This window comes from Colletotrichum gloeosporioides, assembly GCF_011800055.1.
Source record: "Colletotrichum gloeosporioides strain Lc1 chromosome Unknown consensus_48, whole genome shotgun sequence".
Classification (NCBI taxonomy): domain Eukaryota; kingdom Fungi; phylum Ascomycota; class Sordariomycetes; order Glomerellales; family Glomerellaceae; genus Colletotrichum; species Colletotrichum gloeosporioides.
The window spans coordinates 407,738-679,499 of record NW_025544693.1 but is presented as its reverse complement, the minus strand read 5'-3'; the positions used below and the strand labels follow the sequence as shown (position 1 = coordinate 679,499).

The 271,762-nt window shown below is 56.5% G+C and overlaps 61 protein-coding genes and 1 pseudogene across 62 annotated transcripts in view; 34 read left to right on the top strand and 28 right to left on the bottom strand.

Annotated features, from left to right (window-relative positions):
• GCG54_00004178 (Telomerase reverse transcriptase) overlaps positions 1–5,038 on the top strand; it is a gene marked incomplete at both ends in the record, with an annotated part of 6,451 nt that extends 1,413 nt beyond the window's left edge. The window contains 12 exons of the mRNA XM_045404232.1: positions 1–335; positions 403–861; positions 909–1,833; positions 1,880–2,047; positions 2,100–2,208; positions 2,260–2,374; positions 2,814–3,088; positions 3,138–3,747; positions 3,801–4,136; positions 4,193–4,324; positions 4,425–4,808; positions 4,877–5,038. The exon at positions 1–335 is cut by the window's left edge and continues 378 nt beyond it. Coding sequence (XP_045264067.1) covers positions 1–335; positions 403–861; positions 909–1,833; positions 1,880–2,047; positions 2,100–2,208; positions 2,260–2,374; positions 2,814–3,088; positions 3,138–3,747; positions 3,801–4,136; positions 4,193–4,324; positions 4,425–4,808; positions 4,877–5,038 — 4,010 coding nt within the window. The remainder of the gene's footprint in view (positions 336–402; positions 862–908; positions 1,834–1,879; positions 2,048–2,099; positions 2,209–2,259; positions 2,375–2,813; positions 3,089–3,137; positions 3,748–3,800; positions 4,137–4,192; positions 4,325–4,424; positions 4,809–4,876) is intronic.
• Positions 5,039–6,893: 1,855 nt separating this feature from the next.
• Positions 6,894–8,649, top strand: GCG54_00004177 (uncharacterized protein; the record flags this gene model as incomplete). The annotated part of the gene is made up of 2 exons (XM_045404231.1): positions 6,894–7,605; positions 7,658–8,649. The coding sequence occupies 2 exons, from the start codon at positions 6,894–6,896 to the stop codon at positions 8,647–8,649; spliced, it is 1,704 nt and encodes a 567-aa protein (XP_045264066.1).
• Positions 8,650–10,200: 1,551 nt separating this feature from the next.
• On the bottom strand, positions 10,201–12,360 carry GCG54_00004176 (uncharacterized protein; the record flags this gene model as incomplete). The annotated part of the gene is made up of 5 exons (XM_045404230.1): positions 10,201–10,614; positions 10,673–11,395; positions 11,449–11,769; positions 11,837–12,013; positions 12,064–12,360. 5 exons carry the CDS (start codon positions 12,358–12,360, stop codon positions 10,201–10,203), a joined length of 1,932 nt encoding a protein of 643 aa, XP_045264065.1.
• A 9,126-nt stretch (positions 12,361–21,486) lies between these two features.
• On the top strand, positions 21,487–23,470 carry GCG54_00004175 (uncharacterized protein; the record flags this gene model as incomplete). Its single annotated transcript, XM_045404229.1, has 2 exons — positions 21,487–22,636; positions 22,689–23,470. 2 exons carry the CDS (start codon positions 21,487–21,489, stop codon positions 23,468–23,470), a joined length of 1,932 nt encoding a protein of 643 aa, XP_045264064.1.
• Positions 23,471–26,996: 3,526 nt separating this feature from the next.
• Positions 26,997–28,742, top strand: GCG54_00004174 (Cytochrome P450 monooxygenase FUM15; the record flags this gene model as incomplete). Its single annotated transcript, XM_045404228.1, has 2 exons — positions 26,997–27,295; positions 27,317–28,742. 2 exons carry the CDS (start codon positions 26,997–26,999, stop codon positions 28,740–28,742), a joined length of 1,725 nt encoding a protein of 574 aa, XP_045264063.1.
• Positions 28,743–29,597: 855 nt separating this feature from the next.
• GCG54_00004173 (uncharacterized protein) lies at positions 29,598–30,023 on the top strand (the record flags this gene model as incomplete). Its single annotated transcript, XM_045404227.1, has 1 exon — positions 29,598–30,023. The coding sequence occupies one exon, from the start codon at positions 29,598–29,600 to the stop codon at positions 30,021–30,023; it is 426 nt and encodes a 141-aa protein (XP_045264062.1).
• A 652-nt stretch (positions 30,024–30,675) lies between these two features.
• Positions 30,676–33,753, bottom strand: GCG54_00004172 (uncharacterized protein; the record flags this gene model as incomplete). The annotated part of the gene is made up of 1 exon (XM_045404226.1): positions 30,676–33,753. The coding sequence occupies one exon, from the start codon at positions 33,751–33,753 to the stop codon at positions 30,676–30,678; it is 3,078 nt and encodes a 1,025-aa protein (XP_045264061.1).
• A 539-nt stretch (positions 33,754–34,292) lies between these two features.
• GCG54_00004171 (uncharacterized protein) lies at positions 34,293–36,083 on the bottom strand (the record flags this gene model as incomplete). Its single annotated transcript, XM_045404225.1, has 1 exon — positions 34,293–36,083. The coding sequence occupies one exon, from the start codon at positions 36,081–36,083 to the stop codon at positions 34,293–34,295; it is 1,791 nt and encodes a 596-aa protein (XP_045264060.1).
• Positions 36,084–36,918: 835 nt separating this feature from the next.
• On the top strand, positions 36,919–37,998 carry GCG54_00004170 (uncharacterized protein; the record flags this gene model as incomplete). Its single annotated transcript, XM_045404224.1, is given in 4 exon segments — positions 36,919–37,279; positions 37,299–37,511; positions 37,529–37,688; positions 37,860–37,998. The coding sequence occupies 4 exon segments, from the start codon at positions 36,919–36,921 to the stop codon at positions 37,996–37,998; spliced, it is 873 nt and encodes a 290-aa protein (XP_045264059.1).
• A 33-nt stretch (positions 37,999–38,031) lies between these two features.
• On the top strand, positions 38,032–40,133 carry GCG54_00004169 (uncharacterized protein; the record flags this gene model as incomplete). The annotated part of the gene is made up of 3 exons (XM_045404223.1): positions 38,032–38,367; positions 38,944–39,304; positions 39,355–40,133. 3 exons carry the CDS (start codon positions 38,032–38,034, stop codon positions 40,131–40,133), a joined length of 1,476 nt encoding a protein of 491 aa, XP_045264058.1.
• Positions 40,134–43,795: 3,662 nt separating this feature from the next.
• Positions 43,796–44,647, top strand: GCG54_00004168 (uncharacterized protein; the record flags this gene model as incomplete). The annotated part of the gene is made up of 1 exon (XM_045404222.1): positions 43,796–44,647. The coding sequence occupies one exon, from the start codon at positions 43,796–43,798 to the stop codon at positions 44,645–44,647; it is 852 nt and encodes a 283-aa protein (XP_045264057.1).
• Positions 44,648–46,971: 2,324 nt separating this feature from the next.
• On the bottom strand, positions 46,972–48,344 carry GCG54_00004167 (uncharacterized protein; the record flags this gene model as incomplete). The annotated part of the gene is made up of 4 exons (XM_045404221.1): positions 46,972–47,258; positions 47,309–47,730; positions 47,787–47,984; positions 48,064–48,344. 4 exons carry the CDS (start codon positions 48,342–48,344, stop codon positions 46,972–46,974), a joined length of 1,188 nt encoding a protein of 395 aa, XP_045264056.1.
• Positions 48,345–52,276: 3,932 nt separating this feature from the next.
• Positions 52,277–53,210, bottom strand: GCG54_00004166 (Calmodulin-like protein 5; the record flags this gene model as incomplete). The annotated part of the gene is made up of 5 exons (XM_045404220.1): positions 52,277–52,323; positions 52,553–52,777; positions 52,832–52,957; positions 53,021–53,036; positions 53,145–53,210. The coding sequence occupies 5 exons, from the start codon at positions 53,208–53,210 to the stop codon at positions 52,277–52,279; spliced, it is 480 nt and encodes a 159-aa protein (XP_045264055.1).
• Positions 53,211–55,244: 2,034 nt separating this feature from the next.
• Positions 55,245–56,742, top strand: GCG54_00004165 (Metacaspase-1A; the record flags this gene model as incomplete). Its single annotated transcript, XM_045404219.1, has 4 exons — positions 55,245–55,575; positions 55,624–56,449; positions 56,499–56,668; positions 56,717–56,742. The coding sequence occupies 4 exons, from the start codon at positions 55,245–55,247 to the stop codon at positions 56,740–56,742; spliced, it is 1,353 nt and encodes a 450-aa protein (XP_045264054.1).
• A 259-nt stretch (positions 56,743–57,001) lies between these two features.
• On the bottom strand, positions 57,002–60,595 carry GCG54_00004164 (uncharacterized protein; the record flags this gene model as incomplete). The annotated part of the gene is made up of 4 exons (XM_045404218.1): positions 57,002–59,030; positions 59,077–59,295; positions 59,344–59,756; positions 59,804–60,595. 4 exons carry the CDS (start codon positions 60,593–60,595, stop codon positions 57,002–57,004), a joined length of 3,453 nt encoding a protein of 1,150 aa, XP_045264053.1.
• Positions 60,596–61,382: 787 nt separating this feature from the next.
• GCG54_00004163 (ATP phosphoribosyltransferase) lies at positions 61,383–63,924 on the bottom strand (the record flags this gene model as incomplete). The annotated part of the gene is made up of 4 exons (XM_045404217.1): positions 61,383–61,790; positions 62,830–63,173; positions 63,236–63,799; positions 63,852–63,924. 4 exons carry the CDS (start codon positions 63,922–63,924, stop codon positions 61,383–61,385), a joined length of 1,389 nt encoding a protein of 462 aa, XP_045264052.1.
• Positions 63,925–65,981: 2,057 nt separating this feature from the next.
• GCG54_00004162 (General alpha-glucoside permease) lies at positions 65,982–68,152 on the top strand (the record flags this gene model as incomplete). The annotated part of the gene is made up of 5 exons (XM_045404216.1): positions 65,982–66,385; positions 66,446–66,471; positions 66,525–66,836; positions 66,886–66,957; positions 67,008–68,152. The coding sequence occupies 5 exons, from the start codon at positions 65,982–65,984 to the stop codon at positions 68,150–68,152; spliced, it is 1,959 nt and encodes a 652-aa protein (XP_045264051.1).
• A 434-nt stretch (positions 68,153–68,586) lies between these two features.
• On the bottom strand, positions 68,587–69,114 carry GCG54_00004161 (V-type ATPase assembly factor pkr1; the record flags this gene model as incomplete). Its single annotated transcript, XM_045404215.1, has 1 exon — positions 68,587–69,114. One exon carries the CDS (start codon positions 69,112–69,114, stop codon positions 68,587–68,589), a length of 528 nt encoding a protein of 175 aa, XP_045264050.1.
• Positions 69,115–71,870: 2,756 nt separating this feature from the next.
• On the top strand, positions 71,871–74,849 carry GCG54_00004160 (uncharacterized protein; the record flags this gene model as incomplete). The annotated part of the gene is made up of 3 exons (XM_045404214.1): positions 71,871–72,128; positions 72,209–74,113; positions 74,289–74,849. The coding sequence occupies 3 exons, from the start codon at positions 71,871–71,873 to the stop codon at positions 74,847–74,849; spliced, it is 2,724 nt and encodes a 907-aa protein (XP_045264049.1).
• A 15,268-nt stretch (positions 74,850–90,117) lies between these two features.
• GCG54_00004159 (uncharacterized protein) lies at positions 90,118–91,648 on the top strand (the record flags this gene model as incomplete). Its single annotated transcript, XM_045404213.1, has 3 exons — positions 90,118–90,551; positions 90,622–90,686; positions 90,762–91,648. 3 exons carry the CDS (start codon positions 90,118–90,120, stop codon positions 91,646–91,648), a joined length of 1,386 nt encoding a protein of 461 aa, XP_045264048.1.
• A 9,601-nt stretch (positions 91,649–101,249) lies between these two features.
• Positions 101,250–104,000, top strand: GCG54_00004158 (Anaphase-promoting complex subunit 2; the record flags this gene model as incomplete). Its single annotated transcript, XM_045404212.1, has 1 exon — positions 101,250–104,000. One exon carries the CDS (start codon positions 101,250–101,252, stop codon positions 103,998–104,000), a length of 2,751 nt encoding a protein of 916 aa, XP_045264047.1.
• An 895-nt stretch (positions 104,001–104,895) lies between these two features.
• GCG54_00004157 (Protein phosphatase methylesterase 1) lies at positions 104,896–106,261 on the bottom strand (the record flags this gene model as incomplete). Its single annotated transcript, XM_045404211.1, has 3 exons — positions 104,896–105,062; positions 105,114–106,003; positions 106,035–106,261. The coding sequence occupies 3 exons, from the start codon at positions 106,259–106,261 to the stop codon at positions 104,896–104,898; spliced, it is 1,284 nt and encodes a 427-aa protein (XP_045264046.1).
• Positions 106,262–107,974: 1,713 nt separating this feature from the next.
• GCG54_00004156 (uncharacterized protein) lies at positions 107,975–110,323 on the bottom strand (the record flags this gene model as incomplete). Its single annotated transcript, XM_045404210.1, has 3 exons — positions 107,975–108,327; positions 108,379–109,950; positions 110,005–110,323. The coding sequence occupies 3 exons, from the start codon at positions 110,321–110,323 to the stop codon at positions 107,975–107,977; spliced, it is 2,244 nt and encodes a 747-aa protein (XP_045264045.1).
• A 5,956-nt stretch (positions 110,324–116,279) lies between these two features.
• On the bottom strand, positions 116,280–119,687 carry GCG54_00004155 (uncharacterized protein; the record flags this gene model as incomplete). Its single annotated transcript, XM_045404209.1, has 1 exon — positions 116,280–119,687. One exon carries the CDS (start codon positions 119,685–119,687, stop codon positions 116,280–116,282), a length of 3,408 nt encoding a protein of 1,135 aa, XP_045264044.1.
• Positions 119,688–123,754: 4,067 nt separating this feature from the next.
• Positions 123,755–124,289, top strand: GCG54_00004154 (uncharacterized protein; the record flags this gene model as incomplete). The annotated part of the gene is made up of 3 exons (XM_045404208.1): positions 123,755–123,763; positions 123,827–123,894; positions 123,944–124,289. The coding sequence occupies 3 exons, from the start codon at positions 123,755–123,757 to the stop codon at positions 124,287–124,289; spliced, it is 423 nt and encodes a 140-aa protein (XP_045264043.1).
• Positions 124,290–126,125: 1,836 nt separating this feature from the next.
• On the bottom strand, positions 126,126–127,431 carry GCG54_00004153 (uncharacterized protein; the record flags this gene model as incomplete). Its single annotated transcript, XM_045404207.1, has 2 exons — positions 126,126–127,036; positions 127,119–127,431. 2 exons carry the CDS (start codon positions 127,429–127,431, stop codon positions 126,126–126,128), a joined length of 1,224 nt encoding a protein of 407 aa, XP_045264042.1.
• An 11,283-nt stretch (positions 127,432–138,714) lies between these two features.
• GCG54_00004152 (Cell surface superoxide dismutase 6) lies at positions 138,715–139,572 on the bottom strand (the record flags this gene model as incomplete). The annotated part of the gene is made up of 3 exons (XM_045404206.1): positions 138,715–139,205; positions 139,255–139,450; positions 139,501–139,572. The coding sequence occupies 3 exons, from the start codon at positions 139,570–139,572 to the stop codon at positions 138,715–138,717; spliced, it is 759 nt and encodes a 252-aa protein (XP_045264041.1).
• Positions 139,573–144,326: 4,754 nt separating this feature from the next.
• Positions 144,327–144,739, top strand: GCG54_00004151 (uncharacterized protein; the record flags this gene model as incomplete). Its single annotated transcript, XM_045404205.1, has 3 exons — positions 144,327–144,364; positions 144,437–144,587; positions 144,665–144,739. The coding sequence occupies 3 exons, from the start codon at positions 144,327–144,329 to the stop codon at positions 144,737–144,739; spliced, it is 264 nt and encodes an 87-aa protein (XP_045264040.1).
• A 626-nt stretch (positions 144,740–145,365) lies between these two features.
• Positions 145,366–145,530, top strand: GCG54_00004150 (uncharacterized protein; the record flags this gene model as incomplete). The annotated part of the gene is made up of 1 exon (XM_045404204.1): positions 145,366–145,530. One exon carries the CDS (start codon positions 145,366–145,368, stop codon positions 145,528–145,530), a length of 165 nt encoding a protein of 54 aa, XP_045264039.1.
• Positions 145,531–145,625: 95 nt separating this feature from the next.
• On the bottom strand, positions 145,626–146,727 carry GCG54_00004149 (uncharacterized protein; the record flags this gene model as incomplete). Its single annotated transcript, XM_045404203.1, has 2 exons — positions 145,626–146,144; positions 146,200–146,727. The coding sequence occupies 2 exons, from the start codon at positions 146,725–146,727 to the stop codon at positions 145,626–145,628; spliced, it is 1,047 nt and encodes a 348-aa protein (XP_045264038.1).
• Positions 146,728–148,855: 2,128 nt separating this feature from the next.
• Positions 148,856–150,388, top strand: GCG54_00004148 (uncharacterized protein; the record flags this gene model as incomplete). The annotated part of the gene is made up of 3 exons (XM_045404202.1): positions 148,856–148,926; positions 148,989–149,313; positions 149,378–150,388. The coding sequence occupies 3 exons, from the start codon at positions 148,856–148,858 to the stop codon at positions 150,386–150,388; spliced, it is 1,407 nt and encodes a 468-aa protein (XP_045264037.1).
• A 660-nt stretch (positions 150,389–151,048) lies between these two features.
• GCG54_00004147 (uncharacterized protein) lies at positions 151,049–153,025 on the top strand (the record flags this gene model as incomplete). The annotated part of the gene is made up of 1 exon (XM_045404201.1): positions 151,049–153,025. One exon carries the CDS (start codon positions 151,049–151,051, stop codon positions 153,023–153,025), a length of 1,977 nt encoding a protein of 658 aa, XP_045264036.1.
• A 329-nt stretch (positions 153,026–153,354) lies between these two features.
• On the bottom strand, positions 153,355–154,478 carry GCG54_00004146 (Acyl-CoA thioesterase 2; the record flags this gene model as incomplete). The annotated part of the gene is made up of 4 exons (XM_045404200.1): positions 153,355–153,405; positions 153,452–154,196; positions 154,265–154,326; positions 154,398–154,478. 4 exons carry the CDS (start codon positions 154,476–154,478, stop codon positions 153,355–153,357), a joined length of 939 nt encoding a protein of 312 aa, XP_045264035.1.
• A 3,286-nt stretch (positions 154,479–157,764) lies between these two features.
• Positions 157,765–160,903, top strand: GCG54_00004145 (uncharacterized protein; the record flags this gene model as incomplete). Its single annotated transcript, XM_045404199.1, has 2 exons — positions 157,765–159,201; positions 159,356–160,903. The coding sequence occupies 2 exons, from the start codon at positions 157,765–157,767 to the stop codon at positions 160,901–160,903; spliced, it is 2,985 nt and encodes a 994-aa protein (XP_045264034.1).
• A 1,669-nt stretch (positions 160,904–162,572) lies between these two features.
• GCG54_00004144 (uncharacterized protein) lies at positions 162,573–164,210 on the top strand (the record flags this gene model as incomplete). The annotated part of the gene is made up of 2 exons (XM_045404198.1): positions 162,573–163,570; positions 164,090–164,210. 2 exons carry the CDS (start codon positions 162,573–162,575, stop codon positions 164,208–164,210), a joined length of 1,119 nt encoding a protein of 372 aa, XP_045264033.1.
• A 1,829-nt stretch (positions 164,211–166,039) lies between these two features.
• Positions 166,040–167,697, bottom strand: GCG54_00004143 (uncharacterized protein; the record flags this gene model as incomplete). The annotated part of the gene is made up of 2 exons (XM_045404197.1): positions 166,040–167,371; positions 167,506–167,697. The coding sequence occupies 2 exons, from the start codon at positions 167,695–167,697 to the stop codon at positions 166,040–166,042; spliced, it is 1,524 nt and encodes a 507-aa protein (XP_045264032.1).
• A 3,269-nt stretch (positions 167,698–170,966) lies between these two features.
• Positions 170,967–171,714, top strand: GCG54_00004142 (uncharacterized protein; the record flags this gene model as incomplete). Its single annotated transcript, XM_045404196.1, has 3 exons — positions 170,967–171,319; positions 171,376–171,619; positions 171,673–171,714. 3 exons carry the CDS (start codon positions 170,967–170,969, stop codon positions 171,712–171,714), a joined length of 639 nt encoding a protein of 212 aa, XP_045264031.1.
• Positions 171,715–180,644: 8,930 nt separating this feature from the next.
• GCG54_00004141 (uncharacterized protein) lies at positions 180,645–182,953 on the top strand (the record flags this gene model as incomplete). Its single annotated transcript, XM_045404195.1, has 3 exons — positions 180,645–181,346; positions 181,479–181,704; positions 181,806–182,953. Coding segments are annotated over 3 exons (2,076 nt in total), but the record flags the coding sequence as incomplete, so codon positions are not given.
• A 1,322-nt stretch (positions 182,954–184,275) lies between these two features.
• On the top strand, positions 184,276–185,113 carry GCG54_00004140 (uncharacterized protein; the record flags this gene model as incomplete). The annotated part of the gene is made up of 2 exons (XM_045404194.1): positions 184,276–184,840; positions 184,899–185,113. 2 exons carry the CDS (start codon positions 184,276–184,278, stop codon positions 185,111–185,113), a joined length of 780 nt encoding a protein of 259 aa, XP_045264029.1.
• A 1,024-nt stretch (positions 185,114–186,137) lies between these two features.
• On the top strand, positions 186,138–187,788 carry GCG54_00004139 (annotated as a pseudogene). The gene is made up of 3 exons: positions 186,138–186,817; positions 186,874–187,528; positions 187,583–187,788. Coding segments are annotated over exons 1-3 (1,541 nt in total).
• Positions 187,789–188,541: 753 nt separating this feature from the next.
• GCG54_00004138 (uncharacterized protein) lies at positions 188,542–189,009 on the top strand (the record flags this gene model as incomplete). Its single annotated transcript, XM_045404193.1, has 2 exons — positions 188,542–188,735; positions 188,778–189,009. The coding sequence occupies 2 exons, from the start codon at positions 188,542–188,544 to the stop codon at positions 189,007–189,009; spliced, it is 426 nt and encodes a 141-aa protein (XP_045264028.1).
• Positions 189,010–189,132: 123 nt separating this feature from the next.
• On the top strand, positions 189,133–191,145 carry GCG54_00004137 (Serine/threonine-protein kinase cbk1; the record flags this gene model as incomplete). Its single annotated transcript, XM_045404192.1, has 5 exons — positions 189,133–189,140; positions 189,162–189,488; positions 189,546–190,184; positions 190,212–190,299; positions 190,348–191,145. 5 exons carry the CDS (start codon positions 189,133–189,135, stop codon positions 191,143–191,145), a joined length of 1,860 nt encoding a protein of 619 aa, XP_045264027.1.
• A 138-nt stretch (positions 191,146–191,283) lies between these two features.
• Positions 191,284–192,831, bottom strand: GCG54_00004136 (Inositol phosphosphingolipids phospholipase C; the record flags this gene model as incomplete). Its single annotated transcript, XM_045404191.1, has 1 exon — positions 191,284–192,831. The coding sequence occupies one exon, from the start codon at positions 192,829–192,831 to the stop codon at positions 191,284–191,286; it is 1,548 nt and encodes a 515-aa protein (XP_045264026.1).
• Positions 192,832–193,575: 744 nt separating this feature from the next.
• On the top strand, positions 193,576–195,234 carry GCG54_00004135 (WD repeat-containing protein 5-like; the record flags this gene model as incomplete). Its single annotated transcript, XM_045404190.1, has 2 exons — positions 193,576–194,612; positions 194,667–195,234. The coding sequence occupies 2 exons, from the start codon at positions 193,576–193,578 to the stop codon at positions 195,232–195,234; spliced, it is 1,605 nt and encodes a 534-aa protein (XP_045264025.1).
• Positions 195,235–195,726: 492 nt separating this feature from the next.
• GCG54_00004134 (E3 ubiquitin-protein ligase ubr1) lies at positions 195,727–202,196 on the bottom strand (the record flags this gene model as incomplete). The annotated part of the gene is made up of 2 exons (XM_045404189.1): positions 195,727–195,994; positions 196,054–202,196. The coding sequence occupies 2 exons, from the start codon at positions 202,194–202,196 to the stop codon at positions 195,727–195,729; spliced, it is 6,411 nt and encodes a 2,136-aa protein (XP_045264024.1).
• Positions 202,197–204,013: 1,817 nt separating this feature from the next.
• On the bottom strand, positions 204,014–205,218 carry GCG54_00004133 (Actin-related protein 2/3 complex subunit 1; the record flags this gene model as incomplete). Its single annotated transcript, XM_045404188.1, has 3 exons — positions 204,014–204,054; positions 204,110–204,937; positions 204,996–205,218. The coding sequence occupies 3 exons, from the start codon at positions 205,216–205,218 to the stop codon at positions 204,014–204,016; spliced, it is 1,092 nt and encodes a 363-aa protein (XP_045264023.1).
• A 501-nt stretch (positions 205,219–205,719) lies between these two features.
• GCG54_00004132 (U2 small nuclear ribonucleoprotein B'') lies at positions 205,720–206,411 on the top strand (the record flags this gene model as incomplete). Its single annotated transcript, XM_045404187.1, has 3 exons — positions 205,720–205,802; positions 205,851–206,067; positions 206,121–206,411. The coding sequence occupies 3 exons, from the start codon at positions 205,720–205,722 to the stop codon at positions 206,409–206,411; spliced, it is 591 nt and encodes a 196-aa protein (XP_045264022.1).
• A 62-nt stretch (positions 206,412–206,473) lies between these two features.
• On the bottom strand, positions 206,474–207,320 carry GCG54_00004131 (uncharacterized protein; the record flags this gene model as incomplete). The annotated part of the gene is made up of 3 exons (XM_045404186.1): positions 206,474–206,647; positions 206,733–206,951; positions 207,009–207,320. The coding sequence occupies 3 exons, from the start codon at positions 207,318–207,320 to the stop codon at positions 206,474–206,476; spliced, it is 705 nt and encodes a 234-aa protein (XP_045264021.1).
• A 1,162-nt stretch (positions 207,321–208,482) lies between these two features.
• Positions 208,483–210,874, top strand: GCG54_00004130 (Mannosyl-oligosaccharide 1 2-alpha-mannosidase; the record flags this gene model as incomplete). The annotated part of the gene is made up of 3 exons (XM_045404185.1): positions 208,483–209,077; positions 209,299–210,638; positions 210,692–210,874. 3 exons carry the CDS (start codon positions 208,483–208,485, stop codon positions 210,872–210,874), a joined length of 2,118 nt encoding a protein of 705 aa, XP_045264020.1.
• A 1,937-nt stretch (positions 210,875–212,811) lies between these two features.
• GCG54_00004129 (General amino-acid permease GAP1) lies at positions 212,812–214,753 on the top strand (the record flags this gene model as incomplete). Its single annotated transcript, XM_045404184.1, has 3 exons — positions 212,812–213,368; positions 213,422–213,631; positions 213,691–214,753. The coding sequence occupies 3 exons, from the start codon at positions 212,812–212,814 to the stop codon at positions 214,751–214,753; spliced, it is 1,830 nt and encodes a 609-aa protein (XP_045264019.1).
• Positions 214,754–215,431: 678 nt separating this feature from the next.
• GCG54_00004128 (uncharacterized protein) lies at positions 215,432–217,234 on the bottom strand (the record flags this gene model as incomplete). Its single annotated transcript, XM_045404183.1, has 1 exon — positions 215,432–217,234. One exon carries the CDS (start codon positions 217,232–217,234, stop codon positions 215,432–215,434), a length of 1,803 nt encoding a protein of 600 aa, XP_045264018.1.
• A 1,811-nt stretch (positions 217,235–219,045) lies between these two features.
• GCG54_00004127 (putative oxidoreductase C4H3.08) lies at positions 219,046–220,044 on the bottom strand (the record flags this gene model as incomplete). The annotated part of the gene is made up of 3 exons (XM_045404182.1): positions 219,046–219,475; positions 219,531–219,966; positions 220,017–220,044. 3 exons carry the CDS (start codon positions 220,042–220,044, stop codon positions 219,046–219,048), a joined length of 894 nt encoding a protein of 297 aa, XP_045264017.1.
• A 3,816-nt stretch (positions 220,045–223,860) lies between these two features.
• GCG54_00004126 (uncharacterized protein) lies at positions 223,861–225,340 on the top strand (the record flags this gene model as incomplete). Its single annotated transcript, XM_045404181.1, has 4 exons — positions 223,861–224,049; positions 224,103–224,599; positions 224,651–224,728; positions 224,782–225,340. 4 exons carry the CDS (start codon positions 223,861–223,863, stop codon positions 225,338–225,340), a joined length of 1,323 nt encoding a protein of 440 aa, XP_045264016.1.
• Positions 225,341–228,750: 3,410 nt separating this feature from the next.
• Positions 228,751–230,367, bottom strand: GCG54_00004125 (Cell division control protein 16; the record flags this gene model as incomplete). Its single annotated transcript, XM_045404180.1, has 3 exons — positions 228,751–228,874; positions 228,925–229,805; positions 229,861–230,367. 3 exons carry the CDS (start codon positions 230,365–230,367, stop codon positions 228,751–228,753), a joined length of 1,512 nt encoding a protein of 503 aa, XP_045264015.1.
• Positions 230,368–233,482: 3,115 nt separating this feature from the next.
• On the top strand, positions 233,483–236,078 carry GCG54_00004124 (Sulfate permease 2; the record flags this gene model as incomplete). The annotated part of the gene is made up of 3 exons (XM_045404179.1): positions 233,483–233,905; positions 233,955–234,495; positions 234,544–236,078. 3 exons carry the CDS (start codon positions 233,483–233,485, stop codon positions 236,076–236,078), a joined length of 2,499 nt encoding a protein of 832 aa, XP_045264014.1.
• A 1,937-nt stretch (positions 236,079–238,015) lies between these two features.
• Positions 238,016–238,378, top strand: GCG54_00004123 (uncharacterized protein; the record flags this gene model as incomplete). The annotated part of the gene is made up of 3 exons (XM_045404178.1): positions 238,016–238,123; positions 238,187–238,246; positions 238,310–238,378. The coding sequence occupies 3 exons, from the start codon at positions 238,016–238,018 to the stop codon at positions 238,376–238,378; spliced, it is 237 nt and encodes a 78-aa protein (XP_045264013.1).
• Positions 238,379–239,516: 1,138 nt separating this feature from the next.
• On the bottom strand, positions 239,517–241,343 carry GCG54_00004122 (Carboxylesterase B; the record flags this gene model as incomplete). The annotated part of the gene is made up of 4 exons (XM_045404177.1): positions 239,517–239,702; positions 239,756–239,816; positions 239,873–241,140; positions 241,200–241,343. 4 exons carry the CDS (start codon positions 241,341–241,343, stop codon positions 239,517–239,519), a joined length of 1,659 nt encoding a protein of 552 aa, XP_045264012.1.
• A 700-nt stretch (positions 241,344–242,043) lies between these two features.
• On the bottom strand, positions 242,044–244,158 carry GCG54_00004121 (3-phytase A; the record flags this gene model as incomplete). The annotated part of the gene is made up of 5 exons (XM_045404176.1): positions 242,044–242,610; positions 242,664–243,077; positions 243,131–243,385; positions 243,433–243,517; positions 243,566–244,158. 5 exons carry the CDS (start codon positions 244,156–244,158, stop codon positions 242,044–242,046), a joined length of 1,914 nt encoding a protein of 637 aa, XP_045264011.1.
• Positions 244,159–248,357: 4,199 nt separating this feature from the next.
• Positions 248,358–249,753, bottom strand: GCG54_00004120 (uncharacterized protein; the record flags this gene model as incomplete). Its single annotated transcript, XM_045404175.1, has 5 exons — positions 248,358–248,802; positions 248,865–249,034; positions 249,095–249,162; positions 249,219–249,449; positions 249,510–249,753. 5 exons carry the CDS (start codon positions 249,751–249,753, stop codon positions 248,358–248,360), a joined length of 1,158 nt encoding a protein of 385 aa, XP_045264010.1.
• A 6,600-nt stretch (positions 249,754–256,353) lies between these two features.
• Positions 256,354–259,226, bottom strand: GCG54_00004119 (uncharacterized protein; the record flags this gene model as incomplete). The annotated part of the gene is made up of 6 exons (XM_045404174.1): positions 256,354–256,499; positions 256,653–256,808; positions 256,900–256,942; positions 257,038–257,940; positions 258,016–258,677; positions 258,737–259,226. Coding segments are annotated over 6 exons (2,400 nt in total), but the record flags the coding sequence as incomplete, so codon positions are not given.
• Positions 259,227–267,432: 8,206 nt separating this feature from the next.
• On the top strand, positions 267,433–269,151 carry GCG54_00004118 (uncharacterized protein; the record flags this gene model as incomplete). The annotated part of the gene is made up of 1 exon (XM_045404173.1): positions 267,433–269,151. The coding sequence occupies one exon, from the start codon at positions 267,433–267,435 to the stop codon at positions 269,149–269,151; it is 1,719 nt and encodes a 572-aa protein (XP_045264008.1).
• Positions 269,152–269,599: 448 nt separating this feature from the next.
• GCG54_00004117 (uncharacterized protein) lies at positions 269,600–271,132 on the bottom strand (the record flags this gene model as incomplete). Its single annotated transcript, XM_045404172.1, has 1 exon — positions 269,600–271,132. One exon carries the CDS (start codon positions 271,130–271,132, stop codon positions 269,600–269,602), a length of 1,533 nt encoding a protein of 510 aa, XP_045264007.1.
• Positions 271,133–271,762: the final 630 nt, after the last annotated feature.

Below are 271,762 nucleotides of genomic sequence, written 5' to 3'. Positions count from 1 at the left end.
CGCACAAGAAGCCGGCCAAGCCGTCAGGCACGCAGCTCTCGCTCACCAATACACAGGCGACAGCACCCGCCAGTCGAAGCGCCGTCACGACAAAGCATCGCCACAAAGCTCGGCAACAGGCCCCTTCGATACCGGTGATCAAGTTCGATGCCGTCACTGATCTGGCGACGCCGGCACCCCACGTGTCCGCCTTTTGCCGCGCCGTGCTGGCCAGACTCATACCCAACGAATTCTGGGGCAGCGGTCCTGATCAAGCACATAATCGTGACTTGATCTTCAAGAGAGTTGACCACTTTGTCAGACTGAGGAGATTCGAAAGCATGACCCTCGAGGAGGTGACGGACGGGATAAAGGCAAGCACGTCTGCATCGATGTCGAAGCTTCTGGTTAACAGCATGCTAGGTCACAGCCATGGACTGGCTGGCGCCGCCCAAACTGAAAGGCATGAAGACCAGCCAGTCGGACATGAAGAAGCGGCTCGAGATCCTGCACGAGTTTCTCTACTATGTTTTTGATTCCATTTTGATACCCCTATTGCGCAGTAACTTTTACATTACGGAGTCGAGCTCTCACCGCTATCGGCTGTTCTTCTTTCGCCATGACGTCTGGCGTTATGTGGCCGAACCAGCCATGGCGACGCTGAGAGCGAATATGTTGGAGGAGGTGAGCCTAGGCGATGCAAACCGCATCCTTGCGTCGAGGAGACTAGGGTTCAGCCGCATCAGACTACTCCCAAAGGGCAAAACCATGAGACCCATTACAAATCTGCGGAGGCGGGCAGTTGTCCAAGGGAGAAACGCACTCGGGCCGAGCATCAACTCCGTCCTGGGTCCCGTCCATTCTATGCTCAGGCTAGAAACTGTAGGATGTCTCCGTGTCTCAACGTGGCCGGTGCTAACGATTACCAGGAGCGTAACCCATCCAAGCTCGGTTCGTCCATGTTCTCGGTGGGTGACATTTACACACGGCTCCGTTCATTCAGCGCAAGCTTTGGCGAGGACAGTCCGACCTTTTACTTTGCAAAAGTGGACGTGCAATCCGCCTTCGACACCATCCCTCAAGATGCCGTCGTTAGGCTCATGGGAGGCGTCCCAAGCCAAGCGCAGTATGTCATCAAAAAGCACCTCGAAGTCAAGGCCGGTCTGGTGGACCCTCGACTCCAAAGGCGCCCTGCTTCGAAGCTTACAAGGCGATGGCACTCGCTCGCCAGCACCCGAGATGATCCAGCCGGCTTTGCGCAGGTCGTCCAAGAGCGCCTCGGCGTAAAGAGAAAGAATGCCGTGTTTGTGGGTAACATTTCGCGGAAAGAGCACGCGACAAAGTGCCTCATGGAGTTGATGGAGTCGCACATCCAGCACAACCTCGTCAAGGTCGGCAAGAAGTACTACAGGCAGAAGAAGGGCATCCCGCAGGGTTCTGTCTTGTCATCGGCTCTCTGCAACTACTTCTACGCCGACCTCGAAGCAGAGCGTCTTTCTTTCCTTCGCAGCAAGGATTGTCTGCTTCTAAGGCTCATTGATGACTTCCTCCTCATTTCGACGAGCCAGAGGAAAGCCCGCAAGTTCGTCAAGGTCATGCACGGTGGTGTTCCCGAGTATGGCGTGGCAGTCAACCGCAACAAGACGCTAGTCAACTTCGACCTGGAGCTTGACGGCGTAAAGGTGTCCAGGGCACCAGAATCGGGCCCGTTCCCCTACTGTGGCTTGAGTATTGACTGCAAAACGCTTGACATGATCAGGGACCACGACACGACGAAGGGGGCCGCAGTCTCGAACGCCCTGACTGTCGACTACGGAGTCAAGCCGGGGCAAAACTTCCAGAGAAGGGTCCTGAGTAGGTCATCCGACCTGAGTCTCCTTTCCTTTACTGACTCTTGCAGACGCCTTCAAGATCCAGTCCCACTGGATGTTCTACGATACCCGACACAACACGCTCGAGACCGTCTTCTCCAACCTCCACAAGGCCTTCACGGAGACGGCAGAAAAGATGCTAGCTTACTGGCGCTGCCTGCCTGCTGCTAAGCGACCCAGAAGCCGCATGCTCACGCGTAGGTGCCTACTGTTGCGACTTTGGGTGTCATTTGGCTCACATTCTTTTAGAAACCATCAACAGGATCATCGATGTGGCATTTGTGCTCCTCACGGGCAAGGCGAGGAAGGAAAAGCACCCCGGTTACAGCTGCACCTTGGAGAAGACGCACGTTACCTGGTTTGTACAATTTCGCGCGTTCGCAATCACAGCAAGCTGACATTTGACCAGGCTAGCACTTGATGCCGTGAGAAAGGCCTTGTTGAAAAGGCAGGCGAACTTTGCACCGGTCCTTGGGTGGATTGATGCCGAGTTGGGCAGACTCGACACAGCGAAGACTGCACGGGTAAAGAAGTACATCAAGTAGTACAGGAGCAAAATATAATCTCGCGAAGACTTCTGATGCGGTCCACAGCTCCTCGTGTTGCCGCAGCCAGCGTGTCATGATGTCTTATTGGCGGTCTGTTCCCGTGTCACTCTGTGCGATCCAGTTTGCGTGTACGACCAGGCGTTTTCGAGGCTGTCGGCGTCCGGGCGACCTGCCACCTGTGTCACAGAATGGCCGTACGGCTCGAGGAGCACCGCGCTCTTCTCGAGGCTGCCGGCGGTGATGGGAGGTATTTTTGGTTCCCTGAAATGCACTGGTCAACTAGACTCCCATCACCAGCATTTGGATTCCGCAGTGAATACATCCGTTGTAATCTATCGAGATGGACGAGTGCGAACGCCTGTTCCTCGAGAAGATCGCCGTGGCAGAGACGTATCCTGACTCCTTGATACGACAGGACGAGCGACGCCCGGCGCTTCGGTCGTGCCTCGAGCACTATGCGGCAAACAGGGACGCAATCTTTGACGGGCCTCCGTCGAGGATCGATACGCCATTGATCATTGTAGATTTTGACGACGCCGAGTCATGGAGCAAAGAAGAGGGGCCGAGGCGGGTGAGCCTGCACATCATCCGGAACGTCATTGGGCTGCGCAGGAAGCTGGCGTGGCCCAGCCCGTCCGAGATTACGATGGAATCGGCGACGCTCGTGAGGGACCCGGCTCTGAGAATAGTGTACGCCGCTACTCGGCTTCAGAAGACTGCCAGCTGACGGAAACACCAGGCTACTGGAACGCTTGAGCCCGACGTCGCTGCTGCTCAACCTCAGCGAAAAGGTCCTGCTGGAGCTGCTGACGTACCATCAGGTCCCGTCCTGCCTGCTCAACTTCCTCACGAGCGGCGCCGAGTCCTGGAGTTTCGCGAGCAGCATGCGCTTCGCCGGGTTTCGGGGCACGACGAGCCTGGCCTCTAAACAGGGCATGGCTGTGGCGAATCTCGGCCGGAGCGGCTCGCACATACAGCTCTGCTTCACAATGTTCAGCATGCGGAGGTACCCCCTCCACGCGTGGCCCAAGGGCGAAGACCCGAGCAAGACGCCGCGTTGGCAGCCCCACGCGGCGGCGGCGTACGTCCACTTTGACGTCGTCGAAGGCACGGCGGTCTGGCTGCTCACGAGCCCGCGGAGCTACCACCGGGAGAAGGGAAAAGGCACGCAGAATCTCTTGTGGGATACGGTCAAGGAGAGGTTCGAGGGGACACTGGAGGGGATGAGCGCTCTAGGGGTGGCCGACCGGTTCCGGGTCAGTCTGGATTGCCTCCTTGCTGTTGTCGAATGGGCTGTGGACGAGCTCTCACCGCATTTCCAGGATTTGGAACTGCATCTATCGAAACTGGTAGGTTTTTCATGTTGGGACAATGACACGAAATGCTAAGGGTTGATATGCAGACAAAGCCGTACCTGCATCCCTTTGACGAAGAGGACGACGCGCAGACGGATGCGATCCACGAAGTAGATCTCCGCCGCATGGCGTTCCTCATGGAGCAGCGTCACCGCAGCGCCATGAGGGTCGACAGCAACCTCCGCGTCCTCCAACGCCTCCGAGAATTTCTCACTGAACAGGTGACCGACGAGCTGGACAGGCTTGATCTTCGCCACGCCAGCGAGATGCAGGCGCACTTGGACAAGTTCAAAGGCGAGTTATCGTCAGCGATGGAGGAGATGGAGGATTTGATGCAGCGGGCGCAGGCCCTGGACAAGCTGGCCGAGAACCGAGAGGAATACGTGAGTCGTGAACGAAGCCCCCCGGTCGGGGTCCGCCGAGTAACGCGTTGTCAAAGATTCAACGGATGCAGACGCACCATGCGAACCAGCAGATGAAGTCGATCGCCGAGCTGACCGCAGATGACTCGGCCGCAATGAAGCAGCTTTCTTTCATAGCATTGATCCTGCTGCCAGTGACTGTCGTATCGGTGAGTAACAAGACCCCGAACGAAGGCAAGGTGTTGGGATGGACAACCGAGACGACGGCATGGGCTGATCGGACGAGCACAACTCGTTTGCGCGAGCTAGACCGTCCTGAGTACAGACATTGTAAAGTTTCAGGACCTTCCGAACGAAAACGAAAGCGCTTCTGCCGCCGGGGAGGGTCCTCCCGACGCGCCCGTCCCGGTGTACAGCTTCTCGGTCGCGGCGTTCGGGACCTGGGCCGTCGCGAGCCTGGTCATGACGGTCGTCACCCTCGCCATCGTCAAGCCGCTGGGTGCGAGGCGGGGTGCGAACAAGAAGACCAGATTGCGGCTCCCGCGGCTGTCGATGCCTTGGAGTCTTGGAGGCGTGGCTCACACGGGCGAGGGGCAGACGACCACGCTATCCGAGCCAAGCCCGGCTGCACGCTCGATCCACACGGCGCCGGCAGTGGGCAAGACGGCATCACAGTGTCCAGAAACTCCGGTAGTGAGTGTGGGCGGTCCCGTCCAAGCCGGGGCCTCCCAAACGCTGACGTCGATGGGACGGTGTCTTAGGGGGGCTTGGGGGGCCCTGTGGCGGTGGCAGACGAGGAGGGCAAGAGAGACGACGTCGACGGCGGCGGCGGCGGGGACTGGTTTACCCCGTTGAACCATAAAAGACAAAAGGAAGCACCGTTGTCCGAACGTTTGATGGTGGTGGGCAGAGAAACCGGTTGAAATCGCGGGGAGGGTTTTGTGCTGCATCATGTCATTAGCATGGTCGAATTAAGGTGTGATGGTTGGGTAGCAATCTAGATCGTGATTGCATTAGGGGGGAGGGAATCGAGTGCCGGGGTGGGCAGATTGACAGCCCAATTGGCAGATCGATTGGCCCCCCTTGATTTGCGATATCCTTCCAAGGTTAAGGCGTACATGTTTGACACCGTCAGCTCCGATGAGCCTCACCTTGTTTTCGCTTCTCGCTTGTTTGCTTTTTTGCGTCCGTCGTGTCGCTGGGAAGTGGATTGTCGTGCCGGTGCTTCTCTTCTCCATCAGATTGCCACTTTCGACCTTCGCATGATGCGGTGGTGATTGGGAGGAGTCCATGATGGGGTTTGGTGGGAAAATGCATCCAAGCATCCGCGGTCTCCCACGTGAAGCGCCCCTGCGACTCGTCCCGAGGGCAAAAGAGGCAAGTCGTGGCAGTGCCCCGCCCCGAGTCGGTCGTTGTCGTCCCGTACTCGTGTACGCTTTGCTGTTGCTGAGCTGAGGTGAGAGACACTGGACCAGACTGAAGCAGAGACCGCCCGCAGGAGCCGCTGAGGGTCCCCGGCGGCCAGCGAATCAGCCCCCTACAACGCACCGTGGGTGGGTGAGCGAGTCCGCTGCAGCGCCCCGCCATGATTCGTCGTCTTCGGACCCGGCAGGGAGCCACCTCGCCCACCGCTGGTCGCCTCCAGGGGCCACCCCGTCACCCGAGGCAGGACCGTGGGTGGGTGGCGGCCCGCCTGGCTGACGTGGGGCGAGTAGCATGCCGCGCGCCGGGACTTGGATCGACCGGAGACTTGTTGGTTGACGTCAGACGAAAGTTGATGCGGCGACTCGACTCAAACATGCTTCTCTCTTCTTTCGTCTCGTCTTTTGGCCTGCATTTATTTCACATCACGCACACATCTCTGCCTTCCTTGCTTATCTCTGGCATATCTCTCGTGCTTGCTTCCTCGCCGCCGCCGCACCCCTGCTCGCATTGCAATGTCATCCCATCCCCCATGATATCCTGCTACCTATTTGAGGGAAGCGTTTTGTTTCCAAAGCGGCGAAACGGATCTTCGACTTGAGAATCGCCTCGGGAGGGTTGACACACCTTTTCACACCAACTCGTCTTTCTCGTCCTTGCTTTCCATCCTCTCTCTGTGTTGTTTGTCTGGAGGAGCGCTATTACCACCACCCACCACAAATCGCCGCACTCTTACTCTCGCACACGCCACATGTCGCATAACCTGAGCCCGACGCTTTTGTCCACTTCCGAGGCCTTAAATCCCCCCATTCCCTTCCCTCTCGCCTTCGGATCGGGCTTTCCACGTCCCCCGTGCTGTCCTCCAATCGTAATCGGGTTCGGTTTCTCGTCGTCTTTCGTCCCGCCTCCTTGCCTCCCAACCGGGGTCGTCCAAGCACGACGGGAAGACTGCGGGGCGGTGGAGGGTGCGTTGGTTGCGGGATGCTGCAAGACGTTCAGGAAAACGCAGCACAACATTCTCACGACGGCTCGTGAGCCTTGGTCGTAAATAAAAAAAAATAAAAAAAATAAAAAAGTCCGTTAGCTGGAGAATCCCTGTTTCCCGGCCGTAGTCGCCGCTTCTTTTGCTTCCCGTACTCGGGGCGAACCGGCGCTGTCCTCGTACATCTACGTGCTATATCCGAGTCAGACAAGCCACGCAGAGGCGGCTGGCAACGTTTTATTTATACTACCAGCCCTTCTCTTGAACATTGTCTCTGTCTTACGATCTCCAGGCCAGCCTGACAAGTCTCCTCCGCCTTCTCTGGACATTCAACGTAACCTGTCACGGTTGATCAGAGACATACCTCGTCCAACATGGCGGCTGCCATCACAGCAACACTGGGCGTGCCCAACATGACGGCGCCCATCCTCGCCAACTTCTCCAAGCCGGCCGCGGACCTCGTCAACGCCAGCACGCCTCTCCTCGCCGCGGTCGTGCGCGACAGCTACCGCGCCGTCTTCAAGGCCCGCGTCGCGGCCGGCGTCTCCAAGCCCTTCGTGCTGCCCTACGGCATCTTTGGCACCTTTATCCTGCCCATCCTGTACATGACCATCCCGCACAGGAAGCGCCCGTGGGTCTACGCCGCGAGATGGCTCGTGCTGGCCTTCATCATCGCCTTCAACATCAAAATCATGCGCGAGACCTCCAGCACCAACATGTCCATGGGCTACTCGAGCGGCCTGTCTGCGTTTTGGGGGATCCTGTCCAGCGTCACCAACCTCGTCTTCACCGCCCCGCAGTTCGACTTTGAGAGGGTGGCGAGGAGGAAGGTGACCAAGACGGCTACGTCGTCGCCCAAGCCCTCGAGGAAGTCGAGCCGATCCAACTCGCCTGCTGCGCGGTCAAACTCCCAGGGCGGGCTGCGCAAACGGGCCGGCAGCAAGAGACGACGGAACAACAAGGCCACGGCACCGGACGTCAACGTCGACAAGTACGAATACTACTGGCAGTCGTACCCGGAGAACGGCACCTTTGTCGAGCGTCTGGGCTGGGTCGTGGACTTGTACACCAACTTCCGAGGCGTCGGTAAGTGTGAACCTTCTCGAGCTACTAGTGCGCAGAACACTGACAAGAATAGGTTGGTCATGGGCTGTCTCGTCCGTGCCTAGCCCTGCTCCGCCTGAGCACCCGCACACTGAGGAGCTCGTCAAGATGGAGACGATCCCGCTGGAGACCTTTGTCGGCTGCCAGACGTACAAGGACGAGCGCGACTTCTTGCGACGGAAGCTCATTCCCGTCTCTCTCGCGTACATCATCCTCGACATCTTCAAGGTCAAGAGCACCGAGGACCCGTACTTCATCTTCGGCAGCACGCCGTTCCCGCTGCCTCCTCACCTGGCATCCACCCCTCACTGGCTCTTGTCCGTCTACCGCCACTCCGGCATCATCTGCACGTTGTACGCGTCGATTGTCATGGTTTTCTCTGTTCACGACCTATTCCAGTACTACGTCTTTAGCAAGGTCTTTCCCATGCGCGGCGAGCTGTGGCAGTACTCCTCCGTCTTTGGCTCCTTCTCCCAGGTCTTTGACAGGGGCCTGGCCGGGTTCTGGGGCGCCTGGTGGCACCAGACGTTCCGCCACTCCTTCTCCGCCCCCGGAAACTGGCTCGTGCAGCACGGGTATCTGAAGCAGGGCACGACGACGACGAAGCTCATCATCATGTCCATCGCCTTCTGGCTCTCGGGCCTCCTCCACGGCGCCGGCAGCGTGACGGCGATCCCCGAGACGAACTGGTTGAAGCCCTGCTCCTTCTTCTGGGCGTCCGGCGTCGGCGTCCTGCTGCAGAAGGCCTTTTGCACGACCTTCAAATCTCAGATCGCAAAGATGCCCCGCATCGTGAGGCGGTTCGGGAACTTGATGTTCGTCCTTGTGTGGCTGCAGGTCACCGTCAAGCCCCTGGCGGACGACTTCGCGGAGACCGGTCTGTGGCTGGTCGAGCCTGTCCCCGTGTCGGTTGTGCGGGCGCTGGGTTTCGGTCGAGGGGAGACGTCGTGGTGGAAGCCCGACATGGAAGCGATCGGACGTTGGCATACTGGTGAGCATTGGTGGGAGAGCGGGTTCGGTTACTAGAGCATCGGCGCAAGCCACCTTCATGATCATGTTGCGACGAAGTCATGTGTAGTTAGTTTTTTGATAGACCTGAAATGTATTCCTCCTCTCTCTGAGCGTCCGTTTTTGGCCCGTTCTGTTGTATGTCAGGCAACTCTGCTGGTTCTGTCTGCTCCCCGGCTTGGACACAATCTCCATGACTGACTTCATTGGTGCTGTATCGTAACATAATGTCGTTCCTCTCCTTTGGTGTCAATCCGCGAGGGACAAGGACGTTCTACGAGTCGCCCCCCTGAGACTGGTTTAAACCGTCAGTCGACCACTTCATGACGCCAGCCGCGTGACACTTACACGCATGACATCAAAATTCCACGTGGGTTTGTGGTATATCTTTCTCAGCATCTTCAAGAGCTCTTTCTTCTCCAACCCCGCCATGTGGAACTCTTCCCGACATTCCTTGCTCATGCTTGCTTTCTTTCGTGTTGATCGCTGAGTGGTTCGCCCGGACTTGCGTTCGGATTGGTGTACAGGTGTGCAGTTGAAGCAGAGTCGAAATTCGCTGGCAGTCTGTAGTACTTGAACGGTGGAATGTATGGCCCGATATTCGTTTATGAGTCGATGGAGTCGCGTGGGAGTCGATGGGATTGTGAGTTGGATGAGTGGAGTGGAAAATTCGGTTGACTCCTGACCTTCGAAAATCGAAGTGGCTCCTGCCCTTAGCTGACTGGGCAAAGTGGCGGTCTCCCATTTTGGAGATGAATACTGCTAAAGGCCTTTGCTAAAGTCGGGACGAGCATCAGGACAAGGGTTCCAGCCTTCCATCTGGTGCTGGTTTGTTGCTCATGATCAATTATGAGTCCTTTGGAAGCTTCGACCAAACAGCGACTCAATTCAATTTTTGACCCAACCAGGGCAACTATCTCTGACCGTCAGAATTACAAATCCATTGGCCCATGTCAAATATGCGTCACCTTGAGTCGCTGCTTAAATAAGGCAACAAGACCACCAAGTAAACTCTAGAAGGCAAAGAAAAGCACTGTACGAATCACGCCGCCCGGTGGAAGGATCGATGACTGTAACGATATTCGAGATCTAGCCTATGGTACAAGAAAGAAAGGGGTATCTTAAGCCAAGTAACCCACCCAACCCTCTCCAGTTTCCAACGCCGAGACGTCCCTCCGGGAGGCGAAAAAGGGGGTATAACCTCTGGTAAAAGCAAAACCAATCCAATCCTCCTCCGAAACCACCTTGCCATTCGCCGCCATGGGGCAAATTCATCTCAGTAGCAACGAATCTGTTCATGCCTGAGCTCGCACAAAGGAAAAATAGTAAAACGAAAGGAGAGTAGGAAAAAAGACGCAAACTGCAGCAATGAGAGTCGGCAACCATCGAGGGAATTAAAGCCGCGTTGATGTCTTCGTCAACCATGACAGCAATGTTTTGTGACGATGTCGTATTGCAAGAGTCGCCTGTTGAGCGAGCCGGACCCCGGCAACGATACAAAGAACGCTCTTGTTCGAGCGGGAGCTCCAACCATCTGTCCCCGACCTTGCAGCGTGAGAGAGGCCCAAGTTACATGAAGCGGCGCTTGCCACGCGGATTGTAAACCTCGTCGTCAGGGCCAGACTCAACGTCCTCGTCGCCGGAGTCCTCGTGGCGATGCTTGCGAGCATGGGTAGCAAAGTCCGGCTGAGCAACGTATTGGCGCGGCGCGGCCTGGTGGCGCATCCTCTCGTAGGTGTTGATGGAGGAAGTACGGACGGGGCGGGAGTTGGCCAAGCCAACGTGTCCGGCGTACTGATCCAAGGCGGAGAAGCCGCGGTCAGTAGCCTTGGCGGCCTTCTTACTCTTGCGCTCAGACGAAGTGGGAGGCTTGTAGTCGTCCTCGGGACCGTTCAAGTCGTTGTCGTCGTACTCATCGGAGGAGATGGTGACACACGTCTGCGAGGTCTTCTTGCTGGGGGTGAAGGGAGCAGCGCTCTCGATCTGGAGGGGGGAGATGGGTCAGCGGATATTTGAAGGAAGGCAGAGCGAATCAGCTCACCGACTGCTTCATGGAGCCAACTGAGCGGTCAGCAGCATCAGCCTCTTCCCTTTCTCGAATATCTCTGGCCGCCTGGGCATCCCGGACTTTGTCCATGCGCTGGATGGGACGCATCTTTCCCCAGTTGAACTCATCGACGTGCATTGGCTCGTGGTTGCGGAGCTTGGTCATCTTTCCGTCGTAGACGCAGTTACGGCAGATGACGTACGGACACTTCGTGCAGCGTTGGTGGACCATTGAGCCGATGGCACGCGAGTTGCAAATGTCACACTTGGTCGTGTTCGTCGGAGCCGGCGTCCAGGCCTTGTGAACGGAGAGAGATGCAAGTGGAGCGGAAGGCTTTCCAGCCGGCTTGTCAGGAGCAGCACCACATTTTGCAAGAGCATCCAAACGAGGAGTCTGGGACTCGTGGGGAGCGGTGGCCTTTGGCTCGAAGTCCAGCTTGGCCTGGATCTCACGGTACTTGGTGGTGCCATGAGGAGTGGACGTCTTGCCGCGAGAGCCCTTCAACTTGAGCTTCGGCGCCGGCTGATTATAGCGGATTCCGGTGTTGCCTTGAGCAGTGCGCTTGTCGTTGGTGACCTTGCGACCACGCGCAACGGGAGTGGGGCTCTCCTGGTGGTAGCGATCAGCGAAAGGGGTACGGTCAGGCGTCAGAACGGGACGGCTATCGCGAGCGTTGATCGGGGTCCAGCCGTGGGTGCTGTTGCGGGACACGGAAGACTGCCATGTTCAATTAGTGATGGGGTGACGATGCGGTGACATGAGAGTCATACCTGGTGCTGGTCACAATCATGATGATCGTGGATAGGAGAATAGTCCTGCGAATTGCCATTGTCATACTGAGCCGGATTAGTACCTTGCATGTAGCCATGATCGTAGCCATGCTGCTGCTCGTGGGGGTAGTAGCTGTGGTTATCATGAAGGTGACGATAGCTCTGCGAGTACGGGAGAGGAACATAGTCCTGCTTGCTTCGAGGAGAGAAATAACTCCGAATATCCTGCGAAGGATAACTCTTCACGTCTTTACCACGGACATGAGAAGTGCCACAGTCTCCAAACGTGTTGGTAGGCTTGTCGAACGGGAATCGAGACATCTGCAAGGCGGAGTTAGCTCACGCACTTGGCAGGAATGATGAGGATACTGATCATCGAATGGCTTACCTGGCACTCATCATAAAAGGTGCGCGGCTCTCGCTCATGCTCGGGGTAGACTGGAGCAGGGGGGCCGTGATGAACGTGACCGACGGCGTTGGAACGAGAGTTAAACGGAGTCTCGGTTGCGGCGGCTCCCAGAGTCGAGCCGTTCATGCGGTATGGAGAAGACTGCAGAGGCAAGGGCTATGAGTAAATATGACGCCGAGAACAAAACATCGGAGATAATCACTTACTTGACGCTGCTCGCGGCCAGCGGTGCCCAAAAGACCCATGTCCGCAACCTCGGCCACAGGGGTCTTTTTGCCATCGTATATATCCCGAAAAAGCTCACGAAGAGGCGGGAGGCGGGGAGCCATCTCGTCGGGCTGGTGATCGTTCTCAGCAGCGGCGGAGCTGGTCGGAGGGGGGGCGGAAAAGCCACGCTCGCGACGGTAGGGAACTCCCGTGTCCATGATGTCAGTGCCCTGGATATAGGGGTTGACGACACGCGAAGCCGGGGTAGCAAACAAGGCCTCGTTGTAAGAGACCATCTAACGGATGATCTCCTATTGTGTTGTTGTGTGGCGAAGGGCAAGGCGAACGTCAGAATTTTTGAGGTGAGGGTGTAAACAAAACGAAAGAAGGTGGGGGAGAAACGAAACGGGAGAAGAAGGCCCTGGCCTGGGAAGAGTCTGCAGCGGAGAAGGAGTGTTTCGACGGATATGCGTGTAGTTGACGTGCCACTATCAAGACTCGCGAGTAAAGGGCGTAGGGGTTGGTGGACCGACTCGATCATGTCGACAGCTTCACGCGAGAGAACTGGGTTCTTTTGTAGATGAAAGACACGGGGCTTTGATTCAGTGTCCTTGGGTATTTGTGATTCACAGTCACCTTTGGTAGCCCCTTTTGTCTCCTGGGGTGTTCTGGCAAAGTGAATATGTGGACGTGATGTTGGGATGGCAGTTTCGACGCATGCAGTTCAAAAATGGTTGTGATGTGGAAACTGTAGATGGGACGAAAGATTCACAAGCAATGAATAAAGCATGGGAGCTGGTCCTCGAGGAATAATCATAACAGGCCACCTCTGATGCTGTCCCATCTGGACAGGCAAGTTGGGTAGTACGAATTCCCTCTCGATATTGCTGATACTGGGGGGGACCGAAGCTGGATTCCATTATTATGCTTATCAGAAGAGCGCCGTTGGATTTCACAGACTTGATGTCTAACCATGACGTTCATGGAAAGGATTCAAATATCTGAAGACGAAATTGCCGTGCTAGAGAACACTTTTCTCCAGGAGTGTCCTCAACAAATCTTGGAAGTATTGCAATGTCGGCCCTCGTCGTGGCTTTCCAAATATCAAGGTAAAAGCTCGCGAAGCATGCATGATACGCAATCAAGACGAATGCCAATGAAAGCCCACAACAAAAGTCATCGTGTCCCATGACGGCTGAAGTCGTTCGACGGCCATACGTGGCTGGACAGCTTTCTTTGGCCCTGATGAGGTACGTCGAGAAGTAATGCACCCGCTTTCGATATTCACACGGTCCGTATCAGTTGCGATACAACTCCCCACGGCACACTACGAAACGTACTGACGGATCAAGGAGGAGCGCACGTGAAGCATTCATACTTTCTATTAGACGGGTCTCGATTGTCGAGGATAATCCGCCTGGACGGGAACAACTCTGCCGCAGACTCACGTCGAGCAGTAGAGGTACTTTACCGTAGAGAATGGAGTATTAGCAACGGAGCTCTCGAGTTGCTAGGGCCTGGACGATGACAACGGCGAAGCACCCATCACGCAACAACGGCGACCTTGGAAAGTCACGGCAATCGAGTCGCTCATCATTCTCACCGTCGTCACGAAATAAGGCGCGGTACGCGCAGTGCAGCATCCGCGAGAGGTGGGGTTTAAGTGCTTGCAGCACGAGCAAGAGGGGGATCCTTGACGTTGCGTGAGACCAAGATGCACTGAGCTGAGAAAGGGAGAAGCGGGGGCCCGTCTAACCCGAGACCGACAGTCCAGCGTCACCGCACCCTCCGGACAGTCCATCCTGTTGTTGGTCGTCCGTCCCGTCTGCCAAGGGGCTTTCGGGCATGGCGGCGAGTCAGCCGTCGGGGCCTGCATCGGAGGCAGGAATGTGCAATGGGGAAGTTTAGCCCCCACCCGGCGGTTGAGTCTCGAGCCATGTTCGCGCTGTATGCTCGACTTGTCTTTCGCGCTCTAGGCGAGCAAACCATGCTTCGGCAGGATGTCACCGCCAACGAGCCCGTGGCATTTGTTGGTGTCAAGTCGCTGCAGGCGCGCGGGTCGGATACTGTCATCAACCACACGTGTGCGTGCCTGGGGAAATCCCTGAACCAACTGTTCTCGGTCTTCAATTGTGCTTCTTTTAGGCGCTTGCGAAGAGCATGGAGGGCCAGCGGTCTCAAAAGACGGAATTATCCTGAATAGGATTCAGTTTCTGTTTGTCGGTCGGCGAATGCGCTTCCTTCAGCAGTAAACAGCAGCCGTGTTTGCTGTTCAACGTGGCAGAACTCGGAGGGGCGTGGCCGGCGGTTGTTCGTTTCGACAACCGCCATGTGGCTCAGACAAGTCTCGACCGCTCATGTCTTGTTGCAAGGTGATTTGAGACCAATAAAGCAGGCGGTGTCAAAAATCTCAAATGCTGAGATTTGACCTTCTGCGTCTGGGCAGCGTGGGCTGAGATTAAAGCAACCTCGCTGATTGATTCCACACCGACCTGTGCCACTTTGAGGAATGGGTTTGGTGCTGACCAAGATCCTCGTAGTTTTGATTGGGCAGGGCAGGTGTGGGCATGACAAAAGTCGACCTGTCGAACGGCCTGTTTGATAGGGAACGGAGAGGTCGGCAACTGGCATTTGGTGGCCGGGAGGTGTCAGACTTTCGTGCTGCGTTAGCCTGCCCTGCCTCAATAGGCTGCGTGTCCGAGAGACTGGGGGTTGGGGTTCCAATTTGAATGGAAATGGAAGCCCTGGTCTGTTGCTATTGTCGTTGGAACAGCGGTAGATGGATGCCGAAGCAAACGAGTGTTTGCGGTGGTGGGCGTGTGCGCGCTTCACTTGGACGGCTGTCACCTACACTGCCGTTCAGGCAGACATGGGTTGGCGCTCTGAATGTGTCCCGTATCCAGGCTGTCGAGCGTAATATTGCAGCGCTTCGTGACTCAGCTGACCCTGGAACCTTGCAAGGAGAAATGGGAATATGAGACGAACGTCTGAAGCATTAACCATGGTGGCTTGCGGACAGTGGCCATTCCATGGCGAGTATTTGTTGGGTTATTCGACGTGGTGCAAAGCGACTTTTGGAGGGGGGAAACGACTGACAAGGACTGACATGGAATGGGCCACTGGCAGGGGTGTTTCTATCTTAGCGCGAACCAGGGTTCAATGATCGTCGCGGGGATCTTGCTGGCATTGAAGCGAATCAGAGACGGGGTTACTGACCAAAAAGGGCGCCCGCCAATCGATAAGTCCTGCTCGCCTTCATTCTGTGCGGGTTCGAGCAGGGGCATGGCTGGGACACGCCAATATGAAGCCGGGGGTCCTAGTTATTCTGTCGCGTCCGCCCCTGTGAGGAAGAATGGGAACTCATGATGACGTATGTAGCTGGATGGAACACGGCCAAGACAGAAAATTGACAAAAGTGTGTTGCAGTCGTTAGAGTCGAATATGCGTGGATGCTGACGATATAGTCCACGCAGCGGCAATCTCACGTCGAGACTGCCTGTGATGGAGATCAACCAAGCATGGGCCCGTGGCGATCAAGGCCTGCGTCGAGGTGTGCGGCCGGCGCCAGTGGGAGCCAGGCATGGTTGCCGGAGGTGGTCGATGTGTCTCTGTCATGACGGCAGTGGTTGGTGGTAAAAGTGTGGTCGGTCAAGGGTTCATTCGCTCGGCGCAAACGCTCCATCCAACTCCAATTCAAGGCCACCACCAAAGCCCCGCCCATTCATCCGCTCAGTGTCCACCAAGATGTGCCGCTGCCGCCAGGTATCGGGCCAGTTTGTGACCGCCCAAACGACGGAGCGCGAGGTCGCATGAGCCAAAGAAGGCCCCGAGAATAATGGCAGGGAAGGGAATGTTAGCGGAAGATAACACGCACAAGGTGTCACGGAGGGGTAATTGTGGGAAAACCGAGCCTTCCCCTCTTTATCGTTATCGTGGCTCCCGGCCGGCAAGTCGGCGGTCGGTCGGTCGCGAAATAGACGTGCCACATGTTGCGTATTAGAGCCTGGGATAATGCTGGGCCGATGGCAGTCTTCTGCTCTGTGCGCAAACGAAGGCTGCGACGCCGCCGCCGGGTGTTCGTGTTGATTGGTTTCTGGCACACATTGTTTCTCAGCCATCATTTTCCCCCCATTGCGTCGCCTGATTCCCCGTGCGTCGTCATCTTCCCTTGAAGGTAAAATACGATTCATTCGTTTCTTCGCAAGAGGCGGGCGCCTTCCGCAGCGGGCCAAAGTTCCTGCAGCCACCGAGACAGCGTAGACGAGCTTGCCGCCACCCTTGCGAGGGAACATCTCGTGTGCCGGAAGAATTTTTCTTCTTCTCGTCTTGTGCAGGCCAGGGCTTCCTTCACGCAGTACAGTGGCCGGCGAGAAGAAGCAGGGTGCCCGTACCATCGTGGGGTTTGCCAGGCCTCCCCTGGGGGGGGGGCCGGTCATGCTCAAGGCGGGTGTTCGGCGGAGGGGTCAAGCTGCGGAGCTATTGCACTAGAGGAGCATATCCGTTCGCAACAACCAGGAAGAGAGATGGTCGGAAGAAATACTCGGAGTGATCGATACCGCAGTAAACGGACAGCCTCAGGCGTGCATGAGCTGGAACGAGCGCAAACAAGCAGAGGAGAGGTTGGCGACATGACGGCTTAATTTAAGCAGCATAGCCCTCTCTGGCCGGTCCAGCGTGGTGTCGTGAAAGGTCCTTATCCCGTCCAGATGAATGTTTTGGTGGGGTAGAGCGACCTTGACCAGAGGGTTCCAGGCCCGGGGTGTGCATCAGTCCAGGGTCCCGCTTGCCATTCGTCGAATGAGACGGGCATGGTGACTAAGGCACCTGCTGGTAGCGGAAGGCGAGGAAGCTGTGCTCCAAGCTCGACAAGCCGGGTGGTGTTAAGGCCTCCATCATGTATAACAAGCCGAAAACATACTGGTGCTGCGAGCCTCGACGAGAGTGCGTGCGACTGGCCCGTCGAGTTGGGCTTGCAACACCTGACAGGCCTGCCTTAGTTTTATTAGTCTCAACCTGTTGCGCGCGCCCAGCTTGCGCCAGCCGGCCGACACACAAACGCAAAGGCGACGGCGTAGAGCTTGCTCAATGCTCCCACACCGGAAGCGATGCTGGATCGAGCGGGAATACTGTGAGAATCAAGCACCGGGCCTTGCTAGCCAGTATATAGTCGCTCTGTGTTGAGGTTCGCTTGCGTCTGTGGTGGCACCAGGCCAGCACACACCTTATTCGCAGGGACCAGACCGACATGGATGTTGAGCAGTTGGCTTCGCTCGCTTCTTCCTTCGTACAGGGCCGCCAGCCCCTCAGAGCTTCTTTGCACTGCAGCCCAGCCAAGCCATGCTGCCCCGATAACCCTGTCCGCAGTCCATGACCCAACCAGCCAGCAAGGTTGTGAATATGAGCAATGTCCTGGGCAGAATGACGGAGAAAGTGGCTAATCATGAGCCAAGGATGCTGTTGTTTGATAACATGTCCTGCAATCGTGCCTGTCGTGGATGGAGCACTGCAACCTACTGACACGCCGACCTTAGGCTTGGTCCTCGCTCGCTTCCCAGCTCGCAACTTGCATGCCTTGTCCTTGGACTGAAGCGGTGACCGTGATGGACATTGAATGATGAAAGAAACCACGGCCTCACTTCCGACCCGAAATGCCCTGGCGGAGCCGACGGCAGCGTGAGAGGTGGGTTCAGCCAGTCCCGGTCTGATCAGCGGCGTCGGATAGCGAGGTACAAAGCGGGCGACGACACTGAAGCAAGCCGGAAGAGCGCGGGCAGCTGACGCCTTACATAGATGGTGCACCTGACGCTTGCGGAGAGCAGCGGGAACGAACTGACTGATCGAAATGCTGATGTGATGGCCGCGGGCTGCCATCAGCGCCCGCTTTTTCTGATACACCGTCCCTCCCCCGCCCTCGTAGCCCGGGCGAGGTCGTGGAAGGGTAATCAATGTCCTCTCGAAGGAAGCATGCCTGGTTTTTCTATGCGCTTTGCCCCCTGAAGCGGAGCTGCAGACAAAGCCGCGGTTTCCAGGTGTGTCCAGTGTCATCCATCCACATTTCCGGCTTGGTTTTGATGAGATAAAATGGTGCCCTGCAGACGTGTAAGCAGTCAACTCCAATACCACCGCCGCCACCATGTTGGTGCTTGTGACCTCAATGTTCCTCTTTGGCAAGGCGCCCTGCCGCCAACTGACACCCGTGGGATCCGAACAGACAGCGATTACCCAAACGCACCCGCCGTCTACCCTTGTCGGGCAAGGCCATCTGGGCCACAATTATCTCAACTTTGACTCTCTCAATCCTCACCGCGCCAGCCAGACCCCAAAAGTAACGATTGAGTGTCATGAAGGACGAGGAGAATCGCTGCCCGCTGGTTCTGTTCCTTCGACGTGAAGATTTTGGTAACTTTGCCTCTGCGTCTGCACCCGGTTCCGCATTCATTTGCTGCTGTTTGTTGATTCGCGGACCCCGTCGTCCAACCCTCGTTCGATGCTGTCGTTGTCGTCGCCATTGTCACATAGCCTGCCCCTCCACCGAGACGGAGTCACGCACAACCCAGGGCCGGCCACGCTTACAGGTGGAACGTGATGCGATGTAGGATACTGTAGGGATCATTGCGCGTGCAAAGGCAGACCTAGAAAAGGGTACTTGACGACATGGTCGTGCCGTGTTAGTAGAGCAGCAGCAGCATCGCAATCACCACCTCATCAGCAGCTGCAAGCGTTGTCGGAACCTCCACCGCATCCACCCGACCACACCGAGATTTCTGGATTGAGATGGCTGCTTTGCTGCCACCGCCCCCCAGTCATCTTGTTGGTGAGAGCAGCGTACAAGTCCATTTCTTTGGACGGGACCTGGGATCGACTGGGAGCTGGAACCGGTGCGCATGGCATTGCAACTTTCCTCAACTCGGCGCTCGCCCGTTCGCTTTCACCTGGCGAGGTGGGCTGGACTCTGACTCTGAGTCTGACTCTTGCTCCTCACTGCTGTGGTGTGCACTCTCACTCGCCGTGGAGGCGGCTGGCCCCAGTGTATTCTCGCACTCCTCCCCTGTTCCCGACATGCCTGTCCAGCGGGCTGTCGTCTTCCTCATTGAGCGCAGTGCCGTGCCGCCGCCGCACCATGGCCTGGCCTGTTCTGCCCATGTTGTGCTGTGCTGTGTTCTGCTGCGATGCGCTGTGCTGTGCTGGGTGTGCTGTGTTGTGTCAGGTGCTTTGCGGCACTCTGCTTCGCTGTCCGCAGACCAATCCAGTCCCCGTACCGCTCCCTTTCCCTGAACGACATGGACATTGGTGACTTGAACATGGACATGGGCATGTCATGGCCGTGGCAAGGACCTCTGGTGGTAGTCGTGGTAGTGCCAGCCCAGTCGCCCCAGTCCGGACCAGCCTAGGCTCTGGCAGTGTCTCTTGTTGGTGCGGTGCGTTGCGTTGCCGTACATAGGTATTGGCTTGGAAAGTACCGGACGTCCTCTGCCAACCGGTTAGAAACTAAGCTGCCTCACCCAACCTACCTCACATCATCTCACCTTACCTCGCTCCTGTTGTCCCGTACCCACGTCAAGGTTATGTTGGGTACGTAAGTACGGCAGAGAAAGGAGCACAGCAAGCACCCTGACTCTGCAGATGTGCCGTCTTCCTGGTCCGACGCCAATCTTGTCCAGTCTGAGGTGTGAGACGCAGAAAAATAAAATAAAGCGAGCCGTGTTAAAGGAAAGAGGAGACAATTGGGCTTTGCTTTGGCTCTCGAAGCAGCAGCAGCAGCAGCAGCAGGTGCGGTGAGGCGCCCTTGCCTTCCTTACCTCACCTTGCTTGCCTGCCTTGAAGGCGCACTTTCTTGGATTGCTCGCTCCTTCCCGTCCATTGTCTCTCTTCCCGTTTCTGGTCCCAGTGCCTCCGTTCATGGGCAATGTCCAGTCCCCCCAACCCATCCCCATCCCCATCCACATACATCCACATACATCCACATACATCCACATACATCCACATACTGTGACATCCACATCCTCTTCCTGGCTGGTTTGGCTTGGTCTCTCAGGCCGGCGTCTTGTCTGGCTTTTTGACTCCGTCCCTCCTCCTGCTCCTTGCCTGGCCTGGCCCTCACGTACATACGCCTACGCCTGCATCTACCTTACGTCTACGCCTACACCTACTTTTATTACTCCTCTCGTTCCCAAGGTTCCTTCCCTTCTGCCTGCGACGAAATACAAAACCAAGACGGTCTGCCCCCCTCCCCCTCCTCTGCCGTGCCTTCCCTCCCCTCCCCCGGCGTCCCTTTCTCGTGGTCGTCGTCTCACCGATCCTCTTCGCCGCCTTCCGACCGCTCTGTGAACCTTCCTCCCTTCTTCTCCTCACTCGACCCTCGACACTCGACTACCCGCCTCCCTTGCTCGGCGACATCGGCTTCACGACAAGCCAAGTGCATGCGGACCCCTCCTCTTCTGCCACTGCCGCTACCTCAGTGTTAGCAGCAACCTAGCAGCCACGCTCACGCACCCTCGTATTCCATTCAATACTGCCTGCTACTTATATCCCTCGACCTCGCTGCTCACCCCCACCCTCGCCATCCACGCACAATCCTCTTACACGCTCACGCTCCTCCTTCGTCCCTACTCTCCCACCGCCTGCGACACCATAGCGAGGAAGCAAACCCAAGACACAGACCGCCTGCTTTTCTTGCTGCGAGCACGAGAACCGCCAGCTGCTTTCCTGCCTCAGCATAAACCACCACCACTTACACCCGGCTGTATCTTACCCGTTACGGCCATTCGAGACGCCTGCATCTCGCCCTTTCCTGAACGACGCACCCGCACCCGCACTCCTCGCTGCTTCGCCGAATGCGGGTATGAACCAGCGACCCGTCCGTGTCTTAACCATCGCCCCCTCTCTTCCCGACTCTTGCACCTCGACGCTGTCTCTGCCTCTGCGGCTCACCGACTTTGGTCTTGGGTTTAATTCGGGACACGTCATTTCGCAAGCATCACTTACGCCGCCACATCGATGGGTAGAAGGGAAAGCCGTGGACCTGAGTATCTGCTAACCGCCGACCGATAAAACCAACACCGCTCGGTCGAACCCCTCATCTCTCTCATTACTTTCGGCCGCCTCAACGACCAACCCGAGCCCCTCCTTCGGTCAGTCCACGACGACTCGCCAACGGACCACATTCGCCGATAACTCCACTGCTGTGACCGTTTGCTTCGACCAACGGCAACCTGTACGACGACTCGCCCGCCCTGGTCAGAACAGAGGACTCGGGTAAAGCAAGCGAGCGACGCCGTGCAGGTGCATGCAAACGGGAGATTCAGCCGACAGTCGGTTTTTTTCTTTTTTGGGTTGGGAAAAGAATTCGTTGCTATCCGACGCCTCCTGAGGTCTAGGTGTCGCCTTTGGCCATTCTACGACAGAAGTACGGCATCACCGCTATGGATGAGACCATGGACTACGTCTACCACCACGCAGAGCACCCGAACCACGGCCAGCTTCCGTATTCGCAACAACGGTCAAGATGTCCCTACTTCAACAGGGCAGACGCTCACGGTCACCCGAATGCTCCACCACACAGATCGACGCCGCACTACGATCCCGTTCATGCGTCGGCAAGTCACTGGCAATCACAAGCACCGCTTCCACCGCACCACTGGCAGTCTCAAATGATGGGCCACCGCGCAACCTCTTCGCCGTATCATCGACCGGTCAACTCGGTCCCGGAACCGCCCTACTACAACCATGCTCCCGTGCCGAATTTCGGTCTGGCTGGGTACCAGGGCCCTCCGCACGACATAGGCGGTATTCAGGCCATGCACCCGCCGTTCTCCGTCCCTTCGCTCCCTCCAATGAGATACAGCAACCCGGCGCCCATCCAGCCAAATCCGCCCAACGCCAATCAGCCCCCGATGGCCCCTCCTGACAGAGGCTTTGGACAACCTTCTGGGCTTCGTGATAACAGCCACTTTGGCGCATATCCTCCCGTAGCTGTAAATTTGCCTCCGTCAACCTCCAGTACCGAAGGCCCTTCCTCGCCCGAAACGTCGCCTCCTGATTTCCCGAGCGGCCCGGTCCAGGCGCTGCCAGCGAACCCCAGCATCCAGTTTGGGTCTGCACCGCCCTCGTCAGCACCCCAACCGAACCCCGCCTTTACACCGTCGTCGTACTGGCCGCGCCGCACAGCTTCTGGAGGTGAGAGCTTCTCAAACGCATCAAACAGCGCGCTCTTCCCTGGCTCTGCTCACACTAGACCAGCCGGGTCGTCAACCGGGTCCTCGAGCTCACCAAACATCCCGCTGCCAGTCGTCCCAGCGGTGGAGCGCCGCAGAGTACCGGCTCTTGGACGGCGTGGGATGAGGAGACCGTCACCGCCGCCAGACCGCGATCCGGACCAGGAGAGGGAGTTGCAGATTCTCGAAAACTTCGTACTCAACCCGCATGGGCACCCGGGTCGTGATTTCGATGACATACAGATAAGAGCTGCTCAGGTAATGCGTGGATCCGTGACAACTAAGATGGTTGCATCCAACTCTGCCATTCAGTCCCTGCAGAGCGTGGCAATTTCGGATCTTTCCGAAAGCGAAAGAAGTGAGTTTGAAGTGCTTGAGATGAGAGAAGAAAAAGAGCTAACGAACCGCAGCGTGCGTCATCTGTTACAACGACTTTGGCGTCGAGACGCCCGAAGGTCTTAAAGAGGCACCTCTGAGGCTGCCCAAGTGCAAGCATGTGTTTGGAGACCATTGCATCAAAAAGTGGTTCGAGGAGTCGGATAGCTGCCCGTACTGCAGAGACAAGGTGCCTTCGGAGCCAAAGGTCACCTCCCATATGTTGTCGGGCCTGTTCCGCCGTTCTAGGGAAAGGGACTACAGCCAAGGCCTCGACGAGTTGAGCAGAAATCTAGCGGCCCCCATTCACGGCGAGCGTCGGTCGCCGCCGACTGACGGTGGAGAGAGTCGACGAAGGGTTCGGTCTCGACACGGCAGCTTTCGCGGCCCGGGCTCCCCACCTTTTAGCGGCGGTCGCCCGGGGTCTTTTGGCAGTTCATCCTCGAACGGCTACGAAAGACGAGCACACCCGTTCGCGGCCAGCCGGAATCATGCACCGAACACAATGAGCAGGGCGGGTGCGGGAGTGCCACCGCCTGTGCCGTTTGCCACGGGCAATATCAACCATTATCATGCCTCGCCGAGCTATGTGGCACACACAGACAATGCATCTTCAGCGTCGATCCCGCCGTACGCTCCGCCCATCCACAGCGTTGCCGCCCCGCCACTAAATCGAAGTTCCCTGCCGGCTCCGGCATCAGGCAACTGGCACAACGGGAGTGCATCAACTCCCGACGACACGCACCGGCGTATGATGCCCGACGACAACAATGCTACGCCTCAGGCTGGTGGACCAACTTCATGGGGACCGCAGTAGTATGAACGTTACATAGCGAGTTCCACGACCTTGGCTAGCATCGCATGGCGTGCTCATGTGGAGCGGCACAAGGTGAGGACCATCATTATCGAGGCCATCCAGCGCATTCGACAGATATACGCCAATGACCCTGATCTTGGATGGCAAGTGGCCTACATCTTCTTCTCTCATCTTTTTCCTTGAATTACACAGGTTTATGCTGGCGTCGGTTTGGGTACGGTTAATCATGGCGTTGTTTTTGGCGTTTCGGGATTGGAGATCAGCATCACCACGATGATATGAGACGGGAGTCGACGGTGCAGGATTTTTACTTCTCTTCAGGGCATCTTCAAGCCCCTGTGATGGGAAACGGCGACGAGCCCAGATGGGGTCGGCCAGAGGGCATTCCGACAGGAGCCATATTGCGCAGAGGAAACACGCCTGCAGTGGGCAACGATGCTGTAGGTCAGCGTATTAGTCAGCGAATGAATACTTGAAGGTATCACAGTGTGTTTTGGTGACTGCTGTTTGACAAGTGAGGTACAAGTGGGGAGACAGACACAAGTCTCGTCGCGGCCGAAAGATGATTGGTGGCATGCGTTTGACTGACGGTCGGAGATAGAGGGGCAAGTCAGCCGCAGAACGGCAGAACGGAGTTTTATCGACGGTTGCTCAAGACTCCGACGGAACGGGATTGTTCCTCGGTGATTTGATTGACCCGGTGGGAGCGGAGAAGGAAGCAGGGCTCAGCACAGAGTCGTGGAGATTGACGGAGGGTCTGGACGCCAGGAATGGCTGGCTTTCTGCGTTGATTTAAGTATCTGGGGTGCAGTGGAGGGATATCCGGTGTGATCCTGTCACTGATGAGACCTTTGGGATTACCTGATGGAGGGGAGCCTCTGATGGGCTGAACGACACGGAGGGCTCCATCTGGTCTGCTTTAGAGGAATTTCTGTTTTGGTAAGGGTTCCTTTCTGGGACGTATTTGGCATACGTCTGCTTTACTGTGCGGTCTTCATGCGCCGAAAAGTGTATTTTCACAAATCATTCAGGTGGGCGGACATCAGATGGGGGGCTCCCAAATCGAGGAAGCGATGAATGGCATGGGAGAGGGGCCGAAGACAGGTTGAGAATGGAGGATCGGCTTTTAGTGGAGCTGGAACGGGATTCGAAGAGATGCAAACGGACACGGACGAAGGACGGCTTGCCTGCGTTAGCCTCGTGGTCGGTGATTTCTTCATTTCTTTTTCGTCATTCAATCGACTAGGCCCGCATAACGTTAAACGAGTGCGAGGCTCGCTCGGAATCTGGGCCGACCCAGCGTGGCCAATCACCCCCGAGGTGTAGATCAGCTACAGAAGTGCCAGGCCGGCAGGCTTGGAGGAGCAGCAACCAGCAACTCTGCTATGTTTAGGTAGCTGCGTCCTGTCGAACGCCAAGTAATCCGCACAAGTCTAACCATCCTCACGGACGGTGGGCGGAAACGAAGGCTGTCAGAGGGGTGCTCGGGCAGGCTCTGGACCTTGCGCTGCAGCGGAAGAGCATGCGGACGGGGAGGCAAAAGAGGCAAAGAGGAATAGGCTACGGAACGAACGTGGCTGTGCAGTGTTTTCTCTCAAAATTTCCAACGTTTGCCGTTTCCCTTGCGAGCAATGGTCCCGGCTGCCCTGGACGAGGTGAGTTTCCTGAATGAGCTGAACCAGGCTGGACCAAACGGATGCTTTTGGGGACGAACACTCTCTGCAGCACACGGATATCCAGGGTTTTCCGGCGAGATGGGTTGATTGTTTGTCAGTTGTCCGTTCGCCCAATGCCATTTTCACTCGTTCTACACACGAAGCCTCTTGCCTGGAAGCCCAAGCACAGTCCACCGGATTGAAACGGGAAGCCTATGCGACTTGGCTCTTGTTCGGGGGCGTGGCCAATCACGGGTCGATGCGAAACATGCGAATGAATGGGGATACACATGCGGTTTGTGGTGTGTCGGCATGCCTCTACACCGACGGTGTTTCTGGCTGATGCTTCTGTTCTGTTGCTGACATGGACCAGAAGATGCGTTGTGTCTGGGTCCGACATTCTCCACCTAAAAGAGGGAGCTCCTGCAACTGCAACTGCAACTGCGTGCAGGCGGACCGAGAGTGGCCCCTGCAGCTCCTCGAGAGGCGACTGGCCCGTAGTGTCCTGCCCCGATGGACGGTGCGTGGCTTCACAGTAACATATACCCAGTGCTGAGCCAGGAAACCCCCCGCTCCAGGTGTCCCAAGGTCCCCAGGTGGAAGCAACAGAAGCACCTTTTCCTTCGATCGGGCGAACAAATCGTCCCAGCCCCGGTCCTACGGCATCTACACCCCCGTCCTCGGTCTGAGATGGTGGGCCCTTCAGATACGACTACCCTGCCTGGGTTAGCCCAAACCACCCAATTGGCTGCGGGCTAGTACGAGAATGGGATCCAATTCGAGGTCGACCCCTCCATCTGGGCTCCCACGCGGCGATGGACAAGGGCCCAGGGATTGGAGTGCCGTCTTCCATCATGTGCTGATCATCCATTCCATTCGAATCCCGTTCCCGCTCCATCGAACAAGATCAAGCCTTCTTTGACCTGTCGTCTGCCTCGTGGACGAACCCTAGGTTGCGTCCAAAGCCACCGCCAACACCACCCTTTCGACATAAAAGAGAGACGTATCCGGCTGCGACAGCCGAGACGTCGACGGCCTGAGACCAGCAGCACCTCAAGAGAACGGCCGAGGAGACTGAAGCACCGTTTGCGCCTGAGCTCGGCCCTTGAGCCAGCAACATTCCTCTATATTGGACCTCCCCCTTGGTTAATACCGGCCTACGAACAAGACCACTTCACAAACACCACCACGAGAACCACGAACACGTTACCCACAGTCTCGAACGACCGTCTTGCCAAGAAAGGCATTCGATCCTTTCTCCAAGTTGCCAGATTGCCAACTTTTGGATACCACCTCCGTCCGGCTTGTCCCGTCTCGTCTCGTCTCGTCTCGTCTCATCCCATCTTGATCCCCATCGTCTCGCGTCCTCTCCTAGGCCAACGCCCACGTCCCCTGCCTCAGCTCCAGCAAACAGCACCAGCACGCAGAAAATAAGTACGGTGCGTGCGTCGTTACGTGGGTGTGCATGTGCTGGCGATGCTTTGGTTCCATGTCGCAACCCCGTACGCATGAAACCGATCGACCGGCTCTCAGCCCACGCGGGATCTACCTCGCCTTTCCCACCCTTCAATTGAGCTTAAACCCAACATAGCTTGTCTTGAACAACCTCACGTTACCAACCTTACGCTTTAGCCCGAGCTCTTGCGTTGTTTCTATTTCAACAGCCTGCTCTTTGTTGACCTCGTCCGTGGTCACCATTAAAGCTGCCACTGCCCGAGCATAGCAGCTCTGCGAACATCCCATCCACGTCCTCTCGACAGGCTTGCAGCTGACTGCGTCAACTCGACACCTCCATACATCTTCCGTCGCCGTCGTCATCATCTCGAAACTCAAAGGCGCCACGCCTCCGACGAGAGTCGACCAACAGCGCCATGGGGGTTCCGTGGCGTGGAGTGTCCGTCAGCTCGGCGGTGATTGCGGTATTGCTGGCATCGCGCCAGCCAGTGTTCTCGAGATGCCACCTCCTTGTCACCTTCGCCAGCGCCTGGATGCTCCAGATGATGGCCTGGGGAGCCTTTGTCGTCTTCCTATACCCTCAGTACTTTTCCGCTCTTCGCACGTTACCCGGGCCCAAGGACGACCACTGGTTAATGGGTCAATACCCTAGAATCGTGCGCCAGCCGACTGGCGTTCCCATGATTGAATGGTATGTTCACTTGTATCGCATGATGTACGTAGACTAACATACCAGGATCAACACCATCCCCCACGAAGGCATCATCCGCTACCGCGGCCTGTTCAACCAGGAGCGCTTGCTCATCACCTCGCCAAAGGCCCTGGCCGAGGTGTTGGTCACACACAATTACGACTTCCACAAGCCCACCGCCGTGCGATCATCGATCGGCCGCATCCTCGGTATCGGCGTCCTATTGGCCGAGGGCGACAACCACAAAGTCCAGCGTAAGAACCTCATGCCGGCCTTCGCCTTCCGCCACGTCAAGGATCTGTACCCCCTCTTCTGGAGCAAGGCATGCGAGGGCGTCGAGGCCATCACCGACGCCGTCATGGCCGAGGCGGCCAAGACAGCGGCCGACGGAACCGAGGACCCCGAGAAGGCGGCCCTGGGCCCCAAGACGGCCGTGCTGGAGATTGGCAACTGGGCGTCACGAACCACGCTCGACATCATCGGTATGGCGGGCATGGGACGCGACTTTGGTGCCATTCGCGACCCCTCAAACCCCCTCAACCAGACCTACCAGCACGTCTTCAAGCCGAGTCGCCAGGCGCAGGTCCTCGCCGTCCTGGGCCTCCTCCTCCCCGGACCCCTCGTTCACGCTCTCCCCTTCCGCCGCAACGGCGACATCGCCAAGGCTGCTCAGACCATCCGCGCCACATGCCGCGAGCTCATCCGCGAGAAGAAGGCCAAGCTCGAGCGCAAGCAGCTCACCGACATTGACATTCTGTCCGTCGCCCTCGAGTCTGGCGGCTTCAGCGAGGACAACCTGGTCGATCAGATGATGACCTTCCTCGCGGCCGGCCACGAAACGACCGCTTCCGCCATGATGTGGGCCATCTACTGCCTCTGCCTGCACCCCGAGGTCCAGTCCCGCCTCCGCCTCGAGATCCGCGAGCGGCTCCCCACACCCGGCACCCCGGGCGACATCACTGCCCTCGACATTGACCACATGCCCTACCTCAACGCCGTCTGCAACGAGGTCCTCCGCTACTACTCCCCCGTCCCCATGACCCTCCGCGAGGCTGCCGTGGACACCGTCATCGACGGCAACAAGGTCCCCAAGGGAACCCGCATCATGCTCTGCCCGTGGGCCACGAACAAGGACACGGCGCTGTGGGGCCCCGATGCCGGCCGCTTTGACCCCGACAGGTGGATGCCCCGCGACGGCGCCGACGCCGAGAGCAAAAAGACGGCCGCCAGCGGTGGCGCCACGAGCAACTACGCCTTCATGACTTTCCTCCACGGCCCGCGCAGCTGCATCGGACAGGGCTTCGCCAAGGCAGAGTTTGCGTGTATCCTGGCCTCGTGGATCGGCCGCTTCGAGTTCAGCCTGAAGAACAAGGAGGAGTACGACGAGAAGAACATTACAATCAAGGGCGGCGTCACCGCGCGCCCGGCCAAGGGCCTGCATGTGTACGTGAAGATTGTTGACGGGTGGTGATGGAGATACCTTGGCGCAACGCTGTAATTAATGATACGATGCATGACACTGGGCTGGGTTCCTGGGACGCGCTGAGCACTTTGAACCCGTACAGCCATGGACTGTCGGGGCTTTGGATAGTATTAGTGTTTGATTCGAGGTAGACGGTGACGTTGTATATAGCCATGTTCAACTTCGTGGACCTGTGTGATGATGTGCTCTTCAATCCCGTCAGTGTGATTCTTTTCTGTTCGTGGCCGTACAACTGCCCTCTCGTGCCTGCATGGAAAAGCTTCCTCGTAATGCACTCTCGTCTATGATCCATAATTTTTGTGCAGTGTTCGCCCTAGGTAGTATATGTAGGAAGGACTACTAATGATTATCAGACAACAGCATTGACGAGGACGCGATTTCACCTATAGCCTAGGAATGATGTTTTTCTCGATAAAGCATAGTGATGTCCTGAATGTTAATACCTTACTAAGGGCGGCCTTAGAGAAGATCTAATAGAATCTAAGCTGTTAATAAACAGTGTAAGTTAGCCACTTGCACTACAATTTGCGAGACCAACCTGCTTATACTACTTTCTCAGTTAGGTCCTCAGAAAATCACTATAAGTCAGCTATTTACACTATATTTTGTAACGTTAACCTACTTATACTAGCATCTCAGTTGGGTTCGTAGAGAAGCAGTACAGATAGGCTAGTCGCACTTAAATTCACAACTCAGCCTAGTATACGTCGTTAAACAACTATTGAAGTCTGTAAGTTAGCTAGTTCTACACATTCTATAATTTCAGTATGCCTGTAGTAATATGTCTTTGAAAAACCTGCGCTGTTCTTTTCTCACTTTCATTTTTTTTTTCCATTTTTTGACATGACTTCCCACCTTTTCTCTCTTGAAGCTCCCAACGATGACTTTTCCTTCAGTTCCATGGAAGGCGACAATGAGGAGGATGACAACAACGACGATGCTTCGTCCAGGGCGGAAGGCAGCAACACCGCTGCCTCGTCAAGTGCGGAGGGAAGCAACAACAAGGAGGGCGGCAACAAAGACGCATCGTCCGATGAGGAGGACAATAAAGAGGACGCCTCGTCTGGCGAGGGCGACAGCGACGATGCCACGTTTAGCGACGAGGAGAACAGCGACGATGCCTGGTTCGGCGACCTCAGGAAACGAGACAACACCGTCTCATGGGAGGTTGGCACAGGCGGGAGAGGGGGAATACAGCCGTCAAAGGAGATGAGAGCAATATCGCTCTCAGAGGAAAAGGGCATTTGTCGCAGAGAAGACGGGCGATAGAGTTCTAGGCAGATGGTTATGAGCAGCAACATCGCTCTCAGAGGGCAAGGGCAACGTCGCCCTTGGAGGAGTAAGGTAGCTTGAATTTATACCTTGCCCAAAATATGCGCGGAGGCGTGATTTATATCCCTGATTGACAGCAGATCTTCCCTCGTGATGTCATCCCCGAAGACGAGAAACCACGCATGCCATGATTCCTGACGGAAGAATCAGTCGGGCGAGCCTCAAGTGCTAAGCAGGGCTTTCCTTCGTCAACCCGCGAAACGTCTTAGTCGAGGAAATCACCATCTATTCTCAACACTCACTCGACGTCGTCAACGCCATATCGGTACAAATCCTCTTTCAGTAGATGCATCTGGCTAGTTTCCTGGTTGATATCAATGGCAAAAGAAGCCTTCAAGTCCCTAGCAATCACAGCTATAGGGATCATTACTGTTAATATCAACAGCAGGCCTACAGATTCTGTAGCACATTATAGATCTTGCTGAATAGAGACTTGTGGCTGTGAATTCATTTGTCCCCCTGACGCGTTTGTGATCAAGACTTTAGGTAGTTTGAGGCGTCCCTCTACAATATGCAGCAAGAGTAAGACACGTGAAATAATTCTCACATATAAAACGGACGCAATGATAGAGCCACGCGATACTTCTATTTAGTCCTCAAATACCCAGTGTTCAATATAAAAGTCCATGCACTCTGGCTTACCCATATCTAAATGGATAACCGTGTTCCCCGCCTTAATCTCCTTGTCCCATACACCATTATCCATAGCCACTTCTCGCAAGCAATTCTCTTTGACGAATGCGCAGGTCTGTTTCTGCATGTCCATGATGACAGCCCACACCCATTCGGGCTTCTTGACGATGTGAACAACACTCCCACTGTTGTCTTGCAGGAGCTCTAATACCATTGGAACTTTCCCTTGGGCATTGAGTCCCTGGGCGTCGACTGCCTTGGGGTCATGCTGAGCGATGAGACCCCAGCATTCTTGCAGAATATCGTGCGAGTGTTCGATGTGCCCGATGTTGGGCCATCTAGACTTCAAAACGTCCACCAGCGCCCAGATCGCGGCCCGCGCAGGGATGACATGCTCATTTGGATGTACGAGCGAAAGACTCCAATTGCTGTAGTCGACAATCCACTGTATTAACGCTGTGTTGACTCGTGGAGCCTGTGATACCAGCGTAATCAGTCTCCGGACCAGGCCACCAAACCATTGTATTTCAAGGTCTCTGTCTCGTAGGAGATTGATGAGCATCGAAACGACGGCGCCCAGCTCGTGGCGACGAAACTCCGAGAGCCGCTGGTCAGCTGTGGAAGACTCGCTGATGAGCCAGGGCCTGTGGTCTTGGGCAGCGGCCTGGGTGCCTTTGCTGATGGCTAGTACAAGCGCCCGTTCGCTGTGAACTGCATTTGGACCAAAGAAAAGTCTCGCCCATTGGGAAAGTGCATCGGCGTGAGACTCGTTGGCCAACCGGAGACTGTTTCCAGCTTCGCCAGCCTTTCTGGTCTCTGTGTTGAGACTCTCTTGCAGCACTTGCACTTCGGCCTCTGTGCTGGCGAGCTGGTTTCCCACCTCGGCCTTTTCCGACTCCACATCTGCCAAGTCCTTCTCGAGACGCTCGAGGTGCGAACTTTTCAGCGCTGCGTCGCGCCTCTCCTCCTCTAAGTGCTTCTCCACCTCGTCTTTTGAGTTACCCAGTATCTGTACTAGATCTTCCAACCCGGTAGCCTTCTGTTCGAGCCGATGACGCTCTTCTTTGGCATTATGGATGGCTGCTGCGTGCTCTTTCTTGAGGGTTTCCATCTCCAACTTGATGTTCTTGAGCGCTGTCTCATAACCTCCCTTTTCTTGGTAGTGAGTCGTTTCCAGTGACTGCTTCTCCTGGTCTTGCAATGACTTTTCGGTCTCTATGGCGGCCCAATGTGTGTTTGCCATCTCCTCCATCTCTTTCTGTATGCGTTTCATTTCCTCCTCATGCTCCTCCGCATCTTTATCGCGTGCGGTGTTGCACTCGTCAATCTGCCTCTGCATCTCCTTCACCTTGTCCTCGTGTGTAGCCTTGGAGTCGTTCAGTTGCTTTTGAGCCACCCCCGCCCTGTTCTTGTACTTGGTCTTGGTGTCTTCGATCCTGTTCCGCAACTTGTCCGTCTCGGCGTCGTGGGCGGCTTTGGCTGCATCCATACTTTGTTGCTTCCCGTCCAGCTTTTCACGATGGGCTATTTTGGCATTCTCGATGAGTTGCTGCATCGTATTCACCTTCTCCTCGTGCGACGTCTCAGAGTTCTCGGCGCGTTTTTTCATCTCGTCCAGCTGAGCATCGTAAGAGGCCTTGGACGTGGTCAGGCGTTGTTCCATCTCATCCATCTTCTCCTTATGCTTGACCTCATCATCCTTGGTGCGTTGTTGCATCTCTTCCACCTCATTCTTGTGTTTTGCAGCAGCATCATCAATACGCTTCTGTAAATCTTTCATCGTGCTTTCGTGCGTGGCCGCGGTCTCGTTAATACCTTGCCGCAGCCGCTCAATCTCGCGGTTAGACTCGTCGATGCGTTTTTCCGTCGCCTGCTTCTCAGTCTTGTGCGTGTTCGTGGCCTCGTCGATACGTTGCTGCATCTCCTCCATCTCAGTCTTGTGTGTGGCAGCAGCATCATCAAGACGCTTCTGTAAATCTTTCGTTTTGCTTGTATGCGCGTCTGCAGTCTCTTTGCTTTTCTGCTGCAACTTCTCAACCTTGTTCTCATACTCCTCGATGCGCTTTGCCGTCGCCAGTTTTTCGGACTCGCGCGCGGTCGTAGCCTCGTCGATACGCCCCTGCATCTCGAGAATATTCTCCTGGTGTGCGGTTGTAGCCTCTTCGATACGCTTTTCCATCGCCAGTTTCTCAGAGTTGCGGGCTGTCGTAGCCTCGTCGATGCGTTGTTGCATCTGTCCCAGTTCCTTCTTGTGTAATGTCTTGGAGTCTTCGTGCGCCTTGTTGGCTGATGAGACTGCCCTTTCGCGCTTGTCCTCTGACTCTTGCATGTCCTGATCGTACTTCTGTTTCGCCGTTTCGAGATCGCTGCGAAGCTGTGTTGCTTCTTCCTTGTATCGATCGCAATCTCCTTCAACCTTGGCAACGTGATTCTTGTACATGATGTCGCTTGCCCTCAAGGTCATGAGTTGCTTCCTTTGACTATTCCTTTGAGTTGTAGCTTTGTCTTTGGCTTCCTCGAGCGCTTTGATCGCGGCGTCCTTTTCGCCGAGGGACTTCTCCAGCGTCGAGATCCTCTCCCTGAGGTCCTTTTCCATTTCCTTGTGCTTCTCGAGAACTGTTTCCCGTGACACCAGCATCTTCTTGTCGCGTTTCATATTTTCTTGTGCCGTGGTTGTTTGTGTCGTCGCTTCATTCTTATCCTTGAGCGAAGTTGGAAGGAGCGCCACCAGATCGTCACCGACCTCTTGGCCGGCAGGTTGATTTCTCTTCGGGTCGAGAGCACTCGGCGCAGGTTCAATGTCAAAAACGCGTTCCGGCTCGTTATGGAGCGCGCTGCTGTCGGTGATTGCCTGCTCCTGCCTGTTCATCTCTGTGTCCCATTCCATTCTATCGGTTAGAAATGTCAATGCAATGGCCTCCAAGTCTGGGGTGCGCTTTTGTAGATCCTGTCTTACCTTGTTGAGATGCTTAGCTTCGCTGCGCTTTCCCTCCAATCTGCCCGTCACCCCTTGGGTGGTCTCCTTGATGTTCATGGAGAAGTTGACCTGGGAGGGAAGTTACGCTAGCAGTAGGACTGTGAGAGCACTTGCCCTTCCGGATATTTATGGGACTGTATGTATAGCAAGGCAACCGCGACTACCTACCTTACACTTGCATTTTACGCCACAGCCAAGGACGGCCTACTTAAAGGAACGCCCGTCTAAGCAATTACCTCATGTCACACTACTGAAACCTATATCTGCCCCCTTAACATCAATGTCACCACCAACCGACAACTTTCAATCATATGGCTCAGTGGAGATAATTCACAGGGTAATAGAGATCGCTCTGCGTAGTAAGCAATTTAATGATAACAGATGATAGAGAAGAGTTTGTTTTCGTTCAGAGCTATATATATGATATATGCTCATCCCCTCGAGCTGTACTGCTCTTCCACTCTCAAGCTACCCTTTCAAAGTTCCGGTCTTGGAACTGACCATCCTTCCCTCTGATTCGACTCCCGTGCCTCTATCTACAGTTACCTCCACTCTTGGAGGTTTGGACGTCCTCGGTCTTCGCAAGGCCATTGAGATTATGCCAAGCTCCCAAAAACTGTCTCGGTGTCCTCCGATTCTGATTTGATAGATGGCTCTCTCTTCACCTCTGGTATTAGAGGTTGCCCCATCTTCCTCCCAGAAACAGACTTCTCATCAGAGTCAGTGCCACTGCTCGAGAAATCGGAACTATCGGCTCTGCTCTGCGGAGCTCCCGGCGGAGCCTGGTTTCGGAGGTCCTCCAACTCCTTCTCGAGTCGGGCAATCTTGGTGTCTTTCTCCTTCAGTCGAGTGTCCCTCCCCTTCAGTTTGATCCGTAGCTTATTCGTTGACTCTTTCTCGGCATTGAGCTGAGCTTGTGTCTCTGCCAACGCGCTTGACTCGGCCTGGACAGTCTCGTCCTGGCTCTCTTGCCTCAGCCGCTTCCTCCGCTTCGCTTCTTTGGCCTCGCCTCTGCGGAGCGACAGGAGAGCTCGTCCGATGTATTCCTTCAACTTGGACTCGCCGACGGGCGGTTCGTCCTTATTCTCCTCTCCCTTGTGCGCCCCCTTTCCGACGTCTTGCCGGCTGCCGAGGATGTAGCGAGAATACACCTCTGTGGAAAGGAAGTAGGGCATGCCAATATTGGCCATGCTATCCAACGCCTGCTTGATATGCTTGAGGTCGTGATTGTTGACCTTGTAGGCCAGTACCGGCCCCTGCTCGTTGCTGGCATCAGAGTCGACATCTTCGTGCACCACGACAGTGTCCTCGAGGCACCGAAGGAATTCAGAGTAGGGCGGAATCGTGACCGCCCGGCTTTTGAGACATTCCCGGACCTCCGCGTGATGCTCCATTATGGGCCTGTCCTGGCCCTTGGATTCTGCAATGACCTGCTTGAAGACCTGGAAGAAAACGTCATTGTTTGGCGGGACGAGCTTCCACGTGCGGGTGTCTCGAGTGCGTAAGATGACGGCATACTGCATGGCGGTCCTGAACAAGTTGATGTCGAAGTTCCAAAGAGGATGAACCACCAGCTCGTACATGTACTGCGAGAAGGTTGTTGTCCACTTTTGAGACTTGTTGGCGGACTTGCCTTCGTATCCGAGGAAATACTTGGCCGAGACGATCTCGAATGGTGCTATGTGAAAAATTCGAAGCGTGGCACGGAAGAGCTTCGGCAGCGTCGAGTCCTTGTAGTCGATGAGCTTCGTGCGCTGAGGGTTCTTTTGCCACTTGCTCTTGAGGCTGGCCTCGTCTTCGGCCGTCCAGTCCTCGTCGTACGCCTCGTCGGATATATTCTCTGGCAGCAGGTCGTCTAGTTCCTCGGCCTTGAGGCGCGGGAACCTGTGATTGAAGGCACGCAAGATCTCCTGCCCGTTGACGACGCCGAAAAACATCGTCTCAAAGTTGACCCAGGCTGGTGACTTGCCCTCACAAACACGTTCCTCCTCCTTGGCTGTCTTGCCATTTTTCTTCTTCGCCGAGGTCTTCTTGGTCGTAGCGCTCGTCTTAGCGCTCTTGCCTTTCGAAGTCTCCTCTCTGTCCAATTCCATGTCGTCATTCTCTTCGGTATCCTCTGGGTCCTCCTGGGCTGTCCTGCCCTTTGTTGCTGGAGTCTTTCTCTTGGCCGTAGCGCTGGTCTTAGCACTTTTGCCATTGGATACACCCAGATCTACCAAGCTCTCCAGGTCGCTGTCAGTATCGAAGTCGCTATCGTCGCTGGATTGCCTGTAATCACTGTCGTCGCTGTAGGCGACTTCTGTGATTCGGGCCTTCTTCTTGCCGCCCTGGTGTTCTTCGGCTCGAGACGCCAACCTCTTCCTCGGTTTTCTGGAAGGCCTAGCCATCACTGGAATGACTGTTTCACTTTAGTTTACTGCGGCAAGGGTGAATTCTCGTCACTTACGCGGGCGACGCGGGTGCTTGTGGCTGTGGGCGAGGTGTGTGTGCGCGTGTGTATGGGGAGGGTACAGTTCAGATGTGAAATCGGTTAGATTAGGCAGGTTGGTCAGTTAGTGGAATGAAAATGCTTACAACCGCCAAAAAAAAAAACCCGCCATTTTCGGACAGCTAAAAATCAATGCTTATGGAAAATATAAAGCTCTGATTCAATACAATGGTTTGTGGGTTAGGCAAGGCAATGACAATTTTTTAGCACTTGTCCTATACTTATAGACGGCTTTGACCGCGCAGTCTATGACCATCTAACAGATGGCTGATATCTATCTCTAAACAAAAGCTCTGGAAAAAAATTTCACTGAGCCGGTTTGATCAAGAAGGTGCAAATGTACTTCACTTCAGCCAGTACTAGGTACTTGCTGCTCAAACGTCCCTTGTCAAAAGACGTCCATCGATTGACATCCTTCTATCTCTCAGCTTTTGGAGAAATCAAGCTATTTATACTTATTCGTTCGTCAGCAATATTAACCAGCCCTCCTAAACCTGTGCGGTTGTTTTTAAGGTATGTCGTCGAGAGCTCATGAACGAAGCGTCTTGATTGGCTATAGCCATGTCCCAGGTGAGAATTTATGGGTCAAAGGACTTACACGGCCTGCCTTAGAAGTTAGCAGATCCCACCTCTCGAATTCCTCAAAGTCCTCCATCTCTTCCACAATCATCTTTTTTTTTTTAACAATGCAGTTGAATTGTTCTGCGTCTGGCGAGACAAAGAATCCCACGGAGATGGCAGAGTGGGAGAAACAAAAGGAGAAGGAGCCGCAGGCCGCCACGCCTACCAACCCCCCAGCGGCCGACATTGTCCCGCAGCCCGAGGTTGAGGCGAGCACCGAGAAGCCTAAGACCAAGGAGAAGAAGATTGGTAAGAAGGGAGCGCCGAGACCGGTGCCCAAGGAGCTCAAGACTGACCAGAAGAGGGAAGCGCCGAGACCGGTGCAACAGCACCCCCCTCCCGCTCCCAGCTACACCTGGGATCATGCCGGTCTGAGGGAGGTCAAGGCCATGCCTATGTGGCAGGGTGTCATAAGGGACTTGAGCTTCAGGAGACCCGCGTTCAAGGACGCCAATCACTTCAAGACGGAATACTGTCGACAAATGCCTTGAAGATACGTTCGCGGTCTTTTACGACAACGCAATCTACAAGGTCTCCCAGGAATATCTTGTCTTCTATGTCATCAAGATGATGTGGATCACCTACAGTAAGTTTGATCTCCCTACCTATGCATCACTTCACTCACTGACCATGACTACAGCTGGCAATGACGATGAGGACTGGGCCGCCATGGGATGGGCGTACCCGCGGAACTTGACCGAGACGCGTGACATGCGCTACCAGGAATGGTTGGAGGTCTCGACCCGGTGCTGCACCACCGCGACCAAAGCCAGTTTCCACGCCTGCGCCTGCGCCCCCGCGCGCGCAAGATCCTAAACCAGTACAGGCATCCACTGAGCGGCCAGGACACGCTACGACCCGACCGGCTCTCCCGAACCCAGCTGTGAGTATTTGCGTTCCAGTATCCGTTTACCATGATCTAACAACGTTGTGGCTTCACAGTCTCGACAGCTTCCCGCAGAACCAGCCCAGGCCCTGCCGCATCGATATAAACCTTACCAGCAGCGCCCGCAGCAGCAGTATCAGCAGAGCACGACGGTCATCGATGCGGAAGAATAGGAGAGAATTTTTGGAATACTGGGGGAATCGGCAGAGGCATGCTGAGAAATGGAGAGAGGCCATTCGAGGTTCACTTCGGTGGTGAAGTCAGGGAGCAGCTCTATGGAGAAAATGCCTTCAGAGACGTCAACTGATATATCGATCCGAGGCTCTATATCGCTCGAACCATGCGAAACGAGAACCTTTACCTTGTTGTGTACAGGCCAAGAAGAAACGAGCAGTACAGCTTGTACGTCGAGGGTCTGCCTAAAGCATACTTTGAGGCTTGGGTTAGTCTGCGGACCTTTCGCACCACGCTCTCCGTGGGACTCGCTCCTTCATTGGGCGATCACTTTAAGAGCTACTATGGCACACTTGTGACTGAGCTAGTCCGAGTAGGTCTTAAGCTTGAGGGAGAGATCGTGGCAGAGGTCCACGAAGCTGCTGAGAAGAACGAGAACAAGCGCCAGCTGAAGACTGGCCTCTCCATTGCCCTTTGCAAAAAGAACAAAGAGAAAAGACCAGTAGGCCAGGATGAAATGCTACAGGCCCCTGTCGATACCGGAAGCGAGAGCTTGGCGGATCTGGGAATACCGAATGATCTTAAGAGAACGGACAGCCCAGCGGAGAGACTGACAATTATAATGCCGAGACTCGGGAAGGAAAGCTTTAAAATTCAAAGCTGCCCGAGGAAAGAGCCCATAGATTGCTCTAATAACCCTAATGAAAAAAGTGAGATTCTGTCTGATGCTGCTTTTGTCTCTGTTATCGTTGTCGTCTCTGCAATCATCATTATCTCCTAAAACATGACTCCCAATTTGTTCCAGCATGCAGGACCTGTAGGCACATAAAAACATGCAAGATACGCAATCTCCTCTAATAATGGGTTATTTTACTCTGCAAACCTCCTCTCAAGTCCGCATTGGACCTGCGGTTGACGTGTCGCTGCGAGCTCCATGATTGAATCCGTTTGATTGGCTGTGGCTTCGATCTGAACGGCATCTGTGGGTCGTCGATCTTTTATGGGTCGAGGGACTCGTGCTGCCTGGTAAACAGCTCTAGCGAAATCCTCAATATGCAAACTTCATCCTCATAACCAGCTCTTGTATGAGCCTGGCTTAAGAAGAACTCACGCCGAGATGGCGGAGTTGAAGAGACACCAGGTCAAACGGGAAGCCCTCGCGGCTGTGCCTCCTCACCTGCAAGTTGCCGATACTGATTCGCCAGCTTACTCATGGGAGCACATTGACCTCAGCGAAATCAAGGCCTTGCCTGTTCTGAGGTCGATCTTCAACGACTTGACTCTGAAGAGGCCTAATCTCAAGGACGCATCGATTTTCAAGGCCAGATTTAATAGCTGCCTGCAAGACACGTTCGATCTCCTCCATGGCGCCAAAATATACAAGACCGGCACACCCTACCTCATGTACATAACACTCAAGATAATATGGGTTCGAGAGAGTAAGTGCAGTCCGGACGTTGACTGTTCCACCCTCTAATCATACTGATAGCTGGCGGAAATTGGGCGGCCATGGGCTGGAGGACCCCGATTAACTACCTCTTCCTCCTCGACATGCGCTACCAGACGTACCTAGAAGCTTTCCACCCCGAGGATGCGCCAGAGCGACAAGAGGCTGGCTTCTTCGCCCAGGATGCAGAGCCAGACACTGCCGCAGATATTGCTGCACACGAGGCGTCCCGAGCAGACATCTGGGACGCCCAGGGACTCAGCAGAGACCTCCTAGCTTTTGGCGAGAAGCCATTCGAGGTTTTCTTCTTTAACGGCAACATCCCGCAGTTGTTTGCAAAGGATGCCTTGACGGACACCAACCTCTACGTCGACCCGAGGCTCGCCATAGGCCGGAACGTGCGCGGCAACAATAAGCTGTACCTGGTCGTGTACAGATCGAAAAGGAATGGACACTCCAGTCCGAACGACAGAGCCCTGTTCCAAGCATACGCTGAGGCTTGGGGTTGTCTACGAGCGTACCGCGCCAAGATTGACGCTGGTATTACGCACTCGCTGGGCGGCCATTTCAGAGACTGCTATGGCCAGCGGGAACTGGACGCGACGATGATGGAGGTGGATGACCTGTGCGAGTCAAACATGAAGCCTTCGATCGCTGAACCTGTCAACACAAACGGCAAGAAAAGGCAGCAGCTCCATGAAACGAGCGACCGGGATGACGATGACATGGGCTGGACGATGCAGGTCGACAGCGAGTGGATGGGGGAGCAGAGGGAGCTCAAGAAGCGTAAGGGCGTGAATGGCCAGGCTCATGTTCCGTAGGTCGATCGCTCCCATACTGTCACGCTGCGCCATCTTGATCTACCGTGCTCTCTTAGTTATGATGTAGAAGACACGGAGGCTCCAAAAGGCTCCGGCAATGCCCTGCGTCTGTGCTTCGAATCATGGCTGATCTGGAGCCAGGGGGGTGGTTGCCCAGCCTCAGAGTTGTGCTGATAACCTCGCCAAAGAAATGGAGCCTGGACATTCATGGTCGATATTTCTGCCGAAAGCATATTAGGGACTAGACCAAAGCACTGCGTTAATCCAAACCTGAAGACTCAATTGCATAAGCCTGCTTCATGGGCTGAGCTTGAAAGGATACGGTCTTCATACGAACTGGTAGATTCTCGATTTTGGCGAAAGGGCCGCAAAACAGGAGTCGCAGAAAAGGGAACCTTCGCTTCATTTCCTCACAAATGGCCAAGTCGCCGATGACGAAGTTTAAACACCAGCTATCGAAGCAACCTGATGTCCATGGCACGTCGTCGGTCGACTTACACGGCTCCCCCGGCCGCTTCATCAAACCTAAGCGAGCGTGGTACCTGGTTGCTATGACGACTCGGGTGGATGAAGCGACATCATGTTAATCAGGAAACCGGGAGAAGAGCCGGGAGAAGCGCAGAGACGTGGAGAGGGAAGCAGAATCGGCCAAGCCCCGGGGGGTTCGCCATGCCCGCCGTTGTGGCCCCTCGACTTCGTGGCAGCCAGCATTCGACAAGCCCTGACGTGGACTCACAGACGTGTGCGGAAGTGGATGTTCAGGTCGAGAGCCTTCCCAGGTTGGGCGCGCGAGGTGACGTTGGATAAGACGACGGGTACGTATCAAGCGAGCAGGGAAGGTGCCCCACCAGAGGCACCGGCGCACTGTGTCGGGTCAAACGGTCTGAGATTTGACGAGCCAATGGGACGGGGTGCTTGTGCACGGTCGGTCCTGATTGGGCAATGGGAGCTGCACGCAATCTGAAAAAGTCGCGACCGAACGCGCTAGAACGCGCCTGCGTCGCGCGACAGAGCCGCGTCGCGACGACCGCATCGCAACTTTGGTGGTTTTGACGACCACCCACCTCCTTCGATGACTTGTTCGCACGTCTTCTCTCGTGTCTGCGAGGCGACCTGGCGGCAGTCGCGGGTGACGCTTTAGATCCTGTTGCCCTCGATGTCGTCCTGTTGCGAGTTTTGCCGCCAGAGTGGTGATTTTCGGGATTCGCATTTTGCCGCCGTCGACCCGACCCCGCGATGCGGCCCTCCTGAACATCAATGTCCATCAGACAAAGAGATCCTATTTCCTGAAATTCGAAAAGAGTGCTCGAAGCCCAAACCCTCTCCACATGCCCCGTTGCCCTCATGGCGCGGGGCTGAGCGATCGAATACCCACGTTTCTGATGCAAGCCATTAAGCAGCCCCTCTCCGCAGGCCTGTCGTACTGCGGAGCACCCATTATTCCTGATACGATGTCGGCTTTGTCACTTTGAGTGCCACCGCTGTACTGCAGACCACCTTGAAGGTCGCCCGGGATGTGTCATGAGGGCACTTAGATTAGAACACCTTTGGCGGACGTTTCGGGAGCAGTCAACCGACTTGAGGGTCAGGAGCACCTCGAGTCATGCGTCATCGTCGTTCGGGAGGGAGGGTCGAGGTCAGGGGTGACATTACACAGCCAGGCACACAGGAAACAAGCTTCAAAGGGAATGCAATAGCGTTTCAATACGCCCAAGAAGGGGGATGATGTCGTCGGCGGTTGATCGGAATATCTCTAGACGGCCAAAGGATTCGCTAAGCCGACGACCTGGGTCGCCGTCAGGAACCAATAAAGCAGGCAATCAAGGGCAGGCAGCTGGCCTGATGCCGTTCGGCCAGATCCCTTTGTGCAGTTTGAAGCGTCTTGGGTGTGGAGACGGGGCTTCTGAAGGGGAGCACTGTGAAGTCTAAATGGATGTGGTGGTGGTGGCACCGCATGAGGAGCACGTTTTCCCTTCGTGGCCTGGCTTTCGAGGAGGGTTGGTCGCATGAATGAGACGCTCTTGTTTGTCCGTGGTGGTGCTCTTTCAACGTCTGCAAAGCGACCCTTTTGGCGCGGTGAGACTGGGAGGGAGACTGATGGACAATAAGCAATTTACGGGCCCGACTGAAAGGTGTATTGTCAGAAACAATGGTTGCTGAGTGTGGCAACCTGACTCAACGAGGCCGTCTGTGTGTCCTGTGTAGGAGGTGACAGGAGGGAGGATCGAGCCGTATCTCTAGCACCAAAGTCTGAGCGGAGGATGAATAGACTGCGTCTGCATCGAGGCGTCTGCACCACGATAGCGATAGAGCAGGAAAGCTGGGGAGATACAGGGTGAAGATTATGCCCGTCTGTCTTACATGACTTGCAGCTCTTTTCGGCCGGAGTTGAGGGAGATGGGATTACAGGCGATAGTTCAAAGTGATTGGAAAAGGGCGCGCGAGATGAAGGAGAGACAAGAAAGATGAGGCCCGTTCAAGAGAGCCGCCTTGCATGAACGGGAGGAGAGACAGAGAAAGAGAGCCGGAAGAAGCAGGGAGACGCTGCGAGAGGGCACGGCCGTGGGCAGACGAACGAAGCGGTGGTGTTGGTCTCTAGCAATGGCGAGACGACCCTTGCAGATGGAGGACAGGATGCAGGCCCGACGAGAAGGGGACTACTGCAGGACGGTGGTGAGGGCGAGAAGGCGAAGAAGCAAACACGCCGTCCCAGGCTCGAGAAGGGGATTGAGACACCATCGAGACAGTGTGGGAGAGGTCGACGCTGCGTACCTGTTCGCGCGGTGCTGCCAGCCATCCCACCGTCAGGTGTACCTGGGGCATACCCCCTCTTGCTATCGTCTATCGATATGGATACTGCGGGCTGTTTCGGAGACTCCCATGATCATCCACTCCACGTCAGGTACCGATTCCATGTACTTTGCAGAGGACAGCAAACAGCCAGAAAGAACTGGCGGAAGGGTCGGTGCAAAGCTCGGACCCTCCCCTCCCACGCCCATTAAAATCCCTGGCAAAAGGATACGTACCACGGGCTCCAGACAGTGGAAGTGGTCGCGTCCCGGCAGCGTTTCCCAGAATTCTGGGCACTGTGAACCCACCCGAGGTGCAGGATGCAGTTTGCGCCAGCCAGTGGACGGACCCTGTCAGGTGGCCCACCGTCCAGCACCCAAAGATGCCCAGTCCAGTGTCCACCGCCCACCGCACCGCACACACCATTTTCCCATCCATATTAGTCTCCCCCCCCATAATCCTCCGCCGTCCCATCTGCCACCTGCCACTCTGCCGCTATCTAGGTCCGTCCCAGCCAACCTTCCCTTCTTCACCCACCGCCTCCCTCCCGAAACTCTCACACCGACACACACACACACACACACACACACACACACACACACAACTACTACTGCTCGCCCGCATTCCCAAGAATCCCTTCGAACCGCTAGCAAACAAATACCTCCAACACCCTCACCATCTTCTACAAGCCCTCGATCCAATACTCCCGCCCTTGATATCATCGCGACCTCCCGGCGCATTCCATTCCTCGCTCGCCCTTCCTCCGTCGCAAAGTCGCGCACCAGAGCCAACCAGCCCTGTCGCAAACCCTCACCGACCTCCAACGCCCACAACCCAGAGAACCGCAACCAAGCGCGCATACCACCGCCAAGATGCTCATGCCGTCCGCCCTCTCCTGCGACACGTCGCAGCCGCCCCTCACCCGCCTTCAAGCCGCAATGTTCGCCTCGCCTCCCGCCAGCCCTCCGTCGCTCTCTCACCAGGGCCCCTTTGGCAACATCTTCGACACCTGCCGCTCCCTCCAGGCCCTCCTCTCCACCCCTCAGCACCACCAGAACCACACCGTGACGCAGCAGCCATCGCCGCCGTCGCACCGCCAGCTCCCGACTCCTCCCCTCGCCCACGCGCCGCCGCCTCTGAAGCTTCGTCTGCGCTCTCGCGCGAAGCCCGCGGCCGATGGCATCAACAGCGAGCACCTCCCGCGCAAGCGCATCGCCAAGCGCGCGCCGCCCCGCGGGGTGAACAAGCGCCGCCGCTCGTCCGATGACGACATGGGCCGCGAGGACGCCTTCATGACCGACTCGGACGCCGACAGCGATCTCGAGATCTCGTCGCAACAAGAACAGCTCCCGTCCGCGCCGTCAACGCCCAAGCGCGCGCGGATCGCGCCAGAGGTCGTGCCCCTCGGCCTCGAGCGCTCCGACTTTCACACATTACACCTCCTCAACGGCGAAGAGCCCACATCAGAAGAAGCGCAAGGGTCAAACGTCGAGGTCGAGGCCGACGGCGAGCCGTGGAGCGCGGAGGACGACAGGATACTGGTGGAGCTCGTGCTCGAGAAGCTCAAGCTCAGCAAGTCAGAGTGGCAGGACTGCGCGCGCAGTCTAGGAAAGGACCGCAACTGCCTATCGCGGAGGTGGAAGAGCCTGATGGTCCAAGGCGAGGTCGGCCTCAAGGGCCGCAGGAGTAGCCGACGAACCAAGCTCCACGGCACCTGGCGATGAGTTCCATCGCCGTACATTCGTTTCTTGATTTCATTTGTCTGAGCATATTATTGGGTCAACTGTACCATATCGCATCTGGCAGACTAGAGAACCAGAATCTTGGGTAGCCCCGCATGTGGCTGGCATTTTTGCAACGGGCGCGCGTGTTTGATCTCGAGCTACGACTAGCTCTCGAGTTGTTTCTTTGTTTGCGCGACGTATCCAACGTCTGCTAGGGCAGAAGCTTGAAAGAGCAAATACATCACCGTACAAACAACACGCATTTCCATGATTGTGACCTTGAAACGCTACCTCTGACGCAGTTTACAGCCTGAATCCCGTCTTAAACATGCACCGCCGTCCAAACACGCATATGCGACGCTTGCGCAGGCAAACGACTGTACGTGCGGCGGAAACCTGTCTGGTCTCTACGAATTGACTTTTGGTCAGTCCGCTGTCGCAGCTGTCAACGACGCCGTAGCCGTAGCGCGCCCGGCCGCTTGGACTGTCATCGGACGACGGCCCAGCCGTCCAGCCATCCGGAGGCGCACACCAGACGCGACCGCCAGAGCTTCTGGCGCGTCGTCTGTTCTCCAGGGACCATTGGCATCGACATTCAGCCCCAGCCACCTCGACATGTGGGATGGCTGGGTTTTCCCGATGTGATGGGGGATCCATTCTGACTTGCAGCATGGGGGAGGGGGCGGGCGGCCTGCACAGCACACTATCGGGGAGAGCCATTCCACGATGGGCGGCGGGTTCTCGAGCACGGACTTGCGGCGGCCAGCCGGATTTGGGAGGCAGGGCGACGATGGACGATGGAGGGACGGGGAGGACCCTCGAGATGCGAGTAGACGCTGCCCCGGCCTCCCTCCCCCGCCGTTCCTGGCCACCCCAGCTTTTCCAGCCTCTTTGTTTTTCGTGCGATTGAGGCTCTGTCTGACCACGACCAACCTCACGATCGCAAAATGTACTAGCAGCTTCACACTTTTCAAACGAACAAACGGACGTGTTTGCTAGTAGACTTGCACTGTATTCGGCTCACGAACCGGCGCACAGGGAAAGCCCCAACAACCTGCCTCTCTAAACCCGCGTGCTAACAGCAGCCCAAAGGGCACAAACCACGACGGGAAGCAAGGGATGGCTGGGGACCCGATAGTGGTGGTGCGCGCTGAAACACTCCCTAACGGATGGGGGGTTGGTTTGCCGAAACGGGCCACGAACCCCCTGGGGGAGCTGAACCAGGCAGGGCCGCCTATCACTATCGCCGGGTGCCTGAGGCGAAGGGCGAGGCTTCGCCTGAGTCGCCGAACCTACCGGGCTGGACCTGGTGCCCATCGACGCTGAAGGTGTGGGTGGGTTAGAGGGGCGATCGCTGAGAGCCGAGCCGGCAGACACCCTGTTGCCGTCCGTCCACTCAGGTGTAAGTGAACCCAACACCGTCTCTCTCTCTGTCTTTGACCATATGTCTCGTCAATTTCCATCCAACAGACCGGCAAAAAGACCTCAGCCTCGGCAAGCAGTCTCCGTGACCGAACGGACGTAAGATCGTGAGCTTTTTGCTTTTGACGTCGGCTCTGTCTCTGCCCTTCCCTTTCTTGGTATGGGGCACATGCGATGATTGCCTCCAAAGGGGTTAGCATCATGTCTCTGGGTGAAGGCGATCCGTCGGAGGAATAAAATAAAGCCGCACATCATGTAATGTACGATCGTGCTGCTCTTGACATGGGCGCACAGCGCTGGAAGAAGCAAGCAGAAGCAGACGCAGCAGCAGCGGCGGCAGCGCAGCGGCAGCCGCTGTCTGAGATGCAGCCTGGAGCCCTTCCTGGTCGACGATCCAAGGGATGGCCGAGACATGGTTACGAGAAGCTGGAACACCGATTCCAATTACTCTGCGCCGAGGTCCTCTCCCTGTGATGGTGCCCCATCGTTCCCGTGTGCCTACTAATTGTCATTCTCCTCGCAACGACGCGAATGATTGGGATCGGATTGCCGTGCATCTCGTACTACCCCCTTCCCGCTGTCACCGAGGCAGATGCGAGACAGCGTCCTTGCTACCTTCACGTACGGCCTCAGCAGCCGCCGGTTGTCTCACGCGATCGGGTCCATCGATACTGGTAAACTAGCAGGACCTAAAACGCGTCCTTGCATCTGAAATTCCGAGGGCTATGGAGCAAAAAGGTAAAGACCGTCCCGATATCCCCCCATGCCTCTTGTTCTTTGATGCCATCTTAACTGCCACGCAATGCTGAGCTGTCATTCGTCGTCATGTCGTCATAGCAAACCGCAGTCCACTCGTCCTCCGACTGCGTAAACCCACTCAAAGCCAGAGCAAAAGTTTTGGTTTAGTCCTCGTACACCTCTTCGTACGTCTCCTCGTACTCCTCTCTGGCCTCCTCGAGGCGCTCGTGGTCGCTGCTGCTGGCGTCAGAGTCGTGGGCAGCGGCGAGAGCCTCCTCGTACTCCTCGCGGGCCTCCTGGACGTCCTCGCGATCGCTGGAAGAGATGGAGTCGCCGTCGTTGTCGGTGGGAGGCAGGACGGCGGGGGGAGCGTCGTTGTAAGAGTTGTCCTGGTAGCCGCCGTACTGCTGCTGCTGTTGAGCGGCGGCCTTGTGCTCATCGTCAGAGTCGTCTGCAGCTGGTTAGCACGGATCCAAGTGACACGCATGAAGGGCAACTCACCAAGGGCATTAGCGATCAACGCGCCACCAACAGCACCAACGGCGAGACCGCCGGCAGCACCGAGGAGCATGCCGCTGCTGCTGCTCTTCTTCTCCTTGTCCTTGGTCTCGCCGTACGGGTTCTGGCCCTGGGGCTGGCCGTAAGGAGCGCCGCCGTACTGGGGTTGACCGTACTGAGGCTGGCCGTACTGAGGCTGCTGGCCGTAGCCGGGAGCTCCACCGTAGGGAGCGCCGCCATACTGCTGGGGAGGTGCGGGGGAGCCGTAGCCGCCGTGACCCTGGTCTCCGAAAGCTCTAGTGTCGGAGGGGGGGACGGGAGGGGGGGCGCCGTAGCTGGGGGTGCCGACCGGGCCGGTGGGGGGAGACGGGTGCTCCCACTGGGAGCGACCGGAGCTCTGGTCAACGTAGAACCATCTCTGGTAGCTGCAAGGAGGTCAGCGGCAACGTCCGGGGAACGGGGTCTTCGGGATGCGGCTCACTTGGAGTCCCACTGGCAGAGCCAGCCCTGGGAGACAGAAGGAGCGGCCATCGGGGGCGCGGACTGGGCAGCCGGAGGGGTGGGTTGGCCGTAACTGGGCTGGCTGCCGTAACCGGGTTGAGGCTGTGCCTGCGAGGGGTAAGGGTAGTTGGAGGGAGGAGCGCCGTATTGCTGCTGCTGCTGCGGGTGATCACCGTAGCTGCGGGAGCCTGGTCAAAGAAGCACGAGTCAGTAACCTTATCGAGACGACGATGACAGGTCGATGGGATCTCGCTGACATCAAATGGGGTGTTTTGTAGGTGACGAGCAGGTAGTGAATGTCAATGGTAGCGAGGAGGACGAGAGGAGGACAAGAAATAGGACGGCTTGGGAGATATTGGGACGTCCCTCTTGCAGGGAAGGCGGGAAGGGCTGGGTGACACGAGTGCGACTTACCAGTCTGCTCTTGGGGAGGTTGCTGCTGCTGCTGCTGCTGTTGCTGCTGGGCGGCGGGCTTGTCGTCGGAGAAGGAGGTCTTGAGCTCCTCGAACTCCTTGGTGAGCTTCTTGAAGAAAGACATGGTTGCTTTCTTCGGTTCGGTTAAGTAATGGGGATACGGGAAGTTGTGAGTGGTGAAGGACGGATGAGGCGGCAGAGGCCGAGAAAGATCGAGGGGTAGCTGTCGCTGCGTAAGCCTCAGGTTTTCTGCAGTTTTTATGGGCGGTGAAGCAGAGAAGAGGAGATCTGTCGGAAACACGTCAAGGGCAAGAGGGGAGCGGGCGGTTACCTGTGATGCGTTGACAGCTCGTTGGTCCACGCGATGTTCGTCAAAAATCTTGGCCTCTTTGTACTGCGGCGGGCGTGGAGGGCCAGGTGGATGCCTCGCAGATGTGTGGAGGAGCACGATGGGTTCCCTCCCGGGGGCCGGAGCGATGGCTAGCGAGGCGGGCACTGCAATCAGTCACGCAGTGGACGACGGGCAGCTTGTGAAGAAGGGAAGCACCTCACAGGCGGCTCGGGACAGGTGCGTCAGGCTGTGGGAGACACCTCAGAGGTCAGAGGTGAGATGGGATGAGGTACAGACGATTTGTGTATGGTCCGGGGTCTGGGTACCTTACCAGACGGGAAGGCACGAGGGACGGGCGATGGTGAAGCTGGGGTGCCTGCCTCAGGTAGGTGAGGTCTGTTAAACGCGCATGCACATCACCAGAGTCTTTTTTTGCTGATGATTCAGAGCCAGAGTTTCTTTTCTTGGACTACCAGTGGCAACAGGTGCAACCCAACGTGTCTTTACTCGGCTGCCTTGGGTTCCGTACCGTAGACAGAGATAAACAGTGAGGTCAACGTCTTTAGCTGCCCTTTCCGTATCGCGTACGATACCTACGGTGAATGTTCGGGCGGGGAGCCAGGCGGCGTCTCGGCGCTAGTGGCCGTAGTGCCCGGGACAGGTGAACCGCAGAAAGTAAGGCAGGAACGTTGGAACGTCCAGTGATTGGCAGCTCTGGCTTCCCGGTCTGGTAGGGCAGGCACCGGCAGGGGTCCACAGGGTCCAAACGACGGGGACAGGGGCATCGATTTCAGAATTCAGACCCGGGGAGCTCCTTTGGGCTGCCCGCCCGCAAAACGCCAAACACAGCAACAGAGGCCTGACTCCTGAGCAGTCAAGGTTTGGGTGTGCCGTGTCAGCTGCGGTTCGAGCCTGGAAACCGGCTCTCAAAAAAGGACAAACATGAGACGTGCTGCAGCTGGTTCCCTGCAAGCCGTGGCCGCACCGGCGCTCCGCCCTGTCCGCTGCCTTCCCACCCGGCCGGTTTAAACATGGCGAGCGGGCCAAGAGCGGCCTAGTCTGCAGATTTGTGCTCGCCTTACCCACCAAACTGCCTAGTAATTGAGTTTCTACCTTATTACCTGTGGAGGCGTGCTAATTCACTGCGAATGAGGGAGCTAACCGCAACGGGGAAAAATATGACTCCCTGAAGAAAACTCACCGTCCGTGGCCCGCGGTCCGCGGCGGTGGCTGACTCTCTCTCGACCTTATCCGTACGTCTGCTCGTCGATGGCCATCTGCGCTCACCAGTGGTTCCATGCAGCGCGCGCCGTCCTTCATTCACAGCGCCGAGCCAAACGAGTGGGGGTGACCCGGCCTGCTGACAATGACTGATGACGGGCGTGAGGGCGCAGCGGGAGACAGAGAGAGGAGGAAGAAGAAAGGGTCAGATGTCTGGTGCGTTGTACGTCTGCAGTTGGGTTGCGGCGATGATGAGAGATAAATACAGCACACGCCTGATCGTGGCTGGTCGTCGACTGAGACTCTGGACAGCCGCCTCTGCATCGCCGTCCAGGGCCAATGAAGCCACGAGCGAGGGGCGCCGCTCCAGGGGTCTCAGAGACCCCCAAAAGCCTCCAACGGGCTGGGCAACGGGTCTCAAGACTCGTTGACGACCGCCCATTTGCTGCCAGAAGCATGCCGAGCTGAGGAGCTGCAGGTAATCTAACGCTTTTGGAGTGGACGCGTAACTCCGCCAAGAGCAAAAAGATGGGCTCTTGGATGCCGACATATCCACCGCCGCGGCGTCTTGAAGAAAAGCCAAGCAACACCGCAAAAAGACCACATGGCATGGGATGGGATCGGTATGACCGTTTGGTGCCCATGTCGACCTTATCCCAAGCGCACAGCATCTTTTTGCCGCAGCAGCACAATGAACAGAGATGCGCCACCGGGCTATGATTGTGAAATGCGACGCTGCATACGGTCTGTATAGTACGCCAAGGAAACTTACACAGACGCTCCTTGTTATGCGCTCCCCAAGACGTTCTGTCTGCCGTGAGAGCCCGGTATCCCGGCCGGCCCCCGTTCCCTTTCCTCTCGGCTCTGCCAGCGATCCTCGTCGTCTGGCATGACCATTGGTTCCCTATTCGGCGTTCCTACAGCAGACCCGCGGCCCCGAGGGACCCCTTAGATGCGCAAAGACCCTTGAGCCACCTCGACGGCCCAGATTTGTGTGAGGCGTAGCCTTGGACAGAGACCAGTCTTTGAACGCGTACGGTATGATTTACCGAACGCGTGTAAGGATACGGCAGAGCGACTCGCCGCAGCGCTGCCGCCAAAGGCTCGGCGTGGAAGGCGCGGAAACGGGGACTGGGGACCATTCACCTCGGCCGCACCGTAAAGGGTATCCGTACACTAATAAGCAACTTTTCTCACGTTGCGACTGACTGACCGGCCGACCTATTTCCTTGCTGCCCTCCCATCCCGTCCGTCCTCCTTTTCCCCTGCATCCTTCATCTCTCTCTCCGTCTTGCTCGTTCTTTCCGTTTGCCTTACCTTACCCACCTTTCCCTTCGCGACCGCCTTATTTTTCCCTAAAACAGATACCCTCGCACTCTTGCGACCTTCATCACAACACCACCAACTTCACACAACTAATCACCGCACACAACCGTCATCATGTCTGGATACCCTCCTCCCGGTCAGCAGTGAGTATCGCGTCGCCCGCCATCTGATAAAGTCGCAAGCTGACACGCGCCTGCCAGGCCCTACTACGGCTCTCCTCCCCCTCCCGGCCAGCCTGGCTACGGCCCTCCTCCCGGCCAGCAGCCCGTAAGTTCACATCGCCTTGAAGAAGACGAAGGCCTGCTCACACCATCTCCAGATGTACTACCCTCCCCAGGGCCAGGCTCCCCCTCCCCAGGAGGAGAAGAAGGATGACAAGGGCTGTCTCTACGGCTGGTAAGCAAACACCCCAAAGTGCGGTCGCACAACGGTGACTGACACTGTCTGAACAGCATCGCCACTCTCTGCTGCTGCTGGCTCTGCGGAGAGACCTGCGAGTGCTGCCTGGAGTGCCTGACCTGCTGCTTCTAATCAACGCGCATAATACCGATGCACGAGTGCGACAACAAGAGATTCCCCCGAACGCGACCACGGCCTTGCTACTCTTTGGTTCGGAAACGGATGGAACGGATGGTGGATGGACGGATCGCCAAAGGAACCCGCATAGCTTCTTTAGCCCTCGGACAGACCAGACGATGAATTCGATATTTCTTCGAACCGCACTCATTCTCCCGGAAAGCCCTGCCATCGTGCGTCAAGTGTGACGGACGGCGACCCACGGCATTCGGATGCACATTGTCATTTTTTTTTGTCTTACGATTACCCACATTGGCGACTGCGTTTCGCATATTTCCCCCTTGTCGATTTCTGAACGAGCACTTCCCGTAGTAAGCTCACGGGTGCCAACACTCGAGAGCAGATAATACAATTAGTAGTCCATCAAGGATCTGGTGTCTTGGAGATTGTGTGAGCATAGCTGTGATGCATAATAAGTGTCTGAGTGTGTTTGCTGTGATGCGTGTTGTGCCAAGTGTTTCGCCTTGTCAAACCACCTGAATACCTCACTGTACCTTTGGAGAAAGGGTATCAAGGCAGCAGTGACTTCTTTTTCCTCCCCTCCCGTCGTCGATAGATGTCCCAAAACTAGAAAACATTCCCAAAAAGCCTCGCCGCATCGCCTACGCCTTGGTGTCCTTCGGGGCCATGAGCTGGACGAATTCCTGGTCTGTTCATTTCGCGAAGTGCACGTCAGCCGCAATCCTCCGAAGGGTGTGCTAAATTTAGTCTAGGAAATTTGGGTGGGGGCGGGGAGGGGCATAGCGAGATGCGGCCGTCGGCAGAGCAGCGGAGGGCAGCAGTAGTGCAGGGCAATTTTGCATGCTGCTGCTGCTACTGAAGCGCGGTCGTGCAGCGTTGCAGCGCAACCCGGGTCGACCGCTGGGGATGAAGCTTACAGTCAATGGAACCGTTGCCGTCCAGATCGGCGTGCCTGATCATCTCCTCAATCTCCTCGTCGGTGGCGCGCTGGCCGAGAGAGAGCAGCACCTGGCGCAGCTCTGACGGCGAGACGGAGCCGCTGTTGTCCTTGTCGAACACCTTGAAGGCGGCGGTGAGCTCTCTATTGGGGTCCGCGGCCTTGCTCGACGTCGCGGGGGCCTGGCTCATGAGGTCGAGGAATTCTAGCAGCTGTCAACCACCAATTCATTCGTACGTGAGATCGTGGGGGGCTTTACCGTCGAGGCTGATGTCGCCCTTGCCCTTGGGGTCGACTTCCCTCATGAGCTCCTTGACCTCTTCGATGCTGGGGTTGAGGCCCAGGGACTTCATGGCGATGCGAAACTCCTCGGCATCGATGCCGCCTGGTCACGAGGCCGTGTCAGTGTGTGTGTTTGGTATCGTCGACGGTGCGTGTTGGGACTAACCGGTGTTATCGCGGTCCTGTCCATCGGGGGCACGTTAGTACTGAACTGATGTTCGTCCCAAGAAACCAGGGTCTGCAATGCGATCGCCGTGGCTCGGGGCAGGGTTGGGGGTTCGTGGACATACCCATACGGAAAAGACTGCCTTGTAGTCCTTGACTTGCTCCTCGGTAAGGTTGTGGCGCGCCTGCATGAAGACGACGGGTTAGAGGCCGCGAAGCTCGTGGATATCGGAAACACAGCAGCAGCTGTATCTGAAGCTGGCGGTGCGAAAGGAGGGGCAAGTAGCGACGCACCATTTTTAATTTGGTGAGTTCTGCGGGCGTGAAAAGAGCGTCGGAGCGATTGATTCGGGCGTGCGCGGTGTCGGGTTACGGGATCGTTCGTCCGGTTCGAGCTGTATCGTGGTCGCTGGGGTCGTCAAGTGTTTGTTGTTGACGCTGGGAAGGGGATGGATGGCGAGATTGGAGGGGAAAGGGAGGAAAACATGAGGTGAGGACCCCTCGGCTGGCCTCAGCCTGATTGACTGATTGGATTCACTACGACTACGTGCCTAGTTTACGAGCCACCACTAGCTAGACCTTGTCGTTTGCCTTGTGCTGCCGATGTCCGCGCCCCAGCTCGACTAGAGCTCCAGCCTAGCCCAAGCCAAATGCTTGTCCAGCTGTGTAAAGTGTGCCTTGTTTGTGAAATTGTCCCGCTGGCAGAAAGCCTGGCTGGGGAGGCCAGTAACGGTGCAGCACTGCAACGCCGTCGCAAGAGTCAAGTCCGCAATTTTTTCTGATGGGCAGTGGTCCCTGCGGTCTGGTCGTCGTCGTCGGTCTCTCTTCTTATGAAGTGTCCCTCCTCCAGACTTCCCCTCACTCTGCCCAACCCAGCCCGCTTCTGACGGATCACCGCCAGCATGTGAGCGATGGTATGACGCCAGGCGGCCCTACGGCTCTCTTCCTGGGCTTAGCGCTGAAGGACTGAGGGTCTTGGCGGCAGAGCCAGATTCCGCCCGCGGGCCTGCAAGCGTACGCGGCCGCATCCACATGGGCGCCAGTCGAGGCGACCACCTCACCTCGCCGTCCAGCCCTGAACGTTGTCGGTCTGCCAAACGGTTCGCTATCGCTATTCCACTGGTCGACGGCGGGCATACACGATGGGAGGGATTCCCGCCTCCCGCTCCTGCACTGCGGGCTGGGCATTTTCGTCCCTTCTTTTTCCTCCGGGAGCCCTGCTGCGGGAGACAGAACTGACAACCGTTCGGGCTTGGCAGGCCACGAACAGGGCCCTACGGCCCTATCCATGTAGATGTTGCCTTTGATGGCCCAGGTTGCGGGCGTTTGGAGGAGCCCGCGCTGTGTTTGATACCAAAGTTAAGCTCACATGTCCTTTGGTACTTTGGCAGCAAGTACCTCTTCCTACTCGATGATCTGCAGCTGCATGTATGGAGGAGGCATGTTAGGCCCAGCGTGACCGCGTGAGGCTCCGGCGCAGGTGGTGGCCCTCTTTGCGTTATTTATCAAGTGAAGCTGGAGTATGCTGCGCTGTCCACAAGGCCCAGAACCAACGGTGACGGCTTCCCTGAGGCTGTAGACAATACGCGTGATGGATATGGACGTCTCTCTCTTGCAGAAATGTCACTGTGCAAAAGCGGGAGCTTCGTATCGAAACGCTGAAGCACTGCGCAAACATGGCCCGTCTGGTGCAACTGGAACCGAGCATTCCGCTGCCGCCCCTCCTTCCCCTTCTCCCCCTTCAAACCCCACCACTCCAGCATCAAAGACGTCTCATCCTGGGCTGCCTCTGAAGCCGCAGCCCCTCCAAACCATCCCGAGTCCCAAGCGCCCGTAGCTACCGCCCTCAGGTACCCGGCGGTTCCTCTCGCAGCCACCCCTCAGCTCAGCTCAGCTCTCTCACCTGTGACCTCACCTCCACTGGGCCCCTCCCGGACCTCAACCCCACCGCGTCCAACCTCTTGAACACTCCGTTATTAACGACACTTGGTCTTTGGTGCCGCTCCCGGCTCTTGCGCATCTCCAGATCCCATTGCACAAGCCGTCTTCCGTCTTGAACCTCGGGGCTCCAGAGCAATAGCAGCTTCTATTCACCCAGGCGGGTTTTTACCCCTCCCCCGCCTTTCCGGGACCAGCCACTCACATCATTCCAGGGACCTGTAGAGCAGCAACCTCCACAGTAAACAAAGCAACAGCCTGTCATCAAGCACCATCACAAAGCAGACATGTCGGGCTACCCTGGACAGTACGGCTACGGCGGCGGCGGCCATGACGGAGGCTACGGAGGCGGCTACGGAGGCGGCGGCGGCGGCTACCAGCCTCCCTCGGGCCCGCCCCCTTCTCACCACGGCGGTCACCACGGCGGCTACGGCGGAGGCTACGACCGTCCTCCTCCCGGCCCCCCGCAGGGCTACGGCAACTATCACGAGCAGCCTCCCAACCCAAACCCCGGCAGCAGCTACATGGGCAGGTACGCCCCCCCTTCTCACCCTCCCCCTCCAGGCTTGGATGTCTACGGCTACCCCGTGAACTCCCATGGTGACCAAGGAAGGCCCCGTAAGTTGACCGTGAGCTATCATGATGGACCGAGCTAACACGCCGCAGACATGCCCACCGTCAACTCCAACGACTGGGCGCACGGCAACAGAGGCGCGCCCCCTCCCCCTCCCACCGGCGTGCAGCAGTTCGGCCACGGCGCCCCCGAGGGCTACGGCTTCCAGTACTCCACCTGTCAGGGCAAGAGGAAAGCCCTGCTCATCGGCATCAACTACTTTGGCCAGGACGGCGAGCTCCGCGGCTGCATCAACGACGTTAAGAACGTCTCCGCCTTCCTCGTCGAGCGCTACGGCTACAAGCGCGAGGACATGGTCGTCCTCACCGACGACCAGCGCGAGCCCATGGGCCAGCCCACCAAGCAGAACATCCTCCGCGCGATGCACTGGCTCGTCCAGGGCGCCCAGCCCAACGACTCGCTCTTCTTCCACTACTCGGGCCACGGCGGCCAGACCGAGGACATTGACGGCGACGAGGACGACGGCTACGACGAGGTCATCTACCCGGTCGACTTCAAGGAGGCCGGCCATATTGTCGACGACGAGATGCACCACATCATGGTCAAGCCCCTGCAGCCCGGCGTGCGGCTGACGGCCATCTTCGACTCGTGCCACTCCGGATCCGCGCTCGACCTGCCGTACATCTACTCCACCAAGGGCGTCCTCAAGGAGCCCAACCTGGCCAAGGAGGCGGGCCAGGGTCTGCTCAGCGCCTTCCAGGCGTACACGGCCGGCGACCTCGGCGGTGTCGCGAGCTCCATCTTCAGCTTCGGCAAGCGCGCCATCGCCGGCGACGACGCCTACGAGCGCACCAAGGAGACCCGCACGTCGCCTGCCGACGTCATCATGTGGTCCGGCAGCAAGGACAGCCAAACTTCGTGAGTGCTTCCAGTGCTGTGTGATTTTGGAGATGACTAACTTGAGCAGCGCCGACGCCAACATTGCAAACCAGGCCACCGGCGCCATGTCCTACGCCTTCATCTCTGCCCTCAAGGCGAACCCCCAGCAGAGCTACGTCCAGCTCCTCAACAGCATCCGTGACGTGCTCGAGGAAAAGTACACGCAGCTGCCCCAGCTATCCAGCAGTCACCCCATTGGTAAGCTCTCCCGCGTGCGTCGAGACTGCTTTGGCTAAACCCCCTTAGACACGGATATTCTGTACGTGATGTAAACGTACTCGTGCGTATGGTCGATTCTGGGACACGGGAGTACACAAAATAGGTTAATCATAGCAATAAGAATGGCATCCATTGATTCTTGAAATGCAATCCTGGTCTTGGGGTATCGATCCTACAGCTTCTGATTCAACACGCGTGCCACCAAACGCCTTTGCCAACTTCCAGCCGCTCATCCAGACAGCAAACCAACTGTCGTAATCTCAAACACAATGCGCCTGCCAATGTCATCCGCGCGCCATAGTCAAACACCAACTACATATCCGCAAAGGGGTCGTCGTCGTCAAAAGGGTCAAAAGTAGCAGCGCTCTTCTTGCGCTTGCTCGCGCGCTCGGGGCTGCTGCTGCCGCAGAGATCGATGAGGTCGTCGTCCGCCTTTCTCTTACTCCCCGTCGTCGTCGAAGAACCGCAAATGTTGGGCGAGCGCGCCGACAACACGCTCGCGGCCCGGCCGGCTGCTGACGTGCCAAAATGTGTACGGCGCGTCGCGTTCTCCTTGTCCTTGGCAAGGCCGTCGAACCGCGACTTGGCCATGGCCGAGGACGTCCCCGCGCCCACCACGTTTCCGGCGGCCGTCTTCACCTCCCACGTCGATTTGGAAGACCGCTTCTTGCGGGCTTTTTCAGCGTCCAGGATCGCTGACACGAAATCCGGCGCCCGCGAAGCGGATGCTGATGACCCGGGCGTGGTGTTCAGGGGCGGGGTCGTTGACGGGCCCGGGGTGGCGTTGTGTCTGCTCGCAAAACTGCTGACCGTCTTCAACAAGGGCGGGGCATTGGGCGCAAGCCCGGCCCTCTTCCGGATCCCGTTGCGCACCGGCTCCCTATTCCGCGTGCCGCCACCGCCAAACGATGCGAGCGGGTCCCGTTTGACGACGGGCTCGGGCGCCCTAGAGCTACTGCTTGCTCCCGCATTGTCGAGGGAGCCCATCGGCGGCTTCGAGTAGTCGTTAAACTTGGGTGTGGACTGCTCTCGCCGGGGCGGTTGAAGACTCTTGAGACGATCCCTCGTAGACAGCCCGCTCTTGGCGTGGGCGCTTCCCGGCGTCTTCTCCTTCTTGACCGACGCGAACATATCGCGGATGCTTCTGGAATGGCCGTGGTTCGAAGAGCTTGAGGGTGTGTGCTCAGTCTTGACGCGCGCGAGCTCGTTGCGCGGTTCAGTCTTTGGTGTGACCAATCCACCGACCGTGGTTCTAGCGCCTGACCCTGGCTCTCTCTTGACGACCGTCTCTCGGACGCTCCTGCTAGGGGTGGCCGTGGAGCCGGAAGTACTCGCAGATGACGACGAGCTGGTCCGAGAAAGCCCAGATCCGCTGGCGGACGTAAGTGATGGCCTCGCCGGCGTCCGCTGGATGGGCTCCGCAGAATGAGCATCGCCCAGCTTCCACATAATGTCTCCCTTGTCGCCAAGGAAGGGCAGCAACCTCGATGGTTCAAACTGTCGCACGGTTCTAGACGCCTCCTGTCTGCGCAACGCTTCAAGCTTGCCGAGCTCCTTGTTCACCAGGGAGACCTTGTTCAGCTGCATCGTGATGGACATTTCGTTTTTGCCAAAGATTGTCGTCTCGATGGGCTTCCTCTGCTGGCGGAGTTGCTCCTGGATATGGTCAATCACCTTCTTTGGCTTCACAAGATGAAATTTCTTCCAGTTGGGCTGTTCAAAGTAGGCGTCGAGGTATTTGCAGTCGGCGCAGCAGGGCCGCAGTGGCGTGATGGATGACGGGGCGTCCTCGAATTGGAGGGAAGCGTCATCAAACACCATCTTGTGGTACAGACCGAAAATAGCCCGGAAGAGCTTCTGGAATGCCGGACTGGGGTCGACGAGATCGTGAAGACTCTTGAGACAATGCAGCCACAGCGGAGCCATGTGTATCGGCTTGATCTCTTCCTGATGGTGAACAACATGGTTCACTAGGTCATTCAGCTCAGACTCCATGCCGAGTCGGTCGAGACCCTTGAACAGGCCGGCGATCAAGCCGAAGCTTGTCGGGGGCGGTTGGCTCTGACCCTCGAGAAGCTCAGCCGACGGCTCGTCTTCGCACCACGTTTGTCTTGCGGTTTGCGCCTCGGTGCTCTGGTCTTTCAATGCGTTGCTGACGAGCTGGCCGACCATCCCAGGAGAGCTGTTGATTATTGGTGTTTGCCACTTTTTGTAGAACATGTCCACCTGGTCAATAGGGAGGCTGTTTCGCTTTGCTACATCGAGTAGCCTGTTCAGCAGGCCCAAGATGAAGGGTACGCTTTCCCGTAGCTCGCGGGAACGTGAGATGGCCGTGTTGACCCTGCATTTCGTCAGCTTTGATTCCTTGTCAGGAGAGAAGCACCCACATTTCGCTCCAGTCGTCAAAGTTCTCAAAGAATTTCAAAAAGTCTGCAATAACGCGGCTGTGGTTCGCCGTGACGGGAGGCTTCAGCAATGCCATGGCCTCGTTGATCAGCTCCTTGGCGACATTGGTGGCCTCGATGTTCTCCAAGTCTACCGGCATCTTGTTCATCGCAGCAGCAACCTGTAGGAAGTGGGCGTTCTTGAAGAAGAAGCGGCGCAACCTGTCTCTGCGTCAGATGTGTCCCCATTCACGCCGAGGGAATACGTACGCCCCAAGCGCTTTCGCCGCGGAATATCCCGTCCTGTCGGCATTCTGACACAACAAGTCGTAGTTGATTGTGGGGTGTACCGGTGTGTTAGCGGCGAGGCGCTCGAAGAGAGAATGGGCCCGGAAGACCAGGGAGACTACTATCAAGTCGCCCATGATGAGGGGATCTAACGCCTTGGCCCAATCTTCTCGATTGCTAACCCGCATGCCGAGGATGCGGGTTTCCGCCGGTGCTTCGCTCTCCTTTGGGAACACGTAATCGCACAGCGCCTCCAGGACCTCAAAGTGCTCCTGTCGCTTCACGGGGGCTTCGCACTGCTTGAGTAAGTGCCACCAGACGTTGGCGCAGGGCTGCGGGTTTTCCGCGAAATCGACCAGATCCAGTTGCGTGCTCGTGGGCACAATCATGATGGCCTGCGGGTGGTGAGAACACGTCGCGTCACATGGAGGGTTAGACCAACAGGTGCGAAGTACTTGCCGAGGTCGGCGGTCGTCCCCGGGACGATCTTCTGATACCACTTGGGGTTGTTCTCGCGAGCCTGACGCTCTTCATCGAAATACCTCTGCTCTTGGGGCCCTTGCCAGAAGAACAGCCCGCGGCGGGCACGCTCCCACGCAATATTCCGTTCGTCGAGGACATTGCCTTCCTTGCAGTCAATCTCCTCCGCAAGGTTCGCTCCCGAGAACCCTCTGAACTGGTAGACATGCGGCGTGTGGCGTACGTGCTGGTACGTCTTCCAGTACCCGTCCTCTCCGATTTGAGGTTCCGAGGCATGGCCGTTGGACTGCTCCTTGGACACCCACGCGTCGTACTGGCAGGCGGTTCCGGTGTATTCCAGGACCACGGGGAGAACCTCGAAGCCGGCCTTTGGGCACTCGCAGCGGAGGCGGGCGACAAGAGCGGCATCCGCGGCGCACATGTCCCGGGCCAAGACCCAGCTCTCAAAGTCCCGGATGTTCGCAGGCGGGTGGAGGTGGTAGAAGGCCCGCTGGTGCAGCAGGTTGCGCGCCTCGATCCTCGAGCCCCAGAACTTGAGAACCTCGGAAAGCCGCTTGGAGGCGGCATCAGGTCCATCGTGACGGTTGTCGTTGGCGGCCAAAGGCTCCGGCTTGGGCACGCTGGACGTGTCGGACCCACCCGCCGCGTAAATGGCCTCGATGGCGGCGTACAGTTCGGTTCGCAGCGCGTTTTCCAACGGCGCCGAGGTCCCGTGCAGGACGCCGGGCCTCGTGCTGCGCTCAGGCTCTGTCATTTTTATTTCATCCGGCGTTTGTATGAGAGTGACACATTGAGTTGAAGTGGTTTACAACATCTGATGTGAGGCGCGCGTTGGTGAATTTGCGTGTGGAAAGCCAAAAAAGAAAGGAGATGAGCTCGACGCGTGCGTGGGGGTGGGTGGTGGTAGTGGGAGCTACGGCCCCTGGCCAGCTTGCTGGGTGCCGAGACCCGGCGCTGAGGCTCACCCCCGCGATCTGGCCCGCTCCTACGGCACTTCAGGCGATCGGATGTAACGATCCGGTGCGGTAGACGGCAGAGGCATGCAATACGTGACTACATGGAGATGGAAGAACAATGGTCAATATTTGCTCGTGCTCTTTTCCAAGGCAGGCGGTTGATTCCAGGGTCTTGGCGGCCTTTTTCGCGGTGCAGGGAGGACGCAGACATGCTGCAACAGCTGTCGAGAAACGCCTGGAAACAATGAATGCGATGGGGACTCTTCCGCTAGATTTGTAGGCTCAGCTTTTGTTTGTAAATTTGGTATCTCGGTTCCTAATCTCATCCTTCCAACCAAGCCGAGTGCCGAACAAGCATTTCGTCCGCGTCTCTGGCAGCCCTTTACCTAACCAGCAGCACCATCAGTCGACAACCTGGCCATCGCATCAAACCGAGTCAGACGCCCGCGGGATCGGTGAATCAAAGCGCGGGCAAACCCCTGGGGCCGTGCAGAAAACCGTTCGTCTGAAATTGTCGTCATCATCCCGACAAGCAAACAAGGCACAAACGACGCGCTTCGCAATCAAGGATCTTCTTCATCCGCATCAAAAGACAAGACCCCGTAGTGACACGCTCCTCCAGACCCAGCTCGTCAACACCCAGAACCCCCAGAGCGTCGCCAGAGAAGCCGCCCCCACGACCACGAGAACCTGCCCTCGGACCTCGAACGCGTCGTCCATCTCCATGCGCATCAGCTTCTTCTGCTTGCTGTGGTAGTAGAACTCGCCCGGCTCCTCCCTGGGACTTGATCTGGGGCTGGGACTTGGCGTTGTGGATTCCTTCTGCATGTACGTGTACGGTGAGCGACGGTACACGATGCCGTGTAGCCAGCTGGGCATCCAGCCGCCGCCGTGGTGGTGGCCGCGATCCCGGGATCTCCTCAGTGTGTACTTCAGGTCGACCCACACTAGGGAGAGGAGGAACGAGACGAAGATGATGGGTGTCATGACACCCTGCGGGAGTGTCAGTTCCAATTCTTATGGATCGTCAAGTTGGGACCAACCTTGTAGATGGTCGACTGCTGCATGGTGCCGGCATCGCTGCCGCTCCTCGTGGCAGTGACTTTCGTGGCTGTTGCTGATGACGACATAATCCCGCCGTTGGACCGGGTGCTCGACACACTTTCCGCAGACTGATTCCTTCGCATTTCGACGATATTAAGCTCTCAATGCGAGCTGCTTCCGATAAACCGCAATAGCTCGCCCGCAGCAGCCAGGGTTCGTGGTACCTGAGAGTCGGGGGAGAAGCAAAAGACGTCGGTGGCGACGGGACGGCGGCGTGCGGAGGCAGGAATACAGTTAAATATTTTGGAGCTTACAGTCGATCAAAGCCAGTCCGGGCGGGTCCTTCGGCGCGGCCACCTGGTCACCGCCCGCTTTCCCGCCTGCCGCTCGTTCGCTTTCGCTTCACCCTTTTTCTGTTAGTTCCCTGACGGTAATAGCCCATATCCTTCTACCGTCGGGTTCGCCTTCGATACGCCCTGTTTGGCGCGTGCACTGCGGCCGGGACACGGGAGTGACGGAGTTGGCCCCACTTGGCGCACTTTGCGTGTTGGGGATCAGCAGGAGAGGTCCAATCGACACCAGCACTCGACGCGACACAGGGCTGCCCGTCGCCTACGTAAAGCTTCGATGGAGGGCCGATTCGCGCAGGCTGTGAACGCAAAGCTTCCCCGTTGACCAGGGGCTCAGTGCGTCGGGCCTCGCACGTCGACAGGGCTGAGGTGCAGAGCCTCGGAAACGCGACGCTAGCGGCGCAAGCAACCGGCCGGCGCTCGACTGCGGCACACCATCGTCCACAGCCACAACTGCGACAATTGCGTCGGTGATCAGCGTGCGTTTCACCATCTACAGCTTCACTTCACACGTTTTGACAGCTCGCCCTTGCTTTCCAAGACAAATGTCTGATCCGCCCTTACGTGTATTACAAAGGTATCTGTGGTCGTCGTCTAAGTGGTTTTCAGGTCTATCGAGTGTTGTGGATATCAAGCACCAAAATGTCCTGGGCGCCAACGCGGGTCAGGTCGTCCATCACCAGAGCAATCTTCTTCTTCTCCACCATGGAGCTGACGGCAACCCAGCCCTCCTCGTCCAGCGTCGTGATGGTCGGCGCCCGCTTGCCGGGGGTGATCTGCTTCGCCTCGCCGAGGCGTGACCTCTCGATGTTGTACTGGCACAGGACAAACCTCTGAGCGGTGATGACACCGCGGATGCGAGCGGCGATGAGCTCGACGAGCTCGACGTTGGAGGGGTTGCGGGACTTGATCAGGACGGACTGCGAGTCGACGACGGTGTCGATGGCCTTGAGGCCGGCGGCCCTCATGGTCTCGCCAGACTCTGCGATACGGTCAGCCCCCATTTTCACAAACAGCTTCACAGACAAAACGGGCACCACCCACCAACGAGATCGACGATGCCGTCAGCGACACCCAGCGCGCAGGCGGCCTCGACACTTCCGCTGAGCTCAATGATCTTGGTGCGCAGCTTCCTGGGCGACGTGTTGCTGTTGCCGTCGGCGTCGACGCCCAGCTCGAGCTTGGCAAAGTGCTCCTCGGCCAGGTTGACGAAGCTGGTGCCGATGGTCTTGCCGACCAAGTCCTGCGTTGTGGCGTAGGCTCCCTTCTCGGGGACCTGGACCTGGAGCTTGCAGGCACCGAAGCCGAGCTCCATGACCATCTCGCAGCCACCGGTGGGCTTCAGCTCGCCATCATTGAGGTCGACGGAAGCCCTCCTCGACTTGTTGTGGGCAATGATGCCGGCATCGTGCTCCCTGACCTGGTCCCAGCCCGTGATTCCAAGGTCGACGCGGCCCTCGCCAACAAACGTCGGGATATCGGCGGCAGGCAGGAAGATGAGGGCGATGGGGAGGTTCTTGACGAGGGCAATGTCGAGACGGCTCTCGCGGCGGAACTTGATGTCGGCTCCCTCAAGCAGGTCCAGGGTGGCCGAGTTGAGGCGGCCCTCTGCGGATGGCATTGTCAGCGCATGGATTCATGGCAGACGCGGCTGACTCACTCTTGGGCACGGCGAACAACAGGCGACCCTCTAGGCTTTCCTTCGCGATCAGCTTCTCCTTGAACTGGGCCATGATGCTTTTGGCTTGGGGAGGGGTAAGACCAACTGGTTGACCAGATCCATGACGGGCTAGGTATATACGCTCTACAATGCCGTGGAGACGTGGGGGTATGTTTGCCCTCGATGTCGTTATGGGCTCGTGGATTGGGCGAGAACGTCGGGCGCGCAGGGATGGAGCACAGCGTCGCAGCAAATCCAATGATGCGACAAGATTTCTGCAGCAGCGAGAGCGGCAGCCGGGTTGCACAAGGGACGGCGGGGGTTGGGAAGGTTAAGTTGGAGCGATTGCCGAGTCAATTGGCCAGGGCCGAAGGTGTCGAGGTGAAGATGAGATGGCCCGGCTGGCTCTGCGCGACTTTGTATTCTCTTTCCGTCGTCTCTCGTTCGTCGCGGAAGGTGTCCGGCGGGGTGGTTCTGCGGTGAGTCAAAACGGAGGCACTGAAGCCAGACGACGCGGAAATTTTGTGTGGGCTGGGCCGTTTGGCTGGTTAGTGTGCCGCGGTGCAGCAGCGCTAGCGTTCACCACGTTGGCCTATGTCGGAGCTCGAGTGGCCGCAGAGACGAAAAAAATCGCAGAGGTGCGACGGGATGGCGGGGCACGCCGTTGAACGCGGGGCAGTCCTGGACGTCTGCGGCGGCAGATGCCGGACGCTGGAGGGGCTGCACCGGTGGAAGCATGAAGTGACGCATGTCCTGCGCGGCATTGCCCTATTCGTGAGGTGGAGGGCCGCAATTGTGGAGCGCAGTGCAATTGAGAGAATGCCATCTTCAACGACGGTATTCCTCGGGGTTGTCGATAGGAACAGCCTTGGTGTTGGTGGTGTCAAGGCCATTGACTTTGCGGTAGTCGTCAACCGGAGATGGACAGTCCTCCTCTTCAACCGGCAGAAGTAGTGCAATCCAAAGTAGACGAGACCAACCCAATTCAACTCAGACAGAGACAAGCAATTCAGCAACGTCCCAGTTCACGCGTCCCAACGCCTGGCCCTGGACAGCAGCACTCCTCTCCAGGCCGACGATCAAGGGTCTCGAGTGCCTCTGTCTCTGTCACAACCACGGCTCGACAACTCACCTGTTAAGGTTCAATGCAAGGGATATTTCAACCAGAACACGTTGCAATGCTGGAGCGCCGAGAGATGGACGTAGGTTCACGCGTTAATTAGATGCATATTAGCGACCAGGAACAAGATCCAGTTGATTGGACATGCCGACGACTCGGTGTCTTCCTCTGTCCGCCCTGGTCAGAGCTTCAGCACCAGAAGCCCGTCGCCTTCCACCTGGCTTCCATTTCCAACAGCAACTCGCCCGGGGAAACAAACGACAGGGAGACGAGGCACGGCGACAGGCCAGGTAGGGAGACACCTTCCACCAGGCCACTTAGACGAGACACTACTCGTGCCGTCTGGACTCTTGTTATCCACGCACGGCAGCATTCTGTGCTCCCTCGCATCCTCGTTGTGTCCAGTAAGTTTTCACGAATGTCGCAGTATCTCTCATCAAGCCACGCATCCCGCCTACTTGTTGCAGGTAGCTGGAGCTGATGACCCCATCCGCACCGTCATGCTCTCTTCTCGTCCTGGTCCGTCCGTGTATCAAATGCGCCGCCCCTATCCCCGACGTCCGGTACCTAATCATTACATACTTTATCCCAACCGCCCGCAGCCGCCAGAGTGTGTGCTCCCGTCTGCTCCATCTCACCGGCCACTTTAAGCAGACCCCAATCTCTCGTATCGCACATCTCCCTTTCGCGTGCTTCCACGACGCCCGGTCAAATCTCCCCCGTGCAATACGCTGCAGCGCGCATCCGTCCCCATATTACTTTTATCGCCCGGCCCACCAGAGCTTCCTCAGCTCTCTCACCACCCCTCCCTTGGTCCCTTGGCCTGCACCTGTTGCTGCACCTCGCATTCAGAGGACCAGAAACATCCCTGGCCAGACACTGTGAGCTGCGGGCATGACGCGCGCGCCGCCGTCCGGTCCTGACATCCGCAGCGGCCGCGACGCCCCCCGGGATTTACTTTAAAATCGCTGGTCCACCTGGCCTCTCCCCCATCCTCCCCGGATCTTCAAATGGACCAGACGTCGTCCTCTACGACGCTGTCGCACGATTCCACTCTCCACCCACCCTCGGACGATTCGGGCGGCAAATCCACGCCCATTCGAACACCCTCGCGATCATCCTCCAGCTTCGACGACGACAGGAGCAGCCCTCTCCAGCTTGATGACCTGTCGAAGCTGCGGAAACCACCCCAAGCACATAGAGAGGAGCCTAGAAGAGTACCCGGTTCTCGCGGAGCAGGCGAACGAGCAGATTCAGACGACGAAGACGACGATAGCGACAACGCCGAAGACGACGCTCTCGTGTTAGAGCAGGATCCCGCCGAGATGTCGAGCTGGGCGGGGCAGCCCTCCATCAGGGGGAGCTCCGAGGCCATGCGCATGATTCTTCTCACGTTCAACACCCTTGGCATCACGTATGTTGCACTTGGTCGTTGCCGTTTGGGCTCACTTGACTAATTTCTGCCGCAACGCAGCTTCACATGGGGAATTGAAATGACCTGTACGTCGCCGCGCCAATTGTGCGCGCCATCGTTTGGCTAACTCGGTTGTTAGACTGCACACCATACCTCCTCAACCTCGGCCTGTCGAAGAGTAACACTTCGCTGGTCTGGGTCGCAGGTCCTCTGTCTGGCCTGGTGGTGCAGCCCATTGTCGGGGCAATTGCGGACGAGTCCAAGTCGAAATGGGGCAGGCGACGTCCTTTCATAGTGCTGGGCTCGATCATCACGGCGTTTGCCCTCGCGATATTGGGCTTCACCAAGGAGATTGTGGGAATGTTCATCTCGGAGAAGGAGACTGCCCGCATATTTACCATCATCCTGGCGGTGCTGGCAATCTACGTTGTGGATTTTGCCATCAATGCCGGTAGGATCAGCCTCCCCAATGTCGCGTGATTCCAGCTAACCCTTGCCAGTCATGTCTTGCGCAAGAAGCTTGATCGTCGACACGCTGCCGATCGAGAAGCAGCAGACCGGCGCTGCTTGGTGTAAGTGAACCTCGGGCGGATTCGTAGTTGCTCACTAACAAGTTGCACAGCCAGCAGGATGTCCGCCATTGGGCACATGCTGGGCTACATTGCAGGAGCCGTAGACCTGGTTGGCATCTTTGGCACATGGCTGGGCGATTCGCAGTTTCAGATTCTCACGGTGATTGCCACCTTCATGATGCTCTTCTCGTCAGCAGTCACATGCTGGGCCGTGACGGAGAGAGTCCTCGTGTCGACGAGACAAGACCCGCGCCAGGCCACCGGAAAGTTCAAAGTGTTCCGCCAGATCTGGTCGACGCTGCTTCATCTGCCGCCCAGAATCCAGGCCATCTGCTGGGCCCAGTTCTGGTCCTGGATCGGCTGGTTTCCATTCCTCTTCTACAGCACCACGTGGGTCGGCGAGACCTACTTCCGCTACGACGCCGCGGCGGATGGCAAGGATTCCAAGGATGCGCTGGGAGACATCGGTCGCATCGGCAGCATGGCTTTGGTCATCTACTCAACCATCACCTTCATCGGCGCCTGGCTGCTGCCTCTCATCGTCAAATCGCCGGATGACGACAACTTTACGGCGCGGCCGCCCCGGGCCATTGCTCCATTCCTGGAGAAGTTTAGCAAGAAGAAGCCCGACCTCATGACGGCCTGGATCTTTGGACACCTCATGTTCGCCGCCGCCATGTCCCTGGCGCCCTTCGCCACCAGCTTCCGGTTCGCGACGTTCCTCGTTGCCGCCTGCGGTTTCTCCTGGACGATTGCCATGTGGGCGCCGTCGGCGTTCCTCGGCGTTGAAGTCAACAAGCTGAGCGGAGGAGGAGGCGGCGGCGGCGGCGCGGCATACCGCCGCCTGTCGGATGCCTCCAACATTGAGCTGCCGACGCTCGGCCAGGACCAGCCTCTGCACCTTGAACACGGGCCGGACGAGAACACGCAACCGTCCTCGTCGACCGGCGAGCTCTCGGGCATCTATTTTGGCATCCTCAACATCTACACGACGCTGCCGCAGTTCATCGGCACCTTCATCAGCTCCATTGTCTTTTCGATCCTCGAACCAGGCAAGAGCCCCGAGCTGTCGGACGCGCCGGAGGAGGAGCACCACAACACGGACGGCCCGAACGCCATCGCCGTCTGTCTTTTCATCGGTGCCATGTGTGCCATCGTTGCTGCTTTCGCCACACGAAAGCTGAAGCATCTTTGAGCTGGTATCGGCTGAGGTACTTGATCTTGTAAAACTAGCACGGGCATGGGACGGCGTTTCGGAAGACGGCACTGTCTTGTTGTAGCAATTGCCTGAGATGAGAGGGTTTGGTCAATCTAGGAGTTTGGGATGAACATGTTTTTGAGACCTGCTGGACGTAAAGAGCGTCTTTGAATGCAACACTTCCCCATCAGCATGCTTATGTGTCAAATGTTTGTACTGAGCTGCCCCCTGCGGAGCATGCTGCGAGAACGATATGTACAAGTCTGTTTCGCTACGTGGTGCCTCTCCAAGCCCATCATATCGACGCTGCCCATGGGTATCTCGAGTGTCTCATCGCGCCGATGCGTAACTCCCTGTCGTCATAATAGAATCGCATCGCATCGCTAGACGGGATTTAAGCGCGTCGTAAATGTGGTCCTCCGCCTCGCCCCTCATTTGTCCTTCTCGTTCTCGGCCTCTGACACCTTCTCCCACTCGTCCTCGGTGCTCACGCTCGACTGCGTGCCGTCGGCATTGGTGCTCTCGACACTCGACTCCGTAGCGGCAGCAACCCTGCGGTTCAGCTCCGCCTCCTGCCTCTGCTCCTCCGTCTCGACCTGGCTGCTGCTGCCGGCGACGCGAGACCTGGCGACCCTCCTCTTGCGGCTGGACGCCGCGCCCTCGACCTCGGTGTCGCTATCGTCCGTGGCGGCGGGCGCGGCGGTGTCGGCCCCAAGCGCCTTCTTGATATCCTGCTGCTCGTTGTTGAGGGCGATCTCGCGGGCGAACCAGTTTATGCTGTACCACAGGCCGCCGGAGATGAAGGAGAGGATGACGAAGTGTATGCTATACGTGCCCACGAAGAGCAGGAGGAGGAGGACCTGGAGGGCGGCGAAGGTGGCGTTGGTAGCGACCAGGAGCGTGGGCGTCGGGCCGGGGGTGAAGATTGACTCCCAGAGCTTGACTACGAAGTCGGCCATGGTTGCGGTTGTGTTCGTCGATGGGCTGGTAGTTTTCAGGAAGCGTCGGCGCGGTGTCGTCGGGTAGACCGCTCGGGTTGGGGATGGATGCAGTAGGTTTGGGGGCTGGAGGAGTCGGCTCCGTTGGGCTGTGATGACGATGGTTGATGCACGGGGCTCAACTGCGGGGCGTCGGGACGTTGGGTGGTGGATGTAACACTGGTGCGAGCTTCTTTCGCCGCGACGTGATGAAGTGTTGTTGTTTACGGCTGTAGTCAGACTGGAGAGTCGAGGCGGTAAGAGCGCATAATAAATAGTGCTTTTTTTCCGGACGAGTATGCGCGCAACAGCTGGGGGAGGCGGCTGGTAGCGTGGTCGTGGTGGTGGTGGTGGTGGTGGTGGTGGTGGTGGTGGTGGAAGGTAGCTGATGTGGTGTGCAGGAGAGGGGTCCGGTGTGGTCTTGAGGACGGGAGGGTACTTTTTAGATAACGCGGGCCATGGCGGGGAACAGCGACTTAAAGTATCCGCGTTTTCGATGGGAGGACAGCGACAACAACAATTCATGGGAGACACGGTGTTTACGGCCCAGCGAATGGAGCATCGCGCAGGACATCTGCAGTCAACTGGAAGGACACCGTTGCCTCGAGTGGAGTCCACAAGTGGCATTTGCAAAGAGGTGACCGTGGCCTCGCGATGCTGAGCTTCAGAAGGACAGTTCGGAACCGGGATAGATGCGTCAACACCAGCAACTGCCTTGGTGTCATATGGATGCCTAGCATACCAGCAGCCATCATTCACAAGCACACCGCAAACACTTCAGACGGCGCGGCTCATCACGGTAATACGTGCGGCAAAGGAGCCAAGCCAGTCAGTCTGCGTCGCAGGGCATCCCGCGTCGGAATGACCCCTCCATGGCCGTAAAACGTCACCGTCGCGGCCCTTTTCGTGGGGTCGTGACCTCTCGTACACAATGCCTTAGTTGAGCCGATCCGAGGCGACGGCCCTGCTGACCAGATTTGGCCGTGTAAGCCGGCAACCGTTGACACGACGTCGGGTTTTGGTTTGTCGTGGTATTCTGTTTTTAATTGCCCCGTCTCCCGTCTGCTCGAAAGTCCGTCGTCAGTCCTGCTTCTTGTCCGTCGCACCTTGCAGGTCCATTAAATGCACAACTGACCGCCGCGACGCCCCCGAGGCACCTCGTCGGCGATAGCCCTCCCGGATAAGCGGTTCCAATTGCAGGCACCTGCGCCCTGACTCCCCTCCCTGGACGTGGCTTCTGCAAGATGGACAGCGGAAACACGGAGGGAGGCAGCTCTTGGAGCTCAGACAGGTGACGGCCCCCGGATGTCAACTGAAGATCGATGGCGCGCAGATCTTGTAGAAAGCTTAATTCCCATTGTGCGCAGCGGCACATCGATGAGGACTCTCGGACACGGGGACGTCAGGGCGGATCGTAGAGAACTGCAGCCAGCGCGAGATTGAGCTGAGCTGAACCACCCGAGCAGGGCTGGGCTGGGGTAGGTGAGTTGGGTTTGTTCGGAGCTGAAATGGCCCAGATTGAATAAGGCGCCGTGCTGTGTCTTTAACCTTGCTCCGTGGTCGAGACAAGCATCCAAGGAAAGGGTTGATGTTGGTACTGAGGATGCAGGCGGACCACTGGAGGCGAATCAACCCGCAGGCTGTCGTTATCGTTTCTTCCCAATCGGCGCAAACTTCACATCAGATTGTCGACCCAGAGGCTGTGAATGCCGTGTCCCTCCACCCCGTTCGGGATTTTTGGACGTTTTGCAGGTGCGCTTAATCTACCTGGATCGTGGCACGCGTGGCAGGCCTGTCTGTGTGAGGCAGAGAACTGCCATTTGGGCAGCCCACTTGGCCGGTGGCCACTGGACCTCAAACGAAGCTGGAGCTCCTCCACTGTCCCCGGCGCCGACGGGACCAAAGGCGGTACTTTGTCAGGTGTCCGTCCCTATTGGCGTCAAACACTACTGGCTGAATCATTTCTGGGGTACCGGTGGGTCTCTGCGGCGAATGGGTCCCCTACCGCCGTCACAGTGCACCGCAGTCGCAATACCTACCGCAGCGCAGCCAGCGCCTTCCCGGTCCTGACCTGACGGACGAACCTGCTTGGCCGCTGGACTGCCGCTCGCTTTGCCTCACCATTCAAAGTTGCTCACCTGAATTTTGGAGGCGTTTCCCCCCCCTCCCGTGCACACCTCAACTGTTTCTTTTTGGTCATTATCTTGGGAGTGGTCGGCTTCGGGCGGTACGTACACACAGTAATATCTGGGGGAAAGAAAGCAACCAGACCGTCGTCACCTTAGCGCGGAGCAAGGCTGGACAGGAACTGGCCGGCGAACCATCGACAACGCCCGACCAGCCAACGCACCACCACCGCCGCCTCCTCCTCACCGAAGAGCCGCAACATCACCACGATCCCTGAACCTGTCCATGGTCGGGACATGATTGGCTCGGATTCACCACTGCTGTCGCTCGATACAAACTGAACCGTCGACAAAGGGTATCCCTCCTGCCTTCTTTGACGGCCGTCCTTCCCCGGATTGCCTCTACCGCGCGCTCTTTGACCCGGCGCCAGCTTCAAAACCTCAGACGCGCCCTCCCCTCCCGACACACACGATCACGATCTTGCAGTCCTCGTCGTCGCAGCATATTTCCACCCGTCCTGTGCTTTCATCAACCGTCGCACCTGAGAGGCCATCTCTCCCGACCACCGACCTAGCTGGACCTCGACAAGAATGCGCTGAGCCCTCCTCACCATGGCTCCAGCCCTGCAAACAACCGACGCTACCACCCATCAATTCGCCCAGTCGCATCCGAACCAGCACGTCGTTCCCATCCACGACGGCACGTACGGGAACCATGCGACTGTGGTTGACGATGACGACACCGACGCCGGAGAGGATCCCTCCGCCATCATGCGCAAGCTCATGAAGGGCAAGGACAAGGAGTGGGACGCCGTCACATCGACCAAGTCGTCGGGCAAGAAGCTCACCCTGCTCGAGCTGCCGGTGGACGTCTTGCGGCTGATCATTAAGGAGGCAAGTCCCGATGGATCGCTGTTGCCTCGCCCTCCCGCTGACTCTTGCGCTTGTAGATCACCCACACGAACGACCTCACGTCTCTCGCCCTGACGAACTCGAACCTCCACAACCTCGCGATCCCCCACATCTACTCGAGATTTGACATCGTCTGGCCCGATGCCACCCAGATGAACACGTCCGACAGCAAGAGCGTCGATGCCCTCACGTACGGCCTGTCCACGATCTGCCTCGGCAGCTCGTTCGCCCATCGAACGCGCAAGATGCTCGAGCCCACGTACAACATGGCGAGCCCTGTTCCGTTCAAGCGGAGACCGAAGAACGACTACGCTAAGTACACTAGGAAGTTCTCGCTGGGCAACGGCCCTACCGACTGGGTGGCGGAGTACATGATCTCCAAGGAGAGCGGCAAGATGCTGGGCACCTTGGTGGCGCTGGCCGTCGAGAAGATGGTCAACCTGGAGGCGTTTGTCTGGGACATGCCCACCGGAGTCCTGTCCGACATCTTCATGGCACTGGCGTCTATCCCGGAGCACAGCCCAGACGGCGAATCGAAGCTGGAAAAGGTCTGGGTGAGGTGGCACGACAACTACGAGGGGACGACATCGTCAACGTCTTCGAGTCCGGCTCCTCCGCATCCGGCGACGTCCGCCAACAACAACGCCACCGCCATCGGCTACCTGATCACCGGGCCCGGCGTGCCCCGCGCCCGGCCTGCGCTGCCGTATGCCGAGACACGGGTCGAGTTTCCCACCTTCTGCGTCTTGCCTCCGCTCAAGAGCCTGACCGTGTTGGACATTGACGAGCTTGCCTACCTGGATGAGATGGCCATGGTGATTGAGAGATCCAAAGACCGTCTGCAGGAACTGCGCGTCGGTATCTCGCAAAAGGCCGTGAACAAGGACTTTGCCCAGCCGTGGGACGGTCCCGACCTGCACCAGATCGATCGGGAAGCCAGATGGCCTGGCGAGAGCTCCATTGGAGACAAGCGACTGGGCGGCGTCCTGGGCGTGCTCGTCGGTCGCGTCTACGACATTCGCCGGAAGGCAAGCTCGAGGTCGAGGGGAAAGGCGCCATTATTATCCGCCCCGGCGACGCAGCCGTCAAACGACGCGAGTGCGGACGCAGACGATACCGAGACCTTGCCGGCCTTGGACGCGAACGAGCATGCCGGCGTGGACGCCGGCCAGGACGCCGCACCCGCAGACGAGGCCACTGAGGTTGGTTCGGAGGATCAGCTCGTGGACCAGACTGCAGAGGACGCGGTCACCTACCCCGAGCAAGACCACGGCGCTTCCGTGGAGGATCGTCCGTCCGACGAGCAGCAGAACACTCTCGTCGGTAACGAGCATTCATACGCATCCCCGCGGGCTCCGCGAAAGAGGCTGGAAGGCAAACTCAAGTTGCGCACCCTTGAACTCGAGCGCGTCAATCTCTCGATCCAGGTGTGCATTCAAGCGTTTGACTGGACGGTCTTGACCAACATCACCATCCTGGATTGCGTGCAGAGCGAGCACCTCTGGAAGGGCCTGCGGCGGCAGTTCGCACCAGCGCCTGCATCGAGGCTCGGATCACATGCGGCGAACGCGAGCAAGCAGCCCGTAGAGTATCACCTCTGCCTCAAGAGCATCCATACGGACACCGTCTCAAGTGCCCTGGTCAGCTTCCTGAGGGACACCCTGGCGCCCAACAGTTTGGAGGTGCTGTTTTTGCAGGATCGTCGACGGGTAGGGCTTCAGCCTGCGACCATTGAGCAGGTTTTCAAGGGGGTCATTAAGAAACATCGGTCAAGTCTGCAAAAGGTTCTACTGGACAGCTCGGATCGGAAGAACGGCAACGTACCAGCGGACAACTCTCGTTGGCGCAACTGGGTGTTGTCGACGGACATGTTGCTGTACATGACGAGTGGACGGATGTCACACCTCAGGGAACTCGCCATATCGTTGCACTACAAAGACTGGGTAAGTGACTTTTTTTTTTTCTGTGTGTGTTATCTGTGGCATGTGAAATTCGCTCTGCAGGTTTCCGGCTTGTGAGCTGAAATACTCATGACGTCCTCGATTACTGTGACACGATAACCTCTGCCACCTCATACCTGCAAAAATAGACCAAAGCTAACCCATGGTCTTGTCACAGCACACATTCCTTCAACGTTTGCCCAACGTTCCGCATTTGCGATCGCTGAATCTTCAGCACGTCGCTGAGCACATAGTCGGCAATTTTGAGCCAAGAGAATTGGCTTTGCAGATGGTGGACATCATAACCTTACGCCCCGAGATTCAGCTGTGTTATGTCGGCATTTCAACAAAGTGCTTTGAGATCTTGGAGAGCAAGCCGGCGGAGGAGAGTGGCGGCTCGATTGCCAGTGTCACGGTCGACCACCACGGCGTCATGGCACACGACTCCGGTGTCGATGACGAGGATGACGAAGACGACAATGCTGGCACGGACGAGGAGACGGCCAGTCAGATGGATGAAGAAACCTCGGAAGAGGAAGACGACGACGACGAAGATACCCCAGCAAGCGCAGTGGACGCGGACGATACACAGTCGGAGGTATCTGCGGCCCAGGACTCGGACGACGAATCTCTGCGCGACGCGGTTTTCGGCCCCTCGCGGCCTCGCCTCCGACTCCGCGAAATTCTATTTTACGACGACAAGGTGGCGATTTTCAAGGCTCGCCACGGCAGATTGTGAGGACAGAAGACAAGAAAAGAAGATGGTGGCCGGGCGGATGAGTGAGAGCACGCACGCGCGCGTGCGCGGAGAAAGGAGCATTAGGGGTCTGCATACAGCGACAGCGGCATATGCGGAAGAAAAAAGCCAGACGGGAATACCAGACGCAAAGCATGTCTCTTGCTATTTGGATTGCTACTCCTTCTCTATTAGGGCCAGCTCTTTCCATTTTTCGTTTTCCGTTAATTGATATCCCCCCTGGTAGTGGTTGAATACATCGAAAAGAGACCTTTCACGAGCCTTTTTCTCACTCCGTCTGCATGAGATAGCAGTCGTCGTCGCCGTAGTGAAGCTTGTGACAGCTACCCCTCCAGCTTGTCCCCGTTCCCCCAACTCTGGGCGTCCGGCGCGGATGAGGAGCTATGGCACCCGGAGTGTCTATCGACATGGGAAGCAGCGGTCATTGAGTTCATTCACCCCTGAACCATGATATTCCAGACCTGGCGATAAGGTATGTCTGGAGTGCACAAGCGCATGCCGTTTTCGATCAAAGCTGAACCGTTAGGTTTCACGAATCCCACATCGAGCAAGATCCGCTATCTTGCTCAAAAAGTCTATATTGTCTGCTGCTGTTGGTGCTGCCTTCTGATGCTGGCCGCCGCTGCTGATGCTGCTGCAGGACACCCTCTTTTGCTTTCCCCTTCCTGCTTTTGGTTTTCCCAGATCTTGTCTTGCCTTGCCGATAACCCTAAGGAGAACGAAAAAACAAGAATTGCGCCCTTTTCCTAATGCGATAGATAGACCTGCATCTGCATGCTCTAGTTCCGTTTCGTCTCGACTGCTCCAAAGGGGAGGATAGGAGATGGGGAAGATGGGAAGGAACAACCCAAAAGAAGCTCTTTGCTTTCTGGCAATGTGTATGAGCGCGAGTGTGTCCCGTTCGGGTGGTGTTGGTGGCGGCGGCGGCGGCAAAGGCAGCGGCATGTGCAGGATGGATGGGGAAGTGTGGAGTGTCATGCGAGTTTGTGGTTTCTTCCTCCAACACCGATTTTTGCTTGACTGAGCGCGTATGTTGGTTGGGACGTGATGGCATTACATTTTTCTGCTCGTTGCGATCCTTTGTTTCTTGTTCTACCAACATGGCTGCCACTCCCCTTCCTCATGCCGGGGAAGCGGACGGTGGCCACCGGCGGCGGCAAAACATCATGGAGGATTCAAGTTGGAGTACATCATCCCAAGTGGCCTGACGGAACGGGAAGAGAGAGAGACAGAGAGAGAGAGAGGTGTGTGTACAGACTGCAAAAGGTGGTTTGGCCGGAACTTGCCTGCCTTCAGCAGCATGCTCTCGCACCCCTCCTCCCCCTTTTCCCTCTACGAATACGCTTCTTCAATTCTTTTTTACCTTCCTCTCGTAGCAGAAGCTATCTATCTTGCCTTGCCGGCCGTCGGTTGTAGGAACCAACATATGCCTAGAGAATGTGCACCATGTATGCTGCAGGTTCCTGCCGCATGCTCAGTACATCCTTGGCGATGGCGGTGGCTGCTGCTGCTTCTCCCACTCGGGCCTACCTCGACGCGAGATATCCCGCGGAGGAGCCCGGGTGATACTATGCAAAGGGTGGGAAGGGGGAGACCAGCAGGCAGACATGACTGCATACCAAGAAGCAAAGCAAATGAGCATCGCGCAGCAAACGGCTCAGTCCGCAGCAGCATGATCAGCTGTAGCAGCCGCAGCCGCAGACCGCAGCAATGGAGTTGATTAGACACAGTAAAGAAGCCTGCAGCGCGCATCTCCGCGCTTGCCTCTCATTTCCGCATACAGCTTCGACGTCTCCTTCGGGCCCGACAGGTCGAGCAAGCGGCAGGGCAGGACCGGGGACAAGGGAGGAAGCCTGGAGGAAGAACAAGGCGAAGGGGCGGCCAAGGTAGAGGGTACAGCCACCCCGTCACAGGTACAGGTACGGAAACCCCAGGAAGAGGCCGTGAATGGCCTGAGCTTGACGGCCCTTCTTCCTGCCGCCGCAGGAGCAGGAGAAGGGGGGGAACAGGGTAGAAGCACGCAGGCAAGGGAAAATTCAAACCCAGAACGAGGGAAAGGAGTTGGACGGGAGGATCTCGATCCTTGCCTCTCGCACTGGGAAGGGTAGGCCTGGGCCGTGATGGGATAGGACAGCCAGACATGGGTAGGGAAGAGCAAGGACAGGAAGACTCAAGACAACGGTATTGGGGGCGTGAATGGGGGGAGTGATGGGAGACGATACCCCTCCATCACCCGCTCCCCTCTCTCAGGGAGCTAATGACGCGGGTTAGATTTGGCCACCGGGGTCTGGAAGCTATACTGAGGTCGTTTTCCTTCAACGGTAGGACTTTGTTGAGAACATCGTCGCTGCAGCCAGCCAGGGAGGGGTGAGGGTTGTCGATTGCCAAGTAGGGAAATGATGTCGCTGATGAGAGGGGTCAACCCAGGACCGGGCAGGTAGCAGCAGGTCCGGATGTAGAGGGCCACGTATGGTGATGCTTCGTGATGGACAACGAAGCGGCTAAAGCGGACCTTTGGATACGTGATAATGAGGCAGGCCAAGTCGGGGCCGACGGGGACGAGGAGAACACGCAAGGCCGTCTTCCAGCCAGGTTCCTTGCAACAGGCGGACTGTGCCAAATCCCATGGGATGCGGTATTTGAAATCTCGAAGAGGGCTAGAACATCGTCTCCTAGGGCGTCAAACTGTTGAAGAATCTTCCCCCAAGGGTTGCCGCCGCCGCTTCATGGGAGACAACACAGCGGTATCCTAGGGTAGTCAATCTCGTCGAAATTGAGCGGGATGCCGCCATGGTTCATGACATGTTCTCTGCGGCCGTTGAACACCGCCACCCCTACCCCGTGATTCCTTCACACATTTCAGACAGGCGGGGGATTAGCTGCCCTACAATGACACGAGATATCCGGCGCGCAACCGCCGCGAGAGTCCGGATCAAGAGGGGCGTTGGTCCGGACCACATCCGTTTGACAGGAGTTTGTCGGAGATGGAAACTGACAGCGTAGTGCTGGCATCCTTCTCACCGACAGCAGTCGCCTTTCTGTTCTGCGGTACCCTGCCCGGGCCCCGTTCTCCATTGAAATCCTTCGTAAATAATATCTTTCAGTCTCCATACCGGCCCCCTAGAGTCCACAAACGGCCGTTCGGATGACACCTTTCTGGCCGGCCGCTGGTCATGATCTCGACAGGAAACCAAAGAGGGCCGAACCATGCACAGTTGCAATCGAGATGATGTGCTTTTTTCAAAATAGAAACAAAAGTAATTCTGTAGCCTAGAATCTGTCATGCCCCAGTGTCCGGACGACATGTGGTGGTTGGTCCGTGTGGCCCCATGGGATCGGCCTCCCTGTGCGGCCACGCCTCGTTGCCGCCGGAGCCTCAGCCACAGTTTTGGAGAGGATCGCCCGCATCCCCGCTCAAGCCACGTCAAGGACAGCAGAGGGAGAGTTGGCTAAGTCGGACTGGGCTGAGGTGAGAAGAAGAGCGAGAGACGGTAGACCGACACACGAGGCTGACTTGTGTCTCGAGACAAGCCATACGTGCCCATCACACATACACCCGTCCGTCTGTTGTCGTGGTCCGTCTCGTTCCATGGGTCGTCTTTCGTCCCAGCATCTGCTTCATGGCCGAAATACGACGACGAGGTGTATCAAACCACTGGGGGCGCAGAGCTTCGAGATCGGATTTTCGTCCCTAGTCTCTCAGACGTCGCCCCTTCTTAGTTGAGACATGCCAGTAAACAGGCCGTCATCAGCCACGACGCATGAATCGTCTAGCCCTACGAACCGTGCGTCTTACCAATTCCCCGGACGGCCGTATCTTTCAAGTCACGTTCGAGGTCCGAAAACCTTCAGCCCATCTGCTCCGACTTTCATCGGCGGGCCTGGGCCGAGTCGGCCAGCAGCCAGCAGCCGCGGGGTTAAATCATCCCAGTCCGACCGCGAGAGTGAAAACCGTGCCAGCAGCAAGTGTGTCATCCGAATCGTCGAAGCAAGCCGAATCTGCCCATGGGACCTTTTTTTTCGAGACTGTCTCACCTTGCCACGGCTCATGGAATGTTCTTTCGCGTCTTACTGCATGGGCAAGTCGGTAGGGAGACCGAGTTCCCCATTTAACTTGATTCATCAGCGTTCGCTGACAATTGGCTCAGAGCCATTCGAATGTGGCTGACAGGGAAAGTTTGTGAGGACCTCACAGCCGAGGCTCTTGTTCCTGTCTTGGAGAGCGAGAGAGGCTGCAGGTGAAGATGGAGGATCAGATGCGCCCAAGAAACGTCTGTTGGTACGCCCGCATGTGTGGGATATCGTAAGGGGCTTCTGCATCGCCGTGGGCTAAATGCGCCTTTTTGAAGCGGTCGGTCTCCTCCACCGATTTGCTTGATCGCCGTTTATTTCAGGAGGGGGGCGTGTGTGTCCCTGGCATCTCTTGGTCACGTTCCCCGCAGAGCGTCGGCGGCGAGACGTTGAATCCTCCCGATGAGCCAAATCATCCATGCGCACAACGAACCTCATCAAAGGCGGCGGGAGGGGTCGCACCGTTGCATTTCTCAGCCGGACAGAACGATCCAGTCTATTGTGGGCTGTTCGATCTCTGCGGGGTGGACAGGACCATCAATTGGCAGGCTCGGTCTTGGAAATTTGATATCACGCCCGCCAAACAACGGCGAGAGGTTGCACGGAGGGTCCATTTTAGCCAGTCTGTGTGTGACAATGAGCAGTATTGCTGCCCGCCTTAGCCATGCGCGACCGAGGCCGAGCTGCGACGCATAGTGAGGTTTGTTGCTCTGTCGGGGGGCGGCACGGTCGCGGTATTTCGAACGTGAAGGGCAACTAAATGTAACAATTCTTAGCCACGTCCAAGGTGCAGATGACGGCTCTGCACACAGCTTCTTCATTTCGGGTGCACTGCAGCGAGCTGAAGCCTTTCCCCTCGCGGCAACATGAATGCAACTGGTTCGTTTGAGAGCTGGGTGGGCAGCAGCATACCGTTTTGGAATCCGATGCTGCATGTCAGATTTTGGGCGCCCACAACACCACGACAGAGGGAGGGTGGTCAGTCCCTCGTAGGGCTGGGAGGAATATTGGGGGTGGCAGCGGAAGGATTCTAAGTGTGCTGCTGTCTGATGTGTGACTGCGAGATAATATGCTTCTGCAGGTGTATGTGTAAAAGTCGTGCTGAGAAGAAGAAGGCCATGAACAATAATTTGTCTGGTTCAGCCACGGCGCGGGAAATGCATCTGGGCAACCGAAAGAAACTGCCCTTCGAGACGAGATATGACGTTCGGGGGTGCGGAATCCGCTGTGTGTGTCTCAACTTGAGCAAAAGCGGCGTCGACGAAACCGTCAAGAAGGAAAATAGAAGTCCCTCTTCGCGGAGGCGTCGCGTGAGAGCTTGTGAATTGCGACAGGCTCATTTCGAAATGACGTCGCATTGTCGCTGCAGGCCACGCCGCCCATTTGCATACTTGTATCCGCAAATCGGCAGCAAGAACCCCGGAACCTCGCGAGCACTCCTGTACAAGCGGAAAGGGGACCAAAGAAGGCAACTATGTGCACTCCAGCAGCCAATGCAGCCAGCCGTGTGTGGTGTGACACGACTGCATCATCCAGGCCCAGCCCTAAACTGCTTGTCGCCCTACGAGGCCGTGGTTCATGGCTCGTTGGCAGGAGGCAATATGCACATACTCTTTGGCGAATGACTGGCCAGCATTGTTGACGGGACTTCTGTCGCCATTGGGCCTAGAGAGTACCAGTTGCCTGGAACAGCCCGCCCCGTCTCGCGCGCAAAGGTCGCATTTCTAATCTGCTGACAGATCAGAGAAGCGCCCGCAAGCCGGGCCCAGCACATCCGTGTGCTGATGCGACGAAGCTCTGGGACGCTCACCACAATCTCAATGTCGAGCTCTGAGGCCGATGACCGGGAGCCGCGATTGTGATGGCTTGAGGAAGGCCCTCACAGAAGCCAAAGTCTACTGAGTTGTTGACGAATCGGAGACTTGAATGGCCCGCTCGGCGACTTTTTGGTACGGAACGGCGAGATTGATTGGAATCTGGGGTAGCGGACATGGTCCGGATCGGCGCAGAACAACCGATACAGTTTGCGAGTTGAATGTCCACTTTGGGGGCCGAAGTCGCATTACAAAGTGGTAATCACAACGCATTCTGTGGGTGTAGGTGATTGGCCGTGGCTGCGAGGCAGACAAGCGGCCGATTTTCGTCTTTGGGCAATTTCCGTGCAAAAGGACCTTGCGGCTTGTGGAGACTCAATATACCGACTCCATCCGCGACGTGAGGCCATGCGCCTGCGGCATGTGAAGAGAAGTCGGTGACGCTAACAATTACAGAGCCAAGAGCGTCTCCAGCTTTTCGCACCTCGAAGCTCGTGCGGCAGAATGTCTCTGTGACTGCGGCATCTGAGTTGGCCGAGTGTTCAGTGTCGTCTGCCGTGTGCCGTGTCTCGTGTGAGGGTAATGCGGAGGGAGTCTGCAAAGAGACATTGCCCCACAGGCAATTGTCCTTGAGAACGCGTGCTGTGCAAGTCAGACACGGATTGTCAGACTTGATGGACCTATGGCAAAGGGCGCATCGCAACGCCCGTAGGAGAAACCCCCCAACGGCGTTTAATTGCCCAGTGGGTGCTCTCGCACGCGGTGCAATCTTGATGGCAAGAAGCTGGCGTCTGTGCAACTGGGGGCGGGCTAGCGTATTCGTCATCAAGCTTGACCTCATTGATCAATTTACGTCGACGGTGTGCGGCTGGTCGTCGGAGTTGGGACCCGGTCATGTTGTCCGACCGTGTCGTTGGGCAAGTCCCGAACTCTCGGAGCTTACACGTCCTGGCCTGCGGCCTGAGCCAAGGTGGTCCTGGTTCAGCAAGTCTCCATTTTGATGGGCAATCATCAACGTGGCAGCCATCGTTGCAGTTCTCCATGGGCAGGGGTGCTGTGCGGCGTATGCCTGGCCACCCGTGCCGCTGTGCCCTCTCCGCGTCCCGCATCGGCTCGTCAACGGCGCAGTAGAAATTTTCTGACGATGCCAGTCAATACCGAACGAAGTCTTCCAGGTAGACTCCTCAGTTTGGGCATGCTATCTCGCGTACAGAGACACGGCTTCGAGGATGATGCTGATTGGCCTTTGTCGTTTCCATTGCAGGGGCTGGTGTGGAATTCCGGATTGTCTTCCACGAATCCACATGCCCTTTTGGGATGGCCGACAGGGTCTCCGGGATGGGATGGGCCTTCAACAACGCCTTCCGAAGCCATCACAACAGCGTTGATACCTGCTTGTGCCGTGCTCAGCGGGGCCAGACGAGCTTTGAGCCGCCTGACTCCGTGGACGGCCGGATCCGTAGATTTGCGGCTTACACATATCGATCGTCTCTTGTCGAACCGGGGGTGGAAAAAACTGGGAGCACGACCCAAGTGGGCACGCTTTCCCAGTAGGGCAATTCGTATATCTAGCCACACGATTGACGCCGTTTTCCCTAGATCCTCCCGTTTGTGTGCGTTCCATTTGGACCCATCTCACATAATCAAGGACAGCCTAGCAGCGGAGGTTAGCCTTACGAGAGCGCAATCCGTAGCTGTCCTGCGCAAAAGTGAGAACTCAAAAGGTCGGATTAGTCCTTTCCTGGTGGACGCAGAAGAGGGTTCGTTCTTGGCAGGCAACGCATTCGTGGGGACCCTGCACTTGTGCGTGTACACACCGCAGCCAAAGTGCCGTTTGGTAAAGTCGTCGTTGTCGGCTGGTGATGCCTCGACTTATTCTGGAAGGTCCCCCAAAGATTATCCAGATGCCTAGGGCAAGCTGTGTAAGATGGGTTGCAACGGCGCGGCCCTGCAGGGTTTAGCTGGAAGAAAGCCATCCGCGATTCGTCGCCGTTACTGGAAAGGGGCACTCGTTCCCCGGCGTCTCTCGAGCTCCAATAGATTCTCAGTAGACCTGGCTATCCCAGCGAGACCTCGCACGTCAAGTTTTGAGTCAGTGACACCTGGTGATACGAACTCCCAAGTCGGATATCGTGCTTCTCTCGTGAGCGTGTGTTTCGCCGATCCTGTCGCTGCCAGCGAGGCAAGCAGTCATGACAGGCTCCTTGGTCATCAGCGATCGAAGGCACAGAGGGTGTTCTAGCTTCTGCCCTCGTCAATATCACCACCCGCCTCTGCTCCCTTGGCTTCGTCTGGTTGGTTAGCAGCGGCCGCACGTTTCGGTCTACAGACCACCCAGCATGCTTGGGGCAATTCAGTGCGCGGCTAGAACGCCGTCGCTGCATGAAGGAGACTGGCGGGCAGGAGGCAATTGGCTTGAATAGACGCTCATTGTCCACACCCTCAAGCAACCCCTTCCCAGCAAAGCGGTGCGATGGGCATGGACCGGTCTGTTCGAAGAGGGCTGGGTGTGTGTGGCCAAAGGTACTTCGGACATAGTGGTTGCCCATCAGAGAAATCGGACGGATGTGAACATCAACACTTTAGTGCATGCCGTCCCAACCCCAAGGTCTAAGCCTTGTGGATCGCTGGTGCCGCGGTGACAGGGTCTTTCCTGGCCGGTTTGGGTGATGAGCTGCACCGTCGGTGACCAGCGTTTGGGCTTTTGGCTCGCCCCTCCCCGTCCAAAGTGTCAAGTCGGACGTCGTCCGCTCGACTGGACTCGAGGTGAGAGCTCTCGGTGCTGTCCTTGTCCCTGAGCCCGGGCCTCATTTGGGTCTGCGCCCGTCGTCCGAAGGGGCCCTCTTCTGGGTCGACCTGAAAGCGACGGTCGCATTTCCAGTCTCAAGGCAGCAGTGAAATACACACTGTTAACTCCGACGTGCTCTAGTGTCTCCGTCTAATTTAGAACGTGCAACGCCTTCGGGACGCCAGGCCACGGCGTGTGCCGGTGCCGCTGGTCAGATGCGAGTCGAACACCGCAGAAAAGCCATCTGCAGCTCTGGGGCGGGACTGGAGCGACGAGAACGTCTTTGGATAAACTTGAAACGACGCAGGCCAGCGTGGGCTCACGACAGTTGAGACGCCGCTGATGGTGACAGCACAGCATGCTCGAGGGTGTGGCGATAGCAGGGCACAAGATGGTGCTTCTCCAATATCCAGTAGTGGGATCGCCGTTGAGTGGTGGTGATGATGGTGGCAGTTGTGGTGGTGGTAGGGCCAAGTGCTTTCAATGTTGTTATTGTTCCTGGACTGCCAGAGCCTGGGGAGACGCAACGTGCCGTAGTGGGAGATTTGACGTATGTGCCGCTATGCAGGTGTTGTCTGCTGACGGACGCGGGGAGGCCCCATCAAAGCCCGTGGTCGCGCAAATAGAAGCCGGACTTGGAGAGGGTGTTGTTGCTATCCATTGCGGTGTCGTCATTCGAGCAGACGTTGGCAAAGAAAAGCAGCATTCGATGCCCCGCAGGTACACACACACAAAGTTGGAGACGAAAGTAGGTGGGTATGGCGTCTTGGTGCTGGGGACTTTTGTCGACTGCTGCTGCTGCTGAGCGGGAGAATGGGTGCGGAGAAGCGTGGCTCATGGTGAATGAATGTTGAACGCCCGCGCGGGAGACTGGTTTAGTGACGCCAGGGACGCCGGACGAGCCCTATCCGTTGTTCAAACGTGAGACGGCGAGTCTTGCTGAGCTTCAAATTTTAGCGCGGCAAAGATGCGGCAAGCCTATGGGCGTGATGTCTGGGCCCCCCCAGCCCTAGGGGCGTCAAGGTGCAGCGACGGCGCCATGTGATGTCTGGGGGATCGGGAAGACACCGAGAGAGGGGCGTTGGAAGATGACGGCAAGAACGACACCAAGGGCGGGACCGAGAATCTGGCTCCCAAGCAGACAGCTTCTCGGGACCGAGAGAGCCAAGCAGTGGCAGGTGATGCAGCAGCAGCTGAGGGAGCTGGAGTGGCAGCGTCTGCGACTGCTGCGTCTGCGTTTCTTGACGAGACAGACGAGCAAGGCTGGCGAGCTGAAGCGACAGGGTTGACGAGGTGCAGGAGGATCAAGCGCGGTCCGGGCATGGGAGAGGTGTTGCGCGGCCAGTCTGGAGCATGTGGGCGAATGCTTCGCAGCTTAGGTTCAGGACGACGGCGCCAGCAAAGCGGAGGCTGCTGGTGTTGCTGAAGCCTTGCAGTGGTGACGGCAGTGCAAGCGGTGCGATGACAGACGCGGCAATGCTCGGGTGGAGAGAAGAAACTCTGTTGCCGTCGGGGCTTGAAACATTGACGGCAGGGGACAGGGAGGCACCCGCGCAGCTGGGTTAAGGTAGCTGGACGGAAGATTTCAGCAGCACTGCCTGCCACCTGGTCCCGACGGTGCAGGCTCAAATCTCTCTGCCTGAGGGCGAAGTGGGGCCGGGGCAGGCACTTGCAGCAATTAGACTACAGGAACTACAACCATCCGGTCCGCAGCAAATCATTACTCTGTGCCTATTATTCCAGCCACCGCGACTCAAGACTCGACACGGCAGACGAGTGCCATGATCGGAATGTTCGTGGTCTGGCAAACTCAAAAATGGCAATGCCGTGCATGCATGAGCACTGCTGCACGCCGCCGGCACCTATGCCCTACAGCCACAACCCCAGCTGCACATCAAGCGCTGATATCAGCCAACGACCAGCACGGGGCGCTTGGCGTTGCAGGTCTCGTGATATTCTTGGAAAGTGCTCGGATGAGGATGAGCAAGATGAGATGCCTTGATAGCCGGAGGACAGACGACGAGTGCGTGGGCTACTGGCCACCCTGAAGGGCTCTAGAACGTGTCAGGGACAGCCATCAGTCAGGACGACCAGATGGCGGGTTCAGACAACAGCTAGCAACACGTTCCTGTCATGGCCGCACGGAACGGTCAGTCCGTCGTCCACCATTCAGCTCAGATCGACAACTCAATCAGGTGCGTCTCAGTAAGACCTAGAAAAGCAAATACCGGCCTCATCGATGTTTGCTTGTTTGCCCCGGCCGAACATGGCTGGACCCAAGGCAAGGCAAGGCGAGGCAAGGTAAGGCACGCATTCACAGGGCAGGACACACCACTGGACTGGGTCGTCTTGTCATGTCTCATGGTCTCTCCGGTCGACCGCGGACATGGGCCTCGCAACCTAATCGACAATCGATAAGGAATTAGGTGTAGGGGAACAGGAGGAGGACGGCTACGGTGTGGCGTCTGGAAAGGTTGTTGCTGATGACGGACGCTATGTGATCTTCCCGCGCGGGAAGGCCTCTTCCTTGCAGTTCATCACTCGCTCGTTCGTCCAGCAGCAGCTATTTTCGCCGCCTGGCGGTGGGTTGGAGGCTTTGAAGGGCAGCAGTTCGTCTGTGGAAACACGCCGTGTCCTTCTATTTTGAAAGAAAAAGGAAGCATGTGCAGACAGTGGTGGAAGGCAGCCATAAACACCCAAGAAAAACGCCCAACTGGCGAGCGCTGGTCAACACACCACCCATCTCACTTGCAGATTCGCAGTGCAAGAACGCCTAGCGCATGCCGCGCACTCGCTGCGGCTACACACGCTCGTCGTCTAACCTTCTCGATCGAGGCAAGGTTGGGCTGAACTGCGTTGGGTTGGTTGGCTGTCTTTGCCGCAGCGGCACCGGTGCCGGTCGGATTCAAGATGGACATAGTTAACGTCCGTAGGGACTTTGGCGTGCTCGGGGTGGGCAGAAAGCCGGGTTGGTCCTGGCTGCGTCCCGTACCGCACCGTCATCGACACCGCACTCCCCATCAAGGAATGGGTACGCAGTACGGCTCGCAAGTACGGATACTTGTGAGGAATACTCTGGTACACTGAGAGGCGAGCGGGTGAGCTGGCTGAGCTGATGGTTCGATCATGTCTTTCCCCGGATATGGCGTACGGGCTCGGAGTGGGTGAACACAATTGGAAACCGAACCAAGGCGGGGTTCTTCAATAAGCAGAACGGGCCTTCTGTCACCTCGTGAGCAACATCCGCCTCAGAAAAGAGCCACTGATCTTACGGGCAGTCAGACACGGTGGGTAAGGAGTTCCTTGCGGCGCTTGACTCACCAATGCTCCGCCAGACAACCCAACGTGGTCGGGGTCGGGTTGGAAGCCAAGAAGGAGTCCGTATCCGTACAGAACATGCTGCGTCGTAGGTAGGTTCGGAGGGCAAGGCCGATGAGATTCGGAGCGGTCAGGCACGGACGATAAGGTACGGATGCCGTAGTCAGGGTATCGTTTCTTCACCTTGCGGATGCCATTGCGCCCACCTTGCTTTCTGACAGTCCGCAAGGTAGGTGAAGTGGTGGTGGTGGTCTCTACCTTGGTCTTCCTGGTTCCTTGCCAGGCGCTCCCCGCCATGCCTAATTCGACTAGTGCACCTGGCAACTACTGGTACGTACCGGCAGCTGTCCCGACCACACGCCGTCCCCACTTCGGATTATCGACGAACGACTGCTTTTTTTTTTCCCCCCTTCCTTTCTCTCAGCAGTGTTCTCTCCACCACAACACCAACCAGTGCACGAGCATCGACAGGGATCCCGATCCTTTATTCCAGTCTCTCTCCCAGGACTTCCATGCCCCTCTCCTCTGCCCTGCCCGCACTTGCTTGTCCGCTGTCTAGCATTCGCGAGGCGAGACGACGAGCGCGAGTGCGCGCAGAAGAGAGGGTAATTTCTCTAATGGACGCCGTCCTGCAACCTGATGGAGACGGACGCTACCTAGCCCATCTGCTGCTCTCTTTCAAATCATACCTTTCTTATCCCCGTGCCCTTGCCAGGCACATCACTCCTTTGTGATTGCTGCTGCTGCTTCCTCCGCCTCCCCAATCCGAACCCCCGTCGGCCACGGTTTGTCCCGAGCGGCCGTCTTGACGTTCGTTTTCACATTGCACAGGATTACCAGGAGAAGACATTCTTTTCTTCAGTCGCGTGTTCTGCATCGGTCCTATCCGCCAGCCGACACTGCCGTGGTTGTGCCCAAGGGGTCAGGCGGGGAGCGAGAAAAAGGAAACATAATTAATAACTGATGAGAGAGGCATCATAACACACATTAACCCGTCGGACCAACATGCATCATGTCTTTGCCCTGGCTGGCCAGTGCCGGGCTAGGTTTGCTACGCAAAACCGCCGTCCCGACGTACTGGCTCCCGGCCCAAGTCTGTCCGTCTTCTGGGGTCCATCGAGTTTCTGCACCTGGGACAAGACAAGCTGAAGGCCACACACACACACTCAGAGAGAGGGAGAGAGAGGGCGCGAGGAGGGCGGGAGACAAGCAAGCGCTCGTTGGCAATTGGCACTGGCGTTGGCGCATCAAGCAACAAGGCCTGCTGTTCGGTAACCTCTCACACGCACCCGGTTCAGCCCAGCCCGTCAGCCAGTGTCTGTCCCAGGATCCCACCTCGAGGGCATCTCGCAATCTCACACTCTCGTCTTCCTTTCTGTTCCTCTCGATCGTATCAATCCGTCTCCCATAGGTTATCTGCTCTATTTCTTTCCTGGTCTCTGCCTGAACGAGGCCCTCAGAGCAGGACTACTATGACAGTCAGTCCCTTAGCACGGCCCTGGTTCCCGGTCGACGTCGAAACAGCTGCCCCAATAGGGAATAAGGTCACTGAATTATCCACTTGTCCCGATCACAGACCAGCTGGTACGGGCTGCCGTACCGTTCTACACTACGACGTTAGCCCGCCCCAGTCCAGTGGCCCGCCCACGCCCTGCAGTTTACGGGCTGCTTAGTGGTGTACCTGGTGTACGTAGCTGGTGTAGGAAAGAGAAAAGGCGAGCGCGAGGTGCGCTTCAGGACCCAGTGGCCCGTCTCCTTGAGGCCAGCCAGGGCTTGAGCGATGTCATTGTCATCTCTCCTCTCACCTCCCGTCCCCGCCAGGTACCTACGGTACGGTACGGATACCGCTCCCTGCCTCTTGTTGCCCTTTCCTTGCCGGTACGGATACCCTGCCCTGTCGTCTTGCCTTGCCTGTCTGGCCTTAGCCGGGTGTACAGCAACTCTCTCTCTTTCTGTGTCTTCCTCTACTGCGTACTGCATATGAAGGCTGCGAGGGTGAAGGACGCTAGCCATAGCCCTGCAGCCCATCCCAAGCAGGGACGTTGAGGGTACTGACCGGGGCGTTCATACCGCGGCTGCCAATGCTTTTGCAGAAAATGCTGGAGCCTATCGATCCCTTCCCCGTCCCCGCCACAGCCCCATGTCTTTTCTTCAATTGCTAAGACAGGTAGGCGGACTTGGAGACTGGACTGTGCCCGTCTGCCCATCACTCTGGTAGTCTTTCTGGGTCTCTCTTCCTTTGCCTTTGCCTCTGGCCTGGACACTGGAAGAAGTGGGAGAGACACCTCTGACTGCCCTTGACCTTCGCTCCACCAGCAGCTGGTCCTGTCCTGTCCCCAGAGTCCTTGTCCTGGGTATTGCATGTCACACTCATAACGCAAAGACGCACACCTCCTCGTTCTACGCCGCACATACACACATATTTACAGTACACACACGCCACACACCTTTCTCACCTCTGCCTCTCTTGCTCTCCGTCTCTTCATCCCCCACACACACACCCCAGGGAGTCCTACGCCTCCCGTAAAACACCCCCTCCCCTCCCCTTCCCTCCTCCCCCTTCTTCGACCGTTGGGACCACACCCCCCTCCTCACACACTGGTGCTGGTGCTTGTACCTCCGTACCGTACCCTTCTTCCCCCATCCTGGTCACCATAATCCCATCTCTCTCTCTCATCCTCGAACCCCTGCCACCACGTCTGGGCCTACCTCCATCCAGTGTAGCTTGTCTTCGAACATGCCCATCTCTCCTCCGTCTGCTGCTGGCCCTGCTGCTGCATGGCCAGACGGTACGTCGACACAAGGTCGGGATCTAATACCATAACTCCACACGCTACTTGCTACATGTCGTTCACTGCCCACTCCCATTTATAAGACCAGTGCCCGCTCCTGGACCCGTGAGGCTGAGATCTTTAACCTTCTGATGATGTCCAAGTATAGCATCTGTGATCTCAGTTGAACCGAAAGCCTCCACCCGGCCAGCAAGCAAGCAATCCTTCCTTCTCCAGACTTCAAAACTTCGGTGCCTGATTCACATTGGTCTGTTATAAGTCCTTCTCACTCTCCGCCTCGCCGATACATCGTCACTTGGCCACATCACATACCAACAACACATACACCCGTAAACGGCGCTTGGACATACACACATACACACACTCTCACTCCACCGACACTGACAACATCACCGACCTTGGACCCTCACCACCTTGTCCGTATGTGCCATCCAGAGTTTCTTCCTAGTCGTCCTTCTTCTTTATCAATGGCTTCCAGTTATTCCGAGCAGGGTTGCGAGAACTCTTACTCACTTCCACCCAGATCCCGAGCAGGAAGCCGCGTATCAGCCACCACTGCTCAGTTCGCAAGCATACAGCTCGTCGATTCCCCCAGAACCTTGCCGGTAGAGTCCAGCCCCTCCATCAGGTCCGAGGCTCTCCATTCCTCCGGCTATATCAGTCCCAACCCGCCCAGCTCGGCCACCTTCCTCTCAACCAACTCTAGCTCCCAAGGATACTCGCCTTTCCCCCTCCTGCCTCCCGAGATCTTGAATGCAGAGTGGAACGACAGCAACGAGGTACACCACCAACAGCACGCTTCCAACTCGACGCCTCTAGTCAGAGTAGACCCGGCCCAGGACACCTACTCTCACCACCACCCATCCTCATCGCCGCCACTACCACACGGAGCAAGCATGAGGTGCGCTCCCGGACCTTGAACCACGTTGAAAACCGTTGACCAGTCTCTCTAACACTTGTCTCTTTCCCAGCACTGTTGCTATCCCATTCGACCCCACGTTCACCATGGGAAGCCGATCAACATTCACCTGGCCTGGTAAATCAGCTCCCCCCTCTCCCCTTCCAACGACAGCTCATCCCTGGACGTGCCTCTAACATGCATAACCAAAAGGCCTCGAACACAGCGGCGAATCAAGCGGGACGCTTCTCGGCCACAACCTCGCATCTCTCGGCTCCTCAGACGCCAGCCTCACACCACCCAGCGGATCGAGATCAGTGACGGCCAGCCCGCCAAGGGGGGTCATGACGCCGGAGCAGCGGGAACTCAAGAAGCAGAGGGACCAGGCGCGCCGGGACTCAAAGACCTCTCAACGGGTAAGGAGAGCCGGCAGCAACAGCTACATCCACTCGCCACCGCTCTCGATGCCCGACGTCTCCAGCACGATGGGCGTTCCCGTCTACACCACCGCGCCTGCCCCGATCTCGCTCCTCGCCGAGCCGACGACCACCATGGGAAGCTCGTCATACCTCCCTTCGTACAGCCCGCCGCTGTCAGACCACGGCTACCAGAGCGGGTACCCCCCGATGGCGCCGGCCTACAGCATGGGCGGCATGGACTACTCCAACCAGTTCCAACCACCAGCACAGTACGGGTACGTGAGCAGCGAACCGAGAAGTGGTGGCCGAGGCCACTACTTTTGGCAGCAGCAGCAGCAGGGCAGGAAAGCTGACACACCGCCTCTTAGCAGCCGCCCTCCACTGTCAGTCAGCCAGGACCCGATGATGTACGGCGTGCCGCCCTCGATGGCGCCCGGAGCCGGAGCGGACCAGGGAGGGCACGTGAGGGTGGTGCAGAGCCGGCCCAAGCCCCAATGTTGGGAGCACGGCTGCAACGGCCGCCAGTTCTCGACCTTTAGCAACCTCCTCAGACACCAACGTGAGAAATCAGGCCAAGCAGCCAAGGCGACCTGCCCCAACTGTGGAGCCGAGTTCACGAGAACAACGGCGCGGAACGGCCACCTCCTCCACGACAAGTGCAAGCAGCGCCGCAACACATAGACCTGACGCCGCTGCTGCTGGGGTGACGTGGCTTAGGGGCACGGCCTGTCTTGTTTTGTTGGTGTTGGAAGCAGCCATCATTCATCATTATTTTTAACGACGCAAAGACCGGCATGACACCTTTTTTTTTTTTTTTTAACTCTTCCCTGTTGGTTGTTGGCGGGGGATGTATTGGACGGAGAGGGGGGCAGCACAGTCAGGGAGAGGGGCCGTCGGACTTTGGCTGGGCCCCTTGCTCTTCCGCTCCTCGCACATCATCCACGCCGACATGCGACGACCAACAACGTACGAGGACGACCAACGCCGCACTGCGCGTCGCTGCCCGCCCCCCTCTTTTTGGTGTTTTTTCTTCCATTCTATCTGTACATCCTAGGGAAAGAAGAAAACAAAAGGACTTTGGTTTGCAGAGGAGGAGAGGAGGAGGGGATGGGCCGTGGTTTGGGAATCAAAAATCGACTTTGCTTTGTCTTAGAGGACGGGAAACGGTCACAACGTGTCTGCCCTCCGTGGTAGCATGTTCACACCGACTTGGGAGGATACGGTGTTTATTTCTCTGTCATTTTTCGCTCTGCCTTGCTTTGCGTTGGCTACTTTGATTTTTGGACTTTTGTTTTATGGAGAAAGGGTTGGCATTCTTGGCTTATTTTCGTTCACAAAACACCAACCACCACCAACAACCGCGGCATCGGGGAACCCGGCCGCTTCTTCACCACCCCCTTTTTTTTTCACTTTCTATTCTCCTCATCTTCTAAGATATACCCTTTCTTTAGCGTTTCTTGAAATACACCTCGTTTCCCTCAGGGAAACGAAAGATTACGGAAAACGCTGTTCTTCTTTCTCTTCTTCTTGTTCACACAACCTTCTTCCAACCTTCAAACTTTTTTTGTCGTTTGGTTTTTTTTTACATATTGCCTATTTTGGACATACGGTGTTGATTGATTGAGAGAGAGAGAGAGACGTCTGGTACATAATTTTCTTCTACCTTTTTTTCGTATGCTGGTCGGGCCTCGATGGCACACACACATTACACACAAACACAAACGAATCAAAAATGCAAATGCAAATGTTGTTAAGAACCGAACGTCATCGGAGTTCCCTCCCGCCGCCCCCATCCGCTCTAATGTGACCTGTGAACGACTCCCGCAATGGATGCTACCCTCATCGGGGGAAAATTGACAACAGAAACAACAGTAACCAGACCCCTGGTTTTTTTCTTAATCTCGAAAAGACTCTGCAGCCTCTGACGGGCCTATGAACGGCGCGGGAGAGAGAGTCACCTGTTTCGGAGAGAGGCCCCCAAAGTTGGTCCCAACATGGTCTAGGGTACCCTTGGGCAGGGGAGGGGGGTGTGGTGGGAAAGGTCACAGTTGTCGCTTTCCAAAACATTGGTAGATTCTGTATCTTGTATTTTCGCATTTTTCTGTTTCTCCTCTACTATCTACGTTTCCTGTGATTCCCCAAGGCACGTCGTGGGTAAGGCATGCAATAACCACAAAAAAGGTGCCTCGGCTTCGTGCAGAAAGGACCTCGCAGAAGAAACGAGACCCCGTTTACCTTACAAAGGGAACAATAAGCATTGCTGGGAAGGATTACGAGATGGGGCGCGCGCGGGTTTACGGGTACGCGGTGCATGGTATGGTGCAGAATGGACACCTAGCTAAATTCGGACGGCGCGAGAAAAACGACGAATGAAAAAGAACACTGGGTTCAGCGAAATGAAGTCCAACGTACTTTGCTTCTTTCATCCGATGTCGTTTTTGGATCTTTTGTCAAGTCGTCAATATGGAGATACGACGGGTTCTAGCAAGGTGTGGGCGTGGCGGAGAACACACTAAACAGAAGGAAAAAAGAGATGGGGACCTGGCTCTCGGAGTCGCTCTCCGTCCATGGGTTGGTGGGTGAAAGGGGAGGGGACCCCCCCCCCCCCCCCCCCCCCCCCCCCCCCCCCCCCNGGGGGGGCCCCCCCCCCCCCCCCCCCCGCCGCTGTTGCGTAGGCGCCGCTTGCCAAGGGCGCGCGACCTGTGGCCGGGGGTCTCCCGGTGATGTCAAGATCATTCGAGCCGAGTTAGGAGGAGAGCAGGGCCTGCTTTATCCGGTCGAGCCTGGGGCCGGGGTTCAGTGGGGAATAATCCCAACCCAACTCCAGGAAGCAGCACTCCCAGGGGCCCCGGTCCTCCAGCACGACGGAGCTCACGGATCGTGGGGCTAATGATACCAAGAGGCTGGCGGGAGCAATTTATCGTCCACGTGTAAGTGAACGCAACTGCCTGTTACCGCAACGCGCGCAGCTTCCTTTACCGCCTACCGACATCCCAGACCAGTCGACGACGATACCAAGAAATTGTGCAGAGGCTTTGGGTTGAGTGGGGGGAGACGAGAGGTCATCGTGCCGGTGCCGGACAGAGACGGCGCGGAGCTTTGATCGTCTTCTGCGGATCTTTCTAGACCATGACTGATAAACGGCATCTTGAGGCTGAATCCACGAGTCGTGAAAGCCCGGCAGGCGGAGAGGCTCCATGCTCGGGAGACGCTGTTTGTCTTCCCCGTCCCCAGGGTTCAATGCAGCTGCCTGCCGTGGAACACTCAACAGCCGTGAGGTCGAAAGATGCTTTACCAAGTTGATGGGTCCGCGGGTGCAAAGATCGGCACCATACGCAGACAAGGCGAAGGCCTTAACTAGCAGATTGAGTGCTGATTTGACGGGGCCTGTTCCTCCCATCCCATCATGATCCGTCCCGTTTCCAGGTCGCAGCATCAATGCAAACGTCAAAATGGCCGAGCGATGGCTCTCTGCGCGCAGGCTTCGTTCTGCAACCCGCAGTCTGGGCCAGAGGTGAAGCATTCGAGCAGGAAGCGAGAGGGCACCAAGGCATGCAGCGTCCCAAAGCAGGCCATGACGACTTGCATCTTCATATCTGGCATGGCACGGAAGAGGGGCGGCATCGACTCGACCCAAGCCTCTTCTGTCGACACTAGTCCTGGCGGGCAATTGAAGACCCGCCTCCCGTTGCAACGGACCTGAACCTGGGCCTGTCTCTGGACCTGGATTGTAACCTGGAACCCGGGCTCGGGGGCTCTAGGACTCTGGCAACGGGTAGCGATCGCCGCCGCAGACAACCCAGCTTCAGTTGAGGCAACAGACATGTACATGCGCGCTATGTTTTTGCAGACGTCGTCCGCAGAACCTGCAGCCCGAAAATGCACAGGTAATGGCAGACGACCTGCGGCTCAGCATCCAAAGACTCGCTGTGCTCTGTATTTCGCGTTGCGACGAGCGTCTGGCAGCAACAAGCAGAAACGAAGAACTGCGAGATACGTACCTGGCCGCTGGTGCCCCGAGGTAGCGAATTGGAGATGCAGGTGTAGCTTCCCCGCCGTTCCCACCCCCCTCCCCGTCCGACACAGCCGCGATGGAAATAGGACGGGTCCTAATTTGTAGGGACGTTCGGTCCAAGGTAACAACGCCCCGAATGAGAGCAGCAGGCCGGTTGAGGGTTCATCTCGCCATGTGAGTAAGGTTTAGGGTCCCAAGTGACGGTGTGATGGAACAACAAGCCTCTGTTTAGGCATCGAAATAAGGTCGAATCACAGATGCGCCAACTCATCTCTATCCTCGTGGAAGTGAGATGAGCGTTGCTTTTTTGGAAATTGGGGCTTGGGACGGGCCGCCAGGGCGAGAAGGATGAAGCGGGCAGACGGCGGGCGAAGGCGCTGGCGCTGGCGCTGGAGGAGGTGGCGGCGGCTTGCAGCGTGTGTCGTTGGTGGTTGTCGATGGGCGATGATGACGACGATGCCGTCGTCGGTCGCTTGTCGTTTCCAATGGGCCCAGGCTGGCCGAGGGAATCACGCGCATCGTCTGCGGTGCTCCGCGGGAAGTCGGGCGTGTCGAGCAAGAGTGTGCCCAAGTGTGCCGTGTATAGCTTGTTGGTGGTTTGCCGTGGCCGCTGCGTCAAGGGCGTGTCATCCTCCCAGTCCAAGACACACGCAGACGCAGCCAAGGCAAGGTACACACCTACACGTCGGTGGGTGTACGATCAACATGGGATGAGGGAGAGAAAGCCAGCCTGCATTGCAGTGCAGCGCAGCATTGCAGCTCACGGTCGAAAAGCGGCGTGGGTGCCACCCGGTTGGTGTCGCGAGCAGCCAGGGCATTGGAGGTGACAGTCGAAGTGACGGGGAGAGGACGCAAAAAGACTCGACATGAGTGGACGGGCCGGACTACGATGAACGGCCCACTGGCAGCCAAATGGCGAGCAGACGAGTGCCCCGTCAGCCCTCATCCGACAGTCCATCTTCCAACAAGGGGGGAGAGAAAAAGCTGCGGATGACAAGTGAAGAAAGCCAGGGAATTGTGCAGGTCGGTGGATACTTGTCCGCAGTGCAGCGTCTCCACCAACACCAAAGTACCTTTTCTTGCAGCATCTCCACCTCAGTTGGTCGTCGCTGCTGAGCTGAAGCAGCAGCGTGTCAAACAACGCAGAAGCCGCTGCTTGTTGTGCCTCGTCTTGTCATCCCTCGGCTGTTTATTCCCACTGCCACCTCCAATTTCTCCAATTTCGCCTTTCCTTGCACTGCGCCGTGCTATAACAGCGAGTCGTATACATAGTATATACCCTTCGGTCCCGAGTCCTCGTCCGAAGTGCTGGGGTCTGGGTTCATGGTTCGTCTCGTTGGTTTGTGCTCTTGTCGGAGTCTCTCCGCCCCCAAATTCCAGGGTGGGGCGGGCGGTTCAAGTCGCTACCCGAAACTCTCGCAATGACCAGCCCTTTGGCCAGTACTCTCTCTGCACGTCGAGGTCGACCAATGTACTCTGCAGTACTCTTTGGAGAACTGCTCGTCCATCTCCCTCCACACCCCAGCCCTCCACTCACCCCCTCAGACCCCTCAAGAAGCTCGAGCCCTGCCCTATGAGGCACATGGCTTACAGGGAGCTCTCCAAGTTGGGAGAGCGAGGCGCGAGAGACGAGGCATGGAGATGAGCGGCCTTCTGTGGGAGAGGAGGGGGCGACTGACGCACCCTGTGAAGATGTGGGAGAGGGAGGGCCACACCTGATGGAATCTGAGGTAATCTCTCGCAACTCACATTCATCCGGCCATGTACCGTACGTGCCGCAAAATGCCGAACCACATCGGAACTTAGCGGTGGACTCCCGTAAGCCGCCTGTTCGAAGCTCGTAGACGTACAGATTTCACTTTCAGCCCAAAGTTCCTCTGGTTTAGCAGTCAGACGAACGCGAAAGATGCGAGTACAGATGGAAACCTAGTCTCCTGTGCAGAGGGCGCGCTGCGTTGAATGCATTTCCCGACGTTGACGACGAATCCGACGCATCGGGAATTGTGCTCGATGGTCGTGTGTACTGCATAGTAGTCATTTGCTCCTTCAAAGACCCAGCAGATCCCCCTGACAGCAGCCTGGGGTTGCTGGGTTAAGACCCCGATGGGGATAACGATATCCTGGTTTGGTCGCCGACGCTGGCCATGTCCAGCTGTCCACGCAAGCCCCGATGTATCATTGACCATCGCCTCTGAGAAGGCTCGAAGTTCTGTCCTGTGAGAGAAGCAGGGATAAGATGAAGGGGGGGGTCAGGGGGTGGGGAGGTCGAGACGGAGCGCAACTCCGTGGCCCATGCTTTGTAAACCCGTAGGTATCCCAACCGGCCGATTCTCTGGGCCCAAACATGAGAATACCCCGAGCACGACCCGATGTGCTTCGGCACGGGTGCGATGCGGCGTACTCTAGAATATGGAGACCCTGCAAATAATAATCAGACGCGGCCCTCGCGACCGGAGCCGGTGGCTGCACTGTCTAAAGTAGGCAATAATATGCCCTCCGCGGATGAGCACAATGCGTGAACGAAGCTCTCTCCAAGCGTTCTCATAGGGAGATTGCGCTCGGTACAGTGGTCTCATGCTCCACCAGGGCCCTCCTGGTGGATATCAGAGATCCCCAAGGTCCGTGGCAAGTCGGCCCCGTTACGCCCGTCGGTGAATGTTTGCGACGGCGTGTACTCGTCGGGCTCGTCGGTGTTCTCCTCCGGCCCTGGATTCCCACAAGCAAACGGTCGGCCGCCCGCCGTCGTCAGCCATCACAAGGAAGCCCCCAGTGCTGCTGCGAGCACAGGAGGAGGAGCAGCTTGAGAGAATGCCAGGCTAGACTGCGACGATGCCAAGGATCCGTGAGCTGGTCGGAGTTGTCAAGATCGACCCTGCTGCCCTGCGATACCCCGAAAGCCAAGAAGCCTGGCTCAATTTTGTCAAGATTAACGTCACGGCGAGTCTGTTTCGAAGACCTGATGGCCCGGCTCACATGTGCTGTCTTGTGGGTGACCGCGCGGCCGTTAGAATGAAGCCCATGCCGCAAGTCGTTTCAGGAGCGCACACAGACAGCCTGATGCGTGGGGTAGCCAATGGCGATGAGTAGGGGCTTCGAGTGAAGTCAAACGGCGACAGCCTCCGACATCCAACACGTGAGGCTCCCCCGACCGGTTCGTTGCAGATTGGGGGCCAAGATTGCTCTCCACGAACTCTTTACATAATCAAGCGAGCTGCCGGCCGCACGTGATGAGGGGATCAAGACTTTCAGCGAGAGTCCAAGCACTCGGTACCTTGGTGACCAGGACAAGGTAGCATCCGTGGGTCCCCATTCCTTACAGAGTACCGCTCTAGGGAATGACCTGTATTCGTACCATTGGCAGTGACCCACTCTGCAGGCACGACAATTAATCAACAGGCTCTGATGGTGCCCTTCGCTTCGCGCTGGCTGCTATTGGGCAGAGTACTCAACGGCGTCTTCTTCACTTGGCTCTTATTGGCCATCATGCGAACCGAAACTCAATGTTCTTTCAACGCCTCCTTGACTTTGGCAAGTGGGAATAGTCGACGAGGTATGTGTGAGATCGTCGACAGGCCGCTTGTGGCCCCTCTCAGGATTCTGCGGCATAGTGGTGATTTGTTCCCTCATACAGCCAGCAGAAGACTTCCAATGCTATCAAATTCTGATGAAAGAAGGCTCGTCGTAGAGATGCGATGCCTCATCGATGTCCTTTCCCGGAGCCTATTCTGGACTTGACCGACCATGGGAACCATCGTCATTGACGCAATCGCCATTTGTCACTTGCTTGAGAGTCCAGCGGCCGGCCGTTGCGGAGTTGTCTCTCAACCCGCATTGCGTGCCTTGCCGTCGATTTCGACTTCGTAGAGTAATACTGAGCGCTGATCACTGCGAAAGGATCGGTGTAGAATGCTATGCGTCAGGTCCTAAAATTAACTTGTCAGGGCAGCCACTCAGGATCGTGAAAACTAACGATGATGTAGGACTTGCTCGTCGTTTCTGGAATGGCGCACTCCGCGCTGCGGTGAGGTTGACACCATCCAGAGTCCATCCAAGACGGCCCTCTAGGCAGCAGAATTAATCAGATCCACAGGTGAACTGGGTGGCTTGGGCCGCTGCCGCTGCCGGCCGGGACCATCCTCCAACACGTCCGCCCACTGCCCTATGCTGCTTCCACTCGGTAACAGCCCTGCCAGTCCTGAGGACTGAAGCAGCAGGCCCTCCCTGTGGCGTCTGGTGGTGGGTATTGGACGAATGTCACTTTGAAGGATCATAAAGCAGCGGTCCTGGTCGACGGCTAGTGATGGTCGCAAGGCAGGGGCCAGCTCATAAGGCGGTTATGGAACGCCCACATGGAAGCTCTGGAAAGCCATGCGCCACCGGATAGCTTGCAGTAGGTCGTGTTCTGCCCCTTCTGATTCGCGGGCGGACTGTGGATGGCGATGGAGTCGTTACCCCTGATGTGCGGGCGTTCAGATCGGGAGGATTGCAGACTCTGGCTGAAAGCTGGGCCCCTGATATGAAGAGGAAGACGACGGTAACGACACTTGACCTGACCTGGAAACCGGTAAACCTCATCTGGCATGCCATATGAAGGAAGTAACAAACACGACACGATACAAGGCTCCCTTGGCTTGGTCTGCTCCATTTGGGTTGGTCAAGGACATCGTCTCTCGGCGCAACGACGGTGGAATTAGCTTCCCCCGCGGTGACGATGCGTTGTCTCCTTCGGAACCAGCTCCTGAGGTCTGTAAACCCGTGGGCCTTGGGGGCCATATCCCCTCTCTCCTCTGAAGGATGAGGCTTGACATGCTGAAAGGCCTGTGATCGGACAGGCTGATGGCCGATTTGGGCAACGCTTACGGCGAGTCGGGGTTTGAACCACTTTTCTCGTTATCCTGTCAACAGGTCGATTCGCTGGGGAGATCCTGATTGAATCTTCCCGGACGGACGAGCGAGCCGACACCGCGCGATGTCGAGATACGCAGTACAGGGGCACCCGAATCACGCGACGACTGTTGGATTGGTTTGCAAACCGCGGTGCCGGTGGATAGACAGGACGCCCGCGTCTTGAATCGTTCTTGAGTGCTGATCGATGTCGAAGCCTCGACCCATCGTCCGAGGTACACTTCTCGGACGGTTCTGAAATTGCTCTTCATGTCGCGCACTGGCCCGACCAATCCACGCTGAATACGAAACACGGCTAGTCTCTCGCTGGCCATGGAAGTCTTCTGTGCTTCGCTTGTGGCGGTTAGGAGGCGAAAACTGTTAGCAGCGTAGTCTTGGTCTGATCTTCATGACACTTTGTAGGCGTACCTTTGGAGATGGAGGCCAACTGCTGCCTCTGCAGGTATCTGTACCACTCTCATCTATCCTGCCATGGCCCCTGGCAGTAATAGCAGCTCCCTGTCTGCCTCTTGTGCGTAGCGGCATGCAAGTGAAGCCAGGTTCGAAGTCGCTTGTCTTGATCCTTCGCGTCGCTACCCCACACTCACCGCCGAAACGGCGGTGCTAGTCGAGCACTGCACCCTTTCTGGCTTGACAAGTCGGCAGGAGCATTGGCTGCGGGCGCGCGTTAGGCGGAGACCGCTTCGCATTGATGGATGCGGGAGGCGGCGGCTCGGTCGACGTCTCCCATCGCAGGGAATCTGCAGACCGTACGGCACATCGGAGGGTTCAATGACTTGCGGTCCCGCGTGGGCCAAGAAACTGACACCCGGACGGTCGCTCAAAGGCACAATCAAGATCCATATGGCTTAGATAACATGGCCGGGGGAGCGTTGTGAAGACAGAGGCAATTTGGGGAGGGCGTGATTGTAGAAGAGGAGTCGACAAGGAGGGCGTCGATACAGTGGCCACTAGATGGGGGTCAGAAGTATACTGTGCGCCTACAGTTCTTTGACGGTATACGCACATGCCCGGCACAATCTGCGCCTGTCTCGCTTCCTGCTCTCTTCGCTAGCGCTAACTGCAGGCAGATTAAGCGCGGCTCTGCGATAGGCTGGACCCTCACCACCCCATATTCAATGTTTGGACACGCACCTAAGCGCAGCGCTTAGTCGGCATCACGACCAGACAGAGTAAACAAACCCGACGACGCTTCACGGCGACGACGACATCGCGACCACAACTTGATATCAAGCAACGCGAGAGCGACAGAGTACTGCTACTTCTTCATTGGCAGCCCACGTCGCCAACACCCAAACATCTGCAATGAGGCGGGCCTGGAATCCTTCTGCTTGAGAACGCCGTTTGTGCATGCCTGCAACCATGGCCCTGACGATGAACCCGCCCTCGAGGTGGTCCAACAAGAGACAAAAGGTGTTCAAGTCTGTCTTTGACACCGAAATCTCGCAGCCTACGCCTTATTCGACACCCTCGAAGAGGTTCACCGCGCAAAGCGAGCCATTCGGTGGCACACCGCAGTCACCACAGCCACCACACCACCAGTCTCCCTCCCGCTCGCACTTTCGTGGCGGCAGCAAGGTCCTGAACCACCCAGGATCCCCTCCGTCAACATTTCCAGGCACTCAGTCTACCTCTGAGGCCAGTGACCAAGTTCGCTGGGATCGAGCGTGGCACGTCGTCACGACCCGTATCCAGTTGCCTGCCTCGGTTGCCGCGGAAGACTCCTTCGGGACCCTGGCGACGGAATCGCAGGACCATGATGCCGAGTTCCATGACAGTCTGAGCCTGGTACTGCATCCCGAGAGACACGTCCAGCATGCCACTCACACGGAGGACATTCTCTCCTGGCACACCCAGCAGGTTCGCCACCACTTCGCCCATCACGTCCTGCCCCTGCTGTCTGCATGCAACAGCTACGGAGACCAGGGCCAGGTTCTTCTGGGGAGCATCCATACGCTAGAGGCAGCCCACCGCCAGTATCTCTACGGCCTGTCCCTCGTCGTGCGGGGTCTCGAGTCCAGGAAGGCGGACATCGCGGTCGACAAGTTCCGGCGCGATTTGCACGCAGTCATCGGCAACTCCATGTCACAGGCGCTTATGGAATCCCTCCGTGCGGTCCTGGGTCGCTTGATGAGGGAGGTTCTGGGCATGCAGGCCCGGCCTTCCTCTGGGAGATCTTGGGAGACGGCCCTGCAAGGGGATGGCCAGGCAGCAGCAGCGGCGGAAGCAGCGCGGCAAGAGCTGCTGCAGATGGTCGAGACACTCCACAAGGTCGGGCTTGCGGGCGAGCGATTCCAAGTGCTGTTTGCCGAGTTGATGGATGCAACAATGGCCGAGCACATCAAGACATCCTTCGCCGGGGCTTGGGCGCAATCAAAGGCAGATGGCAGGAAGGATGCGCCGTGGTCTTCGCTGACCTCTCGCGCAGCAAAGCTCAGCACGCCTTCACGCTGCATTGCTGCACTCAGTGATTGGGTGGAAAACCGCTACTCCCGGTTGGCGGTCGAGGTGTTTGCGCGCCTCGATAGCGGGGAGATTGCCTGGGGCGATGTCGAAAAGTGGAAGGAGATTGCAGTCGGGAGATTGGCAGTCATGCGCATCCACGAGCTTTTCGACATTGTGTTGCAATGGCCAGAGAGCAGGGGGGCGCTGGACGACCTGCGCATGGCCATCACCACGCCGCAGAGACGGCTGCAGTTGACGGATACGTTTTCGGCAGCGTTGCAGAAGCGTTTGCTTCACCCGGGACGGTCAACGCTCGATATACTTCGCGTGTACATCTCCATGATTCGGACCTTTCACGCTCTCGACCACTCCAAAGTACTCCTGGACCGAGTGGTCCACTCCCTTCAGCTCTACTTGTGCCAGAGAGACGACGCCATCCCCATCGTCGTCACCGGCCTGCTGTCCAGTCCGGAAGATGTCGACACGGCCGGCAAGAACAAACTCGTAGAGCTCGCGGTTCTCCTCAACGACCCCTCACAGCAGCGGCGTCCGGCGACGGATGACGAGGAGCTGGACTGGGACGACATGGAGTGGATCCCCGATCCGGTCGATGCGGGCGTGAACTACAAGCGTCCCAAGTCCGAAGATGTCATTGGCACTCTCATCAACGCCTTGGGCTCGCAGGACATCTTCATCAAGGAGTTCCAGAACATTATTGCAGGCAGACTGCTGTCTACTCAAACAGACTTTCCCCAAGAGATCAGGGTGCTTAACCTGCTCAAGAAGCGCTTCGGCGAGAACGCTCTGCAGAACTGCGACGTCATGATCAGAGATATCCAAGACTCTAGGAGAGTCGATGCGACCATCACCAAGAACGTCAGGACGGGCCACATCGGTGGTCCTCCTCGCCGATCCAAGGACCTTCCCTCGTACCACACCAAGATTCTTTCCCGGCTCTTTTGGCCCGGTATGGACAGGGAGCACTTTATCCTGCCACGCCCCGTCGTCGAAATGCAGGGCCGCTACGATGAGGAGTTTGAACGTCTCAAGTCGTCACGCAAGCTCACGTGGCTCAACAATCTCGGCATCGCGACGGTCAACCTGGAGCTGGAAGACCGCACGGTCGAGCAGGAGTGCAAGACGTACGAAGCCGTCGTCATCTACGCATTCCAAGAGGACGACGCCGACCCGGGAGCTGCCCCTGTGCGGCGTACGGTTGAACAGCTGGAGGAGATGCTGCAGATGGACGACGATCTCATCCGCTCTGCTATACACTTTTGGGTGAGCCACCGCGTCTTGCGTGAAACCGAACCCGGCACGTTCGTCGTCCTCGAGAAGCTCGAAGACGATGTGGACAGGGACGCGTCCGCCGCCGGGCCTTCCGACGGCGACGCGCGCGCCCCTCCGTCTGGCGACTTTTCACCCAAGAAGCCGGCGCTCGACGCAAAGGAGAAGGAGAAGCGGCAGGTTTACTGGCAGTTCATCGTCGGCATGCTCACCAACTCGAGCCCGGCGATGCCGCTTTTTCAGATTGCCATGATGATGAAGATGCTCATTGCGGACGGGTTTCCCTGGAGCAACGAGGAGCTGCAGGAGTTTCTCGGCGAGAAGATTGCCGAGGGGGAGCTGGAGCTGGCGGGCGGAAAGTACAAGCTCCCGAAGAAGTGAACATGGGTGAGAGACTGCTCTCACGACGGTGGTTCTTTCCATGCATAGAGGAAGTTGCACATTTGCAAGATAGCCAGCCACAAATAGACAATAAACATGATACCCAAGCACAAGACTGACGCGTACTGCGACGAGCAGTGTGTCTGTGAGGACCGTCTGTCCAAACTCGGTGACGGCCAATCCGGTACAAGGGGTGACTTTTCCAATTCCATCGACGTATGTAGGCATGCTATTAGTGTACGCGCACCATCACCATGTGACGGCGTACTGGTCCAAAGAGATTTGACTGCGCATTCTGACGATGACGCCATGGAGATTATAGAACACATCTTGGGAGATACTTGATGTAGATAAGAACACAGCACTCTGCATGATTTTTCCAGGTCTCGGGAACACGCAAAGCCACTCGCCGGCGGTGTACAGGACGCCAGAGTTTGATCAGGTTTGGTGAATGTTACATGAATCTTGCTGGTCTATCCCACCTACATACGTTGGCTCACGCCAGGCAACGCAGGCCTTTGCCGGTAGTGCCAGACGACCACCAGAGGCACCGTGGCACGGCGGGCATAGCCCTTGGGTGCTTCCGCGGTTTGATGCTTCATCACCCTTTGGTAATGTCTTCTCGCCCGCGTCTTGCCGGCCGGCACGCGGGCCCAAACACGGCCCAAAGTGTATAACTGGCTGCCTACACCGCAGCCTTCATCGTCCCCGAAGGGACCACAGTGCCCCGACGTTGCCCTATGCCGACGCGCCATCACACCGGATCACACGGCCTGCGTGCTCTTCACCTAGCTCGACCGTCGTCTACGCCGCAATCAGATTCAGGGGTATAACTCTGAATGCACAGAACCGAAAAGTCTAAAATGCGCGCGCGCGTTCGTTCCCAGGGTCTCGTCTAGACCCTCTTGCCCTGCTTCAACAGGTCGCCCACCTTGGGCGGCAGCACCAGCGCGCTCCTGTCGTTCCGTCTGTAAAAGTCCACCACCGCCAGCGCCGTCTTCTCCGGCAGGTCTTCGTGGATGAAGTGGCCCGCTTCAGGGAAGACCTGCAGAGCGTATTTTCCTAGTCCATGTCAGCTTAGCCGATGGTAACGATCCGACGGGACGAACGTACCCTGCATCTGGCCGATGGTCAGCTCCGTGTCCAGCCTATCCGTCCCCGCCAGCAGCAACAGCTTCCCGCCCCGTGCCTCGAGGAACTTCTTGCTCAGGCCCACGAACCAGCCCTCCCAGAACGGCTGCGTCGCCGCGAGGTCTGTCCGCCACCGCCACGGCCGCGTCGGGTCGGCGCGGTCGTCGAACACCAGCAGCGCCGGCACCGACGTGCGCGCCGAGACGGAGTTGCGGATCGTGCGCGAGCGGATGTGCCAGTCGACGCCCGACTGCAGGCTCACGAAGCCGCCGGGCCGCGTCGAGAGGTACGTCAGCATGCTCTGCAGGGCGTCCATGGCGGAGCCCTCGACGACGTCGAGCACGCCGTAGCCCAGCAGCGCGGCGCCGAGGCGGCCCGTCTTGGCGAGGTCCGTGACGACGGCGCCGCCGAGGGAGTGCCCGATCAGGACGACGGGCGGGAGCTCCTTCCAGCCCATGCGGGCCTTGGTCAGCTGGATGACGTTGAACAGATCCGCGGTCAGGATGTCGAGCTTGAGGTCCAGGCCGGTGCCGTCGGTGACGGAGGTGGAACCGTGGCCCCGGGCGTCGGGGGAGAGGATGCCGGCTGTGGGGAGGCGTTTCCGGATTTCGGACGACAGGGCGGCGAAGGAGAGGCCCGAGGAGCCGGCGCCGTGGTGCATGACGAACAGCGGGCCCTTGTCCACGGGCGAGTTGAGGTAGGCATGGTACGTGACGGTGGCCTCGGCCTCGGCCTCACCGTCCCCGGGCTGCTTGAGGAAGAGCTCGCGCTCAAAGTACGTCGTCCAGGGGATCTGCTCCAGCGTGCGGCCCCGCGACACACTAGAAGCCGAATCAGCGGTGCCGAACCTCTCCCTCGCAGCGGCGGCGCCCCTCGGAGACGACTGGAAAAAAGAATCCTTACCCTTGCGGCCGAGCGAACAGGTTCTGGCTGGGCGACGGGATGACGGTGCCCGTGGAGGAGGCGGACGAGGCGGACGAGGCCGAGGAGGAGTCGCCGTCGTCGGGGTGGTCCGGCAGCTCGGGGACCTGGTCGTGCTCTGGTTCCTCGTCGAGGTCGTTGAGAGGCTCCGGCAGGGGGTGCATGGGGTCGAGTTTCCTCTTCGCCCAGGCCTTTTGTAACTCACTCATGTTGGGGGTCGAGCTGCCAAGGAGCGCTTAGTCCATGCGATAAAGCGGCCGAGGTGCTTGTTTTGTCGCCGCGTGGTTGGAGAAGTGACCGGGGCGGGCCTGCACCACGAAAGGAATTCGGTTGTCTTGGAGTTGTGTGAGCCTGAGCCCGGCAGACGACGGAGGATATCGCAGAGCAGAACCGGTGCCGGCAGGGAGTTGGCAGGTGATGGGTTGGTTGACCGCGATGTGAGGCCGGGTTTGGAGCGCCGTTTGGTGTGTGGATGACGTTCAGTGGGGTGATGAGGGGCAGCGACGCCGTTGGCACTGTACGCAACCACTGCGACTGGCGGCATGTCACTGTGCGAAGACGTCCATGGAAGTCTCCGTTATTTACTGTGCACCTGGACCCTCGGAAAGAGCAAAGCCCCTGGAACGGAGCCCGCCCTTTCCACTCGACATCAACCATCTGGTTGAGGTAGGTAGAAATCGCCCATCGACATTTGAACAACACGTTCTGGAAATCTGCCTCCGTTGAAGTTCAACTGCCGGTGACGAGAGCAGCTTTGCCTGCGTTATGAGGGCTCTAAAATGATCTGCAATGGGAGGCCAATGCGAACAGAGTGTGCAACGTGGGACATGAGGCTCAGGGCGCAACAACGACATAAAGACTGCTGCTACTGACGACCACCTAATTAAGGAGGCCAGGACAAGTCTGCTCTGTGCTTAACGACCTAAACACCGCAGCACCCAACCATGTCCAGAGGTGCCTGCCCCCCATGCAACGCAAGTCCATCGACTCGGCATCCAACAACCTCCATCGCAATCAAACACATCCAGCTAAGCTCGCACGCTCGGCAGGCGTGTGGGCCAGACCCAACGATGAACACAGGCATCTTCGCCAGGCTCACCTGCAAAGCAAATCTCAAATCTCGCCCGCCCGTTGATCCCCAACCCCCGAGAGACGCGTCAACGCAAGTCATGATGGACCACCACGACTAGCCAAGCCGGCAAGAAAAGGGCCAAGAGTCGCGCGCGCGGGTCCGTCCCCTCCCTCCCCCCTTGACCGACGATCTCCCAGGTACCTACCGCGACGATCATCACCGTTGCAGAACAAGGCCATTCTCAGTATTAATTTTCGGCGGTCAATTCATTGTAGCTACTGTATATATACTGATCGAAGCCCACCGCGAGAAGGAAAAGCGGCGGGGGTAGGTTTGGCGGGGAGGAAAAAAAAAAAAAAAAGGTATCTAAAACACCCTCCTCCCATTTTTCGCTGCCATGTCTTTACCAAAAGACCCCTAGAAGAAAAACCTTGCGGTCAAAAGTACTAAACAGAATTGTCCATTTTGGTTATGGTAGACTCTTCTTGTAGTGTACATGGAGAGCGGCTGCACTGCCCTTCCCACCCTCCCCTGTTCGAAAGAAAGATACATAGGAGAGTTTAAAAAACACTACAGCCGTCGACATCATGACCATGCGCAGAGGTATGTTGGTATGGAGGAATGAGAGACTAGGCAAGGAAATTTGGTTGATAATATAAATAAAAAATAAGGAAAAAGAGATATAAAGTGGCTCTTTCTGGATATGGCCTTGGTATCGGATACATATCCATTGGGTTCATACATTCCACACTTTTGGGGTAGGGTTTTCTATGTTCATTGTTCATTCACAAGGGCCGGCAACGCGCCAGCTAGTGGCAGCGGCCCCCCTTTCTTTCCCGTTCAGCACCGTTTAGTGATACACTCCGCGGTAGCCACCGCCTCCTCCGTATCCGCCTTGGTAGCCAGGCCCGCCGCCGACGTTGGGCAGCGTGGGGTTCCTGTCGGCGATGGGTGCCGCGCCGAGAACAAGGTTGTCCCTGCTCTCGTTAGGGTTGTTGTAAGGCGTGTTGGGCGTCAGGGGGTGGTACGGGGCGTGGCCGGCGGCGCCGAGGTAGGCGTCGGGCGACTCGGGGCGGCCGCCCTTCTTCTCGGGGACGCTGCTCATGGAGAAGGTGGTGCCGTGCTCGGGGTCCTTGCGGTCCATGAGGAGGGAGTTGCGGGCGTCGAGCGGCGTGAGGGTGTCAAGGTCACGCTGCATCTTCTCTGTAGGGGAGTTAGTAGTGTACTTTTGATGATGCGCATGATCAGACTTACCCATCTCCTTTCTGCGCTTGCGGTGGGGGTTCTCCTTGATGCAGGCGTTGACGGCGTTCCAGATGATGAGGAGAGCCAGGACGCCGGTGAGGGCGGACTGGACAGCGATGAGAACGACACCGGTGACGGTCTGGGTGGTCTGGGCGATGCCAAACTCCTCGACGAAGACGAGGATGCAGGCGACGGACAGGACACGGACGACCTGGATGGCGATGTTGATGACGTTGCCCGACTTGCGCTCAAAGGGGCGGGCCCAGAGCAGGAGGATGAGCATCAGGCCCTCGACGATGAGCTGGGCAGAGGTCTGCGCCATGCCGTGGCCGTCGCCGGCGGCGAGGATGGTGCCCTTGGCGAACGCGTAGATGATGACGGGGACAAAGATCCACCAGTAGCTCTTCTTGTAGGACTCGTAGAAGAGGGAGTACTTCATCCAGTTGGACTTGTCGTTGTACAGGCCGCTGACGTCACCCTCGGCGTTCTTCAGCTTGCGAGCAGTGCTCCAGATCTTGTAGGAGAAGAAGGCGAGGATGGCCGTGAAGATGCCCAGACTGACACCGGCCAACGCCTTGGCCGCCCACGAGTCGCCGTTGGTGAACTGGAAGATGCAGTACAGGACCCAGATGCCGTAGAGCAGGAGAATGAGCTGGGTGATGGTGCGGGCGATGGATCCCCAGTAGTGCTCGCGGAAACCGGCCAGACCCTTGGGGAAGCTGCCGAAGAGGGCCCAGAACTCGAGGATGACCTTGACGAGGAGAATGCCGACGATGATGGCGGCGATGATGATGGCGACGATGAGGAGGACGGTCATGAAAGTGTTGGACTTGGGGACACTGAGGGTGTTGACAAAGGCAGTGATGCCCTGGACCTTCTGCTTGATGGTGCTGACGGGGTCGTCGCCGGCGTCGCCGCTGGTCGTTCCGTTGACGCTCGTCTCAATGTCTCTGGCGAGGAGGGCAAAGGTCTCCATGGCACGCTTGGCCTTGAAGAGGGTGCTGTTACCGTCAATGGTAGAGCCGTCGCTGAGGACGAGGGTGCTGTTCTTGAGGACTTCGATGCTGTCCTTGGTGAGGTCGCCGCCGGTGGCTCCGCGGAAGTTGTCAATCGCGATCTGCATGTCGGTCCAGGGGATGATGCCGGTGGAGAAGCCAAAGTTCTTGGTGAAGCTGCGGTAGACGGGAGGGTAGTTGACGGAGAGCATGCCGTTCATGGCCATGCCCTGGAACCAGCCAGCAACCTCGGTGAAACTGGGGCTCATGGTGCCGGCGCCGCCGTGGCCGCTGAGTGCGGCGCTCGTTCCGGCGAAGGCACCGCTGACGGCAGAGACGCCGCCGGCAACGAGAGCGAGGGCGGCAACGCCGGCGGCGACGTACGAAACGGCGGCAACGCTGGCGGTCTTGCCGTTGGTGACCTGGGACGTGATGCAGGCAACCTGGGTTGAGGAGTCGAGCGTGTTGAGCTGCAGCTTGGCCTGGGCAGCAATGTCGGGAACCTGGAAGGCGATGGCCGGGACCATGCTGGCATACTCATCGGGGATCTTCTGGGTTCCGCGAGCAGAGAAGGATCCGGCGGGAACTGTGGCATGTCAGTTTACGCGTTTCTTAGGATCGCGCGAAAATTAGCACATACCAGGGCAAAGCTGCTCGACGTAGGTGCCGGCATCGCACGGGTTGAAGCTGTTGGAGTAGATGGCGGTTCCGTAGGCGGTAACATCCAACACAGCGGTTACGTTCTGGCTCTTGGCGCTCGTTCCTGCCACGTCAAAAGTGACAGTCTTGTCGTCGTTGTTGTACTGAATGTCAATCTTCTGCACGGTGATGGCGGAGTCGTTGCCGCAGGTGGTGAAGCTGCTGGTCTTGAGGATCGAGTCGGCGAGGGTGCTGGTGGCGAAGGTGGCGGCCACGGCCAACAGCCTCCTCGGGCCCCAACTCGGCGCGGATCGCGTCATTTTGTGATTTTGAGTAAATAAAAAGGGGGTTTCGGTAAACGTTCGTGGTTCGTCGTCGTTTGTTTCTGTTTCGGGAATCGATGATTCTTCCCCAAGCCGCAGATGGGTATATCCAAAAAGAGTCTATGCGTTCTGAGCCTTTACAAGCTTCTTTCTTTCCCAAGTCACTCCCAACAATAAGTCTTTGCCGTCCCTTTCCACAAATTTGATACGCTTTGATACAGAATTGAGTGAGAGAGATGGATGCCGTGTGTTGTCGTCGGGTCCTCTGGTGTCGAAGCTGGGTGATTGCTATCGAAGTCGTCGTCGTCGCGTCGGTGGGTGGGTATATGGGCGAGTCGTGAGACCAAAGGAAACCAGGTTGTAGAGTACGAGAGATGATTGGAAAGAAGGTTGTAAGAGGTAACCGAGAAGCAAGCACAGCTCTACAGAAAAGGACGAGAGAGAGAAAAGTAAGGCGGCCGAGGATCAACCTGGAAAGAAGGGAAAATCGGGCGGGCAGCGAAGTGCCTTTGCAGGGCCCTTGTCGTGTTGCTGTTGCGAGCCTGAGAGAGGCCTCGTGCTCGTCGTCGAGAGAGCTGGATCGACGGGACAAGATCGAGAACCTATGTTTGGTGAGGCGATGATGGAGTTGTTAAGGCGCGTGTTTGTGTGTTGAGTGAGAGAGAGAGTGTGTGTGTGTGTCTGCCGGATACAGCCAGAGAGAAGGAGAGACAGTGGCTGGGCGAGAAAAGAGGCTAAAGTCCACGGGCGGGTATATGAAACGAGCGAAAGGTGACGATGCTGAGAAAGGCACGCCGGTCAGGAGGTGGTGGTGGAGAGTGTGGTGTGGAAGGAGAGAGAGGAGGGAGGGAGGATGGATGGGTGGTTCAGATCCAAGAGGGACGAGAAGGACGGAGAGGGAAAAGGACGAACACGAACTGGGCAAGAAGGGGAAGCGATTGGCGATCGATGGTTGGCGGGAGACGGGGACCCAAGCCTGGAAGCGACCTCAGCGTCGTCTGTTCTCATCCACAGGCCCATGGTGAAATGGGACATGGTGGACAAGGACCCTGGACTGGACTGGACCAGAAGTCCTCTCGCCGCTCTCGAGCTGTGTCTGCGAAGCACTCGCTCAGCAGCAGAGACAGACAGACGCAAAGCAAAGGCAGGTCGTCGTGTTCGTCCACACCCCCGTCCATACCCCGGCCGCCTCCACTGGGCGCAAGTTCGATTGGAGCCTCGTCCCTGACATGTTCCTTGCTCACGGAGTCCTCTCAGCCAGCCGAAGGCCTGCAAAGGTGTCGCTGCCCCTGTCGGGCCTCATATGGCCAGTAATAACCCAAGGATTGGGACGGCCCACGCGCGACCCGGCGCTGACGAACTGGTCTTTCGGTCTCAAGGTTGGGCTTTCAGGTACCGTGGGCAGGCGCTCATCTCCCGCTGTGCTGTGCTGTGCTGTGCAGTCTGGAGAGTCTTCTCAGCGTCAACTGCCATGGCCGGGCACGGCACCGGCGTCAGCCATGGCGTGGTGCGGCGTGCTTGTCGCCCGCCGTCCCGTCTGATGGCGCGCCTTCGTGCTGTTAGCTGGGCCGGTCGAGCGAGTCCTGCGTGCAGTTGGGACGAAGCTACTGCAGGGAAGAGGGAGGAACACAGTAGCGTATCAGACGGACCGACGGGCTTGGTGTGGCTTGCTACCGCGCAGTACATGGCAGAGGCAAACGGCACAAGCAACGAGCCCCTGGATGGCATCTGTCTAGACTCGTGGTGGTGTCGTGTGTTCGGCCAGTCTGGACTGGTCCGTCGCCGCTGCGAGTCCTTGCTGGTGAGGAAACAAGAGATTGGGGGCCCGGGATTGCAGCAGGGAACAAATTGCTTCCAGCAGGCGACGGGCGGAAGTACCTCTGCACGATGCGTGTGCGGCACGAGTACCTGGCAATCCAATCTGCTCACTACAACCTGCCACCAAATTACCACCGTTTGGTGTCCGGCATCCAGCGACGGGTAGCAGGCATCAATCAACACTGGGCACTGAACGATGCAATAACGGATGAACTTGACATGCAGAGAGAGAAAAAATGCGTAGCCGTCCATTCTTTCTTGTGGAGCTGAGACATAATTCTCATCCGCCAGACATGATTCAAAACGAACCGCTACCCAACCTCCGGTGTCTCTCTTCCCTCGGGCGCTTGACCAGTCGCCCAGCGGCATGTGCTGTCCATACGCAGTAACAGACGCTGCAAAATCCAGTAGGTGTGAACAGTCAGGGGCCTTGAGGAAACAGCACCGTTCACAACTCTCACTCGCCCCCCGAGGTGCAACTTGCAAGCGCCCCTGCATTGGTCAGGGGTCTCGGAGGGGGCTTGGCCAGGAGATCGACAGGGGAGTGCTTTTTTGATTTTCCCTTCTTCTTTTTCGCGCCTTTCCTTTCCTACCGTAGTGGGTGGTGGGTGGCTAAACCGGTCTCGAATGCCTCGACGGGGCTTTTGTTGATTGGGCTCATTGGCTGACGCCGTTCGATCTCTCTTACCCAAGTACCTCTTACTCCGTGGCATATGTGTACTTGAACGCTTTCTTAGCGACGAGCAAACGGCAGAGCGTCTCGCGCGTGGGCAGAGAACATGAACAAGAACCAGACTCGAAGGAAGGGCCCCGCGGGCAGGCGAGGGCGGGGGTAAAGCGGCCGGCGCCACGCCCAGAGCAGGGAATCCCGAACCAGACCGGTCCCGGACCCCGGTCCTGTCTGAAACTGCGCCATCATCAATCATCACGGAGGAGGAGTAGCAGGAACAGGAACACTCTGGAGCAAGCAAATTCTTCGCTGAGGAGACGAAAAGACGCCATCCATCATCAGCCGACGACGACGAATGCCAGCGGGAGCTCGAACATGTTTCTCGCTTCCCGGGCCTCGGCGGGGGCTTGAAGAAATTCACCACCGAGACTACGGGAAATTTTCCCGCTCGATTGTCTTGGTCTTGACTCTGTCTCTCCCTCAACCAGACGCCAGAACCACTGTTTTCCCTCGAACGGGTCGATTATTGATTGATAGCTGGCTCGCTGATTGACACCCTGCAAAATTGCCTGCTATTAAAAATAAACCAGCCCTCCACGTCACAGTCCAGGCCGTCTTTATCCATCATTGCTACGACGACTTGCATGCAACCGCACGGCTGGCATTGCCAGCATAAGTCGCCAATACCACCCTCGCCATCGTCTTAACAGCAGACTTTCTAATATCCGGCGCCGTCAATGTCAACGTCAACGGCCCAACTGCCGCGCGTGTCCCACAGAGATAAGGCAAGGTGATCCCACCCTCTCGACCGTCTCTCTGTCCACGCTTCCTCTCTCTTCGCAGCACGTCCAACAATCAAGCATCGTCGGGAATTACACTGCTACCGTAATCTGTACCTACATTACCGCCGTCCCATCTCCCGTTCGCTCCCTCTTTCCCGCCCGTGCCCCCCGGGTTGCGCCTTGTTGCCCTCGCCATGCCATGCCGTCCTGTCAGTGGCGCAAACCGGGTTGTGCGAAGAAAAAGTGACGCGCCACGTCCGTTCGAGCGCTCTCGTGCGTCTGCCCGTCAAACCTGCTTGAACCCTTCGTCTAGACGGTATAGTACGGACGGTTCGACGCACAGCACGAGCACGCCGCCGCCTCACGCATGCGCCACCTCCCTTCCACCTCGGATGCGCCAGCAGATGCGCCTGTACGCAACGACTCACGCCTCAGATCCCCCCAGCTCAGACGTGCCAATCTTGTCAATCCCGTCCGATCTCTCGTCGACTTGAACCCTTTTTTAGCGTAAAGGCTGAGCTGAGCCACTCCTCGTCTTTCCCCTCAAAATCTTGAAATTCAATCCCGTCTTTCGTCACCGTCCGTCCAAAACAAGTCTGTTTCTTCCCCTTCTCCGTCGGATCCCCGTCCCTGGGACTGGGACTGGAACTCTCTGCCCATCACGAAACCTTCAACCCCGTACTTAGCGGTAAGAGACGCCCCTTCCTTCCCCAGCCCGCCGTCATCGTCTCGCCAGTCGGCAGCGTCGTGCGTGCTTCACGGTTGCCATTCCGAAGAATGTGTCTGTCTCAGTGCTCGTCCGTCATGCCACTGTCACCCTACCAAAGGGCGATCACCAGAAACAAAACGCCCGAAACCTTGGTTCAACGCCGTGTGCTCCAACCCCCTAGGTAACCTCTCATGTATGCAGAGTGCTTCTCACTGCTTCTCACTGCTGCGTAGTCATAAAACCATAGACCTTACCGTATCTACAGTTATCCCACGGGGAAACACCCAAAACTGTAAAAGAAACATCCGTCACTGGCTGCCTCCCCATCCAAACATGCATCATGCCTCCATTGCCATCCCCGTGCTCCGACCCCTCGGGACACGCTACTCACATCACGGTATCAAACATGACAGGCAGAGCACGTTAACAAGAACCCCAATATACCTCCCATTCGTTATAATCCCCCTTCGGCATTCTCTGCGCCAGAAACGCAGCCCAACAATGCCCTGATCTTCCGCTGTTCTTTTCCCTCGCCAATCTGCAAAAAAAGGCCGTGTCCCGAGAGTCTTCCGTTGCTTTTCCTAGGAATGTTCACGCCCCCCTCGGTTCCAGCGTCCAACCGGCCGGGCCGACGCTACAAGGCAAGACATGATGTCTCAGCTCGCAGCCCAACCCCAAGAAAAGCCAGCCATCACGACTCTTCTGCATCATCGAAAGCCCTCCTCGTCGTCACAAAATCCATGCCCATGAACCGCCTGTGCCTTCCCCATCAAGAAATCCAGACCGACACCCTCTAACAAGGACCTCCCACCAACACCTCTCTACCTCACGCACGCTTCCATGCAGGACACCGACAATCAGGCACCAGATCCAGAATAACCTCCGTCCCCCGTCTCCGTCCGTCTCCTCCCATCTCCTTCCCGCAACAGAGATGTGCAACAGCCCCCGCCATCTTCCGTCTTGCGTGCACAAGACAGCATCGGGGATCGTCCACCTGTGCCCGCCGCCCGCCAGCCCGCCGTCCGTCCCGTCATTAACCACTCATCCACAACCCACGACGCGCTGGCAGCTGCTCAGGAACAGCGAACAGTAAGCAGTGAACCGGGGCGGGAGGAGGTGGGGGGCATTGCGCCTCGTATGAAGCGGGTCCTCGCAATCCCCATCCCACCACCCCTTCTCCATCATTTTGCGAATTGCAACACGCTTTTTTTTTTTTTTGCTTTTGGTCTTGCGTCCTCTTGCCTTGGTAATCTGTGGTCCCTCCACCCAAAAACCTGGTTCGTTCTCTGCCATCCGTGCAACGGCCTGCGTCCGTCTCGATAACTCCTCGGGGATCCGGCTCGCTTCGGCAGCTGCGCGCAAATCACCCACCCTCGCCAGATCGATTCTCGTCCATTCGTCGGCCCTTCTGGAAAATTGGACTGACGGGTGCTAAAAATGCTTCTCTGGTGGAGAGCCAAGGGGGATGGACGGTCCCATCTCGCGCAACATGTCACATCGCGTGCGTGCACTGCCATCAGATAACAACAGGTAGGCTTGCTTTGCGTAGCGCGTGTGGTTTGTCTATCCGGGCTTTTTACATTGTCAAAGAGAAAGAATAATCATTTCCCGCCCACTCGAACCAGCCCGCTGTCTATGTTCCCCGGCGGCCTCATCTCGTCACCACCTGCCCAACATCGGCCAGTGCCCGAACAACGCAGCAGACTGCTTTAGTCCTGGCCAACAACAGCACTCGCTGCTGGTAAATGAGACACGTCATATCCGTTTACTATTTCACTTGTGGACGCCTCTTCACTCCCATCCTGTGTCGGCCGTGATAGATGTTTCGTCAAAATACCATAATAAAGAATTCACCCTTACAACACCAAGCTTGCCTGAGCAGCTCTGTAGTCGACATAACAATACACTAGGTAAGAGGGGTATCCAAAACACGCGCCAATCTGAAGACGGGATAAACTCTCGACAAATCACACCTCACTGGGGAGGATAGAAACCACCGCCGCCTTGGAGGGGCGAGTGTGAGTACGGTGAAATCGACCCCTGAGAGCCGTACTGGTTCTTGTTGATGCTGTTTTGTCCCATGAGCCCATCATAGGTCATCTGGGAGCCCATCTGCGAGGGCTGCTGTAGTCCCAAGGCGTTCTGATCCAGGGAGGGGAAGGGCTCAGTGTCCGGCGCCATTGACCCAAACTGCTGTGCGCCCATAAAGTTACCAGAGATGCCCATGTTGTTGGCGTTCTGGTATTGCTGGTTGAACCCGCGGTTGACGGGTTGGTTGACCCCCAGCATGTTGTGGCCGCCCATCGACTGGCCATTGTTCGTGTACTGTGTGCCGTACATGTAGTCAAAAGAGTTGCCCGCATTGCCCGTCGCGTAGCCAAACTGGTCCATGGACTGGAATCCATTGTTTGGCATCATGTTTTGCTGGTACGGATTCATGAAGCCCTGCGGCTGAGACGGCTCGGTCTTGACGGCCGAGGTGGCGCTCAGGGGATCTGGGAAGATGGTCCTCGGGGGCGGGTCTTGCACGGGGCTGATGATCGTGTCCGGCTCCAGCTCCTTGGCCGCAACAAGCCGGAGGATGGGCAGGCTGATGTGCTCCATGTGCTTGGCCAGGTGAACCGTGAGCTTCTTCCAAGACGGGAACTGCTTCCCGCAGAACCGGCACGCCTCCTCCTGGGGCTTCTTGGTCGTTTCATGGCGACACTGCTCCACCTTCTGCCACGTCGGGTCCATGCCACCGGCCCGTTTGATGGCCGCCTTCGTCTTGTTCTTGGGCTCGGTGAACTTGTGTTCGCGGACGAGATGCTGCAAAAAGTTGTCGCGGCGGTAGCAGGTATGGCGGCAGTCCTCGACGTCGCAGGTCCACCATTCTAGGTGGCGGTGCCCCTCGTTCTCGTGGCGCACCCAGTCGGCCTTTCGCTTGAAGATCTTGGGGTCTCTGCATCTGTCCCAGGTGCAGGTGAATGGCTGCACGTCTTCGTGGACGTGCTTGGTCCAGTCAGACGGCTTCTTTGGTTTCTTCAGCGCAAAGCACAGTTGACACTCAAACTCGGCCGGCAGAGACTGGGTGGGCGGCATGGGAATGTCTTGAGGGAAGCTGTCTTTTGTAATGGCACCTTCGATGGGCGTTGAATCCCCGTCTCCGGGTTCAAGGCCGGTGGACAACGGGTCGAGCTCGCGGAGGTCACCCCGCTGGTCGAGGAGGACGGGGCGACCGCCACGGGCCTGGCAGAGATTGCCGCTCGTGCAGGCTGCCCCGATGCCGAGGTGCTTCACCTTGGCGTTGAGGAGCGTCTTGTAGCGAACGACCTGCTGGTGGGCGATTCGGTCGACGAGGAAGTTGTGGTTGTCAGCCAGGTCCGGATTCAGGCTCAGAATGTGCTGCTGGAATCCTGCAAAGTTTGGCGTGATGCTGTCAATCAGCTTGCCAGACTCGGAGTTCGCCTCGCCCTCCTCAAACTCGTCGTCGTCGTCATCCTCATCATCCAGGTCGAGGTTGGTGGATGAAGTCTTTGCGAGGTTGGCCACTGGCGGACCGCCCGTCTTCCTCCACATGCCCACGAGGTTGGAGTGTGTCTCGCCACTGCCACTGCTGCCCTTGGGCAGGTCGGACTTGCTTCTCGGTCGTCGCAGAGTATTCCTGACCTGCAATCCGCCAAAGGGGCTCTTGGGCGACGTGATTGGCGTGGCACTGATCGAGCCGGTCCTGGCGTGGGTCGTCCCGATGGAGGCCACAGTGCCGCCCATGGAGATCAGGGCGGTGTTGATGCTTGGTGTCGGCGCCTTCTTGGTGCCCCAGCTGCCGGTGCGGCCTGGCATGAGGCTAGGCAAGCTCTCCCGTTTCTCCGGCGGCGACGCCTCAGCTCTGGCGGGCTCGTCCTCGTGGATGCTCCTAGACCGTTTGAACGTTGCACTCGGCCGGCGAACGATGCCGCGCAGCTCTTTCAGGATGCTCGGTCTCCGGCCGCCCTCGCCCCTGCTGATGGACAACTTCTTCAACAAGCTGCCACTCGTGACATTCTCGGTGTCCACGTCGTGGAGACTGGGCAGGGAGTTTCGGCGGCGGGTGCCCCACGTGGCCGCCTTGGAGACGATGGACTCATTGTCCATGCACATTCTGTTGAAGCGGGCGATAGCAGCCTGCGATGACTCTGGTTGATACCTATCTGTGCTGGGTCCGCTGATCTGCTGGATTGTCGGCGCGTCGCCCCAGACTCTGTTTTGGCGCATGATGTGCAAGTCTGTGGCCGTCATCTCGCCGCCTCCACCGGTAAAGTAGGTCTGTCCCGATTGCTGGCGGTTCTCGGTCTGGTCACCGAGGTTGATAGGCCTGTTCAGTCGTTCATCCTCGGCCACGTCTTGGGGACTGGCCTGCACGGTCTCCTGAGGCGGAGGCGGCGCGACGGACTTGTTAAGCCACTGGTCAACCTCCTGGTTCTTTTCCTCAATCTCGCGGCGGGTCACCATCTCATTGACGCTGGCGACCTCGATTGACGGCCTGTTGTCGGGATCCAGGCCCCGGCGGCTGAAAGATGAGCGCCGCGATGGCGCATGCTCCTGCGAAGAAATCAGATCCCCTGCAGAGCTGAAGCCGCCGCCGCGCGCCGTCGACGAGTTCTCGTCGTCCGGGGTGAAGGTGCGCTCGATCGACTGCACAGGCTCGGCGTCGTCCTTGCCCCACATGGAGACGGTGACTCGCGGGCTCTGGGCGGCGGCCATGGCCGGGGACGGCACGGCCCCGTCCTCGCTGGAACGGCCGCTGCCGCTGGGGTCCGGCGTCGGCTGGAGGGTGGGCACAGGCTGCTGCACCGCGCAGGGGGCGAAAGACTGCGCCTGGAAAGGTCTCTGGAGCTCGTGAGGTGAGATGGAAGTCGGGAGGCGGTCGGGCACGGACTTGGCAATCGTCCTCCGGTCGCTTCCCGGGGACGTGGTGTGGAGCGAAGCAGTCTGTTCGGGGGTGAAGGGATACGAGTTGGCCTCCAGAGTTCCGTTGCGCTTCCGAGCCTCACTGAAGCTCTGGGCGATGGTGTTCTGGCCGAAACTGTCGGTCCTGCTCTCCGGGCCAAGGAATGAGGGCGTGCCGGGCTCTGTTGCGTTAAAGTCGACGCCGAAAAAGGGGTCGAGGGCGTCATCCATGTCACTGGTGTAGTCGCTGTGGTACTGGCTGTAGGAGGTTGAGATGGACTCGGCCGGGGTGTCGTTGTAGTTGGGCGACACGGAGCTGCTCTGGAGTTGCGACGCGGGCGAGAGGTGATTCGGGTCAAACGAGGAGGTGGCAGTCAATCGGCGCTGATTGCCTCCTGTCGGCGGGGAGGGGTTGCGGGGTTCGTTCGCCTGCTCGTCGTGGAACGAGGCTGGGACGGCGTAGGTCGAAGTCATGGTGACTGACGGCTGAGCCGGGCGCGCAAGAGCGGACGGCGGTGGATGGAGAGTATCTAGGTCTTGTTCAAAGCGTTGGCCAGTCTTGGAAATTGATCAAGCGACTGGAGACCAAGGCTGAGGCAGGTTCGCTCCCGATACTTGGGAAATACTATGTCATGTTCTTGCGTAGAGTAGTAGCTGTAGGAGCAACACGACACACGGCAGGCCGAAGCGAGTGTTGGCAAGCACAGTGAGGCAGCGTCGTGCGGGCCTCGTCAAACGGTGAAGCCAACTTTTGAGGCAAATAGATGTACTGTTAATCCGACGAAATCAAGGCTGCGCTGGAGAAAGATGTTGTTTCTGGGAGAGAAACGTCTGGCCCTCGGCAGGCTGGGGGAGAAAGCCACAAGAAATGTGTTCCGTGGTGGAGGGGCGGCGGCAGGGTGGTCCAGAGAGAGGTGGGTTGGCGGCGTCTTTTGACCAGCGCTTATTCTGCTGGCTGATGTCTTTTGCGCGCGCCGCCGCACCAAGAACCGGGGACAAGCAGCAAGGGTCGGAATGGGCCTAACGATCAGCAGTGCCAACAGCGTGTGCTGGTGCAAGCGTAATTGCGGCTTCTGGCGATGCGCTCACGCTCTTTTGATGTTGGTGGTCGCAAAAAGGGAGACGTCCTAAATGGAGACTGGTGGACCGGAGGATGGTGGTTTTGGCGGGGGTTCGAACGTACAGCAGGGAGCGCGGAGCGGGATGACGGGAGTGGGATATGCGACTGATTATCCGCGATCCGTGTGCTTAAAGAGGCTCGAAATCCAGTGTCAGGGGCGCGGTAGAGGCTGGACGAGACTCGATGACTTCATGCAGAGACTGGCAAACGAGGCGAGGCGCGTGGGAGAGAGCCTAAGGTCGTGGCATCGGACTGATTGTGGCAGAGTCGACAAGCCTTGGGGACAGACAGATCTGGAGGAGGGGAGGAGGGTGGTGGGAGAGTGAGAGAGGAAGATGCCCAAGTGATGGACGATGGGACGAAAGAGACGAGTGCTGTTGTGGTTGGAAGGTTGGGGGTGGGACGCGGGACGCGGGACTTGGGAGGTACCTGCCCGAGGTACGGGTGCGCAGGTAGCTGATCCAAGGGAGCGGAAGCCAAGTGTAAAGCATCGTAGTAGGTTGGTAAAGTTAAGGTAGACGGCTTATTTCCTGTACCGCATAGAACAGCACAGCAAGTCAAGCGTACCTCTGCTGCAGGCCAAACCAACGTCACCAGTATGGCAGTAGCAAGTATCTACCTTGGTACCTTGCCGTTGGACAACAGAGACATGGAGATGGACGGGACGGGGCCTGTCTATGTCTAGGGCTGCTGTCCAGTCTGCCTAGTCTAGTGCCATCACCTGCTTGTCTCTGGGTTGTCTTGTCTCTCTGGCCGTGCTGCTGTCTGTGTTCAGGTCCAGCTAGCTACTGCATACCTTGGTGGTGCGTGGTAGAGCTCCCATCCCATCCCATCCCACATCGAGTTGTCTCGGTCGGATTTCGTGTCGTGTGTGGGCGGCAACATCCTGGTCGGGATGCGCAGCCCACCGAGGCGGTAATGCGCCGCCACAACGCCGCCCTCTGCTCGACGAGATGCGGTTACAGTTGAAGAGGGGGCAGCAGGCCGTACGTAGTCAGGTCCAGTCCAGGTCCAGGTCCCATAAGGTTCCTGGCTTGTTCGGGCTGTCTACACCATCTACGGCCATCGTCTTGGACGACCAGTCGAGGGTTCAGACCAGTCGTTCAGCCGAAACCTCAACCGCCGCGAGGAGGCATGTGCTTTCTCACAGGTAGCAAATGCTAAGAGAGCAGAGTTGAGAGACATCTGACGGAAAGCATCTGATAGCCAGTGGCCAGCCGGAGCATCTTACACTAGAAAGGACCATACGTCGATGCTGAGGGGTTCCTCTGGCTGCCTTGCTGCAAGGCATCCGCCCAGTGGAATGCAAGCAAATGCGAACCACCCGGCACAAGACAAGGTACCTTACGAGGGAGCACCACCTGCACACCTACTGCGTGTGGTAACTTAACCCTACCTTACCTACAGTGGCCCCGTACCTTATTTGGCGCTGCTGCGTGTTTCTTCGCTGGACCCCCGAAAAGCTTCCCCCTCTTTCCCGTCTTCTCGCTTTCCCTTACCCTTCGCATTTTAGTCCCAGTCTTGTTCGTTCCGCGGGACCTCTCGCAGCGCGACGCCCCGCACGGTGGGTCCCCTACATCAAGGGACCGCTGTGAGTGGAGGACGCAGCCACTATGTACCCAGCAAGTAGCAGCAGCCACAGGCACACTTGGCCGTAGGGCGGAATGGGGGCCGGGCGGGCTACTAACGCCAGATTGGAAGGGACCTCCGCTGCCCACCGCTCCTTCGCTGTGAACCGAGGTATCCGACTACCTAACCTCCATGCTACCACAGAGTACCTTAGGGTCTAGCTGCACTTCTTCCACTTTTCCTCGACGAGCGAGGCGTTCTCTGATGCACCCGCTGGGCGTTCTCCTCAGCCCCAGGGCAGACAGACACAGACGCGCCCTTGGTCGCCCACGCAGCACGTTACAGAAAGCAGCCACTGCCGCATCCCTCGACCCTCGGGAACTTGATGCTTGATGCTTGATGCTTGGTTTGCTGCTTGCTGCTTGCTGCTCAATCTTCCAGGTCGTGCTCCGGTCAGCCTGTGCTCACCGAGAGGCACACTTCCATATCCGGCTGATTCACATTCGACCCGTCCCTTTCTTCCTTGGACGTCGCAATGTTTGGCCTCGAGAACCTCCTGGCGATCGTCAGTCAGACCTGCAGCCGATTGATGTCATTGTCCGGCCCCTGCTCCGGGATGGCATCCCCGCGGAGCTGTGGCTGACAGGTGCGGCACGTTGACTGTCGCAGCAGCGCTGGAAGAACCGTTACTAGCAAAGCGTTTCTTCGCGTCGCTTTCGTGGTCATGTCATCGCTCTCGCATCCACGAAACATGGCAAACGTTGCGCCGCATCGGACGCCAGGGACGGATATCTATCTGTGGGGTCTGGCACCATTGAGCATAGCCGAAAGCTGCGGTGCGGTGATGGCACTCGGTGTATTTTATCGACGTCGGGAACCCTGGGCGACCACTCCACGCAGTTTGTCAAGGACAAGGAAGACTGGGCGGTGCACCTCGCCGACCACGGCACAGAAGCACCATCGAGGCTGCGCAGCGCCACACCGACCCCGACGTCCCGATTTGCGGTGTGCCGCTGCGGCACAGGCCCGGCCATCGTGGGCATTGCATTCCGGCAGATGTCGTCAAGATGCACCGACACTGGCAAACAGCTACGAGGAGAGGAGAGGAGAGGAAACCACTCGAGATCGCCGATGCAACGAGCCCCGGCGACTGCCAGCTGAACCAAAGGGTCTGTTGGCACCAGTGGACAGAGACATTCACCTACCCTGACTGCGTCACATTGCTCGAGGTTGAAAGCCAAATGGGCTACCTGATTGTCCTCTTGACGAATTACCTCTCGCTGACCGGACCGGTGCACTACCCGCGGATGGATTTAGCAGTCCTCAGCCGGCAGCGCCAATGAAGCGCTGCGGCGTTGGATTGCCAAGATCTTTGCGTCTGTCAGAGTCCACCAGAGACCCCCGAGCTGAGTGAGCTACGCGATGCGGGCCTGGGGCGGGAGCAAGCCAGATAGCACTTGCGACAGCAGACGAATGCACGACGCCATGCCATGCCATGCCATGCACGCAATGGCACAGACTCTGCGATGAATACCTCTAGGTCGGTAACAGGCGTAACTCCCTGCTGTTCCACATGAGCATCGGCCATTGGCTGCTGCACGGCTGTTGCCTTATCTAATCAGCCGCACCTGATGCATCCCCGACACCATCGGCGAGCCAAGCAGCGGCCGAGATCACCTGCCAGGAAACTCTAAACCCGCCGTTGGTGATCGTCGACTCTGGGGATGTTCATACCTGCCTTCCCTCATCGTAGCCTTCACCTTTTTGAAGACGATCTCTGTGCGTCGGATTGATCGGATTGCAAAAGCACTACAGCTTGATTGCTCTCTGAACGTCTCTCGTCCAAATCAACATGTTCCAGGTTCGCATCGTTCGAAATCCACCCAAGTGGTGAGCATTCGTCCTCGTCGCTTACACGCCACAGCCAAACCCTCAAGACCATCTTCATCTGCGCCTTCACAGGGCGCGTTCGGTCATCTTGACCGCCGAAGAGTAAGCCTCCGTCATCACCGTCTCCCAGCAGCTGTCTAACCGCCCCCAGACTCGTCGAGATCCGCGCCGCCCAGCGGACCTTTGAGGGCGCCTACATGCGCACCGCCCTCTCGCAGTTCTCCTTCGCCCTCATCATCCTCAAGATCTTCACGTCCGAGTTCTACGCCATCGGCGCCCTCTTCGCCGTCTACGGCGCCGCCGTCATGCTCGTCGCAATCTACCGCCGCCACGAGGGCAACCGCCAGTTCTTCACCTCGCCCAAGGAGGACGCCGACGGCTCCGTCTCCGTCGTCCGCAAGTTCCGCACCTCGGGCAACAGCGTCGCCCTGCTCACCGTGCTCAGTCTGGCGGCGTACGTGACGCTGTTGGTCCTCACGTGGCAGCTGGTGCAGTGAGTTTGTTTTGGTATGGGATGGGAGAGCATAGGGAATGCAAAGGCAGTGCGGAGGACGTTGGAGGGAGTCGGTGCTCGTCACCATGGAGACTAGGACGGGGCCTCATCGAGTTGAGATGGCGGGACCCGGGGCAACTAAGCACGGCAGCGTCGTCATCGGCAGCGTCGTCATCGGCAGCGTCGTCATCGGCAGCGGTTCGTGCCTCGAAACGCCAGACAGGGCCGGGCCACCATTAACCGAGCCAAGTCTTTCGGGATCCGGGCTAGGTTGAAAGTAGCGTCAGCAGCTGGTTCACCGAGACGGCAATCAAGGAGGCAGCTGGAGAAGGTTACCTGCTACTGAGCCGTCTCAAAGTCAGCGCCACGCAGCATCTTGATGCGTCCCATATGATCATTCCACGGCTGTATTTGAGACAAACGCCGTTCACATACAACCCAAGGCAATGATACTGGGCTTTCCAAGACTCAATGCTGGACGTCGTAGGGTTTGATATAGTACATGACCACTTCAGAGTAGCCAGGGCATTTACTGGCGTCATAGAGGACGCCGAATCACATAGGTTACTTTCAGCGGTACACCAATACAAAGAGCCGTCCATCGCGGAAGACGACAACCTCGAGAAGATGGTCTATTCATGGAGAAACGAGATGAAGTAACTACACATGCCTGGGGGAAGTGATGCGGGGTTGTAAAGGGCTCATCAATCAGAAGCGTCAAATCTACATAATCGTAAAGGGGTGTGACGGAGAATGGGAGGAAAAAGAAAACGAGTGTGGGGGCAAAGTTGTGAAGGAGAGAATACGAATCGAAGAAAACGAAGAAGGCACAAAAAATAAAGAATCGAACATGAAGCCGTCGTCAGAACCGTCCGCAATGCGTGTGCACCCCCTAAATGCTGCTGCCCCCTTTTTCAACTTTTTCCCCGCCAGTCCTTCCATCCATCCAACTACACCTCACCCTAACAACAGCGCTGAGGATGCACTCACCAATGCTTATCGTCGAGGCCAGGAGGATTTTGACCCTGCCACGGGCTATGCGCCGTCGTGGGAACACTGAAGCGGCGCTCCGTCCGTGGACCGGGTTTCCGGCACCATCCTCCCTTGCGGCCCCACCCACTCCGCCTCCGCGCCTTTGCTCACACACCCAAATTTGACGTCCCTTGCTCTTCTGCTCGTGGTTTCTGATGGCAGAAGCGCATCAACCTGTCCAGCGAGACCGCGGAAAGCCATGGGCGGCAACGACAGCAACAGCAACGGCAGGCGGCGCCCCATCCTCTCTGCGTGTAAGCTGTTTGTCATCGAGCCGACCAGAAGCAGACATGACGATTCTCTGGTTCGCGCCGTCGATTGCTCCGAGGATCCATCACTTGGCGTCTCGTGTGACCCCCGTCTTGCAGGCCTCGTCAAGCTTGGGCCTCTGAACCAGACAAAATGCACTTCCTCCTTCAGGGGTTGTGTCGCAAGGCCGCGTCGTTTCTCAAAATCCCCTACCATCCTTTCGTTCAAAAACGTCCTCGCCTTGCTGAATTTGGGTAAAAGCTCCCCAGTCCCTTTTTTGAATCCTTGCTCTCTCTCCTTTTCCTCCCAATGAAAGAATCGAAGTCGCTCAAATGCTGCTTCCGTTACTGCGCCGGGCTGCATGATGCCGCTTTCAAAGCGGTTGCGGGTATCTTTTGAATTTCAAAAATGGTCCGTTAAATGCAAATGCTGTTGAAAGTTCCTGTTTTCCTCCGCTTCTGTTGTTATATAGCTGACTTGTAGAGTCTGGTAATCGTTTGGCAGTCTTCTGAGGCGAGAACTGACTTCATTCGACGAAATACTGTCGTCAAGTCGGAGCTTACTGCTCGCGGCTGTCGTCGTAGCTCCATTCATATCCTCCATCGTTCGACTTGGTGTAGGTATACGGTTGCTCCCAAGATCCATAACCCGCGGGTGGCACTGCGCCGGCGGAGAGAGATGCGCCTTGCGGGTCAAAACCGGCCACCGAGGTGGCAAGCGGGGTTGAGTACATGTCCATCGACATGGTCGATGATTTCCTTCCAAAGGAGCGGCCTTGAGGCATGGCGGCGTACTGGTTCGGCATCTGGGCTTGACCGGGGAACGGCACCGAGCCGGCCGGTACAAAAGAGGCCCAGTTCATCTCTTCGCGAATGTTAGGATCGGTGTTGATGGCTGCCCCCCAACCGGCAGGGCCAGGTCCTTGAGGAGTGTACGGCGAAAAGGACGGCGTGATTGGAGACTCCTGCGGGTACGACGTCCACGTCTCGTTCAGGTTAGAAGGCTTTGCAGCGCCGGAAGCCGCGTCATGCGGCATCCAATTTGCCATTTGCTGACCCTGAAAGTCAAACGACCGAGAGGACGAGGACGCGCCAGAAGGCACTATTGTGCTGTTAGCAACTCCTCGGCTTTCAATCAAGCGCATCAGCTTACCCCCTTCGACGCCCGCCGGTCTCATTGCAGGCGGGGCCATGTTTGCCGGAGGCATCGCCACGTGCTGATACTGCTGGTATTGGGACATGTCCGGCGACTGGCCAGGAGCCATGGCCGGGGACGAAGACGCAGACGTGACCTTGGGCCCTGTCGAAGCTCGGGATGGCGCCTTTGGCCGCGCCTCTGTCGACTGCGGTGCCGGTGGCTGGTCTACGGGATAGAAGCTACACTCCTTTTTCAGTCTGATGCAGTTGATACATCTGCCCAGGGTGTCGGAAGGCGAGGGGATGCAACGGATCTTCCGTCGACGACAGTGTCCTTGCCGAGCAGTGTCAGCGCGTCTCTCTTCGGGTCTGCCACCGTCCGGCGAGGACCGGAACGGCCAGAGGCAAGCACTTACCACAAGCTACCGAGGTTCGATGATAACCTAGCTTGTTTCTCTTCTTGTCGTTCGCCAACGCAGCCTGGCTTGGGTCGGGGATGTTGGCCTGCCGCGGTCTGACATTAGGCTTAGTCCTCGAACGTTTCAACTTCAGACTCGCCTGTGGGAAGGATTCCTCGCGCTCCTTGATTGATTGATCGTGGGATCTCGGGACCATCATCGGAGGACCCGGAGCCGGCGCGCTGTAGCCGGGCGCGTACCCGGGGTGAGACATGTCCACCTCGGGAGTGTTTGGTAGAGGAGGATACTGGTAGGACATGATGGAGACCATCTGCCGCTCACGTCCAAGGATGCCACGAAGCCGATGGTCCTTTAGCAGTCTTGTGTCGAGGTCAGGGTCCGCGGGGTTGCTATGCCATGCGGTGATGATGCAACTTCAGACGACGGTAGAGACAGAAGAGCCAGGACGGAATCCCGAGAAGCAAAGATGCAGTCTCCTCCTTTGACGATGTCGGCAGCGGTTGAGACTTGCAACAGACGATCAAGACGACGTTGTTATGGTAACCCCTGAGAGTACAAAGTGACAGGCGAGATGTCTGTTCCCTCCACAACAGGGTATTGATGGGGAAGCATCAACAAATGGACGTCGGAAAAGGGAAAGCAAGCTTCGCGGCCGGCAAGCGCCTCCTCGTGCAATAACGCGGGCGCAGGGCCAATGCGGACACGGGACGGGGGCAAGAAGCGAAGATGGCAACGGGCCAATCGAGATGGGTGAAAGGGTCGAGCCTGGCTGCGAGTGCGGCACTGGCAGGATGGTGTACCAAAGTTGGAAGTTTTTCTGTGAGGTGACCGGCGTCAAAATTGGGTCGGCTCCCCAACTTATTTCTCTTGCCGTGGGCTGATTGCAACCCAAGCTCAGAAAGCGAAAGAAGGGGCCCCAGAAGGAGGGCGAGGGCTGCCAGGGTATCTCGACGTTTCCTGCAGACAGATGCAGCAGATGCGGCAGTTGTGTGTGTGTGTATTCGAGTCGTTGGGCTCGAAGTCTTATACACGAGGCGGTTGTGTACGTGGTGGGAGTAACGTGAGGTGCGTAGGGCGAGGTGGTCGAGCAAGGGGCCCGGAAGATGCCAGCTGCGAGGTAAAAGGTACAATGAGATTTTTTTGATACAACCCTAAGAGCGTCTTCGGTCCGGTATACGGCGTCGAGAGGTTGACTGACATCAACCCCAAAAAGAGAAAAGAGCGAGAGCACCTGGGCAGAGAGATGCGAGGCGAGCACCAAGCAGGGGAGAAGAAGAATGATGAAAAGGCACGTACCCGTTCTTGCTGCTGATCCTAGCCAACAACTGATTTATTTTTTTGCCTCTCGGAACATGGAACCTGTCTGGACCACAAAGGTACCGACCGACGTTACTTGGGCATCCAAGTTTTTGGGTGCGTAATCGGCGTGGTGACGAGAGAGAGATGTACCTGATCTATCGGCCTGGCCGTCAACGCCAGAGGTGTCAGGGATCTCTTCGCGTGTTCTTGATGTGGTAGTCAACAAATACCTTCCGAGTCCGATGATCATGGGCCCGGCCCTGGACTCTGAAATCACCCCTGCCACCCAGATTTCAACTCTTTCTGGACCTCTGAAGCCTGAGAGGTCTTGGTCAGGATTCTGTTCACCTCAACGCGGCAAGAAGGAAAATGAGAGACTCCGGCCAGCGGAGCCCGGAGGCTAGGATGACGGAGACTAGGATGACGGAAGAGGGTGAAAAGCCCAGGAGCCTCATTGAGACGATAGGCAATAGGGCTACTGCAGAAGGGCTGAGTAGTGACGGCAATTCCCATACCTTGGCTCCCAGCTGCATCCAGGGAGTGCCTAAGTAACAGCACGCAGCTGGAGGAGTTGTGTTCGAAGCCGAATGGACCGCGGCAGACGGCTGTATCCTTCCAGCGCCACCAGATGGCAGTCTCAGCTTATTAGTCGAATGTGTCCGCGCTAAGCAACGGCGTACTGATTGAATGATGGCCTGGCCGCTTGTCGACAACTGGGCGTGGGGGCTGGGCAGCTGTGTCTCAGAAAACAGACAGAGGCCGTTTTATTCGCTCAACCTTTTACCGCTTCTCTTTCGTTGTGTCGGATCGTTGGCGTTGCGAAGTAAGGAGGTAAAGCTCAATTCGACGATATGACGTGTATAAACCCTAGCCGGGCAAGCTGAAGTACACGCACCTGGGTTGCTGCTTTGTGCTGAGCTGGGGTGGCAGTTGTTGGGGAGAGAGTCTCGTTTATAGGAAGAATCGCATAGATTTCAAGAGGTGGCGAGGGGCTCGTAGCAGTCCTTCGGTCATTGGAGGATGCCGAAGTAAGATTTTCAAAGGGGTGGTAAAGGTTGCAAGGCTCGTCGAAGGCGACCGGATATGATTCCTGAGAACCAGTACCAGACTAACCTGCTGCTGCTGCTACAGTCCACGTAGGAATCGAATGTTGCCCGGCTTGGTCTTGCGTCCCGAAATGTGAGAGAGACGAAGAGAGCAGAGAGGTGAGGTCTCAGCCAGAGTAGTCGATCCAAAAGACAGCACGGCAGCGAGTGACAAGGGGAAGAAGAGGAGGGAGGTGGGGGAAGGAGGGGAGAGAGAAGCAATCAGACGAAAGTGAAAGAGACTGCTGCTACTGCAGGTACCAGATCTTGTTGTGGTGATCCTGGAAATGAGGTAAAAGAGGAAAGGCAAAATCCGGATAGACGACCTTCTCGGTCCCCCGCAAAGAGCCTGAAACCGCATGCTGAGAAGCGCTCGCTCGGAACAGCGTGCGGTCTTCTCTCCCAGGCCTTCTCTGGCGACCCCTTCCGCTCCGGATTTTCTGTCTGGGCAATACGTCGACCTGATAAGCGCCAGGTATGACGGAAGCGTTGGGACCAGAACCCATTCTTCGATCGTTCTTGAACCCCTTGCACGATCCGTCGTCTGTGTTGCACATCAGGAAGCACGCACGCCTCTCAAGGCGAGCCAGCCGGTGAACCCAACCCTAGGCAAGGTAGGCATTCGTAGGTAGGCACCGCGAGCGTCGAATAACAGGCGCTGGGTATCCATCGTCTCATCTAAGGCGGCCGGCGTGACGATTGGCTCGTCGTTGTCACATTTCCATCTCACCCCATCTTACACCCCATGCTCATCTTGCGAGCTCTTGGAGTGTGCTAGGAAAGCACGGGGCTACACGCCGTCAACTTGCCTGAGAGCGGCCCTTTCCTCAAACCCCTGTCCCATCACGACGGGGGGCCAGGAAGTGTGGAAGGGTGGGTGTGGTAGGTCTGGGCAGACAGGGTTGGGTGGAGGGGTGGCCAACTCCAGACAACAGAGCGGAGGGCGAAATGACACTGCACACTGCGCTGCAGATAATCCAGGCTCAGAGAGCACCCGCTCATTCACCTCAGCAAGGTCGATATTGGTGGATACCCATTTTGAATGAGACGTATGCAACCACCAGGTGACAGGGCGGGGACGTGGCCGTCTCTCTTCATCTCACTGGCGCTGCAGCCGTTGGCATCTTTTCTGCTGGGCGGCTCTCGCAGTCTCAACTCGTGATGTCTTCTCTCGACTCCCGAGTCGGGTCAATGATGGGCGGCCGTTGAGGGTCGCGCCGCACCACCTTTGCATTCATCCCTGCTGTAACCTGTCAGTCTTGCGGATCCTGGCTTGCATGTCCAAGCACTGACATGGGACGAAAAGCAACGGCCCTGAGACTGTCGTTGCGCATAGCAGACGTTAATCATTGCCACAGTGTCTATTTTCTGCAGAGATATTGTGGCGTAAAGAAGAAGCTGTCTTGACCGTCGGCTTGCTTCCGAGGTGTACTTTGGTGAGGTGGGCCTGATAGGAGATGTTGGTTTCGAAAAGAAGTCTCTTCTGACTGCTGTGGATCTGTTGAATGAGAAGCCTGCAAAATAAACTTCGACCACGGACTCTACGCCAGTGCCAGCGCCAGTTTTGCCAGATGCGTATGATTCTTTCTGGAAAGTCTGATGGCATACTCGCCTTGCCTTGGGCCTATATGTGCCCTCAGTATCGTCTCTAATTCCTAGGAATCCGTCTAGCCCATGCCCAGTCCAGCAAAGATGGGCTACCGACGGCGGGTTGCAACCTCACCACGTTCGTGGCCCCAAGAAGTCGAAGGCATGGAAGTCCGTGGACCCCCGCCCTCTGAACCGCCCGGGAAAAAAAAAAAGTGTCTGGACGCTGGTTCAGGGGTAAGAGCACCAAGAGCGTTGGCAGATTTGAAGGCCTGGACTTTGGGGTCGACGGCCGCCTGTCGGATGCCCTTTTGCTTTGGCCTCGTGACTGGTGCTTTGAGTGACCCTTTCATCTCGCTTTCTGTCATGCATGCATCAACTTCGTCTTCCTCGTTGCAGTCAACGGTTGCAGGCCTAGCGGGCCGCGACACGGATGCCGAGCAGTTTCCAGCTACATGGTAACTGCTTGAAGTGCCTGGTCCTTGCTTCGACTCGAAGCGTTGGCAAGATCATCCGATCATGCAACGCTGCAAAAAGTGCCGCACCTTGCGGGATGGGATGCGCAGATGCGCAGATGCGCAGATGGTAGGATGGAGCCAACGTTGCCGGCGTCTGCCAACACAACTCTATCTTTATTGTTAGAGCATCCCGATTAAGAGTATGTGCACTTTTCGTAAGAGCCCTTTGGAAGAGCGCTTCTGCAGAGGCGCAACAACGTGTTGATTGCACCATCGGCTCGCACCTTCACCCAGCCCCGCGATACCGCTTGGGCCTTTTTGATACAGAGTTGATGCTTGCTCTATCCACATCCACAGCGGTGAGATACAGCCTGGTCCGGGCTGCTCGTCTAAAGGAACAGGGCCAAGTCATGCGACCCCAGCAGCGACCTGAAAGTCATCCAAAGAACGCAGCGCTCTGGACGCCGTGGCATCATCTGAGAGTTGGGACGAACTGGATCTGACGACGAGAGAATTATCGACCATGGTGCGCCACCACGTACCTGCCTGCGCCGCGTCGTGTCGTGTCCTCCTCGGCTTGCAGGAGTCGATCTGGCATGATGTGCAACGGGGATGCCCTCTGTAGCCGATGATAGCGCTAAGATACGACCGTCCAAAGCCGCCGGACAGTTCCACAAACCCCGCATTTTTAGTTGTTGTCCTGGTCGATGTTGCTGGCAGAGCCGCCGCGAGTCTGCGTGGTGTTGTCGTCCCATGAAGTCGTTGTCGATCAAACAAGATCTGAATCATCCCATCGTCTTCGGAACTCAGACACATCAGACAACCGAGGTTCCCGAGGTCTGACAAGAAGCAACATGGACTTGGCATGATGCTATATTTCTTATCCCCATGATTGAATCCACTCCCGATACACAAAGGAACACCCGTCGCTCATGCGTGCAAGCTTCGACCTGAGCCATCTGGTTGCTTTTCGCCGTGCAGCACCTGGACTCGACGTTGGCGTGACTTACAGGAAAGGACCTGTCAGAAACCAGCCGGACAGATAACCGACGGATGGGTGTTGGCGAGAACGCTGAGCCCCAACTTCCAGAACCAGACAGCCCAGACGTGTTCGAGCATTGCCGAACAAGGATATCCTGCCTGTGGGCGCGAGTTTTGTCTCTCATCCTGGCTGAATTTGACCGAACTGGTCCGGGCCGTTCGTTGGTCGTGATCCTGGAGCATGAATGACAGCAGCTGCCCTCGTCTGCGCCGCTGCGCACTGCACACTCACTTGCCGATGAACGATCAGTTACACGGTCGTACGGGAATGACTGCGCACAGAGAAGATCGTCGTGATGCGGCATCCCAATCAAATTCAGACGATGGATGCCGCTGTCGATCTGGCTGCACGGATCAGGACAGTCGACGGTATCCATCCACGGGCCAGACGCCACCAAACCCCTCCATGGAAACCCAGCCCTTGCGCTTTAAGGCAGTTGCCTCCTTGCGGTCTCAGGCCCTCGAGCTCCGAACTTCCTGTTGCAGGTCGGGACCGCCCTGGGAGATTCGGCAGTGGACCCGCGGGCTTTTGTCTTCCAATCCCCAGGCCGTCGGATATCCTTTTTCCTTCATGCAAGGAACCCGTCCGCAGAAGAGGCGCCTTCAAAGGCCCCCGGTCCGGCACGAAAGCTGGCGTCGTTCCGGATGACCTGCTACACAACCTGGGGGTGTGCGGTCACTGGATCTGACCGACGTCGACGTCAGTCAAGGGCTTCACCCCACCGCTCATTGGCCTTCCTATCCCCTTAGCGGACACTGCTGTGTCTGTGGACTACTTATTGGGGATGCGTTGGTCAATATCTGGCAAATTCGGGCTGCGGCCCGGTTCAGATGAAGACCGGAGGTGTGTAGGTGGGCCGGATCCTCCGTGTTGATTAAGCAATCCTTGGCAGCGGTCGGAAGTCTGCAGTCGCTGTCAGTCTGACAGACGAGGGCATCCACCCCTTGAGTCTAGACGACAAAGTTAGAATGAGGTCAGAGACGAGTCAACTGCGGCAGGGCTCCACCGTTGACGGGGTTGTCGACGTCCAAGGCCATACTGGGCAGTTCGAACCAGGCCAGTCAATGCCGCATTGCAGGAAGCCTTGCAATGTGATGGTTATGCGGTGAGTTCCTCGGTGTATTGGGACTTTGAAGGGCGGGGTTGGACTGGGTCTTTGATGCAGTCGTGATGCAGTCGACGTTGAGACGACTAGCAGTTCGTTGGCGCTGCGACCTTTAGCGGCGATTGCATACCCAATGTCTTGGATTTTTGGAACGTACTGCACGTTTTGAGGGAGTTGAGTCAAGTGCGTGCCTCAGGGTCTTGGAGTGGCTAGTAGTCTTTGCTCAGTATTCTTCGGGACGGCTTGCTCTGCTGTCATTCACCTCGTGGCCGTCCCCATCACAGGCTCGCTATGCCAGTCGTTCTCCCTAAGCACCCGTATCGTATTTGCCTTGCTCAGATATCGAATGCGCTTGACTGCAGTTCATCGTGCAGCAGGCAAGGAGGAAGACATCGGCTCGCACTTCCCTTTACCACTCGTGACAGGGTTCAGACGGCACGGCAGGCGCGGGAAGAGCAGGCATGAACAGACACTACGGCAAGGTGCTGCGATCTCCACGAGGCAAAGAGGGCGCATAATGACAGGCAGGATCCAAGTAAACACCTGCCTTGGGTTCGCAATCCTCGGGTGGCTCTCGGAAGCGCCCGAGAGTGAACGCCGTCCCTCGTTCGCTGTGTCAGATACAGTGAATGTCAGATGCCACCCACGGTTCTGCCAGCAGGACCATCGCAACTTAGGATCACGAATGAGATTTGGCACCAAGAGCAAGAATGGACTCTTCGACTTTGTGTTTGCAGTCAGGCAACACACGAGAGGGCGTCTTTGAACGTCTCCCGTGCCTCAGTGGGTTCAAGCTACATAGCATCGGAAGCAGCAGTCTTCGCCGTTGCTCTAGAACCATGGTAGCATCGTCTTCTATGTTTCTCCGCCAATAGTTGCAAGCATAGCGGCACTCACACGGCAATAGACGCTTCAGGGCCAGTGAAGGCCTTCCTTTCTGGTATAATGGCTCAACTACCCGGTATCAATTTCCCCTGAACCCGAGATGTACTGTTGCGTGATACCAACACGCATTGGCACTGCATGAAGAAGACAGGAAAGATGGGAACAGGAGGACCTAAGGGTCAGTGGCAGGAGATTCATGCCGCTTGACACGACTTTTGTCACCCTGAACAGTCATGGAGAAGATGCATGATGCCCAAGTCCTGCGATGTGTTAGATCAAGACACAAGCACGAATTCTAGCACTCAGATGTACAGAACCCGATGAATGTAGCAATGGAGACAAGCGCGCCATGTTCTTCTCAAAGACTCTGAGATGTCTTTCTTGAGCTTCTGCTGAAGAGGCAGTATAGGGTCTTCCGCCAACTGAAGAACCAACGACAGCTAACAAGACGAGCAAACTGCGATTATCATATCTGATCGTCATACGACTCGCCGAGATCTAGATCAGGAAAGACACGTCTGGATGAGAACGCGGCATGAGCGATGTGGGGTTTCCTGTGAACCGCAGAGTCAGAACCATGGTTCAGTGAGAACATCACATTCATCTTCGGCGTAGCATTACAGCGAGTGCTGATGTCAATCTTGAGAGGGACGGGAAGCATTTTCCGTGATGTTAGGAGCACAAAGATTGTTCTCCCCTCTACATTCCGAATTCCGTTGGCACTAGACGAGTATGATGGAAACAATGCAGCGGAGGGAGTGCACGAAGCCATACTATAGCTCATCGTCAACTCCGCCCTGACCACACTTAGCCACACTGGGAATACGGACCGTGATGATACCGTGAACAGAACCAGAATACGAAACGGAAACGCTTCACCTGCCATGGTACGTCAGGAAAGACGCCACGGCCGTTGCTTCGCTCAGGAAACTCCCATCCAAGAAGAGCCTGTGGGCGCTTAAGAACGATCCCTCACACTCCGTTGAGGGTACATACGTCGCTGGCACCGCATGAAAAAACACGCGTGCCGCCCTTGGCATTGAGAATGAGGCCGAGCGCCATCAAAGTACATAGAGAAACGACAGTTACAGATGGGCGGCTGGCTGGCGTGCAACGGCCCGTTTCTACCCGTACGGTGTGCGTGACTTATAGGCATCCGAGTCCGGAGGCCTCCTTGTCCAAAAGCCGCGCTTCGAGCGTTCGCCTTGCTATGACGAAGGGTTTGCTCATCTGGGGCACGTTTGTCCCACAGCGTATGTAAAGATCTCAAGTGATATCCGAAGCTGAGGAACCGCCATCCCATGAACCTTGATGAAGGTCACCCTTGAGGCTGGATTAGCATACCGAAGATCTTGGTTGTTAGAAAAGAAATTTGATGTGGATGTGCACAGAATGGTCGTCTACAGACCGCCCTCTCCATCTAGTCACTACACCTACGAACACCCGACATAGCATTGAATATGTGCTCTTAGCAAAACGTCTTGTGCGCCCACTGCAAGTCAGTAGCGCCAATAAAATGTGACGGGGCGTGACTCCTTTGGCATCAACTCAGGTCCAGAGAAGCCTTCTTCCATGTGAAGTCAAGGCATTCTGCTAAATGACCGGCCGAGTGGTTGTCTCTGCACAGAGTAAGCATCGCCCCCCATCATATCTCGGCCGCATTGTCGGAAAGCCCCGAGGGTGATGCTAAATTCCAGTCTGAAAGACCTGTCAAACCGATCCAGGTGACTGCAATAATTGATGTTAGTCCCACTCTGCATCGGCGTCGACTTTGTTAGATCGTCACTGTGATTTGGCGCACTTACCTTATAGACTTCCGTTCAGGGGCTTCGAGACGTTGGAGCTGCCCACGGAGACGCAACAGTCTAGAACGTCTGGTAGGCGGCGAACACTCATGGGGCGACTGCTGCAAGTTAAACGATAGAATTTCGATGGTCAAACGTCCTGAAAGCCAAGACATGAGTTCGTGACGGCTTGGTTGACAGAAGTGGAGAGAGTCCCGGCGAAGGTCAGCCTCGCCGGCTAGACGATCTACAGTCTCAGACTGCAGACTTAATCATAATGCCAGTGATGAGATGAACCGTGAGAAGGGAAAGGAGTTGTGCTGGGTCAGTATACATCGATGCTTGAGTTGTGTGCGAGACGGGTAACCAAAAACTCATGACTCTGGAAACTCAACAGTCAGGAATACAGCGATTCAAAAAGCAGGGAGCTGGCCCTTCAAGTAAGTAGCGCTTCGGTGCCTGACCAGCCGGAGGTCAAAAACCAGCGCATGCGGTGAAGATCAACCAAAACTCTCCTGTCCGCCCTGCCCTGACCCCAGGCCGGAAACCTACTGGGAAGACGACCTCAGTCTCCCAGGAGTAATCAAAATACACACGAAGGCGCGGCTCACACAGTTCGGCCCAAGATTGCCGGGCTGGCAAGGAAGGGGTCGGGTGTGTATTCGTCGCCGGGAACCCAAACTGCTGGATGCGGCGAATAACCGTCGAGACCAGGGCGGGCGCGACCTGACCCAAGCAATCGGCGCCCAGCGTAGAAGTTCTCCTCGTGCGTGTCAGTTCGCCGGCATTTGGACTCTGAAAGGCTAATCTGGGCTGGTGGGCAGAGCGTCCGAACGGTGATTTTTGGATTTTCCGTCGGAGGGGGTGGGGCACACGGAGCGAGCGGTGGTCTCTGCCCGGTGTGAGTACAAGTCAGAGGGAGACGGTGTGTGGGCGGAAATTACAGGAAATTCGCTTCTGCCAGTGGAATCCATAATCCGAGGGTTCGGTGACCGTTCCAATCGCATTCGTTACATTCAACTGCGCGTATCCAACATGCGGATGATGATCACGCTGACCCGCACCACCGGCAACCGTTGCGCCGCACACGGCCCCACATCTCCGGCGATTATCCCGCAATACAACCGGAAATATCATCCAATATCGGCATTCACATGAAACCAACTCAGCGGTCAAAGCATCGAACGGAAACATTTGACACAAGACACACAACCCGCGAGTAAGCATACAGACGACCCGTCTCCCCTTCCCCAGTGAACTGCTGGCCCCCCGGCCTAGGCTGATTCCAGCGCAGCGGCGCTGGCATCTGTCGATGGAAATGTCGTCCCACACTTGCTTCCTCCTGCATAGGGGACGCAGAGGGCAGACAAGACTGCATATCCAACAGAGAAACCATCCCCCCACATTCCTCGCGCGACCCTATGCCAAAAGCTCGCAACCGTAAGAAAATCACTTTCATAACCACGCCTGTGCAGCCCAAAGCAGACGTCTTACCTCGGGGCCCCTCCCCGCCCGACGACGTCACCACCAGAGAGAAGGCAAGCAAGATTCCTCCGAACGCCCTAATCGTCCCCTCTCTCGTTTCATCAACCACTTGTCATCTCTGCCCCCCAAGACGAGAAAAAGCGCGCACAAACCAGGCACTGTCCCTGTTGACGTGGTGCATCCCGTCCAGTCGGCCAACCGGGGCCTTCAGTAATCGAGCGGATGATGTGCCCAGATGGCTGGGATAGCAGCCGCATCTTACTTTGACCTGTCCGAGTCGTCCTTCATGCTCACCAGCGCGCCCTATGCGTGAGTCGCCGCCCGCACGTGTGCGCGCAATCGACGACGAGGGCAGCACACCATCATAGAGTGGGAGATACCGACGCCTTGGCTTGACACATTGCGATCGAACGGCAGCCACTGACAAGAGATCCATGTCTGTGCTGCGCCGTGCTTATCGCGGGGACCTTATCCGAGCGACGTGCACGCATACATACCGCATACGCAGTACGTAACTCGCTTTCGCGAGTAAGCGTGTTGAGACGGTAGAGTTCACACTAGTCGCTGTGGTTGGACACTCAAAACTGTGTTAATGACTGGAAAATCGGCTTTTCAATGGACTACCTATCTAGTCCTGGTATCATCTAAACTCCGACCAAAGGGATGTATGTACAGAAGTGTGAAAGTGCTGTGCCATACTCCGCGCTGGATCAGGCCTTGCTCATTAATGGTGAAGAAGAAAAGTGTAGAACCGAAAGACATCCGCTCTGGTGTCTGTGATACCCGAAAAGCATGTACGCCGTCTAGCCGTGAACAACGATGAATTTCAAAGCCGGCGGGAATTCAAACGCTCATCCACCTCTTTAAAGCGCGAACATGACGGCAGCGAAGGCCGCGGCGATCAGCGAGACAGAAACTCCGCTGGCCGAGGCAGCGCCGGGGAATGGGACCGTGGTGGCCGTGTTGCTGGGCTGCGCGGTGGGAGTCGGCATCACACCGGTTCCGGCGGCGGAGGAGGTGCAGTTGCTGGGGGTGCTGCCGCTGTCCGGCTTGGAGATGAGCTTGAAGTTGGCACAGCTGATGCGGGTCTTGTTGGCGAAGTGGAAGACGAAGCTGCGGTTGCCGAAGAAGGAGCCGGGACCCTCAACGATGGAGAGGTACGGGTCGACGTAGGTCTTTTCGTAGCCGTCAACGCCAACGGCGCCGTGCTTGCCGCTCAAGTCTCCCGTCTGGCACGTCTCGGGCTTGCTGGTGTCGCAGGGCGTGGCCTCGCCGCGGATGAAGGGATCCTGGTGAGCCAGGGTCTTGGTGCAGTTGCCGTCCGCGGGGACGGGATCGACGTGGATGTGGTAGGCTGGACATGTTAGTGACTTGACGTGACGAGATGGAGAACAAGCACTCACGGAAGGGACCGCCCTCCTTGGGAAGGTTGGAGAAGTTGACCTTGAACTGGACGCCCTTTCCATCGGGGGCCGACATGGCGACGATCGAGCCCTTCACGTTGCCCTCCAACGAGCCCTTGAAAAACGGCTGCTCAGGGAGCACAGCCTCGTAAACATAACCAGCGGGGTTGCTGACGACAGTGGCATCACCAAGTTCCTGTGGGCAAAGTCAGTATCGGTGCGTCATAAGGGGAACGCAGAGCATACGCCTGTGGTTTGAGCGGCAACGTGGCCAACAGCCGCGGCTGCAATGACGGAGACGATAGACTGAGCGCGCATTTTGACCTCGTGATGTCTTTGAGTGGTGATAAACAGACTGATGCGGTTGGAATGCAAAATGGGTGTTGATCAAGGGCGGGCTTGTGAGGTGAGCACCGAGAGCAAAGAGCAGAACAGGAGGGGCTGAGTGGTTCTTAAGAAGCAGGGACCGCTGGCACGTCTTGACGAAAACGGAAGTGAGTAGTCGAAAGTGTGGAAAGAGCGGAGGTTGAAGACAGAACTCTAATAGAGGGATCTGCACGAGATGTTGAGCGGCGACTCTTATATGGCCCACACGGCGAGATGTGATGAGGATGGGATTGGCAAAAGGTGTAATATCCCCAGGCTCCCTTGGCACATATGTATGTCAAAGGCAGGGTCGAGAGACACCCTAGCCTGTCCTGCACCACCTCAGGTCTAATCAAAGAAGGGAACGGGAGCCAGAGAAGCAGCCAGAACAACATCGGATGCCATGATCCATCGTGTGTACGACTGGGGCCTAGGGCGAAGTGGACGGCACCTAGCCGTCGGCGCATCCAGGCGAGGAAGCACTGTCTCTCGCGATGGTACGTATCTTGGCTGGCCTCCAGGGGTTGCCCTTGTGTGCATCCTGTGCGACGGGAGAAGAGATGATGGAGGGGAGGGAAGGCAGAAAGGGTCGGCAGGGGAGGGGACGCAAAGGAAAGGTTCGAAGGGGGGCGGGGAGTCTGCCGTTGGCGTTGGCGCAGGTGTAAGTGCAAGGTTACTGCGGCACGGCGCACTCACGGCCTCGACGCCCAATGAAGGGAACGGATAAATCGGTTCTGTGTCGACCTGCATGCTGCTGCTGCGGTAAGGCCAAGAGACCAACCTCGGGGGCCATGGGCTGTCCAGATGCAACGGCCAGGGGAAGAAACGCACAGAAGACGCCGAAATCTGCCAGACACGCAACTAAATCTGGCAGACGCAGCGGAAGCACACACACACACACACACTTGTGTTGGAGATCTTTTACCAAAGGGAACGGGCCAAGTAACCGGGACAGGGTTATTCGTTGGTCCTCAGTCACTAGACCAGACCCCAGTATCCGTAGAATGTCGGTTGGTGCCTTTGACAAAAACAAATAGACGGCTGGTAGTGTCTGACTCTGTTTCTCGTACCTGGCTTAGCACCGCGCTACGCAGAAACCTGTCCCTGTCCCTGCCAATCGAAATAAGCTAGTGGGCATCATAGAAACATGCCAACATCCATGGGGGAGGTCTCGGAGGGTTTAGAGTCAGCACGCAGCAGCAGGCACTGCAGACGAGATGCGATGCGCGCCCCCAGAGCCACAGAGCCCCAGAGCATGCAGATAGCCGCCAAAGAGAACAAGGCTGGCGAGTCAATCGCCCAAGAGGGGACACAGGACAGACGCCAGGATGCCGCGGCATGCAGCAGTGCTGGGTGTCAAAAAAGAAGGTAGACCAAACAAACAGCCCAGACCGGCTGCAGTGGTGACTGACTGCCAACCTCTCCAGATGATGACCGCATGCGGAGTGAGTGGTCCTCCAGCCTCTCCTCTTCTTTGCCAGAGGTTTCCTCGATTCGCAGGTCCCGTTCGTCGACGTCAGCTTCGGAAGAAAAGGCAACGGCAGGAACGTCGGCTTGGTCGCTTAGGCGCCGTGACCGCATTGGCGTGTGATGGATAGAGGGCGCTGGTTGGTTGGTGGTGATTGTGAGTTGGACGCCCAACGAGGAACCCGTGGAATGGGAGTCGAGATTAGAGTACGAGTGGAGCCGCCGTGGGATCCCGGGGCCTCGCTACCTTACCTTAGTTACCCTAGGGGCCGCCGTCCGCTTGCGCCCTGAGGTGACCCCCCCTGACTTACTTTACTTTGGGCAGAGTTGACAGCGCCCCTCTGCGTGCACCTGGCCTGCCGGGTTACCCTAGTGCCCAGCTGGTTCACGGCCGGGCCAACCGCCCCCAGACCCTAGGGCCACGAGCAAAAGGGCCCCCAAGAACACCCACGAGTGTCCTGACGAAAACATGGTGAACAAACTGTTGGAAGAGGACCAACGGCCCAACGCATCCGAGCACATCGCCTCGCTCGCTCGCTCGGGTCCGTCTTGTCATCTTCTCAGCACACCAATCCCCCCTATGGCGCGTTTTGAATGACAACGTCTTTCTGCAAGGTCCCGTATTCATCTGGCTCCTTGCAGCTTACAGGGGCACTCGGGACCCATGAACCCGGCCACTCACGGCAGCAGCGAAGAAGCGGTGGTACGGACGATGGGTTGCGGTAAATCTGGTCCATGGTTGACGCTGGGACACAGACGTTCGCCGCTTTTCCGATCCCCTCACCAAAGAAAGCCTTCTTTTCTTTTAGCACTTCCCTTTTCTGTTTCAGGGCGTTCCCTTGTAGTCGGCGTCTGCGCTTGAGTCGTTCAACGGAACTCTCGCCGGTGATATCCGGACTGTCGTCGGCTCTACTCTTCATGCTGGGTGCTGTTGTTCCCAAGTTTGCTGACATCTCATCTAAGACGGCAAGGAGGACCAGGACACACACGAGATTGAGGTTCGTCGGTAGACGGCGTGGAACTGCTGTCATCTCCCGCCCCGTCCTTGTCGTCATGGACTCTCATGACCTGCTCGTCAGTCCGCCTACAGCAAACCCAAAACAGCCGTTATGGCTGAACCCCGACAACAAACACGCCTTTAATATCCAGCCATTTTTAGCTGACGTTGTGCCAGTGTCACCCACAAAGACGGCACTGCCCTCGTTTTGTTTCTCCGGATTCGCAGGCACGTGTGGCACCTTGCCAATGTTTCCCAATATCGCATGTCGCATCCTAATTGTCGATGGCTCACCCAACCTGTGGCCCCCTGCCGCGCGCCGTTGGCTGGTTGGTTGGCAACCAGAGACTGTCATTCCGAACCGATTGGCAGCGTTGCTAGCGCTGACCAGCTGGGCACCTTTTCCAGATCACCTCCAACTGTTCTCTTCGGTTGATAGGGCTCCCACCCCTGACGCCTGGGCTTCTGTCATCACTTGTAACATGCAGTTACACTTTCGCCCCCAACATGGCTTTCTTCATAGGCAGCTGCGGTCAGAAAAATTGAATGGTGCCAACCAACGGAGGATCGGCAGAGTGGTTGCAGATGGGCAACTCCTGGCAATGTTTCAGTTTCAGAGCATTCTCCCCTGTTGGCAAACACTCTGGCAAACACACAAGTTCCAACCAACTCCTGTTGGACCTCTCGGTTGCGCGAATAGGAGAGGTCAAATCTCGACTAGATGTGTTCTCGAAATGCCCAATCTCCTCGGGGCGAATCCTTCATCCCAAGTCTGAACGTGAGCATGGCGGCTTTCATCACGCACGAGTGATGGCCATCATCTGGTGAGTGCTCGGGGACAGTATGCCATCACCGCCGTCAGAACGTCGTCCTACCGTCGCAACGAACGAGTTGTGCGGCTCGTTCTGGGGTCGCAGTGGTCACTTTCCCGTTTGGGCAGCTCGTGTGCAGAGTTCGAGATGCAAGCTCCGTGGGCAGAGGACTTTGCAGAGTGCCAGTCGTTTCAAGGGAAAAACGTATGACTGATCTCCAAGTCTGTTTTTGTGCACCGTTAGACATGTCAGCGACCCTTTTGGGTCAGATCGCAGTTTCGATATGCCCGAGCGACGAACACTTGGACGACGCTGCCGTCTGGCAGGCTTATCCCAGAAGAGCAACGCGCTCGCCCTACGAAGCGCTGCTGTCAATGCTGTCGAGCCTGCCAGCACTGGACGGTCGCGCCTTGGCATTCGATCTTCTTTCCTTTCGACGAACCGTCTTTCGAACATGTCATTCGCGCAGCCGTTGGGGCCGCTAAAAAGACGCGCCAGCACCCGGATCGGCACCGTTCGCTGGCGTCAGGTGAGGGACGGCCGTTCCAGCTCGGATAGCTCTGCGGGCCCGAGTTTGGAGCGCTGAACGTGTCGTGTAGTTGCCCACCGTAGATTTCTGATCCGTGGACATGAGCCTCCAAAGACTGGCAGCAACGTGCTACTCCGGCTCGTATTGGCTTCGGCTCCGTGAAGAGGAGCGTTTCAGGCCTTGGTGCCGACGTAGTCGAAACCATTGGTCAATGGAAGATGCGTGCGCCGAAGGGTCTCTTCTGTGATGCAGCCATCAGACGCGTCCGGGCTTCGCCTGAGATGGCGCCATTGTTAGAGAGCCTCGCAACCTTCGGCCGACCCGCGGACCCGGGCAGCACGGCGGGCTCGCGGACAAAACGAAGGTCGAAGGTCGAAGGCCTGGGAAGCTCCGCAGCAACTGAGACCACTTGCCGGAAGTATTTGATGAGCAGAATCGCGCCAAAACAGAAAGATCAGCGGTGACAAGACTTCTGCGAGATTCGCTGGTTTGATCGATTCCCGCGATGAGGATCTATCCGGCGCCGAGCCCTGGAACATGCAAAGCAGTATGGAATTCGGATTGAAATGCAGGGCAGAGATCCGGGCGGGTTCACGATGATTGATACGGCAAGGGTGGGTCCATCTAGCGGAGGAAACCAGCCCCGTCCCGATATGTGGCTGGAGCTCGATCCGTGGCTGATGCTGGTCCGGGACGCCTGGGAAATCAGGCAAGATCATTGGACGTCACCGCGGCCAAGGTGGAGCCTCGCGAGCCAGGAGCAACAGCACCGACGACCGCATCGGCCTCATCATCGACAACGTAACGCATCACGCCCGGCACATCAAGGCTCACGACAAGCTCGCATCGTGCCCATCGACATCGAACCGAGGAGGAAATTTCTCAGCAACACACTGCAATCATGAAGCCCGTCGTTGGTGCTGGCGCCGCATGGCAATGGTACGTGTGTCCCTTCGGACAGCCTGCGCCCTGGACATAGGATCGCGACGGCTAACTGTTTGACCACTGCAGCACCGTCATCTCCGTCTTCGGTATCGTCATCCTCGGTATCCTGAGCATTCTTTTCGCCAAGAACCACCCCGAACTCGTCGGAGGAAAGGAGGACCCTGAGAACGGCGGCGCCGTCGCTGGCACCCTCTTCGTTGCTGTTCTTGTCTACATTGTACGTCGCGTCCCGGCATCCACTGCATAAAACAAGACGCATCATCGATCATTTACTGACTCTGGGACTCAACACAGGGATTCTTCATCTTCTGCGGCATCCAGGGCATGCTCCACATCCGGGAGAATCGACGGGGAGCGATCGCGTTGTAGTGATATGATACAGGGAGGAGAGCAGCGTATGGCATCAAAAGACATTACGGTTTTCAGGCGTTCGGCATCATGTTGGAATTATCTTTGCGCCGCGGGCCTGAGGCTCGCGTTTGATCGAAGGGGGGAGCATCTTGGGTGAGGTCCGGACAGACGGTCCGCCCGGCGGATATGGAGGGCATTGCTTCGTCGAGAGGAGGGACAGGCCCCGATGTACGAAAGGATTGGTAGAGGCTCTGTTTGAGTCATGCACATAATAAGCAAGCACGCATTGTCTACAACTGCTGCGGATAGTGAGTCCCGACGCGACTGTGATACTGAGGGCTGATATAGACAGTGTTTTCACGGTACAGGACAATAACAAGCAGGTCAAGGGCAATTCAATGCTTCAGCAGCACCAAGATAGGGTCTGAGGGACGTTTCTAGTCTTCAGCCTGGACTTTGTGTTGGGTGGGTTGTCACCGTACAAGGTTTTGGCATCCTGCCATCTCGCGACATGATCAAACAGTCTGCTGGACCATCACATACGACCATAACCACTGGAGAACTCGGGATCCCGTCTTCGTTCAGTCAACAACGAGAACTTGGCCAACAGCAGGGCATGGGCCATCAGCAAGGCCTCGGGCAACATGGCCTCGGTCAACAACATGGCCCCGGTCAATGACAAGGTCTGGGACGAGAGCAAGGACTCGGTCAGCATCAAGGACTCGGTCAGCAGCAGGGGCTTGGTCAGCAGCACCAGCAGCACCAGCAGCAAAACCTGGGTAAGCAGAGCCTTGGCCAGCAGAGGTTGAGCCAGCAAGGGTTGAGCCAATAGTCCATGGCAACAAAACCGCAATGCTAGCAATCAGACAAAGTACAGGATGTGTTCATGCTTTGGTATTCCTACTTAAGCGTCCTCGACTACAAATCTCATGTTCAAGTTGGCCACCTCGCCCTCTGGGTCTTCTTCGAAAGCGAAGCCATTGCCAAGGCCCCAGACGGCGACTTCTTTGATCTTCTTCAAACCAAGGTCCTTCTTGTGCTGGATAAGCATCCAAGACGTCGCACTGCCCCATACGGTTCCGAGAATGGCTTGTCCCTCTGGAGTATCCATGCCAAATACTGCCTTGTCGGCGTAGCTGGGCACCTTATTGTACTTGGTCGCCTTCAGAGCCTCTACGACGATGTCATACGTTTTCTGGTTGGTGCAGTGGGATACGAAGATGAGCTTGAGGGTGTTTGGTTGAATGTTCTTCGCCTTGCAGGCGTCGATCCACTGGAAGAAGGCGACATCCGACATTGTGTCCAAGTCGGGGACGTCACCCAGTCCCCAATCGCTCTTCCTAAAACTGGGGCTGTAGTCTTCATCGAAAATGAAGGCGCCAGAGGCCGGAACAAGCACGTTGGAATAGGAAGCCATCGTGGGCTGAGAAAACAGGGTCAGCAGCAAATTCTCATATAAGCATGTAAGCGTCCCTCACCTTCTTGCCTTGACCAAACTCTCGGTCGTGTCTGTAGTAGTACTCGCCCGCTTCCTTCTCATCTACCGGATGGTCCTTGTCCGCAAATGCGTTGTCGAGGTTGTTGTCATAGCCAGGCGTCTTGTCGACGGAAAGGCCCATATTAGCGAAGGCTGGGTCCGTCACCGCGCCGAACGGTGCCTCGACATCGCCGCTATCCTGCTCAAAGGGATACCAAAAGATGTATCTAGTCCAGCCGTTCGCTTTCAGCACGCTCGGGTCCTGGTACGGACTCGCTACAGAAGCCCCGCCATTGTACTCGGCCGCCTTCGCATCATCGAGGGGGAACAGATCGTTGAAGTACTGTCCCTTTTGCACACGGCCATCGTAGTCCTGAGCAAACGTGGGGAACTGGCCTCTGGCTCGCTTGGTGACGACGACAGTGTCGCGGTGCGTGGGCGAAGCGTTGATTAGGAGTACATGAAGCAAAAACCACAAGAACAATGAGCGGACGCTCCCCGAACCAAAAGAGTGAATAGCGTTAGCCATGATGTCGCGGAAGACACTGCTAACAACTGGTGAAATGGACGGTGGGAGCTAGAAAGACAGTGTGTGGTTGTCACGAAAACAAACATGTGCCATCGCGGCACCGGCAGACTTAGTCTTAAGTAAAAAAACGTCAAAAGCGAACCCGAAGCAGAACTGAGTTAATCTGTTTAATCCGTAGAGACGTCATTCTAGTTCATGGACAATGGTCTTCCTACTGCAGGGGTTTATTTCATAGAGAGTCAAGAGCGCATGAGTAGGAATATGAATTTGCAACTCTAAATTGATTATCTGGGGTTGGCGACTCATGTCTGCTTATTTTTGGACCCCCGACAGCGCTGCGGTGACGCCGAGCTTGGCAATCTTTTCAGAGCGCTTGAGTTAATACCGTCAGTTGGGAGACTGGTCGATCATATTAATTGTCAAGTGCAAATGTGTATCAGACTTTTACTTTCGAAAGGGGGTCGATAACATCTGTAGGGCGGCAGAGGTGGCTTTACATGAGCGGCATGCTTAATGCGAAACACCACCAAACTGGTCTGGGCTGCGATCGGACGAACCGATTCTGTCTTGCCAGTTCCTGGCGGTCCGCACACGGGGGCGCCGCCGATGCTTCCCTGCTCAAGAACCCCATCATCTGGTCGATTCTGCTATGTGTCTCTGAGTTGAGGGATCAGTTGCCTTATTGTCTCCAGAACATCCGCTTCCAGCAGAATGTCGGCCCAAGTCTTTTTCACTTTCCATGTTCAATTCGGCATGCCAAGGAACTCTCTCTGTGGGTGATAACGGTTGACAACATCGCCTCTTCGTTCTACTTCATCATACCACAATGCCTTAGATGTCATCCTGGCTGTTGACTGGAATGAGCATCCTCAGGTAGGCTGAAGTGACACGCCAGGCTGCCCAAGCAGGCCATAGGTGGTCTCTTGGGGTATAGCCACGACCCTCACTTCGCCTCTCAATGAACAGTTTGGTTTGTTAATCGATGGCAGTGGCACTCTCGAGGCCCTCGATGTCGACTCGCTTCTATGGAGGGAGCTTTCCTTGGTGAGAATTTGTTCCGACACTGTACGCCCTACTGTCACAGGTATTAGGGTGATTCATGCCAACCTCGGTACTGGGAACGCACCCAACAACCCGGATAGGTCCTCCAGCCAAAAACGCCGACCTAGGGACGGGGCAGCGCTGGGGATTGAGGATAATCGATTGAATGTTTGGCCATGTTTGGTCTTTCGATGATATGCTGGCTGATGCTGCATACGTTCCATAAAGAGATATCATGTCACCACGGAGCGAGTACCTGCGTAGCAGACTTACTGTGTACGTGGTTTGAAGAGTATTGATCGAGGAACGTATGGCTTGGATCCAGCAGCTGAAACTAATAGTAAGACAACTCTGGAGCTTTGAAGACTAAGTAAGCGTACCGCTCCTTCTAAAATACTAAATCCTGACTTGTATGTTCCGTTCAGTGAGGAGGCGGTTGTGCTGTGTGGCTCATGACTTATTGGCTAAGCGTCGGCATTAATTGCTTCCTTCCACTTCCAGCAGGCTTAGGAAGGCGGGGCGGTGCCAATTATAGGGCCGAACCGATTACCTATAGAATGGGGGCCATGCTGGAGGGCCCCCACTGACAATGGATGATATGGGTGCTGCCAAATACATACCTCTGCACACACACTTACATACAACAACCTACTACCTATTCGCATACGATGACACGCGCTGCAGGCCCGGATTTTGCAATTGGGCCGAGCCGCGATTGTTAGCTGACACTTGAGGATACCGTTCACGAAGCTATTGCAACGGGGCTGCGTGTCCTCGCGGCAAAGACACTGCGATGACGAAAGTCAAGCGCGGCCAACGCAAAAGAGCCTGGGCCCCTAAATCCCGAAATGGGTGTGATGTGTGCAAGTTCGTTCATCACGCTGACCCTTCCGTCACACTGGGTTCTCACAAGCTTACAGAAGTCAGTCAATGGGCATCTCCCGTGGTTTTGGGCCACTGAGTATCTAACCTCTGCCTCCTAGAACGAAGGATCAAATGCGACGAGAAGCTGCCTTGTGCAAATTGTAAGTGGGCCAAAGCCGTCTTCCAACAGCAAAGTGTGCCAGCCTAAGCATTACAGGTCTCAATGCTGGATTCGACTGCCACCGTTCCTCTCACAGCGACACGCAGGACGCTGTGGTCCCAAAGCATCACGAAGTGTCAATTCGGCGAAATCCCAGTCCGCTCAATCCCCTAGCCCTCAACGAACGAGAGGGTAGAGCATATAGGTTCTTCCAGATTATCGGTGCTCCGGCACTTTCCAGCGGCTTCGAGTGTGAGTTTTGGGGGCAGCTCGTCCTGCAACTTGCCAACGCCGACGACGCCATCTTTCACGCGACCGTTGCTCTGGGGCTTTTGCTCGAGGACATGCACAACTGGCCGATCTCATGGCCGGTGCCTCGCCAAGCCCCGCCAACCGAACGGACGGCAAACGCGCTACGGCACTACCAGACGGCACTGCAGCAGCTGGTCGTCCCCGTTGTCGGAAAGGAGTCGGCAAATGTCATCTCACTCGCGTCTGCTGTGGTCTTCGCATGTATTGAGGTAGGCATTTCATTACAACGGTTTGCTCAGTATGTGCAATTGAGTTGTGCTGATCTCCTTGTAGACACTATGCGGCAACGCTCGTAATGCTACGAACTTGATCTTCTCTGGGATCGGCATCTTGACGCAGCTTGAAGCCTGCATCTCATCCCTTGCAAATTTAGAAAGTTTTGCACCAATTTTGTCTGTCTTTGTACGGCTGGACTCTTACACGAGAGAGGTTTGCAACGCAAGAATCCCCGTCTCGGCAGGAAAGTCTCTGACAACTGCCCAGCTTCTTCAAACCGAGCATTACGTACGACCCAAGCCGCCTGTTTTCAGACATGTAAGACCATGTCTGCCGGTATTCGGCAATCTCAGAGAAGCAAACAGACAACTCGAGAATTTGGAAAACCTCTGCCTATTCATGGTAGAACAACAAGAGAAGCCACGGGAGGTCCATAGTATGCCGACTCGGACTTCCTGCCAAAGCATGTATCAGGATTGGCTAAAAGCCTTCAATGCCAGCCCCATCTCCACAAACGACGAGAATTCTCATGCACTCCTTCACATCAGGCGATTGGACGTCTATCTAACCCTTCATGGCCCGGAAGATACTTGCCCTCAGTCTGGCTGGGATTACTTCCTCCCAGAGTTCACCGAGATGCTCACATATGCCGCCTCAGCAGTGGCTGCATCGAATAAGAGCGCCTCCCGTGGGCAGCACATGTCTTTCGTCCTAGGTGGCGGCTTCATCATGCCCCTAAGCAGACTTGCTCTGCGATGTCGGCACCCGAGCACAAGAAGAGCCGCAATACACATCCTACGCGGTGCCCGTCGTCGAGATGGCCAACTGGAAGGGATGCTTGCTGCACGGGTCCTAGAGCGCATCGTGGATGTTGAAGAAGATGGGTTAGGTGAGATTACCGAGTCCCGTGATGTTCCCGAGGCAGCTCGGGTTGCCGGCGTGTTGGTCAAGTTTTTGAGCGGAAAGGGGAGGGCGAAACTGACGTATTCTCGTGCTGCTGGCCCGAACGGCGTGCGGGCATTGGTTGAAGAGGAGCTTTCGGGAGGGTCACATTTCAAGGGGGATTAACACTTGCCATTTTTCTTGAATTGAAGGAAAATACATTCGATCTCTCTTGAATGACTTCCCGAAGAACTTGAACAGCCAATGACCAACTGACCAGCGGAACGAGTCCAAATACGTGCTTTGCAAGGGTGGTTCCTGACTAGCAACGAGCTAAATGTCGACAGGGACCGTACGACACAACCAATCACACATATGGAATGCATCTCGAGGTGGACCCAACTGACGTTCTTTGTCTTAGTTTGAACGACCGGAGGTCGTCCGTCCCACCGGCTTCGGCTTCGAACGACTTGAGGAATCAGGATGGGCCTGGGCAACATCTTCAATGCCTATAACGTGACGACTTCTTCACCGAAGGCACCCCGCTGACTTGCGGATACACTGAGGGATCATACGGTGGACCGATATTTGAGGTAATAAACGCGACTAATTTGGATTGACGATGCGACGTAGGCTCAGGTCTTGCCGCGGACGTCTCATTGGGCCTCTCGTACAGTCACCGTGGCGAAGTTTTGGATGTGGATGGGTTCGGTACAGGATTTCGTCAAGCCTTTCAGAAGACAAATTATAAAACGAAGCCATATCCAATCTCACGCTCCTTCTTCATAACACAGTGACCACAGCTTCCTTCCTTTCGCTCTTGGGATCATCATTGTCTTGCCCACCATGAGGCTTTCAAACGATCCTTGTTCATTTTCCTCGTGGCTCGCAGCCATCTCACTCCTAGTCACACTGTCTCCGGCATCGTCCCTCTCCCAAAACACCACCAACGGCGCCGAAATTGTCCAGGGAGCCCTCCGAATCTACGGCAACGACTCCTACCCCATCACCCAGCGACGGCCTCTCCCTCTGGATGCAGCCCGCTCGCGCTACCCTGGCTTCAAGCAGGAGAATCTGACCCTCAAAGCCGGCACCATCCGCCGCGATGGCGCACTCACTCTTCCCTGCGACATCCTCTTCGAGCGCGACGTCCCCGTCACCCTCCGCGATGGTATCACGGTGTACACCGATATCTTCCGTCCTACAACCACGAATGCCACCGTGCCCAGCATCATCGCGTGGAGCCCCTATGGCAAAGAAATTGGCGGCCAGTGGCTCGACGATGTCCAGGGTCGATCCGGCGTGAGCTTGTCATCCGTCTCCGAGTTGCAGAAGTTCGAGGGCCCCGACCCTGCTTACTGGGTCTGCAAGGGCTATGCGATTCTCAACCCAGACAACCGCGGCGCCTACTCTTCCGAGGGCAACATCACATACTGGGGTCGCCAGCTGGGTGAGGACGGGTATGATTTTGTCGAGTGGGCTGCGGAGCAGGCGTGGAGCTCGGGCAAGATCGCATTCTCGGGCAACTCGTGGCTAGCGGTGTCGCAGTGGTTCATCGCGGCCGAGAGCCCGCCTCACTTGACGGCGATTGCTCCGTGGGAGGGGCTCGCGGACTTGTACCGCGACTCCGCCGTCAGAGGCGGGATTCCAGCACCCGGTTTTCAGGAGTCAATTCTGACCACGTTTGCTGGCAAAGAATTTGTCGAAGATGTTCCTCGCATGCTTCTTTCTGAGGGTCTCATCACCCCCTACTGGCAAGACAAGATTGCAAAGCTTGAGAAGATCAAGATCCCAGCGTACATCGTGGCCAGCTATACCAATCTTCTTCACACCCATGGTTCGTTCGAAGGATTCCGACGCATTTCCTCAGAGGAGAAGTGGCTTAGAGTGCACAATACGCAAGAATGGACGGATTATTACGCCTCGGAACATATGGCCGACCTTCAAAAGTTCTTCGACCACTACCTCAAAGGTGAAGAGAATGGATGGCAGTCTACTCCGCGCGTCCGCCTCGCTGTTCTGGATCCCGGTTCCGAGGACACTCTCGATCGCGTCGTCGCAGACTGGCCAGTTCCGGGTCTCGAGTCGAAGACTCTCTACCTGCAACCCAACAACTCGCTTGCCGAGTCCCCTCTATCCAACGAAACTATCCTCAGCTACAATAGCAGCTCTGCATCCGGCATTACGCTCAACTTCCAGGTCCCCGAGATGATGGAGGTGATCGGTTATTCAAAGCTCCGCCTCTGGCTGTCCTCCCCTGACGCCACCGACATGGAAATTTCCGTCTCCGTACAGAAGCTCTCCTCCAACGGCACTGCATTTCCCAGCACCGGCAGCGAGAGTTCCAGCACGATCGGCCCAACCGGACTCCTCCGCGTATCACAGCGTGAGCTAGACACAGACCTCTCCACAGACCGCGAGCCCTTCTTGGTACACACTTCGGAGAGGCTTCTGTCACCAGGCGAGATAGTGCCCGTGGATATCCCTCTTTGGCCCTCCGCTCTCAGAATACACGCGGGGGAGCTGCTCAGCTTGAACATCGCCCCGGCCGCAATCACTTCCGCCCAGGCTGATGTCGGCTTTGGCACGGCAATCGTGCCTGTGCCTGCGACGGGAGGCACGTTCGAGCCCGGCCAGAACGTTTCGTTGTTTGAACTGGGAGGTGACGCGGATTCCAACCCGGCCTTTGTCAACGAGCAGAGGGTTGAGACTCCAGCGAGTCGTAACAAGGGCATTCACTACATTCACGTGGGTGGAAAGTATGACAGCCTGTTGTTGTTTCCCGTCAACAGCACTACTCAAGCAACAGAAATCCGCAACTAGAGAGGGTCGATAGACGCCTTTGAGTTGTGTCCCAAGTCACCTCAACTCGGTCTTTAGGGAAGAGATAGACCTGAGCCAAGTCAAATGTCTGCATCCCCAGTAGTTCTGTTTGCACCATACCGGTGTAAGTAAGCTGGCAACCAACGGAACAAAAAAGCATTTCGCAGACGTATTCAGTACCTAAGACGTAAACAATTCGAGAATTGTCTAATATTTCCATTGCGATGACAGTATGATAACCAACAGATCACCTATTTTCTCCATAGTATTTACCTGGCTTTGGAGAAGTTTTAAATGGATAAATGTCCGGATCTCAAGTCAACCCTGCTTTATAATTTGACGCCCGGGCCATTGAGCTCGCCGTTTAATCTGATGACCCCCTGGCAAGCATTAGTTGTCTTCTAGACGTCTTTTTGGAGCACACACCTCTTGAACATAGGTCGCCAGCAAGGTACCATCTTTCGCGAACATTCTTGCAGAAGCTAAACATCTCTCGTCTCCCGACCAAGGGCTATGGCCGACAAGCAAAATCCACTCATCAGCTCTGGTGCGGGCGGGCGCATGGAAGTAGATGGTATGGCCAAGAGAGGAGAGCATCCCGACAGAGCTTCCTTCCAAAGATGACGTTTCGACACCTTTCGAGAAACCTCCAGGAAAATCGAATAACCCAAGCACGTAGGGCGTGATCGAAATTGAGACCCAATCTGATAGATAGGCCAAGATTGCCTGCTGGACCTCGACGTCGCCTCCTTGGGCAATTTCCCTCGGCGCCCGGATCCACGTCTGAAGCTTTGCATCCTCCGGCTGACCATTGCTCTTTTCTATCGAGATGGGAAACAGCTGCGGTGCTACGGCCGTGGCAGTGCTGGCTATGGACTCGTCAGGCGGCGATCCCCTCGATGATGGCAGGGTGGGAACATGTTGAACACGCTGCTTCTCAGAAGGAATCGCCCGCATGAAGGACAAGGTGCTCGTGAATATACACTTCCCTTCCTGGGTGCCTTGGACGGTTCGGGTGATGAAAGAGCCTCCATCTCGGGTCCTCTGAACGGTGAAGGTAGCTGGAATTGTCTCGTTCCCTACAATCAAGAACTGACAATGCATCGAATGGCATAGAAACCCATCGCGTACGGTCTTCTGAGCCGCGACTAGGCTTTGCGCGACGATGGACCTTAATGATGCGTTAGTGATTGGTAGGTGAGTGGGGTTGGTGAGAAATGTTGTCGTCGCTGGTCTTACCCACCGTATATCCCCCTCCCTCCTGGCGGACGCCAATGGTTTGCAGTGGTAGTGAAGACGTCCTGGGATAGTTGATGTTAAAGCGGCGTCCGAAGGGCGGTCAATGCGAACGATGAGTTAGACGAGCACTCACCGGTTCAGTTTCCGCCAGCTTGAGCATTTCCTCTAACGGAGAAAGCTGGGGTGTAGCAACCGAATCTTTGGGCCGCGTCATTTTCACCGCTGATGTTCTAAGTCTATGGTTTGTAGTCTTGGGTGACAATGATGTGTTTTGGGATGTGAGATACGGACATTGGTCGACACCGAGGCTCGGGGTTGCAGCGGCCCCACATCTCCGGCTACTCAGGAAGGTCATCCTCGGCTAAAGTGGGCCGCCATCGGCATATTGATAACGAGGGGGACTTACTTACAATTTACCAAAGAACCTAAGGTAGAGAGAGAGAGTGGAGATTCTTCGTCCTTGTCACTCTACCTACGGTTGAAGCACTTATGTCATGTCAGGTGAATGAGGCTTTACTCCGTAACTTGTATTTCAATCTCGTTGTCCTCGAAACAGCGAGTCTTTTGGTCTCGGTCAATCTGAAGAGCAGAGCCACTTTAGACGAAGCCTTCGTCGACAACTACGGCTACTAATGAAGGAAAATTGCACGTGGTTCGCACAGACGGTCAGACCGATCTTTTACAGCCGCATGAAATCCCACATCGCGTCAACCATGACAGGGCCCGTCTGTAGGTTGATAAAGAGGATCATAGAGCGTCGTGCAATGAACCTGCGTCTCCAACTTCCATTTCAGGGATGAAACTCATTAACTGAAATAAACTCCAAATCAAGCCCGCACAACGTGGTATGAAATGGATGACATAGATACGTATGGAGTCCTCAGTTCGCAAGCTTTTCTGCCCAAATAGATTAGCAATTGCTGCCAGATCTGTCAGCTTCAGTCAAGGATACCATAACGCTCACAAAGCTTCTCGGATACGAAAAAAATGTTGGGTGATAAATAATGCATAAATCAGAGCAATGTGTCAGAGCTGAGCGACCAGGTCAACAACATGAACCTGATATACAGCAACTTCGATGCCACCATTGCGGCTGCTGCCGGCATAGATGAAACTACGGACGATCGAACGTGAATTCCACCACACAGTTCAAGCAAGACGTCGTTCAACTACATCACTTGAGCACTATTTGCGCGGTCTTTTTGGTTCCTTTGGTCGAAGTAGACGAATCAATATGTCATAATATCAGTAGACGAGCCCTAGCACTTTTCATAAGTCCAAATAGATATGGATTTCTTCAAGATTATCATATGCTTGAGTCGGTCCCTCCTCGTCAACTTCATGTTGGACTTCTTTTGGGAGACCCTGCACGCCTCTCTTCATTAGTCTATACTTCCTAAGCATATCAATTTCTTGTTGCCATTCCCTTGGCAGACCCTACACACCTCTCTTCGTTAGTCTACAGTTCCCAAGGTAATGCTTAGCAAATGGAGAGGTTTTTCCAACCGTGAATTGGTCCTTAGAGCTATCATATCCCACATGGGCGACATGGACGGGGTTCTCGGGTTTGGCGATCTGCGGAGGGCGGCGTCTTCGTGCAAAGCGCCCAAGGAGGCCGGTCGGATTGGCTACGTTGGTACGGGTTGGCCGTTGGCGGAACTGTTCCAATGCCATCGTGGAGGAAGAATTGTTTCGCGGCTTGGTCGATATCGCAGCCTCTTCGGTGTACATGTTTTGAACGGCGCCTTCTTCGCCGAAAACATAACATGTATTGTTGCTGAGGTCCACAGCGTAGATGGGCAGTGCGTAGAATGAGATGTTGGATACTTGGGAGAGGCTGAGATTAGAGAACACTGATAGCGCTGTTGTATACAAGGCGGTGCTGGTAAACGATGCCATCGACTGCCTCTTTTTGAGAGCCCGGTTATAGACTCGCGAGGTCTCAAGATCTTGGTCAAACGCGAACTTCAAAACGGCACGATCCGAGCCCATGAAGGAGAGAGCCTTGGAACCGCGTCTCCGTCTGATCGTCGATGCATCGTCTTTACCTGCCTCGCTCTCCGCAATCACGGAGCCTTCACTTTCAAGAGCATGGATTCTATCGCAAAGGTCCTTGTTGCTTTCGAGGACCTGCTGAACGAGGGCGCAGAGCTCTCGCGTGGAATTCTCGGCCTCTTGCATAGTCTGACTGGATTTCTCAATTCATACATTAGTATAACGAGCCACTCTTCTCCTATTTAATATTGCCCTGCGAGAAACTTACCACTGGAGAATGCCTAGCATTAAAGTCAAAGATGCCTTATGATTCTGCAGCCTTTGGACAAGAACGCTGATGCTGGATTCCTGCATCATCCACTTCGCTCGGTCTACCAGTCCCATATGGTCATCAATTCTTAACCCATCTACGATGTATTGCAGATCCGAATACGTCGTCACGCATCCTGTCAAAGTCGTCAAGACGTGTTGTAATAGAATAAGACCCCCTCGTTCTGCGGATGCCTGGACCCGGCCGGTGACAAAGGACTGAAGTGAGCCTAGGGCAGCAGAGATGTCGTTGATCTCCCGAAGCAAACTCTGGGCGGACTTTAACGCATCGCGCGTGCTGCTCACGACAACGAAGAGCGCAGACGAGAGTTTGCAGCCCGCAGCGAGGAGGCCGACCACCGATGCGGCTACAGAAAGAGGGTCCATTGCTGGGTTTCAATCGTCGTTGGATGCGCTTGAGTGAAAGGTGCTTGAGAAAGATCAGGCACAGATGCTCGAGGATACAACGTTTGGATTATATGTTGGTTGAGCGGTTCATGGCTGAAGGCTGAAGCTGCACTGCCACCGCCTTCTCAACATGGCCATGATCCGGAGCATAGCTCCTGAGGCGGAGCGGAGTGAGGAATTACATAAAGCGAAACTACTAAAGCTCGGGCGCGAAATCAATATGAGGGAGCTCTTCGCTAATTAGCAGTAGCCTTAGGGCCTTTCGCGGATTGGCTGAGCTAGCTAGAGCTAATGTGAGGTTATTCTGGGAGAGTAGGAGCTTTAGAGGGCAAGTGTAAGGGCATGTGGGAGGGTAGGTGGGAGGGCTACGCCCCGGTAGTTGCGCTGAGAGAAGAATCAGCGTCGAAGGTCTGGTAAACAGCCTTACCCCTCCGAGATGCAATATGTCCAGTCTTTACCAAAAGCCAAACTCCAAGTTTCGACGAGGTCTGTCACTCAATAGAATCACCCCTTGGCAACGCAACGTCCGCTGGTCCGTAATCGCCGTCTCGTCGTAAAAGAGGACGAAGTGCGGGGAAGGACGATATCGTTTTCGGACTACAGCAGCCTTTAGCGATGACAAACCGTACATTGAGACGTTCATCAATTCGTAGAAGAGTGTATAGGATTGTCAATGGTATGTTGATATTAATTACGTTAGTTTTGGTGGCCCCCAAGACGATGCCTGGAACGTGATACTTCAGCCCAGGCTACATCTCTCTCGCACACACCGATCCTACACTACAACAATGAAGCTCCTTATCTGTATTCAAACGCTTCTTCTTCTTCTGGTCTCGAGCGCCGCCCAAATCATCAATCTCGAACCCTTTCCCAACTCCATCCTCTTGGCCACCCCCTTGCACCCTCCGGTGATCCTTCTCTCCTCCAACGAGACCGCAGCCGTCAAACGTGCTGCAACATCACTCTCCATCGACTTCGGCCGTGTCCTCGGAAAGAATAGCACCATCGTCTATGACACCTTCAACACATCCACAACATTCCCCGTCCTGGTTATCGGAACACTAGGCTACTCCCCTCTTCTCAGGCTCCAAAACTCCTCCATTCAGGGGAAATGGGAATCTTACACTCACGAAGTGATTACGAACCCCTTTCCAGGTATTTCTTCAGCCTTATCAGTAGTTGGAAGCGACAAGCGTGGCACTGTCTACGGCATCTACGCCCTGTCTGAGCAGATAGGCGTCTCTCCATGGTATTTTTGGGCCGATGTTCCCATCGCTCCCTCGACATCCCTTCATCTATCTCCCGCCGGTACAATCCACACACAAGGGCCCCCCTCCGTGAAATACAGAGGCATCTTTATCAATGACGAAGAAACCTGCCTCACCTCCTGGGCCCGTACCCGCTTCCCTCTCGCCTCATCCGACCGCAACCGCCCCTTTACCTCTTCTTTCTATGCTCACGTCTTCGAGCTCATCCTCAGACTCAAGGGAAACTACCTCTGGCCCGCCATGAAGAACAGCATGTTCTATGTCGACGATGTTGCAAACGGTGCTCTCGCAAATGACTTTGGCGTGGTGATGGGGACAAGCCATCACGAACCTATGGCGAGGGCGTACCGCGAGCAGGAGCGGGACCTTGATGGGAGGTGGGATTGGAGCCTGAACAAGGAGAACCTGACGGCTTTCATGAATGCGGGTGCGGAGAGGAGCAAGGGCTGGGAAACGGTTTACACGATGGGGATGAGAGGGGAGGGGGACACAGAGTCGCCTACGCTGACTGCGCCACAGCTGGAGGAGATTATCGCGGTGCAGCAGGAGATTCTGAACGCTACTCATGGGAGTCGTGCGAGTGATTTGCCCAAAATTTGGGCACTGTACAAGGTGAGTCTCACGATGAAGTTCCATGGATACGGGAACGGTTTCGCTAAATACGAGAAACAGGAAGTCGGAAAATACTACCAGCAGGGCCTCCAGGTCCCTGACGACGTAACGCTGCTCTGGACTGACGATAACTATGGTAATCTCCTGCGCACGCCGTACCCCAACGAGACATCGCGCACTGGAGGTGCTGGCGTGTATTACCACGTAAACTATGTTGGCCGCCCAAAGATTTATGAATGGATCAACACCATCCAGTTGGCCAAGACATGGGAGCAGATGCATCTCGCCTACGAGAAAGGGGCTAGGGAGGTTTGGATTGTGAATGTGGGAGACATCAAGCCTCTGGTAAGCTGCATTCCTCTCCGCTCCCCCCCCCCCCCCCCCCCCCCCCCCCCCCNTTCCCCCCCCCCCCCCCCCCCCCCCCCCCGAAATATTTGGTTTCCATCATTTCCCCCAAAGCACGCACATGACAGTACCCTATGCTAAATTTTCGTATCAGGAGATACCCACGACCCATTTCCTCGACATGGCCTACGATATGTCTCTACACCTCACGCCAACGAGCACGACAACTTGGCTCGAAACGTGGACATCAAAGACGTTCTCCCCAGACATCGCATCCGCCGTTGCGGACATCTTGAACCGATATGGCCGGCTGGTCAACCGACGAAAGTACGAGACTTTGAATATGCCGCCGTTCGTGTACAGTACACTCTTCTACGACGAGGCTGCCACGGCTCTTGGGGAGTGGGAAGCCCTATTAGAAGATACCTCGAGGGTCTACGAGGGACTTGGAGAAACATGGCGAGATGCGTTTTACCAAATGGTGTTGCATCCTGTAGAGGCTGGGAAGACGGTCAACGAGTTGTATATCAAGGCCGAGATGGGGAAGCTGTATAGCGCGCAACGGCGGACGGCGACGAATCGCCTTGCGACGGAGGCGAAGACGGCCTTTGCCCGGGACAAGGAGATCTCGGCAGAGTACAATGGGATCAGCGGGGGTAAGTGGAAGGGGATCATGTGTCAAGTGCATATTGGGTATACACTATGGTACGAACCCAGCCGCGACGTGATACCGGACCTGGAGTACGTCAGTGATGCGGATGTTCCAGCCTCCGGGATTATGGGAGTTGCTGGGCAGGGCGCGGTGGGTGATGTGGGTGAGAGGGAGATCGTCTTGCTAGAGATGGATCCGTACTTGCCGCCGGGGCAGAGTCGGTGGATTGACGTGTTCTGCCGTGCGAATGGGACATTTGAGTGGCGGATTGAATCGAACGTGTCGTGGGTCGGGGTGGACAAGGATGAGGGGACACTTGAGGCCCCTGGAGATATGGATGAGGCGCGGGTGAACATCGAGGTGGATTGGTCTTCTGCCCCCAAGGGGCGTAGCACCGCTGCACTAACCGTCCAGAGGAAGGATACAGAGGATGCGGTCACGGTTTTACTTCCCATCTTCAATCCTCCTGTTGCCAAGGGGGATCTGGTCGGACGCTGGATTGAGTCTGGCGGCGTGGTATCCATCGCAGCAGCGCATTACTCTGCCCTCGAAACGAAGAACGGGGTCTCGTACGTCGAAGTCCCATTTTACGGTAAGACACACTCGGGAGTCAAACTTTGGCCAGTAGGTGTCGAGTCGTTGACTCAATCCACAGCGCCGAAGCTGCGATATGACTTCTTTACATTTACCGAATATGAAGGCGTCAAGGTACGGATGTATCTTGGTGGCTCGCGGAACCATGACACCACGCGGCCGCTGAGGTATGCGTTTGCTGTCGACAACAGGGAGGCTGTAGTTATACAACCGGTTGGTGACGCGGAACTCGGAGAGGATCCAGAGGGATGGGCTGATTCTGTCATCACCGGAGGTTGGAATGTGACGACAAATGTGACTGAAGGAAGTCTGAAGGTTGGAAGACATGAATTGGGAGTTTGGCTACTTGAGCCTGGGGTTGTAATACAAAAGGTTGTTGTTGATCTTGGGGGCGTTAGAGCGAACGGATTGGGGCCGCCTGAAAGTCTGATGCTGCAGGGTGATGGTTGGAAATGAGGGAACGATGATACTTGAGATTGCATGGAGTTTGCAAGGGGCTACCGACACACACGGCAATGCTTAGGCTCCCGGTTTGACAACGCCGTCTAGGACCTAATACGTAACTCTAAGTCGAGGAACACTTCAATGGGTTAAACGAGACTCTTGTAGACTCTGAGGTCTTAAAACTGTTCAATGCACGCCTCTCGTCGACCAAATCCATGTGTTCTAGTACCACGCCTTTCGCCACTAAATTAGCAACGTCCTATATGTTAATCATATTTAGTGGTACTATCCAAGGGAAACTGGTGATGAATTCCATGCAACCATCCGACCATCAGAAATAGCAGGCGCTACAACAATACTCCTCTCGCACATTGAAGACTTATGTTTGACTTGGCTCAATGCGTCCCGCATAATCTGATCGCTGTTACGTTCCTCAGAGTTTGTCTTCTCTTTTCTTCTCGTGCTAAAGTTCAATCTGGAAGCCCACGTCGCTATGAGTGTTTCGCCGGCGGCAGTAAAAGCGTACGGGCCCTGCTATTTGTCATAATTTATCTATTTGTCCAGCATTCAACAACCTTGTAGACTCAAGTGACCAGAGACAGAAGTGTTTTTGGTGCTGTCCCTAGTGTTGTTCCTGATAATTCCTGTACAACTCCGTTGGCGACCAGGCGGTAACATGATACGGGCTGTTCCTTACATCTACGAGACAGCTCTTCTCAACAATTCCTACTTATAATAGTTTTGGTCTCCTTTGAAAGACTGAAGACGCCAAATGATGTATTCAGAAGATATACAGGCTAACCAACAGTACTTCCATGTCCATTTGCAGAGTCAACTTGGACAGAGCCTCAAGAAACCACGAACCCCCAATCTTCGACAAACGCCCGATGGGAGTCCACTTTACATGCAAACCGATCGTGCCATGCCCGCAACTGGGTCTGCGTATGGCGTATCCCCTCCGCATGGAGCTACCAAGGTCGTCAACAGGCGTGCATACCGCCGCCGACTTCATTGGCCCGACAGCCTCACTTGTGCAACCCAATGAGGACGCACCAGGTCTTTCGACTGCAGCGACTCATGCAATCAGCTACACTAACGCACCGCCTCGCAAAGCAGACCAAACGGCTCGCGATGTCGAGGTCGGTTTGGGTGGAGCACGCAGGTCGCATATCTAGGCCGCAGGTCGCAGCAAAAGTACGCTCCCTCCCTGAAGCAAGAAGACATCACCAGGCTGCTGATTGCAGAAAGGTTCGGTTGCCTTACAGCCTGCTTGAACACGATTGAGGGCAGGGCGGGCGGCCGTTGATTGAACGGAGCTGCATGAACGGCTCATGCCTCCGCACTTTACCAATTGGAGGGGCAGCGGAATGTGTGTGACCATTGCCAGCTCATAGAACACGCCCATCACTCCTCACTTGGGACCGTCGGGCGTTCACGACCTTTTTTTTACCTTTACGCACCCCACAACGTGCGGTCCCGACATCATGACATTTGGTTTTCTAGCCTCAGCCCGTCGGCGTCGATAGCGGTTCCTTCAATAATCATCGAAAATACCATTGGAATTATTCTCCGCTGATTTTAGCGGCGCGCTCTTCAGATTCGGCTTGTGCCTGAGCCGGGACCGGCCCTCCGGTACCCTTGATACCCAACGCAACACCGCCGCTACAACACAGCCGATAAGATGACCTCCGACGAGTCTGATTTGTACGACAGCGACTCGGAGCCGGGAGTGGCGACGCGCACGCATCACGGGCCGAAGAGTGTGCAATTCGACTTATCGTCGTCGCCGTCGCAATTCCCCGAAGGGATCCCCCGGAGGCGTCCGAGCAGCCGGTCCCATCACCGGCACAGGAGCACCGAGCGCCCCCCGAACCCTTTCGCTCCCGCATCCGCACCGTTCCCGGTCCCAGGATCTCGCGCACGCCCGATGCCGCCGCATGTCCAGACCCAGAATCTACCTCAGTTCTCCAGAAGCATGGGCGGGAACCCCTTCAGCCCGAATCCCGTCGACCCATCGCCGCCGTATTATTCATACCCATCAGCGGCCGGGTACAACTACCCCCCAGGCCAGTACCCGAACAGCGCACCCCCGAGGCCCTCGTCGTCCAGCCATCACCGGTCTAACCCGTTCGACCCTTCGCCCAGGTCGTACACAGACCGTGAAAGTCCATACTATGGAATCCCGGTGCCGTCGCAACCTCAGCCGATACCTCGCTACGAGGGCAGAACCCCGTCTCGGCCAAAACCGCGCCCGATCCAGCCGCAGTCAGTCGACCTGGGGCACGTCCAGCGGACCATGAGCAGTCTCCTCGAGCGCGAGAAGGCCCGAGAGAGGCAGGCTATGGAAGCTGCGCAGCGTGAGAGGGACATTGCCGTCCTCAGCAGGGAGATGGACAGGAAGATGAAGCTCGGGTTCGGGGAGATCCGAAACGAGCTGTTCCAGAACGACTTGAATTCTGAACCAGGGCCGCCGCGGTCAGAGTATGCGATGCGGATGTACTCGACACCCGCGCGGTCTGCCGACGACCGGACGTACTGGGCCGGCAGGCCCGGTGCGCCGCCGCCCGATCTCAACCAGCAAGAGATGGACCAGCTGTGGGAGGGCAGGAGACAGCTCGATCCTCAGTACGCGAACCGGATCCAAGGCCGGCAAGATCCCAGGCTGGAGTTCGACAGACGGTCCTCGTTCAGCTCCCGGCTCGACCCGGAGCAGATGCAGAGAGCCATCCAGGCCGGCGTGGAGGTTGCCCTGAGCGAGCTGGACAACAGCTACGGCGCGCCCAGCCCTCTCTCGCAACGGCCTGCCTCGACTGTCTACGGAACGAGCCCGACCGCTCGACGGCATCCGCAGCAGATTTGGCCTAACGGAATGTACAGAGCCGAGACGATGGAGCCGCGGAGCAGCCCCTTTGCGCCCCCGTCGCCCGTCGAACAGCGCAGAGCCTTTGACCGGCACGCGGCGGACAACCCGCAGACGGAAGCGGAATGGGTCGGCCGCCCGCGTCCGCGGCGGAGAACTGAAGGGATGAACATCACCGTCCAGCGGAGCGGCGCGCCGGGGCGGTCCGCCTCGCACAGAGACAAGCCGCGGTCCAGGCCGGAAATACAGATGAGCGGGGGACGGGGTCCGACGTACCAAGATGTGGGCGCATCCACCGCCGTTGTCCGAAGAATACCAGCTGATCAAGTTGGGCCTAGAAGATTATATCCTAACGGGTACCGAGAACCGTATTTTGAGGAGGACACGGACTCGGACGAGTCGAATGCGCAGACGCTGGCCAGGTATCCGCCGCCGCCAGTGCCGGACCCCCCGAGGTGATTGACGAACACGACATGGGTCAAGTGGGAGACGGAGTGCATGTTACGAAACGAGAGATGAGCCATATGTTTACATGATTATAGGGGTGCGGGTGATTGTCAGCTACAATATTGGCTAGATTGCAAGGGCGTTGACATGACATAGCGAGACTACTTTTCAGCTTCCTCTTGAATTTGATCACATCGAAGAGCGAGGGTTTGCCCTGTGCTGTTATCTGAAGCTTTCATCAAGTGAGGGTATCACGGGAGAGGGGCAAAAGAGGTGTGCAAAAAAGGAATTAGTTTCGCGCGACCCGGTTTCGATCCAGGGGCCTTGGCTTTAATGGAACCACGCTCTGCCTCTGAGCTATCGCGCCGTCATGTTTTGTTGGGAAAGACGAGTATTCATCGGGAAATGAAGGCAGGAGCAAGGTTGAGATTCCAGAAAGGTTGGTCGAAGGGGTGGTCCAAAGGGTGGTTGTTGAGAAAAGGTTTTGTGAACCACGTTGTGTATGCAGATAGTATTTCTACTCACCACCATCTGAATAGATACCAAACTCTCTTGAATCAATTCGTGTTCTACATCTGGTTCATCAAGTTGGACGATCTTCAACATGCAGAGTTTAGCCCCTTTGTGAAAGACCAGCAGCGTCACGTTAAAATGGTCGATTTGGTGTTCACTTTCAATGTGGCGTTGCTGCTCAACATGTCCCAAGTGCTGACTTACACGCTCATCCCGTCAAGCCCAAAGCTTCTATCCCAGGGGCCCAGGCTTTCTCCAACGCCTCTCAACCTTCACCAGCATGATCTTGGGAAACCGGGCAGTCGACGACCTCGTTCTGAGATCAACTTTGCCTTGATCAAACAATATGGAAGCATGTACGACGACATCAGCGTCTGTAGGACATCGTCAGGGAACAAGCACAGCCCAATGTCCTGCGACTACGGGATCGTGGTCTTACCTCTGCAATACACACTTCGCCTGCCACGTACTTTACAGAGAATATTGTGCCCATAGAAACTATTGAACATGCCACTCTCTTTGCAAATGCGGCAGCGTAGCAGATACTGGGGACGATGGTATGTTCAAAGTATAATCTACGCCCTGCCTTAACTTACAAGAGGATACTGCTTGCGGACTATTGACTGGCTGCCTGTGTACACCCTTCAGATCAGATATGCCGACGGCTCGGAAGGATGGCTCGATCTGTCCGTCTTCCTGGTCCCCGAAGAGGATGGCAGACATTCGGAGACGGGCAGAGCACATGGACATATCGATTACCGACTTGCGAATGTATCTACCGCGACCTCGTCTACATTTCACATACAACACAACTTAGTCTCCAGATCAATTACATAGGGTATCCATTTATATTACTATTCACATGTAACGTGGCTCCTACGCCTCTCTATGCTGACGGACCGCACTCTACTCTATCAGGTCCGTTTCTACAATCGCTAGTCGCAAAGAGGTCGAAGCAGTACAGGCGTCCTGAAGCGTGCCGCCTGGGATGGAACATTATGCCTCGTCAAAGCCTTTTCTCGTCATCATCCAGAGTTTCAATAGTCCCTGGATTTGGATATTTGGTCGTCAACCGGCATAAAGCGTGTCCTTGGAGGGGTTTAATATAGGGGCTCGACCTTACCGAGCCTTTTGAAGTTTGGGCGGCTTTCCCCACGGCGTGATCGAGGCGCACCCTGAGGGACTGTATGCCCTCGCTTGGAGGGGTGCTGACGCGCCGTGGAGTGCCTTGGCTCGAAGCCCGACCTGAGTCATTGACAGCCCACTGCAGGAACCATCAACGACAACCGCATGAAATCGTCGCGTTGCCAAAGACGCAGGTGCCTCACTCAGTAGATGGAGCACTCTGCCTCGGCGCGGCGGAAAGCATCCGCAAAGAAGGACTGCATGGCCGTGTAGTGGAACAGGATGCCGCCGAGAACAGCCAGATGCCACAAGTTGTGGCTGCCGCCGATGTAATCGAACATGCCGGGACACCACCTCTCGGGGATCTTGCTGGCGTACACGAAGGCGCCCAGGAGGTAGACGAAAATGGACTTTGCGATGGGCGTGTAAAAGGTCCACACAAAGTCTGGGCCGTGGGAGAAGTACAGCTGCAGGATGGGCAGGAAACCGGTGGCGCCCAGGCCGACGAAGAAGGCGACGCGGGCCCACGCCATGTCTGCTCCGTTGAAGGTGGGGTGCCAGGGGAGGATGACGCCGCCGATGCCGAGGAAGGCGGTGGTCGACATGTACGTCCAGCGGCTGACGGGGTCGCAGTAGAAGGCGGTGTATTCGGTGGTCACGATGGATGCGGCGATCAGCAGGGAGATGCCGGTGTAGTCGACACACGCAAAGATGGAGATTGCGTCGACGTCGGCGACGGCGTTCATGGTGTGCCAGATGGTCGAGCAGACCAGCGTCAGGCACGCGGTGAAGAAGAAGACGGCGGCGATGAAGATGTCGGTCTTGGTGCTGAGGGAGAAGTTGACGTTGCGGGGGTAAAAGTAGAGAGCGACGGCCAGGACGATGAACAGGCCGATGGCGTGAGACCAGATGTTGACGAGCTCGTTCGAGACGCCAAAGGCGGACCAGATGCACTCCAGCTTGGACTCGGTAAAGCGGTAGCCGTTGCGGATGTGCGGGTTGATGCGCCACGGCATGGGCAGGTCGTCGTAGGTGATCAACTTTGTCGTCCTCGCGCGTTCAATGGCACGCTCAATCGTCTCCTCGAGGCTCTCCGCCGCACGCTTGGCCCGCCCGATACTCTCGTCCACGACCTCGCGGGCGAGCTCGATACCGCCGTCGACGACCCTGCGACCCTCGGACATGAAGGCTCCGGCGGCGCTCGTAGCGCTGGCAAGGCTCTGCTCGCGGAGCTTGTAAGCGCGGCTCTCGTACTCGGTGAGCATGTCGTCGAGCAGCTCGATGCCGACGCGGGCCTTTTCGTTCAGGGACTCGGCGGAGGCAAGGGCGTCCTGGTAGCGGGCTTCCAACGTCTCGACCATGATGTGCAGGCGCCTGCGGCCTGCGCCGAGGACTTCCTCCGAGGCGTGGGAGCATCGTGCGCGGACGGTCTGGAGGGTGGAGAAGGCGCGGGATATGCTGGAGTCGAAGGTGAGCTCGCCGTATTCCTCAATGAATTCGAGGCGGCGCTCGAGTTCGGTGAGGAAGAGGTCGACCTGTTTTTGGTGTAACGAAGCACAAGTCAGTCGTTTTTCTCTTGGTCCGATGCTCGGGTAGGGTGGGGGAGGTGTAACCAAACAAAACAAAACACCCTTGCAACCGCAGCTACAACCACCGCCTCAAAACTCACCTTCAACAGCAGATGCTCCTCTCCGTCCATGATGTGGCTGACGATTGACTTGCGTCGGGGGATGAAGAAAGAGTGTCGCCGTCTGCGGGCGAGTTCGGTGCCTTCGGGCTGAGCTCCGGAGGTGGTGGCCACGGCGATGTCTTCGTCGTCGTGGACGGCGGCGCCGGAGCAGGGGGACTTGAGCGAGGTCATGTTGACGAGGGGGTCCATTACTCTGCTGTGTTTTAAACGATACAGAAGTCGTTTCCCAAGCTCGAGGGGTTCGGCCTCGGCAGGAAGGGATACAGACAAACGCCTGCAGCCGATTAAGTCTCCGCCGGTCTGTAACGAGTAAAAGCTACCGGAGTGTTGGAGTCCTGGGGCTGGCAAGCAACAGGTTGCACCAGGTATATTGCAGCAGAAACGATGGCGGCTCTGCTCTGGAGGTTCTGTTCAGTTGTGGTGGGTTGCAGTTGCGGCGAGCCGTCGATGTTGACTTGCGAAGCCACGGGTGGGAGGCGAGGGAATCAATTGGCTTATACTCAAAGTCCGAGGGGGGGCCCAGCGAGAATGGGGGGATTTGTGTGTGAGTGGGACACGGCGGAAGAGCGGATTTTGGGCGCTCTGCTATCGGTTTTTTCCTTTTCTTCCTTGGCTTCTCCACGAAATAAAATGCTTCTAGTCTGTTGAGGGAAGAGGGGGGCCAGATTTGCGGGCGGGATCTCAACAATGCGGTAGTGATTGGTCCGGGGGCCAGGAGAGCGCGCAGCTAGAGGTAAAAAGACGTGCAGATCCGTAAGATGCCTGGACCCTGAAGAGTGGTTTGTGGCAGCAGCCCGGGGGCGAGACGAGGAACAGGAGGAGGCGAACTGTGACTTTCTTGGGGCGACTGGCTTGTGAATGCTGCTTTGCTCCCTGTGTGTGAGACTGCAGGAGGTTGTTTGCACGTGTGTGGGTGTGAGGTAGTCTTCGTTCGTCCAGCCTTTTGGTATGTATGTGCCTCAGATCGGGAAGATAGGGATGGAGCTTTGGGAGGACGGGAGCAGGGGCGAGAGACAGAGAGCGGTTGAGCGGATTCGAGCGCAATTATGAGACGAATTTCCGTTGCTGTCGCTGCTGCTGCTCTTGCTATTACTGCTGCTACAGTGCTTTGTTGTTTGTGGCGGTCTCCAACGTTAGGAGTCGAGTCGTGCGGCGAATACGCAAAAAGGACGGCACGGATGAGATGTCGGTCACCGAAGGCCGGCCGGACAGAAAGACAGATAGACGCAAGAGAGGATGGAAGAAGGATGAGAAGTCAAGATTGAGAGAGAAAAGGATTTACAGATGAACAGGACCAATAAGCCCGCCAAAAAGGCTGGGCGAGGAGCTGGAGGAGGAGAATAGATTACCTTACGAATACACGAGCATACGACCGGGGTCTCTCTTCGGTCTCGGAGCAGGTGGACGAAATGGTCATGGGGGAGGATGGGGAAGAGGAGGAGAAGAGAGATCCGCACCGGAGGGAAGTGGGAGAAAACAAACAGCAAGAGGAAGATCTTTGGACTCGTTTGCCGCTTCGCCTTCCGCTTTGCATTGCTTAAAACTTACTGCATGGCTACTACGACTTCCTGCTGCTAGGTTCTCGACGCTTGCTAAGGTGGGTTTTAAGACTGCATACGAAGCCTGTATGGACATGTCCAGCAGCGCAAAAACAACAACAACGACGAAAGAAAGGTCTGCAGCAGGCTAACAGCACATGGACTGCCCAGAAAAGGGATCCTCCCGCGCGCAATGCGGAAATGGGAAGAATGGACTCACGGCCCATGGAGGAGGAGGGACGGCCCTATGGCCTGCTCTGAATGGACGTCCGGTAAAGTTCGGCCCAGCGCGCATCGTGGCGGATCAGGCGCGCCACCAATAGCGTCATTCGACACCCATGCCGCCATGCACTGGATTTGGGATTTGGGGGAGACAGTCCCGTCCCAATCCCTAGGTTGTGCAACCCAAGACAAGACAGACAGCCCTGAAAGACACCGCATTGCTGCAGGTTCGGACCTGGGCCGCCGTTGTCAATGCCTGTGACCGCCCAATTGGAGCAAGTCGTACCTTGCGGATGGGTGGAGGACGTCCTGCGGATGTGCCTGTTGAGGCATGAGTGGACTGCGTCCCCCCCACGCATTTCTCTGAAGAAAGCAGCTGATGGCGCTTGAAGAGGAGCCCGGCGGATGACAGAGGATGCTGAGAATCAGTAATACATATGTAGCTCGACGATCCCTGGTGAGGAGCATACTGCATAAGGTAGCTCGAGACTCTTGGCCAGATGCAGTATGCGGTGAGAAACTTGTTTGCGCAATGCCGTGCGTTTCGGAGTCTTGGTCTTGTCATCTTCAGTCTCGCTCTCTTGCCCTTCCCAATGCTCATCCGCGCTCTCTCACAAGACTCCGATACTCGTCCGCCCCCTAGCGTGCCTGGTGATGGCAATTCCCAAAGGCCGACACGTCTAGCCCAAGCGCCACGGCGATAAACGCCTGCTAGCGAAATTCGGGACAACGCCCAATCTCATGCCCAACATATGCCTGGCTTTAGTGTAGTGCCCTGCCGTTCGAGGAGTGCCCCGGGAGAGACTCAGAAACTGAAATCCCATTCCACATTCCTTCCGCCTTCCCTACCTACCCTACCCCACGGCCCGTGTCTTGCCTTTCCAGACATCATCGCCTCGGTACGTAGTGCTGGCTTACTGCTCAGCCATCTGAAGACTGACGAGTCCCAAGGAAACGATGACCGAGGCCAAGCAAGCGTGGGAGTCCAGCGAAGCATCCGTCAACTAAGCCAGTGGGACGCGCGTGGATGACTGAGATGACTGACTGGCCCAGCGGCCCCAAAACACTGGGACTCTACCTCCGACCTACCACACCTTAAGTACCTACCCTCCGAGAGCCCATGGGTGGGACGGCACGGCGTCCGTCTGCAGGACCAGCGGGCATGGCGGCAGCACCGTCCTGCTACCCGCGTCCACTGACCAGTAAGCCCGACCTCGCTGGGGCACGGTCCCCGCGGCTGCACCAATTTTCTGCAACGTCCGCCTTCTCCCACTCCGCCTTGTTTCTGTTGCGCTGTTCTACCTAGCAGAGCTCCCCATTCTTTGACACTTCTTTGATCCGAGGCGAGACGAGGCAAGGCGAGCGAGACCCGACGACCGGAAGTTGCACACGCACCCGACGTACGTACCTCTGACCCTTGCACCAAAGAAAGGGCCCCCCGTCCGTCCCGCCAAAACGACGCCCGAGCCGTCCTTTGTCCCGCCCTCCGAAGCAACACCACCCACCCCCCCTGTCCGATTCCGATCCCATCCTTCAGCCTTGCGAACGCGGTCGCGCAGACCGGGGCCAGACCGACGACACGATCCCCAAGCGACTCAGCCGCGTAGTACGCTTTTGCCATCGACGGCACCATCTCCCTCCCGCCCGATTCCATCTCCGCAGCATCATCCACCACAAACCATGGCGGTCAACGACCTGGTATCCGACCCGAAGCTGTCCGTGGTCCTGCAGACCTCCGGCTACGCCCAGGACCAAGCCGCGAAGCTCCTGCAGCTCCTCGCCGAGGTGTCCGCGGCCGGCGACGCCCTCACCCCCGAGCTGCAGGCCGGCCTGTCCAAGGAGCAGAAGCTGCTGCTCACCAACATCTCGCACCTCCGCGGCCTGCACCGCGCCGCCAACTTCACCGCCAGGGAGACCAAGGCGCAGACCGCCGAGGCGCGCCACGAGGTCGACCGCCTGCACCTGCAGCTGCAGAACCTCTACTACGAACAGCGACACCTCGAGGGCGAGATCGAGGCGTGCGAGTCCTACGAGTACGTTGCAGTCACGAGCCCCTTGGACCAGAGTTTGCTGACCGCGAATCGCGCAGCCATACTTACCAGAAGCTTCCCCTCATTCCCGTCGAGGAGTTCCTCGCGCAGTACCCCGAGCACGCCGACGCCGACGAGAACGCCCTCATGATCGCGCGCATCGGCCACGAGCGCGCCGAGCGCGAGACCCTCGAGCAGCAGCGGCTGGAGCTCGTCGGGAGGAAGCAGAAGCTCATTGCCGAGAACAAGAAGAGGAAGGACGACCTGGCGAATTTGGACAAGGACCTGGAAAAGTTCATCGATGTCAGTCCATCACCCGCAATCCGTGTCGAGGTTAAGGCTAACGTCCGATACAGGCTGCGAAACCCATCCAGGAGCTCTTCGAGAAGGTCGTCTGAGTGCCCGGCGTGTCAGATACAATCCTCGGTCAGCAGGTGTGTCACGACCGCAATCTTCCGGCTGGGTTCACTTTGACCGTGATAACTGGCCGGCATGGAATATGGAATATGATTACCAATCCCGCGAACCATCCCGGCATATATCTCCGACCAAGTACGGAACAAATCTAATTGGCGACTTGACGGGGACGGGGAGTCTAGACGCAAAGGACGCCGGATATCCTGGTATGTCGAATCTCACCTCGGTACGGGTCCTCCATCAAAGAAATAAGAGGTCAGTCGGGGGCGAGATGAAAGCGAAGGGGCGACCGAACATGTCCGCTCCCCGCACTCGCTTGGGAGAAGGGGCCCTCACGGCAAGGTGGTCAAAAGGTTACGCCCGAAGATATCTCGGCAACCTCGTCACCAGGTGGACACTGTATGCACCCCGGCGCAGGAAAGAAATTGAGGGATTTTGGGTTGTAATCCCTTGAGCCGCGTTTCCGAGAGCCGGCAGATGCGGACAGCAGAGGGTACACGAATATGGAAAGCGAGAGCATGGTTGTTGGAGTCTTCAGTGGGCGGCGGCTGCCGATACTACCTACTACAATCTGCCACATTCGAGAGCGCGACCAGCGTCAATCTTTCGTCATGCTGTCGTTGCTTGCGAGCTTGAATATTAATGCAATCCGACACATACGCCGTTCAGCCTTGTGAATGCCATTGTGACACCGTGACTGCCGCGACACACTCCCCCCGGCACACCAGGCCCGCTAAGAATTGCCGAGGCCGTTGGGACATGGCATGCGGGACGTCCAATTTGTTCCCCGTCACCGGCCCGCCGCCACTTGGGGACCCCGAGCGAGACGGCATATGGCCGGTCGTCGATCAAGCGGTCCGGCGACATAGCAAACGAAGGACGCGTGCGTGCGTGGGCTTGATTGAGGATTACTCCGTAACGTACAGAGAGCGCACGCACAGGGCAGTCAAAGGTCTCACCTCGGATCCGGCATGATACGACAAATGTCAGCCCCGTACGCTGACTGGTTGGTCGATCCGTCCGGCTGTCGGGGATGATGTACGTTGGCTTTTGTGAGACTTTATAAACCCGGGGGATTCTTTTTTGGCTTTTTTCCTGGTCGGAGGGCGTCTGGGGCAAGGCCGTTTCATCGGTGCCCTCGACCAAGTACATGTCCCAGAAAAGCCTTTCCCCCTCGACTCAGTCAGGGAGTATGCGGCATGCGGGCGCCAAAAGGGCCCCGTCAGCTTGCTGTCACTGAACTTGATCAGATGTAGAATGTCTCACAGTCGCTTGGGCCAGGCTGTTCGAGAAACAGGTCTGAAAGAAGGAATGGTGGGGGAGGGCGGCGACGAGATGGTGGTTGTCTCCAGTTCATGAACCTGTCACAACCCGTCGGACATTAGAAAAGGTCCCTTGCCCCAAACGAATTACATCCCTCCTCAACACCCTCCCCGGGGCCTGAAATCTGCACGCGCGGAAGTTGCGTAGAGTTCGCTTTGCGTGCGGCGTGGAGAAAAAAGTGTGCCCATCCTTTGAGTGTTCTTGCAGGAGCCTGTTTCAAGATCGTTTCCTGCATTTCGACGCAGAAGTTGGCTCCCCGTCGGCCGACTAGACGGGTCCGCCGATACACTCATTGGGAGTTGGGTGTGCAGAATGGCAGCCCGACGGCTTTGGGGCGAACCCTCTGAGTCGCAATAGGTTGAGACATGCCACCTTCCATCAACCGGACGAGTCTGAGAGCTCCCCATCGTCAACGGGTGAATGTCTCAAGGGCAAACCCTCAACCATGCCGTGGGTTAGGTGGTTTGCGAGCGAGATTTCTTTAGAGAGTAGCCTCGCCGCTGATGCTTGCGAAATTGCTCGCATACTGCCCACGGCGCAACCCCGTCAACCCCGTAAAAGGGCCCCTCGACATCGGATGTATCGTACCGATTTCGTTGTTGTTGATGAATCAGCGTGCCTTGCAACCGAGGTCGCAACCAACTCGAGTCAAGTGCTTCCAACTTTAACTGCAAGTCCATATTGGCAGTGATCGTGGGAAAAAGAGCCAATAAGAATCGCGAAGCGTGACTGGCTACTTGTGAGTCTCTTGGACCACCAAGACAGCCAAGACAAATGCGCAATCAGTAAATTATAATCACTCACTGTCGATGGCAGTTGGATGGAGCCAAGGAGCCAAGACACATACATGTGGATGGGGGGTCCAGTGGTGCAGTAGCAGACGCGGTCGTTCACCGTTGGTGGTGTGATGGATGTGAGGTGCAGGCCACGCCTTTGCAGCCTTCCTGGCCCCTTGGCCTGCTTTCCTTTTCCAATCACCCGCCGACGCGTCTGCATGTGGTGTAGTTAATGGCGATCCGCGGGTGCGGGTCAACGTGGGTGCCGCGATACCAAGCTGGGAGGGTGGCCGGTCCTGGGGAGGACGAGTGTCAACTGACAGCCGACACAAAGACTCCGATCCCAGCCCAGCAGGCCTCAAGACGCCGACGGCGACCTCCAACAAGAGCCCGATGGAACTGACGAGAAAACATGTTGGCAGCCGGGCAATTCTTCTGGCAGGACTGCTTGGTTGGTCAGGTATCGCGTACGTGGAAACCTGGAACTCCAGGTCCGGCCTTGTTGGCCCACAGCGGCCAGTCAGATTCGGAGCTTCAGAAACGTTCAATCTCAAACGCCGGCCCGCCAAGGGTTTGTCCACCCCACCATCCGGCACGTCCCCCTTTCACTTTGTTCTGTTGCTGCTGAGTGCCAACCGTTGTTATGTCACCGACCGGGCCCATTGACCATGGAAGTCCGCGGCACCGGTATCTCCTTGTTGATGCCGCCGCTGATTAAGTCTTGGGAGCGCGGGGGGGATCATGGCCTTTGGTCTATCAGCATTCCTCAGCTGAGGCAGCGGATGATGGGCACATCGCCTCAGCTTGTCCCCAGCCTGATACAACCAGCTCGCGAAAACCAGGAAGCGCTCGATGCGCTCGCCCGTCGTGCTGACGAACAAAAGCCCGTATCCGCTTCTTCTCAAGGCTGCATCGTCCAGCACGGCGAAAAGCAAGCACTCGCTTGTGATTTTGAAATTGCGGAGGGCTGCGGAGACGTTTCTATAAGCCGAGTGATACTTGGCCAGAGGGCAGCGGCGTGGCGAGACGTCAAGTACCCAAACGATTAAGATACCTCTCCAGTTGGGACTGCGCTGGAAGGACAAGCACAATCTGCTGCAGGGATGGTCGCCGCCGTCTTTTCTCTGCCTGCCTTAGTCCTTGGGCCCTGGAAGCGCCACTCCGTCTCCGTGCACCGTGGTGAGATACTTGCTGGTGTGCTCGTGTCGCATACGAATCTCAAAAGTCTCATACACCGATACTTTCACCCTTCTCGCCCTACCTACTATTAGCATGGCATGCGTCTGACCTCGGTGTTGCTGTTCCTCATTAGGCGCGAAGGAGAGGCGCCAAGTCATGCCATCAACTGCGATAGCACGGATATCCGAGATGGCTGGGATTGCGGTGAGCGCAGGGCCTCGAAAGAGCTAGCTGGCGGCGCTGGTGATTTGGACGACATGTTGCGGCTCCTCGTGGTGCCATGGCTGTTGCTCAACTCCACGACCAGCCATCATCATGATGATGATATGCGCTTGTCGAGCACATGATTATATCGGGCGGTGGGACTAGGACCACCACGTATGCGACTTGCAGGTCGAAATCTCCCGTCCCGATTGCCGTCACGGCTGGATCCCTACAGACCTGGCCAGAGCGCCATGCTTTTCCCGCTCTTCTGAATGATTTGCGCTTCAAAATTTTCTCATTTGGTGGTTGCGACTCTGAATAGGAGAGAACGAGGGGAACGAAAATTGGAGAATGGGTCTCAGTCTCCCATCATTTCGCAGCAGCGGTATCCCGGCTCGCCACGAGATCCCAGGCCGGCTCGCCAGCCGGTGATGAGTAGTGTTGGAGGAGGGGAACGCACTGTGACTGGGCTGGTTGGTTGGCTTGGGCAAATGTCAGACTCGGCGAGGGATTGGCACCAAATGAAGGTTTGCGATGGTGGGACGACCAAGAAAAAACATCGTAGGGCCTCGGCCACGAGCTAGTTTAGCAGAGCGCAATCAATCGTCGTGACCCCTGGCAATGCGTGCGACGGTCTCGTCAAAGATCGAATGCCATGGGATGACATTTGTTGTAGGCGGGCAAGGAAGCAAGCAAGCAAGCAAGCAAACAAACAGACAGACAGCAGCAGAGGCCGCGTCCCGCCTGGCATTGCCTGCCCTGTCTGCCCGATGTCGATGGCCATGTCGCGAATTGCTTGCGTGGGCGCGTTCGCATTTCGCTTGTCGTCTCTCTATCCGCGACCCTCTTCCACCAGCATCCCTCGCCCAGCTCCTATGACGACGTTGCCGCAGCATGGCTACAGCGATGACGACGGCAGCCACATGGAGCCAGGCCATGCTGGGCTCCAAGCCCCAGCCGCTGGCTTCTTGACAGCAGACAACTGTAACCTGGGAGAATCGCCAGCGATCACCAATACACTGCGGCGGCGAGGATGTGGCCAACAGCGACGAGTGCCTCTAGCCCTGGCTGAGCCACAATTTGCTCCGCTTGGCGTACGTACCACTCGCAGACGGGACGGAGAGAAGCGACAGCAGTGCAGTGCATAGCACGCTAGCCGTGCCATTGTCGCAGTGGTCAACGAACTGACCTGAAGCTCTCTCGACTGTGGCCCCCAGGTAGCGTGGTACAAGCAGCAGCATCTGTCCGCCGTGTATCTCGATCCGGGTTCGCACGCATGGCAAAGAAGTGCAGCCACGACGGGTGGCCTGGGGAACCGTCTTTGTTCCGTGACCCTGAGGCACGTATGGCGGGATCCATGGCGCGTGGCTGCGAAGTGCTGGCTCGTCTGCGCCGGGCACACACACGGTGACGGGTTCGCGCAGTATGCGCGCCACGGGCAAATCGCTTATATTCCGAGACCGAGGATCACCAACACAGCCCGTCCAGCTCACGGAGACAACAAGACCGTCCCTTCGTGGCCGGGCGCAAGTGCGATGAAGAGCATGTAAGACGACAGGACAGCATCCAGGGCAGACCCGGCGACGGAGCGAGTTGAAAGACGGCCGAGTATGGCAGTGGATGGGCTGTCGCAAGGGAGAGGAGCGGCTCCCGCAAACCTCATGTAGCCCGCAAACAGCTGGATCGTTGTCGGTGACATGCGCACAAGCACGCTAGGTGGCTCGCAGGAATTGAGTGTTTGGCTTGCTGTTTCCAGGGGCCTTGGGGGCGGGGAATGGAGGGAGACAATGGCACTGGCCTCTTGGCCTCTTCCAAGATAAGGTGCAGATATGGGATGAAAGGATTCAGAGATCCGAGGTGGATGATGTGCTTGAGGTGAAGTTGACAGGAGCTACCTTACACTGTTGGTGTGCTGGTGAATACGTACCTACCTGAAATAAGGCAGATGCGGTAAGGCAGCAGGAGGAAGGCATCGATCGTCACTTGTTGGACTTACACGAGGCAGGTACCGTCCTCACCGACTTACATCCCAAGCCAAACCCGACTGCTGCTCTCCACGAGCCGAGCTGCTGCGCCGGCGCCGCCGTTGACGAGCCAGTTCCTCGGACGATGCTCTGTTTCCCAGCAGGGCAAGATGGCAGAAGACGGGTGAAGCTTCTCCCAGACGCCCGTGACGACAGATGGCTTGCTGTTCGGCGTGTGAGGTGGTCAACCTAAGCTTCGAGACGGCTTACTACGCCGCCCCCGAGCAGCTTTAACAAGTAGCTTACTAAATCCGATGCCTGCAGCGGAGAAGGATCCAATGTGAGCGCTACCGCGCTGCTGGCATGCTGGCACGCGCACGCTGGAAAAGGAGGCCTTGCATGCCGAATCCTCCTCCGATCCATCTCCGCAAAGCCAATTCCTCCTATTCCCGTCGGCTTTTGGCCGCCAAGCTGCCATCAGTTGGATACATTAATGGGCATTGAGCAATGAGGTTCCATCCTCCTTTGTTCTCCGGGCCCTGACGAGACAACCGAGAAGACGGACCTCGACAGAGCTGGGCCGGTCAGCATTTGGTGTAGTGGGGAGCAGTAGGGGAGACCTGGTTGCCGTGGGGCATGCCCAGGTGCCTTGCACAAAAGTCTTGGGCGATGGACACAACACTGTGGCGTCCCCAGGCGATGGATCGCAAATTTGTTAGTGGGGAAGGTACTATTTTCTTTTCAAATCCCCCAAAGGGGATGCCGTTTGGGCGACCCAGAGCCAGCCCAGTCCGTCAGAGCGGGAGGAGCGACCCTACAGCAGCTTAGCGTTCTTAGCGTAGGTGCTTGGTAAAAGTAGGTGCCCAGGTAGAAACCTAGCACAGGCAGAAAGCGGACCTTGGCCCAAAGGCCCTGTCTTTTTCTTTTCTTTTCTTGTTGTTTTGACGCCGCTTGGAGGATGCGGAAATGACCGCACTGTGCGAGCACTTTCCAAATTCTTGCCTGTCTGCCCAGGCAAGGCACGGTTTGTTGGCATCTGAATGCGGACGGCCAGAACAGCAGGGAACAAGACAACGCCGATGGAACAGACCACAGAACAGAGTCTTGGACAGTCGGGCGCGGAAAGAAGACAGCAATAGCTGCCAAGTGCGGCTGAGCCATTGCCCGACGGGTAGCGACTCGCGAGCGGTTCGCAAGCAACGAGGACGGGCGACGACGAGAGCGCGCTGCAGACGAATCTACAGCAGCGGTCAGCAATATACCTGAAGGGGAACCCGCGCGATGCGTGTTACGATGTGTCTCGATTTGGGGAGCTGTCTAGCTTGGCTTTGCTGCTGTGCTTGTCCGTAACTTAAAGCCATGGAGCAAGTGAAGGTACTTGCTGATTGCCCCGCGTGGCTGGGCAAAGGGCCAAGAGCAGGAAGAGTGCAGAGTGTAAGAGCGAGCTAGAAAGGTTTGAAGCTTCTCTGGGCGTCAGCATTGCGAACGCCATGGCAGGCGAAAGGAGACATTCCGCAGCGGTCGAGAGGGAATTGTGGGCGCAGAGCGGAGAGTGAGGCGGTGTCGAGAGTCTGTCTACAGCAGGCAACCACGCAGAGCTGGAGGTGACTGCCGCTTCCAACAGGACAGCAGACTGATGAGGTGCTGTACGGGAAGTACACAGTGCGGCGGTGCAAGCGTGGCCGCTTAGCCGGTAATTTCTCATTGCTCATTTCCCGCGGGGCGATTCAGTGCAGGCGCAGAAAATTCCCAAGGCAATCCAACCCTGTCGCGGCCGTGCCACCCCTGTCATCTGCGAACCAATGTCCCACCTCGCGCTAACGCAATTGTCGAGGCGGGAGACTGTGGTGAGCAGCATCAAATCTGCAGAAGCACCCGCACGACAGACAGCAGCAGTAGTGTAGCAGCGGCAGCACCAGCACCAGCACCAGCAGCTGTGGCAGAGGCAGCCCGCTTGCCCGCCCACCAGAGATGTGAGAGAAGGCGGGCAACAGATGCGCTAGCCAGAGCACGCACGGCGGCACCACCCATCCCCATTTTGTCTGGGGCCTCTCTCAGGCTCGGCGGTGACAGGCCAATGGGGTACCCTCCCAGTAGCAAGTCCCAATCGACAGTCCAATCAATCCCTCATTCAGGACCAGACCAGCCCAGCCAATGCCACACTGGCCCATCGCCCATCTCGTTGCCCATCGCTTCTGTCGAGGTTTCTCTCCTCTGAGCTCATAGGCACATCCTGGTAGCTTGACTGGCTCCATCGCTCCAGTTTGGACCCCAGTCTGTTACGGCTGCCATCACCGCTGCTGGGTTGGCCCCTTGTTTGTCGTCTCGCCAATCCAGACGCTCCTTGCCCCCCTTCCTCGCCCACTCCAGAGCAGTCCTGCGTCCGCCGTCTTTGCTGTGCTGCTGCCGCTGCTGTTTGTCGTGTGTCGTCTTGCTCGAGTGCTTTGGCTCATGTTTTGGCTGGCGCAGGTGCTCTTCACTGCTTCGATGTGCTTCCTACAGCTGCGTAACCTCTATGGGTAGTGTTATCATCGGGGTAGGTACCTCGCGGTGTGGATGAGGTAAGTGAATGTGCTGATGTACCTTTTCAGAGTTCAAAGCTGGCGAGGGTACTTCCACCTCCGTCTGGCCCCCCAAAACAAGTGCGGCTGCTTCAGGCCTGCTTCTGGCTCTGACGCTGGCGCGCACTTGCATAAAACAAGTATCTTTTCTGAGCCTTACCCGCTTCCCGGTACATGCCTGGCCTCCACGTCTCGTCTGGTCCAATACAACACGCACGAAGCTCCCAGCTCCCATCTTTCAGGTCCATCAGTACATAGTACCTACCTACCTTCAACTCCCCCAAGAATCAACAAGTGCTGCTGCCGCCCCCTTCCCCTGTCCCGCCGACGGCCTCGATTCACTTGTACCGTGTGCGCGCCAGTGTCCACACCACACTCCATGTCACAGTCCCGTCCTCTGGCCTGCTCTCTGCTCTGGCTCTGTCCTGTCCTAACCAAGAAAATCATCCACTCTCTCAACCTAACCTTGCACTTCTTTCCCTCCTTCTCCTTCTCTGTCCCGTCCCGTATCCATTAGCTTGCACTTCTCTCCTCGTGAATATCATCCGACAAGACGCACTCTAATTTTTCTCCAGTCCCTCCCTTTTTTCCTCTTTCTCTCTCTTCCTCCCCTCCCCTCCCCTCTGCCAACCCTCCTACCTGCACTACTCCAATCACTCCTCCTCCTACGTGACGAGAGAGAGAGAGAGAGAGAGAGAGAGAGAGCGCGTGCGAGAGACCGCTGTCCGACCTGCTGGGTAAGAGGGCTCCATTCGACTGCTTCTTGGTCTTGACTCCCTCCTTCCCCCCTCCGTTCCTCTCTCCCTCATCCGTCCGTTGCTTGTGCAGCTGTTGGTCTCGCCCTCCCTCGAGCAACCTAAACCGGGCTTCGCACATTCCCTATCCAAGCCTCGACAGATTAGACAACTCGCAGTGGGAAACTCGCAGTCGCCTTTCTGCCGTCGACGACTCACCTCTCTGTCGCTATTCCGTCGACGACGCCCCTATCGCTGGTATCGCGCCGCCTCCTTCTACAACACATAGCTTCAGTCGGTCATCGACAATGTCCCTCTTCGCCTGGGCCTCGCGCCGTGCAGGCGGCTTGGCCATGCTGGCTCTGCTGTCTCTCAGTTACTGGGTTATCTCGAAAGAATCAGCTGCTTCGGCACAAGGTTACAATTATATGCATCAGGACAGCCTTAGCGCCATCACGCCGACGTTCAAGGGCGCCGGCTACTGGACCGTCATCTTCGCATACTACTGCCTGTTTATTCACATCCTCGTCTTCGCCTTCCCTATCCGATGCTGCTACGCCGTCTTCGACATGACCCGCAGCCTCAAGAAGATCGCCCGCAACAAGACCCTCAGGGACTACAAGTTCTCTCATCGCCGTCGCGGCTCTTCCACCTCCCTGTCCAGCTCCGAGACGTTGACCTCCTCCCACGGCTGCTCTGCCTCCAGCAGCGAAGCTGGCGACACCGAGCCCGAGCTCTACACCGACGCCGACGGCGAGCCTGACCGCGTCATCCACGCCATCATCATCCCCAACTACAAGGAGGAGATGGATACGCTGAAGGAGACCCTCGAGGTCCTTGCCTCGCACCCTCAGGCTCGCAGCTGCTACGACGTAAGTCAATTTCTGCACGTGTTGTCTTGTTTCCACCGGTCGAGCACTTGCAACCACGGCAAACTTTTCCGCCGGCTTTGGACGACGCGCGCCCCGAATCATGCGTCCAACCGCTAACTCGGACCCCTCTAGGTTTACCTGGGCATGGAGCAGCGTGAGCCCAACGTCGAGCTCAAGGCCATGTCTCTCATCCAAGAATTCGTCAAGAAGTTCCGCGGCATCGACTACACTGTTCACCCTTCCGACATCCCAGGGGAGTCCGCCGGAAAGGGAAGCAACGTGGCATGGGCTGCCCGCAAGTTGAGCCAAAAATACTCAATGACCGCCCGCAAGGATGTGATCATTACAGGAATTGACGGTACGTGCGCATGTCAGGATCAGAGATTCTGCCGCAGTCAACGTTTCCAATGTTTTGCGCGTGTAGAATGATTCGCTGACCAAAACGTGGGGTATCTACAGCCGACAGCCACCTCTCGGCCAACTACTTCGCCCTGCTTACCACCATGCACCTATCATACCCCGAAACAGCAAAGACCACCCTGTACTCGGCCCCAATCATCTTCGACCGCAATGCCCACGCCGTTCCCGCCATTGTCCGTGTTGCCGACATCCTCTGGGGTGCCGGCGGCATGTCTGGATTGTACGGCGGCTCGACCATTGCGCCTCCCACGTCCGTCTACTCTGTTCCCTTGGACCTTGTCGACCGCGTCGGTGGCTGGGACTGCGACAACGAGGCTATCGGAGAGGATTTGCACATGTACCTGAAGTGTTTTTTCGCGCTCAACGGAAACTTGACGGTCCGAACCGTGCTCAGCCCCGTCAGCCAGAGCAACGTTTGCGGCAACGGCTCCAAGGGTCTGCGCGGACTCTACTCGGATATGCAGGCCCGGTACAAGCAGGCTATGAGACACATGTGGGGTGCTCTGGATTCCGGATACGCTCTCCGCAAGGTCGTCGAGCTCTGGCAAGAGCGCAAGCACACCTCTCGCGCTTTCCGCCCTCTGCACACCTCTCTCGGTGACGCCTCTGATGTCTACGTCCCCGAGGCCCCTCTGGACCAGGAGAACCCTGAGCAGCCCCGCGAGAGCGGCATCTTCTCCGATGTCACGCACGACACTCTCCAGGCCCCTAACTGGGAGCGCATCGTCTACCTCTTCCACCGTCTGTTCGAGGCCCACTTCTTGCCGCTGCAGATGACCATCCTCGTCGTCGCTTCCACTTTGTACGTCTGGGTCACCGAGGGCAGTGAGGAGGTCGCTCACCTCCGCTGGATCTTTGACATTTGCAACGTTCTGCGCACTCTCGGCTTCATGGAGATCGCACTCTACCTGTTCCTGTACGAGAGCTTCCACCGTATCTGCGTTAAGTCCCGCCAGCGCGAGATGTCCGAGGCCGGTCTTTCCGACGGCATGAACTTCTCTTACCGCAGCGTCAAGAAGAACTTCATCGATTACGCCATGGTTCCCTTGGTGGCTCCCATCTACGGAGCCATCCCCTGTGCCCAGGCCCAGCTGTGCCATTTCTGGACGCTGGACCTGGTGTACTCGGTCAGCAAAAAGGTCACCCGACAAAGGGCGAAATCACTTTCAGCAGACGAAATGGCATAACGACAATTATATTCCCTTCACTGTTATCATTTACCTACCTTTCGACTGGACCGCGCTCCTTGGCATAGGCGGCGTTGGCTCCTTTTATTATTTCCTTCGATTCGACGCACAGCCCAATTCTTGCAAGACCCACCAAACGGCGGTTTTTAACTCGATTTAACGTGTTTGAAGACGTTGGGGCTCTGAGAAGCCTCATGTGTAAATAGATGAGGGCATTCTTGATATGCATGGCATGGCATGGTATCGGCATTCTAGAGATATTGGGGATTCATGGGGCCTCAAACCGGAGTTCTCGGAGCAACACGCAGGAACTTGACGAGCGAGAGAGCCGTCCAAGTGCATTCGCTTATACGGAAGACGGAGTGGAACGAACGGAGTAGGACATATCCACGCCAGCATGACGATGTTCAAACCACCAGAGGCAGAAAGATGCCAAGAGGGTGAGAAAGACGACGCATCCGCTGGGGACAGGACGAGCCCGGCAGGAACAGCTGAGAGTGGGTTCCACACAATCAACAGAGGGGAGGCCGACACACAGAATCCCGGGAACCCATTAATGGACGAGTCCTATAATATTTAATTGTGTGTACATAGAACGATTCATGATCATGGCAACGCTAGAACGTGGATCGGGGAGTGGTCAATAGGAAGACAGTTGCCACCAACAATACGAATGATGTGAATTTGTAGACGTTTCTCCCTATGCTTTCCAGTGTATATGTGACGTGCCTGTGCATAGTCGTGCTTCGTCATTGGGGGTTCGTCAGCTGCTGCGGCTGGATCGTTCCTGTGGATGGGAGGCTGAACACGTAACCACCATCAGCCCGTCCGGACGACAGAGGTCGACCTAAAGGCCGCGTGTCGTCGGGCTTTGGTATGCTTAAGCCCAGCGGATGTCAGCACGACAGTCGAGTATTGTATGACCGCCAGTACCCGACGCGTCTCGGAAGTTGGGCATCCCATGGCCAATCAGCTTCGCCACCTGCAGCCAACGGCGCCCGGCCTATTCTCACCACGGTGTTGGGAGGCCGTAAGAGCCGGCCGAGGATGGGGCCGGAGACGGGGCCACTCCGTCGTCGTCCGGAGTCACAAGGGCCGTCGGGTTGACGTGAGGTGGTCGTGCGAGGCAGTCGCGCCAATGGATGCGATATAAGAGAGGGCGGTGGTTCTTTGCACATGGGTCCTAGAGCTCGAGTGTCCGGTAGAGGCTTTTCAATTCGGGTTTCCAGCTTACGGGTAGACCAGGTAAGACATCCGGATACCTCAACTATTTGCCGCTAACTTCCACAGACAGCTATACATTTATATCAAAGCGGCTCAGCATGGTGAACACGAACGTCGTCAAGATCGGCGTCTTTGTGCCGGGAGAGGTCCAGCTCCTCGACCTCTCCTGCATCGACATCTTCCACATGATGTCCAGGGAGTACCTCGGCCTGGAGTCGATGGATCTCCTGCCGAAGCACCTGCGGGACCTGGCCCCCAGCGTGGAGATTTCGTACATCACCTCCGCGGCCTATTCTCCGTCCGCGTCCGCGGGCAAGTTGCTCCCCATCACGTCGAATCTGCGGATTGCGCCGACGCACGACATTGCCCATCCGGACGTGCAGCCCGGCCAGCTCGACATCTTGCTCGTTCCCGGGCCGGATCCGGGGGGCAAGTGGGAGGAGGACGTGCTGGGATTCCTGAGGGCTCACGCGGAGAGGGAGGAGACGGATATCCTGAGCGTGTGTACGGGTGTTTTCCTGTGCGGCGCGGCGGGCTTGTTGGAGGGGAGGACGGTGTGCGGGCCGCGGGGGGTGCAGGACTTGCTGAGGAAGAAGTATCCCGGGACGAAGTTTGTGGGGGAGAGGTATCGGTGGGTTCAGGATGGGAATCTTTGGAGTGGTGGTGAGTTTATGGTTTGCTTTTCCCTTTTGTGAATGTCTTTGCTGATGATGAGGGCTAGGCGGGATCACGAATGGGAACGACCTCGTTGCTGCGTATGCGAGGAGGAACAGCAAGCATTTCCCGGGCCCGGTGGCTGAGATTGCGTGTTCGATGGCGGATGTTGGTGATCGCGGGCAGTTCTACGGGGAGGGGCAGACGGTGTACTTTTTGGGAGTTGTGTGGCAGGTTGTCAAGGCTTGGTTCGTGAGGCCAGGCAAGGCGAAGGGTGTTTGATCGATGGAGATGAGATGTGGGCTGTGTGACGGCGGTGTAAAGACTGCTTCTCTGTTTTTCTAGTAACCTTCATTTATTAAATCAGCATCAGACAATGATATCCCAGTGGGCTAAATATTTCCCAGAAAATACGAGCGGGCAGAGCATCTGTGGCAGGCCTTGCGAGACGTTGTCACGATGATGGGCATCCGAGTCTTGATGTCCAACTTCTGCAACGGCCGGTTCCTGTTAGTTTTGAATGAGGTACCTAGCTTCTTTTGAACCTCTATTAAATACTCAGTATTTTTCTGGTATCAACAAGCTTGAGGGTAACAAAAGATATGCTGCTATTCGACCTCATCTTTGAAGATATATAGGAGTCTCTGTGAGACGTCGTTGACATGATGTGCATCAGGTCCTGATGTCCTGCTTCTGTAACGGCGGGCCAGACTCTCCCAATAAACCGCATCAGAGCGGGTCTCAGACGTTGCTCAAGACCCATGTCAATTGCGCTGGATCGCGCCGAGGCAGCGGGAGGAAGAACAGAGCGGTGTGCGCGGATGCTTCTCGGTGGCTCCATCATCATCCTCACCGTCCGCAATTGTGCAACTGGATCCCATCTTTTTTTTCCTTTTTTTTTCTTGAGCAAGGGTCCTATGCAGTTCTTTCCCCGGACGCAGCTTCCCTGTCCAGGTGGTCGTTGTGCAGCTGTTGCTATGGCAGGATAAGACCGATAAGGCGGCGCTAGTGCCTTGGGCGGTGGGGTCGACGCCAGAAAAAAAAAAAAAAAAAGTTCCCGGGCAGGCGTCGATGAGGAAAAAATTTCAGGCAAAAGCTCTTCTACCTGGACCTCACCTTCTCTGTACAACCTCTCTCTCCCTCCACTGCAACTCTCATCTCTTCCCCCCCAATTCCCTCGATACCCAAACAAGACATTCTCAAGTCAACGGTCCTTTGACTCCTTTGACGTTTTAATTATTCCCAGCACAAGACCGAACGCGGCATCCTTTTCACTTCTTTTAACGCAACACTTCACACCAGCAAAATGGCCCAGCCTGTCGCTCTCTACGGTCTGGAGATCCCTCCCGGCGATGTCCTCATCCCCGCCTCTCCCGACTTCCCTGCCACTGTAAGCATATCCCTCGCCTCTGGGCTCCCAGTCTGGGGTGCGCCAGCGAGCGAATCGCTGCTGGATTGCTGCTTGCGCCCGGCGCATTCGTCTCACGACAGTTACTGATTGTGCAATTGCAGTTCCGCATCACCATGGCCGCCATTGACCCTACCGAGGCGCCCGAGGCTGACAACGACGGAAACATCCCTGCTGTCCCCCGCTCCACCCTCCGCCTGGTCAAGCAGCGTTTCGGCGACGACCTCGAGGACGACGGTGATGATGAGATTGACGAGGAGTACATGAAGGCTCTGATCGCCGCCAACGACGATGACGAGGACTCTGATGATGATGACGAGCCCAACGGCGGCCCCAGCGACCCCGCCAAGTCCAAGAAGCAGAAGCAGGCCGACGCCCTCAAGAAGCTGATCGAGGCCGCCCAAGAAGAGGAGGACTCTGACGAGGAGATGGACGATGCCAAGCCCAACGGCAAGAGCAAGAAGGGCAAGGCCAAGGCTTCCGACGACGACGAGGATGAGGAGAGCGAGGAGGACAGCGACGACGAGGACGGTCTCGACCTTGAAAACTTTGTCATCTGCACTCTCGACACCGAGCGCGTAAGTTGCGCCACAACCCACAGACGCCTTCAGGGACCCCGCTAACAATGTTACAGAACTACCAGCAGCCCATTGACATCACCGTCACCGAGGGCGAGAAGGTCTTCTTCGTCGTCTCTGGTACCCACACTGTCCACCTGACCGGCAACTACGTTATCGATGCCGAGGAGGGCTCCGACAGCGAGGACGAGGACGACGAGGACGGCGAGTACGACCTCTCCCCCGATGAGCTCGAGTACGCCATGGGCGAGGTCTCTGACGAGGACAGCGATGACCTCGACGACACCGCCGACCCCCGCGTCATGGAGGTCGACTCCGACGACGAGGAGGCCCCCAAGCTGGTCGAGACCAAGAAGGGCAAGAACAAGCGCGCCGCCGAGAGCCTCGACGACCTGATCGCCGAGAGCAAGGACGAGTCCAAGCTGTCCAAGAAGGACAAGAAGAAGCTCAAGAACAACAAGGGCGAGGCCGTCGCCGCCGAGGAGAAGTCCACCCCCAAGTCCGACAAGAAGGTCCAGTTCGCCAAGAACCTCGAGCAGGGCCCTACCGGCTCCGCCGAGAAGGCGAAGCAGGCTGGCAAGGTCGGCGTCAAGGTCGTCCAGGGCGTCACCATTGACGACCGCAAGGTCGGCTCTGGTCGCGCCGTCAAGAACGGCGATACCGTCGGTGTTCGCTACATCGGCAAGCTCGACGACGGCAAGGTGTTCGATGGTAAGCACAGATGACAGAACGCTTCAATTTTTGCTATGCTAACTCTGCACGCAGCCAACAAGAAGGGTAAGCCTTTCTCCTTCAAGGCTGGCAAGGGCCAGGTCATCAAGGGCTGGGATGTCGGTATCCTCGGCATGACTATTGGCGGCGAGCGTCGTCTGACCATCCCCGCTCACCTTGCCTACGGCTCCAAGGGCCTGCCTGGCATCCCCGCCAACAGCACCCTGACCTTCGACGTCAAGCTCCTTGAGATCAAGTAAATGTCTTGACGACATGCCCGCCTTCGGCGAAGAGACGCCGACTGAGGGTGCCCTACTGTACACATACTTGCCTGGCATGTCTACCACGAAGATGGCTTGGACTAGCTGGGCACCGGCGTCCAGACGATGACTTTCCCTTATAATGATGTGTGTTCGCGGGATTGCGAGCATATGCTTGCGCCGTGCCGCAATGGAGAGTCTCCGACCTGTGGCTATCTGTGAAGATCTGCAATCATCACTTTGCGGGAAGCAGATTTTGTTGGATGGGATGACGAGGCGAGGACTTACACTGCATTGGTTGGCGTACCACAAAAGAGTTTCCGTTGTAGGAATTTTCGCACCGGTTATGGTTTCTTCCGGTCGGTCTGTACTTAGTTTCGGTTTCCTAACGAAAAGATTTTCCTTACTGTTTCCATTTCGGTCCATGGGCTGCTGCTCATTTCGTCTCGTGATGCTTTGGCAGGTGGCCAGTTGCCGTGAAAGCATGTCTCTTGCCGCCAAAAGGAGTGACGACTTTGCCCCTGCCGGAGGCCAACCCCTCGCTGACTGCCATATGCTGACCGTGGTTGAAATACTTATTTTGTCGTCTTTGTTTTGTTCTGAAACCAGGACAACATCAACGTCCACAGACACATCGCCAGATCAAGTACCCATCGCTGGTCGGCTTTCCGTCTCTCTTTTTGGACTCTACGTCATTCATACAGATCGTTTACCATCAAAATTATACATCACGCCAGATACCCAATCGTCGCCATGGAAGCCTCTCCTCGCCGTACCAACAGCACTCCGCTGTACACCGCACCGCTTCCATCTGTCCATCTGAGTCCCGTCCATGCCAAGGCAAACCACCCGATGAAACTTCGCCATGAGAACGGGACAATGATCCGCAGGATCCAGGGCTGGGCCAAGCTCAGTATCTCCTCTGCAGGTATAGCCGTGCCAGATGAGTAACACGTCGAGGTGGACGCTGACGTTAAGGCAGGCCCCAGATCAAGCGGCAGCAGCAGTTTCTCTCGCTTGATCCAGAGTATAAAGGTCCCGATCCGGGCGAACGGTGACCGCGACCAGAGCCCTCGTAGGCTCGCGGCCGCCGAAGAGACCTCGCAGCGATCACAGCGATCGCAAGACGACGACGCTCCCCCGCTCCAGCCAGTTGACGTTGAGAGGGTTCGAACCATTGAGAAGGTCGCCGCAGCCAAGATCTACTTGGAGAACTACTAGGAAGAGATTCTTTCTCCTCGTGGTGCGCACAGGGGGCCACTTGAGCAGCGTCGACAGCGCGTATTAGCGCTCCGGCACCACTTGAATCGCTCACATCTATCCAACACGGAGATTCAGGAGCAGATGGACCTGTGCTTCTAGGAAGAGTCTAGCAATCTCCGCAATCAAAGAGTCGACAAAGCCCAGAGCTGCAGGTCGATCCTGTCCACATGGTCGACGAAGGCATCGGAAAACAGCAAGCATGGGCATCCCCTTGGATTATGCGTTGATGACTTCAAGACCATGAGTATCCTAGGCAAGGGTAGCTTTGGTGTCGTGAAGCTCGTCCGAAAGGTCGTTCGAGATAAGTACGCCCGAAGGAAATACAATGAGGTATACGCCATGAAGATTATTCGAAAGTCGGACATGATACGAAGCTGCCAAGAGGGTCACTTGCGGGCGGAAAGAGACTTTTTGGTCGCCGCCTCCGATTCCGAATGGTGAGCTTGCCTTTTGCTATTGGTGTCTTTTTTTTCTAACCAAGAACTATCCGCCAGGATCGTCCCCTTGCTGTTCAGCTTCCAGGACATGGCGAATCTCTACCTTGTCATGGACTACATGCCTGGGGGCGACTTTCTTGGCCTGCTAATTCGAGAAAAGGTGCTCAGCGAGTCACGGACACGGTTCTATGTTGCCGAGATGATACTCTGTGTCGAGGAAGCGCACAGGCTGGGTTGCATTCATCGGGATGTGAAGCCAGACAACTTTCTCATCGGCGCTGATGGTCATCTCAAGATCTCAGATTTCGGCCTTGCGTTCGACGACCACTGGTCTCACGACACTTCGTACTACAAATGGCAACGGCAAGGGCTGCTCTCGAAACAGACGTTCGCCCTCAACGGAGACTATGAAGATCGAAAGTCAAATTCGGAACAAGCACAAAAGCAGAGCTCATGCCAGCTAAACTGTACACGACACGAGCCTCCTTTCCAAGTTGTCCAAGGCAGCAAGCTGCTCCTCAGGGAGCGATTAGGACAGGAGAACAGGAACGGAAACAATCGTCCTCGTGGCTCCTCTGACTGCCTTCTGGTCGATGATCTTCTCAACTGGAGAGCCACTGCCACGCGCCGGTCGCATGCTCGTTCCGTTGTGGGCACCAGCCAGTACATGGCTCCAGAAGTCGTCATGGGTGAGAGGTACGACGGCAGATGCGACTAGTGGAGCATCGGAATCATTCTTTATGAATGCCTTTACGGGTATACGCCGTTCATCTCTGACAAGGGTCGCCAGTACACCAAGAAGAATATCACCGTGAGTGACACTGGCTTTTGAATAAGTGTTATTGCTGACTTTGAACAGAAATTCAAGGGATCGTTGGCTTTTCCCGAGGAGCCTCCAGTATCAGACGCATGTAAAGATCTGATTAACTGCTTGCTTCGGGAGAAGCATCACCGTCTTTCTTCTCCGCAGTATCGCGACCAAGAAGGTCTTATCCGGCGCCAATATGTGTTTTCGAACGATGCTTCTGATATCAAAAGACATCCGTGGTTGCGAGGGATCAAATGGTCTGAATTGCGTGAACGAACGCCACAGTGGCTGCCCCTAATCCGTGGCGATCTCGACACGCGTTATTTTGAAGAAGACGAGCCCATCAGTGACTGGTCCGAGACATCAAGTTGTGGCGTTCAAAACGTGGTAGACGAGAGCGAGGTCATCCCCGAGCGAATCCGGCTTAAACTAAGGAGATCCCTTGCGGCCTGTGATTACAGAGAAGAACACGTCGCTTTTTTAGTGAATGCCATCAAGCAGCCCTACGACTCAACGCGGCTCAAGCAAATCGATCGCGACATTGACGAATGTTTCTCAAGGCTAAGCTACGATGGGAAGAACGGCTTGAAAGAGTACGTCAGGAAGTATGGTCAAAAGGAACGCAAGCGGCCCAGAGACATGCTGCTCCGGGACCCGGACACGAAAGACGAAGTGATGCAGCTGAGAAAGCAAACGGCATTTCTGGGATACTCGTGGCGAAAGCCTCGAAGCAGGCTCCGGCCGGCTCCTGCACGGTTCGATGATGAACCATACGATGCCGTATTGCAGGGCGAAACGTTCGCATACCCTTCGCAGATTGAAAGCCTGCAACCAGCTCAAACATTTTGATCAGAGGTGGCTACTGGTGTAATGGCGTTTGATGGGGTAAACGAAAAAGAGGTATTGGATAGAAATAAGACATAAACATTATCGTGTATACACAGGCTCTCCTATCATCGCCATCGATACGATTCTGGGGGTTGCCGCTTACAAAGGCTTTTCCATCCCTGAGGCCCTCCCAGATTTCCAAAGTGCTTGACTCTTGGCATTCTTCATCTCCCATTCGAACTCCTTGAGAGCCCTCAACTCTGTGTTGAAAAATAGCAATGACAAGAGCCCATCAATAACACCCGCAACCAACCCGAAGCTGCTAAAGAGCATCAGAATGAAGGCCACAGCGTTGTGCTTACTCCACCACACGCCTACAAGACAGACCCAAAGAACAGTGAACCAGAAAGCGAAGTGCATGCCCCTGTTAAAACGCTGCTTCTCCTCACGTGTTACGTATTCACGCACTGCCGAGAGGATACTGTCGTACTCAGCATCGGAGAGGGACAGGCTCTGCAGGAGGTAGGGTTCAAGCTGAATGGACAGCCTGGCGGACAGCCTGGGATCTCTGCGGATCCTGGTCGGGTGATATGACAGCGTCGCCTCGACGGAGAAGTGGTCGCTCAGGGAACAGCCCAGGGTGGGATGAGGCTCTACCATGCCGACTTCCGCCTCCTTGATGACCCACTCCCCGCCGTTTGGATCCGTGGGCGCGCCGAAGAAGATGTAATCCAAGCGCTTGCCCTTGAGATCAATCGTGTCTGGGGGCATGACGACGGGCTGTTTGCCCTCGCCGAGTTTCTTTTGGAGATGCTTGGGCCAGCGCCAGGTGTTGAAGGGCCCGTCCGAGGTTGCGCCGTTCTCGTGGAGGTTGAAGTCCGCGGTGGGCGCCGGGCGCCCGCGGGCTTTCTCGAGTGGGTCCTCCACGGCGCCGAGGGACGAGTCCGGGTGCAGCTCGCGCCAGACGTCGCGGACGGGGGCGTGGGCGGTGATGATGCGGTGGGGCAGGCTGAGGGGCCGCATGTTGAAGTCGCCCATGGCGAGGACGAGGTGGCCCTTCTCGGCGGCGCCGCGGCAGAGTTTGGACATCTCCCAGGCCTGGGCGAGGCGGTGGGCGAGGTAGCTGTCGCCCGGCTGGTTCTCGGTGTAGGGCGAGTGGGTGTGCGTGTTGAAGATGCTCAGCGTCTGCTCTCTGGTGGTGGCGATGTCGTCTTCGCCGGCGGCGACGGGGATGCGGATCTGGGCGCACGCGATACCCTTGCCGACGTACCAGTCGCCGCGCCAGAAGGCGGTGGGACGCCCGTTGAGAGGGTAGCGGTGCATGGAGGACTCCACGATTGGCCATCGCGAGAGGATGGCGAGGCCGCCGCCAAAGGGGCCCGAGTAGTAGAACTTTGCGTAGGGGAGGATGGGGGCGAGGGTGTGGCGGATGGATTCGAAGTCGGCTGTGACCCAGCACTCTTGCAGGCAGACGATGTTTGGCGGTTTTGGGAGGGAGAGGATGCGCCGGCCGATCGCCTCGAGGCGGGCGGCGCGGAGGGTGGAGATGTACTTCAGACCCCAGCAGTTCAAGGTGAGGAGGCGAAGGTCATTTGGATTCTCCATCTTGACGCTGTTGAGGCTGCTGAGGGATTGCATCTGGATGTGTTGGGATGGGGGTGAGCTGTGTTGCCTGAGAAGCTGGGCGGATTCGTATGGGCTCTCCATCTTGGCGGTGGTAGCGGGGTGAGTGTGGGTGTGGTGGGTGGGATGGGGCTAGCTAGTGTTTCTTTAAGAAGCTGGGCTGATGGGCGTGGTGATGATGAGGACGGTTAGATCTGGTTGCATTGAGGCATGGACGGATGCGGTGCGGTCAAAGGTGCGCCGAATGTTCCGCAGCAATGCAGATTGAGTGAAAACTCTTCAAAACGGCCAAGCTTCATGATCATAGCCTCAGGTTTGAACTTGAACAAGATGAGACGAAGCCATCGCCCATCGCTCAGACTGACTCTCCAAAAATGACGTTGCGCCGTGAACTCTCTCCGCCGTCGGCAGCCGGCCGGGGGTTCGGGAGGGCCCCATTTTTACGTGCACCTCAACGGCGCCGCTCCACCAGCAGAACCCCCCATTGACCAATCGGCAGCCGCAGTGTCACTGCAGCATTCCAGACCCGCTGAATTGCTTCTAGCGTCCCCCAGCGACCCTTTGGCGATCCGTGCGGTGGGACGAGGCTGACAGTGCGCTTTACCGCCAAACGTCAGGCCCCCTGCTCCCTGCTGCTACTCCTTGCTGCTGCTTCCAAAAGTTCGTGTCCATCGTCACTTTCAGCCTTGTCCTACCCTCTTTCCCTTGCCGCCCGACGGTTCCTCCTCTTTCTCCCTTCTGCCCTCGACACCGACATCTGCTTCCACAACCTGCGGCTTTCCCGACCCAACAAGATCGACGCGACGACCGCGGACGGTCCCAGAAAAAATGCCAGACCTCAACTCCCCAGCACTCTCGACGCCCCTCCCCGAACCGCCCCCGAAACGTCGCAAAGTCCTCGACCAGACAGCAACCCCCCGCTACAGCTCCCCCGACGAGCTGACGGTCACCGGCGACGAGCTGGCTGCCTCAATCGCCGGAAAACGCACAAAAACAACCCACCGCCGCCGCCTGTCCACCCAGCGAGCCCGTCCTAGCATGACGCCTAGCAGGTCCCCAAGCGACGACGAGCTCAACGGGGCGTACTACTCCCGCTCCTCCCGCTCCCGCTCCCGCTCACCTCGCTCCCCGACCGCATCACCCTCGCGCTCTCCGACGCCCGCCTCCACGTCCCGGGGCTCGTCATCCCCACGGAGCCTCGCAGACAACGTCGACCGCAGACTGCGACTCTCGCCCGGCGCCGAAGACGACGCAGAAGTCACGACGGGGGGCGCAGCCACCCCGGCGACCCCGGCGCGCAAGGGTCCCGTGCGGCCGACGTACCGCGAGACGCGCGTGCTGAGCGGCCACAACGGCAAGCCCGTGTCGCAGGTGCGGATATCGCCCGACGGCAGGTGGATCGCGTCGGCCTCGGCGGACGGCACGCTCAAGATCTGGGACGCGGACACGGGAAAGCACATGGACACGCTGGTGGGCCACATGGCGGGCGTGAGCTGCGTGGCGTGGAGTCCCGACAGCGGCACCCTCGCGTCCGGCAGCGACGACAAGGCGATCCGGCTGTGGGACAGGGTCACGGGCCGGCCCAAGGTCACGGCCAAGGGCATGGGCAGCGTCCTGGCCAAGGAGGCCAGCAGCCACAGGCCGATGCCGCCGCTGCTGGGGCACCACAACTACGTGCACTGCCTGGCCTTCTCGCCCAAGGGCAACATCCTCGCGAGCGGGAGCTACGACGAGGCCGTCTTCCTGTGGGACGTGAGGGCGGGGAGGCTGATGAGGAGTCTGCCCGCGCACAGCGACCCCGTGAGCGGAATCGACTTTTGCTGCGACGGAACCTTGGTCGTCAGTTGTTCAACCGACGGACTGATGTGAGTCACCCTCCCTCGGGGAGGACTGTGTGAGATGCTAATGAAGAGTGACAGCCGTATCTGGGATACATACACGGGCCAATGCCTGCGCACCCTCGTGCACGAAGACAACCCCGCCGTCACCTCCGTCTGCTTCTCGCCCAACGGCCGCTTCGTCCTCGCCTTCAACCTCGACAACAGCATCCGCCTGTGGGACTACGTCTCGGGCGCCGTCTTGAAGACGTACCAGGGCCACGCGAACAACAAGTTCGCCATCGGAGGGTGCTTCGGCATCGTGCCCGACGAGGGGGCCTTCATCGCGTCGGCCAGTGAGGACGGCGAGATTGTCCTCTGGGACGTGGTCACCAAGGAAGTCGTCCAGAGGATGCCCGCGCACCGACAGGACCGGGACGGCAAGGGGAGCGTCTGCTTCTGGGTCGATGTCCACGGGGACAACATGGTCAGCGCGGGCCAGGATGGGTCTATCCGGATTTTCAGGAGAGTGGTCGCCAACGGCAGTGACGCTGCCGCTGCCGACGCTGTTTTGACGAATGGACACGCGCAGGCGGACAAGGTGGACGAAGCGAGGATCACGGAGCCGCCGATAAAGCAGGAAGAAGACATGGAGATGGGCGGGACGTGAAGAGTGAATGATGCTGCTTTGTGAAGGGCGCGACAACATACTTACTTGGGAGGAGTTATGAAACGAAAAAAGTCCCGGCATTTACTACTATTATTACCTACATTTGATACCACGGGAAAAAGGAGATGTCTGCTCGGGTCAGGACCTGGATTTTTGAGGGGGAAAGCTTTCTTCTTCGCATCAAGATGCAATGTGCTATGTGATCTAAGGTACCATGATGTGATGATCAAAACAATTTGGCCGGCCGCCGTCAAAACTCCTTGCGTGTCAAGCTTCCAACAACGCGCAACCGAATCGGCAGATGGAAATGCGCAAAAGTCTATCCACTAGATGGGCTATCACTAGAGGGAAACAATTCTAGCCGCCAATGTACTCCGTTCCGCCCCCGCCTTCTCTCTCTCTCCGTTCATTGCCCAACCTCACGAAAGTCGGGCCCCTTTCTTCCTTTCAGAACTCAATCGTTTGTACATACGAACAGTTAACCTCCGCCCATCAAATCGTCTCCCACCCTCCGTTGTTAATCTCCGCTTCCAGCTTCCGGCTGATGAAGCTGGGGATGCCGTGGCTGAGGAATGTGTTTCTCAGCATCGAGTCGTAGCGCTTCTGGTTCAGGTACAGCTGGCGGCCATGGCGCAGTCCTAGATCCGTCTCGCCGTACTTGTCAATATAGGGGGCGCTGCTGAAGGAGCCCGAGAGGCGGAAGAGGTAAAAGATGCAGCATTTGCGAATGTTGAGGAACAAGCCAATGTTCTTTTGACACCTGGACGCGATTTCAGTCAGTAAGGGGTTTGCGAGGGGTCAAAGAATGTGGTCACTCACTTTCGCATATGTTGCTGCGAGCCGCCAATCCTCTGGGGCTCGCGGTCTCCGGATGACGTCTCCTCCTTGAGGCAGCAGACCGCCTGGCCGCAGAAGACTTCACCACAGAGCAGGCAGATCATGGGGTCGGAAACATCCTTGCCGGTCGTGGGGCACTTGCGCTTGGTGGCTTCTTCTATGAGGGCATCGTAGTTCTTGGGCAGTCCCACCAGCTCAAATATGCCGGGGTGGCTGATCAGAGCGGTACTTGGAAGGTTGCCCTCAATGTCTCCAGGCCACATGATCTGGTGCCGGATCCAGCCGCTGACGAGACCCGTGGTCGAAGCTGGCCAGCCGCAGGATGGGCCGTGGTCAGTAACCGCGGCGCACATTTCATCGAACGACGGGACGCGGAGGGCTTCGGTCAGACGTTCCAGCTCGTCTGCATCAGGTTGGGGAGAGACGTGGCTGTTGAAGTCGATGCCGTACTTGACGTAAAGAAGAACGATGCTCTTCCTCAAGAACGTCAAGGCGTACTTCTTGACAAAGGTGTAGTAGCCCTCCAAGTTGTCCAACTCGGGCTGGCTGAACCCGCGGTTCTCGCCCAGGTCTTTGGGCATCTCGTGGGAAGACACGTTGATCTCCATGCGGACCTTGGTGATTGCAAGGCAGAACTCGGCAAAGTTCTTCAGCGCCGGATCTTGCGTGGACTTGTTGAGAAGATGACCGACCCAGGTGGATACTTGAATGTTGCGGCCCATATGGTAGACAACCTTGACAATTTCTGCGAGGTAGCATAGTCGTAGAATATGGGTAATGTCAAAGTTTTGGGCAGGAACCAGACCAAACACGCACTCCGAGAAGAAAATGAAGGGATCTTGTCCCAACAAGGGCGCATAGGTGTCGATCGGCCGGCTCACAGTCTCCGTCTCCTGTCCAAAGTATTGAGAGACGAAAAGCTGTACGTGCTGGCGTTCGCTGTTTTTGCGGAACTCTCGCTCTATCAGATTGTCACCGCCTGCCTTGAGGCTGCCAGTTGCGATGTATGAGGTTGCCGTCTCAGCCAAGATGCGCAGGTGCGTGAGGCTTTGCTCAGGAATCTTTTCGAGCAACGTCAAGCCATACTGTGCCTCTGTGCCTCGCTGTTGTATCTCTGCAGCAGAAACTGAGAAGCCGACCAGCTTGGCCAGGATGTCACTGTACACCAGCTCGTTCTTCTCTCTAAGGTCACGAGGGGGGTAAGTGTGGCGAGACTCAAAACCGTTGGACGACATGGTATCGCGGAGACGACGGTAGACACGAACCAATTCACCGACAATGGTTGAGCTGTTGCTCGGCAGCGATCGGCGGTTCGAGACCGGCGTGGTGGCTGTTGGGAACACATTCGTCAATGGCGTGTTGACGACAACAGAGTCGAGACCCGAATCATCGGCCGACCAAGCTTCGTCAACTAGTTGCGACGCCTTCTCCGCCAAGGAGCTGGTGACATGTCCATCAGTGTACTTGGCGAACGACGCTTGAACTTCGTCCGGAGGACGGCTGGCGCCCAGAATGTAGTATCCTGATTTCATTTGAGTGTCGAGGAAGTCTCTGAAGATATGCTGGGATTGCAAAGGGCCAGGGAATGACTCTTCCTGGCCCTTCCAAATGATAGGCAGGAACGCGTTGCCGAGGGCTTTGCACAGAGGGCAGACGAACTCCTGTCTCCTGAGGTTCTCTGGATGGTGGCGTGCGATCTGGTGGTGATGTCGGCGATTGGTTGCGTCGAAGTACATCTCGAAGCAGCTGAAGTGCATCATATGCCCACAGCCGGTAGAGACGGGTCCAGGACGTGACAGGTTCGAGGGGAACCCCTTGCCAATCGTTTGGCGTTCCGCAGCAAACTTCTCTCCCTTCGCATTGACCTTAACGACTTCCTCGCGGTTTTCGTGGGCAACTCCAAAGGGACGGATATCCTCCGCGGATCGGTCCAGGTTGGAGGGAGTATGGAACGCCTCCCGCACAAAATCAGGATCTTGTAAGTCGGTCTGTCTGAGGACCATGCTTTCATTGAAGAGAGCAAAGGTTCCATAGAGCCGCCTGTCGTCCGTGTCCTCCTGGCAAAGGATGCAGGTCCCTGTAGGGTACTTCCAGTTATTCTTCCGATCGACGTTTTGCTCGACCTCATCCTCATCCTCAAGGTCGGAACCCCAGTCGATGTTGCCCTGATTCTCCAGGAAGCTCTTTTGTTGCTGCTGGAACTGTGCCATGACCTTGGCTTGCCGAGACAACGCCGCCTTCTTCTTCCGCTCTCGCTCCTCCTCGGCCGAGTTAGTAGCAGGCGAGGCAGTATCGATGCGGTCGACCGAGACGCCCAATCGCATGTAAGCGTTCTCGAAATTACGAGGGCGCTTCTGGCGCATTCGCTTGAGAATTAGACCAATCTTGGGGTGGCATGCCTTGAACTCCTCCTTGGTCGACATCATGTCAAGCAGAGAGACAATCGTCTTTGCAGTAGGTGCTTCTTGCATGAAGTTGCTTCGGGCCGTACGCGTCAAGGCAATGGAGACGAAGGAGCTGTGCGATTCATCTGGCATGATACTTTCGTCCTCTTTGTCTTCAGAGATGGCAATGAGGATGAGGTGGAGAACAACCTGGAGGAAAGTCTCGATGCGCGTGTTGGGGACGCCTGGTGTGAGGCGGCCAGCAACCAACGGGTACAGCAAAGAGTAGTAGACGATCTGCGCGAACATGCCCGTACCGGTGAACGTGGCCAGGTCCTTGAACAGACCAGAGGGGATGGGTCGAAGCTTGGGCTCGTAGACGATTTCTTCCACAGGCTTGCCGGTCTTGATGGCCATCTTCTTGCGGTACGCCAGCTCGGACTCCTCTCGCTGGTTCTTGTTGTAGTGAGCAATGTACGGGTCGATGTGCTCTACGAATTCAGGCTTCAGCTCAAAAGTGCCAACGTCAGACACGCCTTCAGGGGGCTTGAATGAAGCCATCTCGTCCAGGACAGCATGGAAGTCTTCTTGTTCTTGCCACTTTTCTGGCAACTTGTTGCTAATCTCATTGAACGAGAGGGGCTTGAAGCACAGAATGTGGGTGAGGTCGCGGCGAATGGCAAGGATGTTTGAATTGGGCTCATCCCCAGGGGCGATCAAAGAGGTGCGATCGCTCAGAAGCACAATCAGCAGGTGGATCATGTCTTCAACCACGTCGAGATGCTGCACGTCATCCTGAGCCGCCGACTTTTGCTCAAAGAAGCCCTTGACCCATTTCTCCATACCAAACCGGTCAATGATGGACGCAAGAACACGACTCGGATCGGCGACAACCATGGCAGTTTGAAGCAGGAAAATGTCACGGTGGTGTGAAACATCTCTCTGGCTGACTCCACGATACGTGGCGGCTTGGTGGCGAAGGCTGATGCCATTGCGCACCCACATGTTGGCCTTGATTTGGGCGAGCCAAGCACAAACACGGAGGGGGTAGTCAAAGGTGGCCATGAGGTGGTCTTCAGGGGAGTTGTCTCGTTTGGGCATCATCTTGCGACCCATGGTGCGCGGTGGCAGCCTCAAATCTTGGGTGGTGAAGCTCAGGAGAGCCTTCATGCTCGAAGCAGGCAGAGACTTTCCGCATTCGATAAGCCAGGAGAGCGTGTAGTGCAGGGCGTGGTGAAAGCTGATGGGATCCTCCTCCACGGTAAACCTGACGACCTCGTACCGAGACGACTCGTTGTCGAATTCGAAATCACCCAGCGTCTTGAACTTGACCTCATCTTTGATCTCTGCCTGCTTGAAACGGTGGCGTTCCGCGCCAACGGAGTGGAGGATCACGGCCTTGGCTGTCATTCTGATTGCTCGAGCCACGAGGTGCGCTTCATTTTCGGGAACATTTCTGAACGCATCCGCCAACTGTCGAGCCAGTCTGTTGATCTCTCTTGTCACCAGCGACGCCGTGATCCAGCTGTCTGTTTCGTACTCAACGTGTTCCCCAACCGCCCTAACGTTCGGACCAATGCCTTGGTGCAGCTTGACGAGGTCTAGGAACTGCAACAGGTAGCGCTCCTCACTACGCAGCTTCTCCTGGACATGGGGCGAACCAAAGAGGTATTTCAGGTCCAGGTAGAAGTGATACATCCGCCGGTTGGTCACTGATCCCGAGTCAAATGCGAGAACGGCGTTCGATGAGACGTCCCAGGGGTACCCCACCTGCCTAGTTGTGAGAAATGTGTAAAAGATGGCAAGCAAGCTTGTCATAAAGTTGCCGCGTTCCACAATCTCAGCGGTGATCGACGGCGTGGTAAGCATTTGCAGCGACAAGTTGATGATGGAGTGATCTGGCTCTCGGTCACCGATCAAATACAACTGCGCCAAGGTGGTGTAGAGTCCGGAGAAGCGAAGGCCGAGAATGCGCTTGAATTCGGGTATCGAGACGACCGTTGAGATGTAGAGGGATCTCAGGTCATTTCTGACCTTCTTCCACATGCGGAGATCAAAGAGGATGAGCCAATCAAGACGAACGCGTTGGAAGACATCCTCGGCAGGAGGGACGTTCTCCCGGTTCATGTATCCGGGCGGCGTTTCGAGCCAGTACCTTCCCGGCTTAGGAGAGGGGACCTTGTCTCCTTGTCCCGGCGTCTTGGGAATCTCAAGGTTGGCCTTCGCGTAGATGGCAGGGGCTATCAGAGGCTCGGCCGTATCCGAATCTGAAGGCGTAAGGTCGCGGTCCCGCGCCCGCCGGGCTGGTGGAGGTGGAGGTGGCGGGTACCCGGCCATGGTGGCTTCGTCTTCCTCCAACGCCTGGTCGTTTCCGCGCCATTCCAGGCCAATGTCGCCGGGAGCTTCGGCTCGAACATCCACCATCATGATGTCGTCGTCATCCATCTCATCGTCGTCGTCGTCGTCGCCCGCGTCGCTGTCTGGCGTGCCGTTCCCTCTGCCCATGTCGATATCTTCGTCATCACTGGCGTCAAAGGCGCGCGCTGCCTGCTGAGCCGCTATGCGCTGCATTTGTAAAAGAACGTGCTGGGTGAAAGTCTGAGATTGCTCAAGGTTTCTGAGGAATCGCTCTTCATCGTAGATGCCGTCTTTGCCCACGACAGCGTGCGTACCGGGGCTGCCCTTCCTCCAAGGCTTCATCATCTCCTGGCAAACGGTCTGCCTCAAGATGGCATGATCCGATCCGACACTGCATCCCGAAATGTCACTGAGCCACTCTATCATTGCGCCGCACATCTGCTCCCGGAACGTGTCGCGTGATGACCGGATAGTGACGGTGACTTTGATGTGCTCCAGTTTCGTGGCCATCTCGAGCAACTGATCAAGGTCATCAAGCCGCTTGAGAATGCTTCTGCCAATGAGATCCGTCTCGGTGGCGCGCTCCAAGGCCTGAGCTTCTGTGGTTCTGCAGGCTCGTGCAATTTGATTCTGCACATCCTCTACGGTGTGCTTCTCGTCGTTCCAGAGGACCAGCGCATACTCTGTGTGGTCGGAAGGGCCCTCGCCGTATGTTTCTGGAGACAGGCGCGACAGCTCCTCATCGGCGTGAATGGAGTCCAAGGTCTTGGCCTGTCGGAGCTGCTCCGGCGAGCACGAGATGACGTCGCAAATGTAGTCAAAGACTCGGCCGATTGTCATCTGCATGCTCTGCACCAGATCTTCCGGCAAACCGGCCGCTTGCTTGCCCTTGCCCTCTGCCTTATCCGGGTCGGTCTCGGAGTGGATCGTGCAGAACATCGGGACCTTCCAGGCCTCGTCGTCACCGCAGTCGCAGCAGCCGCTGTTTCCAACGGAGATGCTGATGCGCACCATGTGACCGGCATGGTCTGTCGAGTCGAAGCATCGGCTGCACAAAACGCAGGTGTCGTCTGTACTACAGGTTCGGCACGAGTAGGAGGCCTCTCCAGGCTTGAAAATGTGGCCGCATCGCTTGCCGCGGGCGGCTTCGGTGTACTCGGCGCCTTCGACTGCGCCCTGGGCGTCGTGGAGCTTGTGGTTGTGGGAGGGCCGACCGGACGGGAAGAAGAGAGGCATGTAGCGGTCGCCGCCTGCTAATGACCAGAAGAGGATGTCGAGGAGGTCATGGTGGGCGTTGTCGTCGTACTGGAAGTTCCATCTCCTAGGCAGGTCTCTGAGGCGATCGCAGAGCTGGCGCTCCGGGGATGACATGGAGGATTCCATTATGCCGCCTGGATCATGTCGGTGAGTGTGTGTGATTGCCCCAGAATTTTTTGAGCAAGGAGGCAACGTTGTGATGTCGAGACGTGTTCAGAAGTCTTCGCAAGTCGTTCGTTCGGCAGAGCAATGAGCTTTGGCGGGGTCCTTCAGGCAATGCGGCGTGGCGGGTCGTTTGTCTGCGTAGGTATGCGGTGAGTAATCTTGGCGGGCAGTGCGACAGACAGCTTGGATGCTTCTGAAGATCTGTCGAGATCCAGGGAAGGAATTACCAGCACTGACGAAGCAAAAGACTTACTGCAAGGAAGGTCGCAATATTTATCGCCGACCGTTTACGACGTGTTTCCCCTCAAAATTGTGAAAGGATAATGCAGCGGTTCAAAGGTGGTTGACAAAAGGCACGGCGGGAAGCTGGGAGGCCCACGCTAGGGACCGGGCCTGGGTTCGGTCGGTCTTGGTGTTGGTGGGGTGGATTGGATCAGTGGGAGGTCAACGACGCTGGACACCGGGACGATTGAGTGGTGGCAGGGGCAGGGGTGCCTGTGGTTTGCTGGCACATGCCGCTATCAATGTAGGTAGCTGCACGTACCCCGCTGATTGCTTGGAGCTCTTTGGGGACTGTCAAAGATAGCCTGAACAGCTGCATCTGTCAGTCAGTTGTGATTCAATCTCACTTTCCAACTTTTACGAATGCTTGCAAAAGATCGCAGACTTTGAAGCCCGGAGACAATATTGAGTATAAGTGGGGATATTCATTATCATGATTAGACATACTGCATAGTGATGATGAAAGACGCCACTCCACGCGTCTCTCACGAACTTTAACGAAAGAGGCTGCGAGTTTCAATATCTGCTGGGTTTTTGCCAATTGCTCAACTCAACCGAATCATCCCAGCCAAGGAGAGGCTTCCATTTCAAGCGACACCACCTCCTCAATCTCATCACAGCTCACCAAGTCTCCTAGGAATGCACACAGCTTCCTTGCAGCAGCTATCTTACACCTCTCTGCTTCCGACCGACTTTTTGTATCGTCATCTTCGACATGCGAAATCGTGTAGGACCAGTCAAGGAGATTCGCCATGTCCCCAACTGCTTGTCGGTCCCGGTAGATGTCGCGTCTGTCTTGCCGTGACCGCGCCCATAGCCCATCGCAAATGCGCCTGATGTTGGACGAGAACAAGTATCCTTCAATCTGAAAGAAGCCATTGAATGTCCCGTGATTGGGTGTTGTATGTTGACGGTGATGTTCGCAAGAGCCGCCCGAGCTGATGCCGAGTTCAACGCTGGCCGGATAATTGTTCTGCGTGTGTCTATTGACTTGGCCGTCTACGTACCTCTGAGTGGCTTCGAAGCATATTCGGTCAACTTGGCGCATGCAGAAGCCGTTATCTGGACCAGGATGGCGGAACTCAATGTGCAACCTCTGAGCGTTAGGTCGACGTGGTTGCGGCCCGTATGCCAATCCACGTTGAACATTCGATTCCGTATGTTGTGATTGTGCTGGCTCGGGACTAGCGATTGGCAAAGGCGCGTTCTGTAATGATCGCTGCCGTCCACGGGGGTTGTAGATGAACTCACTGGGGGACATTGGAGAGTCCATGTTGTGGGCTGAGAAGGTGACTTGCAGAGTTGGCTAACTAGCAGCCAAGGGCCCTTGGGTTGACGATACCTTAAATATGTGGGTGTAGCGGCTTGAACGTGTTCGCCGGTCTTCTCGAAGGTCTGCTGGCCGGGACGCCAGCCTAGCAGAAAGTACGGTGGGGACCTAGAAACGTAGGTTGAGACATTGTGGTATTTCATTCAGAGTTGCTATGTAGGGTAGTCTAAGTGCTCCAGATGACAATTCTTCCGTCAACACCGGTAGCTGTGTCAAGTCAGTTTCATGGCACCAAAGAGACAAAGGCGGGTGTGCAACTTACAAGTAAACTTCGTGACGTTGCCGCCTGACTCCTCATACGAACGAATTCTGGTGACGGTGTTCTGGTGGACCGTCTTGAGTTGGGTATCATCCTTGACCTTGCCCTTGAGATCCATCTGCCTGAACATGTTCAGCGCGGACTCCTCGCGGGCATCCTCGAGACCGGGGCGGCCCTTGGACTCAAGAGTTCCAGCCAGGCCCCAGCCGCCCTCACCGCCCTTGAAGCGGAAAGCCTCGCAGTCGTAGCCGGCAGCAATGATCTCGTCCTCGCTGCTCCAGATCAGGCTCATGAAGGGCAAAAGCTGGGTCGTGATGGTAACGACAGCGCGAGGGGGCTGCTCGGGCGCGCTGGGGTAGACGACGGTGATGCTGCTGTCGTGAGCGGCGAAAGCCAGAGCATTCCCGCTAGGCGAGAAAGAAACAGAGTGCACCCAGCCGGCAGAGTTGTTCAGGTACTCTCCGCAGACGGTGTTGAAGGGCAACCTTTCACCCCAGGCGGTGGGTTCCGGGCGCTGGTCGACGCCCTTGATGAAGCTGGAGAGGACTCTGGCATGGGCATCGGTAGATCCGGCGGCGAGAAGGACGGAGTTGGGGTGCCACGCGACAGACGTGATGGTGCTGCGAATGGGCTTCTTCAAGTGCTTGGAAACCCACCAGTCGTTCTCCTCCTCGAAGTAGCAGATGGCGATAACGCGGTCACCTGAACCGACGGCGAACTTGGTCTCGGACGGCGACCAGCGCACAAAGGTAGCGGCGCGGCTGATGCGGAGCAGGACGAGAGTAGGCTTGTATCCATTCGGCGAGGGCTCCCATACAAGGGCGTTACGGTCTGGCGAGCAGGTTAGCTTCAGGTACCGACTGAGGGGCTGGTGCAGGCATCGACATACCCTGGGAGCAGGAGACAATGCGACCGCTGTTGGGAGCAATGTCGACACTGGTAACGGTCTTGTCATGTCCCTTCAGCTCGTCCTTGAGCTTGAAGGAGTTGCCGGCGTGTCCATAAAGCTCAATGGTGGAATCGCGAGCGATGGCCAGCGTCTCGCGGTCGGCCGAGAACGAGTGGTCCGCGATGGGGGCGTGGAAGAGGTGGTGGACTTGAGGGGGCGCCATGATGAGGGATCTGTCTGCGATAGGAGTATAGCTCTCTACTACCGCTACTTTGTCGAATGGCGGGAGATGTCGAGGAAAGGAACGAGTGTTGGTGGAGAGGAGCAGAGGATGTTGAGAGTCGAGTGGCAGTGCGAGACGATGCGCTGCTTACCTGCCACATAGGTACATGCCCAAGGCGCTGCTTTGCGTACAATGCGGTGTACCACGGGCGGGTGCTCATGGTGGGGCAGAGGTTACGTAGCTGCTTCAGCAAAGCATGTCGCTCAGTCTGCACCGACTTCAGGCCATAAGGCCACCCTGGGGTGTCCCCTCAATTGAAGCACGGCGCTAGTAAGGAAGCTCCCGAAGGCCAAACTGCGGTGGCCGGACGAAGATCAAAAATTCAGATCGCGACAGTTACACAACGACAGACCCGCGACGCGCTCACGACCACCATTGCGAACTCTAGATACGAACCACTCCAATACTCATTCAAATCATTGTTGCGTCATCGAACTTGCAATGGCAGCCGTCGCCCCTCCTCGCGGCCTCGTGCCCAACTCATCACTGCCCGCCAAAGTTTCCCAGATCTCTCCCAATCAGACGTACGTTGACAGCTCCTGATTGCATGGCGGTGTGCTGATACTCTATAGGCTCTACGTCACAAATCTCCCGTCCGCAAAGATCCAGAAAAACGACCTCCGAACGGAGCTCTACTTGCTCTTCTCTACGTACGGTCCCGTCCTCGACATTGTCGCCATGAAGACCATGAAGATGCGAGGACAAGCGCACATCACCTTCCGCGACATCCAAGCAGCCACACAAGCCATGCGCTCTCTTGAGGGCTTTGAATTCCTCGGCCGCCCTTTGGTGTGTTTTCCAAACCAACCCGCGAGAAAGTGCGTTTACTGACCGGATACCAGTCGATCCAGTACGCCAAGTCCAAGTCAGACTTCGTCGCAAAGCTTGACGGCACGTACAAGATGCCGAACTCCACCGCCGGAGCCTCCAACATCGAAGTCACCGAGTTGCAGCAAAGCATTTTCAACGCTCCGGCGCCAGGCGAGGCCGCAGCCGTATCGAAGCCCGCTCCCAGCGGTGACCAACCCATGAGCGATGCGCAAGCAGCCGACCGGGGCCAGAAGCGGCAGCGCGACGAGGAGGAGGATGACGACAGTGACGTCGCCATGGAAGAGGACAGCGACGACGATTGAGCACCCTCGGGGTCTCGTAGTCTAGTTCAGCAAGGGGAGATGCAGGAATAATGCAGCGTGCTTCAACCGGAGGAATCCATGGCCATCTCCTTGGGCACCCAGAGCCCGACGCAACCGCCGACCAGGCCCAGCCAGAGCATCATGTACTGCTCCTTGGAACAGTCGAACCCCGACATGGCGTCTCCGAGGAGGCATGGATGAATGAAGAAAGAGGGAAGTCCCGTCAGGGGGTGATGCTACGACATGATGTGTTAGTACAGACCTACAAATGGTCTCTTTCAGAACTTATAATTGACTGGTTCACAGCTGGTTCACACTTACGTCGGCGGAGATGCCTCCGATGCCGCCCGTCTTGCGGAGGGCGTCCTTGTATTCGTCGGGTACTAGCCTCCGAAAGACTGTATCGAGATTGAAGGCTGGCTCGTCTGCCGGCAGCCCGTGCAACGTGAACCACAGGCATGGCATCCGATACGTCGGGTGCAAGTGAACCTCATAGACAACATGTCCGACGTCTGGGAAGCGCGGCTTGGAAAGGGCGGCCTGTCATCTCGTAGTGTCAGGCAAAGAGCCGCACGAGGATAGACCGGGCGACATTACCTCATCGGCCTCTTCAGCATCTATCATAGCCTCGTCATTTAATCCAGGCGCCTCTCCGTCTCCAAATGAGAACTTGTCCAGAACCGAGGAGAGATCGCCGCAGTCCAGCGTAGCTTCCAGTGGCCGGATGATTTGCAGGTAGGTTGTGTATTCAACGCCCATCGCAAAGGAGGTGTCCAACGCCGTGCAGACCCTCATTTTCCATCGCTGTCGGAGGGGGCCCAAGGTCGCGCGGCAGTATTGACTGTCAAAGTGATGGCACGCCTCCGCGAACTCTTCTGGGGCCAGCGATGGATAGTCCTTGAACGACATGGCCGGTCTCTGTTGTGCGCTGTCGGTGTGAAGAAGTTCCTTCACTTCAGACTAGGTCTGGATATCGACGATTGTCTATATTTGGTAAATGTGAACCCCGGCCGCGATTTGATATGTCACCAAATATTTGTCTTCCATTCAATTTCGCTCTGCCGTGCGTGTTTCCAGTCCCTTCCGAAATTTAGGTGTGCTTAATGAGGCTTTGCTCATCTCATTCTGCGACAGGCCGATGTCAAAGTCGTCGGTGTTGAGCGCGCTATATCTCAGCACCTCAGGAACGTTGATGATGCTTGCTGCCGATTGTGTGCCCTTCCAGACCCCACCGGCCCGAGCAACGGGAAGCGGAGGTCTGGTCGGGTAGGTACTTTGGCAGGGGAGTGACGGGGCCAGTCCAGGCCACTCACAGAAGTGACATCCATCCAATGTCCACCCGACAGTGGCTCACTCAGCGCAGTAGCGTCAGCCATTGGGTCACGAAGAGCCGCGCCGGAAATGTCGGGCTTCTTTCCTCCTGGCATCCACATTTCAGCCATATTTCCCGGAGTGCCCGTCCGCCATTGGCGACTGGTCTCTGGCTTTTACAGGTGGCCTTTTCCAAGTCCAGGGGTCCCAAAGGGTGGCTGGAGGAGAGGCCAAGCCTGCTAAACCGTGCCGAAGGCTCTGGGCGCGATGGAATACTTGCCCAAAGGCGAGTCCCAAAGCTCAGGAAGAAGATGAGAGCACGGTAGGGCTAGGGACGGCGAGAGAGACAGAAACGACGAGAAGATAGGCTTCATGGAAGAAGGTCGCAGCACAGAAAAGATGGGCATGCTCATTTGCGCCTTGTGGGCAACAGTCGTCACTGTCCGTGGTGTATTCGTACCTTGCCTGGGTAGCTCGTAGGCAAGGTAGTTAGCTAGGTGGCCCGCCTACTGCCTGGGTGATACCGCCTCTCCGGTCCAGTCAATAAAAGTCCACATCATCGAGATTCGCGTGCGCATGTCTCAGTCGCTCTTTCGCATCCATTGATGTAGACTGCATTTGCATTTTCTGTGCTTCGTTGCCGGGGGTGATCTCGTTTTTGCCCTGTTCTCTTCGCTCGCGTGCTGAATCGCACCTTCCCAGCTCGCTGCGTCTCTTCGAAACCGCCAGGTCTCCACTGCGACAATGCTGAGAGTGTAATATGAACGTCCGCGACCCCTTCAACCTACACAAAAGTCCAGCTCTCAACGTCTTCAAAATCACCGCCGCCCGCGCTGCCCAAAACATCAAGGAGAAGGCAGTTGAGGCCGGAGCCAACGCGGCCAACGCCCTGAACGACATCGACATGGCATTCAATGTCCCCAAGAATGTCCCTTCTTTCAGCAACCCGCAGCGACAGCTGGAGGATCGGTATTGGGGCTCGGGCGCTGCGAACAGCAGAGCCCGCAACCAGGGTCTCTTCCAAGGAGTCCAGGGACGAGTCGAGGACCTATTGGGCACAAAGGGCCAGCTTCCCATGTACAAGGACAAGCCGTACTATGCCTCGCGGAGGTGGCGACCCCTCTGGCGCAGGAAGCGCTCCATAATCGGCACCATGCTGCTGCTCTTCACCGGCCTCTGGTGGTTTGGCTTCTTCTCCGAGGGGTCCAAGACCCGGCAATCGGCGTCGCAGTTGACCAACGGATGGCTGGGCTCGGCAGAGCCAGCAGGCAAGAAGGCGGACTGGACGAAACGGAGAGAACGAGTAGTCGAGGCCTTCCAGCTCAGCTGGGATTCCTACGAGCGCTACGCATGGGGTAAGTCGAGCATGCAGTTTGACAGTCACAGGCCGCCGCTCGCCGACGCCGATTTGCGACAGCTCCAGAGCTTGACAGCATTGGCGACGGGTTCGTTGCAGCTTGCCTCTCATGGGTTGGCGCCGAACAGGCAACTGAGGTGGCACCTGTCTTGAAGAAGAGCTGGGATCTGTTGCGACACATTTCCTGTGGATGTCTAGGCTGACATATTTGAACTGCAGGCTACGACGAGTACCACCCGATTGCGAAGACGGGCCGACAGATGGCGCCCAAGGGCCTCGGATGGATCATTGTCGATTCGTTGGACACAATGATCTTGATGAACCAGACATCGCGCCTGGCTCATGCTAGGGAATGGCTCGCCACAGGCTTGACCTACGACCAGGACCAGGACGTCAATACTTTCGAGACGACAATCAGAATGCTCGGTGGCCTCCTCTCAGCCCACTACCTCTCGAACGAATACCCCGACCTAGCCCCCACAAAGGACGACGACCCCGGCCAGGCCGGTGAAGACCTATACTTGGAGAAGGCGAGGGATTTGGCCGATCGCTTGATGGCCGCCTTTGACTCGCCGTCGGGAGTCCCATGGGCCAGCGTCAACCTGGCTCAGTACAAGGGCATCCAGTCGCACGCGGATGGCGGTGCTTCCTCGACTGCCGAGGCGACGACTCTGCAACTCGAATTCAAGTACTTGGCCAAGCTCACTGGCGAGAAGGACTTCTGGGACAAGGTTGAAAAGGCCATGCAGGTTGTCGACGACAACGGCGCCCAAGACGGCCTGGTCCCCATCTTCGTGTACGCCACGGACGGAAAATTCAGGGGCGACAACATTCGCCTGGGCTCCCGCGGCGACTCGTACTATGAGTACCTGATCAAGCAGTACCTGCAGACGAACAAGCAGGAGCCAATCTACCTGGAAATGTGGAACGAGGCCCTGGAGGGAGTTCGAAAGCATCTCATCACATACAGCAAGCCTTCCGGCTTCACCGTCCTCGGAGAGCGACCCAACGGTCTCTCGAACGATTTGTCTCCCAAGATGGACCACTTGGTGTGCTTCATGCCGGGAACGATTGCTTTGGGAGCTACCGGGGGTATTCCTGAAGCCGAAGCCAGAAGACTGCCGACATGGAACAAGAAGAAGGACGCGGACATGAAGCTGGCCCGCGAGCTCATGCAAACCTGCTGGGGCATGTACAAGTGGATGGCAACTGGACTCGCCGCTGAAATCACCTACTTCAACGTCGACAGCCCGCCGGCCCCTGCCTCTGCCTCCCACAATCCGCCTTCGACCTTCGACCCCGACCCGCACGCCAAGTGGCGCGAAGACTACGACGTCCACGCCATGGATGTCCACAACTTGCAGCGCCCAGAGACTGTTGAGAGCCTGTTCTACATGTGGAGAATCACCGGAGATCAGAAGTACCGTGACTGGGGCTGGGAGATGTTCAAGTCTTTCGTCAACTACACCTCGGTCGAGGATGGCGGTGGCTTCACCAGTTTGAGCAACGCCAACACAATTCCCCCAGTCGTCCGTGACAATCTGGAAAGTTTCTGGATGGTAAGCTGCATGCTCCTAGCTTTGAGAAAGTGGTTGCTAACGTGCTGCATCAGGCCGAGACTCTCAAGTATTTCTATCTCCTCTTCTCTCCCAACGACCTGCTCCCCCTGGACAAGATTGTCCTCAACACGGAGGCGCATCCCCTCCCTCGCTTCGATATGGGCAAGCTCTTCAGCACGGGATGGTCGCGCAAGCCCAGGGAAAACGGCAAGCTCAAGGTGCAGCCATGGGCTTGATTTGATATGCTTGGCTGATGAGGATCCATGTCTTGACTGCGTTGTTGTTTTTCGTCATCTACTGCTACCCCGTCTTGGAATGAACAAGCAAGTGTGGGATATTTATGTTTATACTACAGCATGACTGTGTCTACGGAGGCATCCATACCGCCTAGCACAGGTGGCGTTGTACAAGGAGTGATTTGGGTTTTTAGAAAACGTGTTGTTGAAAGAAACGTTTCCTGTGGATGTCATTGGAAGATTGTAAGCGTGCGTTCGGGTTGACGAAGCATTGTGGTGTAGCTTGATTCACATGATGGAAGTCATAACGCAGCCGTTGATTTAAGGAATAATTGGTGGTACAGCCTCCAAGACCAGCCTCTGGACTTCGAAGTAGCGAATACTGAGATCATCTACGAAACACAGGAACGGAATTACAGAAACATGTCACAGGCGGCGGTGGAGATTGATTCTCTAATGTCCGCTACAAGTAACACGCTCGATGAAACTCAAGACAGCTCGTATGCTGCGAGGCGCAGACAAGTATTATCTACAGAACAAAACAGTAAGATATGTGCCAGAACTGGTCATATTAAACCGCCGCCGCGCTGCTTGCCAACGCAAGACGGCCTGGGCGCCGAGGAAATGGGATGAGTTTGGCTGACAGCCTGCCGAGGGGGCCTAATCCGTGCGTGCGCGGGGGTGTCAGTTGTCAAAGCAAACGCAAGCACGAACAAACGTTGCGGGACGAGCCGATCTTGCGCAGTATGTCGAAGAGGTAAAGCGAAGCTTAGAAGAGACGACACAAGGCGTAACGCTAGGTTGTTATGCGAATCGTTAAAAGCCTGAGCAATTCCCAAATGGGTGTAAGAGGTCACGGATACAATCACTGAAGAATCGAGAAGCAGGGGATGGCGAGCGAGGGGTCTCCCGTCGTTATGGCACTGCAGCTGGCCAGTGCGGTGTACAAATCTCTTTCGCATGTCAGTCAGTGGATCGAAAGGTGGGAGGCGGGCAATGCTGGACAGTGGGCGCTGGAGCACCCCCATAAGGCGCCCCCGGACAAGCATGTGCCTCCCCTTGCCGATTGCGACGATGCGGGAAGCGAGGATACCAAGAACGAGATGGAGATAAACGGGAGACAATGGTGTGGGTTTTCTTTACATGTACCACACACATGTTCGTACACACCACATCCATCATCAGCAGCGCGGGATGTGACACTTCAAGGGAGAGAACCAGAGATAGACACGCCCTGGAAGGAAGCTAAAAGGATTCATTCGGGGGCCTGGGCCGCGGCGACTCGTCCCCCCATTCGCCGAACGAACCTTGACCACCCCAGCCCGGCCTTTAACCCGTTCGAGGATGTCGTTCGTCTTGTCGCCGACAGGTTGGATGGATTGGCGTTGCGGGCAACATCCTTGTCGCCAGATAGCAGCGAAAGGCACCCTTTCCCGCCGCCAGCCCATCCTCTCTCGACGCCAATGCGGCAACTGGACTGCGCTGCTTCGGTGTGCCACAGCCGCAGCAGCATGATAAGCATCTCCCTACACGGGCGAGTCACCCAACCCCCTTAGGTAGCCAGGCTCCTTTACGTCGCGCCGTTGTTTCTTAAATCTTTGGATTGCAATCTCGCGAAACCAGGCGATCTGCTGCGACGACGAAGCACGATACCCGACGTACGACTCGAACCGCCCGACGACCTTTTCCCAAACGACCAAAACCACCACCCCGTTCTCTTCTGCGACAGGCATGAGGTCCTTCACGGAGCTAACAGACGCCTAAAGTCCGTTAGCCACGCCGATCGATCGAAACGTCCAATATCGCAAGCGAGTCGGAATCACGGTACCAGTCCCGAGCCGACGACGATCGACGAACCCTGCGACGAAGCGGTGTAAACCCAAAGAGAACCCTATACCCTGCCCGCGGAGCCTTGCCCACCACAAGCAGCAACGGGAATGGCGCCGTACAACGAAGACGTGGAACTCAGCACGCTCAAGATAAAGGAAGACTCCCTCACGCTGGGGAGCAGCTACAGCATGCGGCGCGAACCGATCTACGACCCGTCCCCGGCGCCGGGCGTCTTCGCCCGCGTGCTCGAGTCCTTCCGCCGCGACCCAGGCCAGCACCCGCGGCCGAAGCACTCGTCCATCGACATGGAGGAAGCCGGCGGCGGCGAGGAGCGCGTCCTCAACGGCGTGCACTACTTTGACATCCACCACGCCAACCTGCAGACCTCCAACTCGCTGCTGTCGAGGAAGCTCAAGGGCCGCCACCTGCAGATGATTGCCATCGGCGGGTCCATCGGCACGGGCCTGTTCGTGGCATCAGGGACGGCGCTCGAGGTCGGCGGGCCGGCGTCGTTGCTCATTGCGTTTTCGCTGGTCGGCGGCATGCTGTATTGCACCTGCCAGGCCCTGGGAGAGCTGGCCGTTGCGTTCCCCGTTGCGGGTTCCTTTTCGGCGTATTCGACGCGGTTCCTGGATCCCTCGTGGGGGTTTGCAATGGGGTGGAAGTGAGTTCACTCTTACATGTCCGCATCGTCGACTTCAGACTAACGCCTCACAGCTACGCCTTACAATGGCTAATAGTGCTTCCCCTTGAGATCATAGCCGCCTCCATAACGATAACGTACTGGGATGGACGCATCACCAAAGCGATATTCGTCACAATCTTCTTGGTCGGCATCATAGCCATCAACCTATTCGGCGTAAAAGGATACGGCGAGGCCGAGTTCATCTTTTCAATCATCAAAGTCATAGCCGTGATTGGCTTCATGTAAGTCCTATACACACGCCCTCGATAAGTTTGTCTCTCATTAACACGCGCCCTCAAAGCCTCCTCGGAATCGTCCTCAACTGCGGCGGCACCCCAGATTCGGGCTACATAGGCGGCCGCTACTGGCACGATCCGGGCGCGTTCCACAACGGCTTCAAGGGCCTCTGCAGCGTATTCGTCACAGCGGCCTTCGCCTTCGCCGGCACCGAGCTCGTCGGCCTCGCGGCAGCCGAGACAGCCAACCCGCGCAAGTCCCTGCCGACCGCCATCAAGCAGGTCTTCTGGCGCATCACGCTCTTCTACGTCGTCGCCCTGACGCTCATCGGCCTCCTGGTCCCGTACAACGAGAAGCGCCTGCTGGGCGCCACCTCCCCCGCGGACATCACCACCTCGCCCTTCGTCATCGCCATCGAGAACGCAAAGATCGACGTCCTCCCGTCCGTCATGAACGCCGTCATCCTCATCGCCGTCCTCTCCGTCGGCAACTCCGCCGTCTTCGGCTCCTCGCGCACCCTCGCCGCCCTCGCGGACCAGCAGCAGGCGCCCCGCTTCCTCTCCTACGTCGACCGCAAGGGCCGCCCCCTGACCGCCATCGGCGTCGCCTCCGCCGTCGGCCTCATCGCCTACCTCGCCGACCTCGACGCCCAGGACGAGGTCCTCGACTGGCTCCTCGCCATCTCCGGCCTCTCCTCCGTCTTCACCTGGGCCTCCATCTGCCTGTGCCACATCCGCTTCCGCCACGCCTGGCGCGCAAAGGGCCACGGCCTGCACGAGCTCGCCTTCCGCTCCCAGGTCGGCGTCACCGGCTCCTACTGCGGCCTCGCCATGAACATCCTCGTCCTCATCGCCCAGTTCTGGGTCGGCGCCTTCCCCGTCGGCTGGGAGAACGAGGAGGCCTCGTGGGTCGCGCGCAACTTCTTCCTGCGGTACGCCGCCTTCCCCATCGTCGCTATATTCTACATCGCCCACAAGCTCTACTTCCGCACCACCTTCATCCAGACCGACGCCATGGACCTCACGACGGGGCGGCGGGACTTTAACCTCGGCATCCTCGTCGCGCAGGAGGAGGAGGAGAAGAGGACGTGGCCGAGGTGGAAGCGCGTCTACAAGTTTTTGTGCTGAGTTTTCGTGTGTATGATGATTTTCTTTGGTTGGAAATTGTAAGCGATGGGATATTAGCGCGGCGTTTTGGATGCCATGGGAAACTTTTGATGGATACCAGTTTTTAGGAGGGATGTTTCCTGGTCTCAGACCTTTGGCAATAATGAAATGACATGTTCTCAAGCTCGTCCGTCTGCGTTGCGTGCTTGCTCCGCCGGTTTCCAAACATGTTACATCGTCCATTGGCACGGAGGCGGCCCGGGCCTAGTCTAGGTGCACAGGTGGGCATCTCACGTGGAACTAGAAAGCGTTGAGTGAATGGGAATAAGTTGTCTGTTGGATATCATGGGCTTTGCAACTTTACAATAACAGAGGGCCCTGTTTTCCTCTCCTCACTCGTCAACACCCCTGATCCAACGCAACTTTCTCTCTCTCCTCCCCACACCGCGGCATGGGAGGGGGCCAATACACATTCTCACATCCAGGCATTTCTCGGCCAGGCATCCCTCCAAAGAGTTGGGCGGGCGCTGGACCGCTCTGGAGTAAACAAGACAAGGTCTGGTAATATCGCAACAATAAACGCTCCCGTGAATCGTGGGCAGCATGCAAGACATCTGAGTCGTAACAAAACAAAGAAGGGTGGCCCCTGAGGTCTTACGCGTATGGTGTATGCGGCGGGGGCCGATCTAGAGGCGTCGATTAAAAGTCCCAGAAGCTCTTCTGAGCCGCGGTTAGACTAGCGGGCTTGGAACCTCCCTTGGGCGGAACGGCCTTGGGGGTGTCCTCCTCGTCATCCCCACCGTACAGCCAGTTGCGGTTGGTGCCCTTCCTGCCGCCCATACCATCGCCGGCAATGTTGATACCACGCTTGTCGCCGTCCTGGTCTTCGACCGCCTTTCTGGAGCCCATGCCATCGCCAGCAATGTGAATGCCGCCCTTGGCCTTGCCCGTGGGCGCCGGCTCAATGTTTTCCTTCTGGGATGCCGGGGACCGGTCGTAGGATTCCCAGTTGGCGTTCATCATGTTCACCGCCTTCTTGCGAGAGTCGCTAACACCAGGCCGTTGCTGAAGGCCGGCTTGCTGGCTAGGAGAGTCGTCAGACATGGCGAAATGAGGGTCAAAGTCCTTGTGGCGGTTGTTCAGATTGGTGATGTTACCAAGGGCCTGGTCAGAATCGGTTCCAGGCAAGGGCTTGCCGTCCTCGCTGTACAGGTTGTTCTCGTAGAGGTGCAGGCCTGTGTTGTGCGCGGCGCCCTTGGGGCGTCCGGCGGGCCGAGGCTGGCCATCAGGACCGTCATCCTGGAACTCAAAGTGCGGCTCGGCATCGCGGCGGGGCTTCTGCTGAACGGGACGGGCCGCGGGGGTGTCCTTCAAGTCGGTGTGGCCCACGTCAGTATCCCAGTGGCGCACATCCTGGGTGCGGAGAGTCTTGGTAGGCTTGACCTTTTGAGGGGTGACGAAGTCTTCGAAGCCCCAGCTGCTGTCGTGCTTGCCGGCCTTGGGACGGCCGTCGGCGGGCTTGGGGGTGTCTTGCGGGTCCGAGCCGTCGGCGAAGTCAAAGTGCTGGAACTTCTTGGGGTTGGGACGGATGAACTTCTCGGGTGACGTCTTCTCCTCGGGACTGTCGGGGACGTGGGCGTGCTCGTCAGCATCGAACAGGCGGCTGGGCTGGAAGTTCTTTCCGGCACCGATCTTGGGAGCAACGCGATCGCGTCCTGCGCTGGGAGAGGTGGGCTCGTCGGCAGGCTCGTGGCTCATGATATCGTTGAAAGACCGCTGCTGAGGTCGGGTACCCGCATAAGGTGACACGATGGACCTGGCCGGGCTCTCTTCAACCTGCTGCTCCCTCGGCGCAAACAGAGAGAGGGAGGCATGAGGGTCGCGGAGGGCATTGGTCGAGCTGCCACGGGACCGGTTGATGAGCTCGTTGGTGTCGGGAGCGTCGGTGACCTTGCCGGTAGCCTTCAGGCCCCTGGTGATCATCTTGATCTGCTCCTGGCTATCACGGATGGGCCAGTTGCGGCCGGACTTTCCGATAATGTCGAGCTGCTTAAGGAGTGATCCTTGGTCCCAGCTTTGGCGGATCTGGGCGATCTTGCCCTCGCTGTCAAAGTTGACGACGTGCATCTGTGAAGGGCCCCAGGTTAGCTCGGTTGCGCACTCAAGGGCAGGCTCCTTGGAGCGCGGGGCAGGACAAACAATGGGCAGGTGGACGGTGCGGTCAGCCAGGAAGTTGTCGTCAAGCCCAGGCAGGTAGGCACCTCCGCTGGTTACAAACTCCAGCGAAGTCTCAATCTCGGCGGCGATGGCATCGCGACCCTCAACGACGTCGAGGATGTCCTCCTTCTTCTTCTTCAGCTGGTTGCGCTGGGTGTTGAGGTGCTTGATGATGTCGGTAGGTCCATTAATGGTCGTGGTGGTGGTGATGTAGAGGAGGGTGGCGTTCGGCGCGAGCAGCGACGAGTTGGGAGCAGCCAGAAACTGCTTGTACGTGGCAGACATGTTGCCGGCGTCGTAGGTGTATTCGGGTGAAGAATGCGACGGCGATGCGATGCGACAGAGGGTAGGGTATTCGTTTGTTTACTTGATCCTTGTGGGGTTTCGCAGCTGCTAGAGTGCACGGCTCGAGGGGCCCAAGCAGATACGGCAGAAGAAAGCAGAGCAAGCCAGCGGAGGGACAAGAGGCATGAAGGAGTCGACGGCGACACTCGATGTAGAAGTGAAAAAGAAAGGAAAAAAACAACGGATGGAGAACGTGTGGGTGGCTCAGCCCAAAACAAGCAGTGGCAGACCAGACGAGTTGTTCTGGAAGGGGGAGAGGGAAAATGAAGGGATGGGCCTGCGACAAGGGAGCGACGAGGAAGGGGAAAGCGCGACACGTCCCACGCTCATGCCCACGCTTGCCTTCCATGTTGGAGGAGGCACCATGGGAGGGGCCCGTTTCTGGCAGGCCCCCCAGAGTCAGCGCCGTCCTGCCATTGGATCACGACTGACTACCTCAGTACCTTAGCTACATTACACTACCTAGGCTGCTGGGAAGACAAAGGGGACGGAGGGGGAGGAGCATTATTTGCCGGCCTAAAAGAGTACCTGCAAAGAATGCTGCCCAGTCGCGCGGTGCTGCCCCGTGTCAGAATGTCATTCCTTAGCAACGGCCCGCAGCAATACCACCAAGCTTCAATAGAGTTTCCCATCGATCTCTGTTTGCATTGCATCCCGCCGCCCAAGAACACGGCGACATGACTCCGTCCTGCTCCTTGCCTGCGGGAACGACGTCAAGCTCCCCAAACATGTTCGGGACCCGAAGAAAGCCTCGACTTGTCATGTCACAGAAACCCGTCGAGTGGTTTGCGCCCAGCATCGATACCCCGTCGTCCGCGAGGCACTTTGACAATTTGCGAATCTGGGGGCTAAAAGATCCGCGACCCGTGATGCGGTGAAACAATCAGATACGCGAACATATCCACTGCCCTTCCGTCATTGACTCTTATCTAAGCCGCCATCAAACCCGCCCAACGTAAGCTTGCATCGGCGCTGCTGTGTTGTTGTTGCCGCAGAGTTTGGGTGGCAAAACTATCTCACCACGAGCCTCAGCAAATACACGTTTTTGACACGGAAACTCAACAGCACATGGTTGCCCGGGAAAGCCACCGTGGCTCCCCGACTGGCACGTCTATCTAAACACACGGAAGCTCGGCTCTGTCGCGTCAAGTGAAGTCAACAACGACAGCAAGATAAAGGGGCGCGACCGTTACTGCGGTCTCGCTATAAACAGCAGACGTCCATCTCGTCCAATGAAAAGAAGTCGCCGATCCGGTGGTAATACGCCTCAATATGGACGGATATGCACAAAATGCATCAGAACCACTCTCGAATGCAGGTCATGCAAAAGCGCCTTGTCCCCGCTGCCTTTTAGCAGCTGGCTAGCAGCCTGTCAGGCCTGTGGTTGGGCATGTTTCATCCCGGTCCCCTGTTTCATCCATGCTGTCCTCCCAAATGGGTTAGCTCTGCCGTTTCCAGCCCAGTGTCTCCAGCGATGCTCCAAGCAATTATTGGGGATCACCAACAAGGCAAGCTTCCAGACAACTCGAGCTCACGGTTGTCTCTTTTGCAATCTGTTTGAATTGGCGAAGCATTATTGCAGAACGAGACTAAGACTGGGCTGATTAAGTTACCCCGCAAAGAGGCTTGCATCGTCGGGTGTAAAGCCGGAGATTAAACGGGTCATACGTCATTCATCTGGTTGCACCAGCTAATTACTAGACTAGTGTACATGCCCTGCCTACTGTTCGGGAGTGTGCAATTCTCACGACTTAACCGTTGACGATGGTTCCGCCGTTGCAGTGAATTGTCTGGCCGCTGATGCATGAACTGTCAGTCGACGCGAGGAACACTACGCAGGTTGCAATCTCAGAGGGCTGCGCTGGACGACCCATGGGGGCGGTGAATTGCTTCTGTGCTTCCTCGTTCATCGTGGCAGGGATGAGCGGCGTCCATACAGGTCCTGGGGCGATGGCATTGACACGAATGCCCTTGTCGACGAACTGGTTGCTCAGGCCTCGTGTGAACGAGATGATGGCACCTTTCGTTGAGGTGTAGTCGAGCAGGTCTGGACGGCCGATGTAGGCGTTGATGCTCGCGTTGTTGATGATGGTTGAACCCTTCTTCATGTGAGGCAACGCATACTTGGAGAGGTAGAAGAAGGAGTGGATGTTGACGTTAAACGTATGAACCCATTGGTCCCTGAAAACACCGTCAGTGATCGAGTCTCGAGCATAGAAAGGTCATTGAGACGCACTCGGAGAGATCCTTGATGTTCTCCTTCATCATCTGGTATGCGGCGTTGTTGAACAAAATGTCGATTCCGCCCATCTTTTCAATCGCAGTATCGACGACCTTTTGGCAGTTTGCGCGGTCAGTGAGGTCAGTGGGAACCAGGTAGCACTTTCGGCCGTAGGCCTCGACGCGCTTCTTCGTCTCCTGGGCATCCTCCTCCTCCTCCTTTAGGTAGGCGATGAGCGAGTCGGCACCCTCCATTGCGAACAGAATGGCAGAGGCTCGGCCAATACCGGAGTCGCCGCCTGTGATGATGGCCTTCTTGTCCTTGAGCTTTCCAGCGGCTTGGTACAGCTTGGAGCCGCCATCGCCGTCTGGAATGCGATCAAACTGAGGGGTGACGGGCAGCTTTCCCTCCTTTCCTGGGAAGCTCTGATCCGTCACCGGGACGCTGTGGCCTGGTGGTCAATTAGCGCAGGTTCTGTGACAGAGGCATTGTGTATCATACCCTCTTGAAATTGAGACTTGTCCGTCATCTTGGCGCGAGTGCGTTCGTGTAGTCTTGATTTGCAGTATGGACTGGAGAAACTCTGAAGTGTGGTGTTTGGGTAAAGTGCAAATTGTAAAATAATCACCGTCGGACGATTGAGATGAGCTCGAAAGCGGTTTCGTTCTGTATATGTCTTCGACCCGAGGAAGGCATGGTGCAGGCGGGTTATCCACATACCTCATCATCGACGTCATCGTGACTGCAATTGCAGGAACATTACACGGTCGACGCCCAGGCGCTACTCCCTTGCCCGTCATGGTGCATGCACCAAATTCAGTGTCCTTGCGGCAAAAGACTGTGCAGTCTTGCGGGTGGCCTTGGCCGGAGCCTTTACTCCAGGATGCCATATTCACTCAACGGTATCTTCTTTTTGAGGAATCGATTGATGTATTCAATTGTTTCTATACTGCTCCTAGTGGTTTTCCACGTCCACGTGGGTAAGAAACAACAGTTATGGGACGCAGCATTGTGCAGGACTCCCATCAACTGATTCAAAGGGTCTCGCTACGGTAATGTCGACGTAATGACTTCGATCGATCGAGCCTCCCAGCCTCCGGAGACTTCGGCCGGAAGGTCTGTGCATCTCGGCCCCGCCTCCGCATTCCAGACCCACGTCTCGAACGGCGACCGGCGTCAATGTGGGGCATTTCTCAGAACATCTATCGGAGGTCCCCAGGCCTGATGAACGCCCGAAGCACGCTTACCAAGCTCCGATTACTTGTCATGTTACTTTTCGCGGCCGTACCCCTCACACCTCCGCTGTTCAGCCACTTGTGTCCTGAAGCGAGAGGGGACCCACGTTCGCAACGTCATAATCTGACCATCAAACTAGAACGCTTTCTTTTTCCTCGACGGCTCGACCTCGGGCCAAAAAGTTTCATTTTCCAGAGGCCAGCACAGGCGCGATGGCAATACGGCATATTAGAGCTGTTATTAGCAGTCCAGCCTTCTGATTTCCTGCGTTGAGTGTGCCCAAGCAAAATTAGAGGGGTTCAAGGACACAATAGTGACTCTGGTGACTCCTGAATCTGATATCCACGGGCAGCTTATGGTGGTCTCGACACGACACCACGAGACAACTTCTCTGCGCCATTTCTCAAGGCTAGACATTGCCCGACATAGTCCGAACGTGGCTGGCAAGCCGTTCCCGACTCCCGAGAGACATTTTGCAAAAGACTTGAGGAGATGAAGAAAAGAAACCGAGCGAGTCAGTAGCGGCGCATAATTGCCAAAGTAGCGGATACTGAAGAGGGTCTCCGGGCCACTCAAAGATACTTTTAACTGACGAGTCATTTTTTTTTTGGCTGACCATTTCTCGTGTATCGGGTCCAACAACAGCGACGACGAAAATACTCTTCAAATCAATCGCACGAGAAACCACAAAAGAAAGGAACAGGCTGCAGGATTTCGACAGAGTTTTCTTTGTACGCGGCCTCGGCCAGGGCAACGAAAACTTGATGGCCCGGCCCAGTGCGGTTCATCCCACATCAATGCATTGTGCAGCCGGGGAACCAGGGACGGACGAGGAGCGCCGGGTCCGCTTCGTGAGCTGTCACCTCGACACGATCAGATCTCGACGTCGCCCTGGGCGTCTCGCAACCTGAAGCACAGCATGATGCCGCGCAGGCCGGGTCACATCAAAGGCCTTCCTCGAGTACGGTTCGGCCGGTAGGCTGCCCCAAGCTCTTGTCAGATGCAACCTTTGAGACGTTGGCAGGCAAACATGTCCCGCTCCGAATGCCACCGCGGCACCTGCCCAGCATCAAGAGATCTGCCCCAGTAAGAACCCTCGGTATCGTGACTGGCACAGTTGCCCTCTTCCAATCGATTGGCGAGATGAACCCTCGGCCCCTGCCTCCGGAGGTCCCCCGGGCCTGTGCCACCCTGACCTCCACCACGACTTCCCCTCCGCATAGCGCCAACACGTTTCTTTTTTCTCTTGCCCATCCCACGAAGCAACCGTCAGCCGTTACGAATATACGGCCAGAATCCGATCCTTTCTGCTCACAGTCCGGGTCCTCTGCTCATTGCCCACTCTGTTGCATTTGACAGGTCACTTGAAGTCTTGGACTCTTGCACCGGCTTGGCCTGGGCCGTCTTCCCCGTTGGGCGCCCACATTTTCGACAACCTCGCAGGCCAAGCGCTCACGACCGTTGGCCGATCAATCCGACTTGCCCCAGTGGCTCGTAAAGGACCCCTGGACCTGGGGCGGGAAAGGCTGAGCTTTGGGCCTACGGCCGGTACTCCTGGGATATAGCTCTCGGCTGCTACCCACCCATCGCACCTGTCCATCTTGCAATGTGGGTGATATGCATGTCACTTTACCTTACGTGCCTTATTTCCTACAATCGTACGACACCCTCTGCCAGCCCTGCCCTGAGGAGAGTCCAAGGAGATGGCAGGATTCAGACGGATCATCCAGGGTAGCTCTGTGTCTCCCATCAGAATCAACAGCAATCTACCTCGTGCTCATTTCACGGTCAGGCGGAACTTTCAAGTCGCCGTCGGTACTTTGCTGGATTGCAATACGAATAATGAAAAGTTTATCGAAATTGCTGGGGGCGACAATATTTTAAACTTGATGTGGATCTGGTCGATGGAGAGCAACGAGCCAGACGGCTAAAATCGAGCCTGCTCCGCACCGGATATCACAAACGAGAACTGAGCGATCGAGCGAAGGCCTCTTTGTTCCCAAATTTGAGGCCTAAAGCTGGTTCTTGATGGTTTCTTTTTCTCGTGGGATTCGAATGGCCATAGCGTACTGACGAATCTCCAGATCGTTCGACGGCCACGGACCCTCCGCCACCGTGATATCTGCAAGACGTGATAGCTAAGACATCTTCGGCATCACGCAACATTCTGCGTTTGCAGAAGGTGACACATCATGCCTTCGGTAATCGAGGCTTAGAAGCACGGTTGTGATCAGGCGGTGCCAAGATTCCACAATGTGGGCTTCAGAACCAACCCTCAAAGACTAGGACTGATATGCGAGATATATCATATTTCAATCTTGCTTCAGGAACCGAGTCTCACATGATACCCGGAATCAAGGATGAAGAGACCCGGTCAGAGGAGCTTTGGTCACGAGCAGTTTCTCTGCCTGGCGACAGCACTTCTCACGCCGCTAGTCGATCGTTTCTCATGGAAGTCGTAACATTCAGGAGTAGTATCTGCCTGGCTCCTCTTTCCAAATAATTCGTCCAGCCACGATTCCTGTTATACCAGCAGTCTCTATTCGTCTGATCTCTCGATCATGTTGGTAGCCGAATTCTGACTGTGGGGGTTTCTTTTCTCCAGCTGTGGACTCTCGCCTCTTTCAAGATGCATACCACTTGCAGAGGAGCCACTCGGGGCCGCAGACATACCAGGGCCTCGCAGGTGGGCACCTGTCAGCTGGCAATATCGTTCCTACATGTATGCATACATGCAGCCCGTATATAGACGGCCCTGATCTTACTGTCCTAATGAACCACTCAAAACCTGGGACGCGGAAGTATCTGACCCTTGCCCGACCCTGCACGGGAGATGCGAGTGCGCTCCTCTATCCGTCGGCTCGCAGACGTACCTGATCAAGAAACCCGCTCGCCGCCATACCGCCAGAGAGCCCTCCATGAACGCCGTATTTCTTTTTCAATTACTTTTCATAGGCCCCCCACCAGAGGGGTTCTTTTTTGACAGATGGGACCGGTACGACTTTGCCTGAAGCCTGGACTTATAAGTCCCCTCCCCATCCCATGATCATGGCACGGTTGACGGCAATTTCTCCTTGGTCCTCAAATAATGCTATTATCATTTCGAAACATGGAAAATTCGAGTCTAATCTTTACGCGAGACGCTCACAGCGATGTCCACAACCGTGGCATGACGCTGTTCGCAGTGCAGCTGTCTTTCCTCATCGCGGCTGGCCTCTTTACACTCGCCAGAGCGTACGTCAAGGTACGGATCGTGAAGAGTGTTGGAGCAGATGACTACCTCATCTTCCTCGCAATGGTAAGTCTGGAGCTGTCTCGTTACCCCGTCAGCCACACTCACACAGACGACAGATCATGTACACAGTCTACGGCGCCGTCGCGCTCCACGGAGTCATCCAAGGCGCCACCGGAAAACACCTCACAGAGCTCACGGTTGAACAAGCTGCCATCTCTCTAAGGGCGTGGTACATCTGCGAAGTCATCTACTCGCCCATCACCCTCGCGATCCGAACGTCCATCTGCCTGCTTCTCCTCAGACTTGCTCTCAACAAGGTCCACCGATGGGTCATTTACGTTAACATGGCCATCGTCTTGCTCATTTCCATCGCCTACTTCTTCATCATGACGTTCCAGTGCAGCCCGCCCTCGTACTTTTGGAGACAGCTGTACGGTGAAAAGGGGAAATGCATCAACTACAACATCGTCCCCGATGCCACCATCGCGCACAGCATTATCTCGGCGGTTTCGGACTGGTGTATCGGGTTGTTACCGATAGCATTGCTGTGGAATGTCAATCTCAACCGCCGGACCAAGGCGTTGGTCGCCGTGCTTCTCAGCATGGGCATGGTGTAAGTAGATGTATCCACGACAGACATGTTCCTCTTCTAATGCCTTGTTAGTGCTGGTGTAGCTCTCATCATTCGGATTCCCTTCATCAGACGTCTCGCTATCTCCACGGACTTCCTGTATGAGACGATGTAAGTGCGCCCACCACCTCATCACATACACAATGCTGATATCCTGCCAATAGCGATATCGCGATCTGGACCGTACTGGAGCCCGCCCTCGGCATCATCGCTGCTTCAGTGACCAGCATGCGCCCCCTCTTCCAAGGCTGGGGCTTCGGGTGGAGCACAAACAGCAAACACTCCCGTCCTTCAGGACCCAGCTCTGGCCACCCCATCAACAAAGAGGCCGCCACTCCCCGGACGAAGGGGATCACCGACCACAGCGACTCCACTGCTCGCACGTACGACGACATCGAGAGGGCGCTTTCGCCTGAGGGCTCGGACATCGAGCTCAACAAGACCGCCCGGGAAGACAGGGGCAGCGACGAGCACGAGTACCCCGAGTCCAGGCCGTCGTCGGACCTCGGGCAGAGGTATCAGCACCGGGAGCCTCAGCCGTGGCCCAGACCGGTGATCAACGTCCGCACGACCATCGACATCACGTCGCACTCCATCGATCATGTGTTGCCGTCTACGACGTGCGTGTCTGATCACAGTAGCAGCGATGACGACGAGAGGCCGAGGAGAGAGGAGAAGATGGCGCATGATCAGCCGGTGCAGCGTACAAAGTTGGAGCAGTAGAGGAGTTTGGGATACCCATTTGCCAAGATGCTAGCGATTATAACTATAGATGAAGGGTCTGGAGTTTTGGGTGCCGGGGGATGGGAAATGTACATTGTGGGGATGTCACTCAGCCGGGTATTTTGACCAAGGCTTGTTTTCATTTGTTTTACGACTCATGACGAAGGTATGATAAGAAAAGAAGATTGTTCAACACGCGATTGGACATTGTATGTATGTAGTAGAAAGTTGAGAGGGAATGACATTCTGATCAGCATGACGAACCAACTTCGCTAGGGGTATGAAGCCTGGGTAATCCTTATTCAATCGCGAATAGCTGTACAGAAATATTCAGAAGTAGCGAGACAATAGTTTGTCATGTTGCCAAAGTCTAGTTGATCAAAATGAAGGTGAAGTCAGGTGTTGCGTGTTTGTATTAATCATCTCCGCCAATACCACCCTCGCATACACCCAAATTGCCAGCATCCTCCCTTGCTTCTGCTGAAAGGAAAGGAAGTCCCTCACAGAGGCTCAACTCATACTCACACATGGGGGATGTTGGGACACAAGGCAGTTAATGACCAGAGGCAGTCGACACATCAGATGTCTGAAAGTATATTAACACCTTGGAAACTTTCCCCGGCATAAATTTGACCCACAAAATCCTTCGGTGTTATCCTCTGTTTCGAGCGCAGAAGGCAGCAAGTTATGGATGGTATACTTGGTGCAAATTCGCCTAGTGAGGCTCTGAAAAGTCGGGCTCGTTGTGTATGAAGCGACAGTTGAGTTCGTCGTTGGACTTCACCCTCAATTTCATGTTATTCACAAGTGAATGCTTGGGAGACATGAGAAAGGTAAGAATATCGTCGGGTTGACTGAACTAGCCAGGCCAGTATCCTATTATCGAGTCTTCGCAACGCAATCAAAGCACCGAATACAACAAAGGACATTTTGCTGAGCCTCTGACCCATGGAGTCTGAGGTTCTATTTGTACAATGTGTCAAACCACCTGGAAAGATCCCTGATTCAATCGTTCCACGCTCGTTTCTACTTGTATAAATGACAGTGCCTTAGTGACTTCTCTTAGAAGAACGCACAATTTGGTAGCGGTAGCTACTGGAACAGAGAAATCATGCTTGGACATCTCTTCGGATTATCCCTTGCCATGTGGGATGCAGAGGTAATTTGTAAGGCTGTGCTTCATAAACTGCGGCGCTTCTCAGCCCTGAGCCACGAAAGTCGCCCGTATCCGTCGTCTTCAATGAAGTATTGTTGTCCGAGAGATCGAAGAATACGTAGAACGAAGCTATCATCATCGGCTGCCACATTTCAGCTTGTTCATTTGTCGACGTGTAATCCCCTTCTAGCGGAGAGGTCCCGAAGAACCACGAATATCCGACTTATGATCAATTTGGAAAGCCAATCTACCATAATTTGTTTTGTATCGTTTGTATGCCAGATAGTCGTAGCGCAAAATGCTTTACCTCAAGGCAAACCTTCGCGGGGATGAGCATCCCCAAGTCACTACCCAAACGTATATCTGATGGCGATGGGATACTCTTCCAGACACCAATGTCTGCCTTTGTCTTTTTTGACAATTTGGCCGGGTTGGTGAGCTTGAAATTGTGACGGAAGTGAAAGCTACTCAAAAGGTCGACTGACGCTAGATCCTGTCGAATAGACACATACATACACCTGCTTCGTCGTCAATATCCGCCGCTGTCCTCAGACGTTTCGTGCCTATTCTGGTCACTTCTGCTATCCAAACATCGTGGTCGCCGCGATTTACTCGATATGGGCTCATCTGCCGCAAATCGCTAGAAGTGTCGTCTATAAGAGTCACACGAGTCAAGCCTGGAATTACATTGCGGAGAAAGTCCAACCTATAGCCACTTTGTAATCTATGTCCGTTTTATAGAAAATTGTAGTAGCAGAGTAGGTACCGCTCTGGGCTACACACAACTGGGTAGGATGTCTAGAGACTTCAGCGCACTGTCATTCTGTTTGAACACATCTACTACTTAGCATGGTTTGTAATCCATTACTTGAGAGCGGCAATGATGTTGGTGGGAGCATTGTACCAGAAAATCTTGAAATGGCCCCATTTAGGCCTTAATTTAGTTATTTGCTGCTGTCGGCATATGGAGTTCTGCAGGTCGACGTCGTCCGCCAGTCTCCCTCCTCTTCTGATTATCATGAGGTGCTCGAGAATACGCCGGAAAGGTGGTGTTGATCTTTCACTGTCACTTTGCGGTAGATGTGTCTCCAGATAGCTGAGCTCCTAACGAGCAATCATGCTTCCAACGGTCTGTAGGAAGAGAATGAGCACGACGATTTTGACCAGGATAATTTCAGACAAAGACCATGAGCTCAAGTTGTTTTATATGTTAGATCAATCATAATTGGACGCTAGCGGCTTCACGCAAATGGGTCTTCATTGATCTTTACCATGCGTAAAGGAGCCCGGTGGAAATGACATTGATATCTTTCGCCTATCGTAGAAGCTGGGAATCCCACAGAAATTGTCCACCAGGTTTCCACAACGTGTTTGATGACAACAGACTGAAAGATGATGTTTTTGACCATCGTCTTCTATACGTAGAAGCCTAAGCTGATGATCCCCTTACCCAAGATGGCACTTTCTCGGGTGTTCCCGATGTATTCTTTCGTTGTGATAACGGACACCGAATATAGTAGATGGCCAACGGAAGATGATGGCCATCGCAAGATGAACCCCGTCTCACCCATGGAATAGCTGTGGCGTTGGTACACCAAGAAGCGGGAGCAGTCATGACCTTGGGGATGATGCAGGTAGATGGAATCCCCAAGTAACGAAACACAGAAAGAAGGAATAAAGAAAGAGGCTGAAGCCAGCTCGATCTTCGAAGACCGAGCCTACCATGCTCATAAGTTTGCGCTCTTAACCTCCACTTAGAGTAAACGCTAGGCAACGGCTGCTAACGGCCAGCCCACCATATCAGCCCTGCATGAGCTTGCAGGCGTTGCTGGCTGGATCATCAAGGTAGGTACGAGGCGTAACCTCCAGCAGCGCAGCCGAGATCTTCATTTCTTGGGTGAGCCTTATCTTTGGCCAAATTCTAGCCACGATAACGGCCAGAAGACTTCGCTTCCCCCAGTCAGACTACCAGACATCCTTCGTCGGCATGAAATCATATTAATTAAGTTCAACATATATACATGAGGGAACGCAACGTGCTTCGTCTGTCGTCCCCCCTTCATCGTGCTTCTCGTGTTCCTGGACCCGTGGCTGCATCGTATCATTAAGCCTCGTCTCGGTACCCCCATCCGTATTTTTGAGTTTCCATCATCAAGTCGTAAAGGTCTTTGGTATAGTACAATGGGCGTTGCGACATTCATCACAAAAGGAATCGTCGTTACGTGTCCCGGTCCCCTGGCCGCAGTTCATCCCATTACTGGGCGTGGGTGACAATGGCGGCGTATGTGTCGTCTGGTATTCTCTCAATGATCCAGAGCGTGCGCTCGATAATCTTGTCCGCCTGTAGCGAAGGGAACGAGCGCAAGAGCTTGTTAGGGCTGATCTTATGTTAGTGATCTGGTAATCCAACTTGCGTAGAGACGCTTACCTCGGCGAGCTCATCAGCTGGTCCCGCATACCCATGAGCTGGGCCACGATGCAGAGAATGTTCAGGTGAGGTCCGTAGGCGAAGAGAAAGTCCCACAGGCGCAAGACCTCGGGTAGCGGAGGTGTGCAGGCGCACAATGTTAGGACGGAAGGGAATGCGTAGATCTCAGCCGTTAAGCCCTTGGAGTGAAGGTATCCGCTCAACTTGGAGTCAACAGTCGCCAAGACCTTGTCCACCAGAGCCAACCCCTTGTGGACGCCATCCATCGCACCTCGAATGTATCCGGGGCACTCCCGCGTAAGCAAGGTGTAGAACGCAGTAAACGCCTCGGCCTCACTGCGCGCAGCATATAAGAAGGGAGCTGCCAACACATTCATTCCTTGAACATACGTCCCCGGCTCGGCAGCGTGACAAGACTCGGAGCCCTCCGTCGTCAACGTCAAAGCTCGCGCGCGGTTGCGAGCGGAAGGTGAGGCCGGGTTTGTGGAATGCGCGGTGGCTGTCGACGTCGAGCTGTCGTGGGATATGGAGCTTCGTCCGGTGCTGGGTCGGCTGAGGGAGCGGTCGCGATCGCGACTTCGCTGCTGCTCGCGGGCGTCGTGCAGGCGCCAGGCGACGGCATTGAGGAGGCGGATGAGACTTGCCTCGCTGACGCGTCGGCGGAACAACGGGTCGGTGGTGAGGGTGCGGAAGGTATCGTTGCGGATCTTGGAGTATGCCGGGGACGCGCCGCGGGGGATGAGAGCAAGGTAGTCGTCGGTGGGGAGGACGGGAGTGTCAAGGAGGATGATCCAGANGCGGTGGATGAGAGCAAGGTAGTCGTCGGTGGGGAGGACGGGAGTGTCAAGGAGGATGATCAAGACGTAGATACGCAGCGTGGACTGTTCAATGGCGCATTAGGTTAAGAGGCACGTGAGGTAGGGGAGAAGCACATACCATGCCGTCACTGTCGCTTTTGATACCCTCGCTCAAGACCTTGCGACGGGCCATTCCCAATGCCTCGACGGTATCCCCTTCAATTGGACCGTCCTTGATGAGCTGGTGCAGAGACATGTTGAGGTACCGTGGGTTGATACCCATCATGCTGCGCTTCGTGGCAGCCATGGCGTTCAGGTGGTGATGGTTCGTCGCATCGCTGTTGGACCGTCCTCGCTGCGGTGATCTGTTCACGTTCATGGCGGAGGAGGAGCTCGCATCGCGTCGCGTGGGCGAGATGTTGCGCTGGGTCAGTCGCTGCTGCGCGATCAAGGAGGGCTGCAGGGGCGGGATTTGTTGGAGGGCGGCCTTGGAGCCAAGGTTGTGCGCCGACTGCAGTTTGCGCAGAGCGCGATGCGTCCGCGGCGAGGGGGGCGGGAGCAGCTCGGTGGTTTTCGCGTGTGACTGCACAAAGGCATGCGGCGCCGGGGGGCCGGTGAATGGATCTCTGGTCGGACTGGACGGCATGTTTGCGAATGGAAGGGGAATATGCGGAATAAGGTAAGGTTGATACCGTAGGCAGGGGTGGTTTTTGGCTACATTCACTCTAAGACTTGGGAATTACAACGAATTATACGGGAATATCCAGACGAAAAGTAGAGCCCTGGGGATAGAGAAAGATAATGCCCAGCAAAGAAAGGGGGCAATTGCAGTGTAGCGAGGTGAGGAACACCTCGTGGACTGCTATTTTTGGCCCAAGGGCGGGGTGAGGAGGTTGGTGATTGCAGTTTTTGGTGTTGCCGATGGAACAGGCACAGGCACAGGCGCGCAACGATGGTTGTGGTGTTGCTGATGTTTCCTTTCTGACTAAGGCGGCTCAGTTGCCCGGTGAGAGGAGGGGGCCGGAGGGGGGTAGGGGGNGGGGGGGGGGTTCGCGGTCGCTGTAGCGGCCGTGTTTTTACGCGTTGCCGTCCGGGGGTTTAGGGGCCTCGAGGCTTCAGCTCCCGCCTTCTGCGGCTCCTGAGTGGCCGATGCACTCAGCTCTCGCCCAACAAGGCAATCGAGGCAGTGAGCTTCAGGGCATCCAGCCTGCAAAGTTGAGCCTCCAGGTCGTGAAAGGCGATCACTTCCTGGCCGCGCGGAGACTTTACCTAACATGTCGCTTTCTTTTCTTTTCTTTCGGCAGTGCATCCAGACGACTAGTCGCCGAGTCAACAGTACCGGACGGTGGTGCGCCGGTGGCTGGTAATGCACGGTAAAGGGGTTCGACTGACCTGGATATCCCAAGCTTTTGGCCCTCGGGAATGCTTGGGAATTTGAGGGATGATGCGCCACATATTGAAGCCACAGTCCAGCACATCGCCACATAGATGGCTTACATAATTGAGGAGGTCTCCGGTCCGGAAAAACGATCCCGCGATATCTTAGTCATCAGCACGTGTCGCATGACTTTCGTCATGCGGCGTCGTGGGCGTCTTGGCAGTGTGGTACATGCGGACACCCATGACGTCTAATCATCCGCAACCACATCCGCCCGACGGAGCCCCGAGTCCAGCGTCGATTTGTAACGGATCCGAATTCCAGCCAAAGCTGACAGAGTCGTCGTTCAAGCTCCCATCCACAAACCCCATCACCTGGACCTGGGGGCCAGCCAGTCCCCTGTCTCTCCAGACTCTCATCCATCTGTCACTACGATGGCATGGCCCCCTCCAGTCGAGTCCAGCCAACGCCTGGCCAGTCTGATTCGCACGTCTAAAAGCCATTGGAACCATTGAGGCCCGTTTCTGTGCGAAGGCGTTCCGACCGTGTCGGCGTCTTTGGAGTTTAATTCCGACCAGGTCAGGGAACAGCCCGGTTGGCATCCATGGCAGGGAAAGCTTCGTACCGCACTTTGCCTCAATAGCAACAGTCCATCTCAAAAATGGGCCAACCAGGTTGAGCATCTCCGCACCCATCTGCTCCACAAGCCATCACCTCAAACAAGGGTGCTATTGCACCATCGCCGAGTTGCAGAAGCTGAACCTCATTGGTCAGATCGTCCAATCCCGCACCCGAAGCGGTAGTTCGCTGGAGACTCGACCCCTCTGTTGGAACACCTGTTGCACAACAGAATGCACATACCTCATCCGACCGTCAGCTCTGATTTTTCAACATCTCCATATTATCACCTCTGTCATCAAGGCACATTTCGCCCCGGCTCCATGACTGACGACACTCCAGGCATTGGCATTCTGCAAAATGTCCACCCGGGAATAGGGGTCCCGGATTTTCCTCCATGCGAGTTGTACGTACAAACAACTCTTTCGAGTAATCTGCATCCGCACTCTTTGTGGCACAACTTGGGTGCTCCCGTGGCTCGACCTTGCAGTCTCTTTGGCTGACCACGCGACGCATACCTCCGAGAGTGAGACCGCCTCGAGCGTCGCCCATTCCCCACGCGGGCATTCTTCCGTCTTTGGCGCCTAAAGAAAAAATCAATTGAGCGAGCATTCGCATTTGTGCTGCCTGTGTCATTCCAATATCAAATAACCAACAACGCGCGGGTACCTCCTCGCGTTGTGGGTATAAGATAATTGGACTCGCAGCATATCCCGTCCCCATCGGAGGCCCCGCTAAGCTTGGTCTGGCAAAGACTCGATGGCGACATCGCCCCGGTTTCGACATCGCGGGAGGAGTGCCCGTACAACCACCATAACAAAAGACTCTTCCGCTCCCTCCAACCTGTGCTTGGGACATTGTCGCCTGTTAAAGCCGCGCCATCATTCCCTGACAGTCGCATCCTGAGTGATTCGCCCACCCCCCGTCAGGGTTTTCTCGTTTCTCGCCGTCGTCTTCTCCTCGGCCTCTCTGCAGCATTTCATTTCTTGGCTGCCGCCGTCATCCCGGAGCCACATCTCTTGGCCCACGAGATCCATCGTCTTATCCAGCGGGAGAACCGTAGAGCCTCTTCTTGGCACTTGGCACCTCCACTACCGAAGTCTCTGAACTCAATTAATAACCTCGAGGCCCGTCCTCAACAACCTGTTGAAGAGCTTCGAAGAGCTTTGAAGAGCTTCCGTTCCAGTTGCACAACTTTACCGCCTCGCGCGCGCGCAACACCCTCCCGTCCTTCGACATTGACACCTGATCGTCACTGTTGTTCTAGACGGACACACCTTTCTTTTCAGCTGTGTGATTGCGAGCGCACCAGTTGGCCTTATCAGACGCCGTCAGATCACTACTGTCTGCCTGAGTCGGGGGGCGTTCACGAACTCGTCATTGAGTTGGGTCTCGACCAATTAATATCCCCTTGATTCGATTGCGCAACTTTGCAAGGGCTTTGTGGGAGGTGTCAATCTCGCACCTACTACCCCAAACCGCCACCTCCGTCGAGGTTCGAGGCCTGAAAGCGTTCTAGTCACCTCTTGCGACATTCAGCTCTCATATATCGCACCCTGGTTCAAATTCTTTTCACCCACCGCTCAGTCGGTTTATTCCGGGGCAGTTTGCAAGGGCCCAACTCGTGTGTGTGGCACGGTAGCCCCAGCGAGTCCTATATATCCTTGGGGGCGTCTTCCCTTGAGGGAGCGTCAGCAAGTACCTTCGGTCACTCGCTTCTTTAGCCGCCTGTCCGACCACTTCAACCCTCGCCAATTTTACCAACATGCCGGGCGCAGGCTCAAAGATCGGCCACGGCCTGGCCAAGGTCTTGGGCATCAAGCTCGACAGGCCCGAGAACGAGGAGATGCTTCGTGGAGAGTCTGTCTTCTCAGTTCAGTCGTCAGACACGTTCGTGGAGGAGGAGCCGACAACCGCAGAATGGTTCCTCGAACTCGTGCCCACGGGCGAAGAGGTTGTTCAGTACATCCGCTCCCTCTTTCCCTTCCTCACCTGGATTGGTCACTACAACCTGCAGTGGCTCATGGGTGATTTGGTTGCCGGTGTCACTGTTGGTGCTGTCGTCGTCCCTCAGGGCATGGCGTACGCGCTGCTGGCGAAGCTCGATCCCGAATTCGGTCTCTACTCATCCTTCATGGGTGTCATTCTCTACTGGTTCTTTGCTACATCCAAGGATATTACGATTGGCGTAGGTCCGCCCCTGAAGCAAAGTTTTGTGCGCTACTAACAGACCCCAGCCTGTCGCTGTCATGTCAACTGTCGTTGGTAACCTCATCACCGATGTTCAAGCCGACTTTCCCCAGTACGAAGGACATCAGATTGCATCGGCACTCGCTATCATCGCGGGCGCCATCATCCTGTTCATCGGTCTGATTCGCATGGGATGGATCGTCAACCTGATTTCTCTGACTTCGCTTTCCGCCTTCATGACTGGCTCGGCCATCAGCATCGCGGTCGGTCAGCTCACGACATTGCTGGGTATCAAGGGTGTCAACACTCGTGATGCTACTTACATGGTCCTCATCAACACCCTGAAGAACCTTCCCAAGACCAAGATGGATGCGGCAATGGGCCTGACTGCCTTGACCTGGCTGTACCTCCTCCGATACGTCTTCACCACCGCCGCGAAGAAATACCCTCAGAGATCGAAGCTGTTCTTCTTCCTGTCAACCTTGCGAACTGTCTTCGTCATCCTGCTCTACACCATGATCAGTTGGCTGGTCAACATGCACAGGCGCGACAACCCCATGTTCAAGATTCTTGGCGATGTTCCCAGAGGTTTGTTTTCAACACCTCTTGATTGATCCCGTAGCTAACTCTCTACAGGTTTCCAGGATGTCGGTACCCCCAAGATCGACACCGACCTGATCAGTGCCTTTTTGCCCTTCCTTCCCGCCAGTATCATCGTTCTTGTCATCGAGCACGTCGCCATCTCCAAGTCCTTCGGTCGTGTCAACAACTACACCATCAACCCCTCCCAGGAGTTCGTCGCCATCGGTGTTACGAACGTCATCGCTCCGTTCCTTGGCGGTTACCCCTCTACCGGATCCTTCAGCCGTACCGCCATCAAGTCCAAGGCTGGTGTCAGAACTCCCTTTGCCGGTGTTATCACAGGTCTCATCGTCTTGCTTGCTATCTACGCACTGACGGCCGTCTTCTTCTACATCTCCAGCGCCTCCCTGGCCGCAGTCATTATTCACGCCGTCGGAGACTTGATTACGCCCCCCAACACCGTTTACCAGTTCTGGCGTGTCTCTCCCTTCGAGGTCCTCATCTTCTTCGTCGGTGTCTTCGTGACCGTCTTCTCTTCCATTGAGAACGGCATCTACGCTACCGTCGTCATCTCCGCCGCCCTCCTCTTCTGGCGGATCCTCAGAGGCCAGGGCCGGTTCCTTGGCAAGGTCAAGATCCACTCCGTTATCGGCGACCATGTCATCGGAGAGGACCACAGGCAGGTGGTTGGCGAGTACGGCACCTTCGATGCCGGCGATAACGCGGCTCGCAACGTCTTCCTCCCGATCGACCACGGCGATGGTACTAACCCCGAGGTTGAGCTCGATCAGCCCTACCCCGGTATCTTCATCTACCGCTTCTCCGAGGGCTTCAACTACCCGAACGCCAGCCACTCCCTTGAGTATTTCACTGAGTACGTCTTCGAGCGCACTCGCCGCACCAACCTCCAGAGCTACGGTCGCCTCGGAGACCGACCCTGGAACGACCCCGGCCCGTCCCGCAAGGCTTCGAAGGCCGCTGCCCAGATCGCTGCTTCCGAGAGCAAGCCCACGCTCAAGGCAGTCATCCTTGACTTCAGCTGCGTCAACAACGTCGATCTCACCTCCATCCAGCAGCTCATCGACGTCCGTAACCAGCTTGACCGCTACGCCGCGCCCGACAAGGTCAACTGGCACATCGCTTGCATCAACAACCGCTGGACTAAGCGCGCCCTCGTCGCCGCAGGCTTTGGATACCCAGCCGACCGCGGCGACGGCCTGCAGCACCGCTGGAAGTCCATCTTCAGCGTCGCCGAGATTGGCGGTGCTGAGTCGGCTGCGGCGGTCGCGGAGAAGGAGGCCAACGAGAAGGAGATCTCGTCCCACGCCAGGAACTCCCGACACGCGGACGAGGAGTCTGGTAAGAGCGGGGCCTACGACGCCATCGACCCCGTGTCATCTACGGGCTTGCATCACGAGCGCGGTACGAGGGGCCTGGCTGCCAAGAGGAGAGGTGTCGTGGTTCACGGCCTGAACAGGCCGCTGTTCCACGTCGACTTGACGAGCGCGCTGCAGAGTGCCATCGCCAACAGCGAGGGACGCGGAGAGGTTGAGCCGGGCCCGAAGAGCCCGGACACTTCTAGCGAGTAAAAAGGGATGGTTTCTTCTGGAATACTGGATTAGCGATTGATACCCATGTTGGGAAACATTTGTTAGATTGGTGTGGATGAATCATGAAAAAGAGGTGGTGCTTAGGTTTATCAGAAAGCACACACTCAGACGTTGTTCTTGTTATTTACGCTTTGTTTGCTTGTATGTAGAGCTTTGTGCTCGAGATATTCAGCATAATATCAAATGGTCTTGCTGAATTTGGTTCTGAAATGCTCATGTGACTGATGCAATGTAGTTGTGGCTTCCTAGCATCCTTGGGCTCGCAGGTCACAACAGACAGCCCTAGCCACCTTGGCAGGTCGCTTGTGACTACTACAAATCTTCTACAAGCGTACTGCGAGAAGAACAACAATGCACGATGCCAGCATGCCTGTGCTGGTTTTCATGCTATTGGGCACTGTGATGACAAAGACACCGTTGGTTGCGTGGTGGCTTGAATAGATCCCGTTGAAGGAGATGGGCCAACCGTTCCGCTTCTTTCCGTCTTCCCAGGCGCCAGAGTATTCAGGCGTGGACTCAAGAGTCTTGCGTCTTGTTCTCTTCGGTCGCTGCTTGGCAGTGGTGTTTCAGTGACGGTGGTAGGCGCAAGATGGAGCGGACGTTCCCCGGCCGTTCTCTGCATCCTGAACCATGAGGAATTCAGAGAACCTCGTATTCTCTTCTGAAGGGCTATGTTGTTCTGCCCCATAAGATATTTATCTTGCACTAACTGCTTGAGTAGTATATTTTACAACATCACAACTCTTCTACTTCAGGAACCAAGCCAACCGATGTGTCGGTCTCGCTCATTCTTTGGGTCAAGGCGAACTCCGACCCTGTTGCCCGTACAGAATCGGACTACTGTCCTGTAAGCTCGCATGCTGCGTCAAGAAATACAGCGTGCGTCCTCAATTTTAATCATTGCTGTCTGCCGATTATTGCGGTGCTTGTGATACTTGACAATGAGGTTCAGATACTGCGGCTGTGATTGGTCAGTAGCGATGAGCACAGCAAGTAGCCCGGGACAGTGGGGATGAACACGTCCAGGCTTTCTTCAGCAGTGGCAAAACGGACGCAGAAGTTCGAATTTGTCGTGGAAAGGGCTTGTGAAATCGTCTTCCGAGAGTGCCGGAATTTCGTGGAGAATATTGAAACCGTAGGAGGCGAGGAAGCAGCTGAGTCGGGGCGTGCGTCAACCAGGCTTAATACGAATCAACCCCTTAGACGAGGTGCTTGGCGTCTCTGCGGACGTCAATGACTCAGGCTCGTTCAACTCCTGCGATTCGGAGTGAACTGCAGGCGATATACCAGTTTGACTTGGGCGAGTTGGTGGTGTCGATTTCCCGGAGTTCCTTCTCACTGCGACTGAGGAGGCTGCAGAACTTGACTTCGCCATCCTAATTGCCTGCAACAGCACCGAGGCCCTCAAAATGGGAGTCAGAATGTGGGGTTAGTTAAAATCAAGGAGAGTTGTAAACCCAAGGTACTCTTCTCCCCAGGCATGTATGTCGTCTGATTTTAGAAGGACGATTAATCGATAATCTGGATAAGCTTTGTGTCACGTAAATGATTGAGTAGTTCATGTACGCAATTGCCACCAAACGCTACAGAGATTGATTAGATTTTCTACTTTTAAGGTATGATTTGATTGATTGTATGAGTCAGTTTTGTTACTCTGCGACTGTAAGAGTACTTGACAATCTGATACCGTTCAATCTAAAAGAAAGTTAAAATCAAAATCAAAACTCGTTCCAATATATTCCATATCTTAAGTCACCTGCCGATGCAAGGATTCAATTGGGGTACTTAAAGATATCAGTATAGCCGCTTAATAGTCATATCCACGGCCGTGTTACTGTTTCCCACCATTCGACGATCATTGCGTTAGTCTCAGAAGCAATCGACTGTCCCGATCACATCAAATTTGCACCTCAGCTATGCGCTTCTCACTCCTTGCCATCGCAGCCGCGGTCTGCGTCTCTTCAACCGCGGCAGAAGTATTTCTACAAATTGGACAGGCGTGCGCCTCAATCGGAGATCCTTCTGTTCGTACCATCGTCCCTGGCCGTCTACATGATGTAGTTTTACTGACCATGCTGCTCTTGCAGTGGGAGTCTAATTGCAATGCTGCCGACTCAGACAGGTGCGCAAGCTTATGCGATGGCAGGGTGAGTATTCCACCACTTGTTGTTGAATCAAGGCTTGAAGTTCCTTCGCTTACAAGATTGTAGTGCCAAAGTGGTGACAGTGGACGATGGATGGCTACTCCGAAGGGCGACTGCGACTGTTACTGCAACTAGCGAGTGCACGCATGGCAAAAGGTTCCCGTTGAGCCATGGCTTATTGCTCCTGTTGTAGACTTAGTATATGTTAAAGCCTTGAGAAAATACCCCAACTTGTTACATCTAGCTACCCACGGCGTGTGCTGTACAACACAGTAACAAGAGTCGCCGGCGTGGTGCATCCAATTCCAGCCTTAGCTTGTTTGGGCTACAATATCCCCTCAGCCCAGGGCCGACCCAAAGAGGCTGAGGCTATACACGAACGGGCTAGCAGGTAATAATTGCGTGCAAGCTGCAATTTGGTCCTATTTCGAGACACTGAAAGAGGTTGTAGAGGCTTGCTAAGCCGGCTGTCTTGAGATTCTCCTGAATAGATCCCTCTAACTAGACGCTGAGAATCATAGTACTATCCTATAAGCTCGCATGCTATATAAAGAAATAGAGCGCACGTTCTTAATTATTATTACTACTATTTACTGATTATAGCTTATAATAAGGTTTAAGGCAGCTATAAAGGGCGTAGCAAATACTATGAGATAGTAGAGATGAATAGGACTAAGCTATAGCAGATAAAGACAGACGCAGAGGTTGAACTTCATTTGAGGCAATGCGTGTGCAACTATAACGTAGCCTAGGATGATCCTGTCCACTATGCCTCTATATGCCCCTTCCCTTCCACAATCTTTCACATACGACCATACCCACTGGAAAACTCGGGATCCCGTCCGCTCTCCCATAGATAAGCTAGTGAGGGACAGAGTAGTAGTCGGGTCGGTGACGACCGGCGAATGCCTGTTGTTGTATGTTTTTTGCCATTTTTTTGTCCTCGTTAGAGGTGGATGTGGAGGCTATCACGATACGTGTGGTTGGCGACGATTCTTTCCCTCGCAAAAGCCTCGAGAATGTCAACATGCTTTGATCAAGCGTCAGCGTAAATTGTACCAGCTTCCTGTTTAGTAGCAAAGAGAACTAGCTAGCATTTAAACAAGACTGCAACTGCCTACCGCCTTTGACAAGTGTAGAGGATCGACGGTGCCAACTACAGAATAGCGAGTGTATCAGAAAAGCTTGATGCGACAACTCTGGCCTACTTTAAAAATAAAATAAAAAAAATGTTTAATTTGTCCAAGTTGAACCCAGTCCCGGTTGCGAGAAACTAAAAGAGGTCGTGGAGGTTCGCCAAGCCCGCTGCCTCGAGATTCTCCTGAATCGACCCCTCCAACTGGACGCCGAACGGCCCTGTCTCAAGCGGACAGTAAATATCCTTTCCGCAAATCGTGTCCTGGAAATAAGACTTGACAACCCCATAAGCACACAAATTGTTCGGTGCCGTACCAGTGTGCTGTGCCAACATTAGCCTATATGATTAACGACAAGATGCCAGATCAAACTTACACCCATACCCTCGATGGTGAGTCTTCTCGCATTCTTGAAGCTCGGGGCGTTCGAAATAGCACTGCAAAGGGAGTAAGCAAGACAAATAACCACCACTCGAGGGACCAGTAGACTTACTTCTCAATGGGCGTCGTCGGATCAAACGTGTTGCTCACAAACAACACCCTCCCCTTCGTCTCCCCTCCATACGGACCCGTAAACACATTATCGCTCTTGATCTTCCAACCCGTACAGCCCAGCGTGAACCTGATCCATGTCTCCCCGATGACGCTCTGCCCCTCGAGCTGGTCAACCAGTTCCCGTATCTCCTCCAATCCCTTGCCGTACTGCTTGTTCTCCTGGTCAGAGCAGATCACGCCGAGCCCCTGCTCCGGGCTCGTCGCCGCATACGACGTGACCCCCGGATCCCCAATCAACCCGTTGACCTGCTCCGTCCACTGTCCCAGGACACCGCCCTCCAATGCCTGCTCCAGCCCGACGAGTGCCTCCGCCACGGGCCCAAACATCTCCAGCGGCTGCACCGCCATGCTCAACATCCCGACCTTGAACGTCAACAGCGCCGCCGCGATCTCGCTACTATTCCCCCACCCCTCCGCCGTCGCCCTCCCCGCGTCCAGCCTCTCAAACGACGCCTTCCACCTTGAAAAGATGTCCATCGCCGTCGTCCCCGTGTAATACGCACACGCCTCCGGCCCCGCGGCGTGACAATACACAAAGAACGCGCCCACAACACCATCCAAATGGTTCACACTCCGCCACGTCCCGTTCGCCTGGAACGCCGCCGGATCGACCACCCCGTCCAGCACAACATGCCCCACGCGGTCCGGGAACATGCTCGCGAACGTCTGCCCGAGGAACGTGCCGTAGCTGATGCCGTAGTAGTTCAGCAGGCTAGCATTAGCCGCCGCACGCGCTCCATCGGGCGTCTGCGCGAAAGCGTCCACGATGCTGAGCATGTCCCGCGCCGTGACCGCCGTGGTCATGTGCCTCCCCGCCCCCGTCGGCCCGCCGGCCTGCTCCGCGCACTGCTCCCCGAGCGCCCTGCCGAAGTCGATGAAGGATTGGAAGTACGCGTCCTGCAGCCTCGGCGCCTCCCTGGTCTGTTGTGTCTGAGCGGCGAGGATCCCCGCGGAGCAGTTCGGCCGCGGCTCGCTGAGCCCGATGCCGCGCGGGTCGAAGCCGACGATGTCGTAGTTGGTCCCGATGGCCTGGGCGATCAGGGCACCGTTCTGGCTGATGAGCTCGATGCCTGAGCCGCCGGGGCCGCCTGGGTTGGCGAGGATCATGCCGCGGTAGGGCCCGTCCGGGGAGGAGGGCGCCGCGGGGAGCCTGATGAGCGGGACGGTGGCGCGGGCGAGTTCCGGGTTGAGGTAGTCCAAGGGTACCTGGTGAGAAAGGGAGTTAGCAGGTGAGGATGTGAGGGGGTGGGTTTTGGGTTGCGGACATCGAGTTTGGCGCAGAAGTAGTCGCCTTCGCATTGGCACCAGACGAGGTCCTGGGAGGGCGTGATTGAGTCGAAGGTGCAATTCTGCGCTCTCGTCACGGTGGCGACTGATGCGAGCACCGCGGTTAGGGCCCCGGATCTCATAATTCAAACGATTGTGGTATTCTTGTTGAAACGAATGTGAGTAGTAGGGTCTGCTGTTGGCCGAGATCTACCCATCGACGTGGTAGATCTCCCCTCGTCTTATAGATCATCTTCAAGACAATCCTGCCGTAGAGCCTTAGACAACCTCGCCCTCAGCTCAGAGCCCGTCGCCTCATAATGATATCCCTTGCATGTCAACGTCACCGACGTCAAACTTCCAGTCACTCTCCTGAGTCCATCTCTCTGGCATTCTGGCAGGATCGTGAACCTGGAAGGAAAAGAGAGAGAAAAGCCCCCAAAACACGCAGAAACAAGTCAAATGTTGATATTGAACATCGTAAAGGTGTCTCAAAAGGAGGCTGTGAAGTAGAAAACGCGCTAAAACCTGTGCATAGCCTCAGTGGTGGTAGCATTCCGGGAATGCATTTCGCGGGGTCCCGGCCAATCCAGGCACCAGTCTCGTATTCTCAAAGCGTCAGTATCTCGATAATTTCCCCCGCGAGGGGTTTGCATGAAATTAGACAGCTAAAGAAGGTGAAATCGTGGGCGTTGCACAGCCCATCTACGCCAAGAAATCTAAAGACCTTGATTACGCCCGGGGAACCCAAACACGATACAGCCCGCCTGTCGAGCAGACGAGGAAACGAATGAAATATGTACACACAAACACAACCACACTAATCGTCACAGTTTCCTTTGCTCACATGGGTCGGCCATCATACACAACGCCATAAGGCACAGTCTCAATGTCCCCGTGACAAGCGCGTTCGTAGTCCGCGAGCTTGGGCATCTCCTCCTGCACCTCCAAGAACGTGTCCAGCTCGCACCAGCCGTCCTTCCGCTCCGCGTCGCACTCGGGGAAACTCCACCCCAGCGGCAGCGTCCTCTGGTTGAGCACGAAGTGGATGTACTTCGTCTCGCCTCCGGACTCCTCGTACCCGGAGCGGTCGGCCTTGAACGGCTTCGGCGTCTTGATGATCTCGATGTCGAGGCGCGCGCCAAAGGGCGTGATGTGCGAGACGGTGAAGTTGTGCTTGCCGGGGTACTCCGTGGGCTGGAGCAGCTGGGCGAACTGCTTGAAGCCGAACGCGGTCAGGATGGAGGCGATGTTTGTGTCGTGGGAGAAGTCGAAGTAGAGGCTCTGGTTCAGGGGGAAGGTCTCCGTGTTGTTGTCGAGCGTGACGTTGATTTGGGAGCCCGAGTAGCCTAGGGTGTGGTTCTGGAGGCGGGCAATGACCTCTTGTTGCCAGCCGATACCGACGGCGCGCTGCGTTTTGTCAATACACACGATCCAGTCAACCAAGCGTGACAATGACTTACTCCTGTGGGGTTCTGGAAGGCATTGTTGCCAGCAAAAGCAAGATCGACAGAGTACGAAAAGCCAACCCATTCCTCGTACGTGAAGAGGTCGCAGAAGCGGCTGAACCCGTAGGCGACCGTCTCATACGGACACATCGTCTGCGCGGCATAGGTGTCCTCAATCGTCCAGTCAAAGCCGTCAACCATGTCCTGGAGACGGGCTGTGGCGTTGGCGAGGTAGTTCGAGACCCAGATCTTGGCCGCCTCGTCGCCGCCGTTCTGCTTGCGGGCGTTGGGGCAGTTGAGGTACCCGGCGAGGGAGTTGTTGGCCCTGTCCTGCTCGATGATGACTTCGATGGTGGCGTTCCTGGTCCACTCCAGGCCGAAGAAGCCCGCGAGCCAGTACTCGGCAGACTTGAGCATTCTGTCTTGCGTCTACAGGTGCGTTAGTCATTTAAGAGGATTGTGCAAACAGGTGCTGAGCATACCGTCGTCCGCACAATGATCTTGCTGTTGGGGTTGTACAGCGAAGAGTACATGTACGAGTGCAAGATGCCAGAGTCAAACAACTCCTGACGACCCTTGGGGACAAGAATCTCATGGCCCAACTGATACCTCCAGTTGTTCAGGAAGCTCAGCGCGCCCTTCGCCTTGAGCGTGTCACTTGCCTTGGCAACCTTTTGTCCAAAGTCAAAGACGTTGGAGCCCATCGTGGGATATCTGGACCCGTGGCGAGAGAGCATCTGGCACATGTCAGTCAAGTCCTCGACTCGCACAGGCGGCAACATACCTGAACTTGGACAATGTCCGCACCTTCAGGCAACGCATACTCCTCCACACCAAAGCCAGGACTGGGTTGATACGGCGTGAGATATCTGCCATGATTAGCACTCGTTCCCACCTTCCCAGGCCGCAAGACTCACCCCATCATGTTGAAGATGCTCTCATTCCCTCCCTTCATTCCCTCAATCGGCACATCCGTCTGCAGAGGCGCGTTGGGGACAAAGCTGCCCGTGGGAAGAACCCTCGTCTGCGCCATAAAGGCGGCTGCTCCCGTCGCCGTCGGCCCGGCCCACAGCTCCGGGCTTGTCCTGAAATACTGCGGCACATCGGGGTCCTGCCGACACGGACAATCATCGTCGCCCCCAAAGTTCTTGGCCATCCCATCCGGCCCGTGCCTCATACCGTCCACGCCAAGCCCGAACCCTAGCACCACGAACGCAATCAGAAAGCCGAGAATGGTGACGAGGATGGCGAGGCCGATGGCGACCGTTGCACGGCGGTAGCTCCGCTCACTCGGCGAGACGTTGTGGTCATCTTCGTCGTCGAGGCTGATGGGGAACGTGGCGTCGGCCGGTGTACCCGGCGGCAGCGCAGGCAGCGGCTTCTCGCTGGGCAGGCGCTTCTCCCTCCGCCCCGAGGACCCGGAGCGGCTTCGGCGGGGCACCTGCTGTCCTCCGTACGGGGACTCCTCCTCGCCGGGAACCCGGAGGTAGCCGGCCTGACGGGGTGCCATTGTCACACGTCACGCGGCGGTCTCAAAGTCAAAAGCCAAGACGGATCAACGGCTTGCAACGACAAAAACGAACGAGATCCTCCCCTTTCGCTGCAACTGGACGTCGTCGAGTCAAACGGATAAACCTGATGCAGCAAGCACCACCGCGAGATGCGCGCGCGCTCTCTGCACGCTACGTCGGACGGCGCGCCTATCGGACGTACTGCGTCGATGACTCGGGATGGCGGGCTGCTCCACCACCAACGCACACAAAGAAAGCAACGATACGCTGGGCCTGCTTCAGCCAGCCAGACGAGCCCGATGACAGCGGCAGAAGGAGAAAAGGCGTGACTTTGAAGTACGTGACGTGGGAGGGGCGTGTGGCAGGTGCAAGACCGAGGTGCAGGTTGGCGGTCAGACGGGGCACGTTTCACATCCGAGAGTACCGCAGCGGTCCCATGAATATCCTTCAGAGGTAGCTAGCTGGACGGATTGGATTGCTGGACTGATGATGCACGCGCAGAAAGGGACGCAGACGCAACCCACGGCAGATAGCGAGGTCGCGTTCGGGATGCCCGTCGATGCAGAAAAGGGGGCGAGAGATTCTTCGAGCTGTCGGACTAAGGCACGTTGCCCCCAGCTATCGGGATCGGTGTTCCGTCACACCCAATTGGCCACCTTGACGGGTAAGTTGGGTAAAGGGGGGGCCCAAGACCCCGGACGAAAGCAGAACGAACGGGCGGAAAGGGACGCGCTGAGGTGAAGAGAAGGGGGGCCAGGAAAAACGAAGCAAACAGAGCAAGGACAATCTCTCGGATGCTTGCGAATGATACGCGCCGCGGGAGCAGCCCTGGGATGTGCTGGATGGCGGATGGATGGCGGTGGTGCGTGTGATGGGCTTCGCGATAGAGGCGTCGTCGTTTGGAGGGATTCCAAGTTCAGGGAGGCTCTGGTCTGGCTTTAGGGGGCCGGCACCTGGGTGTCGTTGAATGCGGCAATCTCATTCGACGCACGGCCTGGACCATCTGGCCTGTCTTGGCTTTCCAACGGGAAGATGGATCCGGTCCTGAGGAAACGGACAATTGACCAATTGGATCGTCGACAGCTGCCCCCGGGTCGCCCAAGCACTGGCCACCGTCGTTGAGCTACGTTCCCGTCACAGTATCCAAACCTTACGTCTCGCGAACCGTCTCCAGACTCACGTGACTGCATCTTTGGGAAGGCATAACCCTCGACTATTAGCTCCAGCCGACGTCCGCTGTCATCCAAGCCAAACCACGCTTGCATCACGCCCTTTTCTTTTTCCCCCAGACGCATCTTCGGCACCGCCCAACCACGTTTCAACGGCGACATTGCTGGCTCGTCCCAGCTGCTGTTCCGTAATCAAGCCACCAGTAACCACCAGAGCTCAGCTGTGCGTCAGCTCTGATTCCAGCCCCTCCCCCTCTCTTTTGCGAGACGGCGCCAGAGGGCAAGCGAGCAGAGAGAAAAACCCACCGTCGTTGAGACTGTCATCTATCACACAACACACACATACACCCCTGCTCCAACAAACATTGACACAAGCGCACGATACCACGCAAATACGCAAAATTGTCATCGTGCCCACCCCGAACTAACACTTCAATAATCCAAAGTGACCGCGCATGGTCCCATTTCAGGTTCTTGGCCGCATACCGTAGACGCCTTTTGATTAGTTACCCGTTCTCAAGAAAACCCCTCCTCCCTGCCTCATCGTTTTTGCTAGCGACCCATCACCATTTCTTTTTCCTTTTCCTTCTCATCCTTTACAAAAAGACGTGGCTTGGCGCACAGGCAGGTCGAATAAGCAAAGATAAGGCAGAATACAAGCAAAAAAGGCAGAACCAAATAAAACCTCTTAGCGCCATTTGCGAATGATGCACCAAAAAAACTGTCTGTCTCCCCATACTGCCCGCCGACGACACGACCACCCCCAGGCAACTTTGAAAAGTCTCACTTACAAAGACGCCCCTCTCTCACCCCCGACCCATTCATCTCCCTCGATCGATCGCCCGCGCTAGGAAACGATGACAACTCCCCGGTCATGTACATTATGTTCCTGGTAGCGAAAAAGAAAAAGCAACGACTGGGAGTCAGAAAAAAAAAAATGCAAGATGGCGGAGAAGCAAAACAGCCGCCAAACGAAAAAGAAGAGGTCAAGGGCCACGCTGCAACTGAGACCGACGCAGAGAAACCCACACTGCCGACGTCGGACCAGCGTCGCTTTTCGATCCCCAAGAAAACTCCCCCCATGTGCATGTTCAAAAAGCAATTGCGCAACACGTTGAACCCTGATGCTCCTCTTCTCCCTCCTGCTTCTCCTCTTTGCTGCCGGCTTCGTTGTGTCTGCATACGTGCAGAGGCTGCAAATCCCATCCCTGACCTGCCTACCCACGATGGGAAGGTGTTCGTCAAGAGCAATCATCGTCATCACCAAAACCCCAGACCCTTCAACATTGAAGACAGTCGAAAAGAAAAACATCCCGGCTTAGGGGTCTCGATACAGAGCCGACGCGCTTCCGAAGATAGCAGAAAGGTTCCCACACGACTCCCCTTCAATGTCCACTCCTTCCAATACGTCCACCGTCCTTCCTCATCCCCATATCATCCCATCCCTCGTACGGAAGCGATGCGTCCTCGTTCCCAGCCGACATTCGATCCTGTCACCAGCAACCAAACCCTGGAAAGGCCCCGGGAACTTAGACCATAGCAGCCAACGATCCGGCAATCGCATGCACCCGATGTGAACATGCATCCTCTTCGGCAGCGACACCACCTGTCTGGCCGACCGCTGTGCAGACGTCAAACCGCCGCTTGTCGTCGTCCCGTCAAGCCTGCAGCCACTCGTCTACCGGCCTGTCGTCGGTAGACCTTGCACAGTCGACATCGCTTGGGGCCATGCCTTTGCGCATGCTTTTCTTTATTTTTTTTTGGCCACACGTTGAAACGACTGTCGCCGCCCACTACCGGTGAGCACTGGCGAGAACTGCTGAAGCCACTCCCTGGCCCCAACGCCTGCGGCCTTCCACGCCCAAGTGTCGGTCAGCCGTTGACCGGTCAAGGCATCTCTGACCGGAATCCACATGTTGTCTGATGGCCGTTTGCCCCTTTCATAGGAGTATGGAGCGGTGATGCCTGTCGTCCTCGAGTGTTTGCTTTTCCTCGTCTTTGCTGCTGCTGGTCCCCTCTCTCTATCGCGAGCTTGACACGGGAGCGTCACATGCACGTATTCGTACATTGGAGGAAAAAGAAAAAGAAGAAATCCCGATAACTCAAATCCGCAAAGAGTCAAGCGGCCGTTCGTTCGTGTCATGCTGTCGCGTCCCGTTGCATCTCCATCTGCAGGCCGGTATGGAGAACAATGACCGGCTTTTTGCGTTTGACCATGGGAATCTTTTCCAGAAAAATCTACCACCTCGCAGTTGCACAAACCAGACACGCAAGCCGGCTTTGCTCCGAGTATTTTCCCTCTGTAGCATCCCGTTGCTCGAAACAGAGGTCATCAATCAGTCGGCCAGCCGGCCGTCCGAAGGGACCATGGCCAGTTGAAAATTTGGCTTGACGTCCACTTTCCCGGCATTGGCACCCGCTCACCGATGTCTTGGAGCGTCCAATGATTACTCGCGGCTCTCTGACCGGTGCTGCATGGTTGTAGAGTTCCAGCACCTCGGTCGTGTGATCAATGGCCGCCGCACCTGCAGCCACGCGATTGACGTTTGACTGAGGCGAAACCACACCGGTTTGTCTTGCCCATATCTCTGCCAGAAAAAAAGTCCGATGTTCCACGTTTGGAACACCCGGTCAATGATCAGCGCTTGCGATCCTCACTAGTTGGGAAAGACGGTGAATGGGTAATTAATTTCTATTACAACGAACTCCTGGTCTTACATCCCATCCATGTATACATGCTTTTTTCTTGCCCGCGCTCTACTTCGCGAACTCCCAATGACTCCGTGCTCATCTGACCGTGAATGACAAGGTAAGGGAATAAACTTTTGAGGCGACCAGGGTAATAGGGAACGGTGAGGGAAAAAGCAAATAATAGATGATGCAGTAGTCGCTCCACGCCATAGGGAGCCCGTGTTCCCAGGGATAAACAATGCAAGCAGAAGAAATGCAACCGTGACGCCCCTTCTCCAGTCTTTGACGATGCTCCTTCAAAGTTCCCCGGCAAGAACGTGTAACGGAAGACAACAAAATTAGTTGGGGTACTTGCGGAGAGGAAAAAAGGCATCGGGCATGGGTTCCAGGTGCCAGACACGGTCGGCGGGCTTCTCGAAGGCGTCGTACCACTCGCGCTTCAGCTCCTCGGGGAGAGACCAGCCCAGCTTGTCATTGCGTACTCGCATGCGAACGAGATGACGCTTCTCGCTGGGTGCTTGACCGTTGACGAAGCCTTCGCGACGGTGAAGGATTGCAAGGTTGTTGATGAAGTGAATGTCACCAGGGCGGGTTTGGATTTCCATCTGTGTCGCCTTGGCGATGGTCTCCACGGCATCGAGAGCCTCAATCTGACGAGAGGTGAGGGTGGGGAAATGTGCCGGTCGGGGATGCGCAGCAGTGCCCATCAGGGGCGTGCGGCCGAAGTTAATGATGATCTTGCCATCTTGGTGGAAGAGGATGGGCCGACATTGGAACTTGGGACTATAAGCAAGTCAGGAAAGTAGCTCGGATATGTCGGGTCACACTGAGACAATTAGACATACAGGGCAAAGGGCCAGTCGGAACGAGACAGTGTGCGGATGATGTCAGGTCGAGTGGCGGCGAGAACGTTGTAGACAGTGTGGGCAGAGGCGATGATGCACTTGCCACCGGCAGCAGCGGTGGCTCTGGTCAACCAACTGATGATGTCTCCAGACTCTTCGTTGTGAAACGTCTGGAAGAGCGGGCTTAATTAGCAGGCTGTCGACAACGACAACGGCAAAGGTGTACTGACAATTGATGAAGTGGAATGACGGTGATGATCCGCCTTGGCTTTTGTGGTGTTGTCTGCAACAATGTGAACTGGAGACGAAATTAGCATTTTGCTGAGCACGGACGGTCAAGCCAACGTCACGTACCAAGCATGTTTCCCTTCTTGTCCTGGCGGCCACGTTGGTTGGCAATGTACCCCTGGATGCCAAGATAGAGTACCGTAAGATCCTCAACCGAGTGCTTTTGCGGGTCAATGCCGCGGACCACGGCAAAACCCTTGCCTTGATGGATGTCGTGGGCGATGCGGCCAAGGGCGGCTCCCAGGGTAGGGAGGGGGAAGTTGTCTGGGCTGACAAGATCGCCGTCAAGGCCCAAAGCTGTTTCGGAGAGACATGTCAACGGTCAGACCGTTTGAAGAGGGATCGGGGTCGGCATACCTTTGAAATGCTTCAGCGCAGCCATCAGCTCATGAAGGTCTGTGTTGGTGAGGTTGTACGTGTACTGCGACTCTTGGGTGAATTGCGGGCCGGCCCAGGCTGATTCGAGGTCCAGTGTCTCGGGAAAGTCGGTGGGGAGACCAGGAACATCCGCGACTGGAGCGTTACAGTCGATGTGATGGATGTGGTGGACAGCAGATGCCGCGGCGGCACCCATGACCGGACCAACTGCAGTGGACGCCATCTTGCTGATGTGAGAACTGAAAAGCGACATGTTAGAAACGACGGGGCTCCGCGATGAGTAAGCCGGGTCGAGGGACGACAAACCTGGAGATGGGTGTCTGATATTACTCTGATGTGCGTTTTGAAGCACGAAATAGACGACGACGGCCGTGAAGAAGTAGAGAGATAGAGAGATAGATAGAGGGAGGGAGAAGGACCCGAATCAAGGAAAGGCTTGGGGTATTACTCGAAGGAAGCTACACAAAGAGCAGCGATGCCTTGTGTATGCGTGTGGGAGAGTGAGAGATGACAAGATTTCCCGTGTGGGAGCGACTGTATATACGCGGCAGAGACAGTCTGGTGCAGAACTCCAAAGGAAGGACGGGAAATTGAGATGGAAGAGAGAGACGCGGGTCGGGTCGTCAACGTGGGCGGGAGAAGAAACTGTTGGGGAAGAGGTTGTGAGGAGCTGTCATGAGATCTGGCAGACGAAGAAACTAATATACCTTCGAGGGACCCCTTTCCTTCCCAGGTAGGAGAGGCAGTTGCAGTCGGTGAAGGAAGGGACCGACTGTTTGTTTGAGCGGTGGGTGTGATATGGCCCAAGTTTCCTTCTTTTTCTTTTCTTCGTTTCCCTCTACCTCGCGAGGAAGGACACACGGGACGGGCAACGACGAGATAGCAAGGCAGGAAGCCGCGGCGACTGTATGGTCTGCTGGGACCCTGGGAAGGCAAGTACCCGAATGCGCGTGCCTGCCCGCCGCGTAGGGGTTTTTTGACGAACTAAAGGTGATGGAAGGAAAGAGACTGGCGGCGACGATGATGTACGGGGAGGGTACCGTGAACAAAACAACGATCCCGTCAAGACACCGTAGATGCCCGCTGCTTGCTTAATGCGTACCTATCATGCGTGTGCGCGCGCGGAAGCAGGAAGTGCGGGAGAGCGGCAAGGTAAGGCGAAGCAAGGGCTGGATTGGTGAGCCGGGCCGTTGGGAGGACTGGGGGAGGTAAATGAGACGATGTGTGATGCGATGCGATGCTAGTTTCCCAGTGGTCCCGTCAAGACATTTTAAGTCAAGGCCGGAGAAGAAACAGTAATGAGGTCAGAGGACCAAAGAACGGAAGGGAGATGGAGTCGCAGCTACCTCAGGTAAGGTGTGCAGAATAAAATAAAAATATGGCAAGGTCGGTAGGCAGACGAGGCAGGGACGGGAAGCAAGCACGAAGGTAAGGTAAGGTAGGTGCAAGCCGAGACGAGCATGAGAAGCAGCAGCCGCAGCAGGAGCAGAATGAGAAGTCGCAGGTGCACTAGATGCGATCGATACACAAACGACTTTGGAGAGAGGTATGGATACCTGTAGAGAGAGGCAAGAGAGAGAAAGACAGACGTGGAGTGGAATAGATGCGGCAAGGAAGTAACACACACGCCTTCCTAGCAAGCCTACCTTGCCTTGCCTTACATTTGTTGCTGCAAGCACTGTCATGGGTGTTTCCAAACTGGAGGGAAAGAAAGATGGGTATTTGCACCTGCTTCATCCACAATCCACAATCTGAGGTAGGCGCCGCGGGATGGGACGTGGAAATGTAAGGAAGGAAAAGCACAGAAAGCACTGTCCCGAACCGGTGAGGAGGGACCCAAGTACCTGCACCTGGCTACAAATTTTTTTTTTTTGTCCCCCTCGATCACCTACCGTGTGTTGTGTGTTGTCCTCGACAGGAGTGAAAGAGGTAGCTAGCCAGACGGCCCAGTGCGACGACATGAGATGAAAGCGCATAGCAACCTCGCAGGTACCCGGCGGAAAAGAAGAAACGATAGGGGAGTAGAGGATGATTTGGGGCTGGCCGGGCTAGGCTGAGCCGTGATTATGATGAACCGACCTGAATCCAGCATGGTAATAGAAAAAAATAAAAATAAAGAAAAACAAAAGTACGATGCGCACGCGCGCACCTAGGGTCGGTATCCAGCGAAGTGCCGTGCTTCAGCTCACCCCCAGCTGCTTCATCCTGTCATTGTTCTGCGTATCCTGACAGCAGGCATGCCCTTGGCTTTGCGGGCATGGGTGTGGACAGCAGAATGAGTGTGAGAATAAGAGTTGATTAAGCAATAGACGTTGGTTCATGTGAGACGGCGGGGTTCGCAAGAAAAAAAAAAAAAAAGATACCTGGACAGGGTGGAAGGACGTGGACGACGACGCGATGCATTAGGGGAGCTGGGTGGGCTAGAAACAGTGGCTGCGGGAGGGGCACGCATCCGTAAACGTCCACTCGTCGTTGGGCCCAGAAAATCTCTTTTTTTCCTTCCTCCGGGACGGAGGCGACAGCTGTGTGGCGAGTCGCGAGGGATAGAAAGAAATTGAGCAGATAGACGCAAGAATCCGATGGACGAAAACCGAGATTGAAACGTAGACACCAGACCAGTCGGGAGTGCCAATTGCAGACCAAGCTAGGGTAAAAATGGTGCGCGTTCGCTCATCCGTGTTGTTGATGATGTGGGTAGTGTAGGTATCTTGGCTTGGGCATGCTGTGCGCCTAGGCATTCGTCGATTGTATGTACCTACGTGCGTACGCACGTACGAACGAACGAACGGATTGCTAGCTGCTGGCCTGCAACAAGAACGGCAGCTAGCCACAGGGATTGATTCAATGCGCGCTAGAGACAAGTGAAAGGAAGATGACTTACTCCGATGGAGCTCCATCCTCGTGGTGGCACGGATGTCGCCTTTCTATTCCATGATGGGATCGTGACGGAGATCGAAGACATGTGGTGACCGAGCCCTTCCAATGTGGATTGACAAACGGACGCTTCCATGCAGATGGAAGCAAGCCAGGTGGTGGTGGATAAGAGGAGGGATGCAACGGGGACCGCGGCGCGAGAGAGAGACGGACGAGGGAGCTCGACATTGGATGAACATGGATCACCAACTCTCTTCTCAGCCATGGAGCTGCCCAGCAGGGCAGGGTGCTGTGGAGCCAGGGCGTGCACTGAGAGACAATGTTTTTGACGACTTTCCTTGGTAGGAGAGCATAAAAGCCACGTTTTGTGGCGAGCGCCTCTTTCGCCAGTGTATCCGTATGATCGACCCAGAACTCGCGAGACGAGACGGGCATCGAGAAGGGGTGAGGAAAAGGGATTGAAAGAACCAAAAAAAAAAAAAAAAAAAAAAAAAAAAAAAAAAATTCGNAAAAAAAAAAAAAAAAAAAAAAAAAAAAAAAAAAAAAATGAAATTCGACGGAAGTCGCGACGCGGCGGGACATGATCAGCGTGGACGTTTTATGTCCGCTGTGTAACGTGCACTAGGAGGTGAAGCCGTCGGGACGATGACGGGTCGACGGGTGTTCGGGAGCACCAGGCACGGTCGAGCGGTGTGGTTGGCGTTTCCAGGCCCCGTAGGCCGGGCAGTAAAATGGCTTTGTGCGCTCGGGGAGGTCGATGTTGGCAAACCATGGTCGATCCGATCCATGTTGTGCCATCCAGTGAATGTGTGTCATGGCGCTGATGGTTGGATGGTGCGCGGGCAGACTGGAATGGCAAGTCGACTAACTGCCTTCACCTCGAGCGAAGGTGGTAATAGTAGTGCAGCGCGACAACGATGGGCGTGCTGCGCCTTTCCACCGATTCATTTCTGTCGTAGCCCTAGGCTGGTTTTGGGACGGTTGTAGGCGAGAAGATCAGCGTCTACCGTGCCTCAAAGTACGGCTACCCGAAGCTGAGGTTCCCTTTGCTTTGGCGCATCTCGTCATTCGGGCCTGCTGTTGGCTGCGGCGCTCGTCGTTTGTCCAACGCAACCTTGTTCGATCTCGGGAGCCTGGACGAGAAGCCGTAAATCAGATGGAGCGAGGACGAATCGCAGGCGGCTTCAGGGCCCCCTGCACGCCCCGATGCGTTCCAGGTCCAGGGTGGTAGCTAAAACAAGTGGGAAAAAAGTCGAGCCATGTGGTTGAAAATTGAAGCCGAATCTTGTTTGGTTGCATGCCCCGAAGTTGGGAACTGCAGCGATGGCTTTTTCGCAGCTGACTGGAGGGTTTTTCTTGCAGATTTGGCAGAGTCCGTTGCGCTATTGTGAGTGTGTCTAAGCTATCCATGTCGGAACGTGGAGTCGACAGCATGGGTAACGTAACTGTGTCCCAACGGGAAAAGCAATGAAGAATCTCAGGACGACGTGTATCCGCTAAAGGCACGCACTGGGACCTCAAGTACGAGATACGTACCGTAAACAAAAAGATCCCTTGTGTCTGCATCTGTGCTGCTGTGCTGTGGGCAGAGGCGTTTTGTCCCACAGACGCGAGCAACTGGAGACATACATAAACCGAGGATAGAATGAGGAAAAAGCAAAGAAGGGAACCTGCAATGGTGGAGAGGGGGGGGGACTGATGGAGAAGGCCCGAGGGGTCTGTCTGGGCAGACATACTCCATACAGAGAAGGCAGAGCAAAAAGGGAGTTTTGGTGTGGCGGCGGTTGAAGACGACGTCGCAATAGACTCTGTGCGCCCCGTCCACGTCCAGTCCGTATTCGCAGGGGAAGCCGGAGACGACGACCGGAGAGGGACGTCGACGGCTGTCCCATCGGGAGTTGACGATGTTGAATTGGACATGTCCCGGCAAAGCATTTACTGGTTTCTGCTCTGTCTGCGCCTGGGGCCCATGCACAGAGGCAGGCAGCCGAAGAATAGGCGAACGGGATGCAGAAGCCGCGACCCCCTGACACCGATGGTTGGGACCACTGCAAGCCGTTCCGGACGCGCCTTCCATTGACGAGTCACATCCCTGCCACTTCCCACAGATGGCTGGCGCCCGCCGTCCGATGACAGTGGACTTCCAGTGGAAGGGATGGGGGAGTGGGGCCCCGGGCACGTATCGCCCAGATTCCGACCTCACCTTCTCCACTCTTGACTACACCTCATTGAACTTCATCGCCCAACCCACCACCACGACCTCGACCGGTGACCGTCATCCACCCTTGAACGCTCGTCGCGCCCCTCCTCTCCGACCTCTCCGTCCCCGGGAACCTTGCAAATCCGTGGCCGCATTGCGACCTGCAGGCCAATGGCAGTTTGCGCACCTGGTCGGCTGGGTTTCCTTCCCGGATCCGGACCGTACGAATAGTTGCCGAGGGGATTCGATTCCATCCAGTGACAGAATGTTGGAGCTTCCCTCACAAGCGACACGGATAGCTAGTTCGGATGCGTGAGGTGTTGCGAAGCCAGATGGATGGCATGGCATGGCACGTCAGGGGACCCTCATGGTTCTTTCTTGTTGATTTTCCATGGTTTTCTTTTTTACCCCTCCGTGTAATAAATTCTGCTCAATCTCGCCACGAACACTCTCTTGAGATAGGAAATCGTGACTGTCGAACCAACAAAAAGTCTAGACCGGCACATGCTCCCTCATTCCCGTCTCCATGTTGACGAACTGGTCTACTTACAAACGAAGACCACACCGCATTTCTCCATTCCAATTTCCCGTCCCCCCTCCATCGGCATCCCCATCCCCATCCCCATCCCCATCCCCGTCCCAACATCCCAATATCGAACCCACCCCCTTCCATGACACCCCCAGCCTCCATTCCGATCCCCTCTCCTCCCACCCCCTTGATCCCCAGATTGCCACTCGAGGGCTACATTCCGACATCCTCTTGCTGTTCATTTGCGCGCGTTTATCTGTGCCCATCAGCCTGTCTGAGCTCTGTCTTGTCTGGGATTTAAGTTTTTTTTGACAGCACTGGCCCGGCCCGCGAACCAGAGATGCAGATGAAATGTGATGAAATGGCGGGGGCCTGCGACGGCCGGTGAAGGACTCCTACGAATGGCGTTCGACTCCACACCTTCTACGGCACACTCGACTGCAGGACACATGCAGGACCCTGTCCAACGGCACACCTATCGCTGATCTACAAACCCACCCCGAGACATGGTTCGCCAAAGATTCCAACAGAATCCAGAGTTCATGTGATGGCCACTGATGCGATGCCATCAGCCAAAAGGAATGATAAACGACGTTCGTTACTGAACCAGTATCTGAATTATCGTACGAATCCCATTCCACCCCCCAACGTCGTCTGCAGCTCCATCGCCTCTCCGGATCGGGTCTGTTGTCGCCTACTTGCACCCGGCGAAGCACGAACATGACTAGACGCTTGTGATTTTGATCCCTCACGGCAAATTGCACCTTGAGCTTGATAACGCGATACATTACAACGGCCACGCGCGCGCATACACACGCCAAGTGTTTCGCTGAACATTTTCTCCGCTTGTCATCATCGTTATGGCTTCCGCCGGCATCCCCATTCTTTCGCAACGAAAAAAACATGGTATCCCGACAAAAGGAACTGCCAAAATACATTCTTCCTCGTCGCTCGGCAAATCGACAGACATGGACAGATCTCCGATCGAGAGTCCCAGCACAGTAGAGGCGGTAGAACCGGCGAGGGCTTGGCCTAAAAAACTCCGATTCCATGCCAGACGTTGAAAGCCAACGACTTCTCTTTTGGCCTGCTCGCATTGCGCCTCTGCAAGCCCCTGCAGTGCATCCCTCCCTGGTCCCAGACATGATGAAAGTGAAAAAAGAAAAAGGAGATCCTCCCCGCTCGCGCCACGCGCCACGGCAATTCCACCCTCGGTTCGCCTAACATGCGCAGTTTTCCAAGTTTCGGGGTTCCAGGTCATGGGCTGACCAGTCTTGGGGTCGCCAGTCTCGCTGGAAGAGTTGACTGACGAAAAAGTATGGCTTCTCGTATGCGTTGTCCTCGTAAAGCTCGTCCCACTCGTTTCCTGGTTTCCATCACGTTAGCCACTAGTCTCAAAGCAGCTGAGTACTTTGCTCCTCATCTGGCACATTAGGAGCACGAGATCCTCGTCTCCAAGATCAGTGAAGTGGTTGAATGGCTCCGCCGCATCGCGAGAAAATGAAGGAGCTCCGCTTACTGTGTGCCATGACCTGTGATCGAGTCCAATGAACAAACTGGATCGCTTGTTCGTCCAATTGAGCCAGCTGTCGCAAATCCTGATCTCTGCAGTCTTCGCTAAACGGGGCCACGTTCTTGTTGCAGTAGTGGAAGTATGCCAGAAGAATCGTGCCTCCTATCCACCAGTGGTTCGTCAGCATGTCTTACTCAACAAAATCACTCGCTGGGACGATAAAAGATCACTCGATCCCAGCAGTCGTACGTACCCCAGTGATACTCCTGAACATCCGCCTCTCGAGCGAACTTTGTCTGTAATGACAGATGACTGTCAGCAATCCATCCAAATACAAAGCGTCGCGTCCCAAGTCTAATCGATTCTCCCGTCCTGACTCCAGTCTTCTCACCTTCATCCCGTGTTTTCTGGCGTAAGATGCATCGTGGTTTGCCAGAAGCGCAATGTTGTGTAGTAGTATGAATGTCACCAGGTACGTTGTTAGCCACGTCTTCTGCTTGTTTTGCTGGGTCATCTTCTGGAGTTTCTCCAGCATGTCGCGTCTGAGCCTCGTCTGGATATGCTGGATGAGTACTAAGTCCAGCTGGGCGCCCATGACTGGCGGAAGAGGAATCTTCCCATGCTGCGGGCTGCTGTTGTCCAGGATGTTGCGGTCCATGCCGAGGGTCTCGTTTCCGACAATCTCCACCGACTTTGTCGTTAAGCGAACCGCCACCCACAGCTCCAAAGTTTGCGTCAAAAGCTCGCGCTCTTCCGGGGAGATCCTCGGATCTTGAGAAAGCTGCCAAGCCTTGCTATAGGTCGTGAAGAGTAGATGATCCCGGGCACCCATTACGCCCTCAACCAACGACGAGAAGCAATCCACGACGCCCCTTTTAATGTAGTCCTGGTAGGCTGCCTGGGCTTCGTCGAGGTCGGTTATGGCGTAGGGAGGAATCGGTACCGACTTCTTCGAACCATCTGGTCCCACCCAAGAACGCTCCAGCTTGTCGCCTGGTTGAGGAATGAATTCACGCACGTGAAGCTGCACCGACATCCCCCGCGCGTAGCCCTCCGTCACTCTGATGATCTTCACATCCGAAGACGCCCAGTTGGCGATATTGTCTACAGGGCCGTTGTCTCCCCAGCGCAGCGTCCATTCGAAACCATGCACCTGACCCGGCTTCATGCATTTTACGTCAGTAAGCTTCGCACGGATACAAGGAAGACGAGAGAGATGCTTGTGGTGGATGCTGTTCGCTTTGGGCTTGCACGTAAGGCAGCACGCGGTTTCATCATCGGGGTCCGGTACGCACTGGTGAAACCGTCAGTCGTCTTTCCGAAATGCCTCACCCGACGTCTGTCCAGACGCATCATGGTCTTTACTCACGCGAATTCTTTGCATCTTGCAGCGCACACACGATCCAATCTTCCTGGTGTTGGCCGTCTCCTGGCGCTGCCTGATGTCCTTGAACGGTCCGCGCTTCGAGGCCGGGGCTCGCTGATGGGAGTAGACGATATCAAGCCGAGAAGCCGAGCCCGATTGTCCGATGTCCTCATCCTTGACGCACATTTCCGGCATGGCATACGGATATTCCGAGGCCACTGCGGCCAGGTCCCGTTGATGTTGCATGGTTGGAGGTAGAGATGGTCCCACAAGTGCAGCATTGTATGGAGTTGAGAGCAGGTCATTCGTGGGCGCAGGATGGCTGGTGATGCCCGACGAGTTTTGAGAAGCGTCAGAAGCGGAGGCATTTGGAGCATTGGTGTAGTAGGTAGGCACCGGTATGTCAGTGTATACCATGTTGTCGGACACAGCAGGCGGTGCCGTCAGAGCCTGGTTCGGGCTCTCTTGTGCAGACTGATAGCTCGTCACGTAAGTGCCCATCAGCCCGGAGTCTGCGCTCGAGAATGCGGTGGACTCATTGGGCGGTATGGTCGTCGGTACAAAAACATCTTGTTGAGCGACGTTCACTGAAGGCCGTTTCTCGACCTCATAACCGGTGGTAGCTCCATAGTCATAGGCACTTGGTGCTGGAACGAGTTGGTACCCTGATAGCCTGTGAATAAACGAACAAACTAAGACATCGAGAAACCTGATGCATACATACCCTCAGGAACAGTAAATGTACAAGGAGAGAAGCACGTTTGGCAACAACCTCCTAAAAGGCCGGCAATGCCTTCAACTAGCCCAGTTGCAAGACCAGAACCATGAAGACCGGCGGAAGGTCCTGGTTCGCCATCAGCAAAATGATGTTGGCCGTAGTGTACGGCCTGCTGAGACTTCTCCGAAGAGCCCTGAGCAATGGAACTGCCGGGCATGTGCGAAGACATCGAGTTCTCTGGTAATGGCCTGTGTCTTTTGGGCGGCTGGTCGTAGTATGTGCCGAAGTAAGTTTCCAGGGCCGCTTGGTGAAGTTGGTACCCTTGGAGGTTGTAGAAGGATGCGATTTGATTAATTTGATGTTTGAGGTCTGGGTGTAGACAGTGGAAGTCAAATGGAGGAGGAGCTAGGAGAGGCTGCGAGCTCTGTTGCGCTGGCACTAAAGGAGATTCGTCCTCGAGGCCGTGAGGCCGGCGCCTCTTGAGATTATGATGATTCTAAGACGAAATCAATTCACCGCACATTTGGGTGATAGAGCAAACGGAGGAGGGGGCGTGACCAGCAAAGATAGAAAAGCCTGGGCTAACAAAAGATATGAGGGGACAGCGTGTGTGCAATGATGCGGGTGCTAAGACGGCAGCTGGGCTGGAAGGACAATGGGGAAGATCGGTGATATATCCCATGCACGCTGCCGCAAGCCGGGAAGCAGGGACATCTCTTACCATGATTGATGCGACGAGAGAGGGTGTGTTGGACAGAGCCTAGTAGCGAGACGAAGTACCACAACCGGTGGCGTGTATAATGTATACAGCAGAGACAAGCAGCAGCAGCAGCAGTAGCAGCAGCAACAGTAGCAGCAGCAGAAGCAGCAGCAGCAGGCAGGCAGGCAGGAGTGAGCAGGCACAGCGAAGCACAAGGGCAGCGTAGAAAATTGCGCCTCACCGGGAGGGGGTGGGGGAGCTACGGTCTCACGAGAGCCATTGCCACATAATGGCACCCCTTGTGCGCGAGTGGAGTACTGGAAAGAGGTTAAGGTAGGGGAAAGGAGAGGAGGGTTGATGACTCGGCGAGAAACAGGAGGCGGAGGAAGAATCAGCGTAGGGGAAAGAAAAGAGGAGTGGAAGCGAACAATAGGGAGTCGGGCTAGAATGGGCAATTGTGAAGAGCAACAGAGAGACAGACAGAGAGACAGGCCCTGTTTGACAGCAGACACTCGGCCGAAACGGGGGGAAACAACGAAAGGAAAAGGCGGCAAGGCAAGTGTGCGCTGTGCTGCCGACTCTCAACGGTATCTGGCTGCGAGTGTGCGTGCGTGCTCGATTGGTATGGTATACCGCTCTGTTGTCTAGGTGTGTCTGCTTCTGTCGCTGATTCTGCGTCCCGGATTCCTTCTTGCTGGCTCTTCGCTGCTGTCGCAACGTGCTTTTTGGCCGTGGTCTGAGCCCAGGCGTCTCGCGCTGTCTCGCCTGCTCGCGACCAGATTTCGGAGCCGTTGGGGTTCTCGATGCTCGCTTTAGCAATGTCTCCTGCGGTGGAGCAGAACGTTGCGCGCGCGGGCTGGCTAAGATCAGAGAGCGTGCCGATAGAGACTCTGTTGCTGGCGATTGGCGTGCCTGTGCTGGTCGGTCAGTCTCTGTCGAAGGAGTCGAGGCTGAAGTGAGAAGACTCGGTGAGAGAAGTTGAGGAAGTGGGCTGCACCCGTGCTGAATTGTATTTCACCGGTCTGAGGGGTACTCATGAAAAGGACAGGGGTTCTTGAGACCACGCCACGCGAGAGGAGGAGCCGAGCATCTTCCCGCCCCTGCCGAGTGGATGGATTTCAGGCTGCCCGTCTGATGGGAACAGAGCAGCAGGGGTGGGGAAGAGGGCGCCATGGTACCGAATGTCGTGAGCAGTGCTGATCCTGTTTCTGCCTTTCCGTTGCGTCTCTTCTTGTGTTACCAGCAGCTGTCTGTTTGCTCCGTCTGCCTAGCTGGATTGCCCAAGACTAAGCGCCAGCAAGACCCCGAAGCTAATCTCAGCCGTGGGATCTGCTGATTCTCATGATCATTTACCGCAGCGAACGCCGCCAACGACAAAGCGCATCGTGGCCTCCGGGGTCGTCGGTTGGTTTCGGGAGACGAATGGTTGCTCAAGGCTAGGCATTGCCTAACATGTGGGCTTTCGGGTGCGAGTGCTTACGTGAAGTTGTCATTAATGACCCCATGCGGGCGACGACGTGATCTGACCAGACGAGGAGTCATCATACTTCATCGCCCGGCTAACACCCTGTACCGTGCCATGTAACCAGCAGGCCGAGGCAGCCAACCAATTCCCCTGCGGCCGCAAACCCCCCGGATTTGGCTCATTAATCATCTGTTTGCCAATCTGACCTCCACGCTTCTCAACGTTCCATCGGAAAGCGCCACGGTCCCGAGGGTCTGACACCGTTCACGTCTTTGACCAGGTTGGTAAGTCTCTGGAGAAGCTAAGTCAAAGAGGTGTGTACGTCCGCGGTCTGGCACCTATATCGTATGTGTGGGTGCTGGGAAGAGCCTCGTTGTTGGTTTTCTTTAGGGAAGTGCATCCGTCGCAACCCAAGGGCCGTCACCGCTTGTCCATGAGACGGCGCAAAGGTGTGGTAGATGGAAATGTCTCTTTGAGGCACAATGCGATGATGGCCCCCTGTCGCCTCCACTATAGCCGAGATAGACACGACATCAGTCCCAGAAAAACGGTCGACAAAGAATCTTGGGGATTTGGCGGGAGAAGCTTCTTCTCCATCTTGTCGGATCGAAGGTGCTCCGTTGGTCGAATCCCGATTCTCAATTGGCTGATTTCCCAGTCTATTGGCCGATCGGCCGGGCTGTCAGTTGACTCTGTCAGTGGCTTACATATGATTGAGGAGCATCAGCATCCTCCGCTCTAGAGGATGATGTAGCCGTGTCTGGTCCAGTAACCGGGCGTGCGTTCACCACCCACCACACCTACCAACAAGGCCACTGCCACCAACACCACCAACACCACCGCTGCCCAAGTCCACATGGCCAGGCCGCGCCGCCGCGCTGGGCCGTCAAGCGAGACGCTGTGTGAAGAGCCCTGCCGATTGTCGAAAAAAAAAAGTGAAGCTTGCAGGATACGCACTTTTGCGTCTCGACAGCCCCATGTCCAACCAGGCAGCCTTGACCGCCCTTGACGCCGCCCCCCTGCTTTAGCCGTCATCCATGGATGGCGGTCCGCCAGCGACTGATGATTTGACACAGCTGGCGACGACCCAGCAATTGACCGCGCTATCTGCAGCTCGCCCGTCGATTCCAGAAGAGTACCAGGCTGCGGTTTCTAGGTTCTCGGCCACGAAAGGTTGTCCTCTTCTGGAATTCGCATCTGTCAAATTGTTGGACGGTCGACCAGGTGCATCATGCGGATCATGCAAAATGGTCTCCCGGCAGAGAGCAAACACTCCCCATCTCTTCTTGGAAAATATGTCGGTCAACGGTTTTGGCCTTTTCAATGGCTAGGGCGCCTGCCGAGCAGGCCCTGCATGCGCGGCCACCACCAATAACGGACGCCTTAATCGATGCAGCTGATGAGGTCAGGGAACCACCCACTAATGGCCTCGTATCAAATCAACATCCGACGTTTCTCTGCATGAAGCCGTGCCAGTTGTGTGAGGCGAGGTGAAGTCAGTATTTCGCACCTACCGCACAAAGTACATGAGTTCGATCCCTGAACCAAGCTTGGTCGCCCGTCGGGTACACAAAGTTCGTCTTGTCTTGTCTTTCCAACAGCGACGGTGACGAGAAGGAAAGCAAGCATCGGGGAGTGAGGGGCATCGGCGTAGAGGGACGCAGGATACCGTGGCTGGTTTAAGCTCAAATGGGCAACCGGTGAGCTGGGAGTGTTATATGTGGATGGTTACCCAACGAGCCGAGAGAATCGATCCGTAATCGTATGAACAGACCCCGGGACGTTCAAATGAGGGTGTGCGTGAGTCTAGGTAGCTCGCATGTCTCCTAGTGTAGCGCGAATTATTTTGCGGCCCACTCGTGTGAAAAACACGTCAATCTCCCACCGCTGTTGGACTTCTCGTCAATGCTCTGCCCTTCTTCCGTCCTCCTCGCTGTTGTATCCGTGCAGAAACTTGCGTTTCTGTGTGACAGCAACCTTGGAATGCAGCATATTTTTCTTCTGGGCTGGCGGGAGTTGATAGGAGCGGGACGGTAGGATTGGGGGTGGCCCACTGCCACACACCCTAGCCCAGTGGCCGGCAACATGTGAATTGACGAATGACGGACGCGGAGGTCCAAATCCGATCGAGGTGCCGCTAGTGGTCAACTTTTTTTTTCTGGCAACTTCTGTGTATGCCAAGACCATCGACGGAGAGTTAACGAGAGATTTCAACCCTGAGAGTTCAAAGCGCGGCACCCTCGATCCATTACCGGACTTGCAGAGGCACTGCTCTTCCGAGTTAGGCTTGTAGACCTCCCCAGCTGGAAGTCGGCAAGCTGAGGGTTACAAGCCCGTGGGGATTGTTTGAACAGGCGGTATCCTTGGATGAAGGTCGGATCTGTATCGTTTGTCAACAACTTGTGGGCATTCGGTCAGGTCGAAATAACCTACAGTGTTCCATATGTAATGTAGGTGCAGCCGCACTTGCATGGTCCACCTGCGGAAGACGTTCCGTCACTCTAGCCTCCGCCGGAGCAAGGCCAACCTTGCACTCGGTGAAGGCAAAGTGGCCGAGCGGGCGGGCGGGAGACTCGGGCACCAGCATCGGCCCATGGCAAGGAGTGGATATATCCACCCGGTGAGAACGAACCTCAGGGACGGCCAGGTTTTCATCGGGAAACTTCCTCGAAAGCGGGTGGGGAGACGGTGATGACTTCTCAAGATTTGCGCTTGTCGTGGCAAGCAACCATTTGACTCATCGAAAGGCGGCTATAATGGGTAACCGGTTCTTTCCAGGGTCGCGGCACGGTGGCATTGTCAACGGCGAGGTGAGGCGGCTGGTTCCCGAGATGCAGCTCGGCGTCGTACACGGCGTCTGGACTCGGCCTGGGCGGCCAGCCGCTCAATCAATTCTCGGGGAAGTTGTTGAGGGGAAGGAAGTACAAGGGTCGTCTTGTTCCATCTGTGGGCGGGCAAAGACTGTGCGGCCTTTCATGAACTCATAGACACGTCCATGTTATGGCTGCAGTATTGCTTGAGTTATCGCAGGGGCGTCTCTGTACTTGGAACTGAGAAGACGGCCCCGTCCGGCCCTTCTTGACCCCCAAAGATGGTGCTGCCGGCAGTGATCAAAGTCTCGCAAGCCCCCCACAGAACCTGCATGGTGATGGAGGACAAGCAGCGAATGATGTGATGGTTTGGTGACTTGCAGAGAGGAAACAGCATCTCATCAAAGGGATGGACGCCCAGAATTTGTTGAGGAGGACGCTTGCTCCGACAGCTGGACGTGCTGCACAGTGACAGCAAGGCACGATGGGCAAGCATGGCGCAGAACCGAGAGAGGAAAGCGAGAGACCGAGAGGTGCCGTATGGCCAGGACGTCGGAAGAAGGGTGGCGCCGGCGAGTACCAGGACCAGATGGGATGAACATGATCTCAAGGATCTCCGAAGTTGGGGTAAAGCGGCCGTGAGGTAGGGTACCTAGCGAAGGATCAGGTGCAGCAACGCTGAAGTGAAAGATGACGGGACTGACTGGACCGGCCAATCGAGGAGCAGTAGATTCGGCTGCGATCGGACTACTCTGGGTTGGCACAAAAGCAAACCCCAGCAGTCGATTTTTTTTTGGGAGGATTGGCGAGGGATGGACGGATGGATGGGTGGATGGATGAATGGGNGATTTTTTTTTGGGAGGATTGGCGAGGGATGGACGGATGGATGGGTGGATGGATGAATGGGTGGAAAGCACGATGAAGGTGCAGCTGGCGTTCGAGCATCACGTGGGGTGCATCTCAAGTGCAGCGGCTTCCGGATGCAGAGTCGAACTATCCCAGCCCTTGGACAGACGGAAGGGCGTCTCTAGCGTCATTCTCATGGCGACTTCAAGCTGGACGTTCCTGGCACCTTGCCTGGTCGAGACAAGCTTGGTGATGGCAGGGCCTAGGCCAGCATGTCTCTGATGCCTCCTCCTGCCTTCCTTCCCGTCCTATCCAACTGCCAATGGAATTCATGTGCTGCTTCCTCCGTGCCGGTAGGAGCCTCCTTCCATTGGATGCTGCCCGGCACCCAGAACGGACGGGACGGCACAGAGCAGGCACATTACCTAAGGCAAGGCAAGGCGAGGCAGACAGACCACGGGCAAGCACGGTACTTCTGACTTCAGGTGAGGCAGGTGCAGGTGGTTGGGGGAAGGAGGAGTGGAGAGGCATGGAAGGTAAGGTCCGTCCCGTCTGTTGCTGCGTGTTTGTTTCCTCCCGTCATCGCCAGATATTTCAGCAACTTGGCCTCTCCCTTGCCTACCTACAGACATGCCTTGCGTACCTTTAGTACGTTAGCTACCTATCTTACTAGTTGACGATGCCATCATACCTACCTATCTTACCTAGGTACGAAGCCGTGTCTGCCTGTCTGCCTGCCTGCCCGTACCTTACCATACAGGGCAATGGAAGGTACCCGACCTTACCTTACGGCATGGAACGTACCCAGGCACGTATGTAATGTAGGGGGGCGTACTCTGTATCCGTGCTCATGCGGACCTGGTACGGTCTCGAAGCACAGGGCAGCTCTTGTGACGATCCTTGAAAAGACACGCCGCGCTCTCCAGGTCTTGTTTATTCCTTCTCGAGGCGGGCACTCCCGCGATTTGTTCCTTCTGCGATGCCTTGGCTGACACATGGACTGTTGAGATGCGTTTCTGGACAGCCCGCCAGATGGGTTGTCGTTGCGAATAAGGCATCCAGCTCCCGCAACACCGAAACGACAGATACGACATGTCCGAGGTCCGGTTACTCACGTCAACGGCTTGCACTCTATTTAGTGGCAAGTTCCCGTGTCGACTGGCCTGATGTGCTGCTTGCATGGCTTGCATCCGTCGCCGGAGGTACCACTGTGCCAGTCCCAAGCGGTCCGATTACGCGGCCGTCAGCCGTCGGCGACTGAGGATGGCATTTATATCATCTATCACATTCAAGTAATATATTCGGTCTCTGACCAACGGGATTCCAACTTGAGCTTATGGCGGCTACTGCCCGCATACTGCCTGCTGTGCCCTCTGCTCAGGCGCGATCTGGACCCAAGCTTGCAATCAGCCGTCTTCCCGAATGAAACAAGCCGGGCTAGCAACCACCCGCCTAAGGCGAGGTTCTTTACACTGCATAACGGCTGGCTGCTCCTACTGCCCTACGAGTGCTTTGTCTGAGACACGGCGTCTGGGAGATGGCGGGGCCCTTTTGAATTGAGGGGCAGCGAAGTGGCCGTTGGAGATTGTTGGAGTGAGGCGTCCGTGAAGAGGAAAAAGAAACCACGAGGCCGATAACGAACCTAACAAGGCAGGAGCCATGCAGATTCCAACCGCCATCGGCAAGTAAAGCAGTTTCAGTTGAGCTGGCCTCGACCGCGAGCTTCCAGGTTTGTTTTGCTTCTGCATTCTTGGCTTTCTAGCCTCCACTGCCTCCTACCTACCTACCTTGGGTAAGAAGGGAAGGTAGGAAAGGAAGGTATGCAATCTCCTGCCCACCTACCTAGGTTCCTTACATGCTGCTTACTCTCGGAATCGTACCTTCTTCCAACATGTGATGTGCCTGCCTTCCATAGGTAACTGAGAAGGCACGACACAGCAAACAACCATCTCATCGGAAGGACTTGCCTGGCCAGCCAGCCAGCAGCTGCCTCACCTCACATATCACCTTATCTGACGTCGGTCACCTTACCTGGGGAAGCCGTGGCTCTTGCCAAGGCGATGCGGCTTACGGAGTACAGGCAATGGAAGTCGCCACTTGGTTCTCTGAGTGGATGACACTGCCGTTGCAGGACCACCCCGTTTTTGATCCGCGCTTGTCCGACTGCCTCGGTGTGTAAGTTAAAATACCTTAAGGTAACGTCTGCAAAAATTCGGGCTTCGAAACCTCCCCCCCCCCCNCCCCCCTCCCCAGCCACTTTGAATCCAACATCTCGCGACTCGCGACTGAACTGGACCCTGGCACCAGCACAAGGGCAGTCAAGTCCACTTCCCTCTCCGGTCGAACCAACATCATTTTCCTTGCTCCCGCAGTCAGCCCTCTCGGCCCCAACCAATCAGCTCGCGCCCTCTCAGAGGCCGGTCGACGTCTGTCTGCAGCTACCTGCAGGGCAAGCACACAAACACACAAATCGGATCCCAGCATAATCATGCAAAATACCCACGTCCACGATCACGCCCAGCCGAACCCGTAACCTCCGCGCCTCTCCCCGGTCGCCCCGCCATCGTCTTCTACCGTTCCCGTTGGTCGCCCATCGCGGATAAGGCCAGCCAGGAGGAGACCTTCAGCGTTCCCCCGCTCTCTTTCGTCCTCCAACGTCTCACAGCATCGCTCGACGCGACCAACAACCCAGCCTTCGGCGATCCTTCACTTGATCACCCGTCCTTCCCCCACGCGCCACCTGTCTGTCGCTAACTCTGACGTTGACTGCCACAAGCAACGTGGTTCGATGTCGTGAAACATCTTCACTATACAACCTTTGCGCCATTGGACGACCTGGTCTCACTGGGCCTCTGAAACTTGACGTCGTCGTCGCCACAAGATGGAGTTGGCGTCGGACATAATACACGACATTATTCATCCTACGGCCGCCTTCACTGACGCCTCGAGACGCGAAATTACCCATAATGACAATGCCGATTCAAGGCAACCGCCATCGGCGGACTGGGATGCGTCCCAGCTCAATCCGAAGAACCGAATTGACAGTCTCGATCCCCTCCCCGACCCTCTCTGGCGGATTGACGGTTGTACGGGCCTCGGGACTCAGTTTTACGTCCTGCCGTTGTTCCTGAAGTCCATCACACCGATGCGCATCGATGCCTTCATTCCGGAGCAGTCGACCCAGTCACAAGAGGTTCGCCAACTGCTAGACCTTGACGTGGCTTTCCACACAAGAGACCGGACTCGGGTACAACAGCTCAACGTTGCCAAGCACATCCTCCGCGCTTTGCAGTATTGGACCAAGAGCCTCGTCGAACCCGAGTCACTCTTTACCTCGGTACCCTTTGGATCTCGGATCGTGTTCAAGGACCTATCGCTCGATATCAGGGCCATTCAGATCGAAGTCGCACCTACCTACTATCTAGAACGCCAGCTACTTTCATCAGCCGCTCTTTCTGAAATGTGGGGTCCTTCAGTCGAGATGCCCGAGTGCGTTGACATATCCGAAGTACACGTGGTCGAGCAGATTCACGACAGCGTATGCCTCGTTCGGATCCGAGGCACCGAGTGGATCTTCAAGACTTTGACCAGTTACACCAAATACTTGTATCATGAGATGAAACTACTCTTGTCAGCAAAGCCACACCAGAGCATCATGTCACGGCCAGTTCATCTTGTTACGAAGCAGTGCACCTTCGGAAGTAAGGTGGCGGTCCTTGGATTTACTCTAGAGTTCCACCGATACGGAACGATGAGGGACATCGTGCCATTCTTGCAGGCAAGCAACACATTGACACCGGCGGAGCAGTTCAAATGGGCCACACAGATCACCTCCGGTGTGGTACACTATCGGGAAACCTCTGGCACCTTCTACCCAGACCTACGTTTGGACAACGTCGTCCTGTCTGAAAATAGAGACGCCATCATGTGCGATTTTGAACAGCGCGGGGTATGGTGCGAGTTCGCCTCACCAGAAGTCAACGCCATCGAGTACATTCGTATCCTGGCCACCGACGAGAATATGCCTGACGATGCCAAAGACCACTATGTTGAACTTTTGAAGAGGTTGTGCCCGGACTTCGAGTCGCTTCAGGATAGAGAAGAGTACACAAACCCCGAAAGGGGCTACAACATTTGTTGGTGGGGGCTGAGTCCCCAAGAGCAGGAATCTTCAGAGGTGTATATGCTTGGAAGAGTGCTGTGGTGTTTGTTTGAAGGCGCCGGCGCTCCACAGCAAGCCTCTATATGGCAATCCTACCGTCGAGAAGCACATATCGAGTTTCCGGATTACCTCAGGACACCACCCAAACTGAGGGACCTCATTGATCATTGCACCCGCGGACGTCGAGCCACTCTTAACAGCAGAATCGTCAGAAAGGGGAGCAAGATGGCGTTTACGAATGCGGAGAACGGCGATGACCAGAAGGACATCAAGAAGGCCGCATCAGCCTGGTGGAAGAAGGAGATTTCCTGGGCAGAAGACTTCTTGGCCATGAGGGAGCGGATGAAGGCAAAAGGCGGCTGGAAGGACAACTACTTTGACAGACCCTCGTTGCGCGAAGTACTCGAACAGCTGGAGAAACTGCAGGCAGAGTCATGACGAGGGGCGTTGTGTGAGAAGGACGCACACTTAATCATGTAATTCATAGGAGGGGGGGCTAGATGAGTTTGAGTGATGGGTCATGGTATGTTAAATTACAGAACAAAACTCCGATTAAGATAAATGTACACCAGTTCTTGCACAAGCACCCCAAATAGGGCCTTGGGCTCAATGTTCTATGTACAGTAGCTGGGCAGTCTAGACGGAAAGATGGTGTGTGTGCAAAGAAACCTGCCTGGGGGATATTCAACAACAGAGAATCAAGGAAATGGCGACTTTAAAGAACAGGGGATTTGTCAAAAAGGGGAGGGTGGAAAAAGACGGAGGCAAATGTCGCAGACAGCCAGCCAGAAGAAGTGAAGCATGGTAGGAAAGCCGGTCCCCTCCATCAGGTGACAACAAGGTTTCTGGAGAAGAGCAGGTCTCTCTCTGTGCAGAAGACAGTGACTCACTTCACCCTCTTGCTGCCTCGATCCGGACCCTGACTCTGCCGTTTGGATCCCGTGGCAGGAGTCGAAGAGGACCCGACGCTCGCCCGCCTCCTCAGCCGCGACATGAGCGAGCGGAACTTTTCGACGTAGCTCGCGGGAGCTCCGTGGACGCCCAGCTGGTCCTGGATGGCCTCGAGGGTGTGCAGGAACGGCGCGGCGGCGTCCGGGGGGAGGAGGTCGAGGACGTTCAGCACGAAGCCCTCGTCGCGGTCGCCGACGAGGCGGAGGAAGAGGTTCCGGTCCTGCCGCGGGACGGACGCCGCCGTCCTCAGACCGGGGGGGACGAAGTCGCGGTTGCGCTCGACGACGCCGGCGAGGATGCGGACGAGGGCGCGGGCGGCGCTGGAGCGCTCCCACGGCTCGAGGGGCCGCTCGCGGTTGAAGATGTTGGTGCGGATGAGGGCGACGACGCCGGTGATGTGGCGGGCGGCCCAGGCGACGTCGCGGGGCCCTTCTGCGGAGGCGGGGCGGGAGGGGTCTCCTGCGGCGAAGGCGTCGAGCTCGTGCAGGACGCGGTCGACGCGCTGGGAGAGCTTGCGGAAGGGGTCGTTGACGGGGTCGGTGGAGCGCATCTGGGAGAGGAAGTAGTGGAAGAACTCGTCGTTGGCGAGGAGCATGCGGAAGACGGTGGCCTCGAGGTCGCGCCGTTTGATGGGGCTCTTTTTGCTGCGCCGGGAGGAGGAGGTCGGCGAGGAGAGGAGGTCGGGGCGGAAGTCCTCTGGGGCGGTGGAGGAGATGGCGGAGAGCATCTCGCGCACTTCCTGGATGCGATGGGGGATGGGCCGGTCGAGAGGGCGCGATGTGTCGCCTTCTTCCGAGGAATCGGATTCGTCGGATTCGTCGGAGGCATCCGAGTCATCGGAGTCGTCTCCGGTTCCGAAGTCGGGGTTGAAGACGTGAAGGCCGTCGGCGAGCACGTCTGAGTGGAAAGCTGATATGTCGCTGTACGGGTCGCCGATTTCCTCTGGGAAGCCGCCGGGCGTCATGGTCAGCGGAGACGCCGGGTCGTGGTCGTACAGCGTCTGCTTGACGACCTGGTCCAGGAGCCAGATCAGGTGCTTGCAAGGCAGCCCGTCCCGGCTGTCTGTCGCCCTGCAGGAGCAGTGAAGACCGTTCCAGCGGCTGCCGGGGCCTCCGATGCGGATGGAGCGGTGCACCAGCTCCGTCATCTCGAACCCGTAGTGGTTGTCGTGGAGGAGGCAGAGCTTTAGGGAGAGCTGCGGCGGCTTCTTGAAGGTCTTGCGGACGCGCTTGCGGTCCTCGGGAGACAGCCTGTCTAGTCTGTAAGATAGTTTGGAGGGAGACGTGACAACGTTTGGCTCGTCTCCCTCCCCGTTGTCATCGTCGTCGTCTTCGCTCATGGCGTCGTCGCTGCTTGAGCCGCTCTCGGACTCGGACTCGGAGCTGGAGTCGTGATACTCGGATGAGTCCTCGTCGTCTTGTTGTTGGGGCACTTGCCGTTGAGCCTGCGATCTGGTTGTGGGAGGCATCCTGGTGAGAGAAAGCTCTCTGAACTTGGAGACTGGGACGGCAGTGGTAGAAGACATTAGGCTGAGAAGGTGCGGCAGAGTCCTATATGCTTCCTGGAGACTGCGCGAGTTGGGGTCTCCATGGTGATACGTCCATCGACTTCTTATAGACCAGGCACGACGAGGCACATGTGCCGGAGGAGGGGCGGGGAGGGGCTGAGTGAGGCCAACGATGAAGAGACCCCCAGCCAGAGAGAGGAAAGATGCCGTTGGCGATGCTGGATTATTGTTGGAACCAGGGGGGCAGTGGGAGGAGGAGGCCCGACGAGACCTGGGCAGGGCCAAGTGCTCACGCGAGTGGTGGGCGTCAAGTCCCATGGAAATGATATGGGAAGCAGGAGGAGGGGGTGGGATGCGCGGTAGAAGGGAGTCAATGGCGAAGTGAGAGCAGCTACTGGCTGGCATCCCCCTGCGTCGAGGAGCTGGTCAGATTGACCTTCTAGAAAGACACAATTCCATTTTCCGTAGCGCGCATTTCTGTCCTTCTCCGGTCCCAGTCCCAGCGTCAGTGTGGTCCTGCGTGTCTGCGCTGGCCTTACCGCAGCCCGACCCCTGGCGCGCCCTGTCTTCGTCAACCCCCTTCATGGGAGC